The sequence below is a fragment of the Saccostrea echinata genome, unplaced genomic scaffold (genome assembly GCF_033153115.1).
Source record: "Saccostrea echinata isolate AGI-Se365-2 ecotype Australia unplaced genomic scaffold, CSIRO_AGI_Sech_v1 ptg000009l, whole genome shotgun sequence".
NCBI classification, from domain to species: domain Eukaryota; kingdom Metazoa; phylum Mollusca; class Bivalvia; order Ostreida; family Ostreidae; genus Saccostrea; species Saccostrea echinata.
In genome coordinates this window covers 16,389,742-16,643,010 of record NW_026889758.1, presented here as the reverse complement: position 1 = coordinate 16,643,010, position 253,269 = coordinate 16,389,742, and the positions used below count along the sequence as shown (strand labels likewise).

General features: G+C 33.8%; 12 protein-coding genes across 19 annotated transcripts; 6 read left to right on the top strand and 6 right to left on the bottom strand.

The window, feature by feature from the left end:
- Positions 1-6,097: 6,097 nt before the first annotated feature.
- Positions 6,098-27,173, bottom strand: LOC133181886 (serine/threonine-protein phosphatase 4 regulatory subunit 3A-like). 2 transcript variants are annotated; one of them, XM_061316537.1, is made up of 17 exons: positions 27,045-27,173; positions 26,645-26,799; positions 20,052-20,107; positions 19,709-19,807; positions 18,912-19,541; positions 15,968-16,117; positions 15,426-15,470; positions 15,063-15,179; positions 14,775-14,829; positions 14,447-14,523; positions 14,244-14,346; positions 12,269-12,427; positions 11,924-12,093; positions 11,487-11,614; positions 10,478-10,668; positions 8,604-8,866; positions 6,098-8,043 (listed from the first exon to the last, which is right to left on the bottom strand). In XM_061316537.1, the coding sequence occupies exons 2-17, from the start codon at positions 26,790-26,792 to the stop codon at positions 7,945-7,947; spliced, it is 2,490 nt and encodes an 829-aa protein (XP_061172521.1). In that variant the 5' UTR covers positions 26,793-26,799; positions 27,045-27,173; the 3' UTR covers positions 6,098-7,944. The 2 variants fall into 2 exon arrangements, with proteins under 2 accessions (XP_061172521.1, XP_061172520.1); XM_061316536.1 differs by having other exon boundaries at positions 26,645-26,813; positions 27,045-27,167.
- Positions 27,174-57,933: 30,760 nt separating this feature from the next.
- LOC133181884 (probable splicing factor, arginine/serine-rich 6) lies at positions 57,934-62,492 on the bottom strand. 3 transcript variants are annotated; one of them, XM_061316531.1, is made up of 8 exons: positions 62,385-62,492; positions 61,786-61,933; positions 61,099-61,182; positions 60,956-60,993; positions 60,606-60,767; positions 60,439-60,468; positions 59,900-60,058; positions 57,934-58,754 (listed from the first exon to the last, which is right to left on the bottom strand). In XM_061316531.1, exons 2-8 carry the CDS (start codon positions 61,906-61,908, stop codon positions 58,517-58,519), a joined length of 834 nt encoding a protein of 277 aa, XP_061172515.1. In that variant the 5' UTR covers positions 61,909-61,933; positions 62,385-62,492; the 3' UTR covers positions 57,934-58,516. The 3 variants fall into 3 exon arrangements, with proteins under 3 accessions (XP_061172515.1, XP_061172516.1, XP_061172517.1); XM_061316532.1 differs by lacking the exon at positions 60,439-60,468; XM_061316533.1 differs by lacking the exon at positions 61,786-61,933 and having other exon boundaries at positions 62,385-62,482.
- An 11,609-nt stretch (positions 62,493-74,101) lies between these two features.
- On the top strand, positions 74,102-92,962 carry LOC133181880 (U3 small nucleolar RNA-associated protein 25 homolog). The gene is made up of 21 exons (XM_061316524.1): positions 74,102-74,240; positions 76,263-76,320; positions 77,238-77,328; positions 77,417-77,650; positions 78,771-78,862; positions 79,004-79,105; positions 80,602-80,677; positions 80,812-80,864; positions 81,296-81,381; positions 84,293-84,358; positions 86,969-87,083; positions 87,696-87,774; positions 88,058-88,214; positions 88,349-88,445; positions 90,165-90,250; positions 90,489-90,571; positions 90,700-90,776; positions 91,001-91,072; positions 91,549-91,673; positions 91,868-91,966; positions 92,358-92,962. Exons 1-21 carry the CDS (start codon positions 74,110-74,112, stop codon positions 92,605-92,607), a joined length of 2,229 nt encoding a protein of 742 aa, XP_061172508.1. The 5' UTR covers positions 74,102-74,109; the 3' UTR covers positions 92,608-92,962.
- Positions 92,963-108,323: 15,361 nt separating this feature from the next.
- On the bottom strand, positions 108,324-124,809 carry LOC133184003 (metalloprotease mig-17-like). The gene is made up of 12 exons (XM_061318877.1): positions 124,803-124,809; positions 123,504-123,646; positions 123,071-123,304; positions 120,153-120,230; positions 115,251-115,405; positions 112,367-112,401; positions 112,023-112,134; positions 111,106-111,264; positions 109,475-109,616; positions 109,115-109,249; positions 108,844-108,892; positions 108,324-108,550 (listed from the first exon to the last, which is right to left on the bottom strand). Exons 1-12 carry the CDS (start codon positions 124,807-124,809, stop codon positions 108,393-108,395), a joined length of 1,407 nt encoding a protein of 468 aa, XP_061174861.1. The 3' UTR covers positions 108,324-108,392.
- On the top strand, positions 113,998-114,575 carry LOC133183384 (uncharacterized). Its single transcript, XM_061318346.1, has 2 exons — positions 113,998-114,235; positions 114,322-114,575. Exons 1-2 carry the CDS (start codon positions 114,010-114,012, stop codon positions 114,483-114,485), a joined length of 390 nt encoding a protein of 129 aa, XP_061174330.1. The 5' UTR covers positions 113,998-114,009; the 3' UTR covers positions 114,486-114,575.
- LOC133183383 (tubulin polymerization-promoting protein family member 3-like) lies at positions 121,570-123,025 on the top strand. Its single transcript, XM_061318345.1, has 3 exons — positions 121,570-121,799; positions 122,161-122,317; positions 122,495-123,025. Exons 1-3 carry the CDS (start codon positions 121,603-121,605, stop codon positions 122,675-122,677), a joined length of 537 nt encoding a protein of 178 aa, XP_061174329.1. The 5' UTR covers positions 121,570-121,602; the 3' UTR covers positions 122,678-123,025.
- A 3,852-nt stretch (positions 124,810-128,661) lies between the features above and the next one.
- LOC133181882 (tubulin polymerization-promoting protein family member 3-like) lies at positions 128,662-164,062 on the top strand. Of its 2 annotated transcripts, XM_061316530.1 has the most exons (4): positions 128,662-128,932; positions 129,164-129,320; positions 130,052-130,264; positions 164,049-164,062. In XM_061316530.1, the coding sequence occupies exons 1-3, from the start codon at positions 128,736-128,738 to the stop codon at positions 130,232-130,234; spliced, it is 537 nt and encodes a 178-aa protein (XP_061172514.1). In that variant the 5' UTR covers positions 128,662-128,735; the 3' UTR covers positions 130,235-130,264; positions 164,049-164,062. The 2 variants fall into 2 exon arrangements, with proteins under 2 accessions (XP_061172514.1, XP_061172513.1); XM_061316529.1 differs by lacking the exon at positions 164,049-164,062 and having other exon boundaries at positions 130,052-130,491.
- On the bottom strand, positions 146,138-152,539 carry LOC133184002 (synaptosomal-associated protein 25-like). Its single transcript, XM_061318876.1, has 7 exons — positions 152,448-152,539; positions 152,289-152,340; positions 150,905-150,953; positions 149,340-149,457; positions 149,131-149,262; positions 146,325-146,469; positions 146,138-146,215 (listed from the first exon to the last, which is right to left on the bottom strand). Exons 1-7 carry the CDS (start codon positions 152,537-152,539, stop codon positions 146,138-146,140), a joined length of 666 nt encoding a protein of 221 aa, XP_061174860.1.
- LOC133181881 (synaptosomal-associated protein 25-like) lies at positions 160,190-210,867 on the top strand. Of its 4 annotated transcripts, XM_061316528.1 has the most exons (9): positions 160,190-160,294; positions 164,217-164,344; positions 188,441-188,482; positions 197,759-197,807; positions 199,038-199,155; positions 206,168-206,299; positions 206,942-207,086; positions 207,245-207,326; positions 208,534-208,626. In XM_061316528.1, the coding sequence occupies exons 2-8, from the start codon at positions 164,243-164,245 to the stop codon at positions 207,308-207,310; spliced, it is 654 nt and encodes a 217-aa protein (XP_061172512.1). In that variant the 5' UTR covers positions 160,190-160,294; positions 164,217-164,242; the 3' UTR covers positions 207,311-207,326; positions 208,534-208,626. The 4 variants fall into 4 exon arrangements, with proteins under 4 accessions (XP_061172512.1, XP_061172510.1, XP_061172509.1 ...); XM_061316526.1 differs by lacking the exon at positions 207,245-207,326 and having other exon boundaries at positions 208,534-209,705; XM_061316525.1 differs by lacking the exons at positions 207,245-207,326; positions 208,534-208,626 and adding an exon at positions 209,719-210,867 and having other exon boundaries at positions 160,192-160,294.
- Positions 210,868-211,155: 288 nt separating this feature from the next.
- On the bottom strand, positions 211,156-217,276 carry LOC133183382 (leucine-rich repeat-containing protein 57-like). The gene is made up of 5 exons (XM_061318344.1): positions 217,149-217,276; positions 215,911-216,046; positions 215,561-215,829; positions 215,112-215,297; positions 211,156-211,959 (listed from the first exon to the last, which is right to left on the bottom strand). The coding sequence occupies exons 1-5, from the start codon at positions 217,230-217,232 to the stop codon at positions 211,918-211,920; spliced, it is 717 nt and encodes a 238-aa protein (XP_061174328.1). The 5' UTR covers positions 217,233-217,276; the 3' UTR covers positions 211,156-211,917.
- A 268-nt stretch (positions 217,277-217,544) lies between these two features.
- On the top strand, positions 217,545-234,077 carry LOC133181887 (cancer-related nucleoside-triphosphatase-like). The gene is made up of 5 exons (XM_061316538.1): positions 217,545-217,611; positions 217,809-217,983; positions 221,410-221,518; positions 221,745-221,945; positions 233,879-234,077. The coding sequence occupies exons 1-5, from the start codon at positions 217,560-217,562 to the stop codon at positions 233,945-233,947; spliced, it is 606 nt and encodes a 201-aa protein (XP_061172522.1). The 5' UTR covers positions 217,545-217,559; the 3' UTR covers positions 233,948-234,077.
- Positions 234,078-245,864: 11,787 nt separating this feature from the next.
- Positions 245,865-250,086, bottom strand: LOC133183381 (uncharacterized). The gene is made up of 3 exons (XM_061318343.1): positions 249,743-250,086; positions 247,919-248,012; positions 245,865-246,256 (listed from the first exon to the last, which is right to left on the bottom strand). The coding sequence occupies exons 1-3, from the start codon at positions 250,046-250,048 to the stop codon at positions 246,069-246,071; spliced, it is 588 nt and encodes a 195-aa protein (XP_061174327.1). The 5' UTR covers positions 250,049-250,086; the 3' UTR covers positions 245,865-246,068.
- Between the last annotated feature and the right edge of the window lie 3,183 nt (positions 250,087-253,269).

Genomic DNA, 253,269 nt, shown 5'->3' with positions numbered 1-253,269 from the left:
ATATATAATAAACAATAAAATGCTTTCTTTGGTAGTTAGTTCGGGAATTATATTGTTGCAGCTGTTGAAGAAAAACACATATCGCGGATTATGTACTTTTTTCCCTTCGACAGCTTACAACATTCATTCCCATAGTAACAAAGTTTATTGTTTAAAATTATGCCTGTATTAAATACTTAAAGGAAGATCAAGAACTTTTAAGTATTGTATTATCGATATGTACGTCATACAATGCATGTTTCATTGATGGAAGAGCCACTGCTCACGAAATCGTTAAGCGGCGTTAAAGTATTGAAAAACGATAATGTTTTAGTTTGTTTGTTTGTTTTATTAATCAGAGATAATACTCAGTGGATGTAAATCAATAGTAAGCAAACCACACTTTTATTTGCATATAAATTCTACTATTCTCGAACAAACTGTAATCATTAATATGGGTCTATCTGTCTTTTATTAATTTTCAATCTAAAGTTGAAAATGACTACATGACAAATTAATTTGTGATGTAATCATTTTCAACTTTAGATCGAAAATTAATAAAAGACAGATCCATCGTCATAACAAGTGTCTTTCAACATTTGATCCAGACTCTGTAAGAACTAGAAGAGAACAATCATTTTGATGTCATCTTGTAAAATCACCAACCTCTAACTTAAAATTGGAGTATTGTGCATTTCAAGGTCAATGTTGCGGCTCATTGACCATTAAGTTTTCAAGAAAATAACAACATGGAGTGTAGTGCAAAATCGGAAAGAACATCCATAGCTCAGAATATATACATACATATATCTAAGTACCGAAAAAATTAATCTTCCAGAGGTAGGGGTTGACCCAGAAAAACTCGAACATTTTCAATATTTTTTGTTTCACTAATACATGTATTATGAAGTTAAAAGTTGGCATGCACAATAATCAACATCTTTTGAATACTACATAGAAATGTCAATAAAATCTTTCTATAAATAACATTTATCTCTCTGTAAAATGAATCATTAAGAATAGCTGTTGGCGCAACAATGACGACGCCAAAATGTAGCTCGTGGCGTTTTCGAATATGTTCAGGAACCTTGCTTCTTTAAGAATTCGTATAACTGACTCGAAAAAGAAATTGCAGAGAGCGCAATTTAGATATCGAAGTATACGAACAGTATCAAGATATCAGACGCCAAAAATCTTCATTGCAAAACCTTTCTCAGGGTGGAATGTATAATCCATTTAAGATGCTTCAATTGTCTATAGAGTTGGTTAAATTTCGACAGTGCAAAAAGCTTTTGGTATATAATTGATGTTTTCCTACCTAATACTCAAACACAAGTAAAAATTATTTTGGACATTTGAAGAGACTGGTATCCAAGGAAATCCACTGGTTTTTAGTCATTTTTCTATATATAATTATGTTTTCGGTACGAGATAATGTATTTTGATTACCTTATTTGTTAAAAGAATGATGAATTACCTTATTCCTCAAAAATAACAAAAACCAAATTTCCGTAGCGATATTGTTGTGTATCAATCTGGCATCTATAAGCTTTTCTGAAGGTGTGGGGGTAAACTGAATACATGTACAGTATCCATAAAATTGGTTATATTGGTTCTGATCAAAGCTTACTCATAAATTTACTATTGTTGAGTAATAAATGCATTCAGTTTCAAAGGGAATGTTATATCCCCCACAAACGAAACTTGGAGGGGGGATAAGAATCACCTTGACCATCGGTCCATCCATCCATATGTCCGTACAATCTTGTTTGGTCCATTAAATTTCAATGAAGAGCCATTGAAAGTTCATACTTTATTAAGATTGCTTACAATGAGGAAATGTGTCGTGACCATTTGAGGCCATTTGAACAAGTTCAAGGTCATTGCTAGAGGAATAGTGCAATTTGTGCCCACTCTACATAACATTCCAATGAAAAGACTTGAAAGTTTATACTTAACTCAAGGTTTATTTATGAGCTGTGGGTTTGTCCTGACCTTGACCAAAGATCATCTGTGCATGCTTGACCTTTGGTCTGAGATTGATTCACTCCATGTATTATTTAACAGCCATATAAAATCTAATTGTTTCAAGTTAATTTTCTCATATTTAGAAAAGAAGATTGGTGAACAAGGCGGGCGAAGTGCCTAACCACTATGCTATGAAGCTTACGACAAATATTGGATTTTAAATCATGTGATATGACCCTCGACTAAATGGACTTCAAATGATACAAATGTTGTGTCATAAATGTGTATTTTTAAGGTAGCGTGAATTTTTGCTTTGTCTTTGTCGACCAAAAAATGTACATTGTTAGTATAATCTTTCAAAAAAAATGAAGCGAAGATCCATTCCTATGGAAAACATAGGTAATCAAAGATTACTAAGCTCACCTCGATGAATGTTATCTGAAAGTAAGGCAAATCTCACATCATATTTTTTCCTAGTTAGTGTACATCCGAAGATTAATATCCATCAATATTAGATTCAGAATCCAAAGCAAGTCTGGAAGTGTCCATCTCTAGATACATCATCATCCATGCTAATTTGGTTCAAATATGGCTAAAATTCACTCATGTGGAAAATCTAGGTCAGATCCAGAATCCGAAGCAGGTTAGTTAGAGTACATCCCTAGATGCATCATCCATGCAAGTTTGGTCCAGGTAGGGCTTACAGTTCCTTGGGAATGGACCTGCTCCAAAAAAACTTTAACCTGGTCACTCATCTGGAAAATCTAGGTCAGATCAAGCATCCGAAGCAAATATGGTAGTGTCTATCCCTAGATGTATCATCCATGCAAATTTGGTCCAGGTAGGGCTTATAGTTTCCTGGGAATAGACCTGCTCCAAAAACTTTAACCTGGTCACTCATCTGGAAAATCTAGGTCAGATCCAGCATCTGATGCAAGTGTGGTAGTGTCCATCCCTAGATGCATCATCCATGCAAGTTTGGTCCAGGTAGGGCTTATAATTCCTTGGGAATGGACCTGCCCCAAAAACTTTAACCTGGTTAATCATCTGGAAAATCTAGGTCAGATCCAGCATCCGAAGCAAGTGTGGTAGTGTCCATCCCTAGATGCATCATCCATGCAAGTTTGGTCCAGGTAGGGCTTATAGTTACTTGGGAATGGGACTTGCTCCTAAAACTTTAACCGGGACGCTAACGCTGACCGGGACGCTAACGCCGTGGAATTAGCATAAGCTCATCTCGACTACCTCGAGGTGAGCTAAAAATTGCGTTATAATATGAAGAAATGGTCATTTTTAACCTCTTTGGTGTATCATTATGCTATTTCATATACGAAACAGGTAATCAGAGATTACAGAGCTCACCTCAACGAATGTTGTCTTTAAGTAAGGCAAAGTCCCACACTAAACTAATAATCTAGGAGTGTGCATCCCTAGATGCAACATTTATACTAGTCACTCATCCAGAAAATGTAAGTCAAATCCAGCATCCGAAGCAAGTCCAGTAGTGTGCATCCTTAGATGTATCATCCATGCAAGTTTAGTCAATATAGGGCTTATAGTTATTTGGAAATGACATCTGCTCCAAAAACTTTAACCTGGTCACTCATCCTAAAAAGAAGATGGGCGTGTTTGGCGTGTGATATGCAGGAATAAGGCGTACGAAACATTTATAGTTTAAATGTCTACGATTTGGTCGGCTGACCACAGCTGGACATACTTTACAGAGTCACGCACATGGGAAAATGTTACATTTAGTTAAGGAATAACTGTCTAATTTTTTGGATTCATGATGTGATCAATCGAGTGGCTTGCGTGATAATTTGCATAAACGCCGAAGGCGTTTATGCATAAAATTATCACGCAAGCCAATCGATTGATCATCGTCATGAATCCAAAAAATCTGACAGTTATTCCTTATATTTACATGCTCCTGATTCTGCAAATTCCCGTGCTAATAGCCCCGCTTCTGTCTCTATTTGTCCCGCCCCGCACGTGATTTTTTTTAACCGCGCCTATCGATGAACCAGTAGATTTATGTAGAAATAAAGTATTTTTACAATTTGTAATTTTATCTCGGACAAAGACATTGGAAATGTAAATATTTTGAAATACTTTGCCAAATTTAATATATCAGTCCGCTTATCTTAATAATTACTACATCTAAAACTTTATAACGCTTCACACCAGTAATAAACACATATAGGATATAGTTAAATGCAATTACAAGTACATACTTGTATATATTAAAGTATCAGTAGGTTGGAAGAATTGCTTTCTTTCGGTGCAACAGAACCAGAATTTATCTATTTGAAAATAAATCAGTTCATAAAATTAAACTGACAAAAGAATTGATTGTTTGTACTAAAAAAAAACATTAACGCTCCATGCGAGGATCGAACCAAAAATATTTCCTTTTCATTGCACTGAACGGGTAACGCATAGTTCTGAGCTATCACCGCTACACAGACTTTAATCTTTTTAAAGCAACAATGAAGCACCGCATTTACACATTGGAATTTTTTTGGAAAAAGTTCATTTTTTTATCGTCTCTGGGTCTTCTCTCCATTTTTTACAAATGTTTGTTAGTTTCTTTGAATTAAAATGCGCACAAATAACGTTTCAAAATCATGGAGAGATGACCCAGAGATAGCAAATTTTTAGAAAAACCTGTTTAAAAATGTAACATTTTGTACCAAATGACTCAACTAGCCAACTTTCAAGTTCTTTTTTAGCAAATCAAAATACAATATCGGGAAAATATTTCCCTTTCCTATTTCACAGGAACCCGATACATCAAAAGAATGCTAAAATTTCATGTGACAGATCAATGAAATTTTCACTTTTCAAGTGCGCCCACATTCCTACCGAATGCCAATCAAAAGCGCCCTCGTTCTTCAGGTCAGATCCAGCATCCGAAGCAAGTCCAGTAGTGTGCATCCTTAGATGTATCTTCCATGCAAGTTTAGTCAATACAGGGCTTATAGTTACTTGGAAATGAGATCTGCTCCAAAAACTTTAACCTGGTTACTCATCCGGAAAATATAGGTCAGATCCAGCATCCGAAGCAAGTCCAGTGGTGTGCATCCTTAGATGTATCATCCATGCAAGTTTAGTCAATATAGGGCTTATAGTTACTTGGAAATGACATCTGCTCCAAAAACTTTTAACCTGGTCACTCATCCCAAAAATTTAGGTCAGATCCAGCATCCGAAGCAAGTCCAGTAGTGTGCATCCTTAGATGTATCATCCATGCAAGTTTGGTCAATATAGGGCTTATAGTTACTTGGAAATGAGATCTACTCCAAAAACTTTAACCTAGTCACTCATCCGGAAAATGTAGGTCAGATCCAGCATCCGAAGCAAGTCCAGTAGTGTGCATCCTTAGATGTATCATCCATGCAAGTTTGGTCAATATAGAGCTTATAGTTACTTTGAAATGAGATCTACTCCAAAAACTTTAACCTAGTCACTCATCCGGAAAATGTAGGTCAGATCCAGCATCCGAAGCAAGTTCAGTAGTGTGCATCCTTAGATGTATCATCCATGCAAGTTTGGTCAATATAGGGCTTATAGTTACTTGGAAATGAGACCTGCTCCAAAAACTTTAACCTGCTCCAAAAACATTAACCTGGTCATTCTTTAGCTGAAATTGCAGCATCTGAAACCTTGACTGGAGCAATAAAACACACTAGAAGCATCCTCCATGCATCTCTGACTAATGTAGGCCATAGAAGTACTTGAAAAGAAAACTGCTCCAAAAACCTTAACCTTGGACGCCAACGCCGAGGGTATTACATAAGCTCCCCCAACTTCGTTGAGGTGAGCTAATAACTTAATCTTTGTAAGATTGTTGCTAGTTGCGGAGATTTAACATAAGTACAGGTTAAAATGAAATATCAAAGAAAATTTTGTCATAATAGAGATTTTTCACTTTGTCATTTGTCACACACAAGACATTTTGCTCACCTTGTTCACCCATCTTACTTACATAGTAGTACCAGATTCATCACCATTGAAAGTTTGTCCCATCAAGATTGAAGTTTCTGCAAAATGGGTATACTTTAACCCTTAACTTGGATTGCAGATATACACCTGGGACATAGCAAATGTTTTTCCTTCACCAACATGTGGCCTAAAAACAACATACAAATATCGTTTATGATTTTTATTATTTTTCACTGTTTTATGTCATTTTATTTAAACATGACCGACTTTTTACAATGCTAAAACATTGACAAGGATAAAATGCAGTTGGGGATTTGCAGTTAAATACATTTACATCATCAAATGAGCTAGCATCATACCATATATACAAAAACAGATGATGCCAATAAATCATAAGAACAAAATATCTGCAATGGCCACTTCTTCATAAATAATTTAAAATCTGTAATATATATATACATCCTTGTTAAATTAAATAATTTTTTGGTAATATTAAATTCAACACAATATTCAGTTTCTTCTTTCACCATTTTGTCAAACGGAAGCTGAAGACAAACAGTTAAATTTAACAAGAAATGCAAATGCTTTCATAAAATACAGTAAGCCAATCCCTTCAAGAATAAAAACCTAACAAAAATATACCTGCTATTTTGAAATCCTAGTTTTTGTGGTATGGTGATAATTTGTAGATTAACATGACATAAACTTATCTGTAGAAAATGCTGCCTTCTTGTATTGTTCTTACTTCTTTAAGCAAAAAGGAAAAATTCCATAAAAGCAATTAAAATTTTTACTCAATGAACATGCAGCATATTTTTTTTTATTTTTAATTTCCTCTTTACAGAATGTTCATGAAGCTATTTCCAAGTAGTCTTGTTACTGCTTTTAAAAATATACTTTCTCTAATAATAGATACAACCATTACAGCATTCACAACTGCTTTACATGACACCAGTACTCTGAAACTCTTCAATCACTCATATCACAAATGATTAGGATTTGATCCATTTTCCTATTTCTGAATTTAATCAAGGCAGGTGATACCTCCAGGAATGTAGAATTTATTCCTTTAACTAAAGCTGAACATCTGATGGAAGACAACTGTGAAAAATGGCCCCTTGTCAATTCACACAATTTTGTTTTTCTTGTATGCCATAAACATTAGGCCAAGTTTCTACACATACAGACAAAATTAATCGATAAACACAAAAAAATGTATTTTCTTAAAAACATGATTGAATACTGAACATTCACTGTAAATGTTTAAATAATAATAATAAGGCAGAAAAAATATCATTTTCTTGTATGTAGTTAAATCAGATAAAAATAACATGCTATTCCTATTAACTCAATAAAGCCATACTTTCTTTAGAAATCACAACGTAAACATGCAAACCTTTCAAATTGTGATTAACAGCAATGGCAAGGAATGTTTTATTTCTTTTTTAATTTGATTTTCACTTTGTGGATTTAATTTACATTAAATTTACAATTTGAAAGAGGTAAAAACATTGTTTCACGGAATCCCAGCTTTTCATCAATCCACCAATTCAATAATGCTAAGACTTACAAACACATGCAGATAAGAATTTCCCTCTGAACACCAAGATAGCACTATGTTTTTGGTGAGTAACTCTGTTTTCTATACATACATAAAAGAGACTAGGAAACAGTCAATAAACATTCAATATCACAGAGAACAAAGGTATGGGGGAGAGAGAGAGAGAAATTGTACATCATCTGTTTCTTGTGTGTTGTATAGACTTTTGTTCATTATGCAGTAAAACACATCAATGCAAGACAAGCCGTATGCTTCAAGCATCCTTTCTCACAGCATGTGCAGAGCCAGTCTTTATGAATCACAGGGATAGATTAGAGCACCCCGACTACCTGCTGTATACCCACAGATGAGATCAGTGTTTCCGTTTGGCTGGAATCCTTCTGCCAACCTTCAATAGACCTGAATGCTGCTGAACCACAGTGCATTTTATCACTTTGGTGGTGTATGCTTGCTCTCTTAACCATAGTAGTTAGTGTGTGTTTCACTGTCTGCTACGTGGATAAACGAGGTCGTTTTGCATTAGGAATTTCCTCCTCTTCTTCTTCATCCGAGTCCTCATCGGGATAATCCACCAGTCCTATTAAGCCCAGCTAACAAAGGAAAATAAGCAACTGCTATCAACATTATTACATCTACTAAAATGGGGGGGGGGGGGGGTTTGTTGTCCATAAAGGACAAGGTTCATACAAGAGATTAGGAACATTCAAATGTTAAGGACAGACGATATGTTCCTCAATAATATATATATTTTTCTAAGATTTTGTCATTGAAGTATTGCTACTTTAACATGTTTACTCGCAAAAAATTGAGGTACCTTAGCAGGCATTTATGCAAGATATCAGAGGAAGTTTTTCCTATAAAATCCTTTTGGGAAAAAACTTAATTAGCCAATAACACATATTCTGGTGTTTCATTTTTTTTAAAGACGATTAGAAACCAGTTTAGAAATCAGAAAGAAAGTAATTAAAATTTTGAATATTTTTCACATAATTCAAAGGTATACAAAACAGATAATTGAGGAACGTATCGTCTGACCTTAACCTTTAAAATTCCAGATCTGGAAATTATAACAGATGATTTTATTCATTTTATTACTAGATACCTACATCTATCTCAAATATTGGATACGAATAAACTGTACTTGACTTACCCGTTTGTTTGATATCACTGAGGGGTCCTGATTAGGGGATGACACTGGGGTCTGGGGTGAGGTGTTAGGGGTGGGACAGGGCATTCCCATCATAGGACTGCCCGGACTGGGTGGGCTACCAGGACTCCCTGGACTTCCCGGAGAGTGACCTGGACTGTTGTTTGGACTGTTCGTGGTCAGTCCCGACTTAATGTTGATATTTATGGTTGCCCTGTTGAGAAGCCTTGGTGGGGATTCCCGAGATATTGTTGATTGATCTTTGGCTAAAGAGAGAAAAGCAACACCTGACACTTCTTTTTCTTTGATCAGAATTATTCTGAATCATAATTTATGCTTACCTTCCAATTTTGATGAATCTTAATTTACACTCTACCTTTAAATAAGATATTCAATTGAATTATACATGAATATAAAATGTTGATAGACCAGAAGTCTCTGATGAGACTGTAGCTCTACTGGTCTGTTTGTATAACAAAAGAAAAGTAGCACTTGGATTTGAAACATTGCAACATGCAACAATAAATAGAATTATGTATCTTAATGTAGTCTACTTTTGTGACAAGTTATTGAAATCAAACGAAAACTAGGAGTAGTAGCGTTTTGAAAGTATTTCACGGAAATTTCTATTTTTAGTACCGGTAACCATGACGACACCATTCACCCAAATAAAAAAAAACAGAAATACATATTATGTATCGTAGTGTATTCTAACTGTGTGCCAAATTAGATTGAAATCAGACCAAAATTGTAGGAGGAGTAACGTTTTAAAGGAATTTCACAGAAATTTCTATTTTAAGTAACCATGGCAACACTGTTCATCGAATTCAAAAAAATGCACTAAATTATGTATCTTAGTGTAGTCTACTTGTGTGCCAAGTTATATTGAAATCAGACCAAAACTGTAGGAGGAGTAGCGTTTTAAAGAAATTTCACAGAAATTTCTATTTTTAGTAACCATGGGAACACCGTCCATCGAAATCAAAAAAACGATGCACTAAATTATGTATCTTAGTGTAGTCTACTTGTGTGCCAAGTTATATTGAAATTGGACCAAAACTGTAGGAGGAGTAGCGTTTTAAAGGAATTTCACAGAAATTTCTATTTTTAGTAACCATGGCAACACCGTTCGTCGAAATCAAAAACCGATGCACTAAATTATGTATCTTAGTGTAGTCTACTTGTGTGCCAAGTTATATTGAAATCGGACCAAAACTGTAGGAGGAGTAGCGTTTTAAAGAAATTTCACAGAAATTTCTATTTTTAGTAACCATGGCAACACCGTCCATCGAAATCAAAAACCCATGCACTAAATTATGTATCTTAGTGTAGTCTACTTATGTGCCAAGTTATATTGAAATCGGACCAAAACTGTAGGAGGAGTAGCGTTTTAAAGAAATTTCACAGAAATTTCTATTTTTAGTAACCATGGCAACACCGTCCATCGAAATCAAAAACCCATGCACTAAATTATGTATCTTAGTGTAGTCTACTTATGTGCCAAGTTATATTGAAATCGGACCAAAACTGTAGGAGGAGTAGCGTTTTAAAGGAATTTCACAGAAATTTCTATTTTTAGTAACCATGACAACACCGTCCATCGAAATCAAAAACCGATGCACTAAATTATGTATCTTAGTGTAGTCTACTTGTGTGCCAAGTTATATTGAATTCGGACCAAAACTGTAGGAGGAGTAGCGTTTTGAAAAATTGTTTACAGACAGACGGACAGACAGACAGACAGACGGACGGACGACGGACACCTTACTATCGCATAAGCTCTTCTGGTCTCTGACCAGTAGAGCTAAAAACACTTATTAGTTACTTTTTTTTCAGTCAAAATCTGTAAGCTGAATATTCTTTAATGCTAGTATTACCCTTTCTACTCTCCATAAAGCGACTGATCTGATCAAAGTCCGAGTCAAGCTTAGACTTTAGAACATCATTCATTGGCACCAGAGTTTCTCCATCATCCACTTCGTCTTCCTGATCAAACCACCGCTCTTCGTCTTCCTCAAGTGTCCTCGTCTCAATCCACTGTTGGTTCTTCTTGTTAAATGTTGGCATCCTAATATAGACATAATACATTTATTGACTAGGTTTGAGGGCAACCTGTTTTGTCAGACCCAAGAACAAACTTCATGCCTGATGCCATTAGGCCATAGGCTTACAGTTCAATTAATGGGTTCTGCAAAACGATGTTGCCTGAGAACACTGTTAATAAATCTTTAGCTATTACTTTCAATTTAAAACCTATCCTATGCTGGCTTCAGTGTTTGTTATGAATGTCAAAATTTTGATGTAAATTCCATTTACCACACTGCGGATTTAGGGTCAATTCTGTAACTGTCAAATTTCAATGAATGAAAATAAGATACAGCTATGCCTGTCTTAGCGGTCCAATATCTCACTGAGCTGTCTAACATTGTTTTGTTGTTTGTTTGCTTAGTAAATTGTTGGAAAGGTTAGAATTTTTTTTTTTAAGTATAGAGTTTTCAGAAAATAAATTTTAGAGGTATAACAATATGATTTATCATTCCATGAAAATTTATACACATTTATAATGGATATGTACGTGTGGTGTCAGTTACAAAACTTAGCAGGAAATACCATATTTCTGCTATACAAGAATAATGTATTAACTGTTAACACAAAATAAAATACATACAAAGGCATAAAACATTGGGTATATTTATGCAAAGGACTCTCTATGGCAAATTTAGCATTAATTATCATTAAATACAAATTTCAACATTTACAGGTTTTGATGCAGAATGATTGTTTTTCAAAACTTTTTATCTTTGGGAAATAAATTAACTTTCTTTGCAATACTGCAAACAAATTTCTCATTATTATACATGTATGTGGAATCTAGATTTGGTTTACCCATTAACTCGGTCCTGCTGTTGGTCATATCTGACTTTAAGGGCTTTAAATGTGTTGACATAAGTGACTGATTCCAGATCTTTAATATGATGTTCTATGATATGGGCGCATAATGCTTTGATGTCTTCCTGCAGAAGAAAATTACAATTGCATGGTAATGAAGTTTTCTACATACTAGATGTAAGTGAGTTGCAGTAACTTCCATATTTCACTCTCTAAAAGGCCTTCATATTTCTTTCTTAAAATCTTCAATAATTTGAATACACAAGTCTGTTTTAAACTTAACAGTATATATATATATAAATGTTATCAAATTGTAACTAACTTTGAAAATACACTGTACTTAAAATAAACCATTATCTCTAACAACTAAAATGGAGGAAAAATTGCTTTTAAAAACAAGATTAATATTTCTCCCAAAAGAGTAATCAACTAACTGTTTTTATGAATTCAAAGAGCTCTATCATTGCAGAATTAAGTAGATTGTATCGACTGCCATTTTGTCTAAAAGCCTCCACCACGGGTTCAAAGAGACAGCCGTTGGTGATATAGCGATTGTAAAACTCCTCCTTCAAACCTATTATTTTTCTCATGAACCTTAAGGCACCTGCAAAAGTTTAAACACTGTTAATACATGAACATGCACCTTGCATTTCTTTTTCAGAAATTTAAATTATATAAAAAACATAAAATTATATTATTGCAATCATGGTAGTCATAAAACTAAAACCAGAGATTTTTTTTATTTTTTACAACTGAGGTCTATCCAAAACATTCTTTACCTAATGCTACAAATGCATGTCCCGATTTCAGAAGAACTAGCACCCTGCGTAGTAGGTCTTTACTAATGATGTAATTTTTTATATGATACGTATGATATTCCACACAGAATGTTAATAATTCTAGGATCAAACTCTGTAGCTGAGCGGTCTGAAAGTCATCTGAAAAACAAAAACAATAAGAATATACTTGTCTTCCTGAAATACCACACGAATTCTAAAGCCTAAACCTTTCACATAATATCTGTTTTATTTAATAGGAGGCCAATGGGCCACAATGCTCACTCAAGTCATATTTTAGAATTATTGCTGTTCTTTTATATCTGTGACCTCCCACTGTGTACAAAATTTCAGAGAAACTGGTACCCAACATTAATGTAATTAAATAACTAGCTCCACTTGTCACGACTTGACTTAAATTGTATTAGTACTATGCTTCTTTTTCTGCATAATAAGTTGACCTAATCAAGCCCTTTCTTCTAAAGAAGGTTTTTATGAATTTTTTCCCTTTATTTCCTATTCAAGATTGAATTCCCTTCTGTAAATTCCATCAATAAAAAAGATGCTTTGTGCAAAATACTGCCCCCAAAATTTTTGGATAAATTTTGGATAAGATGAAAATGTTAGAAAACCAGAAGTCTCTGATGAGACTGTAGCTCTACTGGTTGTATTTATAAAGGAAGATAAAAGTAGCACTTGGACTTGAAACTTTGCAACAGCAATAAATAGAATAATGATCCTTTGTTTAGTCTCTTTTTGGCAAGATTTATTATTATATCAGACTAAAACTGTAGGAGGAGTAGCCTTTAAAAACAATTTTACTGAAATTTTGATTTAAGTAACCATGGCAACATCATTCAACAAAATCAAAAAACAATAACACCAATTATGTATCTCTGTAGTCTACTTGTATGTCACATTATTCTGAAATCAGACAAAAAGTGTAGGAGGAGTAGCGTTTTGAAAGTATTTCAAGAAAATTTCTATTTTTAGTAACCATGGCAACACCATTCATCAAAATCCGAAAATGGTACAGAGAATTATGTATCTTAGTGTAGTTTACTTGTATGCTAAGTAACACTAAAATCAGACCAACACTGTAGGGGTAGCATTTTGAAGGTATTTCAAGGAAATTTCTATTTTTAGTAACCATGGCAACACCGTTCATCGAAATCAAAAACCGATATATAGAATTATGTATCTTAGTGTAGTCTACTTGTGTGCCAAGTTATATTGAAATCAGACCAAAACTGTAGGAGGAGTAGCATTTTGAATGATTTTCTCAGAAATTTCTATTTTTAGTAACCATGGCAACACCATTCATCAAAATCAAAAACCGATATATAGAATTATGCATCTTTGTATAGTCTACTTGTGTGCCATTAGTTATATTGAAATCAGATCAAAACTGTAGGAGGAGTAGCATTTTGAATGTTTTTTCACAGAAATTTCTATTTTTAGTAACCATGGCAACACCGTTCATCGAAATCAAAAACCGATATACAGAATTATGTATCTTAGTGTAGTCTACTTGTGTGCCAAGTTATACTAAAATCAGATCAAAACTGTAGGAGGAGTAGCATTTTGAATGTTTTTCACAGAAATTTCTATTTTTAGTAACCATGGCAACACCGTCCATCGAAATCAAAAACCGATACACAGAATTATGTATCTTAGTGTAGTCTACTTGTGTGCCAAGTTATATTGAAATCAGACCAAAACTGTAGGAGGAGTAGCATTTTTAAAAATTGTTTACAGACGGACGGACAGACAGACAGACAGACAGACGGACGGACGACGGACACATTACTATCGCATAAGCTCTTCTGGTCTCTGACCAGTAGAGCTAAAAATGAACAACAAGCAGCAAATGAAAATGTACATTCTTTCTTTAACCTCTGGCTCTTGTGAGCTAAATTAGTACAGATAAGATTTCAAAGTTGTATAATTGTATGTAACAAAGAAATACTTATTGTACCCTTGCTTGGCTTGGCATCTACTGTATTGGCAAACAAAGGAGCTGTTAGAACATGCATACTTCTTTTGTAGAAAAATCCCAGGAACTCTGTTTTCTCCGTTTTCTATAACAGACAAGAAATTATTATTTCTGATCTAAACATGAACTTGGCAACACACTGTTTAATGTAAAAATATACTAAAAGGTGAAGGAAATGATCCTACATTTGCTGTAGCCGTCATGTTTTCTGGGTCAATCAACAACTTTATGATTCCCATTAGCTGCACCGCTCCACCTAATTCTACAAAGGGATAATATTTTTGTCATGAATGAAGTATCTTCCTTGATTTTCAAACACAAGTGCCCTTCATTAATTATATGGAGCATTACTTATCAATATACATTCCTCTTTACAATAATCATTATACACATATACTTTCACCACACACTATACATAATTTACTGTTATTATTCCATTAATGGATTATACATGTATATGTCCAAACAAGACATTATTATGTGTAGATTTATACTAGATTATTATCGTCTTACCAGGATCTGTGTCATTTATCATCTGTTCTATCACCAAATTGATCAACAAATCATCCTACCAAAAATGATACATATTACAAGATGGTCATTTCTTTTACTTTTATTATATACATACCAAACAATCATAGAAAATTTACATCTGCATATTTAACAATGTACAAATTTTATTAGTTTTAAAAATAAATTCTGTCTGGGATTCTGTCTTAAAAAGAATTCATTACAGCTTAGTGAATAACTGATCTTCATACTTAAACTACTACTAATAAAGTTCACTTGACTATTTCTTACATCATCTTTATTTTGGCCTTCCTTGAGAATGAATTCTCGAACCATGGACGGACTGAATTCAACAATGTAAGAGAAAATATCAATCGCTGCAGATTTCATTTTGGGATCATCCAAAGCCTTAAAAAGAAAACACCAGATGTTTAACATTACTACAATGTATGTGTATATTATGTTACAACTGCACTGTTATCACATTTTAGTTAATGTCTGCAAACAATACCACTGAATGAAAGTGTTCCTCCCAAATGTACACAAGAAATATTTTACAGCTGATCAAAGATGATCTAAACAAATAACAGGTACAGCTCCATATCTTTATTTGAAGAACTAGAATTTCTGCCTTTATAAGAACAGAAGACTTACCAGAATGACTTCTAGAGCTGACAATGCCCCAAGATTTGACAAGGTCTGAAAATTGAGAGACACAATTATAAACAATGCACATTTGAAAATCTGCATATGGAAATCCCCCCCCCCCCCCCATCATCTTGAATCATCATTAAGTCCAAAATCTTGTAAAGAACAAAAGAACAAGGTAATTCTACTGCACTGAGAAGTATCTCGTACAATCTAAAGATGTGTCCTGTCAGGTCAGTTTCTGATGACAGCTCGACCCTCCCCCTCCCCCCCAAAAATTAACAACATAATATATAAAGCAACACTGACAATAATCCCTGTGACCTTGTCTACACGACTGGTCCATGACATTACACCTATTTTTATAAGCAACAAAGTTCACAATATTTCCTTTTTAGAAAATCATGACTCATGTCTATGTTAAAACTCTGGCATGTTTTTTTCCTTAAAGGTCTTAATCTCTCAGACCCTGAGAGATCTAACTGCTAATGTGATGCAACCACAGAATGGCTGTTGATGAAGTCTACCTGAATATAGTCCTTCATTACCTGGAAAAATGAATCTCTGTTTTGCGGTTGCAGAGTCTGTGAAAATGTGCAAAATTCCTTCAGAAATAAGACAAGGTCCCTGCGCTGGCCATCATCTGTTTCATCATCCATAAGTTGAGCAAACAGACTTGGTAGAAATTTCTCATCTTCCTGGAATGGTTATTTAATACAACTTAACATACTATATCAAGAGGCCCCTGCACCACAACACTCACCTAAGTCACTTTGGCCCTGCTGTTCTTCATCAGAAGATTCTTTTCCACTTTTAATATACATGTGTATTTCCATGTAAAACTTTGATCGCCCATTGTGGCCCCTACCTACCTAAAAGGGTCATGATTTAAACAAATTTGAACCTACACTACCTGAGGATATTTCCATATAATTATGACTAATCATGGCATTGCTATTCTTGAAAAGATATTTGATTTTTCCTATATATTCCTGTGTAAAACGTTGATCACATATAGTTGCTACACCCTACCCCCAAAGGTTGTGATATGAACAAATTTATATCTATATTACCTGAGGATGCTTCCATATAAATATGACTAATCAAGGCTTTTCCAAGATTTTTCCTATATATTACCAAGTAGAAATTTGCTCCACTCTACCAAGTCATGAACGTATTTGAACAAATCTGAATCTGCACTATCTATGGATGCATCCATATAAATAAGACTTAAAATGGCTTATCTGTTCTTGAGAAAAAGATTCTTCTTATGTATTCCTATGTTAAACTTTGATTGCCCATTGTGCCCCCCCCCCCTTACAGTCATGATTTGAACAAATTTAAATTTACACTACCTGACAATGCTTCTACATACATATATATGAATAGTCATGGCTAATCTGTTTTTGTGAAGCAGATTTTAAAGATTTTCCTATGTATGTTTATGTTCAATTATGATCACCCATTGTGGCCCCACCCTACCCCCGTCTGTCGTGACTTCAACAAATTCAAATATGTACTATGTAATGAAGCTTTCTTTTAAGTATTACCTTTTCTGACTCAGTGGTGTTTTTTGAAAGATGGCATTAAATTTTCATTTATTCTTAATTATCTCCCCTTGCAAGAGGGTCTCGCCCTTCATTTGAACAAATTTGAATCTCCCTCTTCCAAGGATGCTTTGTGGCAAGTTTGGTTGAAATAGGCCCAGTGGTTTTTGAGAGGAAGTCAATAAATGTTAAATTTTTTTTTGAGGGACAGAGAGATGACGGACAAAATGTGATCAGAAAAGTTCACTTGAGCCTTCAGCTCAGGTGAGCTAAAAAATTTTAAGTCATTGATCTACATTTGTGTCAAGAACAAAATTTCTGGATAGCCACACACTTGAGTCTACCTTTCAGAAGAGCTGACTACTTGAATATTTAATGATTGGATTGTTTGATTTTTTTGTGTTCAATTTAAATATTGGTACTCCGGGCTTGTGCTTTTAAAATTAGTTCTGTACACTAATTTCCATCTTTGCTAGCCAAGGGTTTTTGATACGCTTCTCTTCTCACAAACCCTTGGCATTCGGTGCTATTAAAAGTTAGAGTTTTTTTCTCGAGTTGTGATTGGAGTTGATCGACATTGTTCGACCAATCAGCAATTGCTTTTGTAAATGACTTCAGGATATACATGTATCTTGATTCTTTAGTCTCAGGAATGAAAAACACAAGTAAACAACGACTTGTAAGATAACATGCCACTCTATAAATAGATATGGTGTCATCCAATCTTAAGCTGATGTACAAATATTGTGATCAGGAATCTTATTGTAGATGTAGATTTGCACGATAAATAACAAATAAACATTGCTCGATATCGTCTTGTTAATTATTCTTTAAAACTTAAATTTTCAAATATGCCTTTTATTTTGGTTGATGATGCAATTTGTGAGTATGTTGGAAGATTCGAGATCACGTGTCATAAACAATCTCAACTTTTGACTGCACCGAATGCCAAGGGTTTGTGAGGAGAGTAGCGGATCAAAAACCCTTGGCAAGCGAAGATGACTAATTTCAGGTCTCAAACTTTCCAAAATGACAAAATGAATTTTTAGTTGAAGTTCAATTATCTGGGTTCGACACTAATGTTAATTAGTCCATTAGTCTCAGACTAATACATTTTCATTCGGACTAATAAAATCTGTGGCTAATAAGGCCAAACAGTCCAATAAAAATTTCTGGAAAACAAAATGAATAAATTACTGATGTTTAATTCTCAACAACTTTTACTGGAAAACCCTGCATGTATCTTGATCTTTCTAACTTCTTGGTGGGTAGTTAGGTAATTCAGAGTCAATTCATCTCTTAATTTTACAACTGATTAATATTCATGAAAGTAAACATTTTAGCGATCATGATTTAGTATTACAAGTAAAAGAAAGATGTTGGAGGTTTTGGATGTTATATATAGAGAAAAAAGAATGAAATCTGGAATATGATCATACTTTCTGATTGCGAGATTTCAAAGAATCTGTGGCATGAAACGCTTCACCATAAATGCTTTGTTTATTTCAAAAAAGTATCATTTTTAAATTAGTCATTACAAAACATTGATTTTCCTTTTTTAGACAGACTCACAAAATCCTAAAAATGTTAGTGTCGAACCCTGATTATGGTGAAGCTGTTAATATACATCAATTAGAAAAAAAAAACTTTTTCTCATTACATATAGGTCAAGCAAAACCTGAAGAGATTTGACCACATAGCTTCAAACAATCTAAGCCTATTGCTGCTGTCCTCTTTTATCCATTTTAAAGTGAGCAACATTTCTTTACACATATCACTAAGGAGTCTATTAAATTTAAGATAACCTGATATATTTCCAAAATTCCAAAATCAATTTTCCTTTTCAAATTCAGTGCAAGTAAACTACTATCTTTTTAATAGCATCCCAGGTTAGATTCTATATACTCCAAAGGTGAATTTCAATCAGATTCACTGAATACGCTACCTGAATCATTCCAACAATTTCCACTTTGTTAAAAAATACAAATGAAGTTAAAGTTGAGAGCATATTTTCCTCAAACACAGATGGGGTGGGTAGGATTACATCCTGAATGTACTGAACCCGGTAGGTTTGGTGAATTTTGTTGAGTAACTCGCGATTTGAGATAGGTATAACTTCTTTAAACCGCACTGTCTTTTGTAAGTACTCCCGATGATGTGCTGGTGTTTTCAGTGCTGGGTCATATTCCAAAACACCAACAACATCAAAGATAGTATCATCCGCAAACAAAATTTCGAACAACTCTGTCTTGTTAAGTAAAAATATGCTTTTGAATATCTCGTAGAGATGATGCAGACCATCAATGTTTTCCAAGTCCTCACACATATGGAACAGATCTAAAAGTTTCCTGATATACCCTTCTGCCTCCAGGGCCAGAAACAGTTTCTCTTTTTGGATTGGAGTAGGTAATACACTCCTAAAGAGTTCAGCTATCTCATCTAGCTTGCTGAGTTCACAGGGTGGCATTTCTATTGGTGGGGCAGCATCAGGGAATTCCTCATATAAATGGTCTTCTTCCGATTCCTCCACAATTAAATCTTGCGTGATTCCCACAGAGGGATCTTTCCCTTGCACCTGATAAAAAAAAGATCATATTTTACAGGTCAATCCTCTTTTGCTTTAAAATATAAACACACAGGAAGTATCCTTTTTTTCTCAAATTTATAGAGAATATTACATGGCAAATTTAATCATTTTTGTGCAACCTTCTCTCTAATTTATAAATGAAGTCAATAACTCACTGAGCATATTTTTGTCCAGATATCATTGCAGCCATCTTTTTCCTGAAAACTCAAAGCTAAATCATACTGGTCCGCTTCTGACCAAACAATCAGGGTTTCCTGTTGAAAAATTAAAATCAAGTGATGTCAATTCCTTAATGCCCAAAGAAGGGAATCATTTGATGTACACAAAACAGCTCTTATTATGCCTGTACACTTTGACCTTTCCCTGTTATCACAATGATCCCCCACAGAGCAACCTGTGTGTCTCTGTGACAAAATGCCACCGAGTTGTTGACATTACAATTACAATATCTTAAATACTGAGAAGTTTGATGTTAGATTAGTGCTAAATAATACTTGCTTGTTGTTTTTGGTAAGCAGTCTCAGGTCGAATTCTGGACTCTAGTAAAATGGAACCTGTATAGCAATAAATATTACATCATTATATCATACAAGTCTACACACACATCATTTATAAAAGTATTTCAGGCATTTGACAATACAATATATACAGTCAAACCTCATTATCTCGAACCCAAGGGGACTGAGAAAAAACTTCAAGATAACTGAGGATTCACGATATCCAGGGTCAAATACTTAAGGAATAAACAGTTGGGACTTCAAAATCACTTCAATATATCCATGGTATTTGAGATATCCATGTTCGAGATACCGAAGTTAAACTGTATATAAATGGAACCAAGATAGGATTACATTTGTTTACACACATTCTTTGACTTTGCTTCCAAAGTTACACAATTTTCTTATTTTAAGGCATATTAAATGATCAACTGTGACTTGGTATATCTGAAGGTTTGGGTCAAAATTCTTTTCCAGAACGATAATCCAAAAGATTGTTTAGATGTCAATAAACTTTGTCATTTGTTTAATCAATTATTCATACTTTTAGTAAAATGTATATTGAATTTTTCATTCCCTTTGAAACTCTGAATGTTGTAAACAAACAGAAAACCCAATGTATTGGCAGATTGCCAAATGAAAACTTCAGTTGATATAAATAAATCTCATTTTAATGAACATCCTGCATCAACAACTGAGATTCCAAATAAAACCTGAGCAAATTCCACTTTATAACAGCACTTTCATCACTACTCAAAACTATACACTTAAGTAAAACAATTTGTGTTCACTCAAGGTCTAGCTAAATATGCAGTTTTATTTAGATAATTTAACAGATCTAATTAATTAAGGTTATCATTTTGTGATTATGAAAAAGTATCTTAACTTGTGTGTTGAAATATCCCTACTTTTGAAATGTTAGCATTATCTATAGCTCATTTTGAGCTTTTGTATTGATGCCTTGGTATGCATTGAAATGAACAACTTAATATTTTTTATAATAGTTTTAAAATTAGGGGTGGATTCACCAGAAAAATAGAATTGCAATATTTGATGGCATACTGCAATTAATACTGCAATATATTGGATTGCTGTCCATTTCTTTAAAAGTAACTGGTCAGATATGTATTCTATTAATTACAATTAAAATACCAAAATACCAAATTTACCTAATACCTTATCTTGGTTCTGATTAGAATTGCTGTTTAATTAAATTTATAATGTAACCATTGAAATATATAGTAATTCTTTTTCACTCTCTTCTTAATTTTCAAACACAGTAGAATTATCCATGCAACTGATTTTTAGAGTTCACATAATACTTCTGGTAGCATATCCAAATAAGTAAGTCACTCATTTTCCATACGCCTCGGGGTTTATTTTTGTTTACAAGCCCATCCTTTTATCACCTGCGACATAGAACCAGTGATAAGTGGCCAAACACACAGCAGACATTACCATTCTATATCTTTTTTGCAAATTCAACAATGTACGATAATTATTTTTTTAATCATATCGGATCTTTAAAATTATTTCATCTTATCTACATACGCATTATACTGATTTTTACTTATATTACAACAGAGAATTCTTCATTTTTATAACTTTCTAAGAAATTTATCTCTGCCTTGTGTACTACAGGCTTTTGGATCTGTTCCCTAGAATGGTGTAAAACTTCGAATACTTATGCAAAAAGTTGAAATAGGTGACACACTTGTGGATGATAATCCACAAAATAAATAATGTTTGTATGAAATGTTGCAATGCAACATTCTTATTTTGTTTCATTTTGATGGATATTTTCCATATTCAAGATATACAAGGCATAATTCCCAAATCTTCTAAATTTCCTTGCATAGGTAAGAAAATGTCAAAATTAAGACTGTCATGGTTCCTTGAAATGATCAAAACCTTGGTCCAAGTTGTTCGGTTCCATTTTTCTGGATCGGGTCTGGTTTGTATATTAGAATCTGTTTCATACCAAAAATGGCTTCAAATCAAAAGAATGATGAAGATAACAGTGACAAATAAACATCACAACTAAAATATACTTCATCCATGACAAAACAATTGTCACAAAATTATGGTATAATAATAGAAACAAGCAAGAGTGGTCATGATGTAGCTAAGAGTTGGCCTAGTTCTCCTGAATACTAGGGCTGCCATGAATCAGATAATTTTCAAATCGATTCGGTTCAAACAAAAACCTCGATTTTTGAATAATTTCGATTCGATTATAAGAAATAGAACCTTTTTTTATTTTTGTATAAAATTTGTAATGTTTGATAATTCAAAATAAATAATGAAACACACTTTCATTAGATTTATTAAGATAATATGGAATGTAAAGCCAAGAAAACAAAGGAAATACCTAATGTTCTAATTACAAAGTATGAACCAAGAATCAAACGTCTGAAATTCAAATTACTAAAATATTGGTCATTAGTTTTAAAAGAGAAAACATGCATACAAATCTTTCAAACAAAGCTTCCATGATTGCATATGCTAAACATAAAAGTATTGGTGATTTGCTTACAAAAGCTATTTTGCCACAATAGAAATTGCGGTTTGATCCCTGATTTTTTATTCACCAATACGATATCAAACTGCCGAAACACGTTGCTGTCGTAACAATACAGTCAATGATTGATTTTACATTCAAAACGATGTCAATATTAAAAAGAAATACGAAATTTCGCTGCACTGTGTCAGGTCCTCTAAATTCAGAATTGCGTGGCTGATAAGTGTGGCCTAAATGCACTAATCTTCCGTGCCATCTTTCGGTAGAAAATGGAAGTAGTCCCCTAGTTAGAATAATCTAACTGTGTCTCAGGACAACTGGGTCCGTATGACATACATCATTTTAACGATAGAACATTCTATCTAGTAATCCCCCGCAAACTTCTTCGCGGCCATTTTCGTGTTTTTGACTACATTAACATGATTTGCCATCATTTCTTCCGATTAACCAATCAGAATGCACCTAACAACAGCGGATGTTAGTTTGAGAAAATCAAACCTGAATCGAATCAAAATCCAGGAAAAACATACCGAATCGAACCGAAAGATTTTGATTTGCGGTTAACAGATATTTCGGTTAATCGTGGCAGCTCTACTGAATACAAATGTCAAGACGTTAACATGGAAAAGACTTGTTTTAAAGGTGAATTTAATGTAATAAATAAAGACTTTTCAAGTTAATTCATGGAATTAAAGTTAGAAATAGATGTGAAGAACCAAACCAAAAAACAAAAACCGAACCAATAATTCACTAAAGTAACCTGACCCAAAAAATTTTGGAACCATGACAGTCCTACAAAATATACGACTTATTCTATATATATATATGTAGATCAATATATAACATTTTACTCAAAAGCTGAACATAAGCTATTTGGGTTTCTATACTTTTTGTATAAATCTACTAAACTAAAAGTTAAATATATGACAAGGTTGCAAATAACATTTTAAACCTTAGGGGCCATGTGGGCCCTCAACTTCATAAGCTTTACTAGCCCACATTGATATTTTGGGGCCCACAATTTTCTGTTCACTTAGTAAAAAATCTTTTCTTATCATAATCTCAGATAAAAATACTTTATTGTCCATAGTATTTCCTGTGGATTTTGACACCACTTGTACGAAATTCCATGTTTTCATTAAATTTAAGGCATGTATTTTGAATTATATGTTTCTATCATACAATTACAGAAAACATACTTTATCGACTTTCAAAGTTCATAGCATTAAATATTTTAACCCACGGTAGCAGCAAACGATAAGAAAATGTCTTAAACATTCTTATTTCAGGAGGAAAATTAATGAATATAAAAAGCTGCTAATTGTACATAATACACAGTGTGCATCTTAATAGGATAAGGACGAAAACCCGCTATCGTTGACACATAAAAGGAATTTTCATACTTATAAGGAAGTGTATCATCAATACGATTTTGCCCGTCTTGAAAATGTTTTATAAGAAGAAAACAGTGAGAACAAAAGTGCATTTAATACTAGAACCAAACCATAATCTGGTTCTGGAAAAGGTCCAATAAAATTCTTACTCGCCATGTGGGCGATATCCTCAAGAGTTGGTCGCCCATGGGCAAATTTATTGCATTTGCGAGTGGGCGAGTGGTTATTTGCAACCCTGTATGATCATCATATATATTTTATGAATACCATCTATCATAATGGGAACTCTCAGACAATTAATTCCAAACTGAAAACAGTTTGCAAATTTTGCGCGAGATGTTTGTGAAACTCTTATGAACAGAAACTGTTGGTGGACCGACAGACAGACAGACCAACCGACAACAGCAAAGCAATATACCCTCCCTTCTTTGAAGGGAGGCATTAAAATATTAATATGCTGTAAAGCAAATATTTCTTTGTGATAATTCCTGTTTGCAATTCAGTTATTTTAAATCCATCAGCAACTCTTTAATTTTTGTGATTGAGAAAACATTTGCCAGAAATACACATTGAAAGAATCGGTTCATGCCTATAAATATTCATGAGTAAAAGAAGGTTGCAAAACTCATAATTCTTGCACACAAATAAAATTTGGTTTATACATGTAGTATTCTAACTGCATACTCGGTCATTAAAATTTTTTTATAAGGTTTAAAGGAATAGAGAATTGCAGCAAAAGTCTATGTAGAATGCCAATTTATGAGTGGACCTCTAGCAAATCAACAGATTTGATTTCAACAACCAGTTTATTTTTTTAACAAAATATTAGGAGCCGACATATAGGTCAAGATTATTGTTTTTATTATTCAGATATATAGACAAAGATTATTATTTCAGATATGAAGACAAAGATTACTTCATTATAATAAGGCCAAGATAGTGCGTTTCCTATTCCAACCTGAGAAAAAATAGGGTAGGTAGGTAGGGAAAACATATTATTTTAATATTTTATTGGCAAGCATGCTACCATTTTTCCCTGGGGAAATCGTTGTCAAAACATTTCTGATTTATGTGTATAGGATATGCATTTTCTGAAACACAGAAATGAACGAGATAAGGATTTCTAATACTGAAACTGGAATAGTTACTCCTGGAAATTTATCTGCTGATAAATTTTTTAGGGTCAGCTCATATATTTTAGGGTCGGTTGGGGAACCGGAAACACACAATTTATTTATCTAAGCCTAAGATTGAACTTTTATGTATTTTATCAACTGTCTGTTAAATTCTATGGTAATACTTAAATTTTATCCATCAGAAGAGATTTATACAAATTATTAGACTTTGGGTCCAATCCCACCAGTCTTCACAAAAACTTTTCAAACTAATTGGAGAGTAACACCAGTGAACTTTCTAAATTTACTGGCCCACCAAAAATTTTACTGGCCCCTTTAATTTAAAACAATACATAATTATAAATTAATACATGCCAACTTTAGAAACGCTGCCATTTTTTGCCCTTTGTCATGTTTCAGTAAGTTGTTCGCAGGATATTCGTGCATTTTATGTAATAGTTACTAGTTAGTTCCCTTTTTATCGGTTGTTACATCTACATAGCGTTAGTATATATGACATAATACGCCCCTTTAAGTATATTAATAAATTACACCAATATGTGCTTGTTTCTTTTATTTAGTATATTAAGGACATACGCAACGTAGTTTGAACTTTATTGTCTTTTTCCTTGGAGTTGAAGAGTTCCAATACTTAAAGGAACTGTTTGCTACATTTTAATGTCTATATATATATGATGTTGAACACTTCTCCTAAAATAATTTTGGATAAACAAAACATCTAGAATATGCTTAGAAATTTTTGTATATTTTTCTTTGAATTATACAAGAATTTTCATCAATAGATAACTTTTCAAAGCCCCTGGTAATGCATGCTTATTTTTTGTCTACGAACATCTCATGGCACTTTAATCTTAAATTAAGAATATCTTGAAAAATTATCAGTGGGTAAGATAAGTTTCGTATGTCCTTAATAATTAAAAAATTTACGCAAGCAAGACAGTTTAAATATATTTTGACTATGCATGACTTCAAGAATCTACAAGCCCATTGGACTTCTTGAATTTTGATTTTCACTGAACCGACATCAAAATTCACTGGCCTCAGTCTTCGGACCACTGAGTTTTCGTTAAGACTGTCCCACACAACATATTGTCAATAAAAAATATTCAATACAAAGGAAAGATAAATTTCAACTTCTTTCAGAAAACATTCAAACAAAAATATATTATACCTAGCTGGGAATTTTAATTATAAACAATTTCGAGAACCATCCTGAAGCCTTCGTTAATAAAAATTAAAGTTACATGGAAAAATAAAATAATGTCCTTGCTGACCCATGCATGCCTGCAAATGATAATAATCAAGAAGTCCCTTGGAGGAAATAAATATGAAAACCTGTAATATTTTACCAGACTTCTTTGATCAATAGTCTACCATTATTTTTTTGTTTTGCTTTTTTAAACAGCACTGCACAATACTCAGGGGAAAATTTTCAAACTTCGTAGAAATTCATGAACTTAACAATGGTTTACCAAACACTGGAAACAAAATTAGCTAAATATCAATCATAAATTCAATATTGTTTTCCTTTCTTTGTACATACCATCTGCTTCAGACCTAACAAGCAATGACACCCCCTTCAGCCTCTCCACGTACGGCGAGGACACATGCCCGGTGCCTTTATCATCCCAGACTTTTTTCTCGTCCAACAGATACAGTTTCACTCGCCGCCTAACATCGTTAGCTGCCATTTTCTTTCTGATCAAAGCTGACTGAAGTTTTTCAAATAACAAAATTATACTCCATTCTGCTGAAGAAGTGAATCTTTTATTGAACTTTATCTTGGTCTAGCGATCATTAGATTACGACCACCGCCACAATGAAATCAGTTACAACACAGAAAAGTATATTGGGAATAATAGATCTAATAAACAAAAGTGAACAAAAAATTACAATATTTAGTGTTCAAATAGAAACTTTTTGTGGCTTGTTAAATGGAATACCTCAGATTATGCACGATCTTTTCCACTGTTTACACACTTGATAAACATTGCTGCTGAGCTTCAATGTCCGCCATCTTGAATGTGTTATTACCCCGAACGTGGGGTTCTCATTCTTCCGGACAAGGTTCCCGCCAGAGAGTAAAATACGGACCAAAGTCGTAAAATATGTTCCGGCATTCTCAAGTTCATTTCCATTTAGTATAGCATGGCCGTAGGAACGGGGGGGGGGGGGGCACGGTGGGCCGTGCCCCCCCCCAATAATTTTGCCGATATATAGTTTACTATAGAAAACATAGCTACTATATGCTTGTGCCCCCTCAATAAAAACGTCTGATGACCTTTCTTTTTTGTTTTTTTTTTTGCTTGCAAAGGAATTTTTGGTAGTTGATAGTGCCCCCTCAACTGAAAATGTATAGCTGTGCCCCCCCCCCCCCCCAAACTGAAATTGCTTCCTACGGGCCTGTATAGTGTTATATAATAATAATAATAAAAGATGTAGAAGTATATGTCAGCTTAAAAAATTGCTCAATTTTTGCAAGTGCTTCAGCATTATTATTGCTTAAAAACTGGTGCAATGATTGAAAGTTCTAAATAATTTTAACTTTATATAAATATGTATAAAATGTGGATATCAGCAAAACCATTTTATAAGAAAAGCAATCTGATTAATATCAGATCCTTTGATCCGCTCACATAGAACGCTACACAACCATATATATGTATACATTAGTACGTGAAAGCAAAAGTACGTAATTCTAAGTTAAAATTTAGCATATATATGATCCTTGTGTAGCGATCTATGTGAGCGGATCAAAGGACCTGATTTTAATCAGATTGTAAGAAAAGTATTATATGATTAAGAAAATGCATTGCTGAAGAAACATAAGTTAGAGTTATTGCCTTCCACATTTTTTTTTTTAAAGAAAGAAGTAATAATTGCGCGATTGTGAACAATAATTCATATCATAATGGCTTTGTTGCTACAGACGAACACATGCATTATGTCAAAGTTGAATCTCTGATTTCGGCTCAACCCTAACCAAGGGCCCAGAATAATTTTCCGATATATAGAATAGTATAGAAAACATAGCTACTATATGCTTGTGCCCCTCAATAATAACGTCTGATGACCTTTCCTTCTTTCTTTTTTTTTTTTTTTTTTTTTTTTTTTGCTTTTCAAGGAATTTTGGTAGTTGATATAGTTCCCCCCAGCTGAAAAATGTATGGTTGTCAAATGGGGATCAAAAATGGGGGTCAAAAATGATGTTTCTCTACCAACCCCTGGTTCCCAGAACTCCTCTTACATTTCACACAGCAGCTCAATCATCTTTTGAAAGATGATTGGTGGTGTCCTGTAGACGTGCAATAAGGTTTCGGAATTTTCAATATCACCCAGGGGGTCAAATGGGGGTCGAAAAATGACTTTTTTTCATACAAAGAGACCCTATGCAGTAGCCTAATCATCTTTTGAAAGATGATTGGTGGTGAACTGTAGATATGCAATAAGGTTTCGTAATTTTCATTTTCACCCTAGGGGTCAAATGGGGGTCGAAAAATAACGGGTCTTTTTATACAAAGAGACCGTGGTTCCCAGAACTCCTCTTATATTTTATGCAATAGCCTAATCATCATTTGGAAGATTATTGGTGGTCCTGCAGATGTGCAATAAGGTTTCGGAATTTTCATTTTCACCCCGGGGGTCAATTAGGGGTCGAAAAATGACGGGGTTTTTTTTTATACAAAAAGACTCTGGTTCCCAGAATTCCTCTTACATTTTATGCAGTAGCCTAATCATCTTTTGGAAGATGATTGGTGGTGTCTTGTAGATGTGCAATAAGGTTTCGGAATTTTCATTTTCACCTTGGGGGTCAAATGGGGGGCGAACAATGACATTTAAAATCTTAATGTCAAAGATTTCATGAGTTATGGTCTGGTTGTCTTTTTTTCTTAATTTGACCTTAAATAAAGGAAGGGTCAAGGTAAAAAAAATTGATGCAGCAAATCTTGTGTCATTGTATTCTATCCATGTTCCAAATCTGAATTCATAATGTCAAAGGGTTCTCAGATATTATGCCCTAAATTATATTTTCATGTAAAAGATTGACCTTGACTTTATAAATAGTTCAAGGTAAAAAGAAATTGTTGGCATGCACCCATTCTCCATACCAACTCTCCATGTTCCAAGATTGAAGTTTTAATGTCAAAGGGGTTTGGAGGTGTTTTTTCTCAATTTGACCTTGAATGAAGAAAGGAGTCAAGGTCAAAATTTTGGTGCAGTGCATGTTGTGTAAATGTCTTCTTTCTATGTTACAAGTTTGAAATCCTAATGTTATAGGGTTCTTAGGTTATAGCCTGGACTAAATTTTGATGTAAAGATTGACATCGACCTTATCAAAAGTTTGAAGTGTTAATGTCAAAGGGTTGTCAAGTTACGGCTTTGACAAAACTTGATTGAAGAAGAAAACTGACAAAACCAATATGTAGACTAGAATAGTAAACTTGTAGCATCAAAACTGTAGGAGGAGTAGAGTTTTGAAAGAAGAACCAATTTGTTTCTACATTATGTAATGAAACTATCACGGTGTAAATTTTGATAAGAACAATTTTATTGGCCTGTTTTAACTATCTTTGAAATATGCTTTTAATCTATTGTAATTACTTAAAACAACATAAAAGACTAATTATGCTAATTACCATGTAACTCAAAATGTGTCAATTTAATCGATTTACTCAACATATCATGAATTTTTCTATCTAAGCCATCTGTCACTCATGCTCAGAATTGTGCTAATTGTCATTGTTATATTTTATTAATATTTATATGTTACATGCAACACTGTTAATCAGTTAAGTCCTAGGCTTCGGATTATTCGGGTGCAATTTTTGGATTTCCAGAATTCGCCCTACCGACCTAAGTTATAATAAAGTGCTATTTCATCTTTAGCATTTTTATGTTTCATTGTTGCCGGAAAGTTTTTACACTTGTTTTCCCCGGTGATAAAACTTTCATATAAGACTAAACTTTTCTTGCCCAGTGGTTCTTGAGAAGAAGATTTTTGAAGATTTTTTTCTTATACAGTAAGGCATGCTTATTTCCAACACGCTTATCATGAATTGGCGCTTACAGCAAAGCAATTTTCATTCCCCATGACTTTAAAACATATTTGTAAACTTAATGTGAGTATGAGCAATTACACTTATAACGAAACAAAATCGTCCGTCCCAGGCACTTAGTTATAAGCAAAGTTGAATCTACACTAAGTAATGAAGTCTCACATAATTTTAAACTTTTCTGGCCCAGTGGCCCAGTGGTTCTTGAGAAGACTTTTGAAATACCATTAAATTTTCACTCCTTCTTATCCTTTAAAAGAAGGTTTGACCCTTCATTTGTGAACAATTGTTTTTACACAGGAAAGAATATTTTACATAAGAAATAAAACTTTTTGTGTTTCTAAATATTTCATCACACCTCTAGTGTGTTTGTTGTTCTTAAATTAACTAAGATGATGATTTAATCCTGACTGTTCAATTTTGTACAGGCATATGTAAGATAATTATACCGGGGGGGGGGGGGGGTATGTTTAACTGTCTTCAACAAGTCAGGTGATTGTTCACAGTGAGTACTTTTCAATAATTTAGTTTATATCTGCCTGCTCAAAACATGAGGACTGTCATGTTCTTTAATTCTAACGGATTTAAGCCAGGAACTTGCATGATCTTGAAAAATAGGAGTTTGTAACAAACCAAGAGAAAAGACTGTTGGCTGTGTCTTTTTGTAATTATATGTAGATCAAAGACAAGATAATGAGTAAACTTATTTTTTATGTTTCTGGAAGAGATATTATTCTAGCTGCAGTATGAGTAAATTAGTGTAAAAGTCAATCAATTTAAAAAACTTCACTTATAATTCCATTTCAATTTTTGGCCCAAGTAGATGTCAGAGAGAGAGAGAGAGAGAGAGAGAGAGAGATTACCCCAGGTATAAAACCTTATGCAAAACTAAATAAACTGGTGATCGTAAATGCTCGGAAGGAGATACATTATTTAAAAAGCAATTCTTTTTATTTGTTGTTTTCAGAACAGCTCAAAGCTGAAAATTTAGAATTTCTATCATGTCAACATAATGTGAGTTTTATCCATGTTAATAAAACTGCACATTTTTGAAAAAAAGTATGATTAAATAGCTTAATCTAGATGTTTTGAATAGCAAAATCAAGCTATACTGGTATAGCTAATACAGCTACAGAGCTTTATCAATGATTGGTGGTTTTCTGTAGACGTGCAATAATTAATCATTATCAACAAGCATTCTGAGAGTATTGCATTAGCAATACTAGTCCCCTACCGGAAAGTGTAATCTGGTTCCTGTTAAGAATTGAAAATGTCATAATTCCGTCAAAAATTAATGAAGCGTAACGAAATGCAAACTTGATCTATAACTCATCAAAGTAAAGTCACATACCAAAAATCAGCTCAATATCTGAAAGCGTTAAGAAGAAAATTGCGGAAAACCCTTATAAATTGAAAAGGCCATAATTCCATCAAAAATCAATGAAGCGGAACGAAATGCAAACTTTATCTGTAACTCATCAAGATACACTTACATATCAATACCAGCTCAATATCTGCAAGCGTTTAGGAAAAAAGTGCGGAAAACCAAGTGGGACAGACTGACACACATAGACAGAGGGACAAACGGACAGACAGACAGACGGACGGACAGACTCAGAGGAAACCTATAGTTCCCTCCGGTTTCACCGGTAGGGGACTAATAATTATCATTTTCACCCTTGGGGTCAAATAGGGGTCGAAAAATGGCGTTTTTTATACAAAAAACCCTGCGGGGTCAAAAATGAGGGTTTTTTTTTTTTTTTTTTTTTTTTTTTTTTTTTTTTGTATTTTTTCAAAAAAACCGTGGTTCCCAGAACTCCTCTTATATTTTATGCAATAGCCTAATCATCTTTTGGAAGATTATAGGTGGTCCTGCAGATGTGTAATAAGGTTTCAGAATTTTCATGTTCACCCCAGGGGTCAAATGGGGGTCGAAAAATGACGGGTTTTTTTTATACAAAAAGACTCTGGTTCCCAGAACTCCTCTTACATATTTTGCAATAGCCTAATCATCTTCCTGTAGATGTACAATAAGGTATCGGAATTTTCATTTTCACCCTGGGGTCAAATGGGGGGCGAACAATGGTATTTAAAGTCTTAATGTCAAAAATTTCGTGAGTTATGGTCTGGTTGTCTTTTTTTCTTAATTTAACCTTAAATAAAGGAAGGGTCAAGGTAAAAAAAAATGATGCAGCAAATCCTGTGTCAGTGTCTTCTATCCATGTTTCAAGTATGAATTCATCATGTTAAAGAGTTCTCAGATTATGCCCTAAATTGTATTTTCATGTAAAAGATTGACCTTGACTTTAGAAATGGGTCAGGTAAAGAAATTGTTGGCATGCACTCTTTCTCCATACCAACTCTCCATGTTCCAAGATTAAAGTTTTAATGTTAAACGGTTCTTAAATATGGTTTGAATGTGTTTTTCTCAGTTTGACCTTGAATGAAGAAAGGAGTCAAGATCAAAATTTTGGTGTAGTACATCTTGTGTAAATATCTTTTTACTATGTTACAAGTTTGAAATCCTTATGTCAAAGGGTTATAGCCTGGACTATATTTTGATGTAAAGATTGACCTTGAACTTATCAAAAGGTCAAGGTCAAAAAAGTTTGATGGTCTCACCCCACCTCCATACTACCTCTCTTTGTTCCAAGTTTGAAGTCTTAATGTCAAAGGGTTGTCAAGTTACGACTTGGACAAAATTTTATTGAAGAAGAAAACTTACAAAAAAATATGTAGACCGGGTCATTTCCCTCCAGTGTCTGTTCCGCCTAGGTCATTTCCTCCCAGGTCATTTCTCTCCTAGGTCATTTCCCTCTCTTACCCGGGTCATTTCACTCCACAACCTAGGTCATTTCACTCTCAACATAAAAGTTATCGGTTTATCTATGGAAATGGTTTTTAAAAGTAATTTATTTATTTCCAGTTTTAAATTCTATTTGTATTATCAAACTAAATGTATTAGTATTCTCATACTAGCCCAAGTTATACTAATACAATTATCATTTGAATAAGTATTAAAATCTGTATACATTTGTGGGTTAATTAATTCTTATTTATTTATTTATTCTTGTTTAATGATTGATCAAATAAAATGTGAACGCAGTAATACGTCTTTTTAAAAGTAACTAGATGAAATACCCCGCAAGCCCGGGGAATTGAATTTCATAACCGCTGACTGATCATTTCAAATATATATCTTAAGTTTCTTCTGACAATTAATTACAGACGTATAGCAGGAAGAAATACGTAGTACAAAATCCCGCAGTTAGTTTAGGAACTAATTTAAAAACTATCAATTTCATTGACGTTTTCTTTTTACGCGCAACTTTATTTTGATACCTGTTCTACTATATCATTACTGTCTTACTTTGGGAACTCTGTTTTCATTTCCATAAGAGGTTAAAGAATTGGATATGCACATATTTTGGGGGGTAAAAAGTCCCCCCCCCCACAGTATTTATAATATTTCAAAAGATTGTATGAAGAAAAACCACTGAAATGTATTGATTAAAGCATACTTTTTAATAGCTTTAGTAAAAATGTGAAAACATAGAATATAACACTTTTTCTTCTTTATGTTAGCAATGATTTATTCATCAATTGACTTTTCTTTTTAGCTAGTTTATTACTATATTTAAAATGTACTTCGTATTCGTTGCAATTATGCTCTTAATGGCGAATATGCACTAGTACTACTATCAAGACTATTAAGACTCCGATCAGATATTCATGAAAAGGATTTGAACATTTTAATTTGTAATAAATAAGCAAAACTTATTCACTCTATATTAGTTAAAACGAATTTTTGATCAAATAATTCATTAATGACGTTTTAACAAATATTTAAACTATTGTTTGTTGTTAGTTTCATGAAAATAAATTAGTATGAAATCTGTTGCAGGCGTTTCGGAGTTTATCTGCAAAATTTATTAGTTTATAGGTAGAGATTTTATAGAATTCAAAGTCTATTTATGTTTTATTCATTTATTTATTTTTGTAGACTTAACAATATCGATTATAAAAAAAAAATAGAACAGTACTCGATATATAATCTTTGTTCTCTTTGCTTTATCTACTTTTTATTGCTTTTATCAAGAATATGTAATGTAAAAATGCTAATTTTTAAGTTGTTGTCTATCAAATTTATGACACATTATACGAAGGCAATAAATTGTACATGTATACATGCTGTGAGCATATGTTTATGTGTGAATTTTCAATTGCTTTAATTCATTATCAAGACTGAGAATCCATTGTTATTGATTATCCATTTTGGAAAGGAACATTAAGCAGTTATATTTTAAATGGAAAAAGACATAAAATAGCAAAATTTAAGGAAACTTGCTAAGTTTTGAATTTTAAACATTTCCCGATCAAAATCAAACTGATCCCGACTGGAGTTAAATAAAATGAAAATATTTATTTATTTCACAAATACACTAGATTGCTTTGTTCTAATATCGTTTGAAAATTGACTGAACTCAAAAAGTGAATTATCTTTCTGCGATAACTGCATCAATAATTAAATAGGTCTTTGCTTGTGATTGTCTTTTTTTTTTTTTAATGTTGATTCATTTTTTATCAGAATTGGTGCAAATTTGAAAATAAAGGACTTTTCACAAAGATATATAGATGGCACAGGCCTTTGGATCGCTTAAATCCGACTTTAAAAAATTGGGGTGTATAAAAAAGATATTTTTTAACACCATATTTTTTTAAGTGATCTAATGGCCTGTGATACATGGAGTACTTTAATATACAAAGCGTTTGATTCATAATCAATGATTTTTTTTATTCAAAAATAAAGCATAAAATAGTTCTTGTAGTTTTTTTCAACTCTGTCTTACCTACTTTAACAGTTTATAAGGCGTTCATGTTGTGGACATATCTTCAGTATTGTAACTCGACGTATCTAAACTAAATATATTTCCATAGATCATTAATTCATCTGGCGATATGCAAATAAAGATATTTTCACAACATTTGACAATTAAATAACCATGGTTTCAAGTATTTATTTATCTTGGGTTGAGTATTAGGATGAAATAATTACAAAAGTGTTTTCTTAGAGGTGAGTTTGGACAAACTGAGTAAATCAATTTTTAAAACTGATAAACCATATAATAATTGCTTCTACAATTTATTTTAGTTTATATATTGTAATCAAGTCTATACATGTAATTCTAGAGGCTACTACGTGAATGTTACATACACTTTTAATATGTGAATATTACATATGTATTTCTATTTTTTTTTATTAGCAAACTATTGCGTTTCAGTTTTTTTCTTTTCTGTGTCTTCATTTCCTAGTTTAAAAAAGTTTTACAAAGTGATAACTTAAACAAAAAATAAGTATTTGTATTTCCATTTTGTTATTACATTAAACCCTTTTCTTACAACAATAATTAGATTATTTACATTTGTGGCAGATCTTGTTTTAAAGCTTGCCGAAATAAACCGATTAAATTAAATTTCTCAAATATATATAATTCTAATTGATAGTGCCGATTTTATTTATTTATGAAAATGTCTTGTAAATCTAAGCGCTAATCTACAAACACACAATTTTATTATATACGGAGCCGGTTAAATGATTATTTTAATAAAATTTATTTACTCTTGCTTAAAATTTTTCATTCAAAATATGGTTTTCATGGACGAGAAAGCTCTCTAAATGGCAAAAGTCTGGCAAATGTTCAGTTTTCATCAGTGTTATGAATTTTATTTGAAAAGACATGAATCCAGGAACACAGACGGACACGGAGTGAAATGACCCAGGTAGGAGAGTGAAATGACCTGCCGTGAAATGACCTACCGTGAAATGGTATTGGAGAGAAATAACCTAGGAAAGAAAGGGTTTTAGAGAGAAATGACCTGACACCGACTAGAATAGTCTACTTGTTGCATCAAAACTGTAGGAGAAATAGATTTTTGAGAGAACAAATTTGTTTCTGCATTATGTAATGAAACTTTCACATAAATTCAACTTCTCTTGCCGAGTGGTTTTTGAGAAGATTTTCATTCCTACTGACTTTAAAATATATTGTTAACTTAATGGATATAAGCAATTACACTTATAACAAAGCAACATTGTCCGTCCCAGGCCCTTGTTAGTCCCCTATCGGTGAAACCGGAGGGGACTATAGGTTTCCTCTGAGTCTGTCCGTCCGTCTGTCTAGCTGTCTGTCTGTCCCTCTGTCTGTCCCACTTGGATTTCCGCACTTTTTTCCTAAACGCTTGCAGATATTGAGCTGATTTTTGGTATGTGAATGTATCTTGATGAGTTTGCATTTCGTTCCGCTTCATTGATTTTTGACGGAATTATGGCCTTCTCAATTTTTAAGGGTTTTCCGCAATTTTCTTCTAAACGCTTTCAGATATTGAGCTGATTTTTGGTATGTGACTTTACCTTGATGAGTTATAGATCAAGTTTGCATTTCGTTACGCTTCATTGATTTTTGACGGAATTATGACATTTTCAATTCTTATAACGGGAACCAGATTACACTTCCCGATAGGGGACTAGTATTGTTAATGCAATACTCTCAGAATGCTTGTTATAAGTGTGTTTTACTGTACATTCCCATGTTTAGAAAACTTTGATCCCCTATTGTAGCCCCGCCCTACCCCTGAAGGTCATGATTTGGACAAAGTTGAATCTACACCAAGTTATGATGGTTCACATAATTTTAAACTTTTCTGGCCTAGTGGTTCTTGAGGAGAAGACTTTTGAAATACCATTGAATTTTCACTTATTCTTACCTCCGCTTAAAAGGTTTGACCCTTCACTTGAACAATTGTTTTATACAAGAAAGAATATTTTACATGAGAAATAAAACTCTTTGTTTCTAAATAATTTATCACATCTCTAGTGTGTATTTTGTAGGGATGTCAAAATATTTATTTTCTTTAGTCGAATATTCGATTGCATTATTCGAACGATAGTCGAATATATTCGAATCTTTTTCGGAAAATAAAATTTTATTTCAAACCTCATTGGTACATGACGTATTTAACCCCAAAACCTTTTTTTCAAATTTATTAAAAAGTAACAACAAAATTAATGTTACACAGAGATGTTCACATGCACATAAAATGGGGATAGCGTGTTTATATTAACTAAATCTTGTCCATAAATCGGTCTGTAAAGATGTTTTTAGTAAGCATAAAAAATGAGTACTATATATTTTTAAAGCTCATTAAAGTAATTGGAGGGGGGAGGGGGTTAAAACACATACTATCCACACACCATATGTCTTTGATAATGTTAAACAGCTGAACATACTTTTTGTCCCGGCTATCAAAATGTCTTAAAATTTGTAAAAGAATATTAATTTTATAATAATTATCGTATTGTTCAAACATGTTACGGCTATAATGGGTACTTGGTATGAGATCAAGTCCAATCAATCATATTACAAACAAAGCCCAGGATATTGAGATTATTTTATTACAAAAACAACACATTAATTGACAAATAATTCTCGCGGAAGTGAAGCATTTCTAATTACTGTACTATCTACATGTAAAGTCAGCTGTTTTTAATGAGGAAAATTATCTAATCGACTGTGTCCAAGAAAAGACGGTTTCTCAATTTTAAGATGAGAATTCCATCTCTTTATCACTCTTTTATTGATTTTATTTATTCGAATGTCGTTTCGTTATTCGATCGTCGGTCCATTCGACTGATAGTCGAATAGTCGACTATTCGTTGACATCCCTAGTATTTTGTTATTTTGTCTAAGATAATGATTGTTTAATCCTGACTGTTCAATTTTGTACAGGGCTATGTATAATAATTATATCCTGAGGGTGTATGTTTACCTGTCTTCATCAAGTCAGGTGACTGTTCACAGTGAGCACTTTTAAAGTATTATTGATCGAGTTCATTTCTGCCTGCTGAAAATACTGATCTTGAGCAATAGGAGTTCCATGTGAAATTTGTAACAAACCATGACAAAGACTTCTGACTGTGTCCTTTTGATTTTATAGATAAAGATCAAAGACAAGATAGTGAGTAAACGTATTCTTTTAACATTTCTGGGAGGGATATCATTCTCGCTGCAGTATGAATTAGTGTAAAATCCTAATAAGTCATCAATTTAGAAAAAATGTTGTCTTATAATTCCATTTTAATTTTTGGCCCATGTAGATGTTAGAGAGAGAGAGAGAGAGAGATTATCCTAGGTATATAGCCCCGTGCAAAACATTATAAGCTTGTGATAGCAAATACTCAGGAAACACAATATTTGAAAAGCAAATTTCTTTCATGTATTAATTGTTTTCAGAAAATTCAAAGCTGAAAATTAATACATACAATTATTACATATAATGTTTATTTTTACATAAGTTTGTGTTATCTAATCCAAAAATGACAGGAAAAGAGGTGAATCAGGGGAGGGGGGGGGGGTGACACAGTTGATCGGGTCAAGGTTTGGAAAAGGATTCTCCGAGTCCTACCCAAATACTGATAAAGTACAAGTTGTCATTTTGGCATCTAATTTTTTTTAAGTTCACCAAAAAAGCTATGCACTAAAATAATAATAATTGTTGTTTTGACAATAAATTCAACAAGTTCCAATCATGGGCCAAAAATTAACCCCCTTTTTTCACAGATCTTACAAAAATTCTTCCTTTAACAGAATTTACATAATTGAATTATGTAATATCAGACTGGCAATGAAATATTTACATAAGGGGCCCATATGTGCTGCATGTTCACCTGAGCATTTTATGCTTTATTTAAATGTGTGTTTCCTCCCCGGTTACCAGAATTTGAAGGAGAGCGCATTAGAGGCAAACACCTTAGTGAGGGTATTACTGTCTTATGACAGCATCTAGTTTATAAAAATGAATTTCTTAGTGCTTTCTATATTAATATTACGGCAGTGACAACCTGGATAGTCAGGAGACAGTCTGGAAAGACAGGCAACCAAGGGTGTGGAGGTTTAGCAGGCCAAAGCACATCTTCCGTGAGGAGGAACCTTTTAGAATCCGCTTTAGACAGATACATAGAAAGATATCCGTGAGGTCGCGCGAGAGCGGGGGGGGGGGGGGGATGAGCGACCTGTTTCAGAGGATGTAACGGAAACAACACCGGACCGACCAAGGACTGAGAGTTTGAATTTGAGCATATGTAGTTGTGGAAAGACCTTAAAGAATGAGCGGGCGCTGAAAATACACATGGGAAAGATGGGATGCGCTCCGATTCAGCGACTTCCGCAACGCACAGGCCAACCTGGTGAGACGGAGGAAGTGATCCAAGACTCGGCGACCACAGCGTCCAAGCGCCAGTCAAAGAGGGGGGCAGCCAAGGACAAGTGGTAACACCAGAAGAGAAGACACGCGAGCCCAAGGGACAGCCGGCTGAATCAGAGAGGAAAGCGAAGATCAAGTGGCCAGCTAGCAGCAATAAGGAAGAATGGGAGAGGTTTGATAATGATGTAGACACAATCCTAAACGCAACACTGGCAGGAGAAATAGACAAAATGATCGAAGGCATGGCAACGATAATGTATAACGTAGGACTGGACAGATTCGGAAAGGAGGAAAAGCAGCAACCAAGAGGAGTAGCGAATAAGAACAAAAGACATAGAGAGATGACCAATCTGAGGCGAGAACTGCGACAGCTGGCAAGACGATTTAGAACATCAGAGGAGGGGAACGACCTGCTTTGGCTGAATTAAGGACGAACATTAGAGAGAAGCTAAAGATCGTGAGAAGGGCAGAAAGAAGCAGGAGGAGAAGGAAGGAGCCAGCAAGAGCACGATTTACAGCCAACCCATTCCAATTTACATCAAGACTTTTAGGCAGCAAAGGATCAGGAAAGCTAACAGCGGGTAGAGAGAAGTCGAACAATATTTGAAGCATATGTGCATATGCACAGTGATCCAAGGAGAGATGAAGATTTAAGAGAGTTCGAGAAGCTGATGCAGCCTGACAATCCAGACCATTTGTTCGACGAAACAGAACCAAAGCTGCGAGAAGTCAAAGATGTCATCAGGAAGGCTAGAGCAGCTTCATCACCAGGACCAAAACGGAACCCCTATACAAAGTTTACAAGAACTGTCCGAGATTAACCTAAAGTTTATGGAAACATCTGAGAGCTGTATGGAGGAGGGGCAGTTAGCTGACAGTTGGCACCAAGCTGAGGGATGCTTCATTGCAAAGGATGAAAACTCAGAGTCACTTAAGCAGTTCCGTACCATTTCCCTGTTGAACATCGAAGGGAAAAATTTCCTGGCTATTTTGGCATAGAGGAGATGACAACCTTTATGCTGTCTAACAAGTACATAGACATAGCTGTGCAGAAAGGAGGGGTGCCAGGGGTCTCGGGGTGTGAAGAGCATACAAGTGTTCTAACAAAGATTATACGGGAAGCTAAAGAGCTGAAAGGCGAACTGGCAGTAATATGATTGGATCTAGCCAATGCTTACGGTTCCATGCCTCATAAGTTAGTCCAACTACTACTACAGCGCTACCATATTCCAGACAGGATATGGATGCTGCTCAAGAGTTACTTTGACAGGCTTCAATTAAGGTTCATTACTCAGGGCTTCACAAAAACGTGGCAGCCCTAGAAGGTGTGATTGTCACAGACTGTACAGTATCAGTAATTCTATTCTCGGCAGCTATGAATTTGATGGTGAAGTCGGTGGAGAAGATGAGCATTGAGCAGGGGTCCATGGATGAAGGCAGGCGTGAGACAGCCCCCTGTCAGAGCGTTCATGGACGATATGACAATAAGTACAAAGACCATCACAGAGACAAAATGGACCTTGAAGGAGATAGAAGATATATTATCAGTTGGGCCCGTATGAAAATCAAGCCAACAAAATCTAGGAGCCTCGTATTGAAAAAGGGGAAAGTCACAAGAGAGAAGTTCAGGGTGGGAGAAGAGATTATCTCATCAGTTTAAAAAAACAGTCAAGTGCCTGGGAAAGTTCTTTGATGATTCACTGGTAGATAAACAGAATGTTAGTGACACCAGTAATCAACTGGAGAACTGGATGAACACCATAGACAAAAGTTCCTTACCTGGAAAATACAAGACATGGATATACCAGCACGGCGTGCTTCCACGAATTCTTTGGCCTCTACTTGTGTACGATGTGCCACTGACATCAGTTGAATCGATGGAGCGACGGATCAGTGGGTACCTTAGAAGATGGCTCGCGGTTCCCAGAAGCTTTAGAAGCATTGCATGGTTTGTACGACACAGGAACAAGGCTGCAATCACCATTGACGTCAATCGTCGAGGAATTCAAGGTCACCAAGGTCAGACAGTTTCTGATGTTACGCGACAGTAATGATTCCAAGGTACGGGAGGCAAGAGTGAACATCAAGACGGACAGAAAGTGGTCTGCAAAGAAGACAATACAAGAGGCAGAATAAAGCCGACATTGTGGGAGATGTAGCAATAGGCAGGCAAGGAATAGGAATAATACCATCGAGAAGATGGGGTACATCTTCAGAAGTGGAGAATAGGCAATTTAACTTGTACAGAAAGAAGTGCGCAAAATGGAAAGAGCACATAAGAATGGCGAAGGCAGTTGGTATGAAGAAGCAGGGAAACTGGCTAAACTGGAAAGGAGCCAGACAGGAGAAATTATCTTGGAATGAGATCTGGATAACAAAGCCCTAGAGACTGTAGTTTACTCTTAAGTCGGTTTACGACGTTTTGCCAACCCCAACCAATCATGGGGCATGAGGGACGACCCAAACTGCAATCTTTGTGGTAGATCAGCCAACCTGGAACAGGCTGAGTAGCCGCAACATGTTGAGTAGCCTGAACATGTTCAGTAGCCTTAACAGATGGAAGACATACATGGAGTCACGACAAAGTTCTATCTGTTATTGCAGACGTGCTGGAAAAAGCAAGGCAGAAACCTTGGAAGACCAGGGAAGGCTCGAAGTTTGTAAACTTTGTAAAGGCTGGTGAAGAGAGTCGTGCTAGGGGAGTGGAAGGAAGTGGACTGTTTGGGACCGCCAGTGACTGGGAAATGCAAGCAGATCTCAACGGCCGTATGCGGTTTCCACAGGAAATAACATCTACCAACCAGAGACCAGATATTGTTATTTAGTTTCCTGCAGCCCGGCTTGTTATTTTGCTGGTTACAGTGCTGTGGGAGGACAGAATTGAAGAAGCGGAAAATGAATAAGCACCCTGGGGGTCGTAACATAAAGCTTGCTAAGTTTTGACTTAAGTAGGGTCATAAGTATGTTTTAGGTGCAATCTTAAGACCTGCCTAAGTACTACTTAAGTATGTCTTAAACCGTAACATAAAACGGACTTAGCTAAGTCTTAGCTAAGTCAAACTTATGTTCAAAATATTTTTTATGAATCATCCTAGTTTTTCAATTTATTTATACACTGTATATGTATTTGTAAAAATGATTTAGTTACGTTTTCAATCACATGTATATCAAAGTTGACGTCCTTACCTATCGGTAAGATGCGATTTCGTATTAGATTAAAGTGAATTTTGTTTAAATAATTCTGAATACATGTATTTGAAAACAAATATTGCACAGTTACAAAGTGGCACTAGTTGTTCATTGTAAATGCGTGAATATTGTTTATCACTCGAGACTGCGATGTTTTAAGTTTACCATTTGTTGTTATTCTTTCGTTTGACAAATGTTCACTTGCTTTCAAATTGTCATTCTCGTGGACATGGCACGATAACCGAACGTCTGTGTACTTGAAATTGAAACTCTTAATAAAAAAGTAAGAACAGTAGGGACATTTTGATTTTCTTTTCCTCTCATATCAGCAAGCAGAGACTGCAGGCGTTTCATGACATACTTATTTACAATTTAATGAAGGATGGAAAAGAATTGTTTTCAGAAAACATTTTTTTTCTGTATCTCCCACTTACATGTATCAACAACTCTCTCTCTCTCTCTCTCTCTCTGGTAAGCGGTAGTGTACCCTCTCTGAATCCTCGCTCGTTGCGTTCTACATTCAATCTAATTTGCAGAAAATCTTTATTAGTTTCTAGTCATCATCCTTTCATTCACCTACAATTTTTAAAATCATTTCATCTCATTTTTTCACAGTGAACAAACAAATCCATGATTACTGTATACAATTTACTTATAACGATTAGTGTTTATAACCTAGGTCCCACTATAATATTTCAAACGTATCCCAAAAATAATATATATTTTGCATTTACATGTATGTCATTCAGAGAGTGATATTGGAATAAGTGATGAATACCCCCCCCCCCCCCAAAAAAAAAAAACCTAAAATTCTTTTACCAGTATATAAAATAGAGAAAATTATTTTTTAATGCATAATCTAAATAGAGGAATGTTTTAACATAGTAAGTCAACCTTCAATAGTTCTAATGTGTTTAAGAAAGTTAAGACATACTTAAGTCACCTCTACCGGCCGCCTAAGTTTTGCTAATATTGTCAAAATCTTCGCACGTTTCTAGTTACGGTCTTAAGTTTAAGACTGTACTTAAGTCCTACTTAAGCATGGTCTTAGACTTAAGTACCCTTTATGTTACGACCCCCAGGATCTGGTTGCAGACTGTCAACAACGGGGCTGGAGAGTATGGTGTCTCCCAGTGGAAGTTGGATGCCGTGGATTTGTAGGGCAATCCATGTGGAGGGCCTTGCGGATTGTTGGTGTAACGGGCACTGAAAGACGGCAACTCATTGGATAGCTGCAGAACTGTTGCTCTCTGGTTGAGAAAATTTGGACAGATAAACCAGAAAGCTACAGATCCAAGCATTGTAAAAACCTTCGATTTACGCTGCTGCTTTTTTGTCGCTCGCTTCGGGCATTATTTCTTGTATTTTATGCATTCCCGCAATTTACAAATGGTATCCGATCATTAATCATATATTTTACTCCCATTCTTTATACTTTATTTACCTTTCAACGGTTCCAAATGACCCTATGTGGTCCTGGAATATCATTTTAAAAATTTCCCATCCCGACGTCCATGTTGGGAGTCGAGCGAGAAAGCTTTTAAAAGAACATCCATCTGCCGAGAAAATGTGAATAAAAAAGTCTGGAGGTTCAAATATCATGTATATTCACTTGTCTATAAAGAAAACAATATGTATGTAAAAAAAATGAGATAAATAAACCGATCGGGCGTGTTATTTTTAGCATTACGCTAACATGGAGCTCGGAATGCATTTTTATGCCTCCGTATCGAAGATTCGGGGTATTGCCGTGTCCGTCCGTATGTCTGTCTGTCTGTTTGTTCGCAAAAACTTTAACATTGCCCATAACTTTTGATTGGTTGGAGCTATGGCTTTCATATTTCACATGTGTATTCTTTGTGACAAGACCTTTCTTTGGCTACCACCATATTTGACCTTTTGACCTTGACCTTGGAGTTTGACCCAGTTTTGCACAATTTTACCCAACTTTAACCTTGGCCATAACTTTGATCAATTGGTACTACAGCTTTCATACTTCACATATATAATCCTTGGCACAAGACCTTCCTTTGGATACCAACAACTTTGACCCTTTGACCTTGACCTTGGAGTTTGACCTACTTTTGAAAAATTTTAACATTGGCCATAACTTTTCAACAGTTAGTGCTAAGGCTTTCATACTTCACATATGTAATCCTTGGGACAAGACCTTCCTTTGGATACAAACAACTTTCCCTTTGACCTTGACCTTGGAGTTTGACCTACTTTTGAAAAACTTTAACCTTGGCCATAACTTTTGAACGGTTGGTGCTTAGGTTTTTATACTTCACATATGTAATCCTTGTAACAAGACCTTCCTTTGGATACCAGCAATTGTAATCCATTGACCTTGACCTTGGAGTTTGACCTACTTTTGAAAAAAAAATTAACCTTGGTAATAACTTTTGGACGATTGGTGCTTCAGCTTTCATATTTCACCTGTATACTTCTCGTGAGAAGGCCTTTCCTTGGGCACTATTAATTTTGACCATTTTACCTTGACCTTGATGTTTGACCTACTTTTGAAAAACTTTAGCCTTTTCCATATCTATTCAATGGTTGCTGCTAGGGCTTTCATATTTCACAGGTATATTCCTCGAGGCAAGACCTTACTTTAGTTACCAATATATCTGATTTGCATTTGAGAAAATTTAACCTTTGCTATAAGTTGTCATACGGGGGCATCAGCGTTTCACAAACACATCTTGTTTTAAGTGATACTCCAAGACCACATATGTCTGTTTAGAATCGTTGAAAGGTAAATGTAAAATATAAAAGGAAAGGATAAAGTGTCAGGAATGGGAGTAAAATATATAATTTATCATCGGATACCACGTTTGTAGCGTTGGAACGCATAAAATACAAGAAATAATACCCGAAGCGAGCGACAAAAAAACGGCGGCGTAAATCGAAGGTTTTACAGTGCTAGGCCTAGGCTCTGTAGCTCTCTGGTTTATCTGTCCAAATTTTCTCCACCAGAGAGCTACATTTCTGCAGCAACTCATTCGACGCCTGGGCAGAGAGTCAGAAATGGCATCCATGTGGACAGAAGTGAGAGGAGCAGTGGAAAGTGCAACACTAAGACTCTATGCGTGAATGTACATTCAGTGTGTTGCAGTGAAGGCGGAGAGCTGAGTGGTTCCGGGCTGGGACTTGATCATCCCAGTCGGCGTACCTCTGGAGGTTGTAGTGGATAACTATGGCACGCCAAATTCACAAAAAATAGATAAACATAGTTTAACAGTTGATAAACTAGGTTTATCGATCGTAAACTATAGTTTAGGAACTGTAAACTATAGTTAACGATTCGTTAACTGTAGTTTGCATTTGTAAAGCTATATTTAACGGTTGTATAGTGTAGTTTACGCATGCTAATCTATGTTTATCTGTCTGTAAATAAATGTTAACAATAGATTTTGCCGATAAATATAGATTCTCATATGTAAACTATAATTTGCATTCGTTAACCATAGTTAAGAGTTGTTAATCAAAGTTTTACAAATCGTGAAACTATATTTATCAGATAAAATATGTTTTACATTCGTTAACTATAGTTTTCGGTTGTAAACTATTCTTAACTGTCATTTATACTCACAAACAATATTTAACAGACGTAAACTATACTTATCGATCGTAAACTATAGTTTTGAGAGCTAAACTATGATTCACATTTGCCAATCATAGTTTATCGTCATAAACTATAATTCGCACTCGTAAACTATAGTTAAGAGTTGTTAAATATAGTTTATGAATCTAAACACCTGTTAACGATAGTTTTTAATTCAAAATTTCGCGGCACCAATCGCGAGAAGGAATAATGGGATCAGTGCAGAGACGTGTTGAGCATTATCTAAAGCAAAGACCGAGTTATATAGAATCAATATTACTTTCTCTATTTAAACAGGATTAATTGTATTTGTTTTAAAATGTCGTGTATATATACATTTCCTATAGGAAATTTTTAAAAATATGATAAAATTTTAATTTCTTTAAAGACAGAATATTACGAGATTTTTGCTCAAGCAGAGAAGGGTGAAGCGCGTTTTACAATGTGCCAAGCATTTTCCCGCCACATCTTATCACCAAAACAAAGAAAATGCAGTGGCGGATCTAGATGGGGTTGTGGGGGTTTCAACGTCCTCCTTTGAATTTGAGAGAGAGCGAGAGAAGTCCCAAATATTTGTTGTGTTTTACTAAAGTAAATGTTCCGTAAAAGGCCACTTTTATTTATGTAAGAAGAAAATTCGGTAGTTGAAAAATAAATTCCGCGCCTGCAATGTTACATGCACTGTGTTATGTCTATATTTACAGATTAATATAAGATATACATGTATTTTATTAATAACATATCACGCATTTCAATTTGTTGCCTCATAAAATAATATTTCTCGTGCTTATCACTGTGATATACGCGAGCCAATTAACGACAGAGGTGAATGTATGAGCCGATGGTAGAGAGTTGGAAAGGTTGGAAGGTTGGAAAGACGGCAAGGATAGATATCAGCGATTTCTTCCGTTGCTGAAGACAAATTTCGTTACCGACCGCTAACATGCATTTCTCTCTATTTTTCTCTTTTAAATTAAAAAAAACAAAAATTTTCATCAATAATTTTCCTCAGTGTCATTTTTCTTTTTATTTCCAACTAGATTTGCTTTAAAATATAGAACATTTACTTTTAATGCCAACAAGAAATATACATGCATATATATATATTTAACAACAATTGTCGTTACATAGCAAAATCTTATAATGCAGTAACTAGGCTTAGCCGATATATAATTTACAACAAAAAAAAAACTATTGTTAACTATAGTTTTGATCGTAAACTATGGTTTAGAGTCGTGAAATCTAGTTTCACAGAAAATTGTGCATCTCCGATACAAAATAAGAAATTCTGTTCCTAAACTGTGTTTCTCAAATGTAAAACTATGTTTATCGCATTTTTGTGAATTTGGCGCTTTGTATGTCTGTAAAGTATACTTTACAAAGCCTAAACTATAATTTACATTTGTTAAGTATAGTTTTGAGTTGCAAATCATAGTTTACAAATCGTGAAACTATATTTATCAGATAAACTATATTTTGCAGTAGCAAATGATTGTTTTCCGTGTTAATTATAGTTTACGCTTGTGAAACATAGATTATCGTGTAAACTATAGTTTACAGATGTGAAATATAGATTATCATCGTTAACTGTAGTTTACGGTCCGTAAACTATAGTTTACAGTCGATAAACCTAGTTTATCAACTGTGAAACTATGATTAGCTCATTTTTGTGAATTTGGCGTGCCATAGATAACGCTGAAACAACCATTGAAGGAGGATCCACCTGATGACGGGACCATGACGCATCATATACCACCAAGATGTATACAGGTATTTCTTCACTTAGGGCAGTAATGTTAGTTATAGAAAAATATATTCCTTTGCAAAATCAAGGTAATAAATCCATTTAAAATATATACCCAATTTGACAGATTTCTAGACAAATATAGAAAGAAATTGACAGAGCTACAAAGGTTTCGGTCAAAATAATCAATTTTGGGACTATCTGGGGTGTCAACCTCAGGCGCACGCGGACGCTAAACATAAAACATAGAAACAAAAATTGGAATGGCCTAATCATGCATGGCTTTGGGCTCAACTCCAATATAAGGATAAAGTAGCCCTTTTACTAAAACCAATATGAACATATTCATACATCAATGTATAGTAATTTTACAGAATTAATTATTTCTACATTTCCATACATATATACGACCGGGAACAGGTTGACAATTGACACTCTATGTAACCCGTTCTATTGTCGACAGGGGACAGGTCGACAGTTGACAGATGACACTTTCCATACGTTCTAGTGTCGATCGGGGACAGGTCGACGGTTGACAGTTGACACTCTATGTATCCCGTTCTATTGTCGACTGGGGACAGGTCGACAGTTGACAGTTGACACTTTCCATACATTCTAGTGTCGACCGGGGACAGGTCGACGGTTGACACTTTCCATATGTTCTAGTGTCGATCGGGGACAGGTCAAAGGTTGACACTCTATTTATCCTATTCTACTGTCGACCGGGGACAGGTTGACAGTTGACACTTTATGTATCCTGTTTTAATGTCGACCGGGAACAGGTCGACGGTTGACAGTTGACACTAAATCGTGTAGGAGAGATTAATCATATTTCATCTTGTATATGCGAGACTTACTACAATCCCCCTGGTGTATGCGAGACCAACAGTAATGTTTATGGTGTGATAGAAACTAACTCTAATCACAATGATTTGTGTGAGACTTACACCCAACCCTAATTCATAGACTAACCCTAATCCCACTGATGAATGCGAGGCTAACTCTAATCTATATGGTGTATGCGAGGCTAACCCTAATCCCACTGATGAATGCGAGGCTAACCCTAATCCCACTGATGAATGCGAGGCTAACCCTAATCCCACCGGTGAATACCTGTTTATCCTTAATATAAATTGTGTATGGTACCCTAACCCTAATCACGCCGATGAATGCTTTCCAATGTGGTGTCAGTAACCCAATAGAGAAACAGCCTAAAATTGTTGAATGTCAACTGTCAACTGTCCCCGGTCGACAATAGAAATGGTTGATTATCTACTGTCAACTGTCTGCGGTCGACAGTAGATAAGAATGGGAACCGTCAACTGTCAACCATGTAAGGCTGACAGTAGTCAAATGGTCAAATGGAAACCAAATCACTACTTTTATATATATAAGCTTCCGCATAGGTACTACATACCCTTATATTGGAGTGTATTTGCTGATTTTTCAAGAATTTTCCTATACATGTATATTCCTATGTAAAATTTTGATCCCCTATTGTGTCCCCACCCTAACCCTTGGTATCATGATTTGAACAAACTTCAATATACACTATTAAACAAACATGAACCCCCTTCACCCAAGGATGCTCTATGCCTAGTTTGGTTGAAATTTGCTTATTGGTTCTGGAGATGACAGTAAAATAGTGAAAAGTTCAGGAAAACGACGGACAACGAACAAAGGATCAGTTATAAATATAGGGCCTAGACTGGTTTTAGTCTTTACAAAAAACTTATCGATTTCCAATTCATCGATCTCCGTTCCATGCAGTCAATGACTTTAGGCTACATACATATAGTAATATTTGTTTCTCAAACATCATTTTATTTCTTGTCCATGCCTTTATAGTACTACAATGCAGCTAGTATAGTTATCATATTTTCAATTGTCTTAACTCTTTCGGCATTTCTGATCTTCTGAGCAGTTTAAACTAATTCATGTTACCTTTACAAAGCCAAAGCTTTCAAGCATAAATCAATTTACATTAATTTGCTCTCCTTATTTACCTCATTTTAATTTAAAACCATTTAAGTACATGTATCTTCAAAACCATGTCATTTTAACTTCTTTCAAATGTTATCCACATGAAATGAACTGTTTATTCCACTTTTATTACATTTTCAACAGTGAAATATTGATTTATTTATTGAAAAAAGTGATATTATTTCACTGTGTGAAAGGATACCAAAGTGATATTCTCTCACAGTGTGAAAGGACATCAAAGTTAATAACAAAACTAGAACTGTCCAAAAGGGACAAATACCCCCGCTGGGTTTTTCAGAGAAGGTACCAAATCACTAATGTTTTCTAGATGTGAGAGGTGTTCACAATTTGCTTAAACATTTAGAGTGAAAATTTAATTACTCGTTATATTTTTTAATGAATGAAACTAAGGTGCAGCCTAATAAAACATCAATACTAATAACTACAGTGTTTTTATTACATTGAAAAAAATAGTTTGCAACTATCTCTCATCTTTGTGAGACATGACACTCTGCAAATTGATTGTTGAAAAAAAAATATCATAATTAATTATACAAAACCAAATTGATCTTAATACCTTTATATCAAACTCTTTTAAAAATAAAAGGCTGGTTCCAGTAACTATGTATTTTGACAGACATAAATTACAATTAAGAGACTTAGACAACAGAGATCTTTATTTCTTTCTGCCCAATTCCCAGGAGATATAGATCAGAGATGCCCTAACAGCTTCCCACACTGAACTCATTAATTAATATTTAACTGGATGCATGTCCACTCATTACTCCCAAGGGACAAATGGATTTACACTATCTGCTGTGTAATGTAAAAACTGTTTTTAATACTTTGTGATTTTTATTTTAGTTCTAATGAGTAGTTTTAAGCTTTAGTTCACATTTTTGTACAGATGTTCTAGATTCTATGTCTCAAACCTTAGACATGAACCCGAAACGACTAAGTCAATAAAAATGAAAAAAAAAACCCTATAAAATGCAGAAAAAATTTAAATAATATTGAAAATACCAGGTGCACATCTTCAAATGGTAAATAATAAGTGTACAAATTTTCATACAAATCTATGCAACAGTCTCTGGGAACAGATCCGGACAAAACCACATAATAAAAATGGAAAAAAAAAAACAACAAAAAACACCTGTAAAATGCAAAAAAAAATTATCCAATCATGATGAAAATACCAGGTGCACACCTTCATATGGCGAATAATAAGTGTACAAATTTTCAGACAAATCCTTGCAACAGTTTCCAAGAAATGGTCCGGACAAAATCTCGTCTACAGACAGACGGACGGACATGCTGATTCCAATATACCCCCCCCCCAACTTCGTTTCAGGGGGTATAATTACTGGCCTGTCATAAGATAGAGATACTAGTAACCAAACCGTCTTTAAAGAGACTAAAACTGCCAGTTTCTTCCCAAATAAGTCGCTAAAATCCATGTTATATATTATGTTTTCAATCTCACAAATTTCTTAAGCTATGACGTCTCAAGGTTCCGTTCATCTATGAAGCCATAGCCTATGACACGTGTTCATTAAGAAAAGGCAGAGGCAAAGGGAAAATCAAAGAAAATGTTAATAAACTGAAAATTCAATGTTTCTCAGTTAGTTGGATATGGAATTTATTTCACTTTTTAAAAATATTTTCACCCGTGCTTCGCACTTGTGAAAAAATTAAATGCAGGGGTCCCGAGTTCGATTTCCTGCCGTTCAGTCATACATTTTCTTCTTCTACATACTTTGGTGTCATGACCAGGATGTGAGAGGTGAAAGACCTACCAGGGAAGAGCCTGTGTTTATGTCTTCGGGGGTCGAAGACCTTTAAGGAGGGAAGAGTGTGACGGTCAGACGGGTTCGATCGGTGGTCAGATAGCTCAGTTGGTATCTAGAGCACCTGACTGGAGATTCAAGGGGCCCGGGTTCGAATCCCAGTCTGATCTGTCGCATTTTCTCCTCGATTTCCTGTTACATTTGGTGCCGTGACCATGCCCTGGAAGTGAGAAGTGAAAAACCTGTCAGGGAAGAGCCTGGGTTGGTGTCTTCGAGAGGCCGAAGACCTTTGAGGGGGGAATGTGGCGGTCAGACGGTTTCGATCGCCGGTTGCCGGATAGCTCAGTTGGTAGAGCACGTGCACCTGACTGGAGATTTAAGGGGCCCAGGTTCGATTCCGGGTCTAGTTTGTCGCATTTTTCTCCTCTCCCGTTACACTATAAAAAGTTGTTGCATGAATTGTTCCCCAACATGGGAGTGTGTAAGATATAAACACACACCGTAATGACTTTCCGGATACTAATAATTGTTTAATTACTAATATTTATTAATATTTTCTTAATTTTACTTAAAGAACGAGGGGACTTTTGATTGGCATTCGGCAGGAATCTGGGCGCACTTGAAAAGTGAAAATTTCATTGATCTGTCACATGAAATTTTAGCATTCTTTTGATGTATCGGGTTCCTGTGAAATGGGAAAGGGAAATATTTTCCCGATATTGTATTTTGATTTGCTAAAAAAGAACTTGAAAATTGGATAGATGAGTCATTTTGGACAAAATGTTACATTTTTAAACACGTTTAAAATCTATCTCTGGGTCATCTCTCCATGCATTGAAACGTTATTTGTGTGCATTTTAATTCAAAGAAACATTTGTAAAAAATGGAGAGAAGACCCAGAGACGATAAAAAATGAACTTTTTCCAAAAAATCCCAGTGTGTAAATGCGGTGCTTCATTGTCGCTTTAAAAACCATAAAATGTGTGTAGCGGTGATAGCTCAGTAATATGCGTCACCCGTCCAGTGCAATGAAAAAATATATTTTTGGTTCGATCTTCGCATGGAGTGTTAATATTTTTTAGTATACAAACAATCAATTCTTTTGTCAGTTTAATTTTATGTACTGATCTATTTTCAAATAGATAAATTCTGGTTCTGTTACACCGAAAGCGAAAGTGATTCTTCCGACCTACTGATACTTTAATATACATGTATACATGTAATTGCATTTAACTATACCCTATAGGTGTTTATTATTTATATGAAGCGTTACTAAGTTTTACATGTAGTAATTATTAAGATAAGCGGACTGATATATTAATTTGACCAGAGACATATAATAGAGGGACCGCTGACTCATTCGGGGCGTTTCTAGACTTTTCACTTTAAGTTGGGTACTTTAATTCCGAATGGCAAATGATGTTCCGATTTTCGCAGCGCCCTCACCGGGAGGCATAGAAACTATAAAAAGTATGGCGTTTCATCATAGAATGGGTAGTAAACATCGCTACAACTCAAATTTTAAGCAAAATTTTCTCGTGGCATTAATCGTAGGGGGATGTGTAACTTTCGTTTTCATGACGACAAAGAATTGAGAACAAATTTATCTACAGTAAATAGATTGAATCGATCTTCTAACCCCGACTCGAGTTGCATTTGTTCATGATGACTTGTCTTCTTTACAACCTCTACACTAAGAAATACACTGTAACATGTATTTTATAGTGTAGGATAAGAAGACCTTTTTTGACGAGGCCATTTGTTTGCCGTGTTGGTTTTGCACTGGCATGCATTATTTTATTTAGTGGTTATGTAGGTGCTAGATTTCATGCACAGATGCAGCTAGCTAAGTTAGTGTATTTACCGTAATTTTTTTTTTTCATATATCGTTATATAAATATATCTGTATGTATACATTCATTAAAATAAAAAAAAAATTGCTTAAATTAAACTTTTAAAAAAAAAAATATCATATTGCCGTATATAAAATATATTATTTTACTTTTGATTTTTTATTATAACATATCTAAAAACACAAAATACACCATCCTGAAACCAAGCATAGATTGTGACTTGTAGTCTATAATCAAGCAACTCACACATTTTATCATTTACTGCATTTTTAAAACATTGTTACAAGTGCCATTTTGCAAAAAAAAAGTCAATTGAAAAAAAAAATTAACTAAAGTGATGCTCATAAAGAAAACCCCATCACAGTGCACTCGGTCTATGCAACTTAAGTAATGCTAATGGTTTAGGAGCCCTCTATTCATTGCACACCTTAGACTTTTTATGTGGTACTTATATGCAGGAAGACTGACCTTCTGTTAGATCTACATTCTAATTAAAATGAAATAATTTGAAATTTACAGTATATTCATTGATATTAATCAATTCAAGCATTCTTAACATTTATTAAGCCAAAATAAAATTTAATAAATACTTTATTTACATGTACATAAAATCAGCCCTGCAAGCTGAAACAGTTAAAAGAATGTTTTGCCCATACAAAAACCCTGTATTTACTACAAATATATTATTTATATGTAACAAAGCTTTACACAATTTAAATCCTCTGAATGTAAAAAAAAAAAAAATCAGAGAGAGGATGATAAAGACTCTTTGTGAATATGTCGAGGTACTTGGTTACTTTGTCTTTTATTCAAATCTAAATGAAAAACATGTAATATATATTATATATATATATATATATATATATATATATATATATATATATATATATATATATATATATATATATATAATACTTGAAAAAAGTAGGTGTTCAGAAAAGACAAAAATATGTATTGGTTGACTTTAAAGTTAGTTTCATTGTCACACATTTAGACCTTGCAGTAAATTCCAGTTTATATGCATCCCATTGAAATTCGAAAAGTACATCACATATATGCTTTTCTTTTCCTCAGAATTTACAGTCCAAGGAGTGGAAAAATATTCAATCATTAAATTCTCGGAAGTTATAAAAAAAAACCTTTACAAATGTCCTGGAGTGAGAGATAGCTCAGATTTTACCATTAAAAGTTAAGGATATCAGTAATTTAGTTGCAGCATTGTTGGAAAGCCACGCAACAGTAGTGCGATACGAGCCAATGTTTGTTTCAGTCACGTTTTGAGTTTGGCCATGTTTGATGCAGCAGCATGGTACAATTTTAAGCTTTGCAGCTTACGAAACTACTATTACTATTTGTCGCCTTATTCATCCCAAGATCTCACTTAAAACACCCTTATAAAGCAGGTCAATGTCTTTTGGGAAGACAACAGGAAACTTCAGAATCTTGTAGAATCAATCAGTAGAGGTACCATAATATCTGAAAATATGAAAAAGCAAAATCAATGAATAAAAAAATTTAATAGCTCCATGAGATATACATGTAAAACCTGGGTTTAGGGCAATTGCCCATTATAAATATGTATATTTAAAAAAAAAACCACACAAACTACAAAAGCAGTTAAAAAAAAAAAATTCTCCCCCTAAAACAAGGGCACTGCAAGGCGGAGCATCCCCTCACAAAGAGCATAATTATCTTTAAATCAAGGCATCATTCGACATCGATCCTTATGCAAATTTAGATGTTAACAGTTACATGTAGCAGGTTGATATATTTTTTTTAGATTGATTTTTTTTAAAATCATTGTGACATAATAGAAAGAAAATTGCCATAGATTTATGGTGGTGGGAATAAAGTCCCACATTAAAATAAGCATTCTGCATTTCCACTGCTGGCAAGCTGTATCTTTTGCTGAGGAAAGTGATTCATACCTGGAGATTACATGAAGAACCAATTTTCATAAAATTGAATAATGAGTACATGTTTACATGATGTAAAAAATTAACATGCTGATTATTCATTCTTGGATATACGAAAATTCATGCAATCACATGACAGACTACATAAAACCATTCTACATTTATGATAAAATAATACATCCCATGACTATCATCAGGTCTTATGTTGAAAAACTCTCAGGACCCGTAAGTGGGAAGGAATTTCAGTTTTTGGGACACAACCTATTTTAGAAATTTTGGTTGAGCTAAAAAAAAGTTTGTCTGACTTTAATTTAATATCTTTTTAGGAGACACATTAAAGTAACTGTAGTTTCTAATGTTTAGGCTTTGTATACACTCTTACATATAACATGTAGTATCGGGGGCGGGGGAGGGGGTTTCTCCTTTTCGAAACATACCCTTTTAAACAAACTTTTACTGTTGAAAATATCCACTGAAAGCTGCCCCCCTTCTCCATGAAATAGGATTTTCGAGTTCTCACAATTTTACTTTTTTTTTGTTTGTCCAAGATTTTCAGATATACCCCCCCCCCCTTAAAAAAATGATATTTAACTACGTGCCTGTATACTGGCAAAATTATTTTTCCCTTGCTCACCGGTTCTTACGGGCCTGAGTCTACAATTATCATGACGATATAAAGGAACAACTTTTATACAAGACAAAATTTTAACTCAAATTATTGTATCGATGTGACCATTACTTGCATGTCAACATCTGATGATCTAAAAGTTCTACGGTTTTTTTTTTTTTAAATTATCGTTAGAGCTGGAAAAATACATCTAAGATATCACCTTATGTAAATAGTAATTGATGTACAGGCTATATATAATAAAATATAGAATATATTCGCAATATTTACCCCAAAGGCTATGAAGACAACACAGCAGCTCTTATGACAGGAAGTCTTTCTATGCCTCCCGGTGGGGGCGCTGCGAAAACAGGAAGATAATTTGGCGCGAAAATGAGTCAGCGGTCCCTCTATTATATGTCTCTGATTTGACAAAGTATTTCAAACTAAATGCAACATTTTCTCATGTGCGTAACTTTGTAAAGTATGTCCAGCTGTGGCCAGCCGACCAAATCGTAGACATTTAAACTATAAATGTTTCGTACCCCTTATTCCTGCAGATCACACGCCAAACACGCCCATCTTCTTTTAATCAACCATATTTTTTGTTGTTGTAAAAATTCAATGTTAGGTTTTTTTAAAACACATTCATAATTATTAGATTTAATAGATATCTGTTACACTTGTTTTCTTCATTTAATGGAAGTAGGATTTTTCCTGTTTTGGTGAGGATTCTCTGTTCATTATAACTTCGTGTGAAGCTTGAGGATTCTCTGTTCATTATATAACATCGTGTGAAGCTTATATCCTGATGTACAGAAGTAACAAAATTTTTAAAGACAAGATGTATTTCATCAATTTAGCCCCTCCCTGGAGGGCACATATTTCACAATATGGAAAAGAACATATTTTATTTTCATCGGATATAATCTGCTAGTATAATGTACACAAATCCAGTTGATTTTCAAAGGAGTGTGCACTGGATTATGAACTTGCAATATATATAACCTTGTCCTATCCTGAATGCGGAAGGGCATGGTTTTCATAATTTTTAATAACTACTTGTTTGAAGTTAATTATAATCATGTTAACAAGATGTCCATGAGGAGAGATTTTCATAGATTAATTATGAACAACTTGGCCCTCCCTGGATTTCAGGGAATCCAGGGAACATATATGACTATTTTTGTAGATGACTACCAATTCTTTGTTCTTCTATATGTCTGTATGAAAAGGTGTTTTCAAAGATGCAGTATTTTAATTGCATGTCCAACTTGCTCTACCTTGGATCATGAACCATTGGCAGTTTCAAAATTTAAGTATAGAGTTCTACATGTCCACAAGTAAACAGACTTTCAAAGATAATACAGCTTAGCCACAACTAGGGGACATGAATTTCACAATTTTGGTTCAAATGCTCATTATAACCATCCAAATATTCTAGGTGACAGGGAAGAAAGCCAGCTGATTTAGGTATTTAAAAATCAATCTTTACATGTATACAGTGATCTATGTTATTTCATTCATAAAGCATTTTTTTTATATACATACCACCTTCAGACTCCACAAAATTTATAAAGCATCAACTTGATACCTTATCCTTCTACAGAAAACCAAAGCAAGGTGCTTTTAGCAACAGGTCACATAGTGGCAGTGGACAAAGAGGAATCAAGTTCCTGGGTCTGTGCCCGTCAAGGCAGGCCAGCTGAAAGACAATTTCTACTTATAGTCCCATTAACTTACAAGGGATCTGCTGCTTACTGTGTGAGTAATTTATAACCTCATCCAAATCATCACCAGATGCCTGAACCATTGCATACTAAGAGGCAGGTTTTAGCAATACAGTATATTTATTCTTTTCTTCCATGTGTAAAAACAATTTTAACATATAAACACCTAAAACTAGTTAACCATGCGTACTTTGTCCGCTATGCGAGAAACTATACAAACTACGAAGTTCAATGAATTTTGATTACAGAAATGCAAACCTTTTCAAGTGAAATGTCATGATCCATTTGTTCTAATGCTCTAATTCAATAAATTTGATCATTTCTTCTCTCTCTTAAACACTCTTCAAACCATAACTGACAATTTTATCAATGTGACATTATGCTTAAAATGAGAATGCACTCTAGTATGATTTTTACACGGAATAGCTAAATTATATAAAGATAGGTTGGCAAAATAAAAATGAAATGAAAATGACACAAGTACGAGTTACAAACTATTCACAACAATATAAAAATTAGAGACATAACCCAAATGACACTCGAATTTAGTCCATGGCTTTCCTATGAAACTTATGATGCAAGTTAACAGAACAAATGGTGACATGATTTCTTGGCAAATATAACAAGGTAAAGAAATAATCAACAATGTGTTTAGTACATTGTGACATGTATTTCAGTCTTTAATCAGAAATATAAAGGTTCTGCTTGGTTGGTTCCTGGGGGTGGGGGTGGTCTGGAAATCCCTTGGCTGGGTGGCGGTTTTTTGTAAAATCTGTCATAGTAGGATCCAGATCCTAGGGAATCTTCTGGTGGAGCTGGGGGGAGAGGCTTCTCGTAGGAATCATAGTAACCATTTGCCGAGTAGTCATCATCATAAGCTCTAGGGGGTGGGGGAGGTCCTTCTCCTCGTGGGTCTGGGTAACTACAGACAGAGAACACAAGTCAGATCATGACAGTACAAACAGTCAGCTAACAGCTGGCAATTTACACCATTTAAAAGCAGTAAGCATAATACTAATACTGTACATTTAATGCATTTTACAGAGCATTTTTTATTTTATTTATGTCATATTTATGATACAACACACAGTATGATATAGAAGGAATAATAAATATCAGTTCAACAACAGAACCCTTCAGTACAGATGACTGAACAGGCATGATGATCCAAAGAAATATGTTTCCTGGTCCATAGATGCATCCTGATGCCTGGCTCCTGCTAAACAGGCCATGACCCCTTTCCTGGCGGTGCCCCGTGGCCTTAACTGATCACCTGTTACTATCAATGTTAACAAATTAATTATTAAATAAAAGACGCTCAATCAAAATCATTCGGCGGGCAGCAAAGATCGGAGTCGGACGGCATTTGACAGCTTTTTTTCCAAGGGACAGCATGAGAATCAGTAATTAAGTCGGATATGGGATTGGAATCGGCAGAAGTTGCGGCAAGAGTATGTGAGCGGAGGCTGGGTCTGAACATGCATTTGGTAATGTCCACATTCGAGTCATGCTTTGGGTCGTGTCCATGCTTGAGGTTTGACTTATCGGAACAGAATTATTCGGTCCTCTTAGATTTGAAAAGGTATCGCAAGTCTTTCTCTCGCAAGTCCTTTATTGCACCGGACACTTGAACATCTATGTCTAAAAACAAAACAACTAGAAGTGTTTCAGAAGGCTACCACATTGCAGGATAACTACTTACAAATTACCACCACTGTGTGTGTTAGCCTTACAAAATTGAACACTCCTATGAAAGGAACAAAAAGAATCCTGTCTTTTTCGCAATAAAAAAAAAATCCTTTGGATCACTATTTCAAGACCAGGTTAATACTAAAGCAATTTTCCAACAGCTTTCTTAATTTATGAAGAGAAAAGTCTAGGTGCACTGCCTTTGAAATGGACAGTTATTAGCCAAAAAATTATTTTATATCAAATGTTAGACATAAAAAGTACATCTTGGCTACATAAATATCCATGTCATCAGCAGCTCACCCAAATCTGTTCTCTACTGTAGACAGGGTTCTTGTTTGTCCCAGGAATGAGGTCAGCTTTTCTGTACTTACTTACCTTCTGCTGTAGTAGTCTGGGGGAGGACGAGAGCCGATGGCACCCCGATCTCTGTAGTAGGGATCTGATGCAGCTGTCCTTGGACGCTCATATCTGTCATAATCAGGGGGTGGGGGGCGTCTCTCATACCCATAGTATCTGTCCCTTGGCGGGTCATACCTTAATTTAAAAAAAAAAAACTTGAAATTCAAAGTTAAACTTTTCACAAGAATTTACATTGTAGTTAGCTCCAGTTCTTCAATGTTAACAGTAAAGTGGTCCTCTCTATCAAAGGTCAATTTTTCTCAACATTGGAAAATAAAGACTCAATATGAATGATTTTTTTTTTAAAGAAAAGGACTTGAAATGTCAATTTCAGGTTCAGATTATAAAATTTAATGGAAAAAAAAAAAAATAATAATAACAACATGATTTCTGGCTCAACAAATCATTAGAAATTAACAAATATAAAAACTCTGATCTCATTAGCTAGTGTCAGCATGCAATAACATATTTTTAAAACTGAACATTGGGAACTAATCAACATCCTGACTACTTACCCCCCAGGAAGTGCTGAGGCTCCTGCACTTCTAACATTCAAATACAATTTGATTAAATACAAACATGAAGTCCTAATAAGATATAAGCTCAATACAACTAAAAAGCCATTTATCTTTTCAAAAAAACTCATACATAGCATGAAGAGTTTTAAATAAAGAAAAATCACCTGTCTGGTGGAGGTCCTCGTCTGTCATCCCTGGGAGGGTATCTGTAGTAGTCATCGTAAGGAGGGGGTCTTCTGTACGGATCATATCTGTCACGGGATGGTGCCCCATATCCTCGGTCACCGCCACGACCACCTCCTCTCCCACCTCCTCTCATTCTACCGCTAACAATGATACACAAAGGTAACAACAGTGTTCAATTCTAAAGATATTTCTTATATGTTAAATAAAAGCTGAACTATTGTCAACGAACAGTTGGGATAAAATGTAAAAGGAATCATTTTCTTTAATATTTTTGATATGTGATTTTACCTTGACACTGCAAAAACTTGTAAATTAAAGGAATACATACCCCCCTCTTCCACCTCCTCTAGACTTTCCAGTGGAAAGCTAAAACACAATTACACTTGATTTTTTATACAGGTCTTATTAGTGTTTACAATAACATTCTCACTAAGCTTTATCATCAACTTTTGATCGAAAGTATATACTCACCTCCACACGCATTCTGTTCCCCTTAATAGTGTAGCCATCAAGATTTTTGATTGCATCATCAGCCTCTTGCTCACTTTGCATATGCTGAAAGGTACATTGATAAAATGAATTTCATCAAAAGTGCTAATGCAATCATATCAACAATAAAGCCAAGACCTACAGAGAATTTATTGTCCTTTTATCTACTCTAATATTATTAATTAAACAGACTAATTAACTTAAAAAGAAAACGGTTATATATGCGTATAAAGCCGTGTAAGTTGAAACGGTACGCCTCAATAAAAATTAATTTTTTTATTTCGCTATTTGTTCTATGTTGTTAAAATCCAAGCAAGAGAAATAAGAATCGTGTTTGCAGCAGTAATATTTCGGAGAAAGTGCATCGCAGAACACTAACGGGATTAAAGATGATGCAAGATGAAATATAATATCGACGACATAACACAAATATTCTGGCAATATTCTGTAGGGCTGGCGTTAACATTAATTCTGGCTTTGAAATTTAAAACTGCACTGTGCTCAATTTTAAAATAGGAGCACATCTTTTATTATTATTATTATTATTAGAATCATTATTGTGCTCATATTCATTGGTTAGATGAATATGACCACTAACACTTTATTAATTTTAAATCTTCTTTTTTGGCCAGCCCTATTCAATTCCCATTTTCTGAATAGCGGACATACCACAAAACCAAAATTTTTTAGGACATCGCATTCTGTTACTTTTCCATATTTTTCAAATAATTCACGCAGATCTTCTGAACGGCAGTTACTTCCCAGGTTACCTATAAATATTTTTGTCGGCATGGTAACGGTCTATTTGCTGATCTATCTGAAAAACAAAGCACATGTTTCATACGAAATCATATTATCAACGGTTTCCCTCAAGAATGAAAATCGCAAATAAAGGTTTCCTGTACAATCCTCTTCCATGTCACTTTAAGATGATACGAAGCATGATAGTGTACAGTTGAAACAGTAACACACGCATCGTATTGGAATTATGAAGTGAAACCATGGTCCAAATGCTGTCATTGCTGGTACAGGGTTTCAACATACGTCATACAATGAAAAAGCGGTAATATTAATCGAAAATAAATCGAAAATTCGAGTGCAAGTACATATACCTGCTACGATGCCTCATGCGTTTTTCTCAGCACAAAGGCGCGCACATGATATATGTGAACTACCTTCGCACTTGTACTTTCAACAACCTAAACTGCGGTAGAATCGAAATCCTATTCAAGATGTACAAGTTAGCAGATTACTGAATGTATACTTACATGATATGCAACAAAATTAGTTAATTTTCACTCTCTCTACAAGCCACCCATTTACAATATTCAAGATGGCCGACCCCACGCCGGAATTTGAATCTGACGTCATATTAGGTACTGGGTAATACAAGTATAAGAATGAGACCGAGCCGGGGGGCTATAAAATATTTCCTGCATGAAATGAAAGACATCTGGATATATTTTAGATCACATGTTTTGTTCTTACCGCGATTCTTCATTTAATACATTGTAAAAGAAAAAAAGACATAAAAATTGACGTAATTTTATACCAGGTGACACATTTAAATTACAAATACATGTTATTCTCTTTTCATGTAGTTCCTCTCCAACTCCCGATTTGCTCCTTCAATTTGAAAAAAAAAAATCTTCAGGCTAAATATTGTCCATCATTACTGATATGATGCCGAATGCGAAGTGGTCTAGAATTTCTTGAATCTTAGTTACTGCTAAATCATGATCAGAAAAAAAAGTTAATATAATTGTGTAGCTCAATGTTTGCAAACATTTACCATGTTTATCATCAAGTTCTGGGTGACACGAAACGCCGAAATGTCGGGGTTTTGCCGAAATGTAAGTAGAATGCGCCGAAATGACTGATGAAATACTGCAATGACTGTGGATATCAATTGATACGGATACTAATACCTCACAAACATAAACTTTTTGAGGTCAATCCTTACCCGTAAGGTTTTAGAGCCCATTTTATCGTAAATATTGGAGGAAGTCAGCCGCCATTGACGGGCTTCATAGTAGACCGTATTCCACGCCCGATTGTTTTTTTTTTTAAATCCGCTTTGTAATATGTCAGTCTCGTATTACGTTTTTATTTAAATTGTAAATGATATATTATATACCTTTTTTTTTTTTTTTTTTATTAAAAAAATAATTAATGAGGATGTTGATCATCAGGATAATATGAACAGAGTTCCCGAAACTAGTCAAAAATCTGTCGGACAATTGTCCTGTAAATATTAAAAAATTACTGGACAATTGTAAAATTTACCGGACATTAATATTTTAGATAAAATTAGAGAAAAACATGTACATTAAAGTAATGCAAAACAGTTAAAACATTTTCAAGCTAATTTATTCCCTTTTTCCCTTTTTGTTTGTCTTAATTGCCTCTGTAGTCCATGATCAGGAAGACCATGGGGCAAATGTCCTTTGTAAATCCTCTGTGACATTCTTTACTTTATTATTAAATTTCATTATGAATCAAAAGTGAAAAATACGTCACATGTACAGTGTCTGGTCCTGGTTAATTACATAGAAGAGATTTACTGAAACAGTGCGACATTTAACTCCGGACACGACATAGTCCGGATTTTTTACTACCATTTCTAATTGTGTTATCCAAAAAAAAAAATATAGTAGTTGGTGGGATTTTTTTTAGCAGTATCACATGCTCTCATGTTGAACTCACAAATATCTCTTAGTTTAAAAAATACTAAGTCCTAAATATCAGAATCCCATGGGAGAATGGTGGGATTTTTAGTCCTAACAACTATCCCACCTTTCTCCCATGGGAGAAAAAGTATCAGATGGGATATTTTCGTTTTAAAGTTTGCATACTTCGTAGAGCACGCCTGCCGAGAAAATCTAAACGCCCGCGGTGTTGTCTCTCTAATTTCTTATTATACAATATTTGATATATTAATTTAATAAAGTATTTGGTTAACATTTGACCAAACATTAATTCAAAAAAAATTTTTTTTTTAAGATTTGATTCAATAGAGAGTTTGCAATATTAAAGGAGAAAAAAGGAACTGCTGTGTATAGACCACGTACTTCGTGTTTTTCTTTCTTTCATTTTAATAAAAACTTAAGGTATTTGATTTCATATTCGTTTACAGAATTACGAAGGCTCAGGAGCACATGTGCACATGTCAGTAAAAGCTATGCGTTTTACGGGTAGTCGTTTTGAATCAGAATCTGAAATATTCAATGTTGTCCTTTTTTAACATCAACGTATAATTATTATTTCAGGTTATATGTAAATAGATACAAAATGTTACAGGTAAGAGAAAGGTAATAATTTAGGCTATTCCTATACAACCATCTATATGTCTAGCAGAAAAGGAAATAGACAAAATGACTAAGAAAAACAGCATGTACATATATTTGACATGTACATGTATACGAAATATCTTTATCAGTCATTCTACGATAAGAGGACCAATTCAGGGTATAAAACATGAAAAAAAAAATAATTGTTTCAAATAGCAAAACGAACATCATAATTCTCTAAAGAAAGTATCAGTTAACTTAAAAAAAAATTATCCACAAATCGGCTATCGTAAACTTTTTACAACAATTTTAATATAACATTGATTTCAAGGAATGTTACGGAAGTTAATGCTTGAACAAGTCTTATTATTTTTTAAATAAAGCTGATTTTGACCAATTTTTGTTTTCTGATGTTCAGTATAGAACACTAAATTTTGATTCATGAAGTCTCGCGTGAATTTGATAAGTTAAAATTTCGTGAAAAATATCGTTACGGAAGTTAATCGTTACGGAAGTTAATTTCCTGCAGTAAAAGTTAAAAATCTCGACAATATTTAAAATTAACTGTTGTTTTAAGATGTTAATCAAAAGTATGAAGCATTTCGCTTCCAAAATTAAAAAAAATATATATACCTAAAAAATTTCCTGAATTACGGTTACGGAATTTAAATTTTTAAGAGAGACAACTGTTTATGTCGAAAATTTAATGGTCTAAAGTAGCTCGCAAGATGTTGAAAATAATCGATTTTATTCATTTATTTTGATTAGAAAAAAAAATTAATCCCTCGAAAGTTCCAAATATTCCCGCTATATATGGTAAAAATGGCAAAAGACCAAGTACACAAATGTTACAATATCTTTGTTATAGTATATGAAGATCGTTAAAATTTGTCTGAAATGATATGGATGTCTGAATTTATGTTTACTGTGTATACACAGACTGCAAATCTCAATGAAACTAAATTATCGATCTTCATGTATACCCGACAAGTGCGTAATATTATGTGGTATTACATAATTAGGTACATGACAAACTGTGAAGTTTTGCACGTGCGCTATATACACTCCATGATGGAATAATGAACCATAAAATCAGAATTAGTATAAAAAAAAAAATTACATATTAAGTTCAATAAATGAATTTAAAGAAAAATAGAGGGATTTAATCATGTTAAATAAATACACTTGCACGTTTTGAAAACTATAGGAAAGATCGCCGATTTACATCCGAATGCTGCATTTTTGACCTGACTGAGAATGTATTTAATCCATTAATAAAATCAATATAGATCAATAAAAAATTAATAATAAATACTTGACTACATATATTGAAGAACAAATATAATTAAAAAAAAAATAAAATCATTCCAATTTTTTTTTTCGACTAGGTCGTAAACAGTGGTATATATGTCCTTGTTTTTTTTTTTTTTTTTAAATCTATATCTAAAACTATTGTGGGTTTATTTTAGCAAAATTTATACCAAGCGAATTGAAGTTTATTGCATGCTAATATAGCTAAAATATGTAAATGAATCATGTCTATAAAACGCATCCGTTACAGAAAAAACAACAATGTCATCAAACATGTATTTACACAATCCATTTCTTTATGCTTCTTTTTACCCAAAGAATATTGTTTTGACTAGTATGTTTAGTAAGAACATTTTCATTCAAGCTCCTCCCCCGGCAAATATTTTTACCAAAATAATGAGGACCTCAGTCCCAACCCCAAAACACACACATACACAAAAACACACACACGAACGAATATACGCCTCTTCTTCTTCAGATTAGTATTGTAGAGATTGTTGTAATGGTTACACAGTCTGTATCGTGAATCAATTTACATATATCTTCATTAATGGTTTCCGAAACTTTCCTTGATTATGATTCGTTTATTTTCTTTTTTTTTCTTTTTTTTTTTTTGGGGGGGGGGGGGGAATGAAGACAGAAATGAGAATCAGAAACGTGAAAAGAAGTTCAACATGTATTTACAATGTCACATCACGATCTCAAGTTTAGACTAATTTGATTCAACCAAACTTTAACAGTTCAATTGCTACCAGCATGAAACATGAATAATTTATTGCACAAGTTGTGTCTAACAAATTAATGTACACACCATATGAGAGACAATTTTATTTTATTACTAAAGGTGATTGAAACTGTGATAAAATTCCAAATTTGCAAAAAAATCATTAAGTACTTGATCCATCTGCATGAAGTTGATAAACATGCAATCTTCTTGTTCAAATTAATATATATTGCATGTATGATATAACTGTAAATTGTCTCACTTTATTTATCACAATCATATTTTAAACACTGTTTGTATAATGAGGAAAGGATTTTTAAGTTGAAATAACTTGCATCCTATCCTTTTCGAAATTTATATCATTAATACAAAAAAAAAATAAATAAATTAAAAAAACCCAAACAAACAAAAAACAAATTCCCCAGTTTCCGAACATCGTTTGCGATATAAATTTATCAATTATATATCAATAATAATCCATTGATATTCACAATAATTTATAATTGATAATTATATTTTTGAATCATTTATTCTTGAAAAAATATTGTATTTCGAAGAGAAGATAATTAATGAGCATTTAGAAATGATTGTTTAATGATTAATTCTATATAATTTCAAATATTTTTAAATGTTTTTTCTCATAAATAATAATAATTGTATAATGAATGAAACATTTATAACATATCTGTACTTTATAAGAAAAAAAAAAACAATCGGGCGTGGTATACGGTCTACTATGAAGCCCGTCAATGGCGGCTGACTTCCTCCAATATTTACGATAAAATGGGCTCTAAAACCTTACGGGTAAGGATTGACCTCAAAAAGTTTATGTTTGTGAGGTATTAGTATCCGTATCAATTGATATCCACAGTCATTGCAGTATTTCATCAGTCATTTCGGCGCATTCTACTTACATTTCGGCAGAAACCCGACATTTCGGCGTTTCGATGCACCGTCAAGTTCTATTTCACGAGAGCTATGTCATAATTATCATATTTAGTCTCATACTTGATATTATACTTATTTAATTAATCTTATATTACTGCATTTTAATACTGGAATTTACAAATTACCAATTTGACATTATATATTACTAATCTGAATACACTATTACTAGTACATGTACATGTATATGGTTTGGGGGATATAGGCCTGGGTAGCAAATCCGATTTCATCATGTTTGCACTGGGTTCTGAGCAGCAAAATCTAATTTTGATTTTAGTCAACTAAGACGGTTAAGATTTTCAAAAAACAAACAAACAAAACAAAATAAAGCCAAAAAAATAAGAAGCAATTGTCTAATCTGTTTAATATTTTAAAAACATAAATAAAGTTTAAATTAAATAAATTAAACTTAAACTCATTGAAATATTTGCAACGTACAGTTAACCTGTATTTATATTGAATATAAATATTTTTCATCAAAAATATTTAAGATAATTTTTTATCAGCTCTTCATCCTTCCTTTTTATTTGCCACTGTAGTAGTAAAATGTAGTAAACAAGAAATTCAACTGAATTCTTTATTGGCACTAAAGCACATTATAAAAGAATGTAATGTAAGCCCTTATATATATATATATATATATATATATATATATATATATATATATATATATATATATATATATATATATATATATATATATATATATATATATATATATATTCTGATTTGTTCATACACAGGTCAATCAAGTAAAAAATGTTTTTCATCTTCAACCACAGTTTTACAATGGAAACAATATCTATTTTCTCTAGGAATGACAGGATTACAATATCTACTTGTTTCTACATACAACTGAGGTACACTTATTCTTAATTTATTCTTAATTATTTGTAAGATAAGAAAATCAATTCTTATGAAGTGGAAGACATAAATATGGCTGGACTTCTAGTTTCTTAACACCATGGTTGAATAGTATGTATTATATAATGAAAGCTTACTGCATTGAGTGTTGTTAATACGTTGAAGTTCAGAAAAGAATTTAATTTGAAATTAGTCCAATTTTACAACTTATAATTTCAAATTTATGGAATTCCATATACGACAGCCAACTGCTTACTGCCAACTGCTCATAGATGATATTGCCTATATTTTGATATTTTAATATCTCTAAAACGCACGCTTGAATAAAACCTATGAACATATTTGATTGATTTCTTTTTATGTTGACATTTATGTGAATTATCATAAAACATAACTTATTTGGAAAAGCGAAGAGAGTTAATTATTTTGGTAAAACTTGTGTTTATCACTATACAAATCAACGGAAAACGGATATTCATTTTCACTCCCCCCCCCCTCCCCTCGTGAAACAATTTCTTTTTCACGAATTCATACCAAAGGTGTTTCACCGGGAGGGGGGGGGGGTTATGTTTACAGACAAAAACAATGAAAATAGTTACATGCATTTTATTACCAATTTCAAATGAGATAACACGTAATAAAACTTTACTTTATCAATCTGATATGTGGAATTTCACATAATTTAAACATCCATTTCAATGAGAATTTGAGAATCTGGTGATAAAATTTTCTAAACCCCCCCCTCCCCCTTAAGAAAGGAGTTGTAAATGAGAGCAATTAACTTTTTGATACTGGTTTTAAAATTATTAATTCATTACTAATGAACTTTTCTTCGTATTCAACTAAGTTTTAATGGCCAAATCCCCATTAGTATTGAATCAAATGGATGTAAAATATAAACGGAAATTATCATTAGCGTGTGTAGTTCTTACAATATTAAAACAATTGCTGATTTAGGAATTTTGACGGGGAGGGAGGAGTAAATCGAAAGAATTAGTATTTCCTCTTAAAAATAAAACATTTATTAATTCCCACATTTCCTTGCTAGCAAATAATTTAATAGCTGTTTCGACGAGAGGGGGGTCACATACGACAAAAGAACAAAGTTTAACTTTTAGTAGGGTCTTAATAATTTGGGGGTAACATTTGTTGGTATATGTATCAATTATACTAGAAATATTACTGAAAATCATAATAACGTAACTTTTGCCTAGGGTAGAATATCTTCTTTTAGTCCTTCTTTTTACCCTATGAAAGGTATTTGTGAATTTTTTTATACGTGTCTTATTTAAATCGTTTTAATGGATAATCTTATATTTGTAAAAAAAAAAAAAAAAAAAAAAAAAAAAAAAAAATGGTGGTGGTTGTGGGTGTCCCCAATAAATTTCATGTAATATACAGTTACTGTAGCGCTCCCTTAGTAATGGCTCCTGTGACCCTTTTTATTACTTGTCAAGAGATTTCTGTTGGGTTGTGCCCCCCCCCCCCCCATCACACGGAAATTGATTCCTTGCCTAAGGTCAACTGTTTTTACATGGAGTAAAATCAATGCATTGTATTATAATTTTCAATTAGTATTTCTGGTATAAATGCTTATACAAATAAATGTTACTCAGGATTCTATTTAAAGCCCCCCCCCCCATTTTCTGACGTTATATAAGCCTTCGATCTCTCCCCAGTCAAAAAAGCTATTGATATATTTGCCTGCACGGAAACGTGGAAATTAAATGTTTCTCATTTAAGAAGAAATACTCCTTCCTCCTATTTATTCCTTCCTCGCCTTCTCCGTTTAAAAATTCCCGAATCCGCCAATTGTTGTTATTATTGTAATATTGGATTTATTCAAGCATGCGTATGTTAAAGATGTTAAAGATAACAAAACAGGCAATATCATCTATGAAGAGTGGCAGTGAGCAGTTGGCAGTAAGCATCTGGCAGTTGGCAGTCGTATATATGGAATTCCATACAAATTAAAAAAAAAAATAGTTAAAAATTAAAAATTATGATTATTCTTTTTTTAATTACAATTAATAAAAATCAAATTATAATTTGTAAATTCAATTTTGATAACAAAATAAAAAATGTATTGTCAGCGACCCTAATTTTGGCTAATAGAGGCATGACGTACTAGATTTACCGTATTCGATTTTTGAGCTCGAACCCGATTAATTTTAATTGACCTTAAGCATCAACATGGCAAAGGTGTACCGTTTCTGTAGGCAGAGCTGGGTTTCGTTTTCAAAATCGACTCCAAAGTTTGATGGAAACATTGTGAATGGGAGGTTATATTTTTCCCAGAAGGCGGGGAAGTTGTTGTGTGCTGTCCCTTTGCTGACAGCAACTGGTATTGTCTATGCTGGGTCTGGAGAAGATAAAAAAGAGAAAAACTTGGTCAAAGTAGCAGATATATCCTTATATAACAACCCCGAACAGAAACATTCTTACTGTTTAAAAGAGGAAAAATACGAAACTTTGAGAGGCTATGTCAACACAGCAAGAACATCATTCGAAGACTTCATGGAACCACAGTGGGACAGAATTGAGGATGTCAAGGATAAAATTGCCATTGGAAAAGCACACACTGCAGCCCTGATAGAAAGATTAAGAACTGATAAAGAACTGCAGAGGAAAATAACAATTGTTGGAGGATCGTCAATAGGAGCAGCTGGTGTAGGATTCAGTGTTGTGGAGAGAGGAAAGAAAGGCTCGGCTCTCACACTATTATTCGGCTTACTTGGTGGAACCATAGCAATGATGATTCTCCATCCTAATCAGACTCTCAGTCTAATTGGATTTTCTCCCGAGGATGTGAAGAAAGGAAATTCTGATAAAAAATAGGATGGAAAGACATGAACCTGACTATCAAAACTGTTAAAATGTATATTTTTCAATGCTGCAGTGATAATGATAGTTATCTTCACATTTATATCTTTAATGACAACATGTGTAACAGATTGGGTTGAAACTCAGAAAGTTTGTTTGTGCCTCCATCTTTGAAAAGTCATATTAATTCAAACTGTTCCACTCATTAGTAAAATTTGTATTTGCAACAAAACTGTTGGTTTGTTGTCTGTTTTTTGCCTCACAACAAGTAACACATGGGGAGATGGAGGGGGTAACCTTTTACATATTTTATATTTATGAAGACGCACAGTTGTATAAATCATAATACATACATGGTACAGATGTAATGGGCCTAGACATTAGAGGAAGCAACAGTTTTATGAGAATTCAGATGTCAAGGCAGTGGTCCCAATACTCCCTGGCATACGAGAACAAACGATATGTAGGAACCAAACCTTATTGGTAACAAACTACATGTAGGAAACAAACCTTGATATCAAACGGTATGTAGGAACCAAACCTTGGTAATAAACTACATGTAGGAATCAAACCTTGGTAACAAACTACATGTAGGAATCAAACCTTGGTAGCAAACTACATGTAGGAATCAAACCTTGGTAAGGAGTGAGTGAAATGACTATCATGATAACCAGGCCCCAAGACATTTCAAATTACATGTAGTACAACTTGTGAAATAATTTTGAAAATAAAACCAAATTTTCATTATGTGTATTTGAATATGATACAAACTTTCAATTTTTAAAACATGTTTCTGAAATTAAAAAAAATCAGATATTAAAAATCTACATGTTGATTTCGTTTATAGTCCAGGACCCAGGTATCCAACAAACATGCATAAAAACGAAAAATGTTTGCTTTCAAAAGTTTAAAATTCAATACAGAATATTAATTTATGATGGTTTGAAAAGTAAACCCTGAGATATAGTAATAAAATTCTTTAATTTGTTAAAGCAGGCAGAAAAGAGTGACCTGTGTCGATCCCTCTGGCATCAATGCTTATAGTGCATAAGATTAAAAATCAAAGTACTGAATCGAGGTGACGTCATATAGTAAAATGTGAAATCAATCCCCAAGTTAAGACACGTTCCTCGAATATCTGTTTTTACATTCCTTTGTAATGTACCCAAAATATTTATAATTATCATTATATTTTGATTTCTAAACCATTTCCAAAATGACTGAAAAATATAAAAACCAAAAAATAGTGATATCAGCTGTTCAAGTGAGTATCTCCAATATAGGATTATATAGGAAATACCATCCTCCAGAATCTTGCACAAATGCCTGGTAATGTACCCCAATTTTTTGTGAGGGAATTTTTTAATGTGTAGTAATATTTCAATCACAAAATATTGGGAAAAGTTATATATTTTTTGAGGAACGTTTATCTGACCTTAACTGGCATATGCAAAACCTTCAATCAAGAAAACCATTGGAAAGCAATACGACAAATGCGTTTTGTAACTTATTTGATCTATATAAAAAAAAAAATGAACTGGTTACTTTTAAACAAATGTGAAAATACTAACAAAAGAATCTTTGCCATTTTTGAGGAACGTTCTTCTGACCTTAACTGGCATATACAAAACCTTACATCAAGAAAACCATTGGATACAGCTAGCATTTAATACAATCAAAAAACCCTCTCTTTGATTTTTTTTCAATGGCCAAAAGCAGGAACATTTAGACTAGACATTTTTTTCACCTTAATTGGTATAATTTATTTTATTCAATCATATGAAGCATCGTAGACTTGAAATACTTTCCTGGATCTGTAGCACACTAGTCGAAAATGATGTTCAGATAACTAAGTTCCATGCACTCTTTCTGAGCACAAAAATGTACAAAATTTTAGAGCTAATTCTCCGTATTTCAAGACAGTCATATCAAAATGTAACTAGCCCTTTTTCCTAAAATATTGCTTTACTACATGTATATGCTTTCAAAACCAGATCAATCCCACGATAATTGTAAATAGCCCTTTTGTGCATTTGCTTGAAACTATTTCCAATGTCATTTTCTCTAAATACATTAATTGTGCTTGTAAAAATGTGTAATACCAATGAAGTGCAAAAATGGAATTCAAACCATTGTTTTCATTCATATTATTTTTTAAAAACAAAAATTGAATTTCCAAACTGGTTTCAAGATCGAAGGGAAATTATGGACACAACTATCAAAATAGTTTGCATAAATGTAACAAGGGAACAAAAAAACTTACATACATTTAATAACAATTTTAAAAAAAATATGGAAATGCTACATTTGAAACACAGCATTCTGTTTTAATTGCTGTTAAATCCTCTTTTTAGGAAAATTTCACTTATAACACCTTTATATGGAAATAAATGCCGCGACAAGCTCATCCGCGACTGAAGATTAATATACTTGTATCTTAAAAATTAAAAAAAAAATTGATTGACAAGTTTCTTAAACCAACAAATTTGTAAACTCAGGGACCAACCTTCTAGCATAGACCCCATTTTAAATATACATATATATATATATATATATATATATATATATATATATATATATATATATATATATATATATATATATATATATATATATATATATATATATATATATATATATATATAGATGTGGTACGTCTTTTTTAAAAGTGTTTTTTTTTTCTTGACTGAAAGTGTCAGAATCTTCATTTTAACAACTTTTAAGTGTATTTAAGGTAGAATCAAAATTTTATTAATTTATTTTACGTCTAACAATCCGGAAAACAAGCCCCTATGGTCTTAAAGGCTTGTTAAATCTATTAACTGAATGCACATTTTTTTTTTTTCGCAAATTATTGTAAATGCATATAAACTTAAGGAAAATGGAAACATATTAATCATAAATCACATTAGGTACCATTTTATGCATTTAAATCGGGATCGATGTTTTAGTCGTATGTAAGCGCTACCCTCATTGGCTCACCTCATTAGAAACTAGCAAATAGAGCATGCTGTAACATCTAATCAATGCCTCAACATGGCACCGAAAAAGCATGGGAAAGGGAATCTGAAGAGGAAATCAAAATCCAAACATTGTCAATTATCTAAGCGGGAAAGAAAGGAAATAAAAGAATATGGTGAAATTGATCCACTCAGCAATGGCCATGGGTAAGATAAAGAATCTCGAAGTGTGAAGTATGGTTAAAACAAAGTGTCTCACTAAGACCTTAAAAAAAATGTTTGCACGTTTGTTAACTATTTCATGCTAATAAAGAGAGGGACTGTAAGTAGGATTTTATTTATTTATTATTAATAATTTTTTGACATAAATATGATAAAGGCATAACTGTGAAAAATAATATTTTTAAAGATAGATGCTCTCTCTTCTTTAAAACACACTCAACAGTTCTATAAAGGACTGCTAAAAATTGACTTTATACTATATATAATTAAACCATTCATTTGATGAAAAACATTCAAACATGCATCAATTTCTGGATTTTTCAATGAAAAACAAAATTTGGTCAGCACTGAAGATTAGCAAGTCTGGCACAATCTCTTTCTTAAGCTGTATAGCTTGAATTAGCCAGGTTGGGCACACCCCACCAAATGGTCATTTATCCCCCGTTTGGTGGACAATCTCCCATATCGGAGACGAATTTTACTGACCAAATGGTGGACTTCTTTATTCTATTCCAAATTTTATTAAAATAAAGCAAAAGCGCATTTACTTAGGCATTGGGGAATTTTAGTGAACATATTCGTCGCACAATTAACATAGTTCGGTCGATTTCCCATGTGCAATTTCTCCATAACTTCCTAAAAACGATACCCATAGTTGTCCGTAACATCCGAACTTCTTGATCACTCGATCAAAAAAAAATGATTGTGTCTAGTAGGATAAAAATTCTATTTCATCCAGTGGTTGAACTCTTGATAAGTTAAGTTTCAATCGCTTTTTGGATCTTCGTCAATATTTATTTCCATAAAATCCCGTTAAACACGAGCTCCCCATTACTTTACTGATACGGTGGGCACTTATTGCTATAAAGTTAAATTTTTCTATACTTGAACGTAATATCTGTTGTTATTTTTCTTTTAGGATGAAGTTGCATATTCCATACGACCTTTTGTGGTTTAATATGTATATTACTGATGAATTTATTATACTTGATAAATAATTTTCAATAAAAGATTTACAAAGTGACTTTTGCAATTATTCTTGTATTCGTTCGAAGTACATCGTTTTAAAACAATAATTATATCATAATCTAACTTCATTTACAATTTTTATAGAGAACAAAGCTATTGCGTACAAAATAAAACGAAATAAAGGCGAAAACATATTTTTCTTTTGATTTTCTAATTGAAAATTGACACTAATGTGCCTCCGTAGTAAAATCCGACTTTTGACCAGGTTAAAAAAAGATCATCGTTATTATTGGTTTGCATTATTTGATTGGTTGCCCGGATAATCGAAAGAGAAAGTAAAGAACATGATTGACAGGTGCAGCATCGTTGAAGAAGGAGGAAATTTTCTTTTTAAGTAAAAACGGAGAAACGTTATACTTGTTTACATACGTGACATTTTTTGTCAAATTTTTGAACGACTCTGCGCAAAAAATTACACGTTGAATTTCCGATTTTTTTCACTCTAAACACCGATAAATATCTATATTTTATTCCACATGGTTTAAAATTATGCGCCATTCCACGCCATTCTATGGAATTGAACACAACCATTTTTCTCTCCCAAATGGTCAGTAAAATTCGTCTCCGATATGGGAGATTGTCCACCAAACGGGGGATAAATGACCATTTGGTGGGGTGTGCCCAACCTGTTAGCTATATAGCTTTATTAAGCTATTCAGAATAGCTTGATAAAGCTATTTATATGCAGTTTTCACCAAAATGTTTTTGTAAGAAATGGACAAAAAGTCGCAAGTATTTGACTATTCATATAAAGCAACCCAAATCATAGATAGTTCTAACATTGCAGATTTTGAATACTTTTAAACAAAAAATATCTTTCCATTGTTTGGATAACTCTACACATATCATGTTCTGATTCAAGCTATATAGCTAAATCAAGAAATTGTGCTGGCCCTTTTAAGGGTCAGTCGTGTAACCATGAACATGTTTTTGTATTTAGCCTAAAGTAATTTCTAATTGTGTACTTTCTTTGTATAGAATTGTCTCAAGAGCACGATATACAAAGATGGCTGATGTCGAAGATCATAAGATACAGGTAAACAAGTTGGGAACCAATCACCCAATGGGAAATAATAGCCTGTTTAGGATATAATATCCCAAATGTGGTATAAATTTACGATGCAAAAAATGAAAAAAAAAATGTTTATTTTAGCTATAAATATTGTGAATCTGCATAAATAAAAATTGAATACAGTAATTTTTGACAAGCAAGTTTTTCTATATCCAACATTTTGTGAGATTGATCTCCAAGAAGTTTAGTATCATCCGAGGGATCAATCTCCTAAACAGTGGGGATACAGAAAAACTTGTTAACCAAAAGTTATTGGGATTTAAATAACAAAGAAGAAAAATTCTGCTTAACATGATAATTGATTGGTAATTCAGCACAATGTGAAGCAATCAAACTTATCCATGCCTCACTGTACACAAACTGGTGTAGAGTTAAACAATGAAAATACATCTTTTGCTCAAAAGTTTTCAAAAGCAGCAACCCAGGGTTGCTTTTTAAAAAGTCCTTGGTACTAATATTAGTATTTGCATACTTGTGAATTTTTGTCTATTTTAGATAAAGAGCAAAGTTGTAAAAACTTGCTTTAAAATAGCTAGATCAAGCTACTTTGAGTAGCTAAATAAATAAATAGGTAATACAAGCTACATAGTTAAATGTAGCGATTGTACTGGACCTGCTTATGACCTAAAATACGTAAATTTGAATATCCTTTCTGCTTGCTTAAAGGATTGTTGCATATATATTATACACTGGAATGAAGCTCTTGTGATTTGATAACATTTAGTATGACATCCTGGCATACAGTCAAGGTAAGTCAAATAGCAGACTAAATCACAACAACATTTGATGTACAAAGGTGAAGATAGGCATTTTTTTTATTTTTCACTTTAAATGATTGTGTGTGTTTTATTCAGTTATTAAGTACAACTTTTTTTAATCAGGAAACAGACTCATCAGATTCTTCCGAAGAGGAAATTGATGCCTACCAACAGCTTTTAGCATCAGTCCATGGAAAAGCACAGAGCATCATAGGTCAGGGGTCAATAATATGATGGGAGAAACCTATTACAATGCCACCTCTTATGTACATATAAATTAGTTTTTCAGTTTCTGTTAATAGAGTCTGATGAGGATGAAGAAGAGGAGGAAATCAATGAAGAAAAAGATGTAAATAGTAGGAATGAGGAGGAAAAAGAGATGAAAGATGACAGAGATGAAAAGGAAGAACTAAGTGACATGGAAAATGAAAGTAGTGAAGCAGAAAGTGAAAGTGAAGAAGAGGAGGACATTGAGGAAGGAGATGAGATTCTAGAGAAAGGAGAAGATGAAGAGGATTATGTCCTCAAGGAGTCTGGTAAATGGATGACTCTTGCAGCAGTACAAAATTGAAATAAAGTATAGTGTACAGAGAAAATTTTCACTCCCCCCCCTTTTTTTTTTGCCCCTTTCGCCCTCATTGCATGTGGGCGATTAAAATCGGGCAAATTCAAAAAAAGACAGCATTATCTCTTTAACACAGCTCTGCCTGGGTGAATTTAAGGGTCAGAAATGTTTTGTAAGTGTAAAAGGGTGAAAATATATCCCTCTTTACAGTATTGTAAAGAGTTACTGGACTGACAGTGTAAAAGGGCGAAAATAACAGAGGGCAAAAATATCCTGTTATACAGTACTGTAAAGAGTTACTGGACTGACAGTGTAAAAGGGCGAAAATAACAGAGGGCAAAAATATCCCGTTATACAGTATTTTAAGGAGTTACTGGACTAACAGTGTAAAAGGGTGAAAATAACAGAGGGCAAAAATATCCCGTTATACAGTATTTTAAGGAGTTACTGGACTGACAGTGTAAAAGGGTGAAAATAACAGAGGGCAAAAATATCCTGTGATACAGTACTGTAAAGAGTTACTGGACTGACAGTGTAAAAGGGCGAAAATAACAGAGGGCAAAAATATCCCGTTATACAGTATTTTAAGGAGTTACTGGACTGACAGTGTAAAAGGGTGAAAATAACAGAGGGCAAAAATATCCCATTATACAGTATTTTAAGGAGTTACTGGACTGACAGTGTAAAAGGGTGAAAATAACAGAGGGCAAAAATATCCTGTGATACAGTACTGTAAAGAGTTACTGGACTAACAGTGTAAAAGGGTGAAAATAACAGAGGGCAAAAATATCCTGTTATACAGTGTTTTAAGGAGTTATTGGACTGACATTGTAAAAGGGCGATAACAACACAGGGCCAAAATATACCTGTATACAGTGTTGTAAGGAATTATTGAACTGACTGTGTAAAAGTCTGAGGGCAAAAATAACACAGGGCCAAAATATCACTGTATACTGTAGGGAGTAATTGGACTGACAGTTTAAATGGGCGAAAAGAACACGGGTCAAAATATCTCTGTATACAGTATTGTAAGGAAATATTGGACTTACAGCATATATTTTGATTAAAAATTAAATATACTTGTTTTTCAGATCCATTCAGTGTACATTTTGAAACAGACTTGTCAGAGAAATTTGTTGAAGGCTTGAGTAAAAAAGAAAACTGGAAAAGTGAAGAGGTCAAGGTAATGACTTAAGAACTGTATTCCTCAGATTCATTGTATTTTAAATTACAATAGTAATTCAAATCCACATTAATATATGGAAAGAAGATAGAGCTTTTTTTGCACATGTGCCAGTTTGTTTATATTTTTGTCTCTTTTCAGGTGAAGAATGTTGGCCATGGATCATTCATAAGTCCAAAGGACCACAGTCATTTAGAAAAAGTGAAATCGCTAGATAGTGAAAAAGACCTAAAATGTCTCTATGTAAGAACATTAAAGGACTTATCGCATGTTTCTCAATTACTTGAAATTAAAAACATATTACATTCCTTACGATCATAGTTCATAAAATTGTTTTAGTGTGGATATACCATGTTAATTAAATATAATTTAAATCAAATAAAAATCCCTAAATTATAAATCTGAGTTAATTAGATAGTGATCATTTGACCGTGATACGCCATAGGCCGCAATGGCTGATCAGTTGTGTATGTTAATCTTACTAAAATATATGCGATATAAACCAGATTTTCTGAGTTATAAATGACCAAACCACTGATTTTATGGATATGAGGTTGGAGACCAAGCCTTATATGTTTGAAATGCCATCAGTAGAAAATCTGTAAAATCTGTAAACACAGTAAAATAACAGCGACGATAGTAAGGGAAGAAACTCGCCTTCAAAATACAATGTGATCTGTCATCAAACCTTTATTAGATACAAATTCAACATTGCAGAATCTTTGGTATTGTTTATTTATAAGAAAATGTCAATTAATGCAAATATACATGTATCTGCACATATTTTGCAAAGAATGGCGGTCTTGAATAATTATTTTCCTTTCACAAAATATCACCAAATACAAATACATATCCAAATGTTTAACTAGCAAACGGAAAAAGCAGATTAATATTTCATATAGCACATTCAGTAAAATAAAGTAAATTAAAAAACTAGCTTTTGCAAAACATTAATATTAATCCAGTTTAATTGTAAATAAGCAACTGAATTATATGTGATTTCAGAAGGGGGCCGGGGGATAATTAGAATACATGTAACAGTGTGTAATACCGTAGAAGAGAAGGTGGTCAGACATGATATTTACCATTTATACCTTTTCTTTTATAATCATAGACTACAATTGAAATGCGAAAAGCCCCGAAGTAATTTTGCAACTTTGTTCCTGCATTACCATCACATTTTTTTTTTAAATTTTCCTACTGACATGAAGGCATTAGGTACATTCACCATAGTCCAGTAATAGTGCATGTATACTCATATTTTCATGTTTTATTCAATGATAATACTTAAAATTAAAACTAGTTAAATTTTTATAGTAATTGAAAAGCACATAATTAATTATTTTTTTCAGTATTTTTTGTAATTTTAATTGCATTTCATGATCTGTCGTTTATAAGTCTGTAAATAATGTACATATTCTTATCTCTCAAAAACTATGTGGCGCTGAAATCCAATTGAAATATGCATATCACCATATTTGGATTTCAGCTCTTAATATTGCTTAAATATGCTTGCAACACCATTTATTATGTTCAGTATTTTAATAATTAAAACAAGGTTGAAGATAATTTTGTTAATAAATTACAATTGTTTTAAGAGCATGCGATAAGTCCTTTAACAAATTGTCTTGTACTCACACAAATGGACTATAGAACTTTAAAAATTGGACTATAGAATGGCATTCACATATTTTATGTTTAATGAATTTTGATATATTTGTACATTTCTCTTCCACCAGGTAAAACACAAGCTTGCAGAAGGTGTAGAAAATGCAAATAGAAAACTATGCAAAGTTGATAGTTTGGGAAATGGAGGTCAGTGGGTATCACAGTTAGGATGTACATGTATTTTTTTCATCTTGTTAAGAGTAAAAAAAATGAAAAATGGAAAAATTACAATGAATGATGATTTTTGGATAAACATATTATGAAAATGGTTGATATTTCAGCACCATTGACTCCATTCCAGTTCTCACTCTTCCGGGTTTTGAATAAATACCAGGTAAGTCAATAACCATTTTATTAAATTAATATCAGGAATTTTACAACATTTTTCACACTTAAGTTATAGTCTCCATGAAACATAAACACTCATGATATGTTGTGTAGCAATGTATCATATATTTCAAAAGTATAGCAAGGTGGAAAATGGGGGGGGGGGGAAAAACCTCAACCATTCATTAATAAAAGTGTTTAGACGATATGCTGATGATCTGCATTATTTACATTAACAATGACACACGCTTTAAACATGCAGTTTGATTGATAAACAAAAATGTTAGCAAATCTATGGTTGGTAAAGATGGAAATCCTAAACAAATCTCCCAGAACTTCATTTTGAGGTGAAGTCTGAGGTACACTTCAAAAAAGAGAGTGTGGACCAATCATAGAGCACCAAAATTCCTGATTATTTAATAATTTCTGATATTGCAGGATGTATATTATCCAGAGAGAAGCCATAAAAATGGAGAGGAAATACGTCTTGTTTACTGTCTGCATGCTTTGAATCATGTCTTGAAGTAAGTTATAAAAAACCTTGTGCATTGTACATATACCATATGTATGTCATGTATAACGGAGACAATTACAATATGTATTAATTATTTTGAAAGAATATCAGTGGTCTTTTGAAAGAGAAACTTTGATCACTTTAAAAATAAAGCTATTACACCGATGGTGTACTTTCATTTTTAAAAGACCAAACATTTCAAGGAATTAAAAGTATTTTGTGATGTTACAGAAAATACCCTTCCAAGTATATATTTTTGTCTGGCCGAATTTTTTTATGGCGTCCAGCGAGCAGAGCTCGAACGTCATCTAGCTAGCGTCGTATCAAAATCGCCACCGGAAGTTTACACAATCATTTGATGCATCCACAAATAAAAATAGCAATAGCAGTATATATATTTCTACAAAATGCTCACAATGAATAATAACATAAAAATAAAATTGCATCAATTATATTTACAATTAATTCTGTTACAAAAAACAGATACTTTGTTTATTGTTACACAAGAGAAACGTGATAGTTGTTGCGGATGAATTTCTGAAGAAAGCGGCGTGTCCAATGACATGAATAACATTTCAGATGGATGACCATGTAAAAGAAAGAAACCCATTAGGCGGTAAAATAATAACAAACTTGCATAAATACGAATACTAGAAGACTATGAACATCAAATTTCAACCTTAATATTAAATTTTATCATAAAAACTGAAGTTATCGACTTCCATTTCTGTATTTCTTCATTTCCTCTATTTCGCAATATACTGTATACCTTGCTCGATTATAATTCATAGTTGTAACAGAGACAGGGTTGTAGTTTAGATGAATCGCTTAAACAATGCTAAAACATTGACTATAAGAATAATATATAAAATTATAGTTCTCAACTGATTGAAAAGCATGTTTGACCATGTCTGGTCAATTCGAACCCTGCTCTATTGGGACAATGGCATAAGGCCCCAAACTTTAATTGTGACATTTTGTTTAAAGTTAAAATTTTATATCAAATTCAGAGAGAACTTTTGCAATTGTATTTTCAAGTTCGACGTCATTGAAGACTTTCAGGCTTTTGATTTTAACTATGTCAGATTTTGCCAATACAAATTTGAGCTCTACTGGTCAGAAACCAGAAGAGCTTATGTGATTGTAAAGTGTCCTTTGTCCGTCTGTCCATCTGTAAATAATTTTTCAAAATGCTACTTCTCCTACAGTTTTGATCCGATATCCATATAACATGGCACACAGGTAGACTACACAAGATACATAATTTTCCATATTGGTTTTTGATTTTGATGAATGTTCTATGAAATACTTTCAGATCCCTACTCCTCCTACAGTTTTGGTCTGATTTCAGTATAATTTGGCACACAAGTAGATTCTTTATGTCAGCTTTTGATTTCAGTGAACGATGTTGCCATGGTTACCAAAAATAGACATTTCTGTGAAATACTTTCAAAATGCTACTCTCCCTGCAGTCTTGGTTTAATATCAGTGTGATTTGGCACACAAGTTGATTACACTCAGCTACATAATTCTCTGTATCAGTTTTTGATTTCGATGAACATAAAGTTTTGGTCAGATTTCAATATACAGTAACTTAGCACAGAAGTAGATTGTACTATGCTATATAATTCTTTTTATGTTTTGGATTTCGATGAACAGTGTTGCCATGGTTATAAAAATAGAAATGTCTATGAAATACTTTCAAAATTCTACTTCCCTTACAGTTTTGAACTGATTTTAATATAACTTAGCATGCAAGTAGACTACACTTAAATACAGAATATCGTTTTTGGATTTTGACGAAAGGTGTTGCCATGGTCACTAAAAATTGAAATTTCTGCAAAATTCTTTCAAAAGGCTAATTCTCCAACAGTTTTAGTCTGATTGCAATAAATGTTGCCACAAAAAGAGACTAAACCTAGGATCATTTTTCTATTAATTGCTGTTGCAAAGTGCTACTTTTCTCTTCCTTTGTTACAACAGAGTTTCCGAAAACCAAATATTTCTATCAGTCATTTGGACTGATGACTTAATGTGTTCTACCGAAAGCAAATTCTATGAGTCTGAATAAATCCTAGAACAATTCATGATGTTATTCAAAAGAATATGACATTGGTTAGGACTGGTCTGTTTCACCTGAGAGTATACATTAAATTGCTGCAGAACATCAGTGCCAACCTAGATAATTGGACCATGAAAGCAATGTGTAAATAATACTGCAGATTATAACAACACCAGTTGTGAGGCATTTCAATAGTTCAGAGTACAAATAATTAGAATAACCATAATTGTGTCTCGAGACAAGCCCTCACCACAGTTGGAATACGTCCCACTTATCTATAGTTGCAATGTAGCAAATAGGAGGGGATCCGCTTCAAAACGAAGAATGCAAAAGGAGTTGCACTGGAAATAATTTCTAATTTACTCATAACAAACCTTTTTGAGCTTGTATATGTCTTTTATCCGAAAAAAAATAACCCATATAAAGACAGAAATGTACATGTAACTCATTTTCTCAACATTTTTTTTTCGCTTCAAATTTACATGCCATGTTGACATTTGGAACTCTCTAGATTATTCATAGTAGCATAGATTAGAATCATCTGCCCCTGTTTATTTTGCTACATTGCCAGAAAGTAACTCGCTAAAGGCTTTCTGAGATTACAATGAAAAGACAAAACTTTACGGGTACAATGAAAACTCGACAAACAATGGATTGTTAATGCAGAAAATGATCGGTCATGCTGACAGGTGATATAGTGAATTGCAGCGGACATTTCAATTTTCTATTGGTTTTGCTGGTGGGGAATGATGGTTTTTGGAAGCTCTGTTTTAAGTACAAATGAGTAGAGCTACAGTCTCATCACAGACTTCTGGTTTGAAAGAATTTCCTGACATGAAGCAATGTGATACTTTTACAGAACCAGAAGTAGAATCATTACACACAACACCAGGATTAAAATGAAACAACAGATCACAGGATTAGAGTAAGTAGAATGCATGAGAATTCCAAAAAATTGCACCACCGCTTTGACACTGTGAATACATTAACCACACCAATGCCTGTAAACACAACACCTCTCCTACAAAGACCATTAGTGTAACATTGCTCCTACTTTGACATGACCACAAGTATTACATTGCCCCTCCTTTTACACACACCACCAGTATAACATTGCCCCTCCTTTGACACACACCACCAGTATTACATTGCTCTTCCTTTTACACACACCACAAGTATAACATTGCTCCTCCTTTTACACACACCACCAGTATAACATTGCTCCTCCTTTTACACACACCACCAGTATAACATTGCTTTAACACAAATAATGTATTATGTTGCTCCTACTTTTACATGCACCACCAATATAATATTGTTCCTATTTTTAGGTCACCTGAGTCACTCACGTGACCTATTGCTATCCGTTTTTGTCCGTCATCGTGCGATGTGCATTAACATTTTAACATTTTTAGCTTCTTCTCTGAAACCTCTCAACCAATTTCAACCAAATACAGCATCTATGGGTGGAGGGGAACAAAAATTATGAATTTCATGGTCCCTGCCCACCCTGGGGCCTGAGGGATGGGGCTAAAACCACCAAAATTAATGCAATCTTTAAAAAAAATTTCCTCTTTACTCCTGGACATCAAGCAGTCAAACTGTTGGCATGATTGTAATAAACATTGAGCCCTCAATTCACCACCAGTATATCATTGCTCCTCCTTTCACACACCACCAGTAAAACATTGCTCCTCCTTTTACACACAACACCAGTGTAACATTGCTCTTCCTTTTACACACCACCAGTATAACATTGCTCCTCTTACACACACCACCAGTATAACATTGCTCCTCTTACAAACACCACCAGTATAACATTGTTTTTCCTTTTACACACACCACCAGTATTACATTGCTCCTCCTTTAACACACACCACCAGTATTACATTGCTCCTCCTTTTACACACACCACCAGTATAACATTGCTCCTCCTTTTACACAAACCACCAGTATTACATTACTCCTTCTTTTACACACACCACAGTATTACATTGCTCCTCCTTTTACACACACCACCAGTATAACATTGCTCCTTTTACACACACCACCAGTATTGCATTGCTCCTTCTTTTACACACACCACCAGTATTGCATTGCTCCTTCTTTTACACACACCACCAGTATAACATTGCTCCTCCTTTTACACACACCACTAGTATTACATTGCTCCTTTTACACACACCACCAGTATAACATTGCTCCTCCTTTTACAAAAACCACAACTACTATTACATTGCTCCTCCTTTTACACACACCACCAGTATAACATTGCTCCTCCTTTTACACACACCACCAGTATTACATTGCTCCTCTTACACACAACACCAGTATGACATTGTTCTTCCTTATTCACCACCAGTATTGCATTGCTCCTTCTTTTACACACACCACCAGTATTACATTACTCCTTCTTTTACACACACCACCAGTATAACATTGCTCCTTTTACACACACCACCAGTATAACATTGCTCCTCCTTTTACAAAAACCACAAGTATTACATTGCTCCTCCTTTTACACACACCACCAGTATAACATTGCTCCTCCTTTTACACACACCACCAGTATTACATTGCTCCTCCTTTTACACACACCACCAGTATAACATTGCTCCTCCTTTTACACACACCACCAGTATTACATTGCTCCTCCTTTTACAGACAACACCAGTATAACATTGCTCCTCTTTCACACAACACCAGTATAACATTGTTCTTCCTTTTACACACACCAGTAGAACATTGCTCCTTCTTTTACACACACCACCAGTATTACATTACTCCTTCTTTTACACACACCACCAGTATAACATTGCTCCTTTTACACACACCACCAGTATAACATTGCTCCTCCTTTTACACAAACCACAGTATTACATTGCTCCTTCTTTTACACACACCACCAGTATTACATTGCTCCTTCTTTTACACACACCACAAGTATTACATTGCTCCTTCTTTCACACACACCACCAGTATAACATTGCCCCTCTTTTTACACACACCACCAGTATAACATTGCTCCTCCTTTTACAAACACCACCAGTAGAACATTGCTCCTTCTTTTACACACACCACCAGTATAACATTGCTCCTCCTTTTACAAACACCACCAGTAGAACATTGCTCCTTCTTTTACACACACCACCAGTAGAATATTGCTCCTCCTTACAAAGACCACCAGTATTACATTGTTTCACCTTTTACAAAGACCGGACCCTACAAAGACCACTCATCACATTTTTTCACCTGTAATATATAGACTAGGCCATAAAAAATTAATTAATACTTTTTCAGGCCAAAAATTTCAAAATTCAATGCGGCAGGCAGGTTTTTTTTCTTTTTCCTTGGAAAAATAGAAAATTGAGTTATTTCCCTTTTCAATATGTCATCAATAAAATTGATCAATGCGGCAGTGTTTGACCTGATGCGGCAGTGCCTGAGAAACTATTGATTAATTTTTTTTGGCCCGACTCTTTGTTTTTTCCCCTATTAAATGGAACATGTAACATTACTTTGCTCTGTCTTCCAGAGAGTATCGAGATCAGGGCCTGACTCGCCCCAAGGTTTTAATTGTCCTACCATTCCGAGACTCTGCCCTCAAAGTTGTTAACATCATGATGAAGCTGTTGATGTCTTCAGACCAGGTGTGTGTCATAGATCTGTGATCAGTGGTTATCATTGAACAGAAGAAATCTGTAAAATGTGTAGGGCATTAACAGAATGTTTGTTTGAAATCAGTAGTTAGATTATGTGGTATATGATATTGGGATTAATTGTCTGTAATGTGCTTATAATGACATTGTATAAGTGACTGCATATGCACAGATGATGCTAATTTTGGATTAAGTTAATTAGGCCATGGCCACTAGATGTGTTAAATTTTGAATTCTCTAAAATGCATGTAATACTCATTTAGAGCTTGCAGCTTCATGTATGTTAAGGCTTCCCGACCCTTTAACATACATGTATCTGTGCTCTTAAGAAATTCAGGTTGACTTACTAGATATTTAAAGATGGAAGAAAATACTGTTCATGTAATTTGATGTCATTTACAGTAAAATAATTCAAGTGCCAAAAATAAAGGGATAACCATACAATCATGTATTTTCTGTTTTACAAAAAAAAAAAAAAAAAAAATAGCCAATTATTGTCTGGAATTAACAACTAACTATTATGATGAAGTATTTTTAAAATTCCCTCAAAGTAATTGATAAAGGTAATACTATTTCATTGTATGAAGTAGAGTACATTTTCAGAGTCTGGTCAGCAATAAGAAAAGATTTCTAACAGAGTACAGTGAAGAAGATACACCAGAGAAGAAAGTTCCTAAACCAGGTACTGGTTCTTATGTCATATAGCGTCATACTCAAAAGGTCCTCAGATGGAGAGTCAGTTTTTTAGAGTGTAGTTTTTGACTGTGTTAGACGTATTACAGAGCTGAGATGCCAAAGAACTGAGATATTATTTAAAAAAAAAAGGAAGAAATTACTGATATAGGGCCTTCTGTAGGCAAGGCCTCCAATAACCAGGTGACCATTTTGTGTTGCCTGCTCTCTACAACCTGATTCGTTAATTCCTATGCATTCCTTGATGATTTTATTTAAATTTACAATTACAGAAGACTTCGAAGCCACATTTGCAGGAAATATAGATGACCATTTCAGGATAGGACTTGGAGTGGCAAAGAAAACCTTAAAGCTGTACACCAAATTTTATGCCTCAGATATTGTTTTGGCTTCACCTCTTGGACTGAGAACCATAATAGGAGTGGAGGGGTAAGATTTAGAATATAACAGGTGAAATAATTAAGTTCCATCTTTTCTCATTGGATGATAAAAAGTAGAATATTTCTGTACTTAATGCTCTTATAATATAAGTGTACAGATTTCCATGTAAATGTTACTTCCAGGGAAAAGGAGAGAGATTATGACTTTTTGAACTCCATAGAACTTCTGATATTTGACCAGGCTGACATTTTTCTGATGCAAAACTGGGAACACATTACAGTAGGTATCTGTAAACATACACTTGTATATTACACATTTTAGATAAAATCAATTTTGGCCTAACAAATTTTAGGGCTATTCACTCAAAGGTCAAAGTTCAAAGTCAAAGTTCTTGAATTCCCATGCAACATACGACTCGGTAGCTTCGTGTAGAGACTAGAGAGTATTTGATGGAGAGGCTACTGGGTACTTAGTATCACCACTTTCTTATTAAAATATAACTAAAGGACAAGTGCACTTAATCAATGCTTAATGGGCCCTTTTTCAGTGCCGTTTTACTTTAGAATATATTACCAAATTGTTCTTTTTTGGTAATAGTTAAATACAAGTGGATATTTCTAATTAAAATCACGTTAAAACATCACCTAAATCAGCATGGATTTGAAACAAATGAAGATTTTTAAATGCCTATAGATACCCCAAATCCGGAAAAGTCGTACCAAACCTATTTTGAGTTTCGTTTATTTAGATCAAGGGGAGGAGACATTTAAATCGGACACTTGAACAATCTGGTGGTGGATCATTGACGGGCACGTTTTCCGAATGATACTTCTTGCGCTATTTTACCTGAGAAAAAAAAAATCGAATGAAGTTGTATAGATGCCTGTAGCCATAGTGATCAGACTAAGAAATTTGCACGCTTGCATTTGAAATAATACAATAAGTATTCACATTAGTTCCTTTAAATTTCAAAATGGAAAAAAAAATGTATGTAGGTGGCTTTCAATATCGGTACCATTGTCTTGCATGAATGTTAAAAATGTTTGACACTTTTATGTGTGACATTTTAACGACACTAAACTCTCCAAACCCTCCCGTGTTCATAAAACCAAATACATACAAACTTCTTTATGCTGCACGACGTCGATATAATGATACAAAACGTGGCTATCTTTTACAGTGAGCACCTTTGAGGAATGTTTACCTGTTTAGAACTCACGTGACTACCGGTAATTTAAATAATTTATTCCACGGATGGGTTCAGCAAAGGTCATACAAGTAAATAGCTCTCGCTTGCTATAGAAAAAAACATTGACTTTTTCATACATTTTTAATATTTAAAGTACAAGCTTAATCTTGTACAAATTTCCTACTTTCACACAAGTTTTATAAATGTATAATGCGTATTTTGTCATTCGCACAAGTTTGTACAACATTAGGCTCACAGTAAACAAAAGCTTTGAAATGAATGACCATCCTCGATTTACTATAGAAAATCATGAATGTCGGCTGACCCCTATCACATTGTATGGCTTTGCTCTTTGTATATTCATGAATTTCACTGATAAAATTTGTTGAATCTTATGGTTTAGATATCAATTAATGATCATAGATGAAAAATTATGCTTAATTTGATTCTTCATTTTTTCACATTTTGCCGGGGCCCATAAGTGCACTCGTTCTTTGTAAAATTTTGTTAAGTTCTAACAAGTTTAGCACCAATAGAGGAGGGAGAACTGGTACATACTAAAAAAAAATATGTGTTCCCCTTATGATCTGCAAATCTCCATTAAAAAAAATAGTAGAAGTGCTCAAACAAAAGTGTGATGACACAAGTGGATTTAATATTCTTAATATGGTAAAATAAAACATTAAAAAGGATTAAAAAGAATAATTAGAGTTGAATGGCTCATGTACTGTCTTGTTTTAGAATCGAAGAGAGCTTATTCTCACCTCTTCATTTCACGATCTAATGGCACATCTCTGGTTTTGTTTCAGAATTTGATGTCTCATCTACACCTTCAGCCACAGGAGGCCCATGGTGCTGATTTTTCACGAGTCAGGATGTGGACCTTGAATGGATGGTAATGCAGCTAATGAAATTTTAAACACCCATGTCTTCCCAATACACTCCCCTTCCCACCAGAAAATTTTACAGATATTTCTCATTGGATCGAGTCATGAAAATGCACATTTTTCTGATTTCTCTTATTCAATAGAAAATTTTCTTTTCATTTTTAATCCTGGATAATTTTATTGTAGTGAGATGAATGTTATTATAGTGAGATGAATATTATTATAGTGAGATGATTTTCCTTACAGGTCCAAATACTACCGACAGACTATGATATTCAGTTCCCTTGCAACTCCAGAACTCAATTCTCTGTTTAATAAACACTGTTGTAGTATCCTTTATAATCTAACCATCAGTGTTGATGAAAAGAAGGGGGGATTCTTTGTGTAAATAAATATGTTGCAAATGAAATGCATTAATATACATTAAAAACACAGTGAAATTCCTGAACTGAAGAAGATTATGCAGGAAAGTTATCCGTAAACAGAAAGGAAACTAAAGGCACAATCTGTCACATAGTCACACAGCTTCCTCAGGTTATACAGTTTGTGGATTTCAAGACATGTATTTACTAGTTCTATCATTGCTTATCAGTATAAGCAAAAATTTCACTTTAATTTTGAAGTGACTATGGAAAGATATTTATAAAATAAGAAGTTTTTTTCACCAAGGACTGTAAAAAATATTTTACATAATCACATTTATCTTGGTTGAAGTGAATTTTTCTTATTTGATTAAAATAGACTCCACTGATTTACAGGTATTCCATAAATTACCCACTACCTCGTACTCAGATTTAGCGGACGTCAGATTTGATTTCTTTCTTAAAAAGGTAAGGCTTTATGTCAGGTAAACCTGCTTTCTACCTTTGTCAAGGTTTATTGTAATTATGATAATGGTATTGTAATTGTGAGATTTTACAGTATTTTACAGATTTTCTGCCTTTGTCAAGATTAATTGTAATTGTGACATTAGGGTATTTATTGTAATTGTGAAAACAGTATTGTAATTGTGAGATTTTACAGTATTTTACAGATTTTCTGCCTTTGTCGAGATTAATTGTAATTGTGACATAAGATTATTTATTGCAATTGTGACATTAGGGTATTTTTGATAATTTTGACATTTTACAGTATTTATCGTAATTGTGACATTAGGATATTTATTGTAATTGTGACCTTATGCTATTTATTGTAATTGTAACATTACAGTATTGATGGTAATTTTATAATATTTATGGTAATTGTGACATTTTACAGTATATTTTGTAATTGTGACTTTAAAGTATTTTACTGTCTTCCTGTACAGATACTGCCCACTCAGAAGGATGCTGTGATGTCACAGACTCTGATCTTTATTTCGTCCTACTTTGATTATGTCAGAATACGCAATTACTTTGTACGAGAAGATTTGGAATTTGCCCAAATAAATGAGTAAGACTCATCTTTTGAAATTTATGATATACAGTATTTGATTAAGAAAATTTCAATAACTTGCTGTATAATATAGCTGAAACTGTTCAAATTTGGTTTTAATTGTATTTTTTCCTGATATAAACACAGTTCTATTTTTATCATCATTGAACCTGATATGGGACTTTCACTGTAGATCTTGTGTTGTTTTATAGATATTCAAGCACTAAAACAATATCCCGATCAAGAAGTGAATTTTATCATGGAAAGGTTCACTTCCTATTGTACACAGAAAGAATTCATTTTTATAGAAGGTAATATTTTGTTCATTATTCCATCATTTTCTAATTTTAGCACTTCGCAATTGCTTTAGAAATATAGAAAGTAATGAATGGTAGAACTGCGATGTCTGCCTTAACTATACTAGAACTCCAAAAGAATCAGCTACTGCTTGTTAAGAATTTTAAGTACTTCAGAAAATAACAAAGCACTGAGAGGGAGTTTTTTTTGTCATTGTTTGTTGACTTAGGTAATGGCAGTTCTTTTTCTTACACCCTTAATTTTTAGATATTTGAAATACAAACACTTGGGCTTAAATACTTGTATAGAACAAAAAATAGATTTCAGTTGTTTTAACAAAAGGAATTGCAGTAAATATTCAAATTTGATAGTAGTAACTGTTACAGAATGCTGCATGTTTTTCAGATTAAAGCTGAGGGGGATCCGCCACATCATATTTTATGAGCTTCCTAGGTATCCCCACTTTTACAGTGAAATGTGTAACATGCTACAGGACACTCGCAGACAGACAGACAAGGAGAATATGACTTGTACAGTCCTTTATTCTAGCTTTGATGCACACAGACTGGCAGACATTGTTGGCATGGACAGAGCCAGTCGAATGATCAACTCATCCAAGAAGGCTCACATGTTTGTAACAGGGGAGGATTCTTAAGAATGGTGAAGAAGCTGTGAACTTTCATCAGAAATGATCCTGTTTATCAGTACTGGAAGGTAGGACTCTGTTCCTTGGTTTCGAGGACCTTGACAATGTCATCTTTAAAGCTCTGTTTAAGTTGGACATACATGTATTTAGAACTGAAAAGTATCAGCAGCTTTCTAATAAAATATGTACATCCCAAGATGTGAGGATTTGTCAACAAGCAGAAATGGAAGTCTTCTCTTGTCTTCTTTGTATATTACTTTTAGACCCATGTTTAGTGGATAGAACAAGCAAGAAACTCTGAAACTTTTACTCTCAGAAGTTTCTGATCTGTGAACCAACATTTATTCATTAATCCAGTAAAATGTCTGAGCTGAAATAAACATTACATCTTGATATTTTGTTCAATAGATGTTGCTATATTTCTCTTTAGAACATGTTTTGATGGTGTTAAAAAAGAAAAGATCTTCTCTCAGGTTAACTAAATTTTCTCACTTTATTATTATATGACTGATCTAAGAGGCTTGTAAAGTAAAAGTTTATGATATCTGTAAGGGCTGGGACGATATATCGAGATATCGATTCTTTGTGAGGATGATATGCATATCGATATGTATGAAGAAATATCGCAAAAAAAATTCTGGCTCATGATTTTAGGTCACCTGAGTCACTCAGGTGACCTATTGCTATCTCTTTTTGTCCGTCGTCGTCCGTCGGTCGTAAACTTTTGAACATTTTCAGCTTCTTCTCTGGAACCAGCAAACCAATTTCAACCAATTTTGGCATATAGCATCTATGGGTGAAGGGGAACAAAAATTGTGAAATTCGTGGCCCCTGCCCCCCTGGGGCCTGAGGGGTGGGGCCAAAACCATCAAAATTAATGCAATCTTTAAAAATCTTCTTCTTTACTCCTGGACATCAAGCAGTCAAACTGTTGGCATGATTGTAATAAGCATTGAGCCCTCTACCAAAATTGTGAAATTCATGGCCCCAGGGTCAGGGGTTCTGGTGCTAGGGCGGGGCTATATAGATCATATAGTGAAATGCATTATTTCTTTGAAAATCTTCTTCTCTACTCCTGGGTATTATTGAAACAATTTGAATAAATAGTTATGATAAGCAAGAGTGACTCTACCAATATTGTGAAATTCGTGACCCCAGGGTCAGGGGTTCTGGTGCTAGGGTGGGGCTATATAGATCATATAGTGAAAGTGCATTATTTCTTTGAAAATCTTCTTCTCTACTCCTGGGTATTATTGAAACAAATTGAATACATAGTTATGATAAGCAAGAGTGACTCTACCAACATTGTGAAATTCATGACCCCAGGGTCAGGGGTTTTGGTGCTAGGGTGGGGCTATATAGATCATATACTGAAAGTGCATTATTTCTTTGAAAATCTTCTTCTCTACTCCTGGGTATTATTGAAACAAATTGAATACATAGTTATGATAGGCAAGGGTGACTCTACCAAATTGTGAAATTCATGACCCCAGGGTCAGGGGTACTGGTGCTAGGGTGGGGCTATATAGATCATATAGTGAAAGTGCATTATTTCTTTGAAAATCTTCTTCTCTACTCCTGGATATTACTGAAACAAATTGAATACATAGTTACGATAAGCAAGGGTGAATCTACCAAAATTGTGAAATTCATGACCCCAGGGTCAGGGGTACTGGTGCTAGGGTGGGGCTATATAGATCATATAGTGAAAGTGCATTATTTCTTTGAAAATCTTCTTCTCTACTCCTGGGTATTATTGAAACAAATTGAATACATAGTCCCGATAAGCAAGGGTGACTCTACCAAAATTGTGAAATTCATGACCCCAGGGTCAGGGGTTCTGGTGCTAGGGTGGGGCTATATAGATCATATAGTGAAAGTGCATTATTTCTTTGAAAATCTTCTTCTCTACTCCTGGGTATTATTGACACAAATTGAATACATACCGTATATACTCGCCTATAAGTTGGTCCGCCTATAAGTCGGTTGTGATTTTTGAGGTTATTTTGGAGGGATTTGCCATTGACCCACCTATAAGTCGGTACAACTTTTTGCCAGGATCGGTGGACAATTTCAACTCAATGCTCTAATGTTTTAACGTGTTTCAAATAATATTTTGAGAAATTACGCCGATATTTTATCTCTCTTTTTTCTTCTTTTATAAATTTCATATCAATACTCTAATGTATTTACCTGTGTTCAAATAATATGTTAGGATATGACATCGGTAGTTAATATTTTTATTTTTCAACAAACCAAACCACTACCATTTTAGTTTCTTTCTGTACTGTTTTGTTTTAGCGTTAAATCCCTTGTCTTGTATATTTTATACATCGATCTCGATCATTGGCGGATCTCTGTTTCTTTGGCATGGTGATGAACTATGTAACGAGTCTACCAACATTTTGATGATATTTAATTAGGAGGTGCTCAATGTCCAAACCATATCAATAGTTTTTAATAACGCTATGTTTGATCTTTTATTAGCAATTATTGTCTCTTATTTACCTGTATCCCTTACATGACACTATGTTTATTTAGTGGCACGCGCCCCGAGAAAATTGTGTACCACACATGGGAAGCATTTTCATAAACAATCGAGTTTTAATAGACTCCAGAATAATATTCTGAATTATTTTTTAAGAATATCATATCTGTTGTCAATAACATTGCAGACGGTACATATAATTATACATTAATGCTAAACGTGTTATATCGGGTTCGCAATTCCATTTTACCGATAAACGATAGATTTACAGTAAGTCACAAGTTAATTAAAGAAATATTTTTGTTAATAATTAATCAAATAAATAATATACACTTAAGATCAAAATAAAATCATTAAAACATGTAAATACTTTTACTTTATATATAATCTTAGAATACATAAATAATGTAATACGCCCAGACATTTCTCAACAATAATCGTCGAAGTTATGTAAAAAATACTACATTTCGTCATCCAGAAAAATACCAAGCTTTTGATGACTCGCCTATAAGTCGGACTTAGAGTTTTGGACCAAAAGTTAACTCCCAAAAAACCGACTTATAGGCGAGTATATACGGTAGTTACAATAAGCAAGAGTGACTCTACCAAAATTGTGAAATTCATGACCCCAGGGTCAGGGGTTTTGGTGCTAAGGAGAGCTATATAGATCATATAGTGAAAGTGCATTATTTCTTTGAAAATCTTCTTCTCTACTCCTGGGTATTATTGAAACAAAGTAAATACATAGTTATGATAAGCAAGGGTGACTCTACCAAAATTGTGAAATTCGTGACCCCAGGGTCAGGGGTACTGGTGCTAGGGTGGGGCTATATAGATCATATAGTGAAAGTGCATTATTTCTTTGAAAATCTTCTTCTCTACTCATGGTTATTATTTAAACAAATACATGATTATGATAAGCAAGGGTGACTCTACCAAAATTGTGAATTTCATGACCCCTGGATCAGAGGTTCTGATGTTAGGGCGGGGCTCTATTTATTATATATCGAAAATGCTTTAAAAATCTTCTCTGCACCTGGGCATATCAGAGGCAAAAAAGAGTAAAAGTTTCAATAAGGAAGGGTATTTTTACCAGATTTTTGAACATGATCAGGACCATTTGGTCAAGTGTTCTGGTCCAGGCCAGGGCTCTATTAATTTGTATTCTACTGAGAGGAGTTATTCCCCTTTGCCATTTAGGTGTGATAATTAATCACTGTAAATAATGTACTTGAAAGGTTAATAGAATAAGAGAATTATGCAAGAATTTTTATTGTATAATACAAAAAGTACTTTCATAGTTTTAATGATCAGGTAGACTTGTAAGTAATAGATAAATAAAAATGAGACAAAAATAACTTGTCTTATTAAATATTCATCAAAGACCAAGAGAAGCCAATGTAACAATGCAACAATATCAACAAGGAATTAAAAGAGTACAGAAGCACTGATAGTTTGTTTTTATACTGTCTGGTGAGAGTGATAAATGGGGAACAGATTAGAACCTAATTTATGAACTGTTAATGAATACTAGACTAATTATTTTGTTGATCCTGATCACCCTATTTTTCTTGCTTTTGGGCAACAAAGCTTCACCTTTCAGTTCATTTCATACTCTATGGATCTTCTAAATTGTTGTATTATACTCAGGTGACCGTTAAGGCCCTTGGGCCTCTTGTTCTTTGTCTACACCACTTGTGTAAAATTATTTCCAAAGAAATGTTTTGTTCATTTCAATACAAACAAAACATTTATAACCAATTCAACATATCGTGATACATGTTGTATCGTGGCTCAAATATCGTGATATGTATCGATATAGAAAGAGTTGTATCGTCCCAGCCATAATATCTGTTAGATACATTTGATCATCAGTCAGGTTTTGAAATCAGGTATAGATGTATGACTAAGTTTGTTTATGGAGAGTTCAGACTGGGCATAAAGTAATAGAATTGTGATTGAATAGAAATTAAATTTTTTTCTAGGAAAAATCATGTTAAACATGACAGGAGTTTGTCTGACATCTCAGAGCTGTAGGTCCTAGCTGGACAAATAAGAGTTTTAAATTAGACCATATAATAATGGTAATGTAAGAAAATCTCTTAATAGAAAAGCAAAACAAGCAAGTAAGGAAATATTTTGGTGTACATGGTTATCTTTTTGACATGAAATCTGTGTACAACCATTTTTGAACAGAGCTGTGTGACCCATGTTTATTTGTTAAAACATGTACAGGTGACCCTCTTCTTATTGCACAAGTGGTAGATGCAGCTAGAATTATTTGGTAGCAAATTTAAATTTTGGACATTGTCTTTTTTGGTGTCTAGTTGAACAGATTTGGCAGATGTACATGTATAAATGTTGACATCCTTTTGTTTTGCAGAATCCGTTATTGTTGTATGGAAATCAATTTCTGTATTTTGTCTGTGTGTTTAAGGCATGAAAGGGCTAATTTTTATGCCTCCAAATTGAAGATTCAGGAGCATATAGTTTTTGGTCCGTCGGCCCGTCCATCTGTCTGTTTATCTTTTTGTCCGCAGAAAGTTTAACCTTGCCCATAAATGTTGAATGGTTGGTGATATGGCTGGTGCTAGGACGTCCATATTTCACATGTACCATATATTCCTTGTGACAAGACCCTTCTTTGGGTACCAACATATTTGATCTTTTCACCTTGATGTTTGACCAACTTTTGCAAAATTTAACAAACATTAACCTTGGCCATAACTTTTGAATGGTTGGTGCTAGGGATTTTAAATTTCTTGTGTGTATTCCATCAGACCAGACCTTTCTTTGGGTCTCAACAGTTTTTACCTTGACCTTAAAGTTTGACCTTTTTTTGAACAATTTGGCCATAAATTTTGAACGGATGGTGCTAAGCTTTCTTATATTACACATGTATCCTTTATGTATCCTTTGTGACAAGACCTTATTTTGGGGTACTAACATTTTTGACCTCATTACCTTAACCTACATTTGGAAAATCTTTAAATTTGCCAATAGCTTTTGATCAGTGTATTTTATGGCTTTCATATTTCGCTTGTGTATTCCTTTTGACCTTTCCCTTGGTTTCAAGGGTTAGGACCTCATGAACTTGGAGTATGATCTACTTTTGAAAAACATTAAGCTTGGCATACATTTATCTTAATGTTTACTGCAGTCATATGTCTGCATATCAGTTATTCCTTTCTGATATCCAAACACTTCTTTAGAAAGTTACACATTCCTCTGGCAATTAGAGTAATTTTAATCATCTTTAGTGCCTTATTAATTTTTATGATATTAATAATTGTAAAAATTGACATTACCAAAATTCATATCAACTACCCTCATAAATGAAACAGAGGTGAATTTTTCCAACTTGAAATATCAACAATTAATATCTATGTTTATATGGTAAATAATTAAAATTATTACCATATTAGCTGGAAGATATTGGCGGAAGGCATGTCCTCTCTTGAACTTAATCAGTAATTAAAATTATTTTGAAATAAACTAAAATATTTTTTCAATTGTTACATTTTATTACTGCACACAGTCCTTTAAATTTTGTGTTTAGAAATTCTATGAATTTCCAAAGTTTGACAGGATATTCAGGTTGATCCTCATTATTTTGAAGGTGAATTGATGCGTACCTCCAGATCTGAGTGATAACTGAGTTCCAGGGCATAATCTTCGGCTTGCCAAAGGGGCATTGTAAACAACTACTTGCATTGTATCCAGTTTTTTGCTGGCAGTTTCATAACTTCCATAGCAAAACAAAGCCCAGTAAATTCTTTATTTGTTGAAAGGCATTAATTTTTGGGCATATGGCGGTTGTGGATTCTAGTTTGTTTCTTGTTCCAAAAAGATATTGGTTTCCTGGACCAGTTAGGTTCATGTAACATTTTTGAACTTGAAGTCTTAACAGCTACATCATTTATCCAGGTGATAGTAGCTCTAAAGTTGTTGACAAAGTCATTGTGGATGTCAGCTAAAACCCAGACTTTGGTCCCTCTTTTTGTTGGGAGACCAAGTCTTCCCAAGTATCCAGACATAGCCTTGTTGACTAAAATGTCCTTATAAGGCTTGTTTTCTCAAGGAAATTCTTCCTTGGTTTCTCCAGGAAAAGTGGAGCATTCTTAATCTAATTAAAATTTGTTAATTAGATGTTCTGAATCCACTTGGTAGTGGATTTGGAACATCTAATTTTAATTAGATTGAGCATTAACCATTTTATCTTGGATGGGATTCTCTCATGCTGGATTTGTGATGGTGTCAGAAATATGAAGATATCTTTGTAGACACTAAGAGTCTTATTCTAAACATTCCCTTAAGATATGATATATGAAAATTTTTTATATATGTAATGGTTTGGGCCGTGGATATCAGTTGGTAGAGCACCTGACTAGTGATGCATGGGTCCTGGGTTCAATTCCTGGTCCGGCCATGCATTTTCTCCTTTCCTGTTACACAATTAAGTTTAACAATCTAATAAGAAACAATAGAATGAATTTTATTAGGCTGTGGCTTAGTTCATCATTCATTGAAAAATACAATGAGCAATTAAATTTTGACTTTCAAATTTTAAACACTTCTAGATCTATAAAACACTTTAGTGACTTAATACCTTTTCTGAAAAACTCAGCAGGGGGTATTTGGACAGTTCTAGTAGTGTTTGTATCAATACCTGTCCGTCATGTCCTGGGTTAGTGCAGGAAATATCCTTATAATGATTGCTGTACCTTCTTCTATTTCCTCAGCATTTGTAGGGTACCAAGATAATTGGGAGGAAATATTCCAATGTCTTCTTGATATAGAAATTTGCTGAGCTATGGCTTCTGAAAACAGTAAATGAAAGAAATTGAATTCTTTTTTTGTTGTGTCCATCATTATTGATGGTCCTGGGTCCAGTTTTTTTTTTTAAAGTTTTTCGAGTTGAGTGGTTGTTCCGACCGTCTCACAATCTTGGCCAGAGACTGATGCCTTAGATTCAGTGTCAGTTTCTGAGTCATCTGATATATTTCACAAACTTATGTCAGAACCAATATTTGGAGTTTTAATTTGCTTTCATCTTGGAATGGTGATTGCAAATGAAACAAAATAAGGGGAAAAAAAGCTTTAACTCCTTAATAAATGTTTAAAAGTATTAAAAGATAGAAATGTCTCTAGTTAGTATTTAAACATGATAAATGAATGTAATATAAAATAAACGTGTGTCCTTGTCTTCCTCTGTTGCAGGTTGTGCTGTCTTTTAAAACAATTCATAGCACTGGTACTTCGCCATGTTTCCCAAGGTTTATCTTGTAGATGATTGGCACTTTGCCATGTTTCCCAAGGTTTATCTTGTAGATGATTGGCACTTCGCTATGTTTCCCAAGGTTTATCTCGTAGATGGTTGGCACTTTGCCATGTTTCCCAAATTTTGTCCTGTAGATGGTTGTCTTGATGTTGCTCAAGTTACTGACGAATGGAATGCAGTCTTAAAATATCTGTAGATATTTTATTGCAAGAAAACAATGTTTTCATGCTTTGCAATGGAACTCTGACTTCCATTTGCTGAAAATATTCACTTTTTAGAGTGATTTCCAGAATTTCCATGGTATTAATTATATTGTAGATTTAAGTTTTCCAGCAGTAAATAAAGAAATAAAATGGAGCAATTTGTATTCAATTTATTTATCTTTTACCATAAAAAGGAAGATAGGATATTATAAGAATTTACTTTATTTTTAAAAAGTTTCAACTCATCTGGGAGAACTTCATTAGATTCATATTGTTTCTCAGTGTTGGAGAAAAACATTAAATTGAATAAAATTTTTCAAATGTTGATTTTAAAAACTCTCATCATAGACTTGAATCCCCAAACAAGTGTATGTATGGACAATATTTCATCCATTAGTGATGAAAGTGTACCATTTATCAGCAAACTCTAGCCAGACAATTCACCATCTCTTTTTGTGGGTGATATGATAAATATTTTATATAAAATGGAAATTTAAGACTTAGTGTTCTATGTCATTAATATTTGTTATAACTCTTCTCCTTTTGATGTACTTTATGCACTTCATATTATTTGCTAATAATTTAAACAACAAAATGCTTTCTTTCTTAGCAAATGTTAATTCCATATACTATCAAAGAAACAAAGACAGTTTATTGTTTATATTCATGTCTGTATAAACAAACATATACATGCAAAATAAACATTTAACATAATGTACTAGTATTCTTGATAAAAGATGCCTAGAATTTTAGATGATAGATGGTTAAATATGTTTAACTTGATATATTGAATTTAAGAAAGATGTATTCTAGTACTGTAAACCAACTTTTATTCGCGTCCGAGAAATTTTCGCGAAGTTCGCGTGAGCCTCGTCATCGCAAATATTTCTCGCTGCGAACCGGAACTTAAAGTCTCTCTGTCTATTTATTACAGATCAAAAAAGGTCTGATCGCGAAAATTAATCGTCGCCAACTAGTTTACCCCTGGTAAATCGCGAAATAAAGTCGTCGCGAATAAAAGTTGGTTTACAGTATTTAAGTGAGAGTCAGATTTCCTGAAGGTCACACAGCTCTAGATGATTTATTGTCTGTTATTATTGTCTGTAATAGCATTTCAATAATGAAACTATTATGTGAAAGTCAATAAATTATGAAATATAATATTTGTATTTATTGTTACTTTTAACACGAAGACAAGCTTGGAAACTGCAAATAACACGGCGAGAAGAACAAATACTACGTGTAACACTTCCTCCAATTTGCTTTTTCTAAGAACACTCAAATACAGTTGAACTTCTGATACCTTGAATACCATGGATATGTCAAAGTGATTTTGTTGTCCCAAGCCCTTATTATACCCCACGCAACAAGTTGCGTGGGGTATAATGTTTTTGACCCGTCCGTCAGTCAGTGTGTCAGTCAGTCAGTCAGTCCGTCAGTCCTGTTTTTTTTTTGTCAGCGCAACTCCTCATAAACCGCTGCACAGAATTTCGTCAAATTTTGCAGACATTTAGGACACAATGTGTAGATGTGCATATTACCAGGAAATTTCGATTCCTTTATTTTTTCAGGGAATTTCGGCACTTTTCAACTTAGATTTTTGGCCATATCTTGAATATAGAGATGAACAGTTTGTCAGCGCAACTCCTCTTAAACCGCTGCACAGAACTTGGTCAACTTTGCAGATATTTAGTACAGTGTGTAGATGTGCATATTACCGGGAAATTCCAATTCCATTATTTTTCTGGGAATTTCGGCACTTTTCAACTTAGATTTTTGGCAATATCTTGAATATAGAGATGAACAGTTTGTTAGTGCAACTCCCCTTAAACCGCTGCACAGAATTTAGTTTAACCTTGCAGTTATTTAGTACACAGTATGTAGATGTGCATATTACCAGGAAATTCCGATTCCATTATTTTTGCCTAAAAAGTTTGCCTATTATTGAAGAATTTTTCCCGCTAGGTAATAAGGAAATCCACTGGAATCAGCTTTTGTAATGAATTTTTTTGTGAAATATTTTATGACCTTAAAAGACCCCTATTGATTTTGAGATCAAAATATTAATGATTTAACACACACACACAAAATCTTGGATAGCCCCCCCCCCCCCTTGGTGTTTTGCCTTAAATAATTTCATAAGTACAGTATATAAACAAATTTATATGACTACATCATAATTTTGTTTCCATCAATTATTTAAATGTGTAAATTGTCATGTGTTGGACATGGACTTACACTCATTAACAAATCGAAATCACTGAGGAATTTAAATAACAGTTTGTCAGCATAACTCCTGCACTGAATTTCCTGAAACTTTGTAGGTATTTCAGACATAATGTATAGATTTGTATATTACCAAGAAATTTTGATTCCATTATCTATCTAGAAACTTCAGCCCAATTAAATTTGTAACATACAAAGATTTGAATGTCCTTATATGCAAGAAGTTTTGATGTGATGATTTTTTGCAAGTAATTCCCCTTTTTGAATTGTGCTGTGTATTTAAAATGCACTGTGCCATTCATTACATGTTGCATTGTCGAGTTTTGGGGGAGCGTGGGGTATGTGAGCTTGCTCACTTTTTCTTTCATTTTTTAAGTATTTTACCCTGGATATCTGGAATCCTCGGATACCTCGAAGTATTTTCTTGGTCCCATGAAGTTTGAGATAATGAGGTTTGACTGTATATATATATTGTTTGTTTACACTTTAGCAATACAGTTGAGCCTCATTTAAGCAGACACGTTATTCTGATTTAATGAAGCACCAAGATTATAAAAAAACTTTTCACAGCTCTAGTTTGCAAGGTGAAGCATCTGAATTATTTTTATTAACCGGATTACTGAGGTTTGACTTACTTAATACAGCCTTAGATTTCAACACGGATGGGTGAAGGAGTGCTCTGTGAAGTATGAACACAATATTTTATGACATATGTCTTTTACCTTGACCTTAATCCTTTTTTTGTTCCCCACTTTAGCTTAACCGATGGGATATTAAATCTCATTCTTCTCTCAGTCTGTCACAAAAACTTCAACCTTGGTCATAATTTTTTTAGTGAGAAAAGCTAGGGCTTTCATATTTCACATGTACCGGTACATTACCCGTGACAAGACCTCTCCAAATATACTCTGATTTTTGACCCCGTGACCTTGAAGTTTGACCTAATTTTTAAAAAAAATTAACATTGATTATAACTTTTGAATGGAGAAGGTAGGACATTCATATTTGACATGTGCATTACCTGTGACAAGACATTTTCAAACATGCTATGATTTTTTACCCTTGATCTTGAAGTTTGACCTCATTTTCCAAACTTTTAACATGATTTTTGCCTAGTTCTTACCTTTTGAATGAGAAGAGAGAGGGCTTGCATATTTCATCTGTACATTACCTGTGACAATACCTTTCGAAATATACTATGATTTTTGAAATTTGACTTAGTTTTCAAAAAAATTATCATTGACATTAACTTTTGAATAAGAAAAGATAGGTATTCATACTTGACTTATGCATTACCTGTGACATTTCTGAACATATTATGATATTTGACCAAGTGACCTTGTGCTTCAAGTTTGACCTAATTTTTAAAAAAAATTAACTTTGCTGATAACTTTTGAGGGAGAGAAAATAGTGCATTTATAATTAACATGTGTGTTACCTGTGACATGACGTTTCCAAATGTGGCCTTGATCTTGAAATTTGACCTTTTTCAAAAATTTTAATATAAATGATAACTTCTGAATGAGAGAAGATAGAGAATTTATATTTGACATCTCTATTGCAATATACCATAAATGTCATAATAACTGCTTCCCAACCACCAAGACACCAAAAGTGGGGACCATAATTCTTTGAATTTGCTTGTTACCCCTGTTTGGAAAGGTTCTTTAGTGACCATCTAGCATTTCTGTAACAAAAATTACAAGATGTATTAGTGAAACACAGATGCCCCGTATGGCAGCTCTCTGCGAAGGTTATAGTTTCTCAAATGCAAGTCAAACTCCAAGACTAAGAGGTCAAAACTGTTGGTACCCAAAGAAAGGTCTTCCGACAAGGAATACACCTATAAAATCTGAAGGCCCAAGCACCGACCGTTCAAAAGTCAAAGCAAAGGTTACAGTTTTTCAAAAGTTAGTCAAACTCCAAGGTCAAGATAAAAAGGTCAAAATTAATGGTGGCCAAGGGAAGGCTTTATCACAAGAAATAAAAGCCCTAGTGCTAACCAATCAAAAGTTATAGTTTTTCAAAAGTAGGTCAAACTCTAAAGTCAAGGTCAAAAATATTTGTACTCAAGGAAAGGTCTTATCACAAGGCATACACTGTTCAAAAGTGTGTGTTCAAGGTTAAAGTTTTTCATAAGTAGGTCAGGGTCAAAATTGTTGATGCCCAAGGAAAGACGTCACAAGAAATGTACATGTGAGATATGAAAGCTCTAACCGTGTAAACGTTTTGGCAAAGATTAAAGTTTTTTTTAAAGTGGATCAAACTCCAAGGTCAAAGTCAAATGGTAAAAAAAAAAATACGCCCAAGGAAAGGTCTTATTATACGAAGTACACTTGTGATATATGAAAGCCCTAGTTCCTACCATTCAAAACTTATGACCAAGGTTAAAGTTTGTTAATAGTTGGTCAAACTCCACGGTCAAGGTCAAAAGGTAAAAAAATTAAACTCGGGGAAAGGTTTTATCAAAAGAAATACACAGTCATGTAAAGAATGAGAGCCCTAGTACTAACCGTTCAAAACATGTCCAAGGTTAAAGTTTGGTAATTTTTGCAAAAAGTGGATCAAACTCCAAGGTCAAGAGGTCAGATATGTTGGTTCCGAAAGAAATGTCTTGTCACAAAAAATAAGAAAGGCATAGCTCCAACCGATCAAAAGTTATTGGCAAGGATTAAGTTTTTGCTTACAAACAGAGAGACAGACAGATGGACGGACAGTGCAAAAATTATGTCCCCGCATCTTTCATTACGGGGGGGGGGGGGAGTACAAATTGAAATTGACGCAAAGCATCAAATCAATCGCAAAAAATAAGCAATTTGATTTAAGTATTTCCAAGGAAAACAACAATTTTAAGTATGTTTTCTGAAGATTTAATTTCACAAATTGCAAGGTAAAACAGATATGACACTACTAGTTAATGTGTATTTGTTAAAATAGATTTTAAAAAAATCATCGATATGAAAATCAGAAATAAAAGATAGTAATATACATGTGTATCATTAAAATGAACAAGATGTGTTTGTGAAACACTGATGCCCCCTCATGGCAGCTCAAGGCCAAGGTTAAAGCTTTTCAATTGAAGGTCAAACTCCAAGGTCAAGATTAGGAGTTCAAAAATGTTGGTACAAAAGAAAGAAATATATAAGTGAAATATGAAAGCACTAGCAGCAACCGTTCTCAAGTCATAGACAAAGTTAAAGTTTTTACAAATGTAGGTCAAATTCAAAGGTCAAGATCGAAAGGTAAAAAATGTTGATACCCAAAGGAGGGTCTTTTCACAAGGAATATACATGTGAAAGATGAAAGCCATGGCACCAACCGTTCAAAAGTTATGGCCAAGGTTAAAGTTTGATCAAATTTTGCAAAGTAGTTCAAACTCCAAGGTCAAAGGTCAAATATTGGTTTCTCAAGAAAGGTCTTGTCACAAAGAACACACATGTGAAATATAAAAGCCTAGCACCAACTGTTCAAAGGTCATGAGCAAGGTTAAAGTTTTTTTTTTCTCGGACAAACAGGCAAACAAATTAACAGGCAGACGGAAAAAAGACAGACCAAAAACTTTATGCCAAGGAATCTCCGGTCACGGGGGCATAAAAAGAAAAATGCAATGAATTCCCAAAATATCAAAATCATGAACGTTTCAATGAATCCCTGGATCTGTGTCACTTGATGATGCTGTCTGATGTTTTGCACGGTGAGGTGTAATGCGAAATGTAGGAAACAAGCTAATTCAAAGAATTGTGTTCCCCAGCTTTCGGTGTCTAAGTGGTTGTGATGCCATTATTTATGGCATATTGTAACTGTCTTGTTTGTGTGTCCTTCTTGTCTACATGTCTATCACAAAAAAAGATACAAATTTTTGAATTAGTAAAAGTTATGGCAAAGATGAAAGTTTCTCAAAACTCCATCAACCTTCGAGAGCAAGGTCATGAGGCCAAATATCATAATACAATCTGTAAGTATTGTCACAAGTAACGTACATGCTCTTCTGGAGCAAAAGTCATGGCAAAAGTTAAAATTTTTTATATGAAGGTCAAATTTCTAGGTCAAGGTCATGAAGTCAAAAATAATAGTTCTTTCTGAAAAATGAAAGATGTTGTAATAGATAATGTACATGTAAAATATGAAAACCCTATCTTCTTTCTAAAATTATCATCACTGTAAAGAAATTCGAAAAAGACTGAAGGTTAAACATTAAGGTCAAGGTCACGATCAAAAAGTACATTTGAAAAGGTCTTGAAACAGGTAATGCACATGTCAAATATAAAATATAATCTATTCAAGGATTGTCAGTTAAAAGTTTTAAAAATTAGGTCTGTTATCAAAGTCATGGGTTAAAAATCATAGTACACTAGAAACGCCTTTACACAGTTAATAAACATATCAAATATGAACGCCCTTCCTTCTCCCATTCACAAATTACTACCAATGGCAAGTTTGTTTTTCGTTTTGTTTGTTTGTTTTGTTTTGAAAATTAAGTCAAACGTAAAGGTCAAGGGGTCAAAAATCATAGTACATTTGGGAATGTCTTGTCATAGGTAATACACATGTCAAATATGAATTCCCTATCTTCTCTCATTTAAATTTATGACCAATGTTAAAATCTTTGAAAATTAGGTCAAACTTCATGGTCAAGGTCAGGGGTCAAAATGGCAGTACATGTATATGTGGAAGGAACTTGACACAGGTAATTTACACATGAAATATGAAAGCCCTGTCTCTTCTCATTCAAATGCTATGACCACAGAAATGATAAGATTTTTGAAAAGTAGGTCAAACTTCAAGGTCACGGGGTAAAAAAATCATAATATAGACAGACTGAGAGATGAATGAGATTTAATGTCCCGTCGCTTTTGCGAAAGTGGGGGAAAAAAAACTCGATAAATCATCGTTTTGTTATTCGCAGTTAAAGCATATTCAAAACATTTACTAGTTCAACCAAATTTTGCTTTTGGTACTTTATTTAATATATATCAGAAACTCATAACAATTCACTGTCTTTGACCTTGATCTTCGATGGTTTGAATTAAGAAGGCACCTTCCTCTGATTATTGGTATTCCTTTAGAAAATTTGGAAACAGATTGAAAGTACATTCAAAACTTAAATTCTAAAATACATATATTTCTATTATACCTTTGACTTTGATCTATTAAGCCTTGAATTTTACAAATAGATCTTCCCTTGACCACTTTTAATATGTCTGCAGAAAGTCTGAGATTAACAGGTCAAAAAGTTCTCACAAATAACCTGAAAAAAAAGTCAATCTTTTACTCTAAGTGATGAGTGTCCACCTCAGAGTCTTTAAGAAATGCACAAAGAGCAGCCTCATAAATTCAGATACATGCATTTATTGAAATGCTACATAAATGTACATGAATTAATTCTTGCTGATATAAATAAACGTTCATTTTCACTGGCAATATACAATGTATCAAACTTATGTAAATTTGATATAGGCATCATTTACTGACGAAACACTGTCAAGCCTTTGTTTCACAGTCAGCTTTATTTACCGAGTCTCCGGACTCCCCTGTCCCAACCCCTGTGGTTTATTTACTGACAGTGTCCAGACTCCCCTGTCCCTACCCCTGTGGTTTATTTACTGACAGTGTCCAGACTCCCCTGTCCTGTAGCCCCGAGACACGCCTTACAACACACGTTCCTTACTGCCGCGAACTGGCACGCTTGTTTTCCCTGTCTCTGAAGCAGCGTGTGACAGTATACTCCATCCTCCGTCACACCTCCACACAACTCTATAACAATACTTACAAGAATATTATAAAGTAAAAGTATTATATAGCAGTTGATCTATACTTTGAAGAAAGGATGAATAAGTTCATTGATATAAGGAAAGATAATGGGCTGATCATACTTATAAGGAGAGAACCATTCAAGACCTACAGGTGATAGACATGCATTTCATTATACCCATGTTGTTAACTTTGATTTGAAATATAATATGCATAGTTTTGGACCTTTTACTGGTTGTTTTATTCAAATAAAAAAAGGAAATATATGTGTATTTATCTTTATTGGAGTCATTTACCAGATTCTCTGTTGACCTTTTTTGGAACGCACTTTCCCAATCTGCAAATCTGTGAAACATACACAATAACTGAGATGAAACATTTGCTATCCCCCTCCCCCCAACCTTCCCCCGTCTTTATCAAGAGTATTCCTTCTGACGACAACTCTGGAAAGAAACTGTATTTACCTATGAAATGTTGCAGATTATTGCGTCTTTAATTAGGTATAAGCTTTATGTTTTGTCAGAATTTACAGTTCAGATTCTTGACGTATAAAGATTTTGCTCTCACCTTATTGTCCCCACATGTGGTTCCCGGTAAGGTCACTAGCCTCGCTTTGGTTTGACACATTTTAGGATTGCTTGGATTCTGACACCAAACGTTTCCACAGAATTTGTCGTCAGCAGATCGAGACGGAGTAATATACTTCAAAATGAAACATTTTTATTAAAGCGAAGTTAAAGGATTTAGTTAAATATACCTTTAAAAGTTCTAAATTCCTCTAGATAAATGTTTAAATAATGGTATTTGTAGAAGCCTAACCAACATATACATACCCCCAGCTCCTCTGGACAGCTTTACGTATCAGTAAACCATTGAAAAAGAACTGACATTGATTTAACATCCCCAAGGGATTGTTTTTATACTTACAAAGCAAAGTGTAGAATTTTCACCGAATACCAGTTTACACTGCGTTTCGCGACTGAATTTCTGACCTGGGGGTCGTTTGTCAAGGTCGTAGGGATACGGAAATCCATGATTGTCAGCATACAGACACTGGGGTTGATGTGACCTACACAAAATTGTCATTAGATGGATATCCCCTTGATATAAGAATAAACAAGATGTGTTTGTGAAACACTGATGACCCGTATGGCAACTTATAGCGAATGTTAACTTTCTCAAATGCAAATCAAATATGTTGGTACCCAAAGTAAGGTCTTGTCCCGAAGAATATACCTGTGAAATATGAAAGCCCTAGCAGCAACCATTGAAAAGATATGGTCAAGGTTAAAGTTTTTCAAAAGTAATTCAAACATCAAGGTCAAATGGTAAAAATTAATGGTGCCCAAGAAAGGCCTTCTCACAAGAAATACACATGTGAAATACGAAAAACCCAGCACCAACCGTTCAAAAGATATGGCCAAGGTTAAAGATTTTCAAAAGTAGGTCAAACTCCAAGGTCATGGTCAATGGGCTATAATTATTAGTATCTAAAGGAAGTACTTGTCACAAGGAATAAACACGTGAAGAATGAAAGCCCTAGCACCAACTGTTCAAAAGTTATGGCCAAGGTTATTTTTTTCAAAAGTAGTTTAAGGTCAAATGGTCAAAGTTGTTGGTATCCAAAGGAAGGTCTTGTCACAAGGATTACATACGTGAAGTATGAAAGCCCTAACACTAACTGTTCAAAAGTTATGGCCAAGTTTAAAGTTGGGTAAAATTTTGTAAAACTGGTTCAAACTCCAAGGTCATCTCCTTTATGACTATTTTTTTTTTTCAAAAGTACGTTAAACTCCTAGTTCAAGGTCAAAAGGTCAAAGTTGTTGGCATCGAAAGGAAGGTCTTGCCATAAGGATTACACATGTGAAGTATGAAAGCCTTGGAACCAACTGTCCAAAAGTTATGGCCAAGGTTATACAGAGTTTTTCAAAAGTATGTCAAACTCCTAGGTAAAGGTCAAAGGGTCAAAATTGTTGATATCCAAAGAAAGGTCTTGTCACAAGGATTACTCATGTGAAGTATGAAAGCCCTAGTACCAACTGTTCAAAAGTTATAGCCAAGGTTAAAGTTGGGTAAAATTTTGTAAAACTGGGTCAAACTCTAAGGTCAAGTCAAAAGGTCAAATGATTGTACCCAAAGAAAGGTCTTGTCACGAGGAACACACATGTGAAATATGAAAGCCATAGCTTCAACCAATCAAAAGTCATGAGCAATGTTTTAAAAAGTTTTTGCGGACAAACAGAAAGATAAACAGACAGACAGACGGACGGACAGGAAAAAAACCATATACCCCCAAATCTTCGAAATGGGGGCATAAAAATTAAGAAATTTATTTTAAACTTAAAGTATAGATTTATAATACTACTTTAGGTTATTATGTAGGAGTATTAAATTGGGTTCAGTATAGTTTTTCACTATATATAAAGAATAAGCAAGTGGAAACCCAGATGAGTTTTGTAACTGTATATTTAGAATCTTCATTTGCATTGGATCATCAAAAAGGACAAACATTAGTGAATTGTACAGTACTTGAGATATAACGATACTCGTCAACTTGCCTGATAAGCTGAAGAATTTTATTACTTGAACAATGCGAGAAAGAGAAAAGATTTTGAACTTTCTCTGGGTTCATTTGATGTTGAGGCGCCATGATGTAGTTATCGTCTGCAGAGCAATTCCCGCTGTCGCGACTTTGACCATCATGAACAGCACCGAGACTGCAAAATAGAACAAAATCCTGCATAACGAATATAAATATTCTGAAAACAAAGATATTCACCTCTAATTAGCGACAAAAATAAAAAGAACGAGGGCAGTTCTGATTTAAATTGGGCAGAAATTATGACGCACTTGAAAAGTGAAAATTTCATCGATGCAACACACGATATTAAAGCATTCTATTGGTGAATTGGGTTCTTGTAATATAGGAAAGGGAAATATTTTCCTGATATTGTGTTTTGATTTGCTAAAATATGCCTTGAAATATAGCTAAAAGCGTCATGTGGCAAAAAATGTTACATTTTTATTTTTCTACAAATTTGCTACTTCTGGGCCATCGCTTCACAATTTTAAAACGCTGTCTGTATTTTAACTGAAAGAGACCATCAAATGGAGAGAAAACTCAGATACCATAAAAAAATTACAAAACAATCACACTGTGTAAATGCTCTGCTACATTGTTTTAAAATTCTAATACATTATGGCATATCTACCTGTCCATATCGGCGAGGAATCGATAATTTTGGTTCGATTCTCGCTTGGGGTATTTATTTTTTTATTCTTTTTTTAAACGAACAGTCTAATCATTCATTAGTTTGATTTTATTTACTGATTTTTGTAAAGAATTTTTAAAAAGTTATATTTTCGGAGTCTGTTGTACCGATATCAAAAGTAATTCTGTATGATACATGTAATTCGTATAGATGATTCCTGCAGATTACACACCTGCAGATTTCTGTATTGTAACAATGTCTACCTGTGTGCTATTTCATGAGCCACCACCCCCACACTCATGAAATCTCCATTTTCTCCCACAATGGATGAGGAGTGACCTTGTCTGTCACAGATCTTGTTCATGTACGCCAAACCTCAGAAAATAAGACAGCATATACACATGTATATTGTATATATAAATAAATACTTTTAAATAGTTTGGTTAACGACCATCGGATATCAACCTGGAATGAAATAATATACATTTATATTTTAAGTTATTTCTCTTTTCCAAAGGGAATGTAAGATAGGTAATTAAAGAATTTAAAATCATTTTATTAACAGATTATTTTTTTCAAACTCATCGTTGATGTTGATAGGACCTACCGTCGATTTTCTTCGAGTTTTTTACCAGAGCATATCTGAAATTTACGGTATATGTGTATAATGATCATTAATTCATCTATAAAACCACATAACGGTACACAAGGAATAAAGACAAGAACATATTAGACAAAAACATGGGAAAGAATCATTCAAAAATACGGAGAGCAGACTAGAATCTAGTTTTAAAAAAAACACGCGATCTTTTCAAATGTATTTTACAAAATATAAGTTGATCTCAGTAATGTCGCATAAGTTTATTGTTTTCGGTTTGAATTTAACAAAATTTTTCACTTTTTAGCTAATGATGTACCTTCTAAAACATAGTGTTATATTTAGCACTATAAAAGAGACAGATTTACAATTTAAACTGGATTAATTAAAACGATTATAATCATAAACATGAAAATTCACATATAATATCAGTAGCTGCGGAATGCTTGTGGTCTAGAAACGGAAATATAAAGTTGGCTTTAGATACACAGTCGCTATAATATCACTGGACGCAGTACTTTTGGTTGTAGATACGTTGTCATATATCAATGGGTGCTGTATTTAAGTTAAATGTTTTTTTTCTAGATTCACCTCCACTTTATCTTGCAAAGTAGTTCGGTAATGATATTTAATTTCTTTCGAAAATAAATGAAATTTCAGAAATGATAACCGACCATTTCCCAGAATTTTTGGCTATGCAATGCGTTTATGGAGAAGTACTCGGGTTTTTCTCTTACGCAATGTCTACATAAACTGTATATGTGACACTTTAATTACACAATTATTTTTAAGCAATTCTCAAGATTAACAATGTAAGAGCTATTACTTTAAGAAGGTAAAGGGCTTCAGTTGTGACATGCATGTTTTTGTTTTCAGGGAGTAATAAAGGTAAGTAATCATTTATTTATATATCTTTATCGCATTTCAACAATAACATATAATACAGAAATAATACATAAAGGTATTGTATGGCGGTTTTTTATAGATTACATGTATATATTATAATAAATACAATACTAGTATAATAATATAATAATAATGATTTCATGGAGAATTACCATATGAGAGAAAATTTTCTCTCAAATTGACAGCAATATTTCCCTAAATTACAGAGATCAAGGACATTGTGAGAACTTAATAATTGTACACATTTAAAAACGTTTAAAAACATGGCTTCTGCCAGTAATACTTCTTGATATATTTTTTACGAAGCTTTTCTAAATGCGGGCAAATTAAAATAAAATGATATTCATCCTCTACTTCACTTTTACACATTTTACATATTCTATTCTCCCTAAGTATTTCATTCTGTCGTCCTGTCTCAATTTCGATATTATGAGATGAAAGCCTAATTCGACTTATTTGCTTTTTGTACATAGAAGGTATAGGCTTACAAAGACAGTTAGTTGACATTATGAATTACCTATTGCAAAGTATTTTTACTGTAATTCCTACTACTCAGCTCGTTATATGGAATACAGAACTAAGACATTAAAAAGGAATGTTAGTTACATATTATTTTGCCTTTATCACCTTATCTATCACCAAGGCTGATAAATCTTGTGTAGCAAGGTTCTAAGAATAATTTTTGTTTTCAGATCCTGTCGACGGTAAATGTCGTTATCCGAGTATACAGTTCCAAGTGATTGATAATGAATCGTCTACGTGCCATTGATGTGTTTGAAGAAGTAAAAAACAGTTGTGCTACAGGACAGGAATTTTGTCTAAAGCTGTATCAGAGTCACGTGATGATTCAACAAAGATTGCCAAAACTTGACAAGTATGAAGACACAACAACAGTAAAGTTGGAAAGTGAACCTTGTTCACCAAGTCAGCAGGGTAGATTTCATGCGAAAGAAATTAAATTGCGAATTGCAAGTGAGCAACATTTAATTCTTAAAGTACAACTAAGTAAAGGAACTGACAATTGTGATGTTTGGGAATCTCGCTTCTTTAAACTGAAGGTGAACAGTACCAGCGAAAGAGTGCGAAGAAGAAGATGGAATATTTGGAGAGCAGCATGTTTTCGCTCGAGAATGGGAATGGAAGATTTAATCCAGACAACTACAAGTCTAAGCAAATCAAGGGAGGGTCTTGCCGTGTACAAACAGTCACTGAGTCCTTCTAAAGACGCCCGGATACGTCAGATTTTACAACCACTCTGTGACACTTACTTTAAACATCAGGAAAGCAAATTCATTCATGCTTTATAAATTGTACTAAGAGATTTGAATATTTTTCGGTCATAGATCTCTATGTCAAAATCTTATTGTTGATTTCAAGTTGGCTACGTACATGATACATTAATCTTGACAAAGATCTTTTGAATTGCATGCTTCTAGAAAATTTTATTGAAAGTACCATATAATTCAAATCTCAAAAAAGAGGAAAAGGGATTGGACACATGCATTTCATCTTGTGTATTTTGTGTTTATAATTGCATGTTAAATTCTTATCCAGCAGGCCCGTAGCAAGTTTCAAAAGTGAGGGGGGGGGGGTCAACTTCCCAAAATAATCTGCCAATCAAAAAAAAAAAAATTCCTTAACTGTCCATATCCTAGAATTTGCCAGTGCTCGACCTTACAGCACCAAAAAAGTGGGGGTGGTTTGGGGGTGAATGGGGTGGGCAACCAGCATTTAAATGAAAATTTACTATAGCAAAATACTATACTCGGAAAAAAGTGGGGGAGGGGACCCCTGTCTCCCCCCCCCCCCCATGACGTTCTACGGGCCTGTCCAGCAAAGAGAGGCATGCCTTGAGCAATAACTGAAATAAGATACATGCATATTAAGTAATTAATTCATAGTATCAAAAGTTAACTCTAAAATAATATTTATGGAATAAATGAATTGTCTGACGTGTGTTTGTATCTGAACATTTTTACCGACCCACCCAGTAAAAGCCACTGCATGATCGTAGTTTGGTAAGCTACTATTTTGCAGCCATTTTGTTAAGTCACGCAACACTGATTCCACATCTATCATGGCCTCTCTGGTATAGGAGGGGCGTCGAATGTGTCCTCTCAACCAAGGGACATTTTGCTCTCGCTGTCAAAAATATTCAAAATATGAGTGATTGACAGTATATTTCGATGTATGCATTGATGTATACATATTATTTTTATTTATTTATTATTTATAATTGCATTTCTCGGGCATTTCCGACATGTTTGAAAAACATTTTCATTCGTTAGAAAATTTGGAGATGGCGAATTATACGATTAACAGAAACTCTTTAGACGTGCATCACTCTCTCAAATATGAAGAGATATATATTTCATATAGGCTATTATACAACACTAACACATTGAAAATGACCTCAATATACATATAAACTTTAAGACGAATTCTGTTATGCCAAAGGTAATATCTATAAAATTACTTAGTAGGATTTAAAGGCGTGGGGAAAAAATTAACACTAAAATTCGGGAGGGGTTAGAATCTTCCACTAAATAGTTGGGATTATTTTAATGCAATGGCATTCTTATCCAGCAAAAAGATGCGTGACTTGCATTAATGGCACACTTTCTACCCTATAGTTAGAATAATGTAACTGTGTCTTGGGACAAGCCCTCACCACACGTTAAACCGGGTCCGTCATTTTAACGTTCTATCTATTTCTACCATACTGCAACAAAAACTGGGAAGGGGAGCGTTTTCAATGACATACAATTAGAGTCTACAGCAAAACACTATTTTTAAAACAGTGGGAGCCCTTCCACCTCCTGATCCCCGTAGCTCAACGGGCCTGCAAGAAGTGTTGATCAAGATGATAGAATACAACATATTATAATTCAAAATTTAAGTGTCCCAACATCTCGACTATCTATCTTCAGTATCGTGTTTTGTCCAATTTCACATAATCATTCAAAATTATCAATTTTAACCTTTAACGTCAAGTTATCTTGATAAATCTTTGAGGCACCTTTATTCAGGTTGAATTCGCCCTCGTAATTGAACAATTTCTAGATAGCGATATCGCTACCGACCAAATATCATCAGAATGGAGATAACATGTATTATATGATTAAAATATGAATTCGTGACACATCATTAAAAAATCGATTTTTATCTTGGAATGAGCAAGTATTCACCAGGGATGTCGGACAATAATCACAGCGCATCGGACAAAGGGTATTTGAACCAAAACCTTTATCGCGGTGGCTTTTAAAACACCTGAAATGCTTATAAATTAGTGTCATGCTTCATTAAAAAATAACTCTATTTTAATTTAGTTGAAAATATTGATCCACAAATGTGGAGAGATTTTAGTTGCATCACATCGCTTTAGATTGGCCTTGCAATGCCTCGCAATATGGCAGCTGCGCCTTAATCTCGGAGGTTATCATCTTCTAGTTTGAAGAAACAAAGACAGCCTACTTCTAGTTTTCATATATCGATAACTTGTATTTTCACTGAATATGACGAGCTTATAGTTTTATAGGTCAGTTGGGTATTATACGAAAAAGGTAGTAAGCCCCTAATTATCCATTAATCGGACAAGCATCTTCGCAAGCCAAGGGTTTTCGGTCCGCTTCGCTCCTCACAGACCCTTGGCAAATAACGCCACTAAAACTGTAGCTGATACGTTGTTGTTTTCAAACAAGACCCATGGAACCAATGAGAAGACTGTTTCACACTGGCGGACTTAGAGGGGGCAGGGGGCCCGTCCCCCTTTGTGTCCAAAATATACATAAGATTTAATAAATCAATTTTTTTGGTGTGGCCGTGGGCCCCTACCCCGACCCCAAACTGCCCCCCCCCCTTTAAAAGATTCCAGGATCCGCCACTGTTTCATGTCGCATTACGTCGTTTATAAAAACAACAGAGGCACAATCATCTATATTAACATTTGCCAATGTTTTTTCCTAATACAATGTATGACAATTCCTTTAAATTGACATTCAATTTTCAATGACATGAAGTTCCTCATTTGATCGGACTTCCGTGCTTATGGAAAGCAAACCGCGTAGTCCATTATCCAGTGTCGACTGCAACACCGGCAAATCCGGCGTGCCTATTACATGGATAGCGCCCTAAGTTGCATTTCCATAACAAAGTCTAAGTAGTGAATATTTTTCTGTGTAACACGAATAAAAACGAAAAATAAATATAAGAAATAAAATATCATTTTTATTAGTTTCATTGTGATATGACATGAAGTTGGTACTTGATCAAATCTACTATAACGCCCTTCACCAGATCAACTTCATGTCATATCCCAGTGAAACTCTAAAAATGATATTTTATTTCTAAAATAAATGTTTTGCAACTCTGTATTCATTATATTCTCACTTCATATATATCTTCGTCTATTGATAAACCTTTAATTACCTACTTTAGTTCTTTACTCTCTGCTTTTCTGCACATCTCCATTTCTAGTTTACAATGGATACCGAACTACACTTTGAAAACTGTTACCTGTTGGCTGGAATCCAGAGTTAAAATTTTGTGCGTCCAGAACATGTCGCTTAAGTCGGTAGTGAAATATGAATATAACGAACAGTAATCAAGCCATTAAAACAATACAAATTTGGAGCAGAGCAAATACGGACCTCTAAAGACATCAGAGGTGGGATACGATGCCATGGAGTTGTAAGCATCCCCTGTCGATAGGTGACCCCCACCATATGCTCCTTATGATCGGGAAAACAGAAAAATCCGTTGACAATTCAGTTGAAAATATGTAATGGCCCATTAATTTGTATGAAAAACGTCATTGTATCGACCAATGAATTTGCGAAATGTTGATTTTAAACGAGACTGTATCATCAACTTATTTGTTAATGGCTTGCCTCGTTTTAGAAACTATTGATAAAACGTCGTCGATATTTCTAAATGTTGAATTGAAGGCTACAGCAAGAGACTTTTTCTTTCATGTAGAAGTTTTTTAATAAATTCTGCCAAGAATTGGTGGGGAGCAAAGCGGACCGAAAGCCCTTGGTTTGCAAAGATTGGTTATTTTGTGTCCAATGCATGGTGAAATTAAATTACTAGTAAAAAAGAAAACAACTCTAAGATTGATTGATTGATTGTATGTTGTTTAACGTCCCTCTCGAGAATTTTTCACTCATATGGAGACGCCACCACTTGCCGGTGGAGAGCTGCAAATTTTGTCCTATACTCGGCACTTACGGCCATTGAGCAGTGAGGGATCTTTTTCGTGCCAGCACCTACTACGACACGGGACCTCGGTTTATACGGTCTCATCCGAAGGACCGGTCTCCCACAGTGGGATTCGAACCCGCGACGTAAGGATCAACTCCTTACTTCGCGACTCTAGAGCAGACGCTCTAACCACTGCGCCACGCGGGCGACAACAACTCTAAGAAAATTAATACAGATTATGAAATAATATTTCTTCAAATTTTCTATAATTATTAATCATTGACAAAATTCACCCAAAACGGACTCGTTCCTTGATGTCTAATGAAAGAAAGACTAAAAATTGCAAAATCATTATATTCTTGTTACTACCCTTCAATGATGTCAAATGTGACATCACTTCAGGACCATAATAGTTTTATCACCACATAATAAAATCTGCTTTAAGACAGAAACAAGTCAAAACACGGAACTTCAGATTTGATGCAAGTTTATTGCTTAAAGTTGTCCGAAGAAAGGTGAACTCACAATTCTTTAAAAACATGTAGTTTGTTCCTGTGAAGATTCTAATATCTAAATTTTTTCCTTTCGTGTTTGAGCGAATCTCGACGACACCATCACTTTTGATGCAGTCACAACAAATCTGATGTTTTTTTTAAAGGTTACGCTACTCTTATTTCAAAAATAAAACATTATGGAAAGTGATTTCTGTAATCAATGATTTCTAATACTGAAAGTTAACGCAAAGCGTCGGCCATATTGCCGGATATTAATTATCACCTACCGGACATAAAAATAGCCTGTAGTCACGTGTTGCATTTCAATCCGAGGGAAAATAAAGAAATATATTTCCATACTTTATGCTTATTTCCTTTCAAATTCAAAATGATCAAAATTGCTGATCAAGAAATATTTCTATGTTAATTAATTTTGATCAATATATTTTACTTGTATAATAAAACTGACTCCAAATCAAAAAGAGCTGCTACATCTTTGATTTATTCGTACATTTTTACGCATATAGTTACTAAGAACTTACTCCTCACAGGCGGGATATCTATTTCAAGATCGAATTCAGCTCTTAAAATCATTTTTAAAAACATTCTTAAATTAAATCAACATCAAAGCATTCTCTTTTTTTATTATGTTATTTTTTCTCACAGAGGTTCAAAACATTGACTGTATTTTGATGACGCTACAACTACATGAACTAACTCAAAACAAAAATCTACGAGAATTTTAGATAGATAACGGGGGTTAAAAAGCAAATACCATATTTATTGTGTGATTTATTGGATATAAAGTGGATTAATCAGGTGTGCTGATTTTATTTTTATCAATTTTTCCCCAATAAAGACAAGCATCCGTGCCATTATCCAGGTCAGAATTTCCTCTAACATTCTTGACAACATCACAGAATAGAAATATAAGTACTAGTAATAAACAACGTTGTTTCAGTGAACATGGTATTATGAACAACTTACGGTCTGCAGACATATTTACCATGACGCCCCATGTCTGCAGAGCTAATGTTGTCAATAACACCATGTTCACTGAAAAACATAGTTCATTTCTTAAATTTTATGCACCAATTATTGGCACCAAAACATTTTGTATACTCAAAAGAGAAATGTTTATTCGGGTAAGCATGGAACTTTTAGAATAATTTTCAGTGATTCAGAGTTCTTACCTCTTCTATGACAATGGCTGCTAACTTTATTTTGATGTCTAGCCCAAACTTTGTCATGGTTTGGAATCTTTCGTTCACCTTTAAATGAATTTATCAGCATTTTGAATAATTAATACATAAGCAATCAATCTTTATTTGCTTGATAAAAGCATATTTGATATCAGGGCCCGTAGGAAACGTCTTCAGATTTTGAAATGGAGTTAAGATTTTAGAAGGAGCTCGAAGCTTTAATTGGAGAAATTTCATTTTTCCCAGAGAAAGTAAAAATTTCCTGGGGTGGGGCTAAAACTTCCAATGCTGACCAAACATTTAAATCCTACTGCACTGAAAGGGGATGGCTTTTCACAATGAGTTGACATTGTTTTTTTGGGGGGGAGGGGGGGGGGGAGGCTCCAACACCATTCACACGTATTCCATCACTTAGCCACGAATCTAATACATTTAAGATAGTGATTTCACCTGCGTATTTTTTAGCTACTAATGGTGATCTATAAATTAATTATTGCTCTTGCGAAAGCACCTGAATATTGTACCGTTGATTTACTTTAGTTCCAAGTGCCATCCCAAAGCAACAAAGGAGCCATATTTAGAAAGCTTACTTATTTTGTGGCTGCTCTCCGGCTCCATTTAATCAATGCCACAAATAAATAAGCAATTACAACGAGTAAGTTCCTATTTTAAAAAAGAGCGGACATTGAATGTTTATTTGTTTAATTACTGGTTTATAGTGCCAACTGTGACTGCAACAGCAAACCTTCCCCCGAGACCTTGACCTTATGCATGGCATTTAAAGTGATCGTTTCATATTGCATTATTCATCGATATTAACATTTACATGAAACCTCGCACAGATGTGCTCTAGTGCTGTCTTACGCAGCATCGACAAAAACTAACCATTTACTTCCCCCTTGCTGTGGAGTTATTATTAGCTGAGAGTACAGCTTCCGCTAGAACTCCATTATTTGCTCAAGCCCTGTGTTTTATTATCTATAAACCTTTATCGCCACCATATTTTTGGATTTTAAGCGATTCTACTGTTTACTTTTGATATATGATTTCTATATCAGAATTTGACTCTCGGGGATTCAATTTAATTTAGGTTCTTGTACACTCCACTGGACGATGTGAGAGATCGATATCCGCCCGGTTCTGGAACAGTTGTTTACATTGGCGACCACTACATGCAGTAAACTACCTGCAATTTTAATCTAATTGTATTGTGTCTGTTTTTAGATTGTGCTTTTAAAGGTACGTTTAATTAACGCTAACAATGCCACAAATAAATTTAAAGATTTTAATAAGCTCTTGAACAGAATTATAATCTAGCATAAGAAAAACTAACTGTGCATGGTTGAAATTTTAACTGTTGGGTGCATTTTAAATCATTCCTATCATATTCCAGAGTACTGAAGTTTACTGAGTTATTGTGCCCCTTGACCAAAAACACAAAATGGCGTCCGGGGAAGATGACTACGATATTGATGCTTTGACAGAGAAACTGAAGGCTTTTGCTCTTGCTCAGATAAAGACCACTGCCAAGATGGACAGTAAGACAGTGGGAAAAGTAGCCAAGGAATGCTGGCCCAAACCCCTACAAACCAGGGTGGACTCCAGTGTTTTCCCCAAAGTTATGGACAAAACTACCAAGTACGTTAAACCCAACATATGTAAAGTTAGTAAAGGCCTAGATTATATTTGTATGAGGTGCCATAAATAATTGACAGAGATACCCTCTTGTTATTAGTCATTGATACTGAATGATAGCGAAAATCATTGAATTCACAGGTACTTTACATCATATTTTTCCCACCAAGAATATAAACCCTCACTGAATTTATTTTGTTTGGTGGTAAGATAAGTTTGGTGATCTCATTAAATTTACTGTTACAGTTCTTGCGTCTTATTATTTACAATTTAAACAATTAGACATACAATTATGACGTCTTTCTTTTTTATGGATCATCATGTGGTTTAAACTTCATTTAGCGCCTTGTATATTTGTCTACAGGTCTATAAATCTTGATAATAAGGATCAAATCAGAAAGTTCATATCGGAAGCTGCCATTCAGTATGATGACGTCACCAAGAAAACAAAAGAGTTCAAGAAACATGAGAAGTTTCTGGCCGAGAAGATAATTGGATCTGGTACAGGAATAAAACAAACGGTATTTAACTGGCATTCACAAGCAAATTCATTTCAAATGTTTAAAGCGTGCAAAATATTCAGCTTCGTCTGAATAATGGATATGATGCTTTGTATTTATCATTTAGGCCTAAATCTTTAAAGTCAAACTTTAAGTGATGTTAGACTTAAAGAGGTTAAATGTGTTTTGTTAAATTAGGAAATTTCCAAAACCGGGGGAGTTGACCGTATGACGGACACCTCCAAATACACTGGGTCTCACAAGGAGAGGTTTGACGAATCTGGAAAGGGCAAGGGCAAAGAAGGTCGTGTAGATAAGGTAGACGACTCTGGATATGTGGGGAATTACAAAGATCAGGGGACTTATGACAAAAAGCACTGATCTTCGCTGTCGCCATGCGTGTCTTATTCTCTCTTTTAAATCTAATGTTTTAATGTACATGATTTATACTTCCCATTTTTAATATACACTGTATGTAGATTTTTCATATCTTGCAGATGTTTAGTAATGTTGTACTGGTTTTTCTACTGTTTTTCCCCTTATCTTTACAGTCTATGATGGTCGTTACAACGGAGTAAAATTAAGTGAATGAAAGAAAGATTGTATTTGTGCAATAAGATTCTCTTAAGTCTTAAGAAACTAAATGGCAATAATCAAAATCCAAACGTGCTAAAGTCAGTGGTTGTTTGTCGTAATGAAATATTTGCATGAAATAAAATCGTTTTTATATACACGTAGTTTTTATTCTCTGACTCGAGTGTAATAAATACTTACCATAGCAAACACTGAACTGAAGTACATGATGATGGCATTATGGGTCTGACGTACGTCTCTCTGGTTTCTTTTGAGGAACTTCCGGAACAGCTGAGCGTCAACAATCGCCATAACTTGAAGGTTCAGAATCGGAATTGACGGCGATTCCTCTGCTGCTTGAATACTGTCTTCATCTATTCTGTCATTCATTTCTTCATCAGTTATGACGTCATTTTTGTCATTATTTACCTTAATCTGCGAATGATAAAGTCATTAATTATGTATGTGAATTGGACACTAGTGCAGTTGTATCTACTTGATCAATAGCAGATGGCCGACGACGGAAAGGCGCGAGTGTGTTTTGATTGCCATTTTAATTTTATCAAAATTCTGAGTGCAAATTGAGCTCTCGTTTTATCTTTATTTAATTAAGAACAGGTGTTTTCAAACGCACCAATTGGTCCTTGTCTCGTTGTATTATGTCCCAATCCATGTCAACGTCCCCACTTCCGGTTTTATCTTTTGTGATGATGTCATTCGTTGACCCGTCATCACTGAGATCATTGTACTTATAAACGTCGTGTTTAACATTGTAACCTAGAATATTTGATTTTTCTTTTTAAAAGAACGCAGATAATTAAAAAATATGTTTTCTCTCTCACTCGATTCGAGCAGAGCTTCTTTGAAAAGAGGATATCCTGGCTGTCACAACTTCCTCTTTGTAAAGAATAATTTAAAAATATATATAATATGTTGCAAGGGTCACAAGAATCTGTCTACCGCAGTATGGGACCATTTAACAAGATCAAGCAACTCAAATGGAATGAAATTTATTTCGGAAAGTTGAGTATTACTTACCTTGTGGATATACAAAAATGAGTTTCTCTGGGCTAGGACAAAAAATGAAAGAAAACTTACCGGTTTTAATATTGTGAAAGTCAAGACAATGGACGGAAATGTTGTGAGCAACAGTACACAATAAGAATGAACGACCATTGTAAAAACATCCCAGTCAAACGACAGCCAAATTCAAACTGACAAAATCTGTCTATATGGCATCAGATGTGGATTGGCGAGTGTTTGAGGGGATTTTCTTGGACCCTCCCTGAGAGACAAATCTGATTCTTTCTGCCATGTCCTTGAACGGTCAGTGGTCTATGCATGGAGTATTGAGAAGAAGAGATTTTATTTTATTTTATTATTTGTTGCAATCCATACATATTTTTTAATGATAACATCGCTCCAAGAATATTAGACGCAATTGTTTTGTAAACATTTGAGGATATGTTTTATATGAAATGAACTCAAATAAGGGACCCCCCCCCTCATTATAAAATTTTTAAAAACTAGGTTAGCCCTGAATTCATTTAAATATGAAGGGGGAAAGTGCCATTTATATATTAAAATGTGCATATCAAAATATGTTAAAATAGATAAATATATAAATTTAGATCTGGCTCTCTTGCAAGGACAAAGGCAGCATTTCGTAGATTATTTTATCCAACCAATGCTTTCCTTAAATCATGGATCGGCAAGACTAAATTATATGAAATTTCTCTTCCGTAGCTGTTTCAGGTAATTTAAAAAAATTCTAAGGAAAATAAATCACTTTATTTTCCTTTTAACCTTGACCTTGAAATTTGTCCCACTTTTGAAAAACTTCAACCTTCAATTGCCATAAGTTTTGAAAAGTTGGAGCTAAGGCTTTCATATTACACGTGTATTTCTTGTGACAGGACCTTCCAGTAGGTACCATTCATTTTTGCAATTTGACCTTGATCTTGGGGTTTGACCTATATTTGGAAAACTTTAACCTTAATCATAGCTATTGAACGGATGTTGCTAGGGCTTTCATATTTCACAGGTGTATTTCATCTTACAAGAACTTTCTTTGGGCATATACCAACATTTTTGATCTTTTGACCTTGGAGTTTGACTTGCATTTTAGAAACCTTCGCCTTTGCCATCAGCTGCCATACGGGGGGCATGTGTTTCACAAACACTTCTTGTATTTTCTTGTTTTTGTCATTTGCACAATAAAGTCATTCTGACTCAGAAATCTTTTTTTGGCTAATATTTCCTACAGTTATTTGTAAATTTATTGATTACGTGTATTATAAAAACGAAAAGACGTGCACTGAGGCGAGAAGCGTCATCATACACAATGAAAAAACAATGGGGAGGGTGGACTGAAATCCAAGAAATAAAAGGAGGTTGGTTCAAGTCACAGCTCAATGACAAGCAAATAAGTTTGGCTAGAAAGAAATTATCTTATGAAAAATTTTGCTTGAGTTGCTTATTGATACTAACAAAAGGAGGTGTGTAACTACACGTATGAAGGCTAATTATGTTTTAATTTTACTTTTAAAATCAGTAAAAGAGCTTTTAGGAGCTTTTGGGCGCTTAGCCCCCACGCCCCATCCCACCCCCGGACCCCCACCAGGCCAGACATCTGAAAAATTCCATGCCCCCCTAACCAAAATCCCTGGATCCGCCCTGCGAAAAGATCCAGAAATATAATACAGAGATCATTTTATGGGATTTTATGGAATATTTATATATATAAGTGTTTTTTCAACAATATTCTTGGAGGTCTGCGTAGATGTATAAACTTCATGATAAACGTTTCTATTGTCAACTTTCCTTATTTATGGAGCTATATACCACAAAGGCACTTGAAGACAGACCCCCCCCCCCCTTAAAATTACTGTAGGCCTTTTTTTTTTCTTTTTTTTTTTTTTAAATTTTGCCCTCTCCCGACCGACAGGCTAAAAACTTTTTTTTAACCTCCAGGAAACAATATGTTATTTTCTTTTCATACCTGAATTTTCTCATCCCGGCAACTAGTATATCGAAATTTTCTGGGGAAGATTTTTTTCTCACCCCTACCGACCCATTATTTTTACCCTGAGTTGGGAGAGGTCAAACAAACATTATTTTAAAGATGCCTAATGTTAACATTTTTGAAAAGTAGATCAACTTCAAGGTTAAGCTCACAGGGTCAGATATTGTAAGTCTTGTCAAAGGTAATGTACGTGTGAAATAAAAAAGCCCTATCTTTTCTCATTCAAAAGTTTTGATCAAAGTTAAAGTTTTTGTGTCAGACTGACAGGTTTAATGTCCCGTTACTTTCGCGAAAGCAGGGGACAAAAAAAAAACTGAAACATAAATATGGCGCGAAAAAATCGTGTTCCAAAATTCATGCATGGACCGAGGTAGTCCGAAATATCTGACTTTTTCCTGGCTTGTTTAACGATTTGATATTTTACGTTTTCCTGGCACGTAAAACATCAAATCGTTAAAAAAGCCAGGAAAACGTCAGATATTTCGGACAAGGGCCGAGGATGTATAAATTCTTAGGTAAGAGGTGAAATCCACGAAAATTAAATCGCGCTCATATTCGATTTGTCCCAGGGTGAATAATTCTGATTCTAATAAACACAAGTATTAGCTTTCCTAAAAAGCTTGTCTGACTTGAGCAAATTTATTTTTATGCAATGAATCAGGAAAAGTTAAATCCAGTGTGATCAACATGACTTTGAGTCATGAAATGAATTCTTTTGAGCACTAAGAAACAAAATAAGTTCAATTCAGAAACTTATTCTATTAGAGACGTGATTCTATATACACTATATTACTTTTAAATTCTTTTTTTTCATGGACATAGGAACGGGGAAGGGGGGTGGGGTTGAGGACCATGAGCTCAATAATTTTGCCCATTTATAACATAGCTACTTTATGCTTGTGTCCCCTTAATCATGTAAATATTAACTTCGGATAATTTTTTTTCATGCTCAATAAGGAATTTTTCCTTGATTGTGTCCACCCGAAACTGAAATTTATTCCAACGTGCCTGTCAATGAATAGAAAGATATAACCAGTGCTTTTGAAAGAAAAAGTTACAACACATAAAAATCTTAACATCAATTGGTGAACAATTTTGAAAATTAAGAAATGTCTTATTGAAAAAAAATAAAATAAAAGGGTTTCAAATGAGCTAATATCTTTGCATTTAATTTAAAGCAAAAGAATATTCAACATCTATCCTTCACTTTGATATTTTTTTTAACTATGAATAAATCAAAAGTCTGCAAGTTATGAATATGTGTAGATTTATAAAGGTAGAGGGACATAGTGTATGCATTGAAAATAAACATCCACTAGTTAATCTGATAAAGACAATCGCCACTGAAGTGTTGACCTGACCCGCTTCATTCCTTCTGTTTTGCTGGACATGAATGAGGCAATTTTCGAGAAAGGCCAAATGCCAATGTAACCTGTAATGTATTTATAATGTGATAATAATGACATCAGCTCCGTTTGGGTGTTTAGCATGTTTCTATTACTCCACATGCTCTCCAATTGATAGTTAAGATAGTATGAAGTTTCCAAGATCAAGTTATCACAAGAATTCTATTGAACGACTTGACCACCAGGCCTTGGCTAAATCTAGTACTGTCTGACGCCATGACGTCAGACAATTATTTATTGGTATGTTTTATGATTAAATGATCTAATACACTAATCATCGTTTTATCATTATCATCATCCTCGCCTATAATTTTACGATATCATACAGCAGGTGTCCATTCATAAAATATCTTATTCATATCCATCATGAGGTTGAATGTTCAATGGTCCAGAGTGGGTGAAGCCTAGAGTAACTAGTATGATCAGGTAGCAATTTCAGTCTGGAGGGAGGGAGGCATAACTAAACATTTTCAGTTGGGGGTGGGGTCTGCCAAACAAAAAATCCTTGACTAGCAAAAAACGGGAATCACGTGACATAACTATCGAGGATTCATTAAATACTTTATTCTTTATATAGTATACTATATATCCGCGGAATTATTGGGGCACGCCCTCCGGTTCCTACTGGCATGATGATTGATGGTTATTTTAGACTTATGTGAAGGTTTTGCATATTTTTCATTAGATGCACATATGCTTGGCGCCAAATATTCCAACTTACTCTTTCCATCTTTGGACAATCAGGAGAAAGAAAGAATTAATCTCTCATTCACTATGTTGCCGAATATCATTTTACAATAACGACAAAGAAATGTCTCCGACTTGATAAATTAATCAAACTATTTTATATAAAAATAATTTCCTACTTAAATACTGTATATAAATTAAAAAAAAAAATAGGTGTAGATTCAAAATTTTTATTCAGTATTGTTATAGGTCACCAATTTTCCATATATTGAAATAGAACACATCGCAATATTTTTATTCACAAAAAGAATGACAAGTAAATGTTAAACTAGTAGTTACTCTGTCACTCACAGAACGTAAACACACAGGCACGCAAGACGTTACATATTTTTCTTATTAAAAAAACAACCCCACACCAAATGAATTTATTAGATATGGATTTATTTTTTTTTTATTAAATAAGGAAATATGTAACGTCAAGTACCTGTGTGTAAACATTACATTTCTGTCAACGATAAATAACAACTATGACGTACAAGTGACGTCATATCGTATTTGGCACATAGGAGTTGAAGGTACGTCAATGCATAGAAGGCCAACATTAAACTCTGTTCAGAATAAGAACCTGAACAGAAATACTATTTTGAACTTTGAACTGCTGGCTGCACTTAAAATTATTCCTTTCGTATTCCAGAGTACTGTTCAAAAGGCTCGCCTACGAGTTAGATTGTACCCACTGACCAAAAAGATGGCGTCAGGAGGAGATGACTATGATATTGAAGCTTTGACAGAGAAACTGAAGGCTTTTGCTATGGCCCAGATAAAGACCACTGCCAAGATGGATAGTAAGACAGTTGGAAAGGTAGCCAAGGAATGCTGGCCCAAAGCCCTACAGACCAGAGTGGATTCCAGCGTTTTTCCAAAAGTTATGGACAAAACTACCAAGTAAGTTACCAACCATTATTATTGAATATTGGTAAGAGGTGAGATTCAGTATGATAATCATTTATTTTAAATGATCTATTTAAATCATTAATTCTTATGGATTGACCAATGTTTAATACCTAGAATGTTCATATCATGTGATCATGTGTTAGACAGTGTAATTTTTTCGTGTTATATTTATCGAATCATTTTTAAAACGATTTCTAGCTATGATTTTTTGTTTGTTTATAGATCTATAAATCTCGATAATAAGGATCAAATCAGAAAGTTCATATCGGAAGCTGCCATTCAGTATGATGACGTCACCACGAAAACAAAAGAGTTCAAGAAACATGAGAAGTTTCTGGCCGAGAAGATAATTGGATCTGGTACAGGAATAAAGCAAACGGTATTTAACTGGCATTCACAAGCAAATTCATTTCAAATATTTAATATTTTTAATAGAATATTCAGCTTCGTCTGAATAATGGATATGATGCTTTGTATTTATCATTTAGGTCTAAATCCTTAAAGTCAAACTATAGAAGTGATGTTAGACTTAAGGATATCCGACCCTCAGTCAGGAAGGATAACTTAAATTTATTATTTTATTTAAAAATTCTAAAAATGAAGCTTGAAATTGAGATCTTTTGTGCAACAATTTTCATTTTATTCACCTTAATATGATTCAAGGTTCTTTGAAGTGTTAGAAACGGCCTTGTAAAAAGTTGACATTTGTACCCCATAAAAAAATGAATTCATTTTTGGAGAAATCAAATTTCCTTTACTCTAGCATTAGATACCACTGCTTATTAGCATGATATGAAATTATGTGATATGTGATGTCTAGCAATGATAGCACAAGCTTTTTACACTATGTACATGTATCATATCAGAAAATTCATAGCAGGTGTTTTTATTCACATTTCCTTAAAATATATTTGAGATTTGATAATTTTCCCAATATAATAATTAACTATAATGATGAACTTTGAAGAAATTCCATGGGTAAATTCACGTTACTGTGTGAAATCAGAGACATTTTTGTGAGCATTTTAAATTACTTAAAAGCTGATTTTCAGAACCTGAGGATCGGACTACCTTTTTAGAGGTTTAACGTTATGTGTTTTGTTAAATTAGGAAATTTCCAAAACCGGGGGAGTTGACCGTATGACGGACACCTCCAAATACACTGGGTCCCACAAGGAGAGGTTTGACGAATCTGGAAAGGGCAAGGGCAAAGAAGGTCGTGTGGATATGGTAGACAACTCTGGATATGTGGGGAATTACAAGGAACAGGGGACCTACGACAAAAAACACTGATGCATGTCTTATTCTATTTTTTATAGCTTAGTTTTATAATGTACAGTACATGCTTCCCAAAGTTTTGTAGATATGTTTAATCTTGTAAATATTAAGCAATGTTATACTTTCCTGAGGTATACTTAGGTAAGAAATTTAGTAAAATAGATTGATACATGTACAAAGAAATATTGTATAACTATTTGTGCAAAAGAATACTTTTGTGCTGAAGAAACACATTGGCTATAATCAAGATACAAATATATGCATAAACCATAGGCAAGGGGTGTTATGTTATAAAACATTTGCGATAATCGTATAATCATACTTTATAAAATTTGTTCTCTTACTGGAGGTCTTATTTTTTAAATACTGTACTTTCCGGTGCTCTGGCGTTTACACACAACATAACATCTTAAAGGGGCCTGGACACAGTTGCATTGTTATTGTTATAATGTTTAACGTTTTACCGGGTGTGTTCGATGGTTTAGTCTGCATACATCACTGAGCACAGATCAGTTGTCACTGACAATACTGGTGAGTTGGTTTTTGCAATCTCGTATTTCCACTCTGAACTTTCTGGATTATAGTTTTCATATTTTTCACTAACACACAGCAAAATTTCTACTTATGGATAAAGTTTACTATGTGAAGGTGCAAGGATATTTGTCAATCAAATGCGTCCTGAAAATCGTAGTTTTAATAATTTCCAGATAAAAGAATTTTCTTAACACGCTATCAATATATTTCAGTCTGAAATGCTCTAGCAACATAGTAGTCATGATATTATTTAGAAAATTTTAGAAAATATGAGCTTCAAATCAGTGTCCCAGCCCCTTTAATGTGGTGCACGTTATATGTTCGTGTGTCATGTGTTAGCGCTACGGCATGATGTACAAAATTATGTCTGTGCGATATCGTGTTATTCAAGAAGTACGTTACGACGGCAAGGTTTGAAAACTTTTTTTTAAATTTATTGCATTTTCAAAGGTTTCTTTTTACAAAAAAAGAACATTGAGAGAGAGAGAGAGAAAGAGAGGGAGAGAGAGGATTATGAAAATAAGTCTTTCAAAAGTCTCCAGCTTTCATCAAAAGATTCTCTTTCATTATTTTTATAAGATATATATTTTTGTAGTTCATACATTGTCTTAATAGAGGATATCAACCCACCTAAGGAAATGTTTCTGTTTGTACATTTGTACAGATAAATGTAATATTTGATTTGTAGAGCAATAATATTTTTAAGCATGTCAGTTTTCTTCACAGAGCCTAGTAAAAATTCTTCTTTTTTTTGAGAAAGTTAAAGTAGTGTGGATTCTATCAGAACAGTACTTTGCAAAATTCTCCAAAAGAGCCTGAACATGTTCACATTCCCACAACAAGTGTTCAATTGTTTCAGTTTCTGTTTTACAAAGAGTACATATATTATTGTCAATTTTATTAATTTTATGCAGGAAGGAGTTTGTTGCTAGTATTTTATGATTTATTCTAAATTGGAACCACTGAAGTTTTGTGTTTTTTGTAATTTTGAATGGAAGTAAAAAAAATTTCTCCCATTCACCATTGCTCAAGTCAAAGACTCTATTCCAAGAGGTTTTACCCAAAGGTTCAATTCTTTGTCTGATTAATATTTCATAAAAATCATGCGATTTTTTGGCATTCAACAGAGAATCAACATTCTCTGGAATATATGGATAAGTTACCTTTAATAAATTATTAGGATCTCTGTTTATCTTTCTCAGCCATTCTAATATTGCTGCTTTAATGCCATTATATTCAAGAAAATCTGTTTTTATCCCATATTTTGCATGCAGGTCATTCAAACTCATAAATGACCCATCTTCATAAAGTATATCACTAATACACGAAATATTACATGAAAACCATCTCCTATAGAAAAATGGCTTTTTATTAATAATTAAATTTTTGTTTAGAAATAATGGTTCTAAAGAAAGAAGTGTGTCATTTTGTAAGGATTTGTCACAAAAGCTTAACCATGCTTGCAACACATCCCTACAAAATATATTTTATAAATCATTCTTTTTGACAACATACTCTTGCCTACAGTATACTACTTTTTTTAATGTCATCATCTAAAAAAGAATCTAACCCATTGTCCTGTAGTAACAATTTTTTCATCCATACTAGTTTTAAGGACATAATGAACTCTCTTACACCGATCATCTTGAAGCCCCCTTCCTTATAATTCTTTATACAAATTTTCCTTTTCAGTCTTGAATTATTACTACCCATTACAAATGTATACAAAATCTTTTCTAATTCTTTTATTTGTATTTCAGAGGAATTTGGGAGAGATGCAAAAATATGATTTAAGGTCGGCAGTAAAAGGGTTTTTAAAACTGTCAAACGACCAAGAGGAGTTAAATTTCTCTTATTCCAGTGTTGTTTTGATTTTTTTATATTACCAATTTCAGATGCATAATTAAGCATAAATATGTTTTGAAGATTTGTATCAAATTCAATGCCTAATAATTTAAAAGTTTCTTTTCCCCACTCTAACATATTTTCTGTACACAGAGTATCATTGCTACCTTTTTTTGACCCAATCCAAACTACTTGAGTTTTACTATAATTTATATGCAAACCTGACATGCCCGCAAATTTTTTAAGAGTAGTGAGACTAGATTGAAGTGATTTTTCACTTCTATCTAATATTAGAGAAGTGTCATCTGCCAACATAGTTAACTTTTTTTCAGTATTCATAAACTGAATCCCTTTTATATCTTTATTGTTTCTTATGCTGATTGCAAGGATTTCTGCACAAATGAAGAATAAATATGGAGACAAAGGGTCTCCTTGACGGCAGCCTGTATGTAAGTTAAAAGACTGTGATAGATTTCCTCCTTGATTAACAGCAGCTGTAATATTTGTGTAAAAAATCTCAACCCATTTTCTAATGGAATTACTAAAATTAAAAAAATTGAGGGATTTCTGTATAAAAGACCAAGACAAGGAATCAAAAGCTTTTTCAAAATCTACCAGGAGTAAAAGTCCTGGTCTATGTTCTTCCTCTGTAAATTGTATGATATCATATATCAGTCTTATATTTTCAGAAATATATCTTCCTTGTATAGAACCAGTTTGATCTCGATGAACAATTTTATCAAGATATCTTTTCATTCTATTAGCAATTGAGCCGGATGCGATTTTATATACAGTATTTAGTAAAGAGATAGGTCTCCAGTTTTTTAAAAGTTGTCTGGGTTTATCACCTTTCGGTATACAAGTAATAATACCATGTCTTTGCGTGATACTTAAAGTATTGTTTTCATAAGCATAGTTAATGGACCTTACAACAAAAATACCAACAGATTTCTAAAATACCTTAAAAAACTCTGATGTAAACCCATCTGATCCTGGCGATTTGTTTGATTTCATATTGTGGATTGTTTCTGAAGCTTCTTAATGTTATTTTACCTTCTGTCTCCAAGGACTCTACTTTTGAAAGTTTAACAATATTTGGAAAGTTTAATTCATCATCAAGATTGATGTCATTTATAGAATTATCTATATCTCTATATAAGTTTTCATAATATTTTTTGGCTTCATTCAGTATTTCGGCCTGCTTATAAATAATGTTACCATTTTCTGTTTCTACTTTTGGAATGATCTTGCTTGTAAAATTTCTGTTCTCTAAGTTGCAAAAATAATGTGATGGTTTTTCCCCTTCTTCTACCCATCTTGCCCTAGATCTTATTAAAACACCCCTTTTGTCTTCTTATATCTTCTAATTCCTTATTTTTTTCTTCTAAAGTTTCAACATTGTCAGCAGTAGTATGTATTGTTTCTTCAAGGTGTTTTATTTCTTGTACAAGTTTTTCTTCTTTTAGTTTTGTTAGTTTCTTTTTGTATGAAGAGTAGGAAATACATTTTCCTCTTATTTCCATGAGAAGGGTTTCCAAAAACAATTGGTCATTTATTGTAAAAGTTAATTCTTCATCGTTAACTTGTTGCAAGTTTTCCATTAAATATACAGGTTCAGCATACTGTTTTTTAACATTCTTAATTACTTCATTTATAGTATAAAGAACATTCTCATCACTCAGAAGGGAATTATTAAATTTCCAAAGACCTTCACCTTTCTTAAAATCACTAAAAGATAAAGATAAACTAATCATGGAATGATCAGACCTATAACTTGTTTCAATTGTACATCCAATTGCACTTTGCAATAGATTTTCAGAGATCAGAAAGAAATCGAACCTGCTTTGTTTTAGTGGATTTTTTTCCTCCATGTATATCTTTGAATGTCTGGATGGAACTATCTGTATATATATCAATATAACCACCATCTTCCATAAAATCAAGAACCTTTTGCCTTTCATTGGGATTATTTATATGTTTGTAATTATAATAATCAATGTCTGGGTTCAAAACAAGGTTGAAGTCACCACACATAATGACACTTCACAATTAAAATCATCTATACATGTTTGTATGTTTTCATAGAAGGCTGGATTATCATTATTGGGGTCATATCGTGTTATTCAAGAAGTACGTTACGACGGCAAGGTTTGAAAACTTTGATAGAATTGGAACCCTTGTCACCGTAATGTATTTCGTTGATACTACTGTATCTACAATATTAGCCTGTGCGGACTGGTCTTTCTGATGAGACCGCATAAACCGATTTACCCTGTCGCAGGAGATGTTCGAAAGAAAAACATCCCCTCACTGCTTAATGCCCATAAGTACTAAGTACTGTCCTAAATTTACAGCCTTCCTCCGGCAGCTGGTGGTGTCACAACATGAATTCGAAATTCTCAAAAGGACGAAAAGCAAACAAACAAAATATCTAAAAGTACCGGTATACTGTTCTATAAAAAAAAAACACACAATATTGTAGAAAGTAATAGTATACATTAATTAATTTCAAATTGTTTTTTCATACAGTTTATTATGATTCATACGAGTGTTAAAGATAATACTGTTAACAAGACAGCTATTCTACAGAACTTGCAGACGATAAAACCTGTTTTTGTAAAGTGTTAAAATTCGGTCTTCGTAACGGCTTTCTTTTGTGGTTTCTGATTCACGTGAGTCTATCAAAAGCAAGGCTTCTCAGTTTTCGATTTTGTTATATTTGAATCTGGATCCTTAATACAAGCAATTGTGCGACTACAAGCAGTTGTACCACAGGTTAGAGTTACACGATGTTTTAAAGGTGTTTGGACACAGATTTGAAGTTAATATTTTCTCAAATTTTCTGAATAATTTCATGACTTATATGTTGCTATAGCATTTCATACTAAAAAATAATAAAAATCTTATTTCATTTCGTAGTTATTGAAACTTCAAATTTCTGAACGCGTTTGATTGACACATCCTTGGACTTTCACAAATTTTAAATTTATTCTTAATACTTAAGAAAAGTGGCAATTTTGTTGTGTATCAATGAAAAATATTAAAACTATAATCCAGAAAATTCAGAGTAGAAATGTTCGAAAGCAAAACCCACTCACAGTATTGTCAGTCCGTGCTCAGTGGTGTGTGCAGACTTTAACAATTGAACACACCCGGTGAATCGTAAACATTAACAATAACAGAGCTCGTGCCCTGTTTACAAAAACAGTTTACGTTTCACGGGTGTATTCAATTTGTTAAACTCTGAACACAACACTGAGCACGGGCTGACGATATTAGTGAAGGGGTTTGCTTTCGCACATTTCTACTCTGAATTTTCTGGATTATAGATGTAATGTTTTTCATTAATACACAACAAAATCGCTTCTTTTCTTAAATGTTAAGGATAAAGATAAAATTTGTGAAAGTGCAAGGATGTGTTAATCAAACGCGTCCAGGAATTCGTAGTTCCAATAATTTCCAGATAAAATAAGCTTTTAATTATATTTTCGTGTGAAATGCTATTGCAATATATTGTAATGTAAATGATGTTACTAAGTTTGAATTTGGCGCCCTTAGTTGACAAGTTACGTTGACTTCCGCTCTGAGGGTATATAAACGCCATACCACTAGCGTCAGCACATTCAGTGTTAGTTTGACCTCAGAAGAGGAAAGCTGTGTGCAGAGGTTTATATTTATAGGTAAGCCGACAGTTTCCCATAAGAGAACGTGGATCAAGTATCCTTACTCTCGCGGGGACAGCTCGACTAGTCCTCAGTGGACATAGTGTCTTTTAGTGTGTATAAATAAAAGTTCTGAGTAGCTGAGTACTCATCTGTTGAGAACTCATTTTAAGTCATATAATTTTGTAAATAGGTTTGTAAATCTTAGTTAATATTTTTGATAGTGATTTTATTAGTGATTAGTTAGTTAAGTAATTAAGGGTAATCATTTTTATTTTACACGAGAGGAACTCGTTTCGCCTTATTTGTTTATTTTGCAGGCGATTATTTTTGTACATACGTTCGCCGTATCTGTATATTTTGGCAGGCGATCTATTTGATATTTTAAGTTTGTATTATTTTTGAGTCTCGGTCTCAGTTTAGTAACTGAGGGATCCATCAGAAGAGAACACGTTACATATTTTTGGTGGCAGCGGTGGGATCCTCGAGACTAAGGTTTAATAAACATGGATAAAAGTATAGAAGAAATACAGAACGAGATCACTGCACTTGAAGGACAAATTGAACAGATAAGAATTGAGAACTCATTTATGAGAGAAACTAGCAAGATTGGACATTCGACTCCTAAGTCGACTGTGACTGTGAGTAATCCAGTAGACGAGCATGATTCTGGACTAGCTTCAGGGCGTCCTTCCGAGTATGCAGACTTCTCGAGAAGAGAGAATTGTGATCGTGAAGAATACAGTGGTGCCAGACCTAAAGTTAGATTCTCAACAGCAGAGGTAGAGCTGAGAGAAGAAGGAAATTCAGAGTCTAAAGTGAGAAACTCAAGTGTAAGGAGTAGAACAAGTAATGAAGATGAATTGCCAAACGTGGAAGAAAATGAGACCCCATATGAACTGAGAAGAGGTGTAGACGGCATAACAATGAGACGAAATCGTTTACGTGAGACGACGAGAACATGTGATAAAGCAGAAACGGAATTTAACTCAACAGAAAAAGCACCAATGAGTACATTTATTAAACCAGCTACGTTCGATGGAAGCGGATCATGGCTAGATTACAAATCTCATTTTGAGGCTTGCTCAGAATTAAACAAGTGGACAAACAAACAGAAAGGTCTTTACCTTGCAGTTTCGTTAAGAGGTCAAGCACAAGGTATACTGGGTAATTTGAGCGGCGATGCTACTCACGAGTACTCAATCCTAGTCAAAGCATTAGAGGAAAGATTTCTCCCAGCAAACCAAATGGAATTGTACAGAGTACAATTGAGAGAAAAACGTCAAAAAGCCACAGAAACATTACCTGAACTTGGACAAGCAATCCGAAGACTCACAAACTTAGCTTATCCTTCAGCTGGTAATGACTTACAAGAAACGTTGGCAAAAGAGCAATTTATTGATGCCCTGGTTGACTCAGACATGAGAATACGAATAAAACAAAGTCGTCCAAAGACCTTGAATGAAGCAATCAGTCTTGCCGTTGAACTCGAAGCTTATGTTAAATCTGACCGGCGCAATCAAGAGACAAAGAATTTTGCTCGCCCAGTGTCTAGCAACGACTCAAAAGGATCGGATTTTGAGTCGAGAATGGCCTCGATAGAAAAGACAATGGAGTCTATGCTTCGTGAGCTTACTCAACTAAAGAGAAACAGATTTGTTGCTCATGAGAAGAGAAAGGATTATGAGAAGAATTCGACCATTCAGAAACCCAAATGTCCTATGTCTCAACGGACCTGTTATAGGTGTGGAAAACGTGGTCACATAAGTCTTTATTGTAAGAAACCAAAAACCAGTCAAGACAACAGAAGAAACAGAGGGACAGACTCAAAAGATGCAAGACCTAAGGACTCAGAAAAGGGTAACAGTAATTTCTCATCTTTGAGCACTGGAGAAGAAAAGTCTGTCCAGAATAAGGTTGGAATTAGTCGTCACAGGAACGAGGCAGGAATGTTCATTAAGGCAGTAGTGAACCAGCGTACAATCAATCTACTGGTTGATACTGGAGCAACAATAAGCATCCTTGCGTCCTATGTTTATGAAGAGTTAAAATCGTCCCTTAATTTAACAGATCACGCAAATGACGTCTTGTGTGCAAGCGGATCAAAACTTAAAGTTGAAGGTAAAACAACTGTCTCAATTACCTTCGACAATTGTGATGTCTACACACAGCAAATGACAGTAGCTGATCTACAAGTGGATGGTGTTTTAGGTTTAGACTTCATGAAAACCCATTCCTGTGTTATTGACGTACATAATGGGAAACTGAGAATCGGTGAGAAATCCTACTCATTATTCTTGGAAGGAAAAATTGGTTGTTACCGGATAGCAGTTACAGAACATCTGAACTTACCCCCTCGAACTGAGACAGTCACAGTTGGTCATGTGTGTCTCACCAGCGATGAGTGTTTACCTGAAAAGACCCACATAATTGAGCCGTCCGGAAAGTTTAAAGGCGAAGATCAAATGTTGCTTGGACGAACACTTACTCATGGAACTAAAGAGGTACCCATTCGAGTACTCAATCTATCCGATGATGTAAAGCACATCTATCCTGGTACCATAGTTGGAACGATGACTCCAATAGACAAAGTAATGAGTGCTCAGACGACTGAGAGACAACAGGAAAAAATACCATCACTCTTAAAAGATTTGTATGACAGGACAGTCAATAATTTGACCAGTGAACAAGCGGTCCGGGTTAAGGAATTTCTACTCAAACATGCAAGCGTTTTTGCATCTTCAGAAAGAGATCTCGGACGAACCAATGTCGTAAAGCACAAGATCGATACTGGAAATGCAGCTCCTATAAAGCAGCCCTTGAGACGAGTACCTGTCCATTGGCAAGAAGAGGTCGATAGACAGATTAACGACATGCTAGAGAGAAATGTGATTCAGCCAAGTGCGAGTCCCTGGTCTTCGGGAATAGTGTTAGCAAAGAAGAAAGATGGCACAATGAGGTTTTGTGTCGACTATCGACAACTCAATGCTGTGACAGTAAAGGATGCATATCCACTGCCACGCATTGATGAGTCGTTAGACTACCTAGCTGATTCTCTTTGGTTCAGTACCCTAGATTTAAGTTCTGGGTACTGGCAAGTTGAGTTGGACCCGAAAGACAAACCAAAGACAGCTTTTTCAACAAAGAGAGGTCTTTATGAGTTCCAAGTTATGCCATTTGGTCTCAGTAACGCACCAGCAACGTTTGAGAGACTAATGGAAACAGTGCTGGCAGGTCTACAATGGCAGATATGTTTGATTTACTTAGACGACATAATTGTCATTGGTAAATCATTTGAAAACATGCTAGAAAATTTAAGCAAAATATTTGAGAAGTTGGAAGGAGCAGGTTTAAAACTCAAAGCCAAGAAATGTTCGTTATTTGCGAGAGAAGTAGAATACCTTGGACATGTAATCTCAAGAAAAGGTGTATCCACAGATCCATTGAAAGTTAAAGCAATTAAGGATTGGCCTGTGCCAACCACAGCAACTGAAGTTAGGTCATTCCTTGGACTTTGTGGTTACTATCGGAGATTCATTGAGAAGTATGCAGAGAAGGCAAAACCACTTACTCACCTGACTGAGAAACAGCATGGTTTTGTTTGGAATGAAGATTGCCAGGTAGCGTTTGAGAAACTGAAACAGTCCTTGATGAACGCACCCATCTTGGTTTATCCAGATTTCTCAAAGCCCTTCATACTTGATACTGACGCGAGTAACGATGCTATCGGAGCGGTTTTATCTCAGAAGAATGAGAGTGGTGAGCACGTTATCGCTTATGCAAGTAGAACATTGTCTAAACCAGAAAGAAAATACTGTGTCACTCGCAAAGAGTTACTTGCAGTTGTTTACTTTGTAAAGTATTTTAGACATTATCTACTTGGAAGAAAGTTTACAATTAGGACCGATCACAGCTCACTGAAATGGCTGATGCTGTTTAAAAATCCAGAAGGCCAGTTAGCTCGATGGATCGATGTCTTATCAGCATATGACATGGACATTGAGCACAGACCTGGAAAGCTTCACCAAAATGCAGACGCAATGAGTCGCATACCATGTCACCAGTGTGGATATCTAGAAATTGAAGAAGATAAGGTGGTTGTGATGACAGCGACAGAAGCGGAGGACAAGGAACAGAATTTGTCAAGCTCTGAGCTGCGAACACTGCAAGATGAAGATTCTGATATTGTTATGGTTAAGCAGTGGTTGACTAAAGGTGTGAGACCTAAGAACAAAGATATAGCTGGTGAGAGTCTATTTGTGAAGTCATTACTCACACAGTACGACAGATTAGTCTGCGAAGACAACATCCTATTCAGGAAGTGGGAAGACTTTGAGCTGAAAACTACAAAACTCCAAGCTATTATTCCGATGAGTTTGCGACGAACGGTTCTCAAGTTTTGTCACGATAATCGTACCTCGGCACATCTAGGTGTGAGAAAAACCATAAGTAAAATACGTCAGTCTTACTATTGGCCCGGCTTACAACAAGACACAAGGTTATACATAGCTGGATGTGAGCAATGCAGCAAAAGAAAAGGACCAAACAGAACTAAACGTGCTCCAATGCAGTTAGTTGAAACAGGTCGACCAATGGAGAGAATAGCCACTGACATATTAGGAGAGTTGCCAGAGACAACAAATGGTAATAGATATATACTCGTTGTATCAGATTACTACACGAAATGGACCGAGAGTTATCCAATGCCCAATATGGAAGCTCGCACTGTTGCAAAGATCATTGTCGAAGAATTCATAGCAAGATTTGGTGTACCATACTCAATCCATTCTGATCAGGGTCGGCAATTCGAGAGTTTGTTATTTAATGAGATGTGTAACTTACTACAGATTGAGAAAACTCACACAACACCGTATCATCCTCAGTCTGATGGCATGGTTGAGAGGTTCAACCGAACGTTGTTAAACATGCTGAGTGCATATGTGAATGAGAGACATACAGATTGGGATGAGCAGCTTCCATATGTGATGATGGCGTATCGCTCATCAGAACATGAGACAACAGGATATTCCCCGAATTTCCTGATGCTAGGGAGAGAGACAACAACTCCTCTTGATATCATGTACCAAAAGCCATCTCATATTGATAAAATACCACAATCAAGATGGGCTTGGGAACTCAAAGATCGTTTAGAAGAGGCGCATAAAGTTGTTCGAGAACACACAAATGCTGAAATGCTCAGACAGAAACGTTATCACGATAGAAAACTCAACTGGGAAGATTACAAAGTCGGTGACCTTGTTTATGTGTATTTCCCTAGACATAAAAGTGGTCTATCGCCAAAGCTAACCAGCTATTGGCATGGCCCATTCAAAGTACTGGCCAAATGTTCCGATATAAATTATAAAGTAAATTGCGGACCAAGAGGAATATCTCAAGTAATTCATGTAGATCGTATGAGACCTGTACGATCTCAATTGATCTCGGGCGAAAAAGAAAATTTACCAGAAGTTTATTCAGATAGTGTACAAAACGAGTCAGATAGTAATGTACAAAATGAGTCAGATGACTCATCTCAATTTGAGCATAATGTCAGACCAAAACGTACAAAGCAATTACCAACGTGGTTAGCTGATTATGACACTAAATGGTACTAGAGCATTTAAAGTCAATAGTTTTTCTCTTTGCAGAATTCCATCATGGTTAATACCAAAACAACCCCCAGAAAACAACCTGAAAATTGTCCGATGTGTACATTTTCCACATCAAGTCGTGAAGCACTGTTTAATCATGTTCTAGAGTGTGGAAAGAAACAGCAAGAAAAACAGTTTAAGTGTGATAAGTGTCTCTATGTTTCACTGAGAAAAGCGAACTTGAACAGACACAAGAAGTGTAAGCATCCAAGTGAGAAAACTGAGCAAAATGATAAGAGTGTAGCAGCTATGGCTAGTCTTCATGATGAATTACAGATCTCGAGTGACTCAAGTCCTAATAACAGTGATGTAGAAGAACAGAACATTAGCAACGTTATACCTGATAATAGTTTAGTTAATAGCGATTCTCTGTAACCACTTAAACTTCTTTGCCACGCATGGTCACCGATTTTGATGAAACTTTGCCCATTATTACAACTTGACACCAGAAACATATATCAAACCAAATTTCGTTGCTATGTGTCTTGGTTGCCATGGTAACAGCCAGAAAAGTTGAGAAAATGGAGATTTTCAGCTACTTTGAATCTTTATTAAGCCTTAATAAAGACTAAGAAAAACAAACAAACCATTCTCACAAAAACATGACACCTTGTTGCCATTTATGCTATAAAGAAACTATTTAGAATTTATCTCTAAGTAAGTGGTAACCATGGGTACATTTGGAATACATTTCAGATGCTGAAAAATGATGAAAAACGCTCAATATTCACTAATTATAGATGTTATATGATCAAACTCAATCAACAACCAAAGAAAAACAATAAAATTATTTGACCTTAAGTAATTAGGTATTGGCAATATTATTCTAAAAATAACTTTCATGGTTGCCATGGTAACACAGTGTAACCATGCAAAATCTGTTGCTAAGATTGGGTTAATGCTACTATCTTGAGGAAAAACAATAAAATTCATGACTGACACATATACATCCTTAGGACCTTGCAACACCGACAACATAAGAAAAATTGGGATTAATTGTTACTTTGCAGTGTAACCATGGAAACAACGTACCAGTTGTTTAAAGTGATATTTTTGTGCTGCTTTAGGAATTTACTTACCTTTTAATCAAGAAACATATTATTTTACTCACCTTGAATAGTACTTATCTGGTAGAACTAAAGTTGAATATCATATATTGATAAAGTTTGTTGAAAAATACAACACTGTTGCTATGGTTACCAAGAAGGGAAAATATTCGATTTTTTTACTCTTATATCAATATTAAATCCTATGTGCCAGCTTTTTGCATCCAGTTAGAGATTGGGAAGTAGTCAAAATTGAAAGTCAGGTTAGTTGTTCATGTATATCAATCATAAAAGTTTTGGGAATCTACATACAAGGGTACGTATCCAAGGAAACAAAATATTTTTCAGATTTTTATGCATATTTTTTCGGCTAATTTCCATAGCAACGCTCTATTTAAAGAATTGAATTTGAATTTTTTGAAATGTGAAAATTAGGGTCACACCAACGCCTTTGAAAATTGATCATCAGTTAAATAGAAATATGCTTTTTAAAAAGATAGGATAAGAATAAAACACTAAGAGAGTAAATTTAAAATCCCTTTGTGGTATTAAAACCATGGCAACCATTGCCAACCTATAAGAAATATCCTATTTCCTCCTTGGTATATGTTACATAGATCTCTTGTCTATTATTTGCTTGCATTTCAACCTATAATTGTTTTTATTCTTAAGTGTATGACTTTATAAAATTAAATGAACAAAATTATTACTTTTGAATACTTTGTTTCCATAGTAACGTATGTAATAGTTGATTTACCAAACATGTTTATCATGCATTTAAGACATCAGGCCTTCAACTTTCAGAAACAGTCATTGCCACTTGTTTGCTTTGCTGCAAACGTTAACTGTGGGACTCTGAACATGTTGAAAAATGCCTATTTTCAAACTTTAGGACATGTTGCTATGGTAACCATGACATGTAGCAACCCATTTTTGCCTGATTTGAGTTAAGGGTATCAAAGACTTTTATCATAGAGAGTTTGGAGAAATTCTGAGACTATGCGTGGCACAGCTCCTATATAAAAGTTAAAGTCATTACAGAGAATGGCTCTTAACTACTATGAAGAACCTGATGAGTCTTCAGCTCGTAGAGATCCAGTGATTGAGAAAGAACAGAAGATGCAGGATTCGCTAATCCTTGGAAGGGTCGTGAGAAAAAGAACTATGCCCGAAATATTCATTCCTGCAAAGAAATCGAAGTTCTCAACTGGAGGTACAAAGACAACGCTTGGTTCCGACGTGAGGAGAAGCTCAATACCTGAACCTCAAGTTGATGCGGTTGTACCATCTATTTCTGCACCTTGTCACGAACAGTCTGTGAACAGTAAAAATAAGACAATGAAGGACATTGCAGTACAGACAGTACCAACTAAGTACAGTAGAGTTGAAAAGACTGTTACAACTAAAACGGATGATGGTTCAGTTAGAGTCAGTCGTGTAGTAGAGGAGGAAATTGTGATTAAACTGTAATAGAAACAGTAAATTGTCACTTAAGGGTATAGATAATACTCACATTTGTTTCTGAGATAACTAGTCATTTTATTGTACATTTTTTCTCATTTGATTTACTCACTGGTATAGAGAGTTTTCCTTTGAGTAGTATTGTATATTATTGTACATTGATATGTGATAAAAACTTCTGACATAATTGAGATATTTTGAGATAAATACCAAAATTTGTTTTTGAGTTAGAATTAGTATTAAGAGTTTCATTAAGTAGCTTAATAGATATTATTAGAATTTAGAAATGCGGGACGCATTCCTCTTTGGAGGGGGTAGTGTAATGTAAATGATGTTACTAAGTTTGAATTTGGCGCCCTTAGTTGACAAGTTACGTTGACTTCCGCTCTGAGGGTATATAAACGCCATACCACTAGCGTCAGCACATTCAGTGTTAGTTTGACCTCAGAAGAGGAAAGCTGTGTGCAGAGGTTTATATTTATAGGTAAGCCGACAGTTTCCCATAAGAGAACGTGGATCAAGTATCCTTACTCTCGCGGGGACAGCTCGACTAGTCCTCAGTGGACATAGTGTCTTTTAGTGTGTATAAATAAAAGTTCTGAGTAGCTGAGTACTCATCTGTTGAGAACTCATTTTAAGTCATATAATTTTGTAAATAGGTTTGTAAATCTTAGTTAATATTTTTGATAGTGATTTTATTAGTGATTAGTTAGTTAAGTAATTAAGGGTAATCATTTTTATTTTACACGAGAGGAACTCGTTTCGCCTTATTTGTTTATTTTGCAGGCGATTATTTTTGTACATACGTTCGCCGTATCTGTATATTTTGGCAGGCGATCTATTTGATATTTTAAGTTTGTATTATTTTTGAGTCTCGGTCTCAGTTTAGTAACTGAGGGATCCATCAGAAGAGAACACGTTACAATATAAATCGTGATATTATACAGAAAATTTGAGAAAATATTAACTTCAAATCTGTGTCTAAGCACCTTTAATGTTGCACAAAACACTATAGTCCTGGTAGACCACGCATGACACCAGCAGCACATGGTTTGCGTCATCTACCACAACAATGTCATCTACAGCATGATGCGCAGACTAGACAATAATGCAGCAATTCAACATAAGACATTCGGTTTGCCTGACAAGTGCATTCTTGTAAAGCCACAATATCCAATCCTACCTTGATCATCTTTTTTTTTTCTATATATAAATCTTTATTTTTGTTATTACACATTCTGCTATTTCATACAACATATATTTGAAGAAGCTGCGGAGGTATATTTTTTTATTTAGAGAGAGAAAGTTGGAGGAGAAAAAAGTTGCATGCATTCATGAAATATATATCTGTAAGAGTCATTGAAATATTTGATTCCAACAGTTCCAGCAGGTGTCAAACCTTTTTAAAAACAATATATTTTTGTGTTTCATAAAATGTATTCATAAATGATATCGCAGCAGTTACATTTTAAGTGTCTTCCCTGTGCACCTCAATTCTGATTAACCTAATTACACACACGCACACACACACACACACACACACACACACAGAGAGAGAGAGAGAGAGAGAGAGAGATGTTATAGAAGCTATACATTAATTTCCATTTCTATCTGATGAACTATTATATTTCATAGTGTTTGTAAACATGTCTACAGATAATTAATATAATGGACAGACAGATCAATGGTTAATTTATTAAGCAGAACTACAATTCCTACTCAGATATTATTAATTTTCCTTAATGACTTCTGCAGCTCTCGGTTGGCCATCTGTATCCTCCAATCATTGGACTGGGTCTGAAACAAAACAGCAATTGTCTCAAAATCTTTACTAAAGGATTCTAACTAATGTTTTCAATTATGCTATATGAACTAGCAATCTCTGTGTACAATATTATATACAGACCTTGAAATTTATGCGGTCCAGTTGCTTATTCTGGTACTCTATTTCACTCCCCATGTCAATGGCCATTTCTCGCAGGTTTCCCAGAACATAACCCACATTTGTCAAGTTCTGTTCCATTTCATCCTCTCTCTCGTCATTGGTTATTCTAGTGAAATAAATTAATTTTACTGTTATGTTAATTCAATTTAAATTAAGTGCGATAATATTAATTGTAATTTTCTTTATGAATTAATTTTCGTATCTAATACGAAATGATGATCAGGATACTAATATATATATATATATATATATATATATATATATATATATATATATATATATATATATATATATATATATATATATATATTGTTCAAAACGAGAAACGCATAATAGGTATTATACTCAGAATAATATAAGATAGTTTTGTTATACAATTTTTTTAGATGGATATAACTGTTCGAGTAAAACACATTATTTTTCAACGCTACTGTTAACTTGTCAGCCATTCTAAAAAACTCACGGACAAAAAGGACTGATTTTGCAAAATGCTAAAAGTTTGTTCGTTTCTTTTTCACTTTTCTTGTTTTGTTTTCTGCCTTCAGGTACAAACGGGCTATCAAAAGCTAGGATTCTCGATATTTTGATTCTGGTTTTTGATTTTGATTCTGGTTTTATCTAAAAATCGACGCTATTCAAAAATGCTGCATCTGAATGTTGCATATCGCAAAAAAGTAAATTGGGCGACTGGAAGCTGGTGTACCACAACCTACAATTGCAAGAGGTTTTAATGTTGCACAAAGCATCATATCTAACCTAAAAAAAAACAAAACCCAACAGCGTGGTACCAGAAATGATCGCCAAAAATATGGTAGTCCACGCGTGACCTCAGCAGCACAGGATCGCTTCAGTGGTTTGCATAATTTTCAACAAGTGACGTCCTTTACAACATTGTCTATCCCTCATTTGCACAGAATATCAAACAAGACCATTTACAATTGACTACGAAATGCTGGAATTATCACCAGGTGACTTTTTCATGACATTGTTCTGACCCCACAACACCGCAAATTTCGACTTCAAAGGCCTCAGACCAACAGAGTATGGCCACAACAACACTGCTGAACAGTTTGGTTTAGCAATTAGTCCAGAATGTTTATTGCAAGGCCTGATGTAAGAGTCGGAGTGCAAAGGCTTTGTAATTAACGTTTTACAAAAAACACTGCCTCTGTGAGGTTGATAGAAAAGGTGATGGTAGTGTAATGATGTGGAAAACAGTGTTAGATACAAGTAGGACTGATTTGGTTCATTATCAAAGGACTTTGAAGGAAAACGGTACTCTGACGATGTCCTACCTGCACATGCTTTTCCAATATTGCAGCCTCCTGGAGCTGTATTTTAATTTGACAATACAAAGCCACATACGGCTTGTTTGACAAGCACATTCTTGCAAAGCCACAGCATCCTTTTCTGCCTTGGCCATCTAAATCGCCAGATTTAAACCCCATTAAGCATGTATTGGACAAAATGGATAGGCATAATCCGCCAAAAACACTCGCATCCCCAGACTCTGCAACAGCTGACCAAAGCTCTACATTTAGGGTGGGATAGCATTCCCATACAGTTTTTAAGATGCCATATTTGGCTATCATTGGTGTCTGACATTGATCTTTAATGACCTTGAACTGTCTATGATTCTTATATTCTTTAGTAATTATGACATTTAGACTGTGGACATACTGTTTACACATTTCTTTATTATCAACACATTATTTTACTAAATAATCTTTATGTTCAATATGTGTCACTAAAATTTTACTATGCGTTTCTAATTTTGAAGAGTATATATATAATATATTAATTTAATGCGTATTAGTTTAATTCGAATCAATAAATTCCACATTCATTAACTCCCTTCGAACGCTAAGCAAAATCTGATTTGAATTAAATTGTGATGCATGCGTAATAGCAAAGTTAGGTCACATGTCGGTGATCAAGATTGCATGGCGATTATTTCGTCAATAAAGCTATATAGTTGACGCTTTGATAGTCAACAGTTTGTAGTGACAGCAGCAGCTGGCTTTGGCAGTCACTTCATGTGACTGTTGCATCTCATACATGTACATGTAATGTAACACCGTCATTCCACAACACAATGCAAAGTCTACTAGTATAAAGAAGGCCAAATGCACTCTCAGTCTCAGTTGCTGTTGATAAAAAGTCCAGTTGGCAAAATCACAAGATTTTCTATACCAGGCTCTGGGGACTTAAAACTCAGACGAGATTACTTTTTATCTCAGTCCTTTTGTAAAAGTGAGAATGATATCGAAAGTGAGCTTGTCTATAGATTTATCATGGTCCTGGAGCCTGGAAAAATGGCCTGTTAAATATCTGAAATATACCTTGTGATTTTATTCTGCGATCGTGCTAATAATAGGCCCGTTAGTCTGAGATCCTTGTAATAATGGGCCCGTTAGTCTGAGATCCTTGTAATAATGGGCCCGTTAGTCTGAGATCCTTGTAATGATAGGCCCGTTATCTGAGATCCTTGTAATAATGGGCCCGTTAGTCTGAGATCCTTGTAATAATGGGCCCGTTAGTCTGAGATCCTTGTAATAATGGGCCCGTTAGTCTGAGATCCTTGTAATAATGGGTCCGTTAGATTCAGAGATTACGGTATATCTTTAGATAATAGTACCTGATCATAATGAGTCCCTTTAATCCCGAAGATACCTGGTAATAATTGGAATGTTTGATTACGAGATTCTATTGTAAGATACCTAATAATATGTGACCCTTAGATCCCGATATTTTTATTCTGAGATACCTAGTAATAATTGGACCCTTAGAATTTGTGTTTCTGCCTGCAGCTACTCGTCTTCTATCGGAACTCAATTTGCCATCCTCGGAAAGCCTCCAGGTATTTTCATAATCTCCACCTCTCCTAAACATCTGTGGCCTACAGAATTAATAGTTTTAAGATTAAGTAAAACTTTCTTCTTTTAACCTTTTTTTCTAGATAATTGAACGATTTACCTTTTCCAGGGTAGCACACACAGTCCACAGCACTTTTGTAGTCCCTCTAGGTTTTTCTCTGCGTCCTCCATGTCTTCATTAATCTGATTCATGTCATCCTCGATTCGATCAAGCTGTTCTTGATATTATATATATATATATATATATATATATATATATATATATATATATATATATATATATATATATATATATATATATATATATATAAACATAAACGGTGACATTATAAAAAGCTAGTGACAAACAATTTGATGAAACAAGGATATCAAAAGTCTCGTTTATAGTCATCATTTCACAAGTTCTATGGTCAATGACCTTATCAGCAAAGTTAATCTATCATAAAGTAAAATGCTGACTGAGACAGGGGATGCTTACTCCTCCAGTTCACCTGATCCCACCTCTGATATTTTTAGGGGTCCGTACATATACTCGTAGTATTCCACTATCACCTGCATTTAGTATTTATTTCCCAACTGATTCAGTACGTACGCAAGAACATGTTCTAGATACGATAAATTCTAAAACCGAGACAAGCTACTGACAAATAAGTTGAAGTCACGGAATTTAAACTTGCTTGTTTAAAGTCAGCATTTCCTCAATTATATGGTCGTTATAATGATCTTGATTTGTTCGTATTTTGATGTTTTTTTACCAATTTTTAAGCCATTATTTTTATTCTAACTTTGACCACATATATTTTTATACTAACTTTGCCCACAGATTACTCCGTTTTTCTGGTCAATACAAAGAGCTCACGGTGGGTGTGAATAGTTGACAGGGGATGCGTACTCTTCCTAGGCACCTAATCCCACCTCTGGTGTTTCCAGGGGTCCCATTTTGCCCTGTTCACAATTCGTATTGTTTAAAGATTAATGAAATTGCTTACTGTTCATTATTTTCATTTTTTTTTCATTATCAACAGTATGGTTCATGTAGCATTTGCTATTTCAATGATGCATGAAATGTCTATGGATCTTTAAATAAAACATGAACCAACACTTCATAAACTTTGACTTGCACTCAATTATCCGACGATTACACGGGTATGTTGGTTGACAACACTGCGATCGACTATAGCCCATAATGACCATATGTAGGTAACACGGCTCCGACCAGTAGATGAAATATTTTGGTGCCGAAGATGTATGAAATATCAATTTTAATTTAATTTATCCTTTTTTCCTTATGGTTATATATTTTGTATTATTTAGCATTTTTATAACCTTGAATAAGAAGAAATAGACATTTGTAGTATTTGTAGTATTTTCCTAACAGGTCATTTAGCTATTTATATGGAACACCACCTTTGCCTTAGGAGATAGTCTTTTTGGTAATGTAGTGTTTTTACAAATATATGGAGTCATTGTGATGAAGAAACCACAGCATATAATGCAAAAGCTCCTCGTCATAATGAAATAAGTACAGCATATAATGCAAAAGTACCATCGTTTTATTAAAAAAAAAAACCAAATCACAGAGGGCACCTGTGGCGTTCCATGTGTGTGCCTTATGGAGATTGGTGCCTAATACTGTGGTTGGACCATTTAGTTAGACATACTCACCTCCATGTTCATCAATCAGGACCAGAGAACGGATACCTGCCTCCTTAGCCTAAGAAACAAATAGAAATTAAAAATCCTCACAAAATAGATGATTTATATTAAATTAAAATGCTAAAGGAATATAATTTAAAAAAAAAAACAAGGAAGAGAAACACTTTCTTTTAATTTATGTGTTCCGTTGAATCTGGGTTATGGATAAGATATACCTCACACCAAATATGATCTGATAATGGGGTTGAGAATCAATTTCTAAAAGAATATACACTTGGGACTGTGTTTAGGATGCTCTTTTCATTCTAAGTTCCATTACTATCCGAATCGTGCAATCTATCGTGAAATGTGAATCAAACTCTGTCGTCATTCTTTCAACCTAGAGTATGATTCCTTTGAGAGTTTACAAATAACCTCACCGACTTCCTCAAAAACAATTTTCATTGTTAAGATTGAGTACTTTTCTCTGAAAGTCCTTAAATCAAAGAGTATCAAGTTACAAAATTTCTTGGACCAAACTTCAATTTTCCCGAGGTCAGTTAGCCATTGAAGGACTTAATGTACTGTTATTGCAGGAGAGGATAAGCGTGTCTGAAAATAAATTCGGTTACGTCAAAAACTTGATATTGGAGAAAAAAGTAGTTAAATTGCATAGGTTAGATGAATAGTTTATTTTATAAATATGTCAATAATTGCACAATAATTTTTTTTCGCACAATATCAAAAAGCATGAGGGCGGACAAGCGATGATGATCCCCCACTTTGAGACAATATATTTCTAAATTTGTCAAAGTTCCAAGAAAAGTAATATTTTTTAGAAAAACATGTTGTCAGTATTCACTATTCGATCTATAAAATATTTGATTCTTTTATTTTTATTTAATTACTTAGGATTGGAACTCTCTCCAAAAAAAAGGGTATAGCGAAAAGTAAACACCTCAACCACGGCGCTATGCTATCATTATTTAGTTAGTGTCAGAGTGGCTTAAATAGAGTTTGTTCTAACATATATTTTTTTCATACAGAATGGGTCCATTTTCCATTCTGTTAAAAAAAATTAAATTTTATATTCACTTCCCCGTCATTTAAAAGTTTATGTAGGTTGGGGATTTGACACATTCATATTCAAAAATATTTTTTGGCTATATTTGGACCCATTTTCCACTAAATATGCTTAAATGCCAACTTAATAATCAGTAATTAGTAATTCGATAGAATAAAGAAATCAAATGTGTTAAAGATATGACATTACTGACAACACACTTTTTGAAAATTATACTTTGAAAACAAGGAGATTTACTAAACTTTGTTTGCGGGGGGAGGGGGGGATAATGAAAAATATATTTTCCCAGAACGGGGGATTGTCCTCGCCTTGTCTTCCCTCAATCTTTACCCCATGCACGAGATCTGTCATTCTTCTAGTGCTCTCGAGGGACTGAAAAGTATTACATCATTAATGTCACATTATATGTAATTTATGTCTTCAAACTTCTTCACATACTGATTATATTTCTAAATATTTTAAATCTTTTGAAATATGTTAAATATTTACCAGTTCCGTAATATGCTCCCCTTTGGTCCGCATCTCTTGTTCATACTGAGTCGCTGTTGTTGTTGCTTCAGCATTTCTAGTCCTTGTTTCATCCTTAATATCTTGAAAATGAAGGCAAATGTCTATTATCCCACCCCGCAGATGAAGTTGGGGAGGGGGGGGGGGTCTTATAGGAATCACCTTGCCTCTCTGTCCGTGCAATCTTGTCCGGGCTGTTAACTTTGTAATGGAGAATCAATGGAAGCACATACTTGTAACAGGGAATCAGAGGCTGTGTCATGACCTTCATCAAAGGTTGTTCCTGCCAGTTCAAGGTCACTGGCAGAAAATGTATGAAATTCTTGTCTGGACTACAACTTTGTAATGGAGAATCATACTTGAAACAGAGATTGTTTATGGCTATAGGGTGTGTCATGACCTGACTCAATGTCATTCTGCAAGTTCAAGGTCACTGTTCTAAAAAAGTGTAAAAGGACGTATTCACTATTTGAAAAGAATTGACCTATGGGAGAGAACAATTTCCCGGAAAAAGCCACTTTTAAAAGTCAATTTCATTAGTTGTTAACTGTTATATGTCTGAATTATTCAAATTTGTATTTTGAACCTAAAATTTATTATTTACAACTTAAAAATTAACCTTCATAGTTGGCCAAAACAGCGTTACGACCATTAAAGCACATATATTTGCATGAATTTTGGCCGGCCTAGAAGTCCTTCAGGGTAGACCTGCCCTAAGTTAAATTAAGATATTTTGATAGGTTGTGATGAAAGGAATAAGAAGATGGGTGAACAAGGCGCGCAGAATGCCTATAGCTTCAGATATGTATAAAAATCATAATCAATTTGTATATTTAGAGTACAGTTCTCATTCTTGAAATTAATGAAATTATGATAAACAAAACTTTCCTGAGGAAAATTTTCTCTGCAAAAATTATTCTGTTATAAAAAAAAAATCATGTGGTATTCGTGGGGTTCGAACCCCTAGCAATAAAAATCCTGAGTATCAATTTCCTCTGAGACACGCTTTGTTACACCGCGAAATGTAATAACAACGCAAAATGTAATAAACTGGGATTATTACATTTTGCTTTGGGATTAACGCAAAAAGTAACAATGAACTTTTTGGTTGTTACATTTTGCGTTACTTAATTTTTGCGTTGAGGACAAATGTAATAAAACAAAATATAATTATTTTTTTGTATTGTGTTCAACGCGAAACATCACAAAATTGATTTAAACGTATAACAATGGGAAAAGTTGCTTTACTAAATAAACAGACAGACCTATGACTATGAGACAAACGTTATGGCTTTTACGGACATTACTAAATCTAATTGTATATTTTTTTTTACTCTGTTTCTAACATTTTTATTGAATACTTATCAAACATTAACTTAACTTTGAATGACATGTCTATTTATAAATCAGTTTGTATTATATATCCATCACTGACATTCTTAATTACCAAAGATTGACCATAGGTCCATGAAAAGCTCTTGATATGCATAAACGACGTGCATGTGTACATTGGGTAGCAAATTAGAAGTATGTGTGTGTGTGTGTGTGTGTGGCGAGGAGAAGCGGGGGTAGGGGTCACTTCGTATGTTGATCATTGTATTTTTATATGCATGCAGAAATCCAGAAACTATCCATTTTATTATTAGAGAGAAAAAAAGAAAGAATTTTATTTTTGCAGGTCTGCAATGCACAAGGTTTGTAGAACATATGAAATCTTAATTGTCAAGAAACCCGCTTCCCCTCTATATTTACACCTGCCAGTAAAAATAAATAGATTTCTTTTCTAATTTTCATGCACGTGCCTATCAAAAAGCAAAGCAAACTGATACACTTGATCAACAAAATAACCCCCTCCCATCCCCCCAAACACACGTTCGCACGCACGTTTCTAATTTGCAACACCAATGATTTGAATAAGAGCAGTCTTATCAACTTATTTTAAATGGCTAATGAAATCAATATATAATGAAATCAGTTCTAATGTAAGAATTAGTATATGTTTATTTTTCATTTTGTTTTATTTTCTTTCCGTTTATTTTCTTCATCCACTACTCAACTGAAAAGTATTCTCAACCTCACTGACTTAAAAGTGTGTTATTACATTTTGTGTTGTTGCATTTTGCTTAATCTCGACGCAGAATGTAACAACGCAAAATGTAATAATCCAAAAATTGTTTTATTACATTTTGCGTAATTACATTTTGCGTTGATCTCGACGCAAAATGTTATAACGCAAAATGTTATAATTCTTAAAAGTCTGTTTTTACATTTTGCGTTATTACATTCTCCGTTGATATTGACGCAAAATGTAATAACGCAAATGCAATAATCCGTGTTTATTACATTTTGCATTGTTATAAGTATTTCTCGAAAAGATGCGAATGTTGTGTCATAAAAGTGTATTTTTAAGGTATAGTGGGTCTTTGCTCCATGTTTTTGTTGACCAAAAAATGTATATTTTTCGCAAACTTTGACGATAAACTTTGAAATAATATGGAGCGAAGACCCACTCATATCGAAAAATTGTCTTATAGTAAAAGAAAACGATCCTTTTTACCTTCTCTAGTGTGTGTATGCTTTTTCATAGGCAAATAATTTCAATCTTAGCGAGATTTTTGCAAATTGTGGAGATTTTACATCAAGTATACTTTGATTTTAAATGAAATATCAAAGAACATTTTGTTATAATTAAGATTTAATTTTTCACCTTCACGTTTGTTGCACTATAGGCATTGCGCTCGCCTTGTTTGCCCATCTTCTTAAGATATGAATTTTTTAGGGGTACCCTACCCTTGAGTCGAAATTCGCCAAAAAATAAAAAAAAAACCAAAAACTACAGGAAATAAGGAAATCCGTGTTTTTAAAAACCTAGTTAGACTTTCTAGTTTTAAAGCCAGAATTTAAAGTTCAAATGAAGTGCCACATCTTCTTTCAAAGGGGATATAATTAAGAATTAATGAAATTTGATGGTATCTTTAAAATTCTTCTGAAAGAGTAGATTCAAGTGTGTTTTTTTCCAAATCATGGCGCCTGGGGGTAGAGTGGGGCCAGTACAGGAGATCTAAGTTTACATGGGAATATAGATAGAAAAAAAATCTTTAAAATAATTATCCTAATAATTTGAAATAATGCGGGAAAAATTAAAAATTCTTATGACTGTATTATTTTAAAACATATCTACAAACCTTTAGTCTTCATAAGTCCAGGGATCACTTATTTCGATAAAATAATCTACTTAAGCTGTGCACTGGGCTCTTTCCACGACTTCAATCAATTACTCTTAAACAGACCCTGTTCCTTATATGAAAAAAAAAATTGCTTGTTAAGAATTGAGATGCTAAATCTGTATCGCTTAATGGTCATGACGTCCCCATTAAATAACAAATAGCAGCGGAAGAAGTACCATCAATAATGAACGAGTAGGTCTGTATAAAAACAATCAGCATATAATTATGTTGTAAATTCTTAATTATACCCCGCGCAACAAGTTGCGTGAGGTATAATGTTTTTGACCCGTCCGTCAGTCAGTCACTCAGTGTGTCAGTCATGCAGTCCGTCAGTCCTTTTTTTTTTGTCAGCGCAACTCCTCATAAACCGCTGCACAGAATTTCGTCAGACTTTACAGATATTTAGCACAAAATGTGTACTGGTGCATATTACCATGAAATTCCGATTCCTTTATTCTTTCTGGGAATTTCGGCACTTTTCAACTTAGATTTTTGGCCATATCTTGAATATAGAGATGAACAGTTTGTCAACGCAACTCCTCTTATACCGCTGCACAGAATTTGGTCAAACTTTGCAGATATTTAGTACACAGTGTGTAGATGTGCAAATTACCAGGAAATTCCGATTCCTTTATTCTTTCTGGGAATTTCGGCACTTTTCAACTTAGATTTTTGGCCCTATCTTGAATATAGAGATGAACAGTTTGTCAGCGCAACTCCTCTTAAACCGCTGCACAGAATTTGGTCAAACTTTGCAGATATTCAGCACACAATGTGTAGATGTGCATATCACCAGGAAATTCCGATTTCATTATTTTTGCTTAATATTGAAGAAACTTTCCAGCTAGGTAATAAGGAAATCCACTGGAATCAGCTTTTGTAATGACATTTTATGTGAAATATTTTATGACCTTAAAAGACCCCTATTGATTTTGAGATCAAAATATTAATGATTTAACACACACACATACACAAAATCTTGGATAGTTCTCACCCCACCCCCCTCCCCCTCAAATTGGTGCTTTGCCTTAAATAATTTCATAAATACAGTATATAAACAAATTCATATTACTACATCATAATTTTGTTTCCATCAATTATTTAAATGTGTAAATTGTCATGTGTGTTGGACATGGACTTACTCATAAACAAATCGAAATCACTGAGGAATTTAAAAAACAGTTTGTCAGCATGCATAACTCCTGCACTGAATTTCCTGAAACTTTGTAGGTATTTCAGACATAATGAATAGATTTGTATATTACCAAGAAATTTTTATTTCATTATTTATCTAGAAACTTCAGCCCAATTAAATTTGTAGCATACAAAGATTTGAATGTCCTTATATGCAAGAAGTTTTGATGTGATGATTTTTTGCAAGTAATGTCCCTTTTTGAATTATACTGTGTATTTAAAATGCACTGTGCCATTCTTTACGTGTTGCATTGTCGAGTTTTGGGGGAGGGTGGGGTATGTGAGCTTGCTCACTTTTTCTTTCAGTTTTTAGATGAAGAGGTGAATACAAAATTTACAACAAGATACAATGACGAAGTATCAGCATATAATGACAAATTTTTCAGCATATAATGAAGAATGAGCATATAATGTTAAAATGTCAGGATAAAATGTCAAAGTATCAGCATACAATGAAGAAGTACAACTCATGTCAAAGTATCTTCACGTAGGAAGAAGTATCAAGATTACAAGATTTTATTAGTCCAATTTGGGCCCCGGAGTATCAGCATATAAAATCAAAATGTCATCATATTATGAAGTATCAGCATGTAACGACAAAGTATCGCACATTATAAAGAAATATCACCACAACAAAAAATGTTTATCCACATACATGTATGCAAAGCGTTTGAAGCGTTTCATATTTACCAAAAAGTTCATGGAGAACATGTACATAGCAAATGTGGGGTTACCATTTTAACAAAGAAGTAACAATTCACATTTTTACATCAGAGATTTTCATTAAATATTTTTTTTTCAGATCTTTGTAAATTTTCGCTGAATATTTTTCAGAACTTTCGAACACCTACAGCTGATAGTACATACGAAGGTTAAATATCTATAACAATCACATTGTTGCTGTGGAAATGGAACCAGAAAAAGAGAAAATTGAAGTCTAGCGGCTACAAATGAATTATGAATCTTTGAAAATTATTTTTATGCCCCCGTATCGAAGATTCGGGGGTATATAGTTTTTGCCCTGTCCGTCCGTCTGTCTGTCTGTTTGTCCGCAAAAACTTTAACTCTGTCCATAACTTTTGATTGGTTGGAGCTATGGCTTTCATATTTCACATGTGTATTCCTTATGACAAGACCTTTCTTTGGGCATCACCGTATTTGACCTTTTGACCTTGAACTTGGAGTTTGACCCAGTTTTGCAAAATTTTACTATACAGTTAAAGTATATCATTGTGGGAGTTAGCAAGATTCCAGTTCCCCAAGACCAGGACTATTTCCCGAGGCGAAGCCGAGAGAAATAGTCCTGGTCGAGGGGAACTGGAATCTTGCTAACTCCCACAATGATATACTTTTAACTGTTTTATTATACCGATACAAACGCAAAATTTAGAGGATTCAGATAGCGTGATTTCAAAGCAGGGATTAGCTCACTGAACTAACACACGGGGATAAGTCCATTCACATATCATACCAATATAAAAGTAAAATCAAGAGGATTTCGGATAACCGGGAATTAGCTTTCGAAGCAGGGATTAGCTCACTTGACTAACGCACAGAGATTAGTCCATCCATAACGATTTCTAGGGAATTAGTCACATCTAGTGATCTAATTTTATATAGGGCAAATACCAGTAGAGGTATAATAACAAACATTAACCTTGGCTATAACTTTTGAACGGTTGAAGCCAGGGCTTTTATACTTCACAAGTGTAATCCTTGTGACAAGACCTTTCTTTGGATACCAACATCTTTAATTTTGCTATAAGTTGCCATACGGGGGCATCAGTGTTTCACAAACACATCTTGTTTTTTGTGTGTGTGAGGGTGTGTGTGTGTGTGTGTGTGTGTTGTTTTTATAAATGATATGATGTCTAATAAAATATAGTAGAAAACTTAAAAATGGTACAAATATTTAGAGCTGCATACAATGAAAAAAATTCATTTTTCCAGGAATATTATTACATTTGTTTACTTGGATTCGGTCTCTTTTAGAATACTTTTCATTACCTTTTTAGTGGTACTTTATAAATCAGTAACTAGCTGTCAATTCCACCTAGTAATTTTTCTATCTAAATGCAAGAGGGAATTACAAGATACTTACAAAAGCTGGAATTTTCTTCATTGTTACTATTTTTACTGTTCCGTAACTATAGAATACAAGTTGGATTCTAAATGCATTCATTCAATTAATTTTTAGATAAATTTTAAATAAAAATCAAAGATGAAATAATATTTAGTTTCTTATTTTAAAAAAACGTGATTCTTCTGAATCACCGAAATATTATCTCTATGGTAACCTTAAAAATAATCTTTTTCAAAAATCCGTTTCACTTTTATGCTTTACAATTTAATTTATGTCTAATCATATGAAGTAATTATATTCTGATAATACAAAATCATGACTTAAAGACCTGTTATCATAACAAAGGCGTTTGTACTCAGGGCATGCAGAAGAGGATTCCTTCACATGGATGGCGTAATGAAACATGAAGATAAAGTCCAATGAAACAATACAAATTTGGAGCAGAGCTAACAAACACAGCCCTCAAAATTTAGAAGTGGGATCTGGTGCCATGGAAGAGTAAGCATCCCTGTCGACCGGTCACACTCACCGTGTGTTCCTTGTCATGATCGAAAAAAAAAAAAGAAACCGGAAAAATCCATAGACAGTTCAGTGTATACATAATGACCTAACAATTGAGTATGAAAAACGTCAGTCAGATTTTTGACTCAATGATAGGTTGTATGTGCTAACAAGGTCCTTGTATCCGCCATAAAACTTGCAAAATGATGACTTCAAACCAGACTGTTGATATCCTTGTTTCATCAACTTGTTTGTCAATACATGTAGCTTGCCTCGTTTTAGAAATTGTTCATATGTAGAGCATGCTCTTGCGTATCGAATCAACTGAGAGACATAAACCCCATATGCATGCAGGTGATAAGGGTATATTGCTACATAAGTAAGGGAAGTTGACGACTGAAAAGTTGAAGTCATCACGTTTATCATAAAACTTTGTTGTTGGGTTGTTATGTCGAGTTGAAGGACACAGCAAGTGTTTTCTTCTTCTCTGTAGAAGTTTATTTAAAAAATTCTTTGGTTATTCATAGACACCAATAACATAACCATATGTTCAATATGCACTATTTTTGTATGTCGGACTGTAACAATACTAACAAAACTTTTTGGGTTCTTTATCCCATCTCCTTATCATCCTTTGATCTCGTTCCTCACTAGCTAATCCGTCAAGATTCCGGAAATTGTATTATCGAGAAAGGTTCTACTTTTCTCGAGGTAGATGACGTCAGAATATTGACTTATTTTTCTTAAAACGACAGATACATTGGGGGCGGAATTTTCACTTTATTTTTGTGCTTATATATATATTTCAACGTAGCTTACGAAGGGTAAGAACAGTACGATCCTTATCTATTCCAAGTGATAACTGAATTATCTTTAATTGCGAGTAGTCGTTCTTGGGCCCATTGGCATTATCGAACATGTGATTTGTTTACATATGCTTTTCTTGAAAGTAAGTGCAAGTTTATGTCAATGGAAACAGGTTTTCAGTAAAATATCTTTCATTGTAATATTGTGGTAACGTACAGGTATGCTGTATAGATACTTTCATATTGAAAGATTTAATCAGTTAATGTATGTAATAGTTACACTATTTCATAAGAAATGAATGCTTGTACATCTCCCTTTCCTGTTATACCAATATTTTTGCTTTTTATGAATTCAAAGAATCTATTATTATATTAACTGATCATAATTTACTCATGAAACATACTGAATTAAAATTAGCAATCTTGTCAGGGTAAGCATGGTAAGGGGGTTATGAGTGTTGTGGAAGATTAAGAAACTATATCAATTCTCCACGAAATATAATGTTTTTGACAATCATATTCAGTACGAACTGTAGATTCATAGTGCACCTGCTTGGTTGCTTGGAATGACAGATTGATTTGAATTCTTTACCTTTTGGTTTGAGCAGTGGTGATGCCAGGATTTTAGGAGTTATAATGTTATACTTTCTATGATCCTGTACAGATTCTGTATAGATATAAGTGCAATAGGGTTAACAAGTGTGTGAATATCAGTCAGTATATTAGGGTCTCTATAGCTCGGTGATTAGAGCGCTGTCATGGCATACCATAGGCCCTTGGATCAATCCTGGTTGACGCTTGATTTTTTGTCACATGTGATATTTAATGCCCAGCGTACAAAACCCACTATTCCCTAGGATTATAGAATTCAAAGAACTCATAGAATTGGAGAACATATGTGTACACGGTCAATATAAAGCAATAATCATCCTCGTATTCCTCTATAAACCAACACTAACAAATTGTTACTATACCAACACCACCCACACCAGAATAAACCAACACTAAGGAATGGTTACCACACCAACATCACCTACACAAGAATAAACCAACACTATGGATTGGTTACCACACCAACACCAACCAAAACAGAAAAAACCAACACTAAGAACTGGTTACCACACCAACACCACCCACACCAGAATAAACCAACACTAAAGATTAGTTATCACACCAACACCACCCACACCAGAATGAACAAACATTGGTTACCAAACCAGCACCATGCACCTACAGCAGAATAAACTGTCACTAAGACCAACACTACCTATACCAGAATATACCAACACTAAGACCAACACTACCTATACCAGAATATACCAACACTAAGACCAACACTACCTATACCAGAATATACCAACACTAAGACCAACACCAGAATATTGGTGTTCTTACAGCAGGATTTTGTAGAGAATAATGTCTTCAGTTCCAGTTTCATGATGTTTCATTTTTTTAGTTACTCACTACCTTAACTGGTAGATGCAGCAGGAGCGATGCATTGTGGATTTTGTAGGGAGTAATTTACAGGTGTATGGGTACTATTGTGTATTTGCTGAAATTCTGGTCTACCTTTTCTTAACTCACGTTTTTATTTGATTGCTTTGCTTTTTCATTTGGAAACTTTACAATTAATTGTTTTTAAATCACGTCAGCAGACCTTTCCTTTCAATTTTATCTTTATTTGAAGAAAGAAGTATTTTGAATTACCATTGAACAGTGAAAGGGACTAGTAACTATAGATTCAGTAAATGGTACTTTTATCAGACAAATTTTCATTTACATGTATTTTAGCACTGAGGAATTTTCTTTTTATAAATTCTCTAATCATTTAAAATTTCTGTTATATAATTTACATTTTTAGTATGTAGAAGAAAACTTAGAAAAAAGCAAGTTAGGCTGTGAACATGGAAATGACTAAAACCTTTTTTTAAAGTGCTTGTAAACCATCTTTCCTGTACAACGTGAAATTTTTAATTTACCGGTTTATGCATTTTAAAACCCATGTTTAAACTGTTTTAAAGATGATCACAAATGAACAGGAAGTTTCCATTATCTGCTAATAATTGATTAAATATTGCTGCAGCAATGATCTTAAAAATTATAAGTACTTGATTCATAACATTTGATAGGCATACTACATATGAAGTAGAATAATGTAAGGGAGATAAATCAGTAGTACAAAATGCATCAGAAAGAGAGCATTGAATGAATTCATACTGTGCAGGAGCCATGTGTGTTAGATTTTATTATCTTACTCATACATACTCATTTTTAAATTGTTTATTAACTGCAGTGAGTCATCCTTAAAAATCTGTGCTGTATTGATCCATGGTAAACATCTGTTGGACAGGGAAGGTGGATGTTGGGACTCATGATGGGGTGTTTTTTTAATCAGTGAATAATAAATAGATACAGAGAGTGAATAGGTTGTCTCTCTGCCATTGATTTATTGATGTCTGTCACTTTGGTTAATCAACTGGATATGGTGGAATCTGTCGTCTGCTGAACTAGCAGACCGGCAGAGACTTTGTTATGAATGGGGAAACCCTCTCATTCATTATTTATATATAGAATAAATCCCCTTTCTTGATATTATTTTATTTATCAAACATCAAATAAGGATGTAAATATAAATACTCCAGTGTGTAGTTGATTGTTTGGGAGGTCAATCCAGGCATTGTGAAAGATTTTCACAGTGGGTTTGTTGTGTGTTTGACTTGCATGAAATATTGTCAAGTGAAGGGGATACCATAATTTGTAATCTTGGTGGAGGTAATGTAATTGATTAAAGTAAAAGTGATTTGTCTGTAATGTTGCATATTTTAAGTCAAGAAGAACTTTTGCAATGGTAATTTACCGTAAAGTGTCCATCTGTCTGTTTATATGTTTTTCTGTCCACACTTTTTCAAATCACTACTCTCACTACAGTTTTTGTCCAATTTGAATTAAACTTAGCATACAAATAAACTTCATCAAGAAACATTAATGTGATTTTTGGTGTTGCCCTAGGTATAAAAATAGGAATTTCTGCAAAATTCTTTTTAAAATGCTTCCTCCTGCAGTTTTGGTTTCATTTAAATAAAACTTGGTACAAGTCGAGAAACATTAGGGTGCATAATTCTAAAAAAAAGTATTTACTTTTCTTTTCCATTTATATGAGTAAAAAGCAGTGAAGCTACAGTCTCCTTAGATACTTCTGGTTGACTTTGTCTAAGTGAAAATAGGTTCACGTTTGAAAGAAGATTGTCAAAAAGTTAAATGTATTCAATCGCAAACTTGACACCTTTCTGATATCTTAAAAGTGAAAATAATTCTATTTGTTTCAGAATTTATTGTGTTAAATTTTGTGCTGCTCATGTGCTCATGAGGTCTGAGGATTTATATTTTGTAAATCACTGTAAATTTAACTTAAAGGAAAAAAAATTATTTGTTTTCAAGTACTTTCTCCATTGAAATATATGAAATTTATAGACCATATCAATTTGATTTATAAACCAGCTTGTTAAAATGAGACTACATGTAAATGATAGTCTTTGCTGCTTGCTTCATCCTGTTAACTGAGAGGTGGATGAGTTTATTGTTTGTCAATTACTAGGTCAATTTATTTAACTCTGATTGAAGAACTGTAGAAATCTTGTTGGAAATTGTTTTAAAGTCCTTGTCACCATGTAACATTCTATCTCATATTATTCTTACCAGTCTTGGGGAAGGCCTGAAATCATAGTTATAACCTACTTATGAGATTTTATTATGACTTCAATGTTTTTTTGAGTTTTTTTTAATGTAAAAATGATAAGTGAACAACATAGTGTTTTCTTTTACAGTAGTATATTATCCAGTAACAAGATTTTAGTGAATAGATAAAGTGTTTCTCCATGAATTTTGGTGAAGACAAGGATGTTTAGTTAAGGTCTTACATCTTTTTCTTTTCTCTGTGCAGGTCTCAAGTTAAATATTACAGACAAAATGACGTCACCAGTGAATGGAGTTCCAGCATCCAACAGCGATGATGACATGCGGCGTGACCTACAAAACATTCAGATGCAATGTAATCAGGTCACAGATGACGTAAGTTCTCTGCTTCATTGATTAACAGTAGAACTTGAAATCCGACCCAAGTGAACAATATGTTCTTAAAGCTTTTTTACAAAGTTGTCCCTAAGAATTGAAATAGCAGGGGACATTAAAAAAGTAGAAGGGGTCTGGGGTTCCTCTCCTAACAGGGGGTTGAGGGGGGAATACCAGAATAACTGGGAGATTATGTCATTATAAGCTAGAAAATTCCTGGCCCCGGGTCTTAGGGACAACCCTGTTTTTAATAATCTTGCTCACCTCTTGATATGGTTCATCAGTTGCATTTGTTTGCAGCATTAAAGCATTAACACTAGACATTTCAAGTTTACTAACATACCACTTAATATTCTCATCTGTAGAAAAAACATTGGCCTAATGGACAAGAGAGTCAGTCTAATATGCCATCTTGCCCTCTGCAGTCAAATTTGCAGTGTTCTGTCATCTTGTCAACCCTTAAATGGTCTTCTTACCTGCAAACTAATTTCTAGAAGCCGATTGTCCACCTTTCATGCACTGATATGATGGTGGTGGTTATCAGCGGTGGCCAGTGAGGTTGAAACAGTTTTACAAATGATATAGAGAGATGTCTATCATGTCACCTAGCAGTCATAGGTGATTTAGCATCCATACCTTGTCCACCACACTTCTGGTTGCCAAAAATGTACAATACGATCTTGCAATCATTGTCGGGTGTCTATTAAATGACCACTTTTAGAAGTCATTTTTATATTCATCAGTCTAGTTTTAAAAGAATAAACAACAATTTTTGAATTGTTTCAAACCTCTCCAAAGGAACGACCTGCTAACACCTTACTTACTATCTGCCCTACCTCTTCTGTTGTAAAACAACAAATACTTGTTGTTATACCCCCCGCAAACGAAGTTTAGGGGGGGTATATTGGAATCAGCATGTCCGTCTGTCTGTCCGTCTGTCTGTCTGTCTGTCCGTCTGTCTGTAGACGAGATTTTGTCCTGACCATTTCTTGGAAACTGTTGGAAGGATTTGTCTGAAAATTTGTACACTTATTATTTGCCATATGAAGGTGTGCACCTGGTATTTTCATTATGATTGGATAATTTTTCTGCATTTTACAGGTGTTTTTTCATTTTTATTATGTGGTTTTGTCTGGATCTGTTCCCAGAAACTATTGCATAGATTTGTATGAAAATTTGTACACTTATTATTTACCATATGAAGATGTGCACCTGGTATTTTCAACATTATTTGATAATTTTTCTGCATTTTACAGGTGTTTTTTTTAAATTTTTATTGACTTAGTCATTTCGGGTTCATGTCTAAGGTTTGAGACATAGAATCTAGAACATCTGTACAAAAATGTGAACTACAGCTTAAAACTACTCATTAGAACTAAAAAAAAAACCCACAAAGTATTAAAAACAGTTTTTACATTACACAGCAGATAGTGTAAATCCATTTGTCCCTTGGGAGTAATGAGTGGACATGCATCCAGTTAAAGATTAATTAATGAGTTCAGTGTGGGAAGCTGTTAGGGCATCTCTGATCAGGCAGGTCTTATCTATATCCGGGGAATTGGGCAGAAAGAAATAAAGATCTCTGTTGTCTAAGTCTCTTAATTGTTATTTATGTCTGTCAAAATACATAGTTACTAAAACCAGCCTTTTATTTTTAAAATGAGTTTGATATAAAGGTATTAAAATCAATTTGATTTTGTATTATTAATTATGATATTTTTTTTTTTCAACAATCAATTTGCAGAGTGTCATGTCTCACAAAGATGACAGATAGTTGCAAACTATTTTTTCAATGTAATAAAAAACACTGTAATTATTAGTGTTGATATTTTATTAGGCTGCACCTTAGTTTCATTCATTAAAATAAAGTGCCCCACCACAGCATTATACGCCCATCAAATATTGTTAAATTATCATAAACAGTTTAGATTCAATTGGTCGAATGACATCTTAGTGAGACAAGGCAATCTGCAATTTGTTGTAAAGATATAAAAATTCAAATAAAAAATGTACAATAAATAATTAGTTTAAATTATATTATACAATATCATATAAGTTTTAATTATTATAAACAATATCAAATTAGTTTTAATTACATCAAATTTATCTTGAAAGTAAGACTAGCCAACAAGAACAATTCAATACAACACAAGCAATTAATTAAGAGACTGATTCCTTTTGCCCATTTCCCAAGAGATGTAGATAACACCTGCTTGATCAGAGATGCTCTACCAGTTATCACCTCACACTAAACTCATTAATTTATCTCTAATTTGACATGCAATTTTCTGCTATCAAAATTTTCCTTGACCAGTGCCTGATCATTACACCCATGGGAGAGGTGGAATTTTTCTTGTTACAGATTGCTGTAAAGAACATCATGAAAACTAGATGCTGTCATGAGACAGTAATACCCGCACTAAGGTGTTTGCCTCTAAATGCACACTCCTTCATATTGGGCTTACCAAGGAAAAAGTCCAAATAATTCTATAATTTACACAGTACATGTATTCGTCAAATCGAGCATAAAATGCTCAGGTGACCATGTGACCCATGAACCTCTTATACGCATTTCATATACTTAATTCATTACCAGTCTGAAATATCAGAATTTAATTAATGTTGTAAATTAGGTTTTAATAAAAAGGGGGGGGATATAAATTTTTGGCCCATAATTGGAACTTTTTAAATTAAATTTATCTTCTCAACAACAAATAATATTATTTTAGTACAAAGCGTTTTTGATGAATTTATCAAAATGTGCAAACTTTTTTTAGTATTTGATTAGGCAAAAACCTCCTTGAAAAGCCATACCCAATCAATTTATATGTGTCCCCCCCCCCCCCCCCCCAAATACACACACACACAATTTGCCTGTTTTTGGAAATAGGCCTAGATGGCAAAGTTATGTTAAAACATCGTTTGTTATGATAATTTAAAATTTGTTCTTGTACTGTACATGTATGTGAACACCTTTTTGAAAATTTCTACATCACATTGGGCTTGCGTCACCCTACCAGTACTAGTACTAGTTTTACCATTATCATTTTTAGATTGCACATGCCATGTGACATGGTGCAGTGTTACATGTATATCAGTGGAAATTAATTCATTTTGTGTTTTAATTGGATTATATTTCATGAAGTTGACAGGACCTATGACAGTCGGTAAGTACAAGTTTAAGTATAGATTGGGGTAAAATAAACCAAAATGCAAATGGTTAGGTTAAAGTTTAAAAAGGATCAAAGATCATCGGCAATCTCCTATGCAGAGTTGTCGTTCGTTTCTCTCTCAGACACTGAATGTATGAGCCGATCGTAGAGAGTGGATCATCGATGCCACAATAGACGAATTTCACATTCTGAAGAGTTATCTCCCGTTGTCGACATTACATTCAGTTACAGGCATAGATCCGGGAATTTTTTTCCGGGGGGGAGGGGGGTCCACACCTCGGTCCAAAAAAATTCCAGCCCAGAATTTCCTGAGGAGCAAAATAAAAAAAAAAACAAACAAACAAACAAAATAAAAACAATGATGGTGGGGTCCATGTTTTTAAAGGGGGAGGGCATCCAAAGTCATTTTTTATTTGCTTCTGTAAATCAGTATATAGTCCTATTTAAATAACTCTGCAAATTCCAGGGGGGGGGGGGGGGTTCCAATCTCCCTAGCCGCTCCCTGTCCCTGAAATGACAAATGATCATGCGACTCCTAAATAGTAGAAAATTTTTCCATTTGACTAGACATAATTTTGTTTCTTGTGTTATTATGTTATGTACATCTAATGGTTTAAGGTTATGAACCCTTGAGGTCATCCCCACTCTCTTGTTCATAATATGACTACATCAAATTAAATAGAAGTGCATCAATGATAAGATTACTTGACATTTCATTCATGAATTTGGGTCAACCTAGAATTAGGAATGAAAATCATTCAAAGAGATGGACCATTAAACTATTTGTATGTATTCACATTTTTTTTATGTCAAACCAAAGTTACTGTATTAGACTAGTTTGCATACATGAACAAACTGGGGTCTGGGAAGGGGAAGGGGCAAGGGGAAGGAGTTATCTCTTTACGTCTTAATTAATTGTTGAAAATTCCTAAAATGAATGTTAACCTTAAATCCGACTTGTACGTCTTCATTATTTTTAAGTGGTGGTGTCTCCGTATGAGTGAAAAATTCCCAAGAGGGACATTTAACAACAAACAAACATTAATGACTTAAAAAACACAATATACATGTACATGTTTATTAGTCAATGGATATACTTCTGATCATATCTCTAGTTCTCCCTTGAATCAGAAATGATGATATAAATATTTTAAGAATGATTAAGAGTTGAAAAGGTTGTGCATTTTAAAATTCACTAAGCTCTGTGGTTGAATTAGCTATACCAGTTTAGCTTATTTTGCTACTCAAAGCACCTTGATTAACTATTTTTAATCATACTGTTTTCTGAAATGTGAAGTTTTTTCAACATGGATACAAGTCATACCTTTTCAGCTTCTGAAAACAATTAATGCATGAAAAAAAAAACTGCTTTTCAAATACTGTAACTCTTTCCAAGTACTTGTGATCATCAGTTTTTAGCTCACTTGAGTTTTTCTGGTTTTCTGATCACATTTTGTTTGTCATTCATCTGTCCGCCTGTAAACTTTTCACATTTTTGTCTTCTTCACTAGAACCGCCGGGCCAATTTCAACCAACCCAGCCACAAAGCATCTTTGGGTAAAGGGGATTCAAGTTTGTTCAAGTGAAGGGTCACACCCTCTTTCAAGGGGGGATAATCAAGAATTAGTGAAAATTTGGTGGTATCATTTTAAAAAAGTCTTATCAAGAACCACTGACTGGGCCCAAAAAGTTGAAACTTTCTTTACATAGAACAGTGTAGCTTCAAATTTGTTAAAATTATGACCCACTGGGGTAGGATGGGGCCACATATGGGGATCCAATGATTTACATAGAAAAATGCAGGGGATTTTTTCCATCATAAATCTTCTTCTCATGAATAGCAAGGGCATTATTGTCGTCCGTTTTCACAAAAGGGACCTAGGGGACATTAAATCTCATTTGTCTGTCAGTCTGTCCGTTTGTCAGTCTGTCCGTCTGTCACAATAAATTTAACCTTGGTCATAACTTCTGAATAATAAGAGATAGGGATTTCATATTTCACATGTACTTTACCTACAAGAACTTTCTAAACATACCATGATTTTTGAACCCATGACCTTGACCTTGAAGTTTGACCTACTTTTCAAAAAATTTAACATTATTTCAAATGATCATTTTGAAAGAGAAAAGATAGGGCATTCATATTATACATGTATATTACCTGTGACAAGACCTTTCTAAATATATCATGACTTTTGACTCTGTGACATTGACCTTGAAGTTTAACCTACTTTTCAAAAATGTTATATTTCCTTATAACTTTTGATTGAGAAGAGATAGGACTTTTATATTTGACATGTACATTACCTGTAACAATATGTTTCCAAGCATGCTATGATTTTTTACCCCTTGACCTTGATGTTTTACCTAATTTTCAAAAATTTTAACTTTGGTGATTACTTTTGAATGACATATGATAGGGCGTGCATATTTGAAACAATATGTCATAAATAATGGCATCCCATCCACTAGGACACGGAAAGCAGGGGACCACAATTCTTTGAATTTGCTTGTTAGTCATTTTGATATGGAAACATCCTCATATAGTGTAGATTCAAGTTTTTTATGCCCTGCCATGAATATGGCCGAGGCATATAGTGTTTGTCATGTCCGACTTCAATAAAACGTCATATGCTGATACATACTGATGTAAGCTTTTCAACTGCATCAAAATTTTTGACCTTGAATTTTCCTTTGACCTTGACCTTACTTTTCTTAAATTAGTGTCTAGATCAGTTTTGAATAAACAATTCAAGATATATTTATCAAACTTCATATGCTGATATAATTATACTGCTGAGAGATATCAATTGCATCAACTTTTTTGACCTTGACTTTTCCTTTGACCTTGACCTCACTTTTTTAAATTAGTGTTTAGGCCAAACAAAAAAATATGTGTGGTTCCGGTTACACTTCCAAAAAAATTAGGGTAGGTAGGTAGGGATTTTTATTTTTTTTTATTTTTTTTTTAATTTATTTTTTTTTAACAAAATGATTTTCTTAATTTTTTTTTCTAAATAGTACCTATCACTGCTTTGCAAATGGCATTTAGATGTGGTGTGATAATATACTAGTCAATATTGGTAGGGGACACCTACATGCTAGCTTGCTTTGGATTTAACACTATTAAACACTTGCACTATGTTTTGCAAGGAGGCCGTCATTGCTGAAACTAAAACTTAAACTGGAGCCATTGATGGAAATTGGGGGAAATTCCGGAAAAATATGAAAATTGCCAAAAAAAAGTTTAGGGTCGGGGGTATAAAATAGGGAAGGTCGGGTAACCCGAACCACACATATTTTTTTATTTGGCCTTATCTACATTTTAAATAAACCATTTCTGATATTTTTGTTGAACTTCTATGCTAATAGTAAATACATACTGATATAAGTTTTTCAACTGCATCAACATTTTGACCTCAACCTTTCCGTTGACCTTGACCTCTCTTTTCTCAAATAAGTGTTAAGCTCAGTTTTAAATAAATCATTCAAGATATTTTTATCAAACCTAATAGTAATATGCTGATATGTATTAGTGAGAGCTCTTCCACTGCATCAAAAACTTGAAAATGAAAATTCCGAAACCTTACTGCACATCAACATGACACCACCAACCATCTCCCAAAAGACGATTAGGCTACTGTGTAAAATGTAAGAGGAGTTCTGGGAACCAGGGGTTTTTTGCATAAAAAACGTCATATTTCGACCCCCATTTGACCCCCAGGGTGAAAATGAAAATTCCAAAACCTTACTGCACATCTATAGGACACCACCAACCACCTCCCAGAAGACGATTAGGCTACTGTGTAAAATGTAAGAGGAGTTCTGGGAACCAGGGGCTTTTTGCTTAAAAAACGTCATTTTTTGACCCCCATTTGACCCCCAGGTTGAAAATGAAAATTCCGAAACCTTACTGCACATCTGCAGGACACCACTAACCATCCCCCAAAAGATGATTAGGCTACTGTGTAAAATGTAAGAGGAGTTCAGGGAACCAGGGGCTTTTTGCATAAAAAACGTCATTTTTCAACCCCCATTTGACCCCCAGGGTGAAAATGAAAATTCCGAAACCTTACTGCACATCTACAGGACACCACCAACCATCTCCCAAAAGACGATTAGGCTACTGTGTAAAATGTAAGAGGAGTTCAGGGAACCAGGGGCTTTTTGCATAAAAAACGTCATTTTTTGACCCCCATTTGACCCCCAGGGTGAAAATGAAAATTCCGAAACCTTACTGCACATCTACATGACACCACCAACCATCTCCCAAAAGATGATTAGGCTACTGTGTAAAATGTAAGAGGAGTTCAGGGAACCAGGGGCTTTTTGCATAAAAAACGTCATTTTTTGACCCCCATTTGACCCCCAGGGTGAAAATGAAAATTCCGAAACCTTACTGCACATCTACAGGACACCACCAACCATCTCCCAAAAGACGATTAGGCTACTGTGTAAAATGTAAGAGGAGTTCAGGGAACCAGGGGCTTTTTGCATAAAAAACGTCATTTTTTGACCCCCATTTGACCCCCAGGGTGAAAATGAAAATTCCGAAACCTTACTGCACATCTACAGGACACCACCAACCATCCCCCAAAAGATGATTAGGCTACTGTGTAAAATGTAAGAGGAGTTCAGGGAACCAGGGGCTTTTTGCATAAAAAACGTCATTTTTCGACCCCCATTTGACCCCCAGGGTGAACATGAAAATTCCGAAACTTTACTGCACATCTACATGACACCACCAAACACCTCCCAAAAGATGATTAGGCTACTGTGTAAAATGTAAGAGGAGTTTGAGAAATAAGAGTGTGACAGACGGACGGACGGACGGACGGACAGACGGATGGACGGACAGACATGAGTAACAACAATATACCCGAACTTTCTTTAGAAAGTGCGGGTATAAAAATAAGACTAAATAATAAGCCGGACATGAAAAAGCTAACAGACAGACGGAGGGACATGAACGCTATAACATAATACGTCCCGTCTTAAAAAGGACATATAAAAAATATAATGAGTAATTAAATTTTCACTGGAAATGTTTAAGGAAATTGTGAACACCTGTCACATCTAGAAAACATTAGTGATTTGGTACTTTCTCTGAAAAACCCAGCGGGGGGTATTTGTCCCTATTGGACAGTTCTAGTTTTTTTTGGTGAGTTTTCATGAATGCAAACATAAAAAGCACAAATACAAAGAAGAGAATAGAAGTATATTCCTCCAAAGGTGTGAGCATAATTCCATGCATTTCTATGAAATAGTTATTTTTCAGTTAACATTGTATATGTTTATTAGTTTGGCCATTTAAATGCCTTACATTAAAATATGATAATATATTTATACATCAAATACATCTTCAACAAGTTTTAAATCAGAAAATATAAATTTTCTATGATGGTGCATTAGCAATTTGCTTTAGTGTATAATGATTAATTTAAGTGGTCAATTTCAGAAAGTCTTGGCCTTGAACTGCAGTTTGAGCAAATAAATGCACATGAGCTATATATTGGAAAACTGTTTGTTGTGCCTGATATAGACCACAATTATTCCTTTCCGGGAAACTGTATGTAGTCAGGATATTGATTTAGACCACAATGGACAAAAAATTCATCTATCTCTTCCAGAAAACTGTTATTTTGGAGGCTTCATAAGGAGGAGAAGTGACTCTCCAAGCCAGATTACATATTGATTGCTTGTCAAAAATAGGAAATATTTGTGTTAGCCATTAGAAACCATTTATTTATAATTCCTATTGGAATTTATAAGATCCATACCAACATTATACTGTAAGCAGTGTGTGTTAAGTGATTCCCACACTATTGTTTTAATTCCATACTTTATTGTAGTAAACGAAAATTTTATAACCAAAAAAAGGGTGCATCTTTTTACCACAAGGAACCAAGGAAGTTTCCAGCCGACCCTTAGTAGCACACTGAATGTATTTAGATTAACCCATCATTGTACAAAACTAGTGTGTTTTATACAACTGAATTCTCCCTGCTATGAACAAATTCTTAGAGTTATCTTTCTTCATGCACCATAACATTAAATGGTCATCAGTAAGACTGTCAGTCTGTAACCAAAATAAAAGTGATTACTAATGTACTGGTAGCCTAATAGAAACTTCATGCAAGAAATAAAGTACATGTGGTATGATTAGTTTGATTTCTTCTAAAAGTCAGATCTTTTTATTCCATTTTTGTGTACCGGTAAGTCTGTTTAAAGAAAGAAATTTAAGCTTTCATTTTCATACATCAATACATATGCGTAAACTCATTTCAACCTTGCTAACTTTTGACCTTTCTGAAGACCTTGACCTTCCAATTCCTGATTTTCCTTCTAACTTCTTTTCTTGATACATATGTATGCTTTACATTTCACTAGTTTCAAAATGTTTAACCTCCCTAAGCCCACAACCTCACTTATCCATACTTCATATCTTCATTTAATTTTTGTTCAATGATGTAAAAAAATAACTACAAATTAAAATACATTTGAATTTTGTTGAATTGTGAATTGGATGAAGTCTTACACAGAGACATCAGTGAGAGTTTAAATAAATACATTTTTTCTTCTCTCAAGAGACTTACGTTTCATCCTGGGTTTAAAGAGACTGAGAATGTGAAATAAATACTTTCATAAATTTGTGCAATTCTGATCCTTCTTTCACTAAAAAAAGGAAGTTACAAAGGGAAGGATGTTAATATTATGTGCACATTATTGTAGATGTTTTGATGGACCCTTTATTCCTTTTTTGTGACTTCAGCAGTAGTATTGGGAAGTTCAACAATTGAACAATTTGTATAGTACCTTTATCTTATATGCTCCTGGATGAAGGGAGTCTTGTTTAACCTTTGTCTTATCTGTTCCTGGATGAAGGGAGTCTTGTTTAACCTTTGTCTTATATGCTCCTGGACGAAGGGAGTCTTGTTTAACCTTTGTCTTATATGCTCCTGGATGAATGGAGTCTTGTTTAACCTTTATCTTATATGCTTCTGGATGAAGGGAGTCTTGTTTAACCTTTGTCTTATATGCTCCTGGATGAAGGGAGTCTTGTTTAACCTTTGTCTTATCTGCTCCTGGATGAAGGGAGTCTTGTTTAACCTTTGTCTTATCTGCTCCTGGATGAAGGGAGTCTTGTTTAACCTTTGTCTTATCTGCTCCTGGATGAATGGAGTCTTGTTTAACCTTTGTCTTATATGCTCCTGGATAAAGGGAGTCTTGTTTAACCTTTGTCTTATATGCTCCTGGATGAAGGGAGTCTTGTTTAACCTTTGTCTTATATGCTCCTGAATGAAGGGAGTCTTGTTTAACCTTTGTCTTATCTGCTCCTGGATGAAGGGAGTCTTGTTTAACCTTTGTCTTATCTCCTACTGGATGAAGGGAGTCTTGTTTAACCTTTGTCTTATATGCTCCTGGATGAAGGGAGTCTTGTTTAACCTTTGTCTTACCTGCTCCTGGATGAAGGGAGTCTTGTTTAACCTTTGTCTTATCTCCTACTGGATGAAGGGAGTCTTGTTTAACCTTTATCTTATATGCTCCTGGATGAAGGGAGTCTTGTTTAACCTTTGTCTTATATGCTCCTGGATGAAGGCAGTCTTGTTTAACCTTTGTCTTATCTCCTACTGGATGAAGGGAGTCTTGTTTAACCTTTATCTTATATGCTCCTGGATGAAGGGAGCCTTGTTTAACCTTTGACTTATCTGTGCCTGGCTGAAGGGAGTCTTGTTTAACCTTTGTCCTTTATGCTCCTACAATATGCTACCTTGACCTATTATATGGCCTTGTCCTTAGAATTAAATTGAAGAAATATAAACATTTTCAGGTACATTGTACAAATAAATGTACATTTTTTCCATTTTTCATTAAAAAATTCTAGTGTATAATTAGCACATTAATGAAATCATTTTTAGAATAAATCAAGAGATTGAAAATACTGCAGGTTCTTCAACCATGATCTTTTGGAATAAAAAAAAAACATTAGAAATTGAACTACTAATCAATGTTATACCCAGTACACATATTGAGTCCTTAATCATTTCCCTGGGAAGGTTTGCCGCGACTTGTCACACGTAGGACTGATGCTGCCTAATGAAGCAGATTACAGACTCTGTATTTTGTATCTCTGTAGATTAGTCACTTGAGTTCTGTTCATGTTTCCCTGATTATTGAGGCTTCAATGAAGCTTAATCTTTGTATGTTACTGCCACTTTATTTGTCCAATTACATTACAGCATCTCCAAAAAAAAAAAAAAAAAAAAAAAATACACACACACACAAAACAAAAACAACAACAACAACATAAAAAACAACAAATTACTTTAGTGAGAATTAATCTTTAAACTCTAAAAAATGTTTCCTGGATAAATCATCTGCCAGTAGGATGTGTGTTTAAGGAGGGATTCTTCTCATATTTCTTGTATTTAATGAAATTTTCATAGATTCAAGAAGACATTATCATAAAGTGATGGTATCAATTAGATTAAATGTGACTGTTTTATTTTAAAAGCTAGCCTTAGGTCAGGTCAAGGTCATTATCTTTTTCCTTGATCTTAAGAATAAAAAAATACTGTTGCCAATCATGCCATGCCTATACTTCTATTTCAAAAGATTAAATGTTTTTCTTTTTGCATAAAGAGATATTACCATGTAGGGTCTATTAGATGATACTACCAAATTGACATAAATAATTTAACTAAAATAGATATTGGCTAATCCGAATTTCCTCTGTTTTTCCTAGATTTTTAGGATATATTAGTTATTTTTATATGCTTCGTATATTTAAATTTTTCTTATTTTCACATATGGTAAAGTAGTCATATGAAGATACAAACTGATACAAAAACAAAAAGTTTTAACCGTTTTCTAAGAGAGAAAAAACACTTTTTACTGATTTTTTGCTCAAATCTGTATTTAATTGGAAGCTTTTAAAACCTAACAAAATTGTAGTTTGTTTGGAAAAATCATATTTATTTGATAGATTTTTAAAACTTCAGTCCATTATTATTAATTTTAAAAAAATTTGAAATTTTCTTAAAGTCTTTCATTGTTTAAAATTTTTTAAATAAATTCATTGTTCTATAGTAATTTTGAGAAGCAGAAAAGGAGATATTTTCATACGCCACCATTCCGCCAAAAATATAGTCCCTGCTAGATTTCAAACTCAGTTTACGATTTCTATTTAAAGTTGTACAATTATGATGAGAAAAGAAAAATATGATCTATTATATTCCTTACATCAAAATATATAAGTCAATTATAAGCAAATATACTTTGAATATTTCATCTAGTCAGAAACCAGACAAGAATCCCTCCTTAATGAAGTTTTATAACAAAACAAACAAAAGTAAATATAATTGATATATGATATTTTAATAATTTCATTTTGCTTTCATAGTGATTTCTTATATTAATTAGTTTGGTGAAGAATAGTTAGATGTTTATTGCAACATGGCCAATTTTTTGCATCTTCTTTTTTTTACCAGACAGTCTGAGAAAAACTTAAAACTTTCACTTCAAAAAAAAAGAAATTTCATCTCAAAATTAAAGTTTTTTGTTTTGTTTTGTTTTTTTTTTTAAATTTTTTTTTTTTTTGTTTTTTTGTTTTTGTTTTTAAATTTTGTTTGTTTTTGTTTTGTTTTTTGTTTTTTGTTTTTTGTTTTTGTTTTTTTTTTTTTTTTGGGGGGGGGGGGGGGGGGGGAGTCACGTAAGTCACTCTGGACACCTATTGCAATCTTTTTTTTAAACAGACTTTTGTCATTCTCAATCTTAAAGCTTTGAATCAAGTTAAGTTTCCTCCCTAAAAAATGCCAAACCAATGTGATCAATCTGTTTTAGCAGAAATTTTTTAGTGGTCTTTAAATCTTATGAATCAATTCATGGTATGTAGGCTGACAAACAATAGTTTTTGTGTTAGTAATGTAACATTTTGATTTTTATTCACTAAGGTAAAATAATTTCACAATTAATGGCCTTAAAAAGCTCTTCACTATGTTAGTCAAGATATGTCAATTAAACTTTTTGATTAATTCCCTAGACCTTCACTTTTAAATTTTTTTAAAAATCGAACTTCAGATATTAAGATACATATTGGTGAGAGCAATTTTATTTTCTTACTTTGGCCTTTCCAATGACCTTTACCTCACTATTCCTTCATTTTGCAGTTACCTGCAGTTCTGTATTTGACAATATAAAAAAAGATATTTCTTTGTTCTTCATATTTTACAATTATCTCTGACCAAAGAAGGATGGTACAGTTCTTTTCATTTTGCAATACAAATTTACCTTTAGCAGGGCATTCATGATCTTTGGACATGTTTCTAGTTATTTGATGAGAAAATGATGGACAAGTACCTACTTGTTACTTCTCATAGTACATTCTGTAATTGTACACAGTTGTTACTTCTCATAGCACATTTTGTAATTGTACACAGTTGTTACTTCTCACATCACATTTTGTAATTGTACACAGTTGTTACTTCTCACTTTTTGTGATTGTATTCAGTTGTTACTTCTCACATCACATTTTGTAATTGTACACAGTTGTTACTTCTCACATCACATTTTGTAATTGTACACAGTTGTTACTTCTCACTTTTTGTGATTGTATTCAGTTGTTACTTCTCACATCACATTTTGTAATTGTACACAGTTGTTACTACTCACATAACATTTTGTATTTGTACACAGTTGTTACTTCTCACATCACATTTTGTAATTGTACACAGTTGTTACTTCTCACTTTTTGTGATTGTATTCAGTTGTTACTTCTCACATCACATTTTGTAATTGTACACAGTTGTTACTACTCACATCACATTTTGTATTTGTACACAGTTGTTACTTCTCACATCACATTTTGTAATTGTACACAGTTGTTACTTCTCACTTTTTGTGATTGTATTCAGTTGTTACTTCTCACATCACATTTTGTAATTGTACACAGTTGTTACTACTCACATCACATTTTGTATTTGTACACAGTTGTTACTTTTCACATCACATTTTGTAATTGTACACAGTTGTTACTTTTCACATCACACTTTGTAATTGTACACAGTTGTTACTTCTCACATCACATGTGATTGTATTCAGTTGTTACTTCTCACATCACATTTTGTATTTGTACACAGTTGTTACATTTCTCAGCACATTTTTTAATTGTACTCACTTAAGTTTTTAATTGCACACAGTTGTTACATTTCTCAGCACATTTTTTAATTGTACTCACTTAAGTTTTTATCAGCATGTTCTATATCTACTGCCCAGCATTTGACTGTTTTTGATAGATTGTGCAACATATTTGCTATTTCTGGTGCAGGGCTATAAAATATGAACAATAAAAGGCAGGATAAGTATATTTCTAATTAATATATGTCTTTGTAAATAATGCATGCTTTTATTGGGGATAAGCAGTTGTTTGAGGTAATATGTATTAGTGTGCCCTGGGTAATCAAATGAAGAATTTATGGAGGAGATCAAATGAAACAGTAACAATGTAAATACAAGCTCCCCAGAGAATGAGCTCCATCATGTTCATAGACTGCAAAAACTCCTTGTAACTCTGTTTTACAATATTCTTTGTCAAATTGTTTGAGCATCTTGAAATCATTTCATTCATTAGCTTGCATGCTCCTGAATTATTGAAAATCATCACAGTGTCTTGACTATAGTCCCACTGAAGTATTGAAAAAAAGTCTTTGAAATGTGTCAACCCAGCATTATTTATCTTGATTCCTAAAATAGAAAAAAGGAAATTGGATAATTCTAGCATCAGTCCATCTCCACAATCTCTTTATCCTATAGAACTTAAACACAATTCTGCCATAATGAGACAATTGCTTAATGTGCATCACAGCTATACAAGGAAAGGGTGCAACTGTATCAAAGACTCTCACACAGGTTATAGGGCTGTAAATTAAAGGCTCAGCATTGATTTATCTGACTTACTTATGGAGATAAATTCTCAAGGATATTGGAAACTCATATTGAAAGAGTTGTGTAGGTTAACCATTTTGTTGCAGCATTCTTTCATGTTTAAGTAATGTTGTTTTGATGCCCTGTTTCTGGAGGTGGCATTATTCTTAACAGCTTGCTGTGGTCCTAAAAATGGGTTCTAAATGAATGGGTTGGCACAGATACGGTGTTTACTAGATTTTTTTTTACCCCAAAATGATCATTTTAACTTTCCAGATTTTACCATGATTATCTTTACCTTCACAACATCATATTGACCTTGAGTGAAGATTTTGATGCACCTATAGATCATCAGCAGCATCAACAGTACATGTTTAAGTTTGAGTCAGTTTCAATCAAAGGTTCAAAGACCATTTCACTGTTATTGGCCAGTGACTTTCACTTTTAAAATTTGAAATTCAGTCAACACTTTGACCGACCTGTGGATCATCAGCAGTACAAGTTTTAATACATTCCAATGAAGACTTCCAGAGTTACAGCCTAGACATTATTTCACTATACAAAATGAGATGACCTTGAATTACCATGACAAAATATCCTGTATACCATGGCCAACATTATTCTGAAGTCTTTAGCCATTCCATGCAGTCAAGGATTTGAGATATGACCCGAATATACTTAATGACACACAGACATCCCAAAACCAGAACATCACCTTTTTGGGGAAAGCAGACACAACTTGAAGACTACACAACTTCTGAATCATTAAATACATGTACTGACATCTCCAGCTATCTCAATCATTAAATCCTTTAAGGACTTTTTACTTTGATTTAAAAAAACCTTCAAAGATTATGCTAGTAAGGGATTAAATAATAAAGATAAAACAGTAGTATTTACTATTTCAAACCATTGAAAAAAACAGAAAAATGTAGACATGCCTAAGTGCAGCTGGAATGATACAGAGATATGCTACATATCACATAATTGTCCAGCGTATTTGTCCATCATGTTGATAGGAACTGAATGATTCTAAATTTTATATTTTTCAACATTACATAATGTTGATTTCACAGAAGCTTGAAAAATAACTAAGATAAGCTAACTAGAGATGAGCAGGCTGATAATCAAGTAGGTCATCTGCTTTTTTCTAGCTTTCAGTTTCAAACTTTCTTTTTACCAGATACTTTTTAAAGCCAGTTGTATATGTTTAAATTAACAATTTAAACAAATGTAGTCATTAAAATCTGTAAACACATGTTTATTGCATATGGTAACCTTAGTCTTTCTTTCCTGCATTAGATAAGTTTCGACTTTATAGAATTAACAATATCATTGGAGTTGTTACAATATTACTATATTTCCTTTTCCAGAAAAATACCCAATTTCTAGGACTTGTTTTAAGTCGGACATAGAGTTTTGGATCAAAATTTGACTTGCAAAAATCTTACTTATAGGCATGTAATTATAGGGTATTTTATTTACAGCACCAGTGCGATTACATTATCTTGTAGTACATGTACTACATGTATTTATTATTATATTAAGGACAGATGATACAAACAAAAAAATGGATGCCTGGATTGGTATATATTTTTAAACCTATTTTGATTGTAAATGATGCAAATAATAAATTTCTAAAATATTAAGAAATTGTAAACTGTCTATGATGTTCAAAATTCTATCTTTCTGCAACCATCCTTATTATTCTATACAACATTTTATCACTATAAATCCCATTATTGTGAAACTTTGAATGAAAAATGAAAATCTGTGCGGTTAAACTTATTCATTTTACTTATATAACCATGACTTAATTTGTTATTTTCAAGATTTTTGATAAAAGTTTGTTTGTATCATCTCACCTTAAGTAAGTAAATTTTATTTCAAGTCAACACAGCATGTGTACAGTATAACAAATAACATGAGCTTTTTAGAGCTCTTTAACTGACTATCACAAATTAAAATCACAATTTAAAAAAAAAAATGAAATAGAAATGCACAGTGATTATTACTGTGATTAAAGAATAACTTCTGCAATGCAGAGTATTTGCTTTGAAAAGGGAAATAAATAATAGGCACTAAATTAAGCACACCATAACAATCAGATTTAAAAAAAACACTGATTGTATACCAATAGCTGAAAAATGAATCTGGCAGCATGGAAAGCTTATTTAAAATCAAGCTAAAACATGACCAATTTGAAAATTTAGCAGAGCAGAAAATAATTTAAATTTCTTAACAACACATCTTACCTAGTGATAGGGACAATTGGTCCCTACATACAAGATTAGTGCTAACAAAAGAAATTAATTGGGGAAAAAATTACTTAAGCTTTAGAATTAGTAATCTTTTCTCAGACATTTGTGAAAGTAGTTATCTAATATTTGAATTATATAATGCCTATAGTCTAGTAACTCTGACATCAATAGTATGTACCCACCTTAAAACTAAAGTAAATATTTTTAAAATGCTTCTTAAGTGAATTCTTTTTCTTGCATGCACAAGCTTGAGAAAGTATACATATTAGTTAATGCAACAGTAATGGCACATAGGATTGCTCTGAAGAAGCAGTGCAGACCAATAGAAAGACCAAACACAAAGGTTCATGGCCAAACGAGAGAAGGATTTCATCCTGTTCATATGCATAATTATACTGAATGAACCTCAACTTGATGGACTTCAAACCATAAACTATAGATATTGATGTCTCAATCATTAATAAACTATATTGGCTATATGATCATGCATTATAGTTTTCAGTAAGCCATACTCTGTCTTTATTTGAGGGTGGCGTGATGTAGAAATGTGCTCAGTTCTTGTCGGTTGGCACTTGGGGGATTACCATACAATTTGCATCTGTTGTCTGACTGATATACACAGGAATTGCACAATACTTGACTCCTCAAGTCTTTCTAGATCAATAGCCATTGATGCAGCTATTTAATTGGGAAGGGAGGGAGCGGTGCTTAGCATATGTTGGCTTGTTATTGGATTAGTTACTGGACTGATGTGACATCAAGTTTGTTTATCTCTTGTTTAAAATCCATCAGAGTGTGAATGGAACTTTAAATAATCTTAAAAATATTTAAGGAATTACTGAAAGAACAACAATTACAGAGCATGGATAGGTTATGTAATAAATGATGATTTGGATGGACAAGGCTTTCTGCAAGAGGACTTGATAATATACCTGTATACAAAATCTTTGAGAAGGCAATGTGAATATTAAGGATATTCCATCACCTTCAGAAGGGAAATAGACTTAGATAGTGAACATTCTGTGGACTTGCAATCATAACTCTATTCCACATGAGTGATGACAAAGAACAAACAGAAGCTGAGAAAGAAGAGGGTGGAGAAGAGAATGGCCAAATTACACAGGAAACACTGGACAATGCTAACCAGGAAGTAGGTCTCCAAATTTACCTCCCCTTATACCTTTGAAAAAAAAGGAAGGGCTGTAAATCTATAATGGTATATGGGTTCTCACCTTCATGCATTAATTCATTCTAAAAACTATGCATTTATTTGTATTCATTTATCTGGTTTATACAATTTGGCGAAACAGGTACAGAAATATATTACTTTTTTATCTATATTTTCACCTGTTATTTTGACAATATTCAACCAAAAAAAGTTAGATTTCATTTTGATTTAGAAGATTTTATAAATCATCCTGATTTATATGCCTGGACCTAAGATATTACATTGATGTCTCAAATATACATTTGCTTCAAAACTTGTAACCTTACCATGAATGTAACCATAACATAATGAGTGTAATTGACTTACTAATTAAGGCTTCCTGCACTGAAAAAAGTGGTTAATCTTAGAGCTTAAAGGAGACATGAAATATTCCACTTGTAAGGTCTGGACAGTGTTTGGTCAGTCCCAGGTGTTAGAACAAGATGACAATTGATAACTCTCCATACAGATCAATCTCTGTACAATTCATCAGACTGAAGTCTTATTGGCAGTGTGGGTTCTTTTTGCCTCTTTAACAAAAAACAAGATGCAAATTTGTAACATAGTTCATGATTCAAGATTTTCCAGAGTATCTTTGGCTTCTTTAAGTAAAATTGGTTGAGGGGAATCATATCTACAGGTACCTGACTGAAATCTTTCTTAAAATGATTTACATATTCAGGAGATGTCTAAAAGAAAGAGGGAGAGAGTAAATTTGAGTTCTCCATAGCATTTGATCAAAGTGAATATCTTCAGTGAATCAAAATATATCAAAAAAGAAAGAGAGAGAGAGTAAATTTGAGTTCTCCATAGCATTTGATCATAGTGGGTATCTCCAGTGAATCAAAATAAAGTAAACACGCTTATAGCGAATATGGTTATAATGAATTGACGCTTACAACAAAGTGATTTTCATTCACTTTGACTTTAAAATATAATGTAAACTTAACGGATATAACGAATTACACTTATGAAGCGAAATCGTTCGTCCCTGGCACTTTGTTATAAGCGAGTTTTACTGTATGTCTAAAGGAAAGAGGGAGAGAGTAAATTTGAGTTCTCCATGGCATTTGATCATAGTGGGTATCTTCCGTGATTCAAAATACATAAAAATTCAATTTACTTTTTTGTCTAAAAATTTATTCAGTTAAAAAGGTAGATGTTAAAAGTATATGTTTAAAAAAAGAAGTTTCTGAAAGTACTTCTGTAAACTAACTTTTATTCTTCCCTGACATCTGATGTTTATAAGCTGCAACTTTGATGTCGGAAGTTTTTGTTGCAACATTGTAATTAACTATTTCATTGACAGAAAAAGAACATTTATAAACTTCTATTGTTTGTATTTGCAATTGAAGAACTATATAAAGCTTTGATTGAAGCAAAATTATATTATTGTCATCCTGTACAATATTGACTTCTTATAATATACTATGCATTCCATTGTACAGAAATATTTCTTCTGCAACAGTTTAATACTTTACTTTATTGTAATTGATCATAAAGGTTTGTTTTATTACATACAGATTTATCATAATAGTACATCTTAACGACGGAGGACCTAATTCATTTGTGCAATAGATTTTTTATTCAAATTTTAATATGAGGTAAAGTGACTTTTGGTGAGTTAAAGTCAATAAAAAAATCATATGGTCATCGATGTAGATTTTTAATGGGGAGTGTTTCAAAAGTTGGCGATGGAAATTGATAATTACTGTAGGAAGTAATGGGGAATTGCCAGTGTAGGGTATAAGAGTGATCATTGAAAAAAATCTGCAATAGAATTTTTATTCATATAAAAGGAAAATGTTAACAAGACAATTTACCAGCAGATTATGCCAAAAAATAAATGGGTCATCGGCTTAGATTTTTTCAGGGGGGCATGTCAAACTCAGGTGTAGGGCACATTTTGGGGGAAATTTTCAGTGAAAATACCTTGGCCAAATAAATCATTTAATATATATAAAATCAACAAATGAATATAAATCAAAGTTTATTTACAATATTTTTGAGTTTGAATATCTTTAAAAGAATTAAAAATGTATATTTTTTATCTTTTGCAATACATAATTAAGTCAATTTGATTCAAGGCATATGCACGGTTTTCTGCGCAGTGGTGCGAAATTTCAAATTAGGTCCGTCGTCCTTAACAGCAAAATAAAATTCTCAAAAATGCAGCTCATATTGCTTTAAGGTGATATAAAGCCTTATACCATGTAGAAGTTCTGGAATATTTAGGATTTTTTATCTGGAAACAGTGGTTTGATTTCTGGTGTTTTGACAGTGTACGTCAAATGAGAACTCTGAAGCACTGTCAGGGTGTTTCATTTTATTTCTTTTTAGTCCCTTACCAGTGAAACCAGAAGGGGCTATATGTTTCCTCCTCGTCCATCCATCAGTCTGTCCCACTTGGTTTTATGCAATTTTTTCTTAATGCTTGCAGATATTGAGCTAATTTTTAGCATGTGAGTGTACCTTGATGAGTTACAATCAAGTTTTCATTTTGTTCCGCTTCAGTGATTTTTGACAGTCCTTCAAGATACAAAAATATGTTAGTAAAAATTTATGAAAACAATTGAAAACATCTTAAAAATCTATTTTTGTGTAACAGAATAAATATTCTTTCAGTATATAAACTCAAGACTTAGACTAAAGGATATTATGGTAGCAACACTGAAATTTTCAAGATTCCACTGAAAAAGATATATTCTTAGGCCATTATTTACACACTGAATTGCCTACAATTAAGGAGCATGTGACAGGTATGACTGGTCGGCAGCGTTTTTGGAGGTTTGCTCTGTTTGCTCTGCTCCAAATTTGCATTGTTTAAATGGACTATGAGCTTGAATACTGTTTGTTATCTTCTTCATATTTCATCCAAAGTTTTCTCTATACAGCTTGAATACTTTGTAAGATTTTTATGGTGCTAGAAAGCCAGAATAATGACCATTTGGTGTGTGGTCTTAATTAGTTATATTGATTAAGTTTCTATATCATTAAACATGAAGACAGAGGCTTGGGGGAGTTTTTGCAGAGGTTTAATGCTAAGTCTCACCAGCTCAGACTTTGTTAGATTCTTACATCCGTTATAAGCCTTAATAAAAGTCATTATTTTATCTCTGTGATGTATTGCTCTACATTTTATAAAAAGCACAATTATGAGACATCGGAGCTTCTATGATACTTGTATCCTCATCATTACAGCATACTCTTTAAGTTATACCAGACTGAACAAAGGGAATCCTGACTTCACAATATGAAGGGAATTGATTTATTTAAGATACAGTTATGTCTGCCATTCTATCTATCTTCTGTATTTTGCTATTTGACCTCAAAACATTTTTTTGACATTGATTTTTCTTTTAAAGTGTGGGAGATTGGTAAAAGATGTGGGAGGATAGGACAGAATAATGGCTGCACTGAGACAATCTGAGTGACAGTTAAGACACGAGAAGTTAATATAATACTAGATTGTAAGACTTATGACAGCTGAATAGAGGAAATGTCCAAAGATACTGCTCTTTGTTGGAGTTGATGCCCAGAAAATCTCTCATTGTCTTCTAGAAAAGGAGATGATTTACAAATACATGAAATAAATGTCTAGACTTTGTTTGTAATTTTTTTTTTCATTGAAAGGTTATTTCTCTTCCAACCATAACTTTTTCATTGTTTTGATGTATGTAATAAGTACATTGCAGAAAATTTTGATAAGTCAGAAAAAAGTTAAAGGAAAACTAAGCCCCATATAGGCTCCCTCTGAATCATACCAAATTCTTCTTGATGTGGATCGAGTTGAGACTGTTTAATGGAATCTCATATAGATCTGTATTTGCATTTAACATGTAATTCATGGTTCTATATTAATATAAAAAGCTATCTGTATTGCCAAAATTGAATTCTCCAGTGATAGTGAGTGCCCCCCTCCCCCTCCTGTTTTCAATAGTTTGTATGCTAAAAAATACAAAGAAAAAATATTCTTTAATGTAGACCTGAAAAAGAAATTGACACAAAGAAATATTCTTTTGGTCTCCATGTTTCCCCTTTCAGATACATGTACATACATGTATATAATTAGGTTCCAATCCCTTTGACATACATATATAATTAGGTTACCATTTAGTGAATCCAAAGGTTACATAATTCCATTGTCCAGTGTTGTCCATATGATATCTGTAAGGAGGTCCATGGCTGTCCTTATGATATCTGTAAGGAGGTCCACTGCTGTCTTTATGATATCTGTAAGGAGGTCCACTGCTGTCTTTATGATATCTGTAAGGAAATCCACGGCTGTTCTTATGATATCTGTAAGGAAGTCCACTGCTGTCCTTATGATATCTGTAAGGAGGTCCACTGCTGTCCTTATGATATCTGTAAGGAGGTCCACTGCTGTCTTTATGATATCTGTAAGGAGGTCCACTGCTGTCCTTATGATATCTGTAAGGAGGTCCACTGCTGTCTTTATGATATCTGTAGGAAGGTCCACTGCTGTCTTTATGATATCTGTAAGGAAATCCACTGCTGTCCTTATGATATCTGTTAGGAAGTCCACTGCTGTCCTTATGATATCTGTAAGGAGGTCCACTGCTGTCCTTATGATATCTGTAAGGAGGTCCACTGCTGTCTTTATGATATCTCTAAGGAGGTCCACTGCTGTCCTTATGATATCTGTAAGGAGGTCCACTGCTGTCTTTATGATATCAGTAAGGAGGTCCACTGCTGTCCTTATGATATCTGTAAGGAGGTCCACTGCTGTCTTTATGATATCTGTAAGGAAGTTCACTGCTGTCTATATGACTCGTATAAGGTTTTCCACTGCTGTCCTTATGATATCTGTAAGGAAGTCCAATGTTGTCTTTATGATATCTGTAAGGAAGTCCACTGCTGTCCTTATGATATCTGTAAGGAGGTCCACTGCTGTCTTTATGATATCTGTAAGGAGGTCCACTGCTTCTTAATGATATCTGTAAGGAAGTCCACTGCTGTCTATATGACATCTATAAGGTTGTCCACTGCTGTCCTTATGATATCTCTAAGGAAGTCCAATGTTGTCTTTATGATATCTGTAAGGAAGTCCACTGCTGTCCTTATGATATCTGTAAGGAAGTCCAATGTTGTCTTTATGATATCTGTAAGGAAGTCCACTGCTGTCCTTATGATATCTGTAAGGAAGTCTACTACTGGCTATATGGTATCTATATAGTCCACTACTTGCTCTTGGTTGAGAGGTTATGATCACAGATTCACCCCTCCCCCCTTTCATTTTAGCTGCAGTTTGTAGATAATTGATTTAGTTAGTTACATTAGAAAGTCCCTTTTTTTTCAGATCTGCAACAATTGCAGCTTTTGTTTATATTCAATACTAAGTTAAAGTCCTCTATAATAATAAATTGTTAGTTTTGACCCTTTGTTTAAAAGAATTTTCTTTTTTCATTGTTATAAATATGATGAAAACTAAGGAGTTTTTATTAACATGTTGATTAGTGAAAATTTCATTGTAAATTGCATTACTTAGTTACAAATGTTTTGTCTTTTTCAGTCCCTGGAGAGCACGCGCCGGATGCTTAATATGTGTGAAGAGGTAAGTCATTCAATGTGCATTGTGAGGAGAAGGCCATCAGTCTATCTGTATGTACATAGTTTAATTGAATTATTATACATTTCATAAAGGTATTTCTTTTTGCATAATGTCAGGTTCTGAGCTATCCTTCTCTCTTTTCTATTTCTTTCATTCACTGTCCCCTGGCAGCCAATCATATACACTGCACATGACAACAGGTTATTATCTAGGTATTACACAGGGAATTTGATGAACCACCTTCCAGCCACATTGCAGTATGTGTACCTAATAACTGCACTCCTGCTACCCTAAGAAATTTATATATATTTAAAAGTTTCCAACTCTCTACACTGCCAATGATAGGCAAGGCTTAATTGAAACTACACACTCCCAAATAGAGGTACATTTTGTCGATGAGGTGAACCTGGAATGTTAGAGACTGTAGACTTGAAGTTTCTTTTTAAATTAATAGTACAAATTGAAATTGATTTAAAACTACATGTATTTTGTGTTTCTGTGTTTCCTTGATTTGAGTCCGCCCCTCAACCAATCAGCTTTGAAAAGGTTGGCCAATAGACAAGGATGTTTGCTTAAAACAGATGGGTTTGTTCAATTCACTGAAGAGCGAAAATAAACAGATTATTGAAATGAGTCATATCATTAAATTTATTATTATTACTAAAATGCCATGATTCTTATATTAGTGGTTATCATTTAAACAAAATGCTTTGTTTGATTGTTAGTACGGGAATTAATGGCGCAGCTGTTGCAGAAAAAACAAAATGTTTGAAACACTGATGCCCCCGTATGGCAGCTTATAGCGAAGTTTAAACTTTCTCAAATGCAAGTCAAACTCCAGGTCAAGAGATCAAAAATGTTGGTACCATAAGTAAGGTCTTGTCTCAAGGAATATGCCTGTGAAATGTGAAAGCCATAGCACCAACCATTGAAAAGATATGGAGAAGGTTAAAGATTTTCAAAAGTAAGTCAAAAATCAAGGTCAAGGTCAATGGGTCGAAATTGTTTGTATCAAAAGGAAAGTTTTGTCACAAGGAATACGCATGTGAAATATGAAAGTCCTACAATGTAACATCAACCATTCCAAAGTTAAGACCAAGGTTAAGGTTTTTCTAAAGTAGGTCAAACTCAAAGGTCAAAGTCATCAAAGTTGTTGGTATCCAAGAAGGTCTTATCAGAAGGAATAGGCATGTGAAGTATGTAAGCCCTGGCTCCAATTGTTCAAAAGTTATGGCCAAGGTTAAAGTTTTTCAAAAGTAGGTCAAATTCCAAGGTCAAAGGGTCAAAGTTTTTGGTATCCAAAGGAAGGTCTTGTCACAAGGAATATACTAGTGAAGTATGAAAGCCCCAGCATCAACTGTTCAAAAGTTATGGCCAAGATTAAAGTTGCTTAAAATTTTGTAAAACTGGGTCAAACGCCAAGTTCAAGGTCAAAAGGTCAAGCAAGATGGTACCCAAAGAAAGGTCTTGTCACAATTAATACGCATGAAATATGAAAGCCATAGCTCTAACCAATCAAAAGTTAAAGGGAAGGTTAAAGTTTTTGCGGACAAACAGACAGACAGATGGATGGACAGGGCAAAAACATTATGCCTCTGAATATTTGATTACGGGGGCATAAAAATTCTGTGGAATGAATGTGCAGTAGTCAGAATTTTCTCTTTGCACAGACGTTGTCATTAGAGCTCGCAGTGATGAGTGGCGCTTTACACCGCTGGCTGCACTCGCTGCTACTTCACACAAAGATTGTTCATGACCTGAAGGTGTGTCATGACCTTGACCCAAGGTCATTTGGGCAAGTACAAGGTCACTGAGTGATAGAAAAAGTTCAAAATTCATGTCCAGTCGATCTCTTTCTTATGGATAAACTTGGTGAGTTCCTCGTTTACTGAAAGATTGCTTATGTATGACTGGAGAGTGTGTCATGACCTCAATTCAAGATCATTTAAGCAAGTTCAAGGTCATTGACAGAAAAAGTTCATAATCTGTGTCTGGTCTATATCTTTCTTATACAGAATAATGCTGGGATGTTGGGAGTTTCCACTTCACACAAAGATTGCTTATGACCTGAGGGTGTGTCATGATCTTGACCTATAGTCACTGTAGAAAAAAATGGATAATAATGCATCCAAACTTTCCAATAGAGAAATACTTGAAAAATTGTTATTTATTTTTTCAATGTAATATAAAACACAGTTAGTATTGATGGTTTATTAGACTGTGCCTTAGTTTCATTCATTAAAAAAATATAATGAGCAATTATTCTATGAGTAAATTTTCACTCTGACTAAATGTTTAAACAAATTGAGAACACCTCTTAGATCCATCCAATACTAGTATTAGTGATTGGCACCTTCTCTGAAAAACCCAGCAGGTTTTGGACAGTTCTAGTTTTAATAGTAATTGTCACCTGAACACTTACCAACAAGAGACATACGATTTATGCTTAGTTTCAGGGTTTTTTTTTCCTTTAAATTTATAGATTTTTCTTGTTAAGAGTTTCTATAATATATATTGTATAGAGTATTTTAGAATGAACAGAGTAACAATACTATGATTATCAGTTCAGGTGATGTCCTCCATTTAATATTTATAGTATTACCGGTAGGTATGTGAAACCACAGTATTTGATTTAGTCAGTGAAGAATCAGGTTACCTTTGATTTGTAATAGATACCCAGGAATCAAGGGAATGTGTTATTTGGGATTATTTTCTTCAGTGAATTCTAGATTAAGGTTAAGAAAACCATTACATGCTATGTTTTCATGAGCACTGATCATTCTCCATGTTTTATTCAGACAGATAGCCAATAGATAGGTGTCAGCTAACTTAAGTGATACTTTCATATTAATCAGGCAGATCAAGAATTTCTTAACATTCCTTGTCCCTCTGTTCACTTATATAACATTTTGCTTTAACAATTATTTTTTTTTAAATGTAATTTGTAATTAAATTGCACACAATTTAATCTTAGTTACCTTATGTAGAAAAATTTGACAGAAATGGCCTTTCATCTTGACAGTTTTAAAAAGGAATAATTGTCAGTTATCCCAGTGAGAGTTACCTCTCTTATTACAGGGTGTGTGAACCTTAATGTAAAGAGGGAACAGTCCAAAAATAAGCAAAAATACTCCCAAAAGCAAAGAATTTTAACAATGCTAAGACATATGATGAAGTATTCTATGAAAATTCACAAAAAAGTTATCAGAATGTTATATGGTTTTTATATGTTGATCTGTAACAATGTTTGTTTGAAAGCAGTGGTTTTTGACAACAAATCATTGTGAGTTTGCAAATTATTTTTAAGCTCAGTGTATTCTTAAACTCTAAATCAATCATCTGAAAAATATGCAAATACAACTGTATAGTGTACAGCTCAAGAATTTGCATGATAATGTTGATAAATTTAAAAAAAAACTGATAAGAATGGAAATCAAAGGCTGCTTAAGGAAGAATTTTTTTTTTAAATTGAAGCAGAAAAAGTTTCTTGCACATATTTTACCTTGTTACATGTACATTGTCCTTAATTCATGTGCATATTATACATGTATTACTGGTTTAGAGGTCAGTATGATGATTTAGCTTCCGAAGGAGTACAACTGCAAGAGGTAAATATTGTACCTTAAGGGTAACTTAATCATCACAAAGACAAAAAAAAAAAATTAAAAAGTTTTATTTATGATTCAATGATTAATTGATACAAACTGCTTTGCAAATCTCACCATCTTGTTCTTTTCTCTGCCTAAATGACCTCATTGAGAGATGTAGGATTTCACTGAATGACAAAATTAAACATAACTAATATCAATTTGGAAGTTCCCAATCTATTTTTGGTCCAGTCAAATTTTAAAAAAAAAAAAAAAAATCAACGTTATATTCACCTGGAAAGTCAGACACAGGTGAGCATAATTTTTAATGATTCCTAGAACATTGGATTTCAGCCAATCAGAGAGTAAGAAATCACTCAATCATATTGATAGCAAATGTTGAAACTGTTCATGGATTTGCATTTTCATATCCTTTTTTAGCTCACCTGACTGAGCTCAAGTGAGCTTTTCCGATCAAAATTTGTTGTCTGTCTTCGTCGTTGGCGTTGCTGTTGTAAACTTTTCACAATTTCATATCTTCTTCTCCAGAACTACAGGGCCAATTTCAACCAAACTTGGCATAGAGTATGATTCAAGTTTGTTCAAATGAAGGGCCACGCCCTCCTCCAAGGGGAGATAATTATGAAATAGCGAAAAATTAATGGCATCATTGAAAAATCTTCTTCTCAAGAACCAGTGGGCCAGGAAAGATGAAACTCATGTGGAATTATTGTCAGGTAGTGTAGATTCAAGTTTGTTCAAATCATAACCCTCGGGGGTAGGATGGGGCCACAATGGACGATCAAAGTTTTACTTAGTAGTACATGTATATAGGAAAATTCTTAAAAAATCTTCTTCTCAAGAACAGCAAAGCATTGATTGGTCATATTTTTGTGAAAGTATCCTCAGGTGGTGTAGATTCAAGTTTGTTCAAATCATGAACCCTGGGGGTAGGGTGGAGCCACAATGGATGATCAAAGTTTAACATAGGAGTGTATGGGAAAAATCTTCAAAATCTTCTTCTCAAGAACAGCAAAGCTGTGATTGGTCATATTGATATGATTTATATGGAAGCATCCTCAGGTGGTGTAGAATCAAGTTTATTGAAATCATGACCCCCGGGGGTAGGATCAGGGGCCACAATGGACGATCAAAGTTTTACTTAGTAGTATATAGGATAAATCTTAAAAAATCCTCTTCTCAAGAACAGCAAAGCTATGATCGGTCATATTTATATGGATGCATCCTCAGGTGGTGTAGATTCAAGTTTGTTGAAATCATGACCCCCGGGAGTACAGTGCAGGGAACTAATTTTGTTACATAAACCAGCATCAGCATAAGAATTATTAGCATCAGGATCGAGCTAGCATCAGCATCAGCATTTAAAAAACAGCATTACCAGGATCAGCATCAGCAAGCAAAGGATAAAACCAGCATTGACCTACATAAAATCAGCATTATCCTACTAGCATCAGAAAATCAATGAGTTTTAATTCAGTAAAAAATTTAAAAAGAAAGAAAGAATATTGGTTAAAGTATTCACATTATTGATACATAGTGAGATATTATGATCAAATAATTGTAAAAGGCACTTTTATTGCTTTAAATGGCAATGCTGAAATTCATTATCTACTTCCGGTGGCATGATGCTACTTCCGGTAGCATTGACCTAATTATAAAACAGCATCAGGATAAGGATTACTAGCATTAAATCAGCAAGCACAGGAAGCATTCAAATCAGCAAGCAAAGGAAGCATTCAAATCAGCATCGATGCTGTAACAAAATTAGTTTCCTGCACTGTAGGATGGGGCCACAATGAACGATCAAAGTTTTACTTAGTAGTATATAGGGATAATCTTTAAAAATCTTCTTCTCAAGAACAGCAAAGCTTTGATCGGTCATATTTATATGGATGCATTCTCAGATAGTGTAGAATCACGTTTGTTGAAATCATGACCCCCAGGGGGTAGGGTGGGGACACAATGAAAGTTCCAACTGGTAATTGTAATGTTAAAAATACCAAAGTAATTCTAATTTAATGCATTATAATTCAAAGTAATTGATACCCGGTCTTGGTGTATAATGATTGGGGTGTCCATCCAAACTTCCTTCCAACCATATATCTATAACATTAGGGTAGACCTCTCTCTTGTCTGCAACTCCTTCTATACCACTGAATAAAATTCAATGGGACTTTCAAAGAATCTTTATTACATAGTGCCATTGAGCACCTCCTATTTTTCTTTTCATTTGGACAGATATTTGGGTTTCCTTATAGCATAACCTGGACATTGCTTTTCTTTCTTTAATATTGGGTCTCTTATTTGCAACTCCTCCTATACCACAGCAAACATGGACTTTGCCAATACATGTATTATATTCATATGGGAGCGGGGGTATCATTTTGTGAGTTCACTCTCACAGTACCTCTAGTTTGCTGTAGGGGTTTTTCTTAATATATAAAGAAATTCTTACTTTACCAGGAACATTCCACACTGGTTAATTTGGTTGCTAAATCAAATATTTTTTCCACTTTTTGTTTTTGTGTATATGTCCAAAAAGGATGTCATTTGTTCTTCAACCTTTTCCTTGAATTTAATTTGGTGCAGATAAATTTATATCTATCCTAAGTATACTTATATGTTAATTAAGTCTTGCAGTAAAAAAAAATTGACTCTGAGAATATTGGGAAAAATTAATCCTGAATGTTAATATATAATATCCATAAATAAAACAGTGAAATTATATCTATATATTTTTACAGAAATAAATGAATCTCTTTATTCCATTTTCATTTTCCATGAATTAAAATGTTTTGACATGCAACAGGCCAAGGAAGCAGGCATACAAACTCTTGTTATGATAGATGAACAGGGAGGTAAGCAGAAGAGCCTATTGTATTGGCTGTTCTGTTTGTTAGACACACTGGATATGTATCAGTAGTAATTTCTGTCACATTCACACTGTTTGCGTGTATTATTAGTGTTAATCATATGTTCAATGAACAGTCATTTGTTGTTTAAGTTAAGGTATCTTTCTTTGTAGTAAGAAACATTTGTTTCTTTTTGTTGTATGAATAAGTGCACAGAAACAAGTCTGTTTTTGTGAAATACTTTTATGTTCTGGTGTCACCCTCAAACAACTGTAGAGAAAAAAAAATTCACAAAGGAATCTTCTCTGAAAAAAAAAAAATCATTCATAACTTAGTCTTTGGCATATGTAACTGCAGAACTGTACCTACATATAATAATGTATAAGATATTGTGAGAGAAGAAGATTGTGAATTTTTGTTGAGGTTTTTTGATGTACTGAGTTGATCCTGAATGTTTTCTATCCTCTGTCCAGAGTAAGGAAGCGGGCATCAAGACATTAGTAATGCTTGATGAGCAAGGAGGTAAGATTACCATGACAACACATAACTGTGGTGGCTGCCCTCTGCTTACATTGTACACATACTAGCAAGTTTTTGGAATATCAATTTATATTCTATTTTATTATGAAAGACACTTAAATTATTCCAAATGAAGATTAAATATGTAATTTTGATAAGTTATTAAATGACAAAATAACTGTATTTGCACAAATTATTCAATACATATTTAAATCACCTCAGTCAGCTTCTGTTTTGAGTTTTTTCATCATTATTCAATGAAATTTTATGAAATGAATAAATTGACAATGGTCTATTATCTTAAATGTTTTCTGGAATACCATATTTTGTCAATTCAGAGAAGTACTTCTGTTTTATAAGGTCAAATAGAAATCTTTAATTCCAATACATGTTATCTGTAATAATTGTACAGAAAAAGTTTTAAAGTTTTATAATGATTACATTCCAAAAGCATGGGAGGAGTGTATTACATATCAAACTGTCTCTATTGCCTCCAGATTCCAGTCGCTGCAACATTTCACCGTGTCTACCAATGTACAGTGTAGCAGTAAACCATGTGCTTTTTAAAATCTTGTTTTTATTCTGTTTTGTAGGTTTTTATTATAATTTGCTGTTTTTTTTTTTATTTATTTATTTTTTTTTTTACTTTTATTTGCTTTGATTTAAGGGCCTAAAAAAATGTCGAGGACTTATCTAGTTGCACTGTGTATATAATTGTAAATTGTAACATGTTTATATGGTCATGGATTCCTATTTGTTTTCTCATTTTCCAAAAATGTCTCCAAGTTAATAGAGGTTTATAATTATTCTACAGCAAAGGTGCTAGGAGACATTATAGTGTATGGGATTTGCCATTATTGACTAGTGGATATGCTATATAGAATACCATATGACCTTCAGTCTCATATTTTATACAAAGACTTAGTTCAAGTTCAAAAATTTGATTAAGTTACAATGTCAAGATCAAAGGAAGTGGTGAAAATTTAATTTAAAAAAACAAACAAACAAAAACACTGAGTTTGAGTATTAGAAAGATATTTTTTACTGTCTTTTGAGGCTAAATAACAAAGATATTGACATAAATTAACCAAAATTCAACAGGTGACCAGTCTATAATTTTTATCCTAACCTAATTTTACTAATGTCCCCCCCCCCCCCCCCCCCTAGTGACAATTCTCTAGTTTGAAATGTTAGCTGTTTTAAAGTCATTCTACCCTCTTTGGGACATAAATGTATAAGGAGCCACTCTGAGAATCATTGCCTAGAGTCTAATTAGTGTACTTTGTAAGGCTGCAGACTGTCCAGAGTGACATAGGCTGTGTAAAGTGCACCTTATTTAGCTAGCATACTCTCTTGCATGTGACAGATTTACGACCAACTTTCATTTATTCTGGAAATGAAGCTCCTATTCTCAGCCTCTCAGTGTCCAGATTTGGCACTGTAATGACTGCACTAATATCGATTCTGCCATCAGGGATCTGGAATCTCAAAGGAAGTCATGGGAAAGTACAAGATGGAAATAAAAAACAAAAAAACAACGTATGATGTCTTCAAAATTATTCCTGAACATTTATGATCCAAGTTTTCAATATCATGCTCATTATTAGCACTGAAAGGACATTTACACTGCAGATTTGTGATCCGAAAAATATGGGATGGGCTACCATTTTCATCCATCCCAATTTTTTAGGACAAGTGACATACAGATTTGCAGCTTATTTATTTATCAAATGATGCATCATTGTTCTCTCTTTATTGTTCATATTCTTTCTTTCAAGAGTTACAAATGTTTTTTAATTAATAGCAATTGTTTTCTAAATAGGACGAGATAAAAAAAAATAAATCAGATGATGACAGTATTGATCTTGTCTCCCAACAATGAAGATGTTTTCTTGTATGAAAACTCTTCTCCTGATCGCTAAAAAAGTCTAAATAAGTTGATTAAATAATTATATCAATTAATCTTTTGGTAAATTGAGTATTTTTGTTTAAATTCATAGAAGGATGAAGCCTTTGCTGTATATATGTAAATTTTGTATTGCTTATGATAGCAAAAACCTCCAATAAGCAAGTTTTGCAAGAAAACAAAAAAATTCAAATTCAGTTGATTTTCATCATGCTAGAATCCATTTTTTTCATGAACATCATGTGTTCACTCTTACTTATGCCTTGACAGTGTACAAGGTACTTATAGCTATTTTCTGTTTTTATTTATTTTAATTTGTAAGCCTTTTTTACTTGTTTCACTTTTTTTTTGCATGTTGTATCGATGTTGTGATTTTGTTTTTAAAATCTTTCAGTCACAAGATGTTGGAATTAAAACCATCGTAATGTTGGATCAGCAAGGGGGTAAGGCAGCATGATCTATTGCATGTAGAGAGTTGATATTTTTAAACAGCATTTGATAAATTATAACTTAATAAAGTTGCTATTTATCATAACCCATATAATGGCTTCATATGGTTTGCTTACAAGTTATGATTGTGTATACTAAATAAATTGATTTATATTAGTGTAATTAATTACCATTGTTTTATGGAGGTGTATATTAAATCTGACTGAATAAATAATGTGTATTTAAAATGTATGTATTGCATTTCACATGTAATATTTTATCTCATACATGTGGTGAATACTACCCATAAGATAAACCTATGTTTTATCCACAGGTATGTGCTTTATCAATAGCGCTTCTGGTTTTGACACAACCCCTAGTTCAAGATGTAAATTTATCTAAACTTCTATTTGTGAAAGTTATTGCGTTATCGAATGAATGTTAATGAGCAAAAATGTTCAAAATGTTCATTAAAAAGAAAAAAGACTCATTTTAAATCAATGAAATGTCTTTTTTTTACTGGTTACCCCCTCCCCCCCCCCCCCCCCATAGAAAACGTTTGGCCCTAGCAATTTTACATTATACTGTATAACTTACCATGGATCTACAAGTAGCCTAGCACCAACACCATACAACATTGACTTTGTACAACTTCCAGTCAAAAGTTTGTATCAAAAGTTAATCTCCAACAGCAGATATCATTCCAAGATTTCATATTTTGTATCTACAGATAACTTTCTTTTCGGCATGTCAAGGTCAACAGTGCAACGTCATCAATTTACGTGTCATCCATTTGGGTAGAAATCAATCAACATAGTTTCACAGGGGTTATCTCAAAGTTTTGTTAAAAACGAAAATCGTATGAAATAAATAGAACATCTATAATTGTATGATTTGATATTTGCTTTATCCACCAAGTTGAAATGGTGTATATTTGCCCAGCAAGCCTCGCGAATATACACCATTTTAACTTGTTGGATAAAGCAAATATCAAATTGCACAATATAAATATCCTCTATCTATACAAAATGTAATTTTTTTTGTTAACTAGCATTTCTTCTTATACCCTTATTACTAGATTGTTGGTTACCAAGTTTGCTTGTTAAACAATCAGAAAAATAGAGTTCCTCTTTGAATATCAAAACTGCATTGTAAATTGCATTACAACAACTATATATATTGTAATATATATATATATAATATAATATAAATGCTAAATACTTCACCATTTTATCTTAAAATAGAACAATTGGACCGAATTGAAGAGGGTATGGACCAAATAAACCAGGACATGAGAGATGCAGAGAAAAACTTAGAGGGGCTTGAAAAGTGTTGTGGGCTCTGTGTGTTACCATGGAAACGGTTTGTATTTAAAATAATTTTTGCCAGGTACCCTTTCATGCAAGAGGAAGATATTTTATCTCATCCAACTACATTTTTGGTTGAAGGGTTGAACTTTTGTGTTGCACTTACTAGTTAGCTCAAGTAAGCTTTTTTGATCACATTTTGTCTGACATCTGTCTGTAAACTTTTCACATTTTTTACTTCTTCTTAAGAACCATGGGGCCATTTTCAATCAAACTTGCCACAAAGCACCATTGGGTGAAGGGAATTCAAGTTTGTTCAAATGAAGGCCCCGTACCCTCTTTCAATGGGAGATAATTAAGAATTAATGAAAATTTTGTGGCATCATTTAAAAATCTTCTTCTCAATAACCACTGGGCCAGAAAAGCTAAAACTTATGTGAAACCTTCATTACATAATGTAAATTCAAAGTTATTCAAATCATGACCCCCGGGGTAGGATGGGGCCACATACGAATATATAGGGAAAAAATCTTTAAAAACCTTCTTCTCAAGAACAACAGTCATAATAAGCCATATTGATAAGGAAAAATCTTGAGGCAGTGTAAATTCAAATTTGTAGAAATCTTGACCATTGGGAGTAGGGTGGAGACATAATGGGGGATCAAAGTTTTACATAGGAATATATACCGGTAGGAAGAAATCCTTAAAAAACTTCTGAAGAAGAATAACAGTCATGATAAGTCTTATTGGTATGGAAGAATCCTCAGGTAGTGAAGATTCAAAGAGCTAGAGCCACGAACCATCGAAATGTGCCTTAACTCCAAAATCAATGAGGATTTCAATATAGATAGCATAGACTTTTAGCTTTTCATTACTGTTTTTCTTTTTTAGATATCTATTATACTTTTTCAAGAAGAGATTTTACAGTATGGCATTGTTTTGATTGAAATTTGCATGAGGAACGTCATTATTTGTAACGTAACGTTAAATGCTTTACATCGTTACGTGGTTAATAAATTCCATTGCAATCACATAAACTATTAAAAAAAAACCTTAAAATTGGAATAGAGAAGTATCTGATCAGCATCATGATAGTTTATCAATATATTATAAAAAGAAGACCTGTGTTGATTTCATGTTGCAATTTATGATAACTGCTCGCGAGTGTAAACTGGTTGCATTATATCCTATAGTACATGTAAGAATAATCGGTGTCCCCTAGACTGTGTATTATTTTAAGAAAGTACACATAAGTCCTAGTTATGTATAAAAGTATCTAATACTATAGACATATGACTTACTGCTACATACTACATTATTTTCTGATAAAATAAATTCTGGAAAGCTTTGTCTGATCTGGATAGAAATATAACTGCAAACAAACGTTTTCAAATGAAAGTGACGTCCAGTGCGGTAATTTCAAATCCCTTTCCTAGTGAGAATCTGAACCTATAAAGATCTTATTCTTATTAAATTCAAATTGAATTATTAGAGGAGAGTAGTTTTGTGAGTGTGAAGAACTTGTTTCTGATTCATATGTGCGTTTTGACAATGAAGTATATTTAAACAATTGAATGCCTCGCCGATTTTCTAAAAAAAAAAAAAAACTTACAGAATAATTTTGTTTTAAATACATACATGTATATACAGAACTGAACAAAAACTTTCTAGCCCTAAGTCTGAGATTTCTAGAGTTATATTATATCATAAGCCGCTAGAAATTATGGATATTTTTTATTTGATTCAAATTATGTGACGAGATCAAAAGTTTAATTTCTAACATTAAACTCAATTCACATAGTTTTCAACATAACCTCCCTTTCAAAACTAAATATGATAAATGTTGATTGAAATTTAATTATTACGTACTTTTTTTAATTATATTGTAAACAAATGTTATTTCTCTTGTTGATTCAAATAAATATTTACATAAAGTTCCCAGTACAATAATTATCGATGTTAGACAATAAAAAAAAAATCTTAACTCCCTCCCCTTATTACACATATATGAGTTCAGTTTTTTTTTCTATCAGGTATATATCTCGCCCTAAAAGCAGAATTATGAATTTTTTTTTTAAAATTATTTATTATGTACTATCACTTCCATTTTTTTTTTTTGGGGGGGGGGGGGGCTGTTGTAGCGGATTAACGTAACACACGCGTTTTAATTTCGAAACACATACATTAGAGTGTACTGCATAAGAAACTGCGCCTATGTTTATCCTTTGTTATATTGTTGAACAGTTCAAGCATTTAAATCAGTAAATGATTGTTGCTTGTCTCCAATATCACATTTATTTGTTTATAAAATAAATATATAATTTAAAATCGTTACGCACGGCCAGAAGAGTGATACCCGGGAAAGGGGAAGGGTCAAATTATGTTTGAACCCTTGCCTCTACTTTTTTATTCATTAAATAATCTTTTTGATCGCCCTTCTCCTCCTGCTCCTCTATTCAAAATTACCACCTTGCCACAATTTTAATAATTGAAGCCAAACCAGTTAAACTACCAGTCTTAGTGAATGTCCCAATTTTGCGTTTATTGTAGTTTTAAAATAGGTGGTATATAATATTGAGTGACAATAATGTATGTTTTGAACTATTCATATTTCAAAATTAAGCTTTATTTTTTTAGCTCACCTCGACGAAGTCGAGATGAGCTTATGCTGTACCCCCGGCGTCGGCGTTAGCGTCGGCTTCCTGGTTAAAGTTTTAGGAGCAAGTTCCATTCCCAAGTAACTATAAGCCCTACCTGGACCAAACTTGCATGGATGATGCATCTAGGGATGGACACTTCCACACTTGCTTCAGATGCTGGATCTGACCTAGATTTTCCAGATGAGTGACCAGGTTAAAGTTTTTGGAGCAGGTCCATTCCCAAGTAACTCTAAGCCCTACCTGGACCAAACTTGCATGGATGATGCATCTAGGGATGGACACTACCACACCTGCTTCGGATGCTGGATCTGACCTAGATTTTCCAGATGAGTGACCAGGTTAAAGTTTTTGGAGCAGGTCCATTCCCAAGTAACTATAAGCCCTACCTAGACCAAACTTGCATGGATGATGCATCTAGGGATGGACACTAACAAACCTGCTTCGGATGCTGGATCTGACCTAGATTTTCCAGATAAGTGACCAGGTTAAAGTTTTTGGAGCAGGTCCATTCCCAAGTAACTTTAAGCCCTACCTGGACCAAACTTGCATGGATGATGCATCTAGGGATGGACACTACCACGCCTGCTTCAGATGCTGGATCTGACCTAGATTTTCCAGATGAGTGACCAGGTTAAAGTTTTTGGAGCAAGTCCATTCCAAAGTAACTATAAGCCCTACCTGGACCAAAGTTTCATGGATGATGCATCTAGGGATGGACACTACCACGCCTGCTTTGGATGCTGGATCTGACCTAGATTTTCCAGATGAGTGACCAGGTTAAAGTTTTTGGAGCAGGTCCATTCCCAAGTAACTATAAGCCCTACCTGGACCAAACTTGCATGGATGATGCATCTAGGGATGGACACTACCACGCCTGCTTTGGATGCTGGATCTGACCTAGATTTTCCAGATGAGTGACCAGGTTAAAGTTTTTGGAGCAGGTCCATTCCCAAGTAACTATAAGCCCTATCTGGACCAAACTTGCATGGATGATGCATCTAGGGATGGACACTGCCACACTTGATTCGGATGCTGGATCTGACCTAGATTTTCCAGATGAGTGACCAGGTTAAAGTTTTTGGAGCAAGTCCATTCCCAAGTAACTATAAGCCCTACCTGGACCAAAGTTTCATGGATGATGCATCTAGGGATGGACATTACCACACTTGATTCAGATGCTGGATCTGATTTAGATTTTCCACATATGAGACCAGATTTAGATTTTGGAGCAGTCTCATTCCCAAGTGACTATAAGCCCTACCTGGACCAAACTTTCATGGATGATGCATCTAGGGATGTACACTAACAAACCTGCTTCGGATGCTGGATCAGACCTAGATTTTCCACATGAGTGAATTTTAGCAATATTTTAACTAAATTAGCATGGATGCTGTATCTAGGGATGAACACTTCCAGACTTTCTTTGGATTCTGAATCCGACTTACATTTTCTAGATGAGTGACCAGGATAATTTTTTTTTGGATTAGCTATATAAAATTATGGCCTGTTGTGATTAAACTTGCATAGATGGTGCATTCAAGGATGAAACTTCCAGACTTGCTTTGGATGTTGGAACTGACCAAAATTTTCTTGATTAGTAAACGGTTTTTTGAGCAGGTCTATTTCCAAGTAACAATAAGTCCTACTTAAACCAAACTTGCATGGATATTGATCTTGGGATGTACCCTAACTAGAAAAAAAATATGATGTGAAATTTGCCTTACATGTAGATAACATTCGTCAAGGTGAGCTTCGTAATCTTTGATTACCTATGTTTTTTGTCATCCCTTCAAGTAATATTTTTTACGTCACTTCCGCAGGGATTCCCTACTATTTATAGATAAAACTATTAATCATTTGAATCTTATTTCTTAACTTAATGATCTAATCTGTTAAAGCTTTCCGATCCATGCTTTGTCTGATAACCTTAGATGTAATTTAGAAAGCCGGTAGGCAAACCACCTAATAGCAAATGAGAGTCCAAAATACATGTATTGGAAAGGCATGACTGACATCGTAGTGTCGCTGTCTTTTACTTTATTTTATATAACCAATGTGTGCAAATCGTGAGTTAGATTTACTAAAAGTTTAACTCTTTTTTTTTCATTTTAATTGGATCACCTCGGTATTTTACCTCAAAATGCATTCAGATGTAACAGAATTTCGGACACATTTGACATTGGATCGGACACTTTTCTGTAGATATAAAATGATTCATACACGTATGCGTGGATCTGTACATAGAGGGGGTGGGGTCCGCAGTTATTCAATTTAAGAGTTATTTATTTCTATAATAAAGTAACCGATAGATGTCCTTCCACATAAGAAACACGGACTCCTGTCAGTTGGTAAGAAGAGTCTATATAGCGGCTTGTTCACGAGAAGTGTCTTCCGCTCGCACCCTTTTTCAGGAAATATGTTTTATTCCTTGTCAAAACATTTTCCGAGTTGTGTAATCCCCCCCACCCCCCACCCCCCTCGCATTGGAGAATTTTTTTTTTCCCTTTTCTATGTTCGTCAAAAAAAAAAAAAAAAAAGTCGTATTATATTTTTAAACGGGTGTGATCCCCTCTTTTGTTCAAACTTAAAAGTGTCTCTAAATGAGCTCTTTTCAAAAATGTTTAATACTTGTAGTATTAATCTATCGCTTCTTACACTAGAAAAAAAGGACATCGTAAAATAGGTAGGCTAATTATGTAGTATAGAAAGTCTATAGGAAAGGTTCTAAGAGGAAGTCTAAGACATCGTGAAAGGCTTATAAAGAAGAAAAAGAAGCTAAGACAAGAAAGAGAGAGAGAGAGAGAGAGAAGGGGGCTTAGTTTTTTAGTGCTTAGTGTTTTAGTGTTAGCTACATGTACATATTTTACTACAATTATTGATAATTAGATTGAGAACACAATTAACCGATCTTGAACACATATATACCATAGATTTCTTCATTTAAAATAGTGTGTGATGAACAAATCAAATTACTTCCGCTTCATGTACAAAACTCGCATGATTTTTGCGTATTTTATGTATTGTAGAAAATAACCTTTGAGTTTTTATTAATATAAATAATCTGCCAAAAAAATACGTTTTACATCTAGTACTGGCAACTAATTGGAAACTGGATCTCGACACTTTTCAATTATTTATTACATGTAATGAAATTATTTTGACAATCTTCTTCAAATTATCTGTGCTCAGATGCAATCAACGTCAAAAAGGTCAAATTATGACGTCATCGTCAATTGATGTACGTAAGCATGAATGAAAAGAACGTAATGTTAAATTTTATATGAAATAACAAATGTTAAATGTGATTTTAAGATATTCTACAACAAAATAAGATTAGGGATTACATAGTTATCAAAAATAAATCTTATATACTTATAACTAATTTCAGCTATTTACATATATAATGAACTCATAATTACTGTTAAAATGGAGGACCTTGTTTCAATTTCTGAAAGCTCAACTTTCATAAAATGTAAAATTCATACTGGCCACACGCGAGTACCTCTAAGATATTTTGCATAAAGATGCATATATGTAATATTTTTCTGTCTGCAAAGTTTGGAATTGGTACTTGAGTGTGGCCACATTCAAATTTTGAAATAACTACCGTAAAATCAACGTTTTTTTAGTAGTTTTTAAACTTCAGTGGTACATTTGATGCTGCGCATGTGCCAAAGACTGTGGCCTGTGTGGTAAAAATATGTATGTAGAGTAGCATGACACTGTGCACTATAATATAACATATGACAAGCTTTGTGATTTCAAACTTGAATTTTGTCTAAAATTTAAGGCACATTTTGATAGTTCGTGGCTCTAGCTCTTTGTATAAATTATGACCCTGTGGGATAGGATGAAGCCACAAATGGGGGATCAAAGTTTTACATAAGAATATATAGGAATCTTTAAACACCTTCTTTTCAAGAAAAAAAAAGCCAAGATCAGTCATATTGATATGGAAGCATCTTCAGATAGTTAAAATTCAAGTTTGTTCAAATCAAATGAGGGTAGGATGGGGCTAAAACAGGGGATCAAACTTTTACATAGGAATACAATCAATACATAGGAGAAAAAAATTGCTGCTGAAGAATGGCAGGGCCATATTGACTCAGGTGAGTGTTGTGGCCCATGGGCCTTTTGTCCTATGTGATTTTACTATAATATACAGTCAAACCTTGTTATCTCGAACTCCACAGGACCGAGAAAAAACTTCGAGATTTCTGAGGGTTTGAGATATCAAGGGTAAAATACTTAAGAAATATGTGGTTAGGACTTCCCAATCACTTCGACATATCCATGATATTCGAGATATCTGTGTTCGAGATACGAAAGTTCAAATGTACTATTTACAGCATATTCATGACTTTAGCAAGCAAATAAGAATATTGATATAAATTTAAATTTTCCCAGGGCTAAGAACTTTGAAAAAGGAGGAGACTATGACAAAACATGGAAGGCATCAGAGGATGGGAAAGTGAACACGAATGGTCCGAGGGTGATAGTCGGTGAGACTGCAGGACCACAGGGACCAATAATCACCAGGTATGTCTAATACAAAGTAAAAAAAGTATCTGCTGGACAATGTAACTTACTATACAGAGTAAATAAAATGTCTAAGGGCCATGTATAGGGACTCAGAAATTACCAGGTAGGTCAAATACAAGGAAATCATAATCACCTAATACAAAGGAAACAGAAAGTCTTCAGGACATCATGGACATAGGAACCCAATAATCACTACAAATAGGTCTGTTGAGACGTTTAAAGAAAAGTTTTGTGAATAGAGACCCAATAATCACTACAATAATCATTAGGCTGGTCTGATACAAAGTGAATAAAGGTTGACTGAACCACATGACCCAGTAGTCGCCAGATAGCTAGGTCATAGAGTAGCAAAATGTCTGCTGTTACCATAGAGATCCAATAATCATTAGGTTGGTCAAGGATAAAGTCTACAAGATGACAGGGAACCATCAATTTAAAAGCATATTCCGCATAGGAAGAACAACAAAGTACATGTCTAAAACATGTTCCTCTCAGAAATGTCAGAGAAATATCAAAATAATATTGATTTATATAATAATAGTTATGTTTTTATTTTTGGTAGAATTACCAATGTTGCTCTCAAAAATATCAGAGAAATATCAAAGTTACCTATAATCACTTTTTTTTTTATTTTCGTAGAATTACCAATGATGCTCGTGAGGATGAAATGGAAGAAAACTTGACACAAGTCAGTGGGATGCTGGGTAATCTTCGAAATATGGCTATAGACATGGGCAGTGAAATAGAATCCCAAAACAGACAAATTGACCGCATTAACAATAAGGTCAGTTACAGAATTGTCATACAGAAAATATGTGTATTCTTGTGAGACAGGAAGAAATCTTTGCAATGAAAAATTTCATTTTTGAAGACAAATTTTTCTGCAATTGTAAAATAGGTATAGTACATTGTGTATGTTTTTGCTGATCTGTTTTTTTATAGGGTGGATCCAATGTGGAGCGTATTATTGAGGCCAATAAACGAGCCAATCTTTTGCTAAAAGATTAACAGATGACTGAACAGTGTATTTATGTATAGTGTGTTATTTCTGTCAGGTCACAGCATCCTATACTTCTTCATTGATTTATTTAAAGTAAATAGGTGTTCAAGCAGCAGGAAACTAGAAGAAATAGCGGGAATGAATGAGGAACTTTGACATAAAACCTTATATCAATGAAGTTGTATTTCTGGAGCATAATCTCTAATTTTGTGTATCACTTTATCTTTTTCAGTGGCATGTAGAGTCAGCTCTGATTTTATTTATTTTTTTGCATGTAAACATATAAGGAATATGTACAGTGATAAATCAGTACATTACATAGGTGTTTTGAATGTACCTTGGAAAGCTTTGAGCAGGAGTGATGAGTACCTTAAAGGAATAATTTACTAAATATTTGGCTATTTGAGAGATTCCTACTTCTTATGATGTCTTTCTTATAATGCATGTAAAACATGTAGTATACAGTGTAATCAGATAATAAGAATTATTGAAGCGTGCCAGTTGAGATTGCTACTGTACATGTTCCTTAGATTGTTCACTTCTAGCCTAGGATCCGTCACCTTATGATTTATCACAGAAGATTTCCGATAGTAAGACTTCAGTTTGTGTCAATCCCACAATAGGATTTTATTTTGATTACTTCATCTCTTACAGCACATTTTGTGAAATCCTGCTTTTTTATGTATTTTATTTACAAATATTCCAATAGATGTCTTTTAAAGTTTTGCTTATACATACATAAATGTTTTTTACTTTTGCAAAGGTACTTAAAAAGTTATTATGTAATCACATATACATTTTGTATATAAATGCAAATTTAGACTCAAATTTTTAAAATATGTTCAGTTTTTCAGACTTTTATTATAGGACCTTAAATCATACATGATTTAACTAATTATATGGCAATGATATTTTCTTTTTAAATGTCATTCTCAAACTGAACATATATTCAAAATTTCCAAACTCCTCAGAGCTATGTGCATCATTAGATCTTTCTTATATGGTCATATATTTTTTAATTACATCAGAGATCAGTACTAACAGTATTTTCTTAGAAAATGAAAATGATATCTTTATTACAGTGTAGTATAGTCCTTATGAAATGTGTTGATGAATTAAAAAGCTTAATAAGGCAAGGTTCATGGTCATTTTTATAATCCAGCTGGATTAATATGACTAATCCTGGTTGTAGATTACTAATCCTCATTAACCTGTTCTGTTTTAATTACAGACCCAGTCAAATGAGTCCCGGATTCAGGGAGCTAACCAGAGGGCCAGAAAGATACTGAAAGATAATTAACTGTTGACATTGCATTCCTTTTTAAACTATTATAGATATATCATTATTTTCTCTTACTGCAATATCTACTTAAACACATGATTATTTTAATGTTACTACATGTAGATGCATAGTATATATGTATATTCTCAGTCATGTTCGACATTTCATCATTAAATGCAGAAAAGTTGTGATGCAGAATTTAAAAAATGAAATTCAAAGATTTGAAACTGTCCCTGGCATGGAGATATTCGTCGGTAGAGTTGGTTGTGTTTGTAGAGACACAGTTTTCAGTTGAAAAATGGATCTACATAGAAGAGAATTTCAAAGCTTTGCTTTACTTCCAAAAATTAAGATATACATTTAGCAGGTTTGACATTGATGTCATAAACACTAAACATATAATTAATTCCAAATATAGGTACAGGAAATATTAAAATATTTATGGAATTTCATAAAGAAAGAGAAACTTACCAGTACATGTAGATCCATATTTGTTGTGTATTATATGTTTCCTTAGTGTTCACTGAATTGTTTACATTAATTTTATTCCTTGAGGAGGAAGGCAGGAGTATGAATTATATTCACCTGTTGGCATTTTTCATCAACAAATAGTGAAAATAAAAATGAGAAACTGAAGTAAATTAATTTTTTCTGTTAGTTTTTCTCTTCTGAATTTAAGATGATTGGATCTGTCGGTGAATATAATAAATACTTCCATCTCTCTTTGTATTGAGATTATTTCTTGTCGTTATCCCTTTGTTACAATAGAGTAAAAACTGGAATGCCTTCTCTAGAAAATAGTTGCTTAATAGTGCTATTAAATGAAGAAAACCAGCAGAAAATGTAGTCCATTAAGACTTACTTACATTTGCAATGAAGTTGAATTGATAGGACCCACATACTAAATTGCCATTCTACAGAAGTCATTTCAGAATATATGTTTTCTCTAGTTAGCATGCTTGTTTTGTTTATTTACAAAAAGTATCAGACATCTTTCAGTGTAAAGCACTGCTTAGAAGTACATGTCTAACAATGGCTGTTCATACCTGATGTCTGAGTCTTTTTGAGTTAGATCTATATTGTCGTTTTTCCTTTTATAAAGCATGCATTTTATTTCTGTTTTTTGCACCACAGGGTGGATGTTTGAATGATCGTGTTGATGCTGCCAACAAAAGGGCGAACAAAATTCTTCGTAACCAATGATAACTCCTGGTCTTCATGTTTCGAAATTCTCCTCTCCAAGATGCCAAATCAAAAAGTTTACAAAACCATTCAGAAGGGTGGTCTGCCAGGGGGAGACAACTCATGAAGACAAATTACGCACTTGTAAATTGATTTTGTGCTCAAATGGAAGCTCTCAAGATTTTTAAACCATTTTGTTTTTTTAACATAAAAACTGGGGTATTATTAACTTTAAATGAGAGGATATCCCCCTTCTAAATCTATTGAACATATCTTTAATAACTTGGTTGTTTCCTTTAAGTTTATCCTTGTTTTCCATAAAGTTATAGAAAGCTGGACTTCTCCCTTTGTTCAATCATCAGTATAATTCTAATCTCTGACAGATTAATAATTAAAAAAAAAGAATTATCTTCAAATTTACATTGTTGTTGCATGCATAACTTTTCTGTGTCCAAGCTGCAAAATTTTAACACTGGGCATATATTGTGCAATATGCTAATTCCAATATTAATTTACATTTTGTATATATATATAGAATCATACATGTATATTCAATAAGATTCTGATTACCAGTAGTTGTTTCATATTGTGTATTTTCATCTCATGCACACATGATCTAAGTTTGTGTATCATTGATGTTCAATTTTCTCTCCATCCTTTTCTAGAACACCTAGCAGCTAGGTAGATATTACTGTTGTTATACTATCATTACTGTTTCACTTAAGCTCAAAAACAGCACTGCAGTTCATGACATCATGTGATAGGCACAAGTGTTTGAAATAAAAATTTCATGCTTGAAATCAATTTTTAATATTAAAAAAAAATCAACCTGAAAGGTCACAGTTGTGCATACAAATATGTTTTTGAATATAAAATTATTACAGTTCTGTAGCCTTAAAAAAAGATTAAAACTTTAATAGTTTGTGAACTAAAGAAATGTAATTTCATTTCACTCAAATTTTATAAGAATGTAGATGAAGATTTGTGTTTCATAGTTGTTTATGAAACAGAAACTGCTTTCAGTCACTGTTATAAGGAACTGGTTTTATCTTTGTGCTATACTCATGTTATATTATATTAATAAACATCTCATGAAGCAAACCTTTCTTGTGATGATTCAGTTATATTTCAAAGTTTGATTGCACCTTTAACTTTTAGTTTAAACATTGACAATGGGAGAGCTAAATTCATTACCTTTTCTCACAAAGAATTTCTTACAAATGTAATGGTTTGGGCCGTGGATATGGGCCCGAGGAGTAGGTAGAGCACCTGACTAAGAGATGCAGGGGTCCTCGCCTTGCATTTTCTCCTTTTCTGTTGCACGTAAAACTAAATTTAACTGCCTACAACGGTTTTGCAACTGTGTAAATTATTTAGCACAAAGTCAACAAGTTTTTTTACACTTTATTTCTCATTTTTAAAAACAACAGAAGGAAAAATACCCACTAGTAATGTTTGTTCTGTTTATATAATTAAACCACGTAACATATTTATTAATCATTTCTAGTCATTTTGCCAGAATATTTTTATCAATATGTGAGTGGGTTCACGGTATACAATATTATTTGTCATATTACATACAAATGGTAAAATTTAAAAACAAATAACTGAAGATAAAAATCATAGTATACATACATGTATATATATCTTTCAACATCTAATTAAACTCTAATCAAGGGACACAATTTGTCAGTTAAGTGAATGAACGGTGAGATTTTTTTAATCATGGTATTATTTTAAAGGGGTTTTCAAATAAAGAATTCTCAACTACAGGAATTCACAAAATTTTGATTATTGTCCATATAATTGCACCTTGAAATTTACATTAAAGTCTATGATAAGAATGTGTTTTATTAAGATATTGTAAAAAATAATTTTAATTTCATACTGATCTCTTTGTGAAAATATGCATAAACTGTCTATATAAATATGGAATAAAATGAATCATTTACTGCCAATATTTTGAAAAATTTTCATAAAGGGCAGATAACTCTTCAAAAATGTTTAAGTTGCAGAATGGCTTGCTTCTAATATGTTACCTGTCATGTGAATCTGGTTCATTTCTTAAGTAATACATACTTAAGCAGCATAAATAGATTCAAAATTGTTCAATTGTTCAAGGAGAACTAAAGTATTTATCGGGTAATATTCTCAGTTAAACTTTTTCTTTGTTTCTGTGTACCTATCCATATACTGAAAAAAAAAAAAAACCAGAATTAGAATCTTGACTCTATCACTGAAATACCTTTTTAGCTCACCTGAGCTGAAAGCTCATGAACTGGTCTGTTCACATTTTGTCAGATGTTTGTGTGGTTGTCTGTCTGTAAACTTTTCACATTTCTACTATTCTCAAGAATTGCTGGCCCACTTACAACTAAACTTGGCACAGAGTATTCTTGGGTAAAGGGGATTTGATCAGATGGAGGGCCACACCTTTTTCCAAAAGGAGATAATTAAGAATTAGTGAAAATTTAATGGCATCTTTCAAAACTACTGGGCCAGAAAAGATGAAACTTGGATAAACTGGGGGGGGGGGGGGGGGGGGGGGGGCACACTGGGCAATCAATGTCTTCTTCTCAAGGACAACAAAGCCATGATTGGTCATATTAATATGGAAGCAGCCTCAAGTAGTGTAGATTCAAGTTTCGCAAATTATGACCCCTTGGGGTCAAGTGGGGCCACAATATATAATAAATGTTTTACATACAAAAATATAGAGGAAACAATCTTCAAAAACCTTTTCTCAAGAATACAGGCATGATTGGTTATGTTAATATGCAAGCATCTTAACGTAGGTCGCGGGTTTGCAGGTCATTTAAAAGTGTCCGAAAACATACCATGAAAAATAGTTATATGAATCCTCTACCTTCGTTTTATATTCTCTGAAAATTTTAAAAAATTCGTCTGCATCGTTTTTGTGTAATTAAATCCCAAACATGCCATTGTTGTCGTTACATTTTCGATGTTATTCTATTGAATTATATAAGAAAAACGTCGTTTTCGGCTTGTTTTGAGGCAAGATTTTGTTTAAAAAAATATCAATAACTTTTATAAGGTGCAGACGAAATTGTTTTCCCTTTGGTACTTTAACAAAGAATTGATTTGAAATAAATCAATGTGAAAAAATTAATGTCTTCGGGTTAGTTTTCGCGTAATTTAAATGTGGATAATTGCTTTTATATCGCAAAATGTTACATTTTTTAAGAACGACGTCATAAAATATGGCGACGTCATGCTTGACGTCGTGAATATCCATCCGGTATTCAGTGCAGAAAAATAAGCTAAAATAATTTTTATAAAAAAGAAATTCACGTCTATCTGCTTTCAAGTGACCCGTGAATCGTATCATAATAATTCAATAACAATGAAATGATTATTAGACATGTTTCTCTTCAGATTAGGTTTTTTGTATGTCTTATAGTAGTGAAAATTCTCGCAAGGGACGTAAAACAATGAATCCTTTACTTTCTTCCAATTTACTTTCTTCATGTGTTGTTTTCTTTCCGTTTCTTTTCTGTTTGTTTTGTTTTGCTTTTTTTCATAGATTAGACGTATCCTTACATTTGGCTGTGTATTTTTCTTTTCAAGCGTGCTGGCGGAAAACGGTATCCTTTAATTCAAGTAATTCAAGTATATAACATGTTTTTATTTAGACCATTCAGCAAGGTGCTCAAATCTACGAATTTCTGCCTAATATCGTCCCGGCTAAATACAATTTATTTTCAGTATATATTTAAACAAAATTTTTATTTTTACATACCACATTTTCAGAGGGGTAAGTGGGACGAGGATTTAAAAACTATTTTTATCTGATGTAATCAACAGCCAGTTTTTTAAGATTTTGGAAATAATCTGTCCTCGAAAATGTTGAAAAAAAAATAATCTGTCCTCGACTGGGCAAGAAAATAAATAATCTGTCCAAAACCAGTTCTAGCACCCCCCCCCCCCCCCCCCTGTATGGGAGTTTTCAACTTTGTTTTTTTTTTTCCAGACTTTTTCAGTGAAGAAGAAATAAATAGTCTGTCCTTTTTTTTTTGGAAATAAATAATCTGTCCTTCACCGACATGAAAATAAACAATCTGACTCGGTAAAATTTGCCACACTCACACCCTCTCCCTCAGAATCAAATAGTTGTCCCCTAACAGGAGGTCAGTGTCGCTAAAAATTGTCTTAATGTTTCATCGTACCTTAGCAGTACTTATTCAATTTATGATAAACTTGTACATCTATATATTTTAAAAAATATCCTGTTTAAAAATAAAGTTTAATCGTTTGATGTAACAGGTGTGTTTACATTTTTTTCTTTTAAATAATGGCTTCTTTCTTAATAAAACAAACTGATAATTCAAATACGATCAAAGGAAAGAAGGTCATTTGAACCTTGTGCCCATATCGTTTCGCGAAACCAAGTGAAAACAAATCAATCGCAATTTCTCGGGCCTTTCCGACAAGCCAAAAACAACCACTTGTCTTTCCAAGCTTGCAGGAAAGGCCCAAAAAGATGCAATTGATAACAAATAATTAAACTTTTTTTTAATATTTTCAGTGTCGATCATTCGAATCGTAATAAGCCTTCTTCACAAAATTACCAATTCAAACAAAAGTTTTATCTAAGTATTGTATCGACTACACAAATCGTAAAAAGCCTTCATTATTTGTGATAAGTTGTTGCTTAAACAATATAACACTAAACTACCAATTCCAAAAAAAGTTATAGCTGAATAATGATATACTGAAGAATATCATCGCAGATTTCTTTTTCATTGTGACGTCATAATCAAATGTGCACAAGAAAGACGCCCAAATCATATAAATTGCGTACCCAGTTTTAACGACGTCAGCAAACACGTGACCTACGTTAAGGTAGTGTAGATTCAACTTTGTTCAAAATATGACCCTTGCGGGTAGACTGGGCCACAATGGGCAATCAAAGTTTTACATTAGAATGGATAGCAAAAGATCTTTCTCTCAAGAACAGCAAAGCTATGATTAGTCATATTTATATAGAAGCATCTCAAGGTAGTGTAAATTCAAATCATGACCTCCAGGGGTGGGGTTGGGCCAGAATAGAAGGTCACAGTTTTACATAGGAATATATAGGTGGAAAAATCTGAGGATGAAGAGCATGATCATAGTGACTCAAGTGAGCATTATGGCCCATGGGCCTCTTTGTAAACTCCTAATTATTCATTCTATGTTATAAGAACTTTCTCAGATTGTGCTTTTAAAAGTCTACAAATTGTATAGAGAAATTAAACTTTCATTATAATACTGAATAAATTTTCCATTAAAATGCAATACATTTGATGAAATTTCTTATTATGAAGCAATTTTCACAATATTACCTCTTCATAGCCTTCCAAGTTGTGAAAAGATTTCATGTCAAACACATTCCCCTCAACAGCAAAGAGAGCTATCTTTGATTCCTTCAGGATTTTAGGTGTAAATGCAGAAATATCTAAACAGTTCTCCTCTAATCGCAAGACCTTTAACCTTGGACACTGGGAAATACTCTCCGACAGACGAGAAATCTGACAAAAACAATCACACATTACACTACCATGTATTACAGTTCTGAAACGTTTACTGAATGCTTTCAGCAACATGCAACCTGAATTCATGCTACATATGTTGTATGGTTTTTAAAGCAATTAATACAGAAATTAAGTATGATCATCAACTTGAAAAAATTACATCATACAGACATTGTTGAAGAATGACTGCCATGGAATTTACACACAAAACATAATTTATCAGTACTGAGTAAAAACCTATTCCAGATCAATATTTTTACCTGGTTTTGATTTAAGTTGAGCTCAATAGCTTGGCATGTGCTGACGGATTCAGGAATTTCTGTTATTCTATTCCTTGACAAATTAACAGCATCAAGATTTTTAAGGGTATTGAGCGACTCTGGAAAGCATGTGATTTTATTCTCTGAAACATTCAGAGTTCGTAAGTTTGACAACTGTGACAAAGACTCTGGAAGTCTCGTTAGACTATTACCATCCAATGATAAGCTTTCTAATTTCTTCAAATGCCCTATTTCTTCTGCTAAAACTTCTGAAAAAATAAAAAATAACTTTATAATGAATGAAAACTTATTTATAATTCAAGAACAAGCCTGATAGATTTCTATTGTACCTAGTTTGTTCCTGGACAGCACAAGATTCTTCAGGAGTGAAAAGGAGCCTATAGAGGGAGGTAACTCAGGAAGCTTGTTATCAGATAAATCTAGGGTCCTCAGATTCTTTGTGAGCTTTTGCAGATCCTTTGGAAACTAAAAACAAATATAGAAAGTACTTTTATTGAAATAGTCATGATTTTCCAAGAGAGAATCTTCGCACTGTTCCAATTTTTTTTCATATAGACTGAAGAGGTACTCAAAAGTTCTAATTTCACAAGAAAATATTTCAATCTGCATTTAAGTTTAAAAAATATGGAAAAGTATAATATTCCACTTTGAGATGTAGCATGTTATAACTTTAATCCACAAAGGCTTTAAGTGTCCACTTCTCCAAAGAGAATACATTTACTGATACCATATACATTTCTAATTAAAAACCTTATAAAAATCTAAAATAATGTTTAACATCCAGTTATCTTCAGAACTGTTGCATTATGGTTTTACATTTTAGTCTTTGAACATAACACTACAGATCCCGTTATGCAAATAAAGTGCAATTTACAGTGCAAGATTTCCTGTGCATGGTTGGAGATGTATTTCTCCACTTTCCAGCATTGGTCAATCAACTACCTTTCATTCCTCAATTCTAGACATATTCTATAACCAACCTGTATATTTTATTTACCCTTTATAGTTGTAGCTACAGACATCTTTAGTGAGATATCGTCAGTAAGTCAACATGGCTGTCTGAAGACAGAAAATTCAAAACAAGTGAATTTATTGGTCTGTAGATACGACTATAAAGGGTTAGGAGGTAAATAAAATAAAATATACAGGTTGGTTATAGAATATGTCTAGAATTAAGGAATGAAAGGTAGTTGATTGACCAATGCTGTGAAGTGGACAAATACATCTCCAACCAAGCGCAGAAGATCTTGCACCATAAATTGCACTTTCTTTGCCTTACGGGATCTGTAGCATTATCGTCGAAGACTAAAATGTAAAATCATAATGCTAGTTAAGGTTTTGCAGCTAACGTCCGGTGTGCTATAACTTAAAAAAAAATTGGCTATTAAGTCTAATGTCTGTACTTTAAACCTAAACAGATTTCATATCTTTATCTTCTTTAAATTCATCACTCATAGAAGCAGGTTATCATGGTTATGAAGATCTGAAACAGATAGCTAATATGATTAACAGGGTGGTACGTAGTTTCAGTTGATTGAGTTGAAGTCTTTAACTTCGTTTACTATACCTCTTTCAATCCAGCTTTACATAGCTGAAAGGCACCTGTTTTCTGTGCGGTCTCAATATGCTGTGTTATGTTCGAATTTCCCATTCTTAATAAACTTAAGTTACATTATAAATGCAGAGAAAACAACCTGAAATTAACACGGAAGTAAATGTAATAAATTAAATTTGAAATCGAAACAACTATAATATTTCCGTTAAATGAAAAAGTGCCTTGTATTTGTGCATGTAAATATAAAATATACATTTAGATCTATACTTGATATCAAATTATACAACAAAGATACGTCTATAAAATTTAAAGAGTTTTATAAACATAATTCTGGTAAATTTTTAGTATTATTTGTATCCGGATTCCCCTTGCTACGTTTCCAGTTATTTTAATAGGCGCTACTTTCATTTTAACTCTTGAAAAATGGCAACGTCTGCTAGTAGAATCAAAAATGTTATTTTAACAGGAAGACCAGGTTAAAAGATCTTAAGTTATCATTATTGAAGAATTGGTGCACAAGTATAATGTTAAAACTAAACATTATTTCGTTCGATTCGCTCTGTTGCAGAGACTTTGCTTTATTGGGAGTATGTAGAGCATAATTATTAACTGATTAACAAAACAAACCATTGCATTCATGCATGATATTTTTACATACCATACCACTTTTAGGAATAGGAAAAACAACTCTTATAAAGAAAATCCACAGTGCTCTTAGTGATTCTGGACTGAAGGCGAGTGGGTTCTACACAGAGGAGCTGCGATCAGATGGACAGCGGTTAGGATTTGATGTGGTTACCTTGGATGGTAACAGAGGACCACTGGCGAGAATACAAGACACTGAAAGGTTTCTTTCATTCTCATAATTATTAATGTTACGGTGTCTTATTATAAATCTGGAGCATGGAAATATAAATAAGTCCGTTTCAGGGTTCTACTGACATCTCCATTTATTACATACACAGATGAACACATAAGATAGTTGGAATAATGGAACAATGAAGGAATATTTGGAATAATGCCCTGAAAAATCATAATAACAAATAATAAACACATAGCATAAAATATTCTGATATATCCGTATCAATATAGTAATTACAATCTGCGGTTAACAGATACGCTGCATAAAGATAGGTAACTCTGTACATGATTTACATACAATCAGTGCCCCCTTTTAATATTACGCTTTGAAAAATATAAAAACATTAGTACAGGGATCGACATTAACGGTTGTCCGATTGCCCGTGACAAGTAAATTCTCAGTTCGGGCAAGTGAATCTTACGACGTACCTGTCTGATCGGGCAAGTGATTTTTTTCTCATAGAAATGTACATATTTATTTAGTTCACATTAATTTATATAAAAAAACAATAAATTGAAGACTTGATTCCTGCCAGGTACTGACTGACTGACATTGTTTTTGCATTCGGAATTCCTTGTCGCAATTTCTGGATTATACCTTTCATTTGAAAATCAGGTTCGTTATTGCGTTTTTTTCCCTGGTAAATGTGCTGTTCGTCTAACATCTAAAATGTTAACTTATTTGGAAATTAGATTATTTATTCACTCACAGAATATAAGTACAGTACATGTAACACGATGTATCCTGAACAAAGTAAAGATCGATGTAGCAACTATCTTCCTTCAGCGTTGTTTCACAGTTATCTCAGCAAATCATGATTCACAAAAGAATCCTACCGAAAATAATTTTTAAAAATATGAATTTTATTAGACGGAGGGTTATTGCTATATGGCAGTGTGTGTTAACAGGTTATATTTACAAGGACAGTGGTATAATACATTTATGTACAAATGCAGCATCGAAATTTACCTCACCTTGCCAAATTGACAGTAGTGTATTTGGTCACATTTTTTCTTGTCATAACATTTACAGTGATAAAAAAATTCTTCTGATTCAGAAGTTCTTTCCTTATTTTGGGCAACAAAGTTTTGCATTCGGACAAGTCAAAGTTTGAGATCACTTGCCCGAAGGGCAAGTAAATCTGAAAGTTAATGTCTATCCCTGTAATATCATAAATATCATACCAATCTATAAGACTGAGCCTCTCCCATTAATTGTAGTCACAATATGGCTCACTGTACACATATGTCCAGATCATAAAACTACAAATTATCATAGCTTACATAAGTAAACCTATCATCGTAAATATATAGTAGATATATATAAAATAAAAAATACTTTCAATAAAACAGTTACTCCTTAATTACTGTCTCTCAAATCAGATTCTGACTGTGCTAGTGCTTTGGAATTAATTTTGGCAAAATTACAGATTTTACAGTTAATTCAAATATTAGAAATCATATTAAAATTAGTATATAAATGTTATCTTACCTTAATAGAGAAAAGTATTGTCTCTGTCAATGTCAGAAGTCGTAATTATAAAACTTTGTAAATACAACCCTCTCTGGACAAATACTGGACAAAGAATGACCATAACAAACAACAACTTTTTGGAGGGAAAAATACTGAACCAATAAAACACAACCTTACAAAGTCCAAACCAATGAAAACAGTGAATACTTCAAACCAAAGACCAAAGACCAGAACCTTCATAACCCAAGGCAATAATAATTAAGTACAGGTACTGCCTGTTCTACATGGGTGACCTTTAAAGATTTAATAATGCATTTATATTTACAATTTAAACATATGAAATCCATTATAGATTTATTAAATAAATTAATAAATCTAATACTGTAACATTAATATTTTTCTTCATAGTTACTTGTGTAGTTTTGCATAATTTACCATAATAGCTTAAGTTATATGTGAAAAATTTAAATAATTAACAACAGGGGTTCAAATTTTTTTTTTTTTTTTTTTTTTTTTTGATGCTCAAGTTCTGGACTTGAAGGTTGAATTTTAGGCAAGTCCCGAGAAAGAAATGTTCAAGTCCACATTGATAGCATTATTTTGAGATAAATAAGTACAACTTATTTGATATGAATGCATAAAAACAAACTGTAACTGCATATCTTTATATTTTTTTCTCCATACATAAAATATACCATAACATCAGCACACAAATGGATCTAAAAATTACAGCCTATTTTCTTTTTCAACTTATTATTTTTATCACTCAGAGGTAACATTGCTGTCATAAAGAGGCTTAATTCTTACTCATGTGTTACATGCAGTTCGTTGGACTTTTAAACCAAACTAAACTCCTGACAACCCAACACTAGATAGAACGTTCTATCGTTAAAATGATATTGTCCTACGGACCCGGTTTAACGATAGAATTCGTTCCGTGTATTGGCTATGTGGCAAAATAAACACGGGCGATAACTCGTACTCTGATGGAAGCTTGTGAAATTGAGTAAATGTGGGTCATTTCATAACAGAAAATAAAAAAAGACGAATTGTAATTTTGAGAACACTCAAACTATTGGAATAAAAATTTCCCCAAATTATACTTTTATGAAATATTCAAGAGATGTTAATACAATATGAGATTTTTTAATCGATGTTTCTGAGGTTTATAAACTCATTAATTATAATAATGCCAAGTCCTCTGACTTTTGGCAATTTTAAATGCTGAGTCCGAAACCGAATTTGCCAAACATCGGACATTGGGCTTGAGGCATTTTGAACCTCTGGAAAAGCCGGTTACCTTTTTCAATTTACTGGTATATACTGCATGTGTACATAAATTGGGGTATTAAAAATTTAGCGCAATCACCGGGTATGGAGTTGTTGGCAAAATCATGAATTAGTGCTATATATGGCCCTGTCGTGTATTGTATTTATAAAAGATTTCTTAGCGGTATTCATGAATTGGCACATCGGTGTCTGCAAGAAAGCCGCTAAAATATGAAGCCCGCTTTTTTAATTAAGTACACATACAGTAATTGATAGTAGCAATATTGACAGTACCGGTACATAGTTTGATCTATCATAAAGTGTTGTTTGCCATTTTCTTGCACAATCTTATGCAATGTAAATTATGATGAATTTTATATATCTTTATTCATTCTGAGGTATTTATTATCAATATAAAGCTGTTTTTTTTAATTGCTTTCAGCCTAACATACATGTATATTTGATTGAATGATTTTTATTTGGAATTTCCAATATTTTACCAATTTGTGGTAATACCTCGAGATATATATATTTTCTTTTGTGCATTTTTTCTAAGTAAATTTCTTTATTCATTGTTTTTGAATTGATTCTTGTTATCAATATGTATGAATTGGTAATTAATCTAATATTTGCATATTATAGTATTTAAAGCAATATCATCATTAACAGTGGCAGTGTTTCACATAAAAGGAGCCATTTTGTCGGTAAATATGAAGTGAAAGTCACTTCATTTGAAAACCTTGCTCTCCCGGCCTTGAGGATACCAAAAAATCTGCAGGTAATGATATGCTGAAGTTTATGATTGTACCTTGGCTTCATTGCAGAAAGAGATTTAGCCTTTTCCAAAAAATCATTACCTGAACAATGTTTACTGTTTACAGGTAACATTTATCTTAATGAACCAGACAACAAATGTTCACATAAAAAAAGAAAACAAAGTTAAAATAAAAAATATTGATACAGTGTATAGCCAATAGTGAAAATGTATATTCTTAAATTATCAGGCAGATACTGGACATTCTCAAATTTTTATCATTGATGAGATTGGTAAAATGGAACTCTTTAGTCAAACATTTGTGACCATGGTGAGGGAACTTCTAAAGAATCCCAGCTCTTTCATCATAGCCACAATACCAATACCTAAAGGCAGACCAATTCCTTTTGTGGAAGAAATCAGGAACCACAATCAGACACAACTCTTCACAGTAAGGATTTGTATTAAGTGTTCTTAGTAAGAATTTGTCTCCCTTGTTCATGCTAAAGATTTCTTTTGAGGACCCAGCTTAATGATCATTACAAATATGTCTGTCTCCTATATAGGAAGATAGACAGGATCCGATGATTCCTATGAACCACAGTGCTCAAATGAGTGGCATCAACATTCATCACATTGACTGTAATGGATATTAATTTAGGAATGACTCTAATTCTTGGCCAAATTATTCGAGTATAACCTGGTTTGGGTCAGTTTATGCTTTATAATCCACGAAGCGGATTATAAAACAGCGTAAACTGACCCAAACCAGGTTATACTCGATTAATTTGGCCAAAAATTAGAGTCATTCCTTATAATTTAATTTTAAAATCATTAAATAACTATGGGTGTAAAATTTCATTGCTTTTTATTAGTTCAAATTTGCCGCTCAGTATTACAAACGTAGTAACAGAAGTGATGAGAAGCGAGGGGAGGTAAAAACTGATACATAGGCCTAGCAGCCTTGTTGTTTGTTTACATGTGGTAAGATTGAATTATTGTTTGAAGTTAAAGGTATATTTATTAAATCTGGAATTTTACATGAATCTCGAGGACTGGAAATGAGAGGATTGTATGGAAACAGATGATTCAACTGGTTGTCAGGGGTGTGTGTCCCCATACCAAACCAGGTTATACAGAAATAATTTGTGTTCCTTTTTGGATATTAACCAATCAGAGGGTAGAATACAAACAAAATTAAATTATATCAAAATATGATGCTTAGGGATGTCAGGAGTACCCGAAATAACCAAGAACTGCGGTCCAAATTGTTTGGTTCGGTTCCGGTTCCATTTTTCCTGATTTCGGTTCGGGTCTGGTTTATATATTAGAGTCTGTTCAATACAAAAAATGGTGTCGAAATCAAAGGAATGATGACAATAACAGTGATAAATAAACATCACAACTGAAATCTACTTCATTCCATGACAAAACACTTGTCAAGGAAGTATTAGATAATTATCAAAACGAGCAGGAATGGTCAGGTTGTGGCTAATAGTAGGCCAAGTCACTGATGTCTAGACTCACATGGTTAAGACTTGTTTCCAATGTAAATTTAATGTAACAAATAAAGATTTTTCAAGCTAAATTCATGAAATTAAGGTTTAAAATACCCGACCCGAAAAACCCGAAACCAAACCGAAAATTTACAGAACCGACCCGACCCAAAAAATTTTGGAACCGTGACAGCCCTAATGATGCTAGAGCAAATCAAGATTCTGGAAATACACCTAAATGAACAGTGACAATAATACTGTAACAGTAAATGTACTTATTTTAGCAATAATCATATTTTAGCGCCTTTTATGTACTGGTAAAGGCTAATACTTGATTTAATCAGTACTTGTCGTTGTACTAATCAGCCGAGGAGGACTGTACTAAATTTTGTGTACATTAATTTACCTATGTACATTAACAGTATGAGATTATGAACAACTACTTGTACAAAGATGTTAATAAAGGTTAAATCCTTCTCCAAGCCATAAGGTTGGGGCATATAAAAATTTTCTGTGGTGCTAAGCAGATTAGAGAATTGACTCCCCCTGGATGGGACACTAGTCCATCGCAGGTTACTGTGGAATCATTAAAATTCATGAGCGCCAATTTTCGTGGATTGTGTAAATTTTATAGATTTGTGGGGACATAATTTCGTGTATGACTTTGAAACCCTAATTTATTAATTTGTGGAGGATGTAAATTTGTGGATGAGAGGTACCCATGAATTCCACGAATATTGAGTCACCACAAAATCTATTGATTCCATAGTAACTCCCAGTGTTGGCTGGTACCCATTGAAGCTGGGTGGACTGAGACAATGCGTATAAAATGCCTATAGTCTCCAATAAACAATGAATACAATAAACAACAAAAATATCATTATTTTCCCCCAAAAATATTTATAACTGCCAATCAGCAAAGTTCATCTGTTCATCTGTACAGAAATTCGACGATTAACTAATTGAGTCAAAGGCAAGTACATTTTCATGAAAATTTATTTTGGGTCTTTAGTAGATTTAAAGTCGATCAGAGGTTGATTTTGGGTTAAGAGAAATATTTTATGTTGTTGTTATTCTGGGTGAGGCGCGCGCATGTGTGTGTAAGGGGGAGGGTCGTAAAAATGTACAATAACTTTTTTGACTTTACATTTATTAGTTAACAGAATTTTATTTGATAACTGCATGTGAAAATAAAGCATTACTCGAGAAAAAAAATGATAAGAGAAAAACGACACTTATCAAAAACATATTTGCTGCATACACTATAAGGAATGTCAAAAATTGTGGTTTTAATATATTTTATCATAGTTGTGCAAGGTCATTTCATTTCTTAAAATAAGGTAGCAATGCTCAATAAATGTATAACTTGTATAATTATACTGTAAAAAGAAAGAAATATCGTTTTCTTATAATTTCATAAAGTATTATCTGTTAATTGGATTTTAAAATATATTGCATCATGTCATGAAATTGACATCAGAAATCAAATGGAAATTTAAATTTCTGTTTCTAAATAGACATTTCATTTTTCATCACTAAAGCAATGCCCATTAGCTAAGCTTGGACAACCATCAACTCGTATCAGTCCTTTCAGTACTTTGATTAAAAGAAACTTCTGATGACTTTGTTGGAAGAGGCAAATCTTGAGGAGGAGGGGGAGGAGAGGGAAGAGGAGGAGAGTCCTGAGGAGGAGGAGGAGGGGTAATCACCTCCTGACGATGAGGATATGCATGAGTGGTCTGAGGATATGGTTGGCTTTTTCCATGAGCAATACGTTCATGCCTCCTCATGTTATCGTACCTAGAAAATTTACGCTGGCAGACAGAGCATGATATTGACCGCATGGTTGTCTTGGACAAAATGAATGAATCTTCACTTTATCCTCTTATATATCCTGTAATTCATACTCCTTAACCCAGGAATTAATTTTTTTTATATCCCTGCCATTTGATCAACACTTTCGTCTGGCGTCTGGACATGCGTCTTTTTAACTCTTTTAGCATTTTTTTTCTATTTTCCTATTGTGATAATATCAGGAAAATAGAAAAATGATTACAGAAGAAATTAATTCAGATACAGTTATCAACCCCCGGGAAAGAACTCTTTTGATCATTGACGACATGATGAAGGATGCAACCCAGGACAAGGAGATCTGTGAGCTGTTTACAGAAGGTGCACACCATCGCAACCTAAGTGTGATCTGTATCATGCAGAATTTGTTCAACAAAGGGAAAGAAAATCGAACCATGAGTTTAAACAGTCAGTACATAGTTCTGTTTAAAAATCCCAGAGATAGACAACAGATCGGAATCCTAGCACGGCAGATGTACCCAGGAAATTCTAAGAAGCTTCTAGACGTTTATGAAAAAGCTGTATCAATTCCATACGGAGCATTAGTGTTAGATTTAAAGCAAATGACCCCGGAATCAAAGCGATTCAAGACGGACATATTTGAACCATATATAAGAGCGCGAGACTACTTTGGATATCATTTGAAAGCAGAACATCAAACACAGAAGACGTTTCCAGGTTATCCGTCGTACTATCAAACTCTTCACACCGACGATCAAAGCGAGGAGATGTATGGAACGCCATAGCTGCCTGAAGGTCATTTTCATTTTATATGAGGTGGTATAACCTTTATGTGAAGTGGTTAAGTCATTATATATAGTGGTAAAATCATTATATTCAATGAAAACTTTATTATATGCAGTGGTTTTATCTTTATATACAGTGATAAAATCATTATATACAGTGATAAAATCATTATATTCATTGATAACTTTATTGTATGCAGTGGTTTTATCATTATATTCAGTGGCAATGTCATTATATGTAGTGGTTAAATAATGTAATGAAGTGATAGTACCGTTACATTATGCTGTAAAATCATTATATGCAGTGGTTTTTCCATTATATACATTACTGATATCTTTCTGTGATGTGATGAATTCAATATATACAGTACAAACATAATTTGTATGATAAAGCAATCATTACATTGTATGAAACCCGCTGCATGTGGAGTGCCAAGTTAATTTCATTCAGTGCGACACCTTTACATGAAGTGAAAAATCTATTATGTGCAGTACTAACATCATTATATTATATAGTAAAATTATTATATATATTCCTAAAAATCATACTTTGCAGTGGTAACATCTTTATATGAGGGGGTTAATTAATTATATGATGTTGTTAATTTGTTATATGATGTGGTCAATTCTTTTTCTGCATTAGTCGTTTCATGTTATGCAGTGGTAACTTCTTTATCATCATCTAAACTGGTCCTCTTGCAAAAACATTTTTAGAAATACGCGGAGTTCCAGTTTAAAGAGTGTTTGAAAATAGGAAACCCGGGCCGTGGCAAAATAAAAGCCGGGACTATTCGAGATTTTTCAAATTTCTGATTTAAAATTTTTAGACTCTTTTTTTAGGCTAATGTGTTTTCGCTGTAAAAATTATACTTGGTATTTTAGATTTTATTTACGATTTTTGGTTTCAAGTAAAATTGGTAGGCAGTTTCAATTTTCTGATTTAATATTTTATCCATTGTGCTATAAGTACTTAGTATTTTAGATTATTTTTTTTTGGCGATTGTTGATTTCCATGTTGGTAAAATGGGTAGACTGGGTTGGCGATATTTTATGTGTGTGTGTGTGTTTTTTTTTTTTTTTTTTTTTTTTTTTTTTTGGCATATTTGATAAAAATCTAATAAACTTAAAAATTATTCCGATGTTAAACACTGTATTTTAACTTAAAAAATTTTTTTTCTTTTTGATAGTTATTTCTTTATTTGAAAATGCTATTTTTATTCAAAATACACATTTTCATTAAAAAAACGATTATTAAACCAGATCCGATCATCCGGGAAGAACCTGGTGCAAAACACCATAAATCATTTCTAATTTCATAATATGCAAATGTGCACTGGTACATGTATCTATATGTTAGTAGATGGAAGGAAACTGGATTACGTTAAATATGTACATGTGATTTGTTTAATACTTTTTTCGGGGGGGGGGTGTTAAATTACTAATATCAACTATTTATAAGACTGTTTCTAAGACTTCAGAAAACCTTAAATCACATTGAAATGCTTAAAATAAAAATTGCTGCATGAAAACATTTCATTTACAAGTTTCATTTTTTGCCGTCGCCAGCGTGGCACGGTGATTAGAGTGTCTGCTCTAAGAGACGCGGAATAAGGAGTCAATCCTTACGTCACGGGTTCGAATCCGACAGTGGGACGTTGAGACCGGTCCTTCGTAAGAGACCGCATAAAGCCATAAACCGAGGTCCCGTTCCACAGTAGGTGTTGGCACGAAAAAAATCCCTCACTGCTCAATGGCCGTAAGTGTCGAGTATAGGACAGAATTTGCAGCTCTCCACTGGCAAATTGTGGCGTCTCCATATGAGTGAAAAATTCTCGAGAGGGACGTTAAACAGCAAACAAACAACCAATTTAAAATCATTTTAGCCTTTTTGAATAAAATGATAAAATTAAGAGTTATCCTTCAAGGCTGAGGATCGGATATCCTTAAACCAAGCAACTTACGCGTGATTAAAGTTTGACACAAGGCTTTGCATTAATAGTCCTATAATTACATGTATATGTGATAATTCTTTAATTAATTTATATTTTATCAAATGGCATGTAGATAATGAATAAGTATTTCGGATTTTTTATGTTTGACTTCCGGGAGATCAAATCCGATTTTAATGAACCATTGGCGTCGGAAGGAAATTGATAGTAGGGTGGCTAATTGAAATAGAAAAAAAAAATCAAACCTGAAAAAAAATTGACAAGCAAAAAAAAAAAAGGAAAATTGTTCTTTCTCCAAACCCGAAAATCCTATCTCGGGGATGTGGGTGGGTGGGTTGGGGGGTTGGTCGAACATCTTTCAGTACCAAATTCTTTTAAACACTACCAATTACCCTTCTTTCACTACAATGAATCGTGCCTGTAGAAAGTGGGGAGGGGGGAGGCTAGACCTACGTCCGAATTTTCAATGCCTATATTATGTCTACCTTTGTAAAAAAAAAAAAAAAAAGAGGGGGGGCAATAGCCCCCCCCCCCCCCCCGGTTCCGACGCCTATGAGAACCGGTTTTTCTTAAACGTGTCATTTCACTCAAAAAATGCCTTTCAAAGAATGAATAATTTTTAACATCAGAATAATTTAAAAGTTTATTAGCTTTCTGTCAAATATGGCCAAAAAAAAACCAAAACAAACAAACAAACAAAAAACAATAAACAAACAAACAAAACACGTAAAATGTCTACTTGATTGCCTACTCGATTTACCAACCTCACGGGCGGATTCAGAGAGGGCCTATGGGGCCCGCCGCCCCCCCCCCCCCTCTTGTGTCCAAAATATACATAAGATTTAATAAATCAATTGTTTTTTGGTTTGGCTGTGGGCTACCTACCTCGACCAAAAACTTGTCGGGCCCCCCTTTTCAAGATTCCTGGATCCACCACTGAACTTGGAAATCAACAATCACCAAGAAAATCTAAATTACTAAGTATTTTAAAATTAAATGCAATTTTTACAGCGAATACACATTAACCTATAAAAATGAGTCTTAAAATTTCAGCACAGATGATAAAATCAGAAAGCTGTATAATAGAATCAGAAATTAGAAAAATCTCGAATAGTCCCGGCTTTTAATTTGCCACGGCCCGGGTTTCCTATTTTCAAACACTCTTTAAACTGGAACTCCGCGCATTTTTTTTAAATAAAAGGACCAGTTTAGATGATGATAAAGAAGTTACCACTGCATAACATGAAACGTCTAATGCATATAAAGATTTGAGCACGTCATATAACAAATTAACAACATCATATAATTAATTAACCACCTCATATAAAGATGTTACTACTGCAAAGCATGATTTAAGGAATATATATAATAATTTTACTATATAATATAATGATGTTAGTACTGCACATAATAGATTTTTCACTTCATGTAAAGGTGTCGCACTGAATGAAATTAACTTGGCACTCCACATGCAGCGGGTTTCATACAATGTAATGATTGCTTTATCACACAAATTATGTTTGTACTGTATATATTGAATTCATCACATCACAGAAAGATATCAGTAATGTATAAAATTGAAGAACCACTGCATATAATGATTTTACAACATAATGTATCGATATTATCACTTCATTACATTATTTAACCACTACATATAATGACATTGCCACTGAATATAATGATAAAACCACTGCATATAATAAAGTTATCAATGAAAATAATGATTTTATCACTGTATATAATGATAAAACCACTGCATATAATAAAGTTTTCAATGAATATAATGATTTTATCACTGTATATAATGATAAAACCACTGCATATAATAAAGTTTTCATTGAATATAATGATTTTACCACTATATATAATGACTTCACCACTTCACATAAAGGTTATTCCACCTCATATAATATGAAAATGACCTTCAGGCAGCTATGGCGTTCCATAGAGATGCCTTTTCAGAAACCAATGCAGGATTATCATGAAAAAGATATGTTGTATTATCAAAGAAAACCAATGGGAGCTGCTGATAATCTTAAAACCTATCCTTGGCCTTCGCAACTTAATTCGAGAAATATGCATTTTGACGAGAAATACCCATCGTGCGCCGAATGCGGAACCATGTATGCCAGCTCATACGATTTACAGCGTCATATCAAAAATGGTTGCCCAATGGAAGAAAATACGGATGAAAACGACACCATGTCTGACGTCAGTGACGAAGATGATGACAAAGGATTCGCTACTCTAGTCAATGAAGTATGGGAGGTAAATCAATCTCAGTTCGAAAAAAATTTTTATAAGCTTATGGAGGAAAATTCAAAACTCTCCAAAACGGAAGCTCGAGAGGAAGTAAGCGAAATGATGTTACCCAAAGACAGAAACTTACTTTTTAAGAAATACAAAAGAATTCTTTTAATTTTGGCGCAATTGAATCGAAGCAAACTCCATCGCGACATCAAGAAAGATGTTTCAACCCTTATGGAGAAAAAGGATATAAATCTGGAAAGAGCGGTTTCCCGTACTCTTAATAAATATAGACATGAGTTTGATCAGTTGTTGGAGGTTGATGACAGCTTTTACCAGGATCATTCCGAGGAAGAATCTGACGACGGGGAAAGGGATGAATAATTCACGTACAAGTGATTTTTACATTGTGTAACAATAAAACAAAGTCTGTTTAAATCTAATTCTTTATTATCAAATTGACATGTTATGATGAAGATGTATTTACATATTGTGTAAAATACATGCATCACACTAAAAAATATACATAGTCAATAAATTTATATGACAAATTAGATATGTCTTGTTATATAACCAATTTTCACAATTCATGGTTCATGGTCTTACTCATGATTATCAAATGGTCTGATTTTATAATGACCGTGAGCAAAGGTGTGTATGCCAGAGTGTAGAACTGTTTGTCAGTGTAGGGACTTATACATGTATCGTTGTTTTACATATAGATTCATTACTGGTCATGTAAATATAGTTAATAATGAGGACCTAAAACCTCTTATTTTAAAAGGGCCAGCTGCATGCGTCTGGGTGTTATGTCATGTGTATATTTGTCTGTCTGGTAGGTTTGATGGGGGTAGTTATACACAGTACATTTTAGGGAGATTAGAACTGAAGATTACAAATAAATTATTCTATCTTTTATTTATCAATTAATAGCAAATAATGACATTATTTAAAACTGACATTGTTTTATTTTACTTATCATAATTAGTATCATTATCTGGCTGTCGAGCATTTACGTCGGTCACCCTTCAAACCGGACTGTGTCTAAATAAAACCTTAGTGCGTAATTCTACGTTATAAACATTGGATGATATACACATTTAGATAGAATGCTATAAGAAGTCCCTCCTCCCATTCACGAATATGTGTGCAAAAAAAAGTAATTTAAACCAATGTATATGTGTAATCTCGGTCTACATGTACTTTTATTGGATTGTAATTCAAAAGACTTAGCATAAGTAATGAAAAACTCACATCACTCATTTGTTTCATTAGATATATATTTTTTTATCCAAACCATTGCCGTTAATTAGGCAGTGAACAACACTTAGCATATCACCTGTACAGATTTCCTGGACAGTGGTTCTTCCATCAATTAATCGTACAATGACGGACATATCAATAATACAATGTTTAATCTGTTGTATCCTTCTTTTGATGGTTATTTGTACAGATATAAATATAAACAATGTAATGTTGAGCTCAAGATACAAATGAAAATAAATGTATCACCACTCGTGTAGTCGGAAACGTAGTTTCCGATCTTAATAGTTTTGTGTTTTCATTGATTAATCATGACTGTAAAAGTATGGCTTTCGATCTTATGATTGTATGTTGTCATTGAACTAACACGAATACAACTAACAAATTCAAGAGATATTTTCTGAAATTGTTTCATCAACACCGATTCAAAAATATTTGATGCATTTTCAATTCGTCAATTGAAGCGACGTCTATCCATCTACTTCATTCTGCATTTTCTCCCCCCGCAAACTTCATAAAGAATATTTATAATAGAAATTTGTTTGCTAAAATTAACTCGTTTCTTCATTTTCACTCTTTTAAATCAAATATACGCTTATAATACAGATAATATAATTATGTTTTCTAATTATAATCTCTCATTCAAGAAGCTTGATCAATACATGATCGAGTTGTTTCCCGGATTACGTTTATACTTCCGGGTTCACGTCGGGTTCATTTTGCGCCTCACGCCTCAAAGTTGCTTATTTTGCATCACTCTATACTACTCAGAGCTTGTGCCCTGTTTACAAAAACATGTTTGACGTGATGTAAAAAAAAATATCGTCATTGAACAGGTCGAGGAAACTATTTTCTGTGACGTCAGAATAAAGTTACATACTAAATGAGGCACCAACGTGACTGACAAACCGACCAATCAGCTAAATGAGTTGCATTATGGGTTACTACAAAAATACTACATGTGCGTTTCGAAAAGGCTAATTTTTCAAATCGCTCTCGGAAAGACAGGATGCATTTTTCCAAGCATTTTACACTCTTAATACAATATGTACAACATTATCTACCAATTCCATGCTCACATTTACATAATAATGTTTTACAACGTTAAAATATGGGTTTCATACACTCCATTGTACAAGTCCGTTAGTTGACAATTTCCTTTCAGCTTTTCCCGTGCTGTACTATCAGTGAATATGAATTTCACGTGACTATTTTCTGGTCCAAAACAATCGACTCTGAGGTGTACTCACGTATTGTCATTGTTTACTATGTATACAACTTCTATATATATGCTACTTAATACACGTTCTATGATCAATGTGCTTGAGAATTAAAATACCGTACAGCAATAGACTTACGTTTTTTTTATAAATGCATTAACTTTTAATTTCTAGTAAACAAATAACAAAGTAACAACGAATAACACCAGTAGCATGGCGAATATACGAATATCAAGTTATAAAAACTGGGTTCTTATTTTCTTGTGAAGACTTTGTGAGCGGTATTTCAACGTACTATTTAACACGGAAAATTGACTTTCTTAATGTGAGCATGGAAAATCTTAATTAGAACCTATTCTTCGTGTTTTTCACAAAAAAAAAAAAAAACATTCAAAATAATTATTAGTTGACTTTCCCGCAGTCATTTGAAATCGCGTCCTAAATTTGCCTGACCCACGTGTTTGTAGTAAAATTTAAACATGTAGTAGACCATCATGCTTTTCGGCTCATTCATTGGATTGGACCATTGTTCGCTGTAAACACCTCTGTGCGCAATTACAACAATATCCATATAAGGTAGATTCCCCGACCTGTTGAATTCTAAGAATATTCATGGAAGTTCAATTCATTTAACTGGTTTTATTTTTTGAATAAGCATAGAAATTTTAAATGTAAACAATGCAGCTGTGCAGGCTTCTTTAAAATAATATTCTTTTTTTATTTACAGCAGGATATTAATGAGTATATAGAGGATATTCAATGTTTTGTAGATGAATATGGAATTTATTTCACGAGTGGGACAGGATTTTTTGATATTTTCACGAGTGCGAAGCACGAGTGAAAATATAAAAAAAAATCCTGTCTCACGAGTGAAATAAATTCCATATTCATCTACAAAACATTGAATTTTCTGTTTATTACATTTTCTTTGATTTTCCCTTTGCCTCTGTCTTTTCTTAACACAGTGTCATAGGCTTGACGTCATAGTTGAGCGGTTGAGACGTCATAGCTTAGAAGTTGTGTGTCAGATTGAAAACATTACATAGCATGGATTTTAGCAACATATTTAGGAAGAAATTTGCAGTTTTAGCTCTATCAAGATGCTTAGTTACTATCTCTATCTTATGAAAGGCCAGAAATTATTTTTTACTTACTTTGATATCCTTTCACACTGTGAGAGAATATCATTTTTGGTATCCTTTCACACTGTGAGAGAATATCACTTTTATTCAATAAATAAATCACAGTATTTCACTGTTGAAAATGTAATAAAATCAGATATTTGGTGGCTACAATAAAAAGTTTCATTTTTTGACAAATATATTGACTCAAGTGGGTGTTGTGACCCAACATAGCAGCATATTTGACAGGTTATATTTGTAAATAAATATTGAAAGAAAGCAATATTTTAGCAATTTATCAAAATGCCACATCAAACTACTGTTCACAGGTTCACCAACATTCAGATGTTTATTTTAAATAAGTTTAATGTGAATATAGTTTTTTTTATGAAATATTTTGACTACTGGATGAAGAAGTTACATTTATATAATTAATATCAATTGTGTTTTCTGGTTGACATTGAATCTATTTACTTCCATCTTAACAGGTCACCATGGAAAACAGGAACCATATTTTGGATGAAATCTTGAGTACAGTACACTCAGTTGTTAGATAGGAATAATACCATCTGATGTGTTCTAAAACAGTTTATATTAGAATTTCAACTGTAAAAAAGGGGGTTATAAATCTAACATTTGTAATTACCCGGTACCTTCTCAACATTAAATAAATGTTGCATAATCTTACTCTGTGTTTGTTTTTATATTTTTAAAAAGCATTTCATATATCTTGATGAAATTTTTATGCAGGAGTCACAAATATAAATGTATATAAAAATATTAGCATATAAAATTTTCTCAATCACATCCTATTTCTAATGATTTTATAGCACTAGTAACATTATTTAACTTTTGGATCAGTCCTCATATAATTTTCAGTTCCCAAATTAAGCATGGTTACATGAGGAATTTTGAACCCTTTGGCCTTCAATACAAATAGGGCTTATTTCATTTAATATACGATATATATAAATCAAATATCAAATATTTTATTGGCACAAACACTATTACAGTCATTGGTAAAGGCCGGCCCATAAAGAACAGCATGATAATACAGTAGAACACAACTAGAATACAAATAATTGGTGTAGAAAATAATGTAGTGTACTCCTCAGATCCTAAATAATTCCATATTAACAGTTACTCATTTATAGCTAAAACATTAATTACTCAACAAATTGTTATTATTATGGGTTGTTTGGTTGAAATAAGGGAAAGTATATAATTTTGCCTTGAATATTTTTCTCTGTATTTCATATTTCAGACAGAGCAAAATGAAATGTTTTTCATCCTCAATTTCAAGGTTTTTGACACACTTTACATAACCTATCATTTTATTTTCAACGTATCTACCTTTTTCAATTTCTAAATTACGTGCACTTTACCAAATTTTTGCTAAAAATGATCTATTGTGCGACTCTAGTTTGTCAACATAATGTGTAGGTTTATAATGACAACAAAAAGTTATGATAAAATGATAGATTTGAGGAGTTCATAATACTTGCATTTTGTTCTTGTAATATTTTATCATTAATACATTTACTTAACAATGCCAAGCACTGGTTTCAATGACATATTAAAATTTATTAAAGAAGAAAACCCTAAATTATTAATAAATCAATAAATTTCAAAATTATGATAATTTCTTCTTTTTTTGTAAACATGAAAATGTATATTGGTCACTTAATATTTAACGCAAGTTTGACTGTCATTAAATATTTGAAAGTGAAATCTGAATAATGACCGTATCTTCTGGTTATGAGGAGCTGTTTTGGTATTTACCATGTGCAGATCTAGTGAGATTGGGTGTGTGTGTGTGTGTGTGTGGGGGGGGGGGGGGTTACAGTAAAGAAAGATGAGCTTGGACCCCCTAGAAACATGGACCCCCCATAGAAAACATGGATCTCTAGTAAAATGGTAAGGAGAGTCATTGATATAATTTATATATATGAAGGAAAGTGACTTGTCCTATATCTCCCTTCCTTGGTTTTTTAGTTCACCTGAGCTGAAAGCTCAAGTGAGCTTTTCTGATCATCTGTTGTCTGTCCATCCATCTGTAAACTTTTCACATTTTCAACTTCTTCTCAAGAACCACTGGGCCAAATTTAACCAAAGTTGGTACAAAGCATCCTTTGGTGAAGAGGAGTTTAAATTGTAAAAATGGAGGGCCAAGTTCCCTTACAAGGGGAGATAATCAAGAAAAGACAAAATAGGGTGGGGTCATTAAAACATCTTCTCAAGAACCACTGGGCCAGAAAAGGTGAAACTTACCATATATACTTGCCTATAAGCTGGACCGCCTATAAGTGGGTTGTATTTTTTAGTTTAAATTAGAGGGATTGACCTGCTAAAATACCAATCTTTTTATAACTCGCATACAAGTCAGATAAAGAGTTTTGGGCCAAAGTTTAACTCCCAAAAGAACGACTTACAGGCGAGTATATACGGTATATGGAAGTATCCTTGGGTTGTGTAGATTCTTACTTGTTCAAATCATGACCCTCGGGGGTATGGTGGGGCCACAATTGGGAATCAAAGTTTTACATTGAAATATATGGGAAAAATCTTTAAAAATCTTCTTCTCAAGAACCACTGGGCCAGAAAAGCTGAAACTTATATGGAAGCATCCTTGGAATGTTGGATTCTAAATTGTACAAATCATGACCCCCGGGGGTAGGGTGGGGCCACAATACATACATATTACAAGGGGGAAATCTGACGAAGAGCAGGTCAAAAGAGTTACTCAGGTGAGCGTTGTAGCCCATGGTACTCTTGTCTTTATTTTTTTTTTTGGTCAAACCCCCTCCCTGGAAAAAAAAATCCCTAGATCCGCGTATGCTTACTGCCATTTACAAGTGATGTCACATGTATATGCTAACTATAACGGGTTGTGATACCATCAGTTCTAATTGGCAATATCACTTAATTCCCATAATATTAATGAAATTAAAAAACAAGTTATAGATTAATAAAGGTAAGTTAAACTTTCGGTATGCCATTTGTTTTCCAGGAAAGATTTCTTTCATTAAAGATGTCTGAACGCTGATACATACATGAAGTACCGTTTTGTTATTTATTGTCATGCACTATTTATATAATCTACGAAAAGTGGTATCAATTATCGGTAAACAATGAAATGCTTTTTTTGGTTGTTAGCATGGGAATTAATGTTGCATCTGTTGCAGAAAAAATACATAACCCGCGTAAGCAATAGCCGCAGCGTTAATTCCTAAGAAAGACAATTTATTGTTTATATTTAATATGTCAGTATAAATAATCATATAAAGAAGGATTAAGTACATTAAATATTGTATTATTGATTTGCACATCATTGTATGTTTCAATGATGGAAGAGACACTGCTTAAGACATTTACACGGCAATCTAACGGCACCTCATAATATGCAGTGCAGGGAAAGACCCTTGAAGTCAAAACACTTTGGAGACTATGGATTTTGACAAATGTTTAATAAAAAGAAACAATTGAACAACATTAAAAGATTAGTATATGTATATAAATAGTTACAGTCAAATACACAGCACATATACATGTACATGTAAATACTATTCTTTGCTATTTTACAGTGGAGCAAAACGTTTAGGTCATTGCACAGTATTTCCATTGTAGATAGATCAGTGTAATGTCAGAGATTCAGTATAATATTTTGCTATTAGCTAATCTGCTATGATTGAGCAAAGATAATCTAATCAACATCGTTTTCAAAAGATTGTATTAATTTTTCTAAAACAGGCCCATGGAAGCAATTTCAGTTGGGGGGGGGGGGGGGGGGGGCACTACCAAGCAAAAATTCCTTGACAAGCAAAATAAAGGGTCATCAGACGTAATCATTGAGGGGGGTACATCCATAAAGTAGCTTTGTTTTCCATAGTATACTATATATCGGCAAATTTATTTGGGGCACCCCTCCCAGGATCCTACGGCCATGTGAAATATCAAGGTTGGTATTTGTGAAAAGCCCATTGAGCTCATTTTCATGAGTAAAAAAAAAATGTTTTTTCGCGTTAAAACGCGAAAGTTACGCGTTTTCACCGTAACTTTCGCGAAAAAGGCGAAACTTTCGCGTTATAACGCATAACTTGCGCGTTATAACGCATAACTTTCACGTTATAACAAATAAACGCGAAACTTTCGCTTTATAACGCGTAACTTTCGCAAATAAACGCGTATCTTCCGCGAATAAACGCAAAACTCTCGCGTTAGAATTCGAAACTATCCCTGTAAAACAGAGACATTTGCGTAAGTCTCCATTTTCTTTTGATTTAATGATCTAGTTTATTCATTACAATGAAAAACGAAAGACTATTTTGAACTTGGATAATCAAAAGGTGAAATTTTATGTTCTCTCGCTACTGAATGCGTCTTTCCTCTTTCTAAATCTTTTTTGCCGTCACATGTTGTCTTTCTCAACGCTGTTTAAACATTTTCAAAGTCTATACGAGTTTTTCCTAAGTGAAACTTTCTAATTATGAATTTCGGGAAAATGACATACACCCCCCTTTCCGGCGAAATTTTTAACACTCTCTATAGAATTTGAAATAAAATTAAGATCTCATAAAAATTGACAAAAACGAGATAAATTTCTATATTTTATGGAACGAATCAAATGATTTTTCTCCGATAGACTCACTGTAGAAATACATCGTATTTTAAGGTTGCGCCACGATCATACCATTACTAATAAAACATTGACAATTTATTCAAATATATATATATATATATATATATATATATATATATATATATATATATATATATATATATATATATATATATATATATATATATACGTCCTTGTCGTAGAGGTCCTTCTTAAGTAAATGTGTACGAACTCTTTGCTGTATACCTTAAGCAGTTTTAATTTATAGCGCTAGTCCACGAACTTTTTAATAACCCCTCGTATGTATAAATTATGGAGGAAAATCAAGAAAAGTAGACCCCTCCTCCTCCATCTCGATAAATTTGTGATTAACAGTATCCTATTATTTTCACTGGTACACCGGTACATACATCGTCGCCTGAGAACCATACTGTTCTATGTGCCAATTTTGAAAAAAATGAGTTCTATATATCATTGTAATCCTTACAATCTGCTCTATCATCATGCATTACTTAGTCAGAAAATGATAAAACTAAAGATATAACCAATTCTTTTCTGTTCTATCTCCCTAACTCCTGAATTGATCAAAACCAAACTGTTCTATGTCCATTGACCAATGACAGTGCAACGTCACAACATGTGACCATAAACTTTCAATAGAAATGGAAGAGGATAGGAATGGGTTAGTATAATGCTATAAATTTTAGTGTATTTTTCATTATTTTTTAAAACACTTAGAATAAAATGAGAGAATAAGAATAAAAGTCTTCAATTACATTCATAAAATGTTTAGAATATACAGTAAAAACAATAATGAGACCCTGAAACTTCACAATGGAGATAGAACATTATGTAATTAAACATTTTTGTCTTATACGAGGAGTTAGAACATTTTTGTCTTTAAAATGAGTTAATGTAAATAATTATTTTGAAGTAAAATAAGAGATGTTCTTTAATTTGTAAAAACTTGGTAATAAATCTTTTAATTTAATTATTTAAATTTAATGTATCTAATATATATTTTTGTCATAGGTTGAAATTAACAGAACTCCCAGACAGCATAGTGGTCTCTATTTTCAAATTTTTGGATCTGCCATTTTTACTCCAAGTTGTGAATAGGACATGTAAGCGGCTGTATTTACTTATAGAAGACAATTCAATACTGTGGCGATTTTTTGATTTTGAAACAGAAATTTCTGTGAAACTGTGTAATCTTGAAAGAATATTTCAACATTCAAGCTGCTTCAGAAGATTTTTATTACCAGGTCTTAACTTTAAAGCCCCCATTCCTGATTTTATGGTTGAGTGTTCACTGGAGAGGTCTAGGTATCTGTATTGGCTAGACATATCTTACAGTCAAATTTTATCACTTTCATTCCTCCAGAAAACTCCAGCATTAGAAGTATTAGACCTAACAGGCTGCAAATTCCTACAAGACGCTGACTTTCGTGAAATTCACAACTGTTACAGTTTAGACCATCTTTACTTGTCATTTACTAACATCACACCAGAACAATTAGTAGAAATTGCATTAGTACAAAATTTGATTACCCTTGATGGGTGTGGTATAGAATTAAACGTGTCTCAGTGTGAAAGAAATCTGAAGGGGAATTGTAAATATCTACAATATTTTTCTCTATCATTAGCTACATCGGTAGACCCTAATTCATTTGAACGTGAAATCAGATCAATTTTCTCTGACTGTCAATTTAACATCTACCGAAAATGAACGTAGAAGAAGCTTTGTTGTTACTTGACCACCTATGTGAAAATGACATTTCAAACAATCAGACATATGAAGTTGATCCTGTTATAGCTTTGGCCTCTGATGAGACGTGTCCTCTAAATAGCGAGGATGCACATTCAGTCGATCCAGTTCTAGACTTGAATCCTGACTTTCCTATTTCTTGTACACTTGATAGCAACAATAATTCCTTGGAAATCGAGGAGCCTGAAAAGTTATTTGATAGTCTTGGGGAAGAAAGCTCTACTGAAGATCCTAATGATCCTGATTTTAGTATCAATGAAGAAACAGGTGATTCATCAGATGGTGAAGCCAACTTGGATGCGTCTGTAGAAGTGTCAACAACCACTGAAGAACAAATCCTTCTTGCAGAAAATACAGAAATAAATGATAACATTGAGTCTGGTTCTGAACCAAATGTTTCTCTTCTTGATAGTGGTTTAGGAGAAAATGCAGAACCAAATGACAATACTGAGGATGATTCTGAACAAAATGTTTCTCTTGTGGATAATGATTTAAGAGAGGAGATAGAAACAAGAAGAAGCAGAAAGCGGACAAGGAACGAAGATCAATGGAGAAAGAATATAAGAAAACGTCAACGTCAATCAGGAAAACAATACAAGGACTCGAAGGGAAATGTACAAAGAAAAAGGGAGATAAAGGATAAGAAAGATTGTAATGGAAAATGTAAATTTCGATGCAGTTTGAACATTACCTCTGATCAAAGAAATGCTATTTTCTCCGAGTTTTGGAATTTATCAGATGATGGAAAACATACATTTTATGCAAAAACAACAGAAAGAGCACTGAAGGAACGAGTAAGGACGAAGGCTGCAAGATCAAGAAGAAAATACTCATATAAATATTTTTTTGTAAAGGCCGAAGAAAATGTTAGAGTTTGCAAAGAATTTTACTTAACTACTCTTGATATAAGTCAAAGAAGAATAGAATGGTTCCATGACAAGGCAGCTAGAAATGAGTTTACTGACAAGAGGGGTAAACACACAAAGTCACAAATCACAGATAATGTAAAAACTTTCATAAGGGAACATATAGAGTCCTTCCCGAGGATGCCCTCACATTATTGTAGAGCATCTTCATCAAAAGAATATCTTGCTGCAGATCTGAACCTGGCAAAGATGTACAATCTTTATGTTGAGAAGTGCACTGAAAAAGACATAGTGCCCGTGAAGTCTCATGTTTATCGCAATGTCTTTAACACAGAGTTTAACATAGGATTTCATGTTCCAAAAAAGGATAGGTGCGACCAATGCATGGAGTATGCGGCTCAGACAGACGCAAACAGAGTCACAAGAATACTACAAGAAAAGTTTGAAGATCATCAAAAGGATAAAGTTGAAACAAAGGAAGAAAGAGAAAATGATAGGAAATCAGAAAGCAAAACAGAGGCCTTTATTTGTTTCGATTTGCAGAATGTCATTACTTGTCCTAGGGCAAACGTATCCAGTTTTTTCTACAAAAGAAAGCTGAACGTTTACAACTTAACTGCCCATTGTTCTCTTGACAAGAAAGCATACAATGCTATATGGGCTGAATGCATTGCAGGCAGGGGTGCAAATGAGATAGCAAGTGCTCTACTAGTCATCCTTGGTGCTGTTTTAAAGGATAATCCATTAGTTGATACGATAATCCTTTGGTCAGATTCCTGCGTTCCACAGAATCGTAATTCTGTAATGTCACTTGCCATGAAGACTTTCATGTCGCAGAATCCTAATGTCAAAAAGATAGTTCAGAAGTATTGTACTCCTGGACATTCTTCCATACAGGAGGTGGACAACATTCACAGTCACCTAGAGAAGGGCCTTAAAATATCTGAAATCTACAGTCCTGTCAGTCTGTTACGAGTATTGAAAAGCATCAGGCCTAAGCATTCAAGGGTTATACAATTACAAAAATTACATTTCTACAATTTTCAGAAAGTCTCAACAACTTTGAAATTTAGTTCTGTTCCATATTCAAGGGTGAAGCAGCTTGAGTATGTGTTGGAAAAACCTTTTCATGTGCTATTCAAGATGTCATTTGCAGACTCAGAGTACACAGAGGTATCCATCAGAGGACAAACTACACGAAGTAAGGATCCCTGCCCCAATGTTTGTCTTCCAGTGCCGAAAAACCTAACAAAAAGCCCTGTTCTGTCCAACGAAAAGAAAGCAGATTTTAAATCAATGTTGAAATTTATGCCTCTTCAAAATCGCGAATTCTTTGAGATATTTTGTAAGTTGAAAAGAAAATGAAATGAAAAATGAAAGCACAGTAAAAAGAACTTGAAAATGTTAAAATGACAATCAATTAAATATGTGGAAATGAACTATGTTTCTATAATTACAATATATTAATTTTTTTGTATTACTGATAAGTTCAAATTAATTTTGTAAAAAATGATTCGTGTTTCTATAATGGCAAGATTTTACAATTTGTTTTGTATGATTTAAGTCTAATGTTGAGTAAGACAACTCGGTGTTTTATGCAATAAAGTGTTTTTAATTCAAGATTTTGTGTTGATTTTCTGTTTTGTTTTTTAAAAAATAAAAAAAACAAAAAACAAAAAAACATATCAATCAATTTATAGAAATATTCTCCAAAAAGTTTGAGAAAGAAAAACAAAACATTGAAAACTTTATTAGCTTTAAGATTTTTATATAAATACATCATAAACTGTCCACAGTCTATGTTGTAACTCAAAATATATTTTCTATTTTCATGTTTATCATAGAACCAGCATGTGCTATTTCCAAACTCATAATGTCTCTCACCAAAAAGCTTATGCTAGAATGTTCTATTTCCAAATAAAAGACTCCAGATTTCAATTATCTCGAATACATCCAACAAATTCGAGTGCAAATTTTAAAGGATTACCTTGTCAACAGAATCATTTTCAATGGTTTGGTTTTCTAGGATTTATAAGTTAAAAAACTTAGGGTTACGAACTTTAAGGTCATTTTTCTCAAAATCAAAAATTTGGTTGTAGAACAGTATGGTTCTCAGGCGACGACATGTAAGCGCAACAACAAAAAGAACACGTTTACAAACGCATGGACAACAGCGTAACGAACACGATTACATGACGTACATTTGTACAAACGTAAGCGCAACAGTGAAACAAACTTCAACAAAGTAAGGGCAACAACAACGCAAGAAAGAGAAGGACGGATCCACCATTATAGGAGTATACTTTAGGATTTCAAACAAAAGAAAATATTAGGCCCTAGTTCTCTAGAGATTTTGTAATGTCCTATCATCTTTGAACACTGGGGGGGGGGGGGGGGGTGACTGTCCCCTCAATGATTTTTTACAATATATATTTTGCATAATAGGAAGTAAGGGTGAATTACCACCGTAGTCTCAAATTTGAAAATAAGCTATACGGTGCATTGCATTATTAACAATTTGTTATGGGTTGCTGGTTAATTTATTCTAGAACAAATTCAAATTTTAAAACTGACAAACTCATTTTTACTGACAAACATATATATATATGATATATTATATATATAAGAGGGTACCCATATAACTACGATGGCCGATAGCGGCCGTCAATTTACACTTTTGTGTGTAATGTGTTCAACATTTTCACTGAAAACTCACTGACAAGTTACACCTAATGTAAAAGTGTACGAAGTGTACAGTGTCATTGCAAAAATTAATGTACACTCTACACCAACATTGTGTGTGCAAGTGTCGTGAAAAGTGTCGTGTACACTCTAAATCTAAAAGTGGTATCATGTATCAAAACTTTGTGTTGAACTGCAGGTGCCCCTTTGAATGCAGTTCCTTAGTATTTAAATGAATACTAGCATCATAAGCATCATAATTGTATTTTTTATTTTAAACTAAATTGATGTTTGTATGTATAGAGATTGATCATGATTCACCGATACGGTATTTATATTCAGTATATGATATTTTTCACTAGTATTTTCGAAGTTGTATCAACCGGTAAATGAGGTACAGCGTACAACTAAAATATGAATTAAAATTAAGGTACGAGAATTTAATGCAGAGTCTAGTAAAAAGTATGTACATTTGTACGAGGGTTGTTCGGAAAGTTCGTGGACTATGCCAATGTTCATTATACTATCTTCAAGAAATCTTAAATGAGCACATTATCATATGTAAAAATACTTTTTTTGTTTAAGTGTGACGTTTCAATCCATGTGATTTTATAGAATTCGTGTTATTTAATTTTAAAATCAACGCGTTTTGTAACCACGGAGCAAACTCAACAACACTGGAACGTCAAAAACATACTGACATGAGGTTCTCAAAAATACTATCCCTAAACATTTCACACAATATTGGCCAATACCAGTGCACTCATTAAAAACGTTACTGTATCACTTGAAATCTATTTCGCTAACAATTGCTCCAGTGGCATTATTTTGTTTGTCAGTGTTATATTTTTTTCAATGCATAACTGTATTTTCACAAAATCAGCATCAGTAAAACGCAAAACTCTTAGAATGATGTTACTAACTTTTCAATGTTTTTGATAAGATTTTTACAGATCACAGATCACCATCGTCAAAGCAGAGTAGTCTATCATTCAAATACCGCTTGTACCTTGTACACACACATGCATGGCTCGCTTTTGACATATTTCCTACTTCCTCCGGCATTTTCAGAGTTTTTTCTAAAGTTTTCCTGAGTACAACACAAAATTGTATGGTTAACTGCTGCTCCGTGACGTTCTACAACGTCATCTTTTTTGCCTTTTTCAATGAGGACTATCTATCTTCTGAAACTGATTTCTTTTCAACGAAGCAAAATATTAAGTCATAATTTGGAATCAGAAACGATGAAACAATTCTTAATTTGAACGTGTAGAATTTTTCCGTTTTGAGTCATTTTAAAGAAGATATGACTTCAGACATTATTTAGGTTCTTGATTGTATATCACAAAATTTTGACCTGCTCCGTGATCCGATTTGCGCATTTTTGAAGTCTAAATAAGTTTGAAATAAACCATGATATTTTACACATCATTTGAATTTACTGTTGAAATATTTCTTCCAAATTTGGATATAATATGACGTTAAGTAAAAAAGTTATGACTGTACTCCACGAACTTTCCGAACAGCCCTCGTATGTAGTAGTGTTTCATGAAAGGTTAAATGCGACAACCAATGGTATCAAATATACTTAAACGGATCTAGCGAGAAGTATTTAAAGCAAATGTTTTATAGGAATTTTTATTATAATATTTTACTATTAATTGATATTAGGAAGTGGCTTAAAGAAGGATCTATTTTGCAGGTGAAAACCTTGTTTAGATTTCTATAAAGTTTATAACGCATTTCAAAAGTTATAAAATAAGACGTTATTTTAACTCGGCAGCAATAATTAAAGGACATTTCCATACCAAGCCCGTAGAACGCTGCCCCCCCCCTTTTCTGGTTATAGTATTTTGTTATAGTAAATTTTCCTTTAGATGCTGGTTGCGCCCCCCCCCCCCCGCCACTTTTTGTTGCTGTCCAATTCCATGATTTGCATAGTTAATAAAGTTTTTTTTCTTTCTTCTTTTATTTTGCTCGTCAGATTATTTTGGGAAGTTCCCCCCCCCCACTTTTAAAACCGTTGCTACGGGCCTGATTACAATATAAAAGGTTTTTGATGTGATTGACTGATCTGTGAGTATTCTTTTAACTACATTGTACTTAGGAACCTTGTCAGAAAATCTAGGTGCACTCCAAGAGCACATTGCAGGGACAACTAAAACAAAGCTGGTTCTGTACTTGGTTCACCCTGTACCTGGTGTACATGACGTATTTCTTGGCACTTTACACACGTAACGTTGATGCTGTTTGCAATGACACTATACACTTAATACACTTTTACTTTTAAGTGTAACATGTCAGTGGGTTTTCAGTGAAAATGTACACGTTACACACAGAACGTTAGTGTAAATTGACGGTCGCTATCGGCCATCGTATAAAACATGTAAAACAACATCCAGATCGAACACGGCAAAATTCTGCAGCAGGGGTCAATTTTCACCGCGTTATGGTCAGAAGTACCTAGAAACAAATATAACAGCCGTAAAAAAATGACCACGGATAAAAAAAATCACGACATTTGGTCTCAATTTCTAACGTTGAAATATAACCGGCGGTTTGATATAATTCTTCGGTGCACTGGCTCTGAATCCTCTGTTGAAGAATATTTTTTTTTCTTGTGGAATCAAAATTGGTCTAGCAACAGGGAAGTACCAAGCTGTTTTATACTTAATTCTCTGGCGAAAATCGCCTTTAATTTTATGCAGCATATATAATTGCACAATGGACGCCTTTAGTGAATTTTAACACGAGAAGGAATAACTCCAAATGCCAGTGTCCATACAAGTCATAACAGAGGGACCCCCAGTGGAGGCGAGGTTGCTGCTGCAGTTGAATCTCACGTTGTCCCCAGTACCCCAGGGATGGGTTTCGGGGTCATCGAAGTCCACTACTGCGTTTGTCACCCCCGGTGGTCCGGAGCAACGCTTACCTGGCAAAGGAAATTTATAACTGATTTATACATTTATGAATTGATACATGTATGAATTACATGTATCAGGTACTAGGTGCAATTTAAAACCTCAAAAAAGGATTATCATCCTCTTCCCCAACAATACCCCTCACCATGGCTATCCGTCATTCAAAACGCTGCATGAAGATAACGATACATCCAACGAAACAGTTTCAGCATCATACTTTTGACGTTGAATTTTGAGATACCGGGTATGACCTTGAGTCAAGATCATGTCAGATTAATTCGGACCTTCCACATTGACAATATTTATGAAGTCTTTGGAGACCAGGTCTTCCAATAATCGGAATTCCGAAAGGCACTAAATGTGCTTTTTAATTAGCCGACCTGTTTTTGTATTCTAAATAGGGGCGTTGTTCTATGGGGTGTTTGATGTGGCAGGAAATACAGGCTGGGGGTAGGGGCCTCCTTGATCCTTTATAACTTTGAGTGTCCAGGAAAGGCAAAGAGGGTGTTGCAGTTCTTTTGTTATTTTCCCTAAAGTTGTAGCAGTTTAAAAGAAAAATTTTAAGTAACAGAAACCGGTCTTAATTTTTTTCAGATACAACGGTATATACAGCACAATGTAGAACAATGTTTAGAAACTGCATATCCACTACCAATTTGCCATTAAATGAAGTGTAAATTAGTCACATAGCAAAACAAGTCAAGTTTTCTGTTTTTCAAATTGGGAATCCCAATTGTTCTGAAAAATTGCCTCCTTGAAACAGAATGAATTTGATATATACGCATAAAGAGACAGAATTTTTCTTCAAAACTGCCATTTCCAATTTTTGTTTCGCAGAGACATATTTTTGAAAATCAAAAAAAATTGAATAAAAATTATTATCCATCGGAAATGCAAAATGCGAATATAAAATAGCACATGATAATTCAGTGTCGGAGCTGTCTAGTGGAAAAGAGTGTGGACTCTTTGCGAAGATTCTTTTACCTGAGAATGGGTTCGAATCCTGGAATGGCTGGTATATACATATTTTTTTTTCTTGTATAATGGAGGTACAATGTAACATCTCTCTTGAGAGAGAAAGAGAGAGGGAGAGAATATCAGAAAGTTAATGGTTGATATTTTAAATGCATGCAGAATTAAATTGTTTTCCTTGATATATTTTATGTTACTAAATAGTAGCGATGTCTTAAAAAATAAAGTACTATCAATTTAGATAATTTAATTTTTTCATACTCATTTCGTTTCATTATTGTTCTGTTAATTAGTGGCTCAGATTTGACTTGAAACAACTAAATTATTTAATTTCAACATTTTTGATAAAGTAGAAAAAGATTCTCCGGTTTTACGATTATGGGGATAGGATTTTCATCCAACAAACCCTAAGATTATATATATATATATATATATATATATATATATATATATATATATATATATATATATATATATATATATATATATATATATATACTAGATATTGTTACAATACATACATGAAATGTGAAGATAGCTAGCAGCTAGTGATCATTTTCGAAAGTCCTTTTATGAATGAACTTTCAACATTATTAATTTGACCCGTCTTTCAGTATTGTATCAGTACGTTGTTCACTCAAGTAAATAGTGACCTCCAAGTTTGACCAAATTTTCGAAAATATTTTGTAGAACTCTTTTACCTCCATAAACGGGAATACATTGGTAGGTGGTGTCAGACTGAACGCAAAGGTCATCATCTCCACAAATGTGTCCACTGCACGTCCCAGCGATCCCCTGGAGTTAAATTATGAAACATCTGACTCACAGTTCGTTTGATTTTCAATTAACCAACCAGTAGAGTATTTTATCTTCACTTTTTTCATTACACAAGGGGAGGCTGGAGTATAGCTCGGGGATGGGAACATGTAACCACAGATAGGCCGTTGACTTATTTATGCACATGCATAAACAAGTTACATGTCAACATGAAATTAAATTAATAAGTTGCATGTCAACATAAAAAATAAGTTGCATGTCAACATAAATAAGTAACAAGTCGACATTATTAAATTAAGTCAGCTTCATTTTGCATGTTGGATATCACGAGTGGGCGATATATGAAAATTTTCCCAATTCTTATCTGATCACATTTTTCTTTAAATTTTGTCGTTTATTGATATAAAATTTATTTAAGCGGCATGTCTATGTATTATGTAACTAATACTAACTTTATATCATCTTGCATGCTCTAGAAAAATAACTTGCATGTAGTAAGCAGAAGTATGACTCCTTAGTTGATTACAAAGATTTGTGTTTATTAGGGAAAATGAATTATATTTGAACATTAAAGATTATCAGTAGGTGTCTGCAAAGCGAGCGTCTGGTATGAGCATTATTTATTGAATCCTATAGCATTATACTTTTGCTGTGTTTAGTATTCTCCCGAGATTACTTACTCATATAAATCTGTTTGTCTCTGGTTTTAAGGGTTCATTATTTTTTCATACGGACAACAAAGGCAAGACAAACATGCTTAGCGCAATCAATATATACGGCGGTTACATTATCATACGTTTAAATTGAAACAGTTTTTTTTTAAAACAATTATTGGAAAATTTTACAATGCAGCGGAAGATGATTTTCTTTATAACCAAAAAAAAAAAAATAAATAAATAATGAATAGTGTTGTGGGAATTACAATTTAATGCCTAAGGCAGTAATACTAATTCACAGGTGTAGATAGTAATTATAAAGTTTTGCATGGAAATTCTGTAAATTCTGTAAATGTCTTCAAAAATCTCAACAACAACAGGTCCATAATATGCAAGAACAACCGGCTAGTCATGACCATGGGGTATAGTTTCCTTTGCAAAAAAAAGTATCTATACATTTTATATGAAAAAATTGTATATGACAAATTCTTCATATCAAAACTTGTTGTATATAAAGGACAGTTGAGTGAGGTTTACAAGAGAATATACAGGGAGACAAAATTCAAATTCTTTTTATCGTGATCAACAGCGGATGGGGTTGGGTGACAAAAGGGGATCAAAATTTCTCATCGGAATAAAAAAAGGGGGGGGGGGTTAATCTGAAGAACAACAGAGCCAAAGTTATTCAAGAGAGCGTCGTGGCCCATGGCCCATGGGCCAACTTTTTTTCAGTAAAAGGTGTACGGGTGGAACTCGATGAACATTTCAACGAAGTTAAAGATATTAAAAAAGTAAATGTTGCATCTAAATATAGTTTAGAGTATCATTTGAGAATATCATTTAATTGCAGATAGTTTAGAGTTGTTCTGTGAATTTTGAAAAAAAGACTATATTTTAATTAAGTATATAACAGTTGGAAAAGTGATGCCTAGGAGCGTGAGGTATCAAGACTCTCAGTAATTCCCAATCTGTGTGTTAAGTGAACATATATAATTTCATGCGAAATGTTGATGTAATTTCACAACCTTAATTGCACTGTACTGTTGAGAGAGAGAAAGAGAGATAGAGCTAGGGAGAAGGGTAGAGATTTACCGTGGGAAGGTCGGATTTACTGACGTAGTATGTCCCTGTCTCTGTTTGGACCAAGCCAGGGTCGTCCTCCTTAGATTTTGTGAACAGTTTACAGATCTGTGAAGACGTGTGTGCGAGGGATTTACACTTGGCCCCCCTCAGGCAGTGGGAGGCACATTCTATCAGGGTAGCTAATGTCAGGCTCTGGTACTGATAAGCCTTGTGAATAGTAGAGTCCACACTCTTTGTTATCGTATACTCTGAGCATGTTCCAGCCACGGACAGACCAACAGTCGGCAAAAATGCAAAGATGGTATAAAACTTCATTTCAAAGAGAGAGAAGAAAATTCCTTCTTCTCTGCACAGAGCGGTGTCGGGTAATGATTAGTGTCATCAATATTTCAGAGATGACATGGAAGATTAACTATACTTGTTTTAGATATATATTGATTAAACTTTTCTTTCTGAAGGCTGATGTGTATATGTGTGTTTATCGAATTAAGTGACCGTGGGTATTACGTATTTTTGGTACATTTAAAATTGTTGAATCTTCTCAGAGATTTTTCCCCCAAATATTGATTTTTATTTTGAACAACGTCTTTGAGCTTGCTTCAATCAAATTTCTGATCGAGGTCTATCGTCAGCCTAGCTTCCTGTGTGTTCTTCCGTCAGCTCTCAGACTTTATTAATTTTTCACGTTTTCAATTTTCTGAAACAAGGGGCCAAATTCAAACTTAATTTTTTTTTTCAATTTCAAAGTATCTTATACATGAGAAAAAAATTTCTTGCTGTGGCCTTCAACTCGACATTTAGATATATCGACGACGTATTATCAATTAACAATAGTTATTTCCATTTATATATCGACAGGATATATTCCAGTGAGCTTGAAATAAAAGATACCACAGAGTCTGACACATCTGTCTCTTATTTAAATATTTTATTAGAAAAAGATGTTAATGGTAATCTAACAACAAAACTTTATGATAAACCTGATGACTTTAACTTTTCAATAATCAACTTCCCTTACTTATGCAGCAGTATACACTTATCACCTGCATATGGGGTGTATATCTCTCCGTTGATTCGATACGCAAGAGCATGCTCTACGTATGAACAATTTCTGAAACGAGGTAAGTTATTGACAAACAAGTTGATGAAACAAGGATATCAACAGTCTCGTTTAAAGTCATCATTTCGTACGTTCTATGATCGATACAATGACCTTATTAGCAAATTCAATCTACCATTAAGTCATATTTCAGGCTAATTGTTAGGCCATTATTTACACACTGAATTGACGACGGATTTTTCCATTATTTACCGATCATGAGAAGGAGCACACGGCGGGTGTGACCGGTCGGAGGGGGGTGCTTTTCATTTTGAAAGATTATTTGTAACTTTAAAATTTACCTTCAAAGTTGACTATAACAGGATTTTCTCCGTGAAAGCAGCAATTTTTGCATGAATTTTGGCCTAGAAGTCCTTCAGGGCAGGTCTGTCCCTATTTTAAATTACATTAAAATTTGATAGACTGTGATTTAAGGAATTATTTCAAATAGGATTTTTTTAGGATCATCAGGCACATTTTTAGAATCGTGGATCGAAATGCACCTGGAGCTGCACTGTTAGTTTTAAATTTTCGCCTTTTCAAACACTATTGAATTTTTCATAGCAGCTCGTGTATTTCCCTTCATTTATCTATATTTCATGCATGTTCATTCTCTATGTAAAAGACATTAAATAGATAGCAAATTGCAAAATCCAATAAAACTAAAACTCTGTAACACAGTCAAACGGAACCATGCCTCAGTGTAACACACTTTCTTTGAGGACAAGAATTATTCACTCTGTGTTACATGTATACTCTACAGAGATATGCACGTCTGCATTGAGCTGCAGTGGATTTCTATTAGAAACTTAATCAATACACTGTATTTTGTTTTTATTCCGTCTGTGCAACTATAGTACTTGTCTGGGTTATTGAGCTGGGAACTATACGTATTGCTTTCATTATTTGAGCTTAAAATATGAACTTTACTAGTCAATGTTCTAAATTCAGATCTCAGGTTTTGAAACAGTGCTTAGGGCCACCTATCAGTAACTGCACTCCCTTGGATTTCATTTATATAATATTTATATCAATTTTTGAATGATGGTAAAGAACTGATATTGTTAATGAATTTAATTAATTTTAATAGATATGTTGCTCAATTAAAATGGAAAATTTAATGTCATTCAAAATCATGTTGCTGATCAGGGTCGGAAAGCATTTTTTGCAACATAACACCAAGAATGAATGACTATTACCTTAATATTGAAACTAAATGTGCAATTTTTGATACATGTGTAAAAAAGTGTTTTGTCATATGCTGCTGAAATCTGGGTTTTCGCAAGACCAAAGATGTTGAGAAAACACAAACAAACTTTTGTAAGAAAGCCTTAGGTATGAAATCATGTATCTCAAATAACATGGTGTATTATGAATCAAGCAGAATACTTCTGTACCTTTCAAGGAAATATTTTGGCTTAAGGACAGATAATACAAACAAACTAATTTCAAAAACATGAAAATAACAACTTTATTCATGTTTATGTAAGTAAGATGAATAAGTTTAATCACACAGATTTGAATTTTCCATTCAAAATTTCACAATAATGACCTATAAAGGGATAAAAAAAAAACATGTATAGATTAATAAGGGTGATTTTAGACAGAATTTTTAACATCATAGAATGTGTACAATTTCTTAATGTTTTAGAATTTTGATTTTGCATCATTTAGAATCAAAACAGGTCCAAAAATATATATACCAATCCAATTATCCATTTTTAGGTCACCTGAGTTTACTCAGGTGACCTATTGCTATCTGTTTTCGTCCGTCGTCGTGCGATGTGCGTTAACATTTGAACATTTTTAGCTTCTTCTCTGAAACCGCTCAACCAATTTCAACTAATTTTGGCATATATGGGTGAAGGGGAACAAAAATTATTAATTTCATGGTCCCTGCCCCCATGGGATCTGAGAGGTAGGGTCAAAACCATCAAAATTGATGCAATATTTAAAAATCTTCTTCTTTTCTCCTGGACATCAAACAGTCAAACTGTTGGCATGATTGCGATAAGCATTGAGCCCTCTAATAACATTGTGAAATTCATGGCCCAAGGGTCAGTGCTTCTGGTGCCAGGGCGGGGTTCTGTTGAACATATAGTGAAAATGTGTTATTTCTTTAAAAATCTTCTCCTCTGCTCCTGTGTATTAAGCAAACAAACTAATGTATAGTTATAATGAGAAAGGGTGCCTCTATCAAAATTATGATTTTCATGGTCCCAGGGTCAGGGGTTCTGGTGTTAGGGCGGGGCTCTAATGATTATATAGTGAAAATGCATTAATTCTTTGAAAATCTTCTTCTCTGCTTCTGGGTATTACACTGATGAAGTAAGTACATAGTTATGATGAAGAAGAGTGCCTCTTCCAAAATTGTGAATTTCATGGCCCCTGGGTCGGGGTTTCTGGTGTTAGGGCGGGGCTCTAATGATTATATAGT

What these genes read in the sequence shown, in the direction of transcription:
- LOC133181886 (XM_061316537.1), bottom strand. Translation starts at nt 26,792, where the DNA reads ATGGCAGCTAACGATGTTAGGCGGCGAGTGAAACTGTATCTGTTGGAC. An exon ending in ACATGACGGCTACAGCAAAT is followed by an intron (nt 14,347 to 14,446) that starts GTAGGATCATTT and finishes TGTCTGTTATAG; the next exon opens with AAAACGGAGAAAACAGAGTT. An exon ending in AGATGCCAAGCCAAGCAAGG is followed by an intron (nt 12,428 to 14,243) that starts GTACAATAAGTA and finishes TTTGTTTTTCAG; the next exon opens with ATGACTTTCAGACCGCTCAG.
- LOC133181884 (XM_061316531.1), bottom strand. Translation starts at nt 61,908, where the DNA reads ATGCCGACAAAAATATTTATAGGTAACCTGGGAAGTAACTGCCGTTCA. An exon ending in GGAACAGAATGCGTGTGGAG is followed by an intron (nt 60,994 to 61,098) that starts GTGAGTATATAC and finishes ATTGTGTTTTAG; the next exon opens with CTTTCCACTGGAAAGTCTAG. An exon ending in AGAGGAGGTGGAAGAGGGGG is followed by an intron (nt 60,768 to 60,955) that starts GTATGTATTCCT and finishes TATCATTGTTAG; the next exon opens with CGGTAGAATGAGAGGAGGTG.
- LOC133181880 (XM_061316524.1), top strand. Translation starts at nt 74,110, where the DNA reads ATGGCACCGAAAAAGCATGGGAAAGGGAATCTGAAGAGGAAATCAAAA. An exon ending in GCTTTGAATCATGTCTTGAA is followed by an intron (nt 81,382 to 84,292) that starts GTAAGTTATAAA and finishes ATACTTTTACAG; the next exon opens with AACCAGAAGTAGAATCATTA. An exon ending in GAAGAAAGTTCCTAAACCAG is followed by an intron (nt 87,775 to 88,057) that starts GTACTGGTTCTT and finishes TTACAATTACAG; the next exon opens with AAGACTTCGAAGCCACATTT.
- LOC133183384 (XM_061318346.1), top strand. Translation starts at nt 114,010, where the DNA reads ATGAATCGTCTACGTGCCATTGATGTGTTTGAAGAAGTAAAAAACAGT. An exon ending in AATTAAATTGCGAATTGCAA is followed by an intron (nt 114,236 to 114,321) that starts GTGAGCAACATT and finishes TTTAAACTGAAG; the next exon opens with GTGAACAGTACCAGCGAAAG.
- LOC133183383 (XM_061318345.1), top strand. Translation starts at nt 121,603, where the DNA reads ATGGCGTCCGGGGAAGATGACTACGATATTGATGCTTTGACAGAGAAA. An exon ending in GTTATGGACAAAACTACCAA is followed by an intron (nt 121,800 to 122,160) that starts GTACGTTAAACC and finishes ATTTGTCTACAG; the next exon opens with GTCTATAAATCTTGATAATA. An exon ending in GTACAGGAATAAAACAAACG is followed by an intron (nt 122,318 to 122,494) that starts GTATTTAACTGG and finishes TTGTTAAATTAG; the next exon opens with GAAATTTCCAAAACCGGGGG.
- LOC133184003 (XM_061318877.1), bottom strand. An exon ending in TCAGTTCAGTGTTTGCTATG is followed by an intron (nt 120,231 to 123,070) that starts GTAAGTATTTAT and finishes ATTCATTTAAAG; the next exon opens with GTGAACGAAAGATTCCAAAC. An exon ending in CAGCCATTGTCATAGAAGAG is followed by an intron (nt 115,406 to 120,152) that starts GTAAGAACTCTG and finishes TATTTTTGACAG; the next exon opens with CGAGAGCAAAATGTCCCTTG.
- LOC133181882 (XM_061316530.1), top strand. Translation starts at nt 128,736, where the DNA reads ATGGCGTCAGGAGGAGATGACTATGATATTGAAGCTTTGACAGAGAAA. An exon ending in GTTATGGACAAAACTACCAA is followed by an intron (nt 128,933 to 129,163) that starts GTAAGTTACCAA and finishes GTTTGTTTATAG; the next exon opens with ATCTATAAATCTCGATAATA. An exon ending in GTACAGGAATAAAGCAAACG is followed by an intron (nt 129,321 to 130,051) that starts GTATTTAACTGG and finishes TTGTTAAATTAG; the next exon opens with GAAATTTCCAAAACCGGGGG.
- LOC133184002 (XM_061318876.1), bottom strand. Translation starts at nt 152,539, where the DNA reads ATGAAACAAGGACTAGAAATGCTGAAGCAACAACAACAGCGACTCAGT. An exon ending in GGGAGCATATTACGGAACTG is followed by an intron (nt 152,341 to 152,447) that starts GTAAATATTTAA and finishes TTAATGATGTAA; the next exon opens with TACTTTTCAGTCCCTCGAGA. An exon ending in TGGACCGCATAAATTTCAAG is followed by an intron (nt 146,216 to 146,324) that starts GTCTGTATATAA and finishes GTTTTGTTTCAG; the next exon opens with ACCCAGTCCAATGATTGGAG.
- LOC133181881 (XM_061316525.1), top strand. Translation starts at nt 164,243, where the DNA reads ATGACGTCACCAGTGAATGGAGTTCCAGCATCCAACAGCGATGATGAC. An exon ending in GTAATCAGGTCACAGATGAC is followed by an intron (nt 164,345 to 188,440) that starts GTAAGTTCTCTG and finishes TGTCTTTTTCAG; the next exon opens with TCCCTGGAGAGCACGCGCCG. An exon ending in TGTGTGTTACCATGGAAACG is followed by an intron (nt 199,156 to 206,167) that starts GTTTGTATTTAA and finishes AAATTTTCCCAG; the next exon opens with GGCTAAGAACTTTGAAAAAG.
- LOC133183382 (XM_061318344.1), bottom strand. Translation starts at nt 217,232, where the DNA reads ATGGGAAATTCGAACATAACACAGCATATTGAGACCGCACAGAAAACA. An exon ending in GTAAAGCTGGATTGAAAGAG is followed by an intron (nt 216,047 to 217,148) that starts GTATAGTAAACG and finishes ATTTGTTTTTAG; the next exon opens with TTTCCAAAGGATCTGCAAAA. An exon ending in GCTGTCCAGGAACAAACTAG is followed by an intron (nt 215,830 to 215,910) that starts GTACAATAGAAA and finishes TTATTTTTTCAG; the next exon opens with AAGTTTTAGCAGAAGAAATA.
- LOC133181887 (XM_061316538.1), top strand. Translation starts at nt 217,560, where the DNA reads ATGGCAACGTCTGCTAGTAGAATCAAAAATGTTATTTTAACAGGAAGA. An exon ending in AGAATACAAGACACTGAAAG is followed by an intron (nt 217,984 to 221,409) that starts GTTTCTTTCATT and finishes CATCATTAACAG; the next exon opens with TGGCAGTGTTTCACATAAAA. An exon ending in ATCAGACACAACTCTTCACA is followed by an intron (nt 221,946 to 233,878) that starts GTAAGGATTTGT and finishes CCATCTTAACAG; the next exon opens with GTCACCATGGAAAACAGGAA.
- LOC133183381 (XM_061318343.1), bottom strand. Translation starts at nt 250,048, where the DNA reads ATGAAGTTTTATACCATCTTTGCATTTTTGCCGACTGTTGGTCTGTCC. An exon ending in GTAAATCCGACCTTCCCACG is followed by an intron (nt 248,013 to 249,742) that starts GTAAATCTCTAC and finishes ATTTAACTCCAG; the next exon opens with GGGATCGCTGGGACGTGCAG. An exon ending in ATGTATTCCCGTTTATGGAG is followed by an intron (nt 246,257 to 247,918) that starts GTAAAAGAGTTC and finishes TTCCTTTGCCAG; the next exon opens with GTAAGCGTTGCTCCGGACCA.